Below are 288,358 nucleotides of genomic sequence, written 5' to 3'. Positions count from 1 at the left end.
CTCACTTCCTCCTGAGGCATTCAGTTGAAATCATCTGTGGCACATCACCTGATTTCAACTCAGCTACAGAATGGGAGTACCTGTCAGGAACATATTTACTTTGAATATTACACAATTTGAAACTACGAGAAAAATGAAATTTTAGCAGTCTCTTTTTGGAATAGAATGACTGAACGTGTCTGAAGACAGGCTAGAAAAGGGATGTCATTAAGTTGTTGCCTAAGATACAAGGAATGATGACTGAGCACCACAGGAATTTTCTTCCAGTTTTCAATTTCAAAGCCAACCAACTAAAATCCCCATCACCTGCTGATTATCCAAAGTCCCCAAAACATAATTTTTCTTCTGTCCTGACTCTAAAAATACCCTAGGCTCCAAAAATACTCTTGTTTTTCTGCTTTATCCTGACAAAGAGCCTCTGTCATCCCACTTTCATCACAATTTTCTGTGCATCTCCTGTTTCTGTTCTATTTTTTTACTGTAAGTTCAATTGTAAAGCATTCATTCTCTATTTAATCCTTTATTACTCCTCACATCCTAGTTCGCTTTCATTGCTTTTTAGACTTCAAATCAATTTTCAATTGCCCTCTTTGCTGGACCACATCCTTAGTAGGCTCCCAGTGTCAACAGACTCTCTAAAGCTTCTCTTCACACGGCGTAGCTGTAGTGACCTTGATGCAAAGACAATCTTTATGACTCCATGGTTCTTCTTTAAGAACTGCACTGAGAGTGCTTCAAAAATAATGATACTTCTGTGTTTTGCATTTCACAGAAAATATTTCCCACCACAGCAAACGCTGTGGATGACAAATGCATTTCAACCACTGGCTCACAAAACTAAAAGGCAAGAAAAGAAAGTTATTTTTTTCTCATTTTCATATTTTTTAAGGTTGGCTTCTATTTAAAAAAAAAAAAAAAAAAAGCTTATTCAAACCACACCTAAAAACAAAATATAAAAGCGGATTATGTATAACCTTCCTGAGCTTTATGCTGTCAGAGATAAAAGTTTTCAAGATACAACATTATCTCACATTTCCTCTAAATTTATATGAAGGAGGAGGTACAACTGACACCAAAGAAGGCTTCAAACATCAGCACCTTGTTATCTAGAAGTCTCTCATACCTTTTCTATGTAGCCTCCCATGGGCAGCTCTGGCTCTTTCTCTCCTTCTTCTCTCTTCCTTCTGCAGTTCCAGCTCGCTCCTTCCTGTCCCCACCACGGCCACCTAACCCTGTCTGTGCCTTGTACAACATCTGACCCTTTCTGTCCCCTGTACAACCTCCCATCCCTTCCTCCTCACAGCTCAGCCAACAGACTCCAACCAACCCCCTACCACCTAACTCAGACTTTTATCACACCCATGGCTGTGAGGGCAAGGCTGTTCCCACTCTTTGGTAATAAATACAGCTGCAATATATCAGGGGCAGGATTGCCTTCAGCACTGTCTCTGACTTCCCACATCTATATATTTGTTTTCATAGCAAAATATCATCAATACATCAAAACTACTTTTGAAGTCAATATTAATACTAATTTTGAAAAACATCCAAACACAAAGTAGCCCATTCCCTTTGGAAGACATCCTCCTCAGGCTGCTGCAAGTACATCTTCAGAAATTACATTAACTGTTATCAAATCAGTATATTTCATTTCAAAGGTATGTTTATTTCCCTTCTGCTTTTTTTTTCATTTAGATCTCATTGTATTTGAGCTCTATTCAGGGAACATGGGTCACGGAGAAAACTTGTCTAAATTTACTCCTGCAAGGTGTGAACAATTAACAAGTTTTGGGCCTTGGAATCACAGTTCACCTTTTGAAGTAAATTAATTATTTATAAGACCAAAAGATACAACCCCTAAGCTGAGCAGTAGAAGCAGCAACAGGAAGTCGATCTAATTAGCCACAAACAACAGGCAGGATTGGGAAAGATAGGGTGAACTAGTGCTGGTTGTATGCAAATTGATCTGAGGCACACTAATTTGAACAAACAATGTGTTGGAAGCCCTTTTTTGCCAATGACCACAAAAAGTTCCATCTAAGCCAGCACTTCAGTTAAGAGAGATAGGGTATTATGGTCTGTGCAGCATTAAGGATTTTTCTTACAGGAACAAGGATTTCTTGGTTAAAAGGAGGATTTTTTCCTCATTACTTCAATAATCCCCAGTATTTTCCAATACTAATAGGTCTTGCTTTCCCTTGCAAAAGAGAAATTAATTTTCTTTGGTGAATAAAAAATGAATTATCAATCTAATGGTTCTGATCATATTCTGGAGTCTTACCTTTACATGTTTCCCCACACCCTGATGTTAAAGGCAGGAATTTTTTTCAGTGACTTTAATGACATTTCTGACACCCTTGCCCTTACTCTAGAAATACTGCTAAACACTTTTGTCCCTCAATCTTTATCAGTTGATTCCCCTCACTTACATTTCTTTCACCATTTTAAAACACTAATCAGTGTAAACTAGAGAAAAATGCATCTTTACCTTGATTTCTATATTGTTTTCGTGCACCTCACTAAGTCATAATGAAAAACACACTGGGTACTGCAAGTAGGAAAGAGAACGCTCCTGTTTATTTATTGTTACATTTCCTTGCCTAGATGACACCTAAGTGGACCAACTCTCTTCAAAGGATCTTTCTCACAAGGCAGAAAACCCTCAGGACTCCTCGATGCAGGGCAGCAGCCACGTTCCCCCAAGGGATCAGTCAGAGAGAGCATCCCCTGCCTGCCAACGCTGCCTCCCCGTGCTGAGGCTGATCTGGTATCTCTGCCATGGATTCATCCCTCGATTACACACCATCTCAACAGCTCCTCCCACCTGTGAACCACAGCTAGCTGCCTGTTCAAGGCCCAAAGCAAGAGATTCCTGGGATCTGTTCATTTTTAACCTGTGTGTTCACAGAGGTGTGTTCGGCTTCCCTTGTGTTTTCACAATGTGCCGATTCTCGGAGCTGGCTGCTGTTGGTTTTCCCAGGCACAGGGGAAGCTGCTAGCAGCTTCTCACTTCTGTGGCTGGCTCCTTCCCTCCTCACCAAAAATCAATGAATGCAAAACCAGCACAAACAGCTATCCCCTCATTAATCTTTTGTTTAATTAGGCTGGAAACTGCTATAGCAGAAGAAGGAAGTGAGCAGGCCAATGTATTTGGTGATCTAAATGAATTGTCCCAGAGTGGTAAAGCCCAAATGAAAGTTGAGACACTAAGAACATTAGGAGCAGCCAACTTCAAGGTGGCAGTACAACCTTATATTATTTTGTCATTTTTTGTGGAGAGATATTAAGAAAATTGAGGTTGAGCATTTCAGCAGAAGTTAAAAGAGTGAAAATTGCCCTTTTGGTTGCAACCATATTTTTCATTACCAGGAAAACACGTCCTAACCTTGACAAAAGCTATAATGAGAAAGCTATTTTCTAACCATTAAATTATTTATATTCTCAGATTTACCCCAATGTTCACAATATTCCATCTCCCCCACTAATTCCAGAGCTTCAGGGGGCTTATTTCCCCAAACCAAACCGGTTCATCCGCCTCCCTATTTTGCTGAGTCTTCTTGGGCACACCCAAAATTCTTAACAGGAACATCTTTCATAACACCCTATGAAGCTAGTTCTGAGTTATGATTAAAACTGAAAGAAACAGCCGATCTCATTTGTTTAGTGCTCCTATTTCTCTTTATAGTTCTGCCTTTTTCAGAGTCCTACTTCCCAGTAGCTATTGTCAATACCTGTCCTTCTTGTTACTTCAATCTGAAGAAAACACCAATTTGATCAGAATTAAAAAAACCAGAGACCATCAGTTACTGTGAAAACATTTTTCCCCCCTCCTGGGCACAATCAAAGAAAATCCATACACTGAATATAGGTAAATATTAAATGAAAAAGCCTCAACAGTATGGGAAAATGTATGTCATAATTCTCACTTGTTAAAATGGATGCTTGCAGTGCATCATCAGTTCAACAGAAAATGTTGAGATGACTTTGTTACACAGGAGCTCTGAGGGGTGAATATATTTCATAACATTCTAAACACAAGAACAGCAATATTGTACTGAATTTTTACTTGACACGGCGCTTAGATGAATTTGCCTGAGGCAACAAGTAAATGATGTTTTATCTCCTCTCAATGTCAAGTGCACAGCAGTGCAGGGAATGAAACTACCATACAATTTGACAAAATTGGTGCTCTGTTATGGGCATACCTAACCATTGAATATCTGCTTATATTTTCTTCCTCCTTCAGGGTTCATTACGTGTGTATTTGAGGAAGGCACATGTTCTATCAGGCTGCTTTCTCTCTGAACTCTGGGAAAGGGAGGACTCTGCTCAGCACAGCCGTCACTCCTTAAGAATCCCAACTGGGCTTGTGCATGGTTTATTTTATGAAATAACCGCACCCAGAACGTTCTCTATATTGTTTCAGAGTGAAAAGGAAGAACTTGAAGGCCCACAAGAAAAGCTCCTTTCATTTCCCCAGGTTTTGTTCCAAGTTTTATATGCAGGGGACATTGGCGTTTTCTGTACCATATTCAGTCATTCAATAATAGAGGAAATTATTATTTACCAATCTTGAAGAAATATTTTTTCTAAAATATCTCCGTTAGCTCTGATACAGCCTATCATATAAATCTGCAACTCTATTTAGGCATTCAGCAAATCACATCTGCATCAGATCTAAGGAGTATTCAGGGGTTTTAGGATCTTATTGGAACAATTCAGAGTAACAGACAAGGTTATTACAGTCTGTTTGGTCAGTTGGGTTGTAATGTGTGAGAATCTGGTGCTCAACTCAAGGAATCTCCATGAGATTTTAACTACTTGAAAAATTTTATTGTCATTGTGTCATTCATTAACTTATGTGTCTTGATACAGTCACACATGAGAGAGGAAAACACTGCTTTCTTTCTGATTACATCAGGGGACAGAAGAGAAGCCACTGTTCTCTCCCCTCACTGTATCCTAATTCTTAGCTGGGAAATTAAGAATTGCTTTCCTAGAACCTGTATCTAGGACAGAGAAGGGGAATGTAATATAGAGGGTTATTGGTACCTGGGCTTTATATTATTTATGGAATAGGCAAAAAAGTTACTTCACTACTCATTATACAATCGTGGTACAGGACGTTTCTCCTAAAAACTGCATATCTTGATGAGCACTTTCTGTCTGATCATCTTCAATAAATCTTTTACAAGTAAATACGATGATTGACTTAAAATCATATTTCATTTTACTTTCCATTGAGCTAAAGAAACCTTGCAAATGTAAAACAATTCCAAGACTGTCACCTTCTCCCTTATCCACAAAAATACGTGCATAAATAATTATTCATTATCGTTGTCTTTTGTTTCATATGTTACTGGCATTCAAGGAGCCAAGTGTAATTTGGTTTCATCTGAAGATGCATTTCCTGACCAAGTGAGCCTCCTTTCTCCCTAGATACTAATCCAGATATAAAAATACCATGATGTTCCACCCTCAGGCAATTTAAAAGACCAGGACCACCTGTTAAATATTACTTGCAAATTATGCACTGGCATCTTTACCTGTTGACACTAAAAAAACCCGAAAACAAAACCAACAAAAAAACCAACCCAAAAAACCCCAACCCAACAGAAAACCAAAACACCCCAAACCAAAAGAACCCAGCTCCAAACATTCACATATTGTCATATTTAGGATTGAGAACAACTCAGATTAGTCTTCACTGTTCTCCTTCCCTTTCGTACTCAAGGAGTCCAGAAGCACATCCCATAGGCTTTACATAGATACCTGGAGATGCTTCCAAACTTTAGAAAACCTGCATTGTTTTTTGTTGGAAGTAGTGCATAGTATCTTGTATTACTGAACAAGACTGCTTTAGTACAGTCAAATGTAAACCACCACATGAATTTACTTAAAATATGGTTTTCCAGTAGAAACTGTTAAAACCTTTCACCAGTAAGTGCTAGTCAGGATATTTCCCCCAGCCAAGTCACAAAATAATTTTTAAATCAGTAGGAAAAAAATAGATGCTGCAGGAAATGTAGATTGTTTTGTTGACTAAGATGACCATTTGTAGTGCAGAAGTCATGTTTCAGATGAAAGGCACTTTCAGTTGCTGCCAGGGGAAAAGAACATGGAGAGCTACATGATGATGTGGTGCTCTAAGATGACAAGGTGACACACAAGGGAACCAAGGTGGCCCAGCAAGACTTCCTGCCAAGTGAAGCGTTACAGATGAAATTGTCACAAGTGCACAAATGTCTCCTGAGCAGACGCCGAATGACAGAGCAGTGAACTGCCAGGAGAGTAAATGCTGGGATTTCTTGGAGCATTCTGTGAACACAGGCAGCCTGCATGCACTGCACACAACATACAGGAAGCCTTTTATAAATCAGATGGCAAAAAACCCCACCCATTGCATTATTGCAAAAACTGCTGTGCATTTCAGAACATACCAAATGGCTTCTCCAGCAGTGCCCAAACCCATGGTCATGTCAAAACCAGCAAACAAAAAGGAAGTTTTATACCTACAAATACAACAACTGAAAAATAGCAGGTTTCTCTGATACAGGGCTTTTCTTATGTCTCAGAGGCTGACATGCTTTGTATTTCTTGAACCATTAAACAAGATGATCATTGACTCCTTTTGTCCTGTGAGAAATCAAATGCATGGATGATTCTTAGAGAATAACTGCCTCTCAGATGGAAGGCAGGAATGCAGGACTGCAAGAAATGCCTTTGATGGTTTTAGCTTTTAAAACAACAGGAAGAAATGTTAGAACAAATGGCCTAATAAGGACAGAAAAATAATACTCAAAGAAAATTTGGGGCGTCACTGTTAGTCATGAGAGCGGTGGTGGGATAAGGACAGACTTGCGCTTGGCTCAGGGCCACACTGTCATACAGAGCGGGTCACTGTGGCTAGAGCAAGACCTGGCAAAGGGCTGAGACAGAAGCCAGGAGCAAAGGCATTGACCAATGTTTAGTGAGAACATTCAAGAAAAAGCTCTACATCTAAAAGAAAAAGTGTTTGCAGGAATACAAAGTCAACGGCTTGGACTGAAAGACCCAGCTACAGAGAATGTTCAAAGAGACAGGACAGAGCCTGGGCTGAAAACCTCTATTCGAAAGAGATACTAATCGCATAGCACAGGCTGGGAGATAAGCAAAAAATAAATAAATATGTAAATAAACTGGAATAAAGGAGCCAATGAAAAAGCCATGAGCATTAGGTCTGCTTAATGGCCTTAATAGCAGGGGTGTATTTATCTGTTTCCTTCTTTTCTTTCTCCTACTTACCAAACTCATCCACACCATATTTCTGGACTCCATTAGTCCTTATAATTCGTCAGGTTCCCTGATATTGACTTTAACGTATCAATAAAGCGCACACCAAAATCAATTTCTCCAGTACGATTTCTTTGTTGTTAAATTAACTTCTGCTTTTTCAAGACCCATAATATTTATGGGTTTCTGACCCAACTTTAAACCCTACACCACACCAATTAATCCCAATTGCATACTTTAAACAACTATTCATTGCCACTGAAGTCTAAAAATGTACTTACACAGTTAAAATTAAGTGCATGACTCTACTTTTGGACTGAGGTCGCAGTTTAACACCCTAAGATTGAGTCTGTAAATCTACACATCGAAAACAGTACCAAATAAAGCCTTTCTTCAAGGGAAGGCAGGAAACAACCACTACTCTGGGTAACTTTGCAAGAAGATTAATCCAGTTATAAAATAATAATTAACTATATGAGCAAGCTGATCATTAATTAGGGGGATGCCTAATCACCTGAAAACATTCTTTGAACATAATGGTAGAGCAACTGGCAAGTGACAAGGACTGTTCTGGAATCTATAATAAAGGCTATTGAGACTACATCAAAGGAAACCTAATTAATTTAGTATAGCAGCTGGTAAGAACTTTCATATGCACTAAACAACTGAAATTCTTATTTATTACATAATCAAAAAACATGTGTTCCTCCTCTGTGCTGCTACTCACCCTAATACAATACAAGTCTTATGAGTACTCCAGGAAGATAGTTCTGGTGGAAGGAGGGGTAAAAATGGTGGTTTACAAATGGCCCTTGTTTCCAGTTAAAACTGAACAGTGTATTCTCCATCTTTTCTGACACCGTGAAAGTGTCACTCTAGACGAACTAGAGATTTTTCCATTAAATTACAGAAGTTGCAAAGTAGAATTAAGGACACTCTTCTTCTCCAAGTACAGCTTTTCTCCACAGACTGTCTCAGCATGCTGTAACACAGCACCTGCCTGGTGACAGAAGAGGAGTTGCTGACAACACTGTTAAGATCCCTGAAAGGTGATTCATTTTGGAGTAGGCAGGAACAACTGATGGTATAATAGTTGATTTTACAAGGTGATCTAACTTAAACAGTTTGACAAGATAAAACAGTTAGTGTGGCAATACCTAGTAACTTTGCTTCTTTGGCATTAACATGAGAATAATGTAGCAGGAAACTGAGCAACTTGCTTTTGAAAAGCAATTCTTGCTTTTTTATTGTCTTCCAAACAGCTTATTCTGAATCAGTCATACCGACATTTATTTCCTCATCAGTTATCACCAGAATGTTTGACATCAAAAGTACATTTTAATCTGTTGTGAAAATGCTTAGAATTCATTTATATCCTAAAACTAATTTAGTCAATTAACCTTAGTACTCACACAAACTTTAAAAATAGCGGTAGACCTATAACAGATTTCCTCCTAACAGATTTCCTTCTTACAGATGGAAAAAAGTTTTTTTGCAGCTCATTTAATTTGTCACAGATACTGAAAAGAACGGCAGAAGTCATTTACTTGTCTGTCAGATGGACAAAAATTTGACTACAGCTCAGTTCCTGTTCAGGACTCCAGATTATTTTCTCCAGTTATAACTCTATAAAGAATTAGAATCTGGGCTTAATACTAACCAAATATTCCAGAAAGACTAAACCTCAGTTACTGAGTAAAGCTACTGGAAATTTTAAGTGAATTAAAATATTTTCCATGTGGACACAATCAATTTTCAAACGTTTCAGTTTGCTGATATGCAGAGCTATGCAAAGAAAGAGAGCTTCCAGTCCTCCCTAACTGCCACATTGTCACACAGACGACTTCAAATATGGGAGAAAGTCTCTCTGATGCAACACTCAGCAATTCCCAGCTTTGATATATCTGTGCCTTTCCTTTTTTCCTTACCGACATCAGACCCACAAAAGCTGAAAATCTAAAGCTTAAGTTTCATCATGACAGACTAGAGGCATGAACCATGAACTAGAGAAAATAACTTGAAACAAAAGTGGGAAGGGGGAGACTTCTCCTCAACATGTAGCAACCACAGAACAAGACCTTCCCTTCAGATTTCCTCCTTTGACACTGGAACTGCAGAACAGTGTCCAGGAACTGGGACACTCCTTGTTTAGCCACATCTGGGGTGTGTCAGGGTTTCTCTGCTCTTTTGACAGATGCTGCCCCTCACACTGAGAGCTCCCTGCTCCTCTGCCTTCACTCACCCATCCCACTGAGCCTTCCAGCAGCTCTGCGGTGATCCAAGGGTCACCCAGAGAGCACAACCCTGAGGCACCTCCTGCCTGCAGCCCAGGCAGCCACAGTCTGAGAGCACAGCAGAAAAACCCCTGGAAACAAATAAAACCAAGAATTCTCTGTTACAATTGACATAAAACTTACTAAGTTAGAGCTGTTTTAGGAAGGTGGTGATGACAAGTGCAGAGCACACTGTACACACTTCCATTTTACTGCTCCCTTCAGCTTCTCCCATTTATTTCAAGAGTTCCTGTGTCAGCGTCAACAACTGCTGCCATCACCAATCCTGCACAACCTGCCTTAGCCAAAAGTTTTCTTGGAGGCTGTAAAATACCTGAGTTTAACTTGTTCACAGATCTCTTCAAACTTAGAGTGCACACTGGGGATTACTTGATACCTTTATGGGCAACAGCAGAAAAATAGGTTTGAGACTGGGGACAGGTAAGGACCATCAGGGAAAACCAGACCAACATCGAAAGTTTAGAAAAAAACCCAAGCCCCAAAATACTCATTTTTACTCTGGGTGTATATTCAGCACCAAGTTTTCAAAGGAGCCTTAAAACATTATGAGTTTTGCTCCTTATTTCTGAAGGTCTTCAAAATTCTAATCTTACCTAGTGGAAAGAAAGCCACTGAGTTTTGCAGAAACTTTGTCTAGAGATGGTTTTAAGATGATAACACGTCAAGCATTTGTCATAATGTCAAACAAAATGAACTTACAAAACTAAGATTTAAAAACTGTTCCCTCCTTTAAGATCAAAAAAATTGGCTATTTCCTACAGATAAAGTATATCTTTTTTTGTTCTTTCTTCTGCATTGGTTTAAATATAGATAGAGAAATTTAAATTTCGATACTCTGCTGCTCAGTCATTACAAATCTAATTAATAGATGTTTATCTAATCTCCAAATCCAAAGACACACAACTAAAACAAACAAACAAAAAATCCCAACAAAAGTCAAAACCCCACTAAAAAACCCAAACCTACAAAAACAATCTCATAAAATGTTGTAGAATTTTGACAAAATCTAAATTAAAAAACACTTTAAAAATCAATAAAAGCCACTTAATGACAGCAGTTTTAGACAACACAATTAACAGAACATATATGCTTAAAAGCAAGGAGATGAGAAGTTACTGACATCTCAGCTCCTTCACCGTGCACATGAAAAAACAAACCTTTAAATGCATAATTCTTACAGTACCAATGCAATTTAGCCATACAATAAAGTATTGTTCTTTCATTACTCATCACAGGCTATACTGACAGCACCAAAATCATCCAAAAAATATTCTAAAAAATTACTTAAGCGCACAGTGACATTGTGCTAAGCATTAAATGCAATTTCAAGCATATTATTTCTCCTGTACTTAAAGTTAGACACACTGATTACTGCATATTTAATTTCTTGAAAAAAGTTATAAACTCATTTTTCCCCACAAAACCCCACGTGAATGGAATTTTTGACTTTTCCTAACCAGTACATTTACAAAAAACCCCCACAAATACCATGTACTTGTATTAAAATGATATAAACAACTATGGCAAAATGGAACCTGAAGCTGAGATTACAGTGGTTTGTTAAAGTATTCACCCAGACACCTGATAAGAAAAATGTCTCATGTGGGAGATTATCTTGCTTTTAAGTGCTTATGTGATGCATAAGTGTTACTGTTCTCACTTAGCAACTTTTAACTGTCTTGCAGCTTTATTTTTATCAATAATAGGTTCTTTATAAAGGAAACAGAAGAGATATAACAGTTTGAATTCTGCAGGAGCACTTTCAAAGTTTAATTTCAAGAATGTGATCAGTTATAGAAATGAATCCAAAGCAAAGTTCCTTATCATATATATCTTAAATGCTCAAAAACATTTTTACTGGAACCAGGACAGGAGGAACTTCAGGTGACTTAATGCTAATTCCCCCCTAACAATGGATATAATTTCACTATAAAACTTAACATTTGGTGATTTTAACAGTAAAATATATCCTTCTCCAGTACAGCACAAATGCCTACAGCAAAATGTGCGTGAACAAATGGAAATTGTCAGTTTTGCTGAGAAAGCAAAAAGAAAAAGTGAAACAAATGAAATGAAGGAAGTAATTCGAAGCCCTGTGAATAGACTGGCATAACATTACCATGTAGATATTTTTCCAATTAATTTTTAGGATTTCTATATGAGGAAGACTTTTGTAAAGTCCTAATTAGCTGATCCAATGTCCTTTGGATCTCATAACAATGGTAATTCATGAGAGTTACTACACACAAATTAAATCTCTCAGGAGAAATGACTCGCAGAACTCTTTTGCTTTCCTATATTAAAAAGACAGGCATGACTTTGTCCTTCACTATTCCCTTGGCCATAAAAAATGGATCTCCTTGGATTTTAATGAGGTTAAAAGAGGTACAAATTATAACAAGACATATAAAATATTGTTTCTGAAAAAAAAATTATTTGATAGATCATTTATAGATCATAATTTACAGAGATGTAAAGAATGTTAATATGAAATGTTCTAAGTCATAAAGAAGTTAACCTCCTGCCTTTCTAGCTTTTCTGGCTTGCTCCTATGAGCTGAACTTAGAGAAAATTTCCTCTTTTTAACCTTTTTTCCCTCCTCTCCCTGGGAAAATAAAACTTACATGTTTAGACATAGAAGATCATGTATAACCTTCTCTATCCAATTGTACTGGGAAGAACCTCACACCGTTCTTGAATCTTCAACCATAAATGTCATATTCATGCAGATTGCAAGCCCAGTGCAGGATATTCTCCAGAAGAGACAAATTACAACAAGTAACACAAATCCTGTGCTGGCTCAATGACTGTGACCCTGCAGAAGGGAATCACTGAATTATTTGCCTTCTAAAACCTCTCAAGATCATTGAGCTCAACCTCCAACTGCTAAGCCAGCACAGTGTGGCAGGACACCTACCCCAACCCTAGAGTTGGTGCATAAGGAGAGAACCCAGGGGCTGAAAGGCCCGGCAAGGGGGCATCTCTGGTGCCAAAAGGGCGCAGGCCTCAGCTAAGAATCAACATCTCAGTCTGCAGAGCAGATATGGCAACAGATAAAAAATATTCTTGACTGAGAGACACTGCAAACTATAAAAGACACATGAGTTATCACAGAGGCAAAAGCCCCTTACACCCTAACAAGCATTTGAGTTTGGACACAGACTTCATAGTTACTTCCCTGGGCATTGAGGGAAAGGGTCTCTATGTGTGCCCCACCAACAGGGGATGGTAAGATACACAGAATCCTAAGTTCTATTATTTCTTCCCCAGCTGTAATAGGTGCCTTTAACCCCACACTGTATTTGTTTAGTAGTATTTTCTTTTTGTCCTTATTCCTGTGTAGCATTAGTTTGTTTTAGGTCTCATGTCTGTTAGTTTTGTGTCTATTAAATAAATAATTCATTCTATAATAGAACAAATCAGCCATTATGAAAGGACTTGTGAACAAGAGTGGGTTTTGGGGTGCTGGCTACCTCAACAAAGCTCCTGCCTGCTGCCAGGGGACTGGGCAAAAAGCAAGGGCTTATCTAAACCCCACATCCATTTGGAACACAGAGCCAACCCACCACTGAACCTTGTCCCTGAGTGCCACACCTGAACCTCTCAGAAAATCTTCTAGGAGTGGTGACTAAATGTCTTCCTGGGAAAACCTGTTCCAGTGCTACATCACCCCCTAGGTGAAGATATTTCTCCTAATAACCAACCTAAAACTCACAAGTAAAACCAGAATACTTCTATGCCCAGGCACTTCATGACACTACTTCCCAAAATCATCTTTAACCTTCACACCCACTTTCCCCCCATAAGATTTCCAAGATTGGCTTTAGACTGCCCAAGTTTTCTTTAACCCCATTCCTTTGGTGACATTTTCTAGAGAAACAGATGCATAACTATAGCAAACACTGTACAATCATCTTAATCTCTCACAAATTTACCATATGCTAGCCAAGAGTAGCTAGAGTCCTTTGTTATAAAACTGGGGGAAAGAATTATAAAATAAAAATATTTCAAATGAAATTCATTTTTTGTTCTTGTCATAATTCAGAAATTTCCCAGAGCAATTATCAGCCACAATACTTCAGGGAAGAAATTAAGAGTGTTGCCTCTTGAGGGGGTCCACTTCTGTTCCTTTTCCTGAGGTTTTCCTGCTGTATTTCAATGCACCAAAGATCCTTTAAGGATCTCTTAATTTCTTTATTAATTAAATGTCCTGTAATATTTGGTATAGTCTTTATTGATCCCCTTTGTCTATTTAAGAATGCTAATCAAGGACCCTTTAGTTTAAAAATTGCTTCACTGGTAAACCCCGTGGAGTTGATTCTTGCACTTCCGTGTGCCTTTATGCCAGAACTGCAATTATTTAACCGTGAAATTTAATAAATCTCCCATTATCAAGATATTTTCATTGAGAAACCCAACTTTTTTTTTTCTGATTTTTTTTTTTTTCAAAGAGAAAGTACACCTGATGGAACGTTGCTCAAGCAGATGCAGGTTACTGAGCAAGTTTTAGCATATGTGCAGTTGATCGTTATTGTAATTGTTCACACAGAAAGAGAAATGGATTAATTCCACTTTTCAGATCTGGAGATCACTAGGAAAATAAAGTTCTCCTTATATAGTAACCACACCCATCAGTAACAAAGCATTAAAGCTGAGGATCACAGTTGCTCTTCCTAGAATAAAGATCTGCATTACCTCCCACAGCTGCACAACCCCAACAGAGACATTTTTTATGGGTTAAATTTCTTTCTTTCTTTCGTATGGGTTAAAGTTGGGTCTTTATTCACTTTTCCTGGTTTAATATTGCCAAAAAGCATGAGTGAAAAGTGGGGAGCTGCAAACAGTACTGGCACAGGAGTACAACAGAAACACAACAACTTGCACAACAAGAAATCCTTATTGGCTCAGTGACCAGTTTTACCAAGAGATAAAGATTTTTAGACTGCAAAGAACAGTTCATGAGGTACCTCAAATGCTTTGCCCTTGATCATATTCAAATCAGGGGAGGCAGGCAGCAACGAGTGCGTAAGCCGAACGTTAGTTCAGGGCTCTGATTTCTTGATCTGTTGTGCTCTGAAGCTGCTTTCCTGAACATATGGCTTACCTAATTGAGGGTTTGGACAAGAACCAAAATCACAAACTGCGTATGCAGGCTGAAAATACAACGATATATGCATTACAGGAAACCAAAAATAGAGGATGAGACTGAGAGATCATTAAAGCAAAAGAAAGAATTAATTACGAGGAAAAGAGAAGCAATTAATTAAAATCATGAGCTTACAATCAGAGCTGGAAAAATTAAAACTCAAATCCCAGCAACTCAGTATGCTCTGATTCACATCCAAACAACTCCAAACACAGCTGTGTGAAGTAAATGGGTTCCATTTGCCTGCTCTTGCGGGCACCCTCCCCATGCAGAGAGAAAGCACAACCAAGCACTTCCCAAAGTGACTTTCCAGCACTCTGCGAGGGATGGAGCACCCAGTGAAGCCCTCATTGGCCTGATGGCTGGGAGCTGTGCTGGAAGGGCTGCATTGCAGAGCTCACGTGCTTGGAGCAGCCTGCTGAATATCTACTAAAGAAATTCATTTAACCAGAAACACTGACTGGAAACAGTTTAGAATCAACCATTACGTCATGTTTCCTTACAGATATTGATCGTAAACATGAGAGTTGTTTACCTAAACAGCCTGTTCTGAAACATCTCCAGTGCTGATAAGAGTCCTGAATTGATGTGATTTTTTTTGTTTTGACAACAGGGAAATTTTCATTTTCTCTTCAGATTATTCAGCTCATTTTTTAAAGCATTAAACCTTAAGTCAATTGCAAATAAAACATATTTTCAGAACTCTAAGTCTCAATAGTTTGGGTTTGTTTTCCATCTTCTTATTAGGTTTGCTTTGAAGGATTTATCTGCTAGTGCAATTTCTTCCAGCTCACTTCTGTTTGATTTTTCTGAAACTTTCAATGCATTATAAAAACAATTTTTACCTGGAATACATAATTACATGGGGTTTTCTTAGTCATATTAGATGAAAACCTCAGATTATGGAGTATAAAATGTCAGTTTTCACATTAAGCAAATCCAAATCCTATAGGCACGCAAACCTATGAAATTGTATTCTACACCATTTTTTTCTCATTTAGAACAGCTATGCATAAATGAATACAGCAGCATGTTATTAAATATTACTACCTTTTCCTGCATTTTCGTGGGCTGAGGAATGTAAAGCTGTTTCAATTAGAGAAGAACATTAATCACCCCTTAAAATACAGTGACAGATGGCAATATTGCATATACGTATGAGAAGAATCATATCCAAGCACAGAGAAACACGGTATCCCAATGCAGTAAACAATTATTCTTTGTGCTTTTTTGTGTTTGTTTTTGAAAGCTCCATAATGTACTAGCTAATACTAGAGCTAGCATGAGAAAATGCTGTCAGCAAACACATGGGAATTACGGATATTACCTAGGATATTTAGCAGCCCGCCTCCATGGGAAGAAATGGAGCAGCTTGAGAGGAGGTGATTAACTAAAACCCTAATTGACTTCCCAGAACAGCAGGATTGTTACAGGAATTCTCCAGGTGAGATCTTCAGTCCCAGAGATTCTCTCAGGCAGCCCACGCTTTTACATGTTACATTCAGCATTTACCACCTGACAGGCACTCCTGAATCCTTCAATACTTTGATAACATTGGGACAGGGATATCTTAGCAGCTTCCCCAGGCAGCTCCTGGTTTAGAAGGAAATTCTACCCTTTTCAGTAGAGAAGACACTTTGTCAGAAGAGACCGCCTGCAGATGAAAGAATTGTCCCATATGGCTCTCTCCGGGTGTGATGTTTTGCACAGAACTTAAAATAATTGAAGGAAACATCACACATAAATTGGAGTCATCAGGCAGATCCACAGGCCAGCTGGATAAAAGAATTCAGCAGAACAAATTGTCCAGGGAGTCTTTTCTCAATCCATCTGAAATCACCATACAAGGATCATAGGAGTATCTAAATAAGATTCTTATTTTAACAAGTTCCCTCTCTGTGAGTTCAATAAAATCAGCCCTTGACAAGTTTTGGATTCTCCTGAGAATCTTCAAACTCTTTTCTATCGTTTTGGCCAAAGGTAGTTGTAAACATCACGTGACTTATTCCTTACTGAATGATTCCATTTGTTGGTGGAGAATTGGATAGCAGCAAATACACAATTTTTTATTATGTACAAAAATCTAGGTATGACAATGTATATGGGAATCTGAGAAGTAATTATTCACAGTGGAACAAAATGAGTTGAGAGAACTTACTGAGCAACTACAGAATACAGTTTTTATAGGTTTTACAAAAAGATAGAGTTTTTTAAAGCTGATGCTATATAAACCTGGAGGATGGCAGCCTGAGGCTGAGAAAAACATAGTGCACAAGAGCAGTACACCATGTCATGGATACAAACACTTGAGAAGGAGAAAATGTTGATTTCTAGCCCAAAGTCAATGCCAGCCTCGCTAATCAAACTAAGAACCCTTAAAGAGTAAGTTAAATTGTGACACTGTGTTATGGACATGAGTTTACAAAATCTGGTGACAGGTCTAGAAAAAGGAAATTAAACAAAGGAAAAAGACATTTATTTCAAGGTGAATTGCAAAAGCAGAAACTGTTATAGACTAAGGTGAGAGGAAGATTCTCTTTCAGGGTAATATCCTCTGTGATGCTTGAAAAGTGCCTGGAAGAATTTTACACTGCATAAGTTTCGAGATATGGTGGTTTGGAGAAGAGAGGGAAGATAAGTGGAAGACAGGGTCCATCTCATTTTTCATTTCACAAGTGTTTAGACTTCAAAGATATGTTATAATAGTGCCTGTTTATTGGGCGGGGAGGGTGTGTTATTTAATTGAAGTCATGTAAGCACCAAATACTTAAGGGTGGGGTCCTTTATAAACATTCATCGAGTTCAATTAGTAAAATAAAGGCAACAGGAAAAAAAAGTGTAAAACCTGACTGCCAAAAATATGACAAACTAGAAAAATTATATCTTTCACTGTTCAAAATTCACTATCTTCTGTTTTTCACTAGTGCATCAGTCCAACTTCAAAGACCAGAATTTTAAATGGTGATTATCAGTGTTTTTGAGAGCACTCCCTTAATGACACCAATTAAAATCATTGGGTACAATTAGGGGGAGACTTAGAGAGTTCTATAGTTTTTAGACTACCTTAAAAATCTCAATTGTCTAATTAACCTCATACTAAAAAAAAACCCAAAAGCATATACCTACTTGAAAAACCCAAACACATTTATATTTCAAATTGCTTGCTTGAAGCTTCCCAGGCTTCAGAGCTCTCTGCTCCTTTTCCACTGCTTACAGTTATTTAGTGAGCAAGCTGTGCACAGCACTTGGTCAGCTGAGGGTTTCATCTGCCACTTCTAAAATGCACACGGCCTAACTGTCAATTCAGGTATTCCACTTTGGAGACAGTAAAAACTGTGACATCTAATTTCTCTAAAGAAAATACTTCACAGTCTCTCAAAAGTCAAAACACAGAGATGGAAAAGAGTAATTCTCCATGTTTTCTTTGGTGTTGAGCTTCCTCCATACAAACAAGACTCATGATCTAACTTCATTCGCAACCAGCTCAACTCTTTGTAGTACCAATCCAATCTTTGTACTCCAGGCATGAAAAGCTAAGAATACTATTAATAAATACTGTTTAACTCACATTATTATAAGAATCGAAGGATCAAAGAAATGCATTTTAATGTATTGCATTTTTACTGTTCCAAACTTGAAGTTTGAAGTCAGATGAATCTTTTTAAATATTCAAATTTAATTTTCTTCAATTCAAATGAAATTTCTCCCTCACTGCAGAAGCATGTCAGGGAAAAAAAAAAAGTAACTGTTGTAAAGTGAATCAGAATCTAAGCACACTTATTGAATGAGAGACTTCGTTATTCCATTGTCTAAGGAAGAAAAGCAGCTCATCTGAGCCTCCTACTAAGATGTAAACAGGGAGGGTTAGTAAGACATGAGCAGTTTGAATAGTAGAATGGAGAAGAATGTAACTCCCTTTACTGTGATGGAGGGTTAACCAAGCAAATCCAGGATTTTTCCTGAGAGAGCTAAACAAAAATGTTAAACAACTTGCACTGCATAATTTCAGTGTTTCACAAGACACAATCCAAAAGCAAAAAAAAGGTATTTGGTGAGACCATTATGAGTTGGTCATCAGGAAAAGAACCTCTGTCTGCCCTGCAGCATTCTAAAAACACTGATTGTGGTTTTGAAAAGTCCCATTATTGCAGTCGACAAACAAGCCTTTCATAAATTTATGCACTAGATAAGCATCACTTATCTATATTTTTGATCTTTTGCTATTTTAAATCTGTTATTTGATATCTGGTAATTTGCTTTGTGACTTTATCAATGAAAGCCCTAGTTTATAAATGACACATAGAGGAAAAAAAATCCTTTTAATGGAACACAGCTAAGCTTTTTATCTTCTATTTTCCTGAAGACATATTGACAAAAGACAAGTGAAGCACAGTCAGCTGACAATGATGCAAGAAGTATAGGAAACAGACTATGAAACAGGTATTTAACTACTTCTCTTCTTGTACAACAAGGATCATCATTAAACAGAAAAATAGTAAACCATTGCTAAGAAGGCATGTGCTGTAAATCTTCACCTCCTATCCTATGATTTAGAAAAGGAGATGTAGGAAAGTAGATTTAAAAATGAGCGGAAGTCAACAATCTGTATCAAATGGCTTGGAAAGAACTGGCTATCCTTTAGGGAGGGATAATTAACTCTGGCTATATCCATAGTGTCTTCTGCTGGCACCAATGTGTTCCACAGTGTGAAACAGATGGTGCAGACTCTCCAAGCTTCATGGTCTTATTGGGATAAACAAAGCAATGAAACACAAGAAGAGATTGTGGGGACAGAGAATTTTGTATCCTGAGAAGCAGGTCTAAAGAAAGCTCTCGTTAGAATCCATGTGCAAGTCCCATTACTAGAAGAACAAAATCTTTCCCCATAACTAAAAAAGCAGGTTCAAGAAGAGAAGACTATTTTAGGTAAAAAAAGGAAAAAAATGTAACATAGATAATTGGTTATTCTTGTTCCAGGTAATACCCTCAGAGTTTTATTTCTCTGTGGTTTGCATTAACATTAATTTAAGAATGTTTTCCTGGAGATTAAACTTCAACTCAGCTACATTCTCTCTTCTATCATTTTCCTGCTATCAGAAGACAGTCATTTTGATAACACTGAGTGGGGAAGAAGGAACAGAAAACCAAAATGTTCAAGGTTCCCTTGCCTGCTCTGCTGCCTTTGAGAAGCCGAGGTGGCTGCTGAGCACAGCGGTGAGGGAAGGACTCCGGCCGTGAGCAGCTGTCTGCCGTGCAATAACATGTGTTTAAAAATACTTCCTTACAGGTAATTCTGTCTTTGCAGTGCAAAAACCCTCAGCTGCTCTCAAGGACAAAGCTCACAGTACCAAGCTGTCTAAAAGGTGATTTCCTGTAGGTAGAGGCTTTCCCCCTGCTTTAAGAGCCTTAAGATAATAAAAAAGACATATGTGGATTAGGGAATACAAAGCAAGCATGAAAGTCAGCAAAAAGCTGAGTTAACATTCAATCCTTTCTCAAGGGATTCAAACCTAGAGTGTTTCACAGTGTAGGCAGGTGCTTAAGAACTCATACACCTAAAACTGACATAATGGAGACAACTTTTAGTGCTGTGGAAGGTTGGACCTGCTGACACATTCAGTCTCCTTTGCAGAGTTGCTACAACATAAGCAGCAGGTCAGGTCATTGCCAGGTGCTGGTGATGTTCCTGGCACAGAGAAATGCCCAGTTTGCAGAGGAACAGCAAATGGCTCCAGCCCCAACTTCAGCCCAAAGGCACTGCTGTGCCATAAACACCTCCAGCTGTCTGCTGGGGGCTGTCACAGGCAGGTTCAGATCAGAGGAACTGCAAAACCTGCAGGATATCTCATTTGTCTGAAACCAAACCTGTGGACACGAGGAAATGGGATATAATGCTCAACATTCCTGATCTCAACATTGGGATGTACTCACTTAATACAGGATTGGTATTAAATGGTATTGCTCATGTTTCCAGACCAAAAAGTTCATCTTGTGAAAGGTGTTTTCCCTTTAAACTTTAGAAATTACTTTACATCTTGGCAGTTTAAACACCACCTCACCTCTCATCTCTCTTTCCATGTAAAATGATCCTAGTCTTTCCTTACCCTTCACTTTAATTATTTGAGAAATCAACACCTTAATTGCATTAACAAAAAGTAGCTGATTTACACTGGATTTTCCATCTACAAAACTAAGGATGAAAACATGAGATGTACTTGATAAACTTTAGGAATAGAGGTTTCTCCATTTCCAGTTTTCCTGTGTATGAATACAGATAAATAATATCTAGTGCATTTTGACCCATAAAAACCCAAAAGAGCTCTGTGCAGAGAAGCCTTCATATATTATACAGTTGTAATTTTTGCCAAATATGTTTGTTTTCCAGCATCTCTCTGTTCCTGCTCACTCCTCCTGCTTCCTTAGGTAAGTTGTTCTGGGGGACTTATTCCTCTAGGCTTAGGTAACCATATTTGCATTGACTGCTAAATTTCCATCGCTGATGTGATGTCAGCTGAACCCATTAACTGAAATGCTGATTTGAAACCCAAACTATCAATGGAAAAAACAGATTAAAGCCATTTTTGAGAGGACTGAATCACATAAAATGATAACATATCACTCAAGTAGTAATTAAAAAGAACAGAAATTAATTCATGCTTTGAGTTTAATGGAACATGGTTCCACTACATCAGGATTAACAATTACCTTTTTTTCACATAAATAATAGTAACACAGTCAAACAAACCAATCCCATAAAGAGGTACACATATGTTTAAAATTCTGCCAGAAGGCCAAATTTTTTTGATGACATCTGTGTTTCCAGGGCCCTTAAAGAGTTTTGGCTGTAGGATAACCAATAGATTTTAGCTCTCCTGAAATGAAAGTATTAAGAGCAGGCTAAAGGATAGGCTGCAGTTTCTGAAGAACATCATGCAATGAACTTATTCCTGGGCTTAATGAAATGCTAAACCAACATGAAACCTGGAGTCTTTAATAATTTCTGTTAGAACTAATCAGGAAAGAGTAAATTTAAACTACGGTTTTCTATTTACTTGTGCTCATAGAAATTAGAGGCCTTGGGGCATTTTCACGGATGAATTCAGAATATTGTTTTACTGTTGCTGAAAAGCTCCTTTTAAAATGGTATTTCAATATAGAAATTACATTTTCAGACGTCAAAATAACATCAAAATCACTTTTTTAAAATTTTTTAGAACTAAAGCCCTTCCTGCTTAAGCTGTAAATGAAACCATACCTCAAGATCTTGATATAGCAGCACAATATTCAAGTCAAATGTAATTGCTATAGATTTACTATGTAACTTTGACAGTTCCATCATCCACTTGTCCCAGGTGTCACCTCGTGTATGCATGTGGCGTTCCAGAACACAGTCATGCAAAGGGCAGTGTGGATTCCTTACAAACACTGAGGATCTTTTTATTATCTTAAAGGCAATAAAATATAAATATACAGCCTTATTGGTTGTGGGGTGTTTTCTTTTGGGGTTTTTTTGGGGGGGGTTGTTTTGTTGTTTTTTTTGTTTGTTAGTTTGTTTTTGGGGGGGGGTCTGGAAGAGAACTATAGTGCAAAACATTATGATACTCTTTGCATTAATGTAATGAATTGAAACCTTTTGCAGAACAGCACATTTTTGTTGATTGAAAATCCCTGGAGCAGTAGCACATTTTCATGGGTTTCAATTTAGGAACTTGCTCAAAGTCATAGCTTTATAAAATATATATGTATCTTCTATGAAGGCAGGGTTGCAGGCTTTGGCATCCATGTCTCTCTTTATCATTACCTATATTATAAGTAAAAAAAAATCATATTCTTGTTTCAAAGTGCAGAAAAAGGTTCTGCCCTGGGTGACCCAACCCTCATGAATCTCACAAGGAGAAAAGTAAAATGGAAAATTTCTTCCAGTCAGATAACAAAAGAGAATATTAAAGGCTTGACAATAGATGATAAAATGTTTTAGCTAAATCTTCCCTATTTAAAGATAGGTTTTTTTATGGATTTTTAAAATAAAAACTGTAAAAGTGCATTTCATCAGATTTTCATAATAAATCTCTCTCATGGTAAGGTGCCCAATCATACATTAGAGGATCTTTCTACAATGTGAAGAAAATTATCCTGCAGGCTCTTTGAGTGGAGTTTTTTGAGTCACAAATAGAGAATGTAAATGACATGCCTTGATAATTAAGAAACCTAGACTCAGATTTCTAATATCATTATTATAATTCAAAATTGGAGAAGGATATTCAATATCTTACACCTCAATGAAGAATGACAAAGGATCAGCCATTAAGCAGACAAATAAACTGACAAGAGCTTTAAAATCTAGGCCCCATTAAAAATGCTACCTGACAAATTCATCATTAAGAATGCTAAAAATTAACATTGTTTTAAAAAATAAATATAATTCCAACTTAAGCAAAAAAGTAAACAATAGGCAACTAACTTAGGCAAATGAGCAACACCAGTGTACAAGATACTTTCCACCCAGAAAAATTACAAGTTTTAAACTATAGACAATAACCTGTATATATTTCAAGTATAAACTATAATGTGTATTGTTTAAATATAAGTTTAAATATATTACATTAGATAGCAACCTCTCTTTAATCAAAATAAGCCTTCATTGGGAGTGTTCAGATATTGCACAAAGTACTGCTGAAGGAATCTGTGCTTAACCGAGTGCTGTGGGCACACTCTGGACACCCCCTGAGTGTGGATCAAGGAGAACAAAAGCTGCTGATTCACCGGGGCATTGCTCTCTTGTTTTTCTGACACTGCTTAAAGCAATATCATCCCTGCCTTTCCTCTATTGCATGCAGCATTTGAAACCACTCAGCGACTTCCCCAAGAAATCCTAGTGCTGATGCTGCTGTTGTGAGTTCTAGCACAAAGCACAGAAACACCTGTTGTATCAGAGCCTCCACTATTCAAAACCTCTTTTATTCAGCTCTATCCAACATTTCCATAGGGGGCAAACTTGATGCCTATTCAGGCATGCATGCTCACAAATTTCTTCTCTTTACTGTCTTCAATTTTGATTTTCTTTTTTTTTTTTTCCCTAAATATCACCAAGTATGTACATACAAATAGAAACCATTCCCATACAATCAAATTATCTACAGCCTTTATAGGAAATACCATTTCAAGCATTAACCAACAGAATTTTTATTAAGGAGATTTAGTCCTTCCTCTGGCTGTAGAACTGTACTGATAAGCCAGAATTTTCTTTTTTTTTTTTTTTTCTTTTCTTTTTTTTTTTTGTATTCTAAGTGAAATAGATTAAGCTCTGAGCAGATAATGGCTTATACAGAAAACACTGAACTGTTGAAAAAAGTATTATATAAAAAATATTAGACAATATTGCCCTACAAAAAGAGACCATCAATAAAAAGTAATATCCAGAATGATGTAAAGGGTCAGACTTGGAGATAATTTCTAAAATTAAGACCTATTGCATTCAAAGCTGTATTATTATGGAGCTAATCACATCTGTACTGGAGGCTGATGGAAAGGAAATGTACTGCATAATGATTTTTCCCCCCCACAAAAGCCTTGTTTGGATGTTGTTGTATAATACATTGGAATAAAACTTACTTTACTTTTCTGTTCACATTAGCTGGGTGGGCTTTTGGCAAGGGCACTCCTCTCAGGCAAGAGGAAAAAAAACCTCTTTTGATGACATTTCCAGTGTCTCCATGCTATCACAATTCCAGCAGGGATTGTGCTCCAATGGTACTCTCTGTCTTTCCACAAGAGGAGAGTTTAGCTGACTGCCTTGGACTTCAATCCAACCACTCTGAATGCCAATGACTTCATTTGTCTGTGTTTAGTGGTGTTACACCCAGGAACAGCAAAAGCTGCAGTGCATAAACTGTTCTTGCTCAGGCTGACAGATCTGTCAGGATCTTTCCAGACACATGCTGGTCTTCACCTTCTTGTCTGGAGAATGCCAGCTGTGACAAAGTATGCAAATTCAATTTAATGCTTTAATGGTTTGTGTCATATTCATTAGGGAGCATGCTTTTTTTTAATTAACTTTGCAAAAGATGACTTCTGACCACTTTGAAGTTGAACACGTGTTTGCAATTCATAAACATGCCAAACCGAATACCCTGCTCTTTCTGCTGACAGTTTCTAGACATTACTGTCCTACAGCAGATGGCTGAAGAACCTAATAAAGAGATGTTGTACAGAGCAACAACAAAAATAAGTTTGGATCTGCAGTTATCACAAAAAACCAACCAAAGAAAAAAAATCCACAAAGCAAAACAAATTAAAAAACTCCAAAGACCAAAAAAAACCCCAAAAAAACCCACCACCACCAAACAACAAACCAACCCCTACAGAACCCCCTATCCAAGACACTGATATAATTCCTGTAAAGAATTTAATGGGCTTGTAACATACTGAAAATAACATCAAGAAAACCCTTCACTGGATCAACAACCTCTCTGGCCAAGAAAAGCTGCAACAACACAGAACTCCGATGGCTTTTATTGAGCCTTGCCCCTCTGTGACCTGGGCGCTGATAAAATATTCCATCTCTTCTTGTTCTCAACCATTTCCTTTCAGGCTCCTCCTATTGAACACTTTCTCCACGTCCTCAAGCCAGACCATGTGCCTGCATTCTGACTGCTTTCTTCACACTTCTCTACACTTAAGCTAGGGACAAAAGACAAGCCTGGGAAGAGAGTTTACTTGAAAACATTGTAGAGTTCTCCTTAAAAAAGGTTAAAGATGAACTTACGGCTTCAAAGAAATCTAAAGGAAACTCCAACTGAATCAGTTTCCTCAAATTTGGGTTTACTAAAAGCCTGTGGTTTTTCGGGGTTTTTTTGTTGTTGTTGTTTTGGTGGGTTTGGATTTATTTTTAATCTGTTATTTGTCTTTTAATTACTTCAAAATCAGAATCCTAATTCTAACTTAAAACACCACTAAAAATGCACAGACAGTATGGTCAGTTTTCCTTTTGTTTTACACCAGAAAACTACACATCCATGCCTTGGCAATAGGATTTTTGGGTGTTATTTTTCAGTTTTACTTAATCCCACAGTGTAATCACCATGGCAAATTGCTGCCTTCATATGTTAAGTCAGACCAAATAGTCGTCCTCTTTCCCGAAATTCTTAATTACAACGTAGACAGAAATCCTAAATTGGATTATGATTTAATTGTTGAGATGTTTGGTTTGTTGGTTTTGTTTTTCAATTAGTATTATTCTAAACTTCAGATCTGAGTAAATACATCAGTACTGTATGTCAGTTGAGCCTGCAATAGGGCTGGATTCTACAAAAAGCACAGCTAAGAAAGACAAGAAGATGGAAAATTTAGGATGGGACAGGATGCCAGGGTGACACCACTACACCTTGAATGCAGAACTCACTGAGGACAATATTTACGCCTGGACAAACCACACTTGACACACAGAATGACATTAGGCTTACAATAAATATTCACAGATTATTTCTGTGTGCTCTGTGTGTGCATAATGAAAACTCCTAATCTCTGAGAAGGAGGATTATTAAAATCACTTCTGCATGAATAACATTTATTTAAAAACCCGACCAAATTTTTACATCTTCCTTGTGTGTGGGATTTGAGTTGGCTCTGCTGTGAGCCAATCAAATTTCAGATTTTAGCTTACACTAAAATCTAATCAAGTCATAGCTGACTTTTTTCTTCTTGCTGCAGTTAGCCTGAGTGCATGTTTGTTTCTTGGAATTGATAGTGTTTAACTCATGTGTCAAATACAGAAATTTACAGAAATATACCACAATACAGCAACAAAACTCACAGTCTGCTGTGAAACAATTTATACAGATTAACTAAGGAAATTTGGGGATACATTACCTAAGACAAATGAGCAGTTACTTCATTTTTTTAATGTTCCCATTGGTATCTGGGGTCCCAGAGAAGCCCGAATCTTGCCTGTGTGCCCAAACTGTATGAAATGAAATCGTACACGTATATACAGTGAAGTAAGACAGCGCCTAAATATTAAAGATCAGGTCAAAAAAAAGCATTTCATAGCCCTTATTCTCACAAAATGGTAAGTTTTAGTCAGGAGTTTGTCTCCTACTTTTAAATCAGTGCATTTATCTTTAAGAAAAAAACACAAGCTCATTCCATTGCCCTTCTCAAACACTTTTTCCTGAGGAAACACTCTCTATCCCTATTTGCTGGCGTACTTGCACAAGTACATAAATATAAATATTAACTGAAGAAGGGAGATAATAGAAAAATACAGATTTTTCTACTTAGTTTTTATTTTGTATGGGATAACACCATCTTATGAATTTTCAGTTTAGGCTGGTGCAAGCAACAGCTCAGTGTTCTGCATCGTTTTGTAAACACAAAGCATCACAGTGGAGGACTTGGCTCCAAGACATCAGACAGAGAGAAATCCTAGAATTTAGTCTTAATTAACTTCATACCCTTACAGAGGTAAAGGCAATGGCTACAGGAAGGAGGAAATGGATACAGGCTGGGCTTAAACAAGAGCCTAAATGACCTCCCTGAGATATCCTCCAGCCTCAGCAAAAGAAAACATCATGGCAAGGTTTCTCCTAACACGGCAGATAGTTCTGATAGTTCTAAGAGTGATAAATGAAGACAGCTGTCAGTTTGTGAATTCACTGAGTAGACTGAGCCTTGAATTTGCCTGTGCAAAATCGCTTCTTTAATCTTAGATTAATGAGTAACTAAGATGAAGTCAAGGCTTCTAATCAATTACAGCAGCTTCCTTACAGTTACAAACAGATTAGGCTTAATGGCCTTATTTCTGCTGTCAGACATTCAACTTCTTTAAGAGAGACGATATTGTTAGATTTGAAAGAACAAAGGAAAAGGAAAAAAATAGTAGGGGAACCACTCAGTTCTAAAAATGCCAAGTGTTTCATGCTAAATATCAAAAAGACAATGTGAATATAACATAAAACAGGAGTCACCACAACTGAAACCAAAAATGCTTCAAAAAGACTGAAGTAGAAGTAATGGTGAAATAAAACACAGTGATATGATTAACAGAAACACCCCAAAGGACCAAAAATAATATTAATGTTCTCTTATATTTGTTTAGGTTTTGTCTTGAGAGCAAATGAAAAAATTGGACAATATTTTGCACGTAAATAAACTAAGAGGATTTAACACACTCTAGTGCTCTACAGAAACTGGTACAATTATTTCCATTTTTAAAACTTAATTCTCAATGCTTAATGAATATAGGCATCACAATATTTTTTCTCCATTTCTTAAAGAATTCTTTAGTACTTGAGTCTTCAAATTGCAGCAATAAAATGAATAAACACTTCAATTACTTTTACTTCTCTTTTTTCAGCTTTAAAATACTATCTCAGCTGTACCACTGCCAAGAAATACAAGCCATCTTCCCTTTCTTCTTCTTTCAGGAGAAGAAACAGGTAACTCACTCCTCACTGTTTTTTCTTATTTCTTGTTTCCATAACATCCCTTCAGCAGAAGTAGTTATACAGGAACAAGCTTGTTCCTAACCAGGATCAAACATAACTAAACCTTTTCACATGTCAGACAAATCACTTTTACTATTGCAGCAATATTCCTATTAATCACTCTGAAAGAGCATAGTAATAAACTTTGAGGAATGGAGGCCCTCTCAGGGTAGCTTGTATGAGAAATAATTTAATTTTGTCTCTGAAAGACATATTAATTACAGTTTAAAAAAATAAGCTTTGTCTAGACCTCTGCCTGGCCATTCCTTCCTGCTCTCAGAGCTCAAGGGCCAAAAAAAAAAAAAAAAAAAAGAAAAAAGAAAAAAAAAGATACACAAAGAGAATATTTTGCATAATCTGTGCCACTTCTTTCACCCAAAACACCCACTGTGGGTTTTGTGTCTCTCACAAGGCTCTTAGGAAGCTGTTGAGTACAGTTATTAGAATAGATACCTCAATTTATCTACAACCCAGGAATCTACAAATTCTTGGGCCTAAGAGCCCGCTCCCTGTTCTGAAAACCCAGCATCCTTAACACAGCACCAAACTTGCACACAAACGAGCTGCCTCTGCTCTTACAGGAAATATTTGCTGCAAGCATGCACGCATCAAAATGGCATTAAAATTCAGTAGAAGTTAGATGACTAATTCCTATCAGAACTCTGGAAAATTCCAATTAATGAGCTTGGGAACACTGAGGCTAATAAGTGAAAATGCAGTTATTTTTAATTAAAAGGCACATTGCTAATAAGGACCATGAGCATGACAAGGTGCATGCAAAGCAGACATCAACGAGGCAGAACTAGCCCACATAACTCACAGTGGCCATTTCCATGAATCCTTTTCATCAGCACTTGACTGCTTGTTTGTTCCAGCAAATTACATTTTGTTAGAAAATATCAGTTTCACTCGGTGGGAATGACAAAAGATCAATAAAGTCACAAACACGGAGAATGTATAAGCAGCTCCATCAGAGCTGGGAATATGGACAGTGTGTATGACAGATTGTTTCAGTGCTGCTGGAGAATACTGTGATGTGCTAAACTGTGCAGCTTGTTTTAAAGGAGGAAATTTAGACCACTTCTGAAAAAGGTCTGTAAAAATGTCCATATTGAAGTTTGCAGATTAAATAGATGGGGAAAATTCACAAAATTCTCTGCTATTTCTCTCCTTGTTCTGTAATGCCCGATGTGAAAACAGACCAGTTGAAATGTGTCCAACAAACTGAAAGCAAAATCAGACTGAGAGGAACAAATGAAAGAACCCTACTTGAACTGCAGGAAGTGTATTTTTGAAAACATCAAAAGTCATGCCTGTATGTCTTAAAGTGAAGTATTGTGACAATGTCCTGCAATGATTTTGGCAAGTAAAGCAGAAGACTATATATTTAATATATAGCATAAAGGCACACTATTCAAGACACCTAATCTATAAATCTTTGCCCTCTCTTGGATTAGTCTCTTTAGTACACTGTGTATTTACATGCCTCTGAGTTGTTTTATCTAAACACAATCTCATTTAAGAAAAAAATATCCAAATTAGAGCTTGCATTGTATTTATCTCTAATATTCATCCTTGCAGTTCCAGCCATTTCCCACACAAAAATTCTCAGATGCTTTTGCACTTTCCGAGCTTTGAACTACATCCACCTTTAGTTAGTAGAACAAAGAACAGAACTTTATTTTTCTAGACCATGAAAAATCTATTAAAATAATATATCAAATGAGTCTGCCCGTGGTTTGAGGAAAAAAAAATGTGAGACTGTAAATAAACTTTAATTGTATTAAAGAGATATATTTTAATACTCAGAGGCATTTTCAACCTCTCTAATTGGCCCAGCCTCGGCCAGCAGCATGTCCAGCTTCAGAGCCATCAGACTGGCTCTGCTGGACATGGGGGAACCTTCCAGCAGCTTCTCAGGGGCCCACAGAGGAGGTCCCCCTGCCACCAAAAACCAGGCTGTGCAAAAACAGTACTGTAGTTTATTGGAAAATGGAGTTTCATTAAGAAATTTGCCCTAACAAACACTGGATTTAACCCTAAATCAGTGAGGTCAGTAGTGAAGGAGGAGGTTTATGGTGCTGGATCTCATTTGTTACAGTCAAACTAACCTCTAGCAATAAGAATTGTACTGTTATAAAACTAATGGAACTGATTAAAAACAGAATTGTATGAATTAGATATGTAAATACATGCAATAATATGTATTTGTAAATGATGTGTAAAGATGTAAATGAACATGTAATACAAGACAGAATTTGCTCTTTGTTATCAATAATTATGCTTTTAGCATCTCAGTTAAAATTTATTACTAATAATTCCCATATCCATTTAGACGTTACAATACATGGTGAAAAATTAGTTGCTGTAAAATATTTTCTGTGGCACCTGCTACACTGTAGCTTTTCTTTTCAATGCTCAGATGCAATTAACACTAAAGAAAGCATGAAGCATCTAGGGAAATTTGTTTTTCAATGGATTAATTGCGGTGACATAATTAGCATTATTTAAAATAAAGTATTAGCACGACTCCTAAGACATAGTCAAAGCAACAAGGATTTTTAAGGGCTATTTATATAGCACTTTCCCTCTATGGAAAGTAAATAAATCCAGTTTGTTTGCAATAGACGAGTTCAGAAGCACTCAGGTTACATTTATAATATTTCCTACAATTACCTGAACAAACAGACATTTCCTTTTATTGATAACTTCTTGTACTCAACTTCAAAATACAATTGTTCTCACTACAACTTGGTATTATTAAATCAATCACTGCACAGAGCCAGAAGACTATAACCCTATTTTAATGGAAAACTACCTTTCATACCACCTTTGTAAAATATAGAAGGGCATCAGTGGACTTTTTTCCTGAGCTTTTTCTTTCTAAAAAGTCAATGACATTTATCTTTCTCCAGAGATGTCTTACCCAAAAAGACCTGAACAAATCACTTAACGTGAGCAAGTCTAGAAAGATTACATATAGTAATGTTTCATTAATAAGACTGTTTAAGTAATTACAATAAAGACACAATCTATTTTGTAACATTACATGGGATGATTATTAAAAAATACTTTGGTGTTAAGAATAAACTAGATTATTTTGTCAGGGGCTTTTTAAAGTGTATAATACTCCATGGGCAGTTGATAATAGCAGATACTCCTGGATAGTGCAGTTATGTGACTTTCACGTGCAGAATGCTTTACAATCATCCTATAACACCCTAAGTGGAAAGGATTTCTCAACACGAACTGCAGGGAGGGTCACACTACCTGTGTAGGAACATACAGGGGAAAAAATAACCTATTTACTGTGCTTGGTGGCAAAACTTCAATTCAGATGAGCAATCATTCCTCAGAGAATTTAAAGAATCACTGTGGATGAAGTTTTTATATAGATTAGGTTAAAGGGAAAGTAGTCAGCATTTTTCACCAATGGGTACAACATGAAATAATCTTCAGCAGCTACCCTGGATGCTAAAGGTGCTCAGGGTGTACCAGCTGAGTTTGTAGTATTCTGTGGCATTTTCTGTGTCCAGCAGCTTTCCCAGGAAAATAATTTTGTTAAAGAATAAGTAATTATGCAAAGATAATCAGACAACAGTAAAGGGAATATCACCACTTTCATTGGCTCATAACTATACTATACACTCTCCCATGATTTATATATGTTAGAGATTTTTGCTCCCTTTTTGACTTTTTCACAAAAAATTGGAACAAAGTACACTAAAGCCCTGGGAGTCAAACAGAAGCCAGAGGTTACACATAAGGTAAAGAAAAATCATAAGTATTTCTAAAATGTTTTCTGAGTCTTCTATGATGTTTCTGCATACACAAAGAACTTGGCAATGTCTTTTCTAGAGGACAGTCTCACCCCTTCAGAACAGAGTCAGCACAGTGACGGAACACTATAATTAAAGGGATTACTACTATTATTATTGTTATTATTACCTTCTTCTCATCACTATAAAACATCCTGGTATTCTCTGATTAGTACACAAGCAAAATAATGGAGTCTTTGTGCAGGGATCAAAGCATATATGTAATAATGAGTTGCATTACCGAGTGACTTCACCACAATTACACTGCAAATCAGCCCTGAGCCTCTCAAAGACAGAGCACACAGACTCCATGGGTGGCTGGATCACTCACAGGTGTCTCCTGGAAACTGTGCTACAAGTGGCAATTTCTTGGTCCAGGGAGAGAGATAAGTACCATAACCTTGCAGCTATGCATGGGGCAACTATAACAACTGTAGAAAAGGCTATTTTAACGAAAATATAGGAAAAATACATGGCAATAACTAGAGCCGATGATCACTTTGGGAGACTTGCATGTCCAGGAAGAACAATTTGCTAAATTAAGTCCTGAGCACCTTGTAAAAGAGGAGGAAAATTGAGGGGTTTATACTTTTTTTCTTTCTTTAAGCCATAGGAATTCATATGCTGGTTATTGCTCCTAAAGGGATCAGAGCGTGCTATAGAATAGGAATTATCAAATTATAGATTTCAACTTTCCAGATGCAGAGTCAATCTCTAAGGTGTCAACATACTTTACAACCTGCTGGGGTCTTTAGATGGCTGCACAGCATATTAACAATCTGCTTTTCTGTTTTCCTCGTAGGCAACAAATCTGCTTTCACTTTCCTGAAACACGGTCAAGACTAAAGCAATTACAAGAGCTGCATCACTTAATTTTGATGAGCTCTTCCATCAGGCTGCACAGGCCTTCATGTGCTAGGGAGATGTGATCCCTGAAGGTACAGGGCAGGAGGTTTGCTAACAAAATAACAGCTGCCTCTCACTCCTTAGGTTAAACACCTGAGCACCACAGATGCTGAAGATGATTTGGGGCAAGCCAGTGATTCTGGGGGCTCTGTAGGATTTTTGCTGAAGCAAATATACTGAAAAGGAATACACTGTGGCTGTCCTGGATTGTTTTGAAATTCACAACACAAAGTTCTGAATAGAAAAAAAATATTTGTAGCATTTTGAAACCCAAATGCTTATAGTCAGTCTACATAACCAGCAACTGCCTTTCGAAACAACATTTGCGTAAACTTGCAACTGTGAATGGAAAAGTACAACTGACACACGGTGTCATGCTGCTGCCTTTGTTTCTTTTCTGTCTCATTTTTCCACAGGTGGATGCTGATGGAGAGGAGGAAGAATAAACTGTTGGTTTTACAGCTTCTTGCAGTGAAGTTCAATCAGAAATAAGAGTCTGCACTGGAAGTAGAACAGGTAGAAATCCTACTGCCACCTTCCCAAAGAACCCAACCATTTCCAGCCACTGGGGGAAATGGCAGGGGAAATGGGGGGCAAAGGGCATGGCATGCTCAGTTCTTGTTTGGGAACTGCCAAGTTGCTCCAAACACAGCTTTTGAAAACTAATCTGGAATGAATTTTCCTGCAATAGCAACTCATGTTTTTATGAAATTGTTTTGACAATTCTCATTTCTCAGATGATCTCCAAAGTAACTATAGTCTGTGCCATTTGGAGCTGCAGGAACAAACATAGAAGATACCATGAAAAAAAAATTAAATGGAAGATGGCAAAAACAATTCTCAAGATGCAATGAAGACACCCTTCCTTCTCCCACTAGCACTGCTGCGCATAAGCAGGTAGGTGAGTATTTCATGTGCTGAAGCTCTGGAGACTAAAAGTGCTAACTTTGCACTGCTTTATTTCCTGATTGACTTTTACCTTCTGAAATAGAGCCAGACTTTTTTATTGCCTTCATTTCCAAAGGAAATTTCAGATGTGTTATTTCTGGGTCTAGTGACTCAGTCCTATCCAAGTCACATCCCTGTCACTGCTGATGCAGCTCATACACAGCACTCCATGCCTCTCTTCACTGCTATTCCTGAGGTACTTCCCATGCATGGGGATAGAGAGGACATCTAACAGTAAGAACGTCACAAGGTGAGCATATAGATCTGTTCTTGCTCTTATACTCACACCAGAACAGGACTTCTTCCAGTGCACTTCAGTCACTGTGTGGAATCTAACAACTCACTGAACAACAATTAGTTAAGAAAGAAGAGAAGCATTTTTGGCTGGAAAAGACTTATAAGATTACCAATATATGTAATAATGAGGTGTATTAGAGAGTGACTTCACTACAGTTACACAGCAAATCAGCCCTGAGCCTTCTAAAGACAAAGGACACAGACTACTGTATTCAGTTTTTGCTCACCTTCCAGAAATTTAACTGTATACAGTTCTAGGTATGTAAAATGGCTGAGAGAAAGCATTTTTGCCCTCTCAAATGAGCAGGAAAAACATGACCATAATTAACCAGTTTCTCCAGGCAATCATGGGTAACATCATCTTCCATGTGCTAATGATGGCAGCCTTTACATCACAGTTCTTTTCCTACAGAAAGATTGAGATATTCCTTATTCTTCTGTAGGACTCCTGAGACAGAAGCAAAAAAAAATAAAAAAAGGGGGGAAAAAAAAGAGAAATGTGCCTTCCTTACACCCTCTTTGTTTTTCATTGCCTATAAACAAGTCCCTCCCTCTCACAGCAGAGCAGTTCAGCTGTGCTACTCCATTCCTTCTCAGCTTCCTTCTCCTTTACACAGGAATTTATAAGCTACTGCTCTATCCCCCCAGTCTGATTTACTTATTCCAGCTAGGAAAAGCAGACAAAATCTAAGCTCTATTCCTTCTGAATCACTCCACACGTGCTGAGTTTGGGGAGGAAGATGATGTGTGGGCAACAACTATCCTCGACCAACACCTATTTCTACACCTAAATTTTTATCTAGCAAGAGAAATTAATTTTTACTCCTTTCTCATTTCTTGCCTGGACCCAAGATCCAGTGCCTTTCATGTCACAGATAGATGGGAACATTGAATAAACAAAGTTCAAGCCTGTGAAAATCAGACAAAGCATGGCAAAACAAATAAATGTGCCATAGATTTAGCCTCTTATCTCTTAATTTTCTGCATTACCTCTTGTACCTTTATCCTGAAGACCAGTTTTGTTTTCAATTTCTAAGTCTCTCCAAACTTGTTTGCTACCAAAATATGATGCACAAAGAGCTCCTTGCTGCTGATACCATGTCTGTGCTCATTCCTCCACTACAAGCTGCCTGTTTTACCAATCTCCCTGTTTGTCCTCTCTCCAGTATAAAAATAAAACCAAGGTGGGTCAGAAAAACCCATTCCATAACCCCTTGCTAGAATGCAACCTCATGTCCAAATCTCATCCGCATGCTCTCCAATTTTGGCATCTTTAAATTTCTTTCAGTTGCCTTTTTTCTGGCTTCTGGTTTTTTAATGAAAAATTCAATGAAACTAAAAGGCAATTTCATGAAAGTGTCATAGGATAACAGAATAAATTCTGCCCTATTTTAATTAGAATGTGAATCCTACTGAGTTTAATTATCCTGTCTTATTATAAATTTGACAATAAGGACAACCTGCCAAAAAATACACTTTTTTTGTTTGTTTTCCACGAAAAGCTGTCACGGTCCATTTGCATCTCAGATTCACATGACAATGTACTCTCTGATTTAAACTGTGTTTCAGGAACTCATTAAGAAATTCAGCAAACAAACCTGACAAACTGAGGCTCAACCCCTTTGATCCAGACAGGTCTATCACATGAATTCCCTTTTTCGCCATTCCAGTGGTGAGGTCAGCCACATCCTGGGCAGGGGTGGGGCAAGAGTTACAGCAGCTCAGGGTTTTTTGTGGCTACAACATTCACTAGAATAGGATAACATTTACTGGAATAGAATATTCACATTTACTAGAATGCATTTATGTCATTAGAGTGAGCAAAAATTATTTTCTCATATTTAAATACCACTACTTAGTAATTTCCATGTTAAAATGTAGGATTTTAGGGTTTAATTTTTTTGCTCACAGCACTCTATTGATATAATTCTCCTGTTTCTAAACATAATTAAATGTCATAGATGTAGCCAATTTAGAAATAGTCTAAATGTAAGAACTTTTATAATACATTATATTATATATCCTTATTGAAATTTCATTATTCATAGCAGTAATAATTTATTTACCTGCTTTTTTCAATATGTTGATTAACAGAGAGCTGAATTTGTACCTTCATAAACAGCAGTGCAGTAATGTGTATACTAGACGTGAAAAATAATTGTTATATTAATCTTTTTACCTTACAAATATGGCAAAACATGAGAAGTTATATTTATGCCTTCCCAATCCAACTATTAAATAAAAAAGATTGCTTTAATTTGAACTGCATTTAAAAAAAAAATCCTGCCATTCCTCCTGCAATTCCTCTCAATTAGCACCCTCACTAATGGATTCAGCAGTCCCTTAAAAGCAATTAAATGGGGAAGTGTTACAGAAACAACTGTTTTCATTTGGAAAGCATCAGAATGGATCTGAAATTTTTCTATAAAGAATATTTGGCAAAAAGAATACTCAAGTATAACAGAACCTGAACAAACAATGTGTGTAATAACACAGAACTAACCACATTACTGTCTCAAATAGGAAGAAATATTAAGGGAAAATAGAGATGGAAAGCAATAAGAACTTCTTTGGGAAAGAAGATTCTAATAAGAAACTGAGTGTTCTAATTCAACTTCTATGAGTATTTAAGTCACTTAATAATGTGCTTCCTATTCTTGTTTAGTTGATCTAGAGAAAAATTATAGAAAATATTTAATATTTGGGGAAGGGGTCAGACTACTCATCTGATTTATACAACATATCAATATAAATTAAACCAGTAAACCTCTCGACAGATTTAGATGCGAATTTAATGAATCATAACTAAATATTTGCTTTTCTTTTACGTGTTTTATGTACATTGCACATGATTTTCCTCCACCTTTTTCCTCTGTTGATAAGCTTCTTATATGGCAGATCATGAAAAGTAGATATAGAGAAAATTAGGGAAAGAAAGCGTCACAAGTTACTGCTGGTTTTTTTTTTTTTTTTCCTTTTAACAATGAAGATTAATGCAAACTAACAAATACAATTTAAAAACCCAAAACAAATAAACCATGAAACAAAGCAAAAATGGATGTTTTCATTTCAGTAGAGGCAGGAATACCAAACCAATCCTCAGCTGAATCAGACTTAGGGGCCGCTTTGATTGAGAGCACTGATCCATTGCAGGGTTTTAGCCTAGGTCAACAAAACCTCCCCGTGGCTCAGGGTGTCAATAGCACAGAGACCTACTGAGTACCACAGACCAGTCCAGGGTAAATTCTGATCCTCTGTGTGCTGCTCCAGTCAACTCGCTTATAAATCCTCATGTTGCACATATCCTGCACAACCATTTCCTTGGTGTCACTCAGATGTTTATACAGCCTCACGTCTTCATGTATCCAAGCACCCAAGCCATCCCGATTTCTGCCAGGCAGCATGCGCTGCCAGGGCAGCAGCACAGCCATTTCTCAGCTGTACTGCAGCAGCACAAGTCCAGCCCAAGCCCTGATTCTGTCTCCCCAACTAAGTCACTGTAGGACCAACCCTGCTGCTCTCTGTTTTCTGTGCAGTGACTCAGACTCACTTCATCCCTGAGGAAATGCCTGGATCCACTGCTACATGCTCCTAATTCGCCCCTATGCCAAAGTGAAATGAAGATATTATGGAAGGCCTCCTGAGATGCTCTGTATTATAGATAAAAATATATATATATTTTATATATATATATATATAAACATATATATATATGTATAAATATAAATAAAAATTATTTATCTATATATATATATTAAAATGTGATTTCTTGTTAATGTAGGGAGTCTGAAGACCAGAGCACATCTTCCACCTTCAGATAAAGCTGTGCTGCCCAACCACAGAGCATTTTCTAATTCACTGTGCACTTAGGTCTTGTTTATACACACAGTGTGTTTAATAAACACCATGAGACATCATAATGACCAGAATTAAGGCAATAGCTATTCCAAATAACTGTGATTTTAAAAGGAGAAAATTATGAGGGTGCTTTAGGAAATTGGACACTACATTTCAAATATAACATATGGACTTGGTGTTTAAATCCCCTAATGAGCTTCTAGCAGTGTTCAGATGCAGAAGACCTTGCTAATCCCATTTTCTGGCTCTAAGAACCACAGATGACAGAGACCACTTGGAGCGAGTTCCAAGAAAAAAAATATTTTCTCTAGCCCATAATAACATTTATATTTTTTGGTAGCAAAAATTCCTCTTGCAAATGCATTTTTTCATAATCCTAATTAAAAAAAAAAATTAGGACATTTACAAGTATTTCAGCAACATGAACTGTGAATTCCTCTCCAAAAACTAATAAAGACAGATGAGCTTCTGAGGAAAACAAAGGTAAAGCTCATTACTCTCAGTTCTATTAAGTGAAAAGGGAAGTAAATATGACAGTGTTGAAATACAGGGAACAAAATCTGTGGAACATAGGGGGGACTATATTAGAAAGTGCATAAATCAAGATCAGAGCACGTAAATCAGGTAGGAGTAAATAAGGTGGAAACCAGGAAAAATATTCTAACAACAATAAAAAATACATTTTGAAATACATGACAGCTAGTAGGAAAAAAGCCATTTAGCTATTTCAGTTTGTGAAAAGGACTATATGATGCGAAGTTTGCTGATGAATGGACAAAACCCACAAAAGAACTGTGCCAGCTGTCATTGCCTGACTGCTCTTTAGCTGTGCTTCCCAACAGGGAGAGCACTGCCCTCCGCAAAGATCCCCAAATATTGATTTCGGAGAGAAATGAAAGGCATTTTCTCAGGTAAGCACCTCATAATTCAGCATAAAACAGAAAACTGCACTCTGAAAATGGCTCCACTGTTTACTCAGAACTATGAATCCTGTGCTGGTTTAAAGCGATTTGGATTTCAGCAAACGTGTAAGACAAGGAAGGAAATAAGGAAACAGACCCTGTGAGAGCAAGAAATTATCCAGATAGATCAATTCACTTATGCTGCCTCAGTTTTGGGGTTTATTGGTTGGTTTGAGGGTGTTTTGTCTAGCAGAGATGTGTCACCTAACCAATCACCACTATCTCCATCTCCATCTCCATCAGTGAGGTCTCCGGTCTCCAAGGCAAAAGTTTTGAGTCAGATTTGGGGAGTTTCAGAATGAATAAATCAGTGTTCAGTATCTTCTACCTAATCCTATAACAAGTGTGGTCAGGAGTAGCTTTGGGAGGGACCCATAAGAGACCCTGAGTAGAACCAGAATGAACCCCAGAGCCCTGGAGCATCTGTCTTTGTGCAGCACAGCTGGAACCACGGTACCTACCACTGACCTGATAAAATCTTGCTTGTGGCCAGAATGGAATAAGCTGTGCAAAGATTTATCAAGTCTGAGGGTTGGCCTGCAACTTCCCAGAATGGTTTAAAATAATTAGTTATTTTTTTAAAAAAAAACAATGGCTCGTTGGGTGTGTTTTGTAAAGCAAAGGGTTTAATAAAGACAAAATAACAAACAATACAAAAACAAACGAAAAAACTGAGCACAGGAAGTCCCTGACACCTTGCTAAAACACCCAAAAAAGCCCAGAGGACCTCTGTGCTTGTCCTTAAGTACTAGATGATCTAGGAGGGTTTTGAGCAGCTACAAGTTTTGGAAACATTTCTGAAACTCAACCAGTGCCCTTGTGCTGGCACTGGGCCAACAACAGTGAGAGTATCACAGAAGACTCTAGTCCATTTTCCTTCTAAGTTCAAAGGTAAATTGAAACTTTTTTCCTTTTACAGGAACACCTGCTCAGGTGTGGGAGTACATTCCCACACTGACCCACTGGACCTTCCCCCCTAAAGCACAGCTCCTCCCTTGCAGAGCAGGGCAGTTATTTCATTTGTTGTGCCTGACATTAAAATGTTCTCACATCAGCTCCATTTTGTCTCCATGCTGACAACTTGGTCTCAAGACAAGCACATCTTAAAAGTACACCTCTATTAGAAGACACCAAGGTTTTTTGGACACTACAGCGCTTGTTATGATTTAGGACACATGGAATCCTTCTTCCTCCATAAATTTTTTTCACTTTTACAACTGGTCTCCTGGGTAATTTGAAGGAAACAACTGGACAGTTTCCAGAATTGCGTTTCCACTCCAGGGTTTTGAACAGATACAATAAATTAGTTATAGAGAGACCTAAGAATTATTAAAACATAATAACTACTTCATTAATCCTTGGGAAAAAAAAAATCCCTCGATGCTAGTTATCCTATCATTCACCTACAAAAATCTCCTCAACAAACAAAACCAAGCTGAGATTCTGGCCTGAGGAGCAACACAGTCCTCATTTAAGAAATCATTACTTTTAATTTTGAAAAGCCTGAAGGCTATTAGGAAATATCAGCACATATGAATTACAATATCATAAATTTCTGTGATATAGATGCTATGGTATATAAAACACTGAAAAATTTCAGAGCAGCTCTTTATACAATATATGGTCTGCACTCATCCGTATTCAGCTTCTGTGCTAGTTGACTTGGATTTCAGCTCAGTCCCAACATAAACCTGATGGAATGTAATTACAACTCAGATTATATCTGGCAAATATAATTTGTATTCAAATCAGAAAAATGTATTCATTCTAATTTAGGAATCTGCCAACATAAGGACAGTAGCATTTGCAGTACTGTCAGTTTTTGGGAGACTTTCTGACTGCATTTATTTGTCACATAAGTAGAATAGGATTCTGTATTCTATGAAATTATGAACTAAATTACACTTTGTTTGCTTGTTGATAGGTTGGTTGAATTCACCTTTCCCTCCACCATATTCTTCATCTATAAGCTAACAAGTATTTATGATTTATAATAGAACTATTAGCAATGGAGCAAAGTATTTTCATGCATATAACATCCAGCTGATAAACAAATGGTGTTTTTTTTCTCCAGCAGTTTTCAAAATAACATTTACCTTTAAAAAGGACACCCCACAAAGCAGGCCAAGTAATGGTTTTCCTACTCAGTTTTTAATCCAGAGCGATTCTAACACACTCACTGCAATTTTTGTGAGTTCACATCACAGTAATTGAAATCAGAATCTGGATCAGTTTTTCAAATACAACAGTTGTTTGTTCAGCTGGTCACTCATTTGGAAGCAATTTCTAGTGCTTTAAAATCATGTCAAATGGATCCATCTCCCTCTCCTGCCTCTCACAGAATGAAATTAAATTTTCTGCAGCTCAGAAAGCGTCCAATCCTGCAACCACCTGTGCCTTTTCAGAGAAGTTACCCATGCCAATCTTGCAACAGTTGAAAAGATTTTTTTTTCCCACACTCACATTAACTAACTGATTATACTTGTAGCAGTTACCCTGCTTTGAAATTAGAACAGGACAAGAGCCATAATCTTATTTAGTTTACTCATTACAAGATTAGTTTCTGGCATTACCCCCCAGAGTATAACACGACTGAAGAAAGCAGTCAAGGAACTCCCGTGCATCTATTTAACATACTTGTAAAAAATTTTCATACAGATTTTACAATTAGCCTGAAAGTATGGTGATGAAACACCCTGTGTGACTTCTGTTGCTGAAAGTGCACAAGGAAGGCACCAGTGGAAACCAAGATTTGAAAGAAAACACTTGCCCAGGAGGAAGTTGAACCAGAATGTGTGGCATCCACCAGCAAAGGCTCACAGCCCCCTGACCACTGCCCTCCCAACTCCTTCCATAAGGGATTTTCTCCCAGAAGTGGGATTAGCAGCTCATTTGCACTATTCTGCTGTTAAGTCAGCCCCCAGAGGAGCTCAGCATCAGAGAGGGCAGCACGGCTTTTTTCTCCGAAAGGTGCTTGGCAGTAGTCTCAGAACTACCTAAGATAAATGTCTGTATGCAACTGTGGGGCCAGCATGCTGCTTCAAGACCTGTCATGGCTTCACTGCAAGTCTCCTGGAAACAGCAGGAGATTCTACAGCTGCCTTGAAGGTTTACATGAACATGAATTAAATGAAATACAATCCAGTAGCCAAAAATCAAATCTATAAAGTATGCAAAGGTAAACTGAGGAACTATGAAACTGAAATGCTAAGTTATGATGAGGAACTTACGCAGAGTTTGTACAACTGCACGTACCCAGAACCTCTCCCCAACACATACAAACTCAGCCCTGCCCCAGGCACCTCAAGAGCCCCAGTTTAAACAGGAGCCTGCAGCTGCCATCACACCACTGCTAGCACCCATCACCAGCCAGACCTGCTCCTCAGGGTTGAGTGATGATGGATTTTGTGTCCACTGGAGGCCCCTGAGGCTGACCTCCCTCCAGAAATATCAAGGCAGATTTGTTTAGCTGGATTTGATGGTCTCTCAGGAATGCTGGAATCACTGCTCGTGAGCCAACCTCCTTGCAAACCCCTCAGCCAGCAGTTCACACAGCTGGTTACATCTGCCCATCCCAGCATCTGAACCCCAGGGCAATATCCAGTGCCTGCCATTCCAGGAGGATACAGCAAGGTGCAGCAGGTGTTTTACATTTTTACATTGATTCATGCAGGTAAAGCTTAACAAATTCACTATTATTTGTTCAACACTCCCATGCTGCTCACAAGATATTTAGAGCCTGTGTCTTCTCACAGCTGCATAATTCTCAAATATTTCTTTTCTTGCCTTTTTCACCCAGTCGTACAGCATAACCAACACTTACACCTGAGGAAACAATGCTACATCATGTTTTTTTCATTCCAGGCTGTTTTCAACCACTCCTTTCACTGCTTTCATGGGATCACTGCAATGGTGCAATGGCACGAAAAGTTAACTTTTTGTTCCATCTCTTGTAAGAGCCAGAAAATTCCTTATTTCCTACTCTGTGCATTTGATGTAACAGCCATAAAATAAAAACATTAAATGATAATGAAGTAACATTACAGACAGTATGTCACACATAAGAGAAGACAAAACCAAAAGCCTATTGTTATCCACAGTTGGTGGTCCGTTTAAAAAAAAAAAAAAAAAAAAGAGTATGACAGCTCCAGCTGAAAACAGCCCAAAAGCTGAAAAAACTCAGTGATTCAAAAGAAATGCTTTGAAGTCAGTTAACTGCAGAGTCAGGATCTTATTCAGCAAGATGCAGGAACACATGCCTAACTTCAAACATCTAAGTAGGCCAACTCAATTTATTTGCATTATGGCACCTTTACATAAAAATGCAAATGAGAATCAGATACATCTACTTCAAAGAGTATCTCTTGGAAGTGTAGTCTGAAACCAGCTGGGTTCAGAACTGAATTACACACACTTCATGGCCCTGTGAAATCCTAGGAAGGTACTGCCTCACACTTCAGTTCCAGGCAAGGTTATTTAGTGTTATTCCTTACAAGCACTTCATTTGCACATTTCTGGACCTCTCAGATGATCATAGGCTTCCACCTGAGTAACGACTCAGCCTGAGTTCGAGGTGGTGTAATATGACATTATATTTCTACAAAGCACTTGGAGTGGGAAAAAATCCCCCAACTAGTTAAATGAAAAAATGAAATATGAATTATCAGACGCTTCTGGTCTGGCAGGATCTTATTTTAACAAAGCAGAATCTTTGCATTGTTCAGAAGATTAGAAAACAATAGCAACAGGTACAATATTATGAAGTAGAGCTCCAACTGGCAAAACCTCAATTTGTGGATCTGTGCAAGTACTATCAGCTACAAACATGTGTCTGTGTCAAACTGCAATGAATAGGAAGATGTGATTTCATTTTACTAGAGGTTATGAATATTTGATAGAGACTGCTCTACTACCTTAATGAAATCCTTCAGGGACATAAAAATACAAAGTTAGCTCAGGGTGGTATCTCAGCAACACAGTCAACTTCAACCCAAGGTGGTATCTGTTCCTCAGTGCAGAACATAAAATGAATTGCTCAGTACAAATAGTTTTATAAGTCAACGAAATTAGCTTGTAGACTGTTTTAAAAGGCTTTGGCAGTAGAGATGAGTTTACTAATGCCAGTAACTTTGGGAGAGTGCAGCACTCTAAGGGTGCTGATGGCATTATATTTCCCTCCTTTGCCACTGGTGAGGTTCTAATGGGATTGTCTAATAAAGACATAAAATAACCTGATCTAGGAGTCTTGTCTGTGCTTCACAGGGTTTAGTAATTTCTCAAAAGTGTTGCAAGGACAGGCTAGATAATGGGAAAGTTAGAATAAATTAGAAGACAAAAATAAGTTTGTGCAACATGCAGACTGTGCATAAAAGGCAGACAAGTTTGAGGGGAAGTCTCAAACTGGAAAACTGCAAATGCCTGCATGAATTCTCGTACTCTGCATCCTGTTTTGCTATTTTTATAATGTTTTTTACAACTTTTATAATTAAAAAAATAGTTCAGATTATAGAGTTTTATACTTGTGTTTGAAACAAATTATTTAAAATTACAGCTGCCTTTTTCTACCATTTCTATGCATTTTCAATACATGAATGAACAGATGTTACAATTTCTTTGCCGTATCTCTGTTTCCTATATGTATCCGTAAAAGACACACTAAACAGCACAGACTTTTTAAACTATCTTTTTCAACTGATCATTTCTTATACTGTACAGAAGGTTTTCCTCTTAGTCCTCTACTCAACTACTTTCTTCTTCAGTCACAGTTTCACTTATGTACCTCACTGGCACAATGCAAGGATGGGCCTCAGTCCTACAGACACTGACATTATACCTTTCAAAAGACAAGTGCTATTATTTATATTACTTTTGGGGGGGGGGTTGAAACATCGTTCAAGCTAACATATATTCTCACTGAATGAATATATTTAGAAGGTAAAAAGAGAATCATGTTTTTATTACCCTCTCCACCCAGAGCGGAGAACACGAAAATATATGCAAGCCCAAAGAAATTTTCCCAGAAGCTTCTGGGGAATTGGAATTTCAAATAAATTTATGGCATCTACCAAAGAAAATTCTGCATTTAGCACACTACTGGCTCAAAAAATACTTCAAGGCATTTTACTTCCTTCAGGTGTTCACAACTTCAGTGGTTTCATCACCTTAGAAGCCCTCCCAAAAATGGTATTGCCTCCCAGCCTTCAGATATTTTGGATTGCATTCTGGAAGAGACAAGAACTTGAGATTTTAAGGAAAACAGGCAAAAAACTGGTTTGCTAATTAAGAGGCTGGATTTCTCATGTGCATTTATGAAATATTATAAAATGTTCAGGAATTTGTTTTGATGCTTAACATGAAAGTTAAAGTCATTATAATTGTCACTACTTGTCTGCTGTGTACTGAAAAATTATAACTATCAGGCTCAGCAGTATCTGCATGTAAGGATTTACCAATCTCTACCTCTAATTTGAACTATTTTCTTTATTCAGCTAGTGCACCTTCCTTGTCCCCAAATCTCAATCTTTTTCATACCTGTACTGTTCTCCAGTATTCATCTTTCGGTTTTTTGCGGTCATATTTAGACATCTATCAAATTCCAGGGTTTTTTGCAACTTTGCTTTGTATAGCAAAAAAACTTGTGCAGCCTACCCTGCATTCACAGACCTAAAAATACTGTGTAAGGTATTCTGGATCCCTCTTTATTGTATTACCCAATCTGCACATTAGGACTTGGTTTTTTTCTCATTCTACAGCTGTAGATGACTTTATATTTCCCTATATGTGCTTTCAATGACAGTGGGTTCAGATGCTAAATGGACTCAGAGAAGCTCAGATGCAGACATTACACTTGGCTCTGTTGTCACAGCAATAACCCTAAGGCCTCTGAATTATCCCATTTTTAATGTTCACTGCAACCCAGTGTCTCTATCTCAGCACCATATTCTCCAGTGGCAAGCAGACAGTCAGCAATAAAGCTATTCTAAGCTATAGACCTGTCATTTTATGTCATTTATTCACCTGATTAAAGGTTGCTTTTAAATACCCCATGGACTGTACAAAACAGCCACAGAGCATGACTGAAAACTGAATTTCCTCCATCATCAGCAAGAAGGCCCTACTGCAGTGCAGTCCCCTTGCAACAAAAGGGCTGGCAATGGACTGAAGCAAAATCTTCCTCTTAAACAATCTGTACTGCCTAAGTATTGTAAAGGCAGCCTTGGGACTTCCAGTGGTGCTGCTGTGAACACGTCTCAGGTTCATTAAGGCTGGCCAAGAGCTGCTGCAGAGCTGTATTGCTATTTCAGGGCTGGCAAGGGTACTTCTGCCACATACTTAATGGAAAGCTGCAGAGAAAAGGGGCCATTCAGACTTGTGATGGAATGAAATGGCCCTATTCAGTGATTTCACTTGCCATTAGCTGAGGAGATGCTTCTCTCAGATTAGAGATTAGTTAACAGAATGTTTGTTCTGCGGGCATTTATGACCTCAGCTACCTCTACACCTAAGGGTTTGACCGAAACTTTGAGCACTACTAAAATACCAGTCCAAAGACTGTAACAATCAAAATGAACAACAACGAGAGACAAGAGACCTCGGAATAATGCATAAGGTGATTCTGGAAGGATTGCATTGCAGCAGCATAAAATCAATTCAAGTCATTCAAGTCTAAAGGTTATTCTCAGGATCACTTACTGACTGTTTGTCAAAACATTTGTTGGCACATCAGAATGGAACTGTTTATCAAATATTGATAACCTGTATCAACATCATTCACTTATATTCAAAACAGAACTATACTAGGGGACAACTGATCTCACTCACATCAGATTTTTATTTCAAAAATCTGAACCTTAACAGAGAAGAAAAGGATAAGGAATACACTGGCACAGAGAAACAGAATATGGAAGGTCTTTGAAAACTAGAGGTGAGCCACAGATTTCACAGGCTATGACTAAAATGTTCTTTTTGGCACCAAATAAACAGAAGTCAGTGGCTCTAATGTAGAATGTATTTGTTGACTGTGCAACTGACAACTTTTTCTCTGCACATTTGATTTCAACAAGTAAACTAAAGGTAAATCTCGCAGGGTTAACTGTGGCAATTGCCACATCCTAAATCTTCTCTCCAAGGCATGAACTAACATTGTAGCTACCTACATTGTAAAGAAATATTGGTGCTATTACATATGATTTATTGCTGATTCTATTTGCAAGTATATTTTGAAAAAAAAGGTTCAGCAGTGTCATGAGGACTGTTTACTAAAGAAGCTTGAAAGTTCTAGTGATGCTCTGAACAGTCCATGTCCACCCAAATAATTTGATAATATCACCGAAATAACACAAGACAAACACAAACATTGCCAAGAGCTGGCTGAGACCCTCTTTGATCCCTTTGGGAATTACCTCTACAACAAAACAAGATTTTGATTCCACCCCCTAACTTCATTCTTGCTTTTCCTGGAAGGCACTGCCACACTCTGGCTCAGCAATAAGCTGAGTTGGTCTGTTGAGATCAGAAGAGAGATTCTTTCAATACTTGGTAAGACCAGTCAAGGTACAAAAGCAAAGTACATTACTGTAACTCATAATAGTTTATTTCATATGCAACTCTCCTACACAAACTCCATCACACTTGCACTAAATTACTGTTTGAAGAGTTTCAATTGCTAAAAGATCAAGTCATTGGACATATCAGTCCTTCATAAACAACAAAAATAGAATCCCAGCAAAGTTTTGATTGAGTTCAGAAGCCTAAGTTTACCTCCTAAACCTTATTTAATAAATGGTGTTTGAATACAATCAGTCACACTCCTTGCCTCAGTCATTATCAGTAGTATTACTGATATTACTAATGATTTATTCTGCAAAGTTTACTGAGCTGTTTGGTAAATAACCTACCCACAATGGTAAACAGATTTGCTCTGTTTAAAGACATCTGGCCTGAGTGTGCTATAAATACACACACATAAACTTTCAAGTCTTAAGGCATTTCCCTTGGTTCCATTTCAAATTATTATTGTTTCAGAAAAAAGTTCTGTTAAAAAAAATTTCAAAGAAATCTCAGCCTGATCTGTTTCCGGAATTCTAATCTGTGATGCAGATAGGAATGGGCAGGATCTTTAAAACCCAATTCTCTTATATGATGAAACACCTTTGCTTATCCCTTGCTAAAATATTTCAATGCAATTTATTCTATACAATAACAGCACACACCAACAAATAAAATACCCTTGACTCTCTTGTGTCAGAGTGCACCAAGCATCCACAAATGCAGATCGTCCATTTTCATCTGATGTTTTCCTCCTTTTAAGCATTCGTAATTAAAGCTTGGTAAGAGAACCATTTTTGCCCAAGCAACAGGACAATAAAAGACAACAAAAATATGTAAACCATAATAGCACTTGATCTACTGCTGGATTTTTGCAGCACCAACCTAGGAAGGCAAGGCAAAAGCACTGGCAAGAGTCCAGAAGGTTTCAGTGAACCTTAACAAGAATGGCAGTGACTGACATCAGCTGAGCATTTATTTCACTCTTCAAGAAGAGATTAGCCAGGGCAAGAGCAAACAAATCTGCCCATTTTCGATTGATTCAGCTTTAATTAAGAAGAATGAGATAAAGACAAGTGCATCTGATAGCACCCTGCATGATCCTTTCATATGAATTTTGGTCTTAATTCAGTTTTGAATGCTGTAATAACCTATCAGATCCCCATGAGGACTCCTCTTGTCATTTGTCAAGTTCAGTGCTTGTCTGACAAAACCCTGCAGAATATATTGAATAAACAATCATGAAAACGAGCAAAGAGATAGAGATTTATGAACATAATCTGCAGAAGAGATCTTCCAGATATATCATTCGTTAGAGCTCTGCATATAAATTCCACTGAACTTCAAGGAACAATTCTGATAACTTTAAACTGCAAGGAAGCAAGGGGCTTCACTCCTTGTGGTGCATTACTGGAACAAAAAAGCTCCTTACACAGTCACTATACACTGAATGATAGCTTGACCCAGCTATAAAGAAACCTCCCTTTGATCATTCACTGATAACAAAAAAAGCCATGATGTGATTGAAAGGAAAATTCAGTACAGTTACATTTATGACTATGTGCATGGACACATTTTTGTAAAACACTACACTACTGACAGAATCAGTTTCAGATTAAGGTAACAAATGATACAATAGGAATAAATTGACATAACACTTATAATATATATGTAAACAAGTAAACATTTAGAAAGGAGAAATAGAAAAGAACAGTAGATGTGAGTTACTCATACTTGAATTTAAGGTATCACAAGCAGCTCCCGTGTAGTTTGTTTCATTAGAGAATAAGAATCATCCCAACTCTGTATTGTTGGATTCCTTAAGCCCAGTTGCTCAACTCAGTTTCAAGGAAGATGATACACCCATAGAGTTATTTAACCCCCAGAATTTAATACAAAATAGTAACTTTTTATTTTCTAGCACATCAGTGAGCTTTATGAATTTAAACAAGGATTAGAACTTGAGCTGGGATCCAAATTTGCAACTTTACACAGACTTAACTCTTGTTTTGTTCTTTAATTCCTAATTCTTGTTTTCCACACTGCAGGCATTTGTGTAACAACAGGCAAGAGCCATGCCAGCTGCACTGTTCACTCAGAAGGCAGAGAAGGAGCTTCTTCCACCACTTGGCCTCACAACCTCGCCTTCATTTCTCTTCCCAGAAATAGCATCATGTCTTTCAAAACTGAGGGCCAGTGCTGTGGTGGGGAAGCAGGGGTTGAAGAATAGAGAGGTTCCCAAAATTTACTGTACATCATCAAATAAACAGTGCCATGTTTTCAATTCATTAGAATATTTGTTATACTTCATTAAAGCTCTCAGATTTACAGGATAAGACTGCACATACATCTATATTGCACTGAGCAAATCATTCCGAGAGAGGGACACAAGAGACAGTTCCTTGCATAAAGCCCCTGAGAGCCAAACATTTAACAGAAGGATAGCTAAGATAAAGCCTCACTGGAATATCCTTCACCCCACACAGAGGAACTTCCAGATTATGAAGCATTCTTTAATGATCTTTGGGAGGAAATTAGGTAATATTGTGCCCTGCTACTGCCACATTGCAAGGGTCTGTAGCACCTATAAAATTGGGTTGTACCTAAATGGAAATCGTTTATTATCTAGCAAGTAGGTAGTCAACAAATTTCAGCATCTGGTAGCCTGACAGCACTTGGATACAACGTAATTTGAGCAAGAATGTAGTAGAGCTTTTCCTCATTTTGGCTATTAGGGTTTTTTGTGTGTTTGGGTGAGAGAGATCTTCCTCATACTATCTTTCCTTCTTCCCTGCTGAGGAGGTGAATCTCATCTCCCTCTATACAGCACAAAGACATTTATTCTTCAGATAGTGCTTGTGGATTTGTTTCAGAAAACTTGCACACTTAGGGACTAGACATTTGTAAACAGAGTAGTTATATTTAGGAAACAGGACTCAGTTCAGAAAGCAAAACCTCTAACATGCATAAATGCTCAGACTATTTTCACACAGCTATAATTTGGCAGCTCATCCCTCAGCAAACACTTGGAGTAAGCAGCCTCAATCTTCCAGCAAAACATCTCATTGTCACTCACTGATTTGACCATCACTTGAAGGTGTACACCTATGTCCAGCTTCTGCAATTTGTTTGCAGCTTCACAGGGCAGAAAAGGGTTGTAAACTTGCTCGGACTCACATCTTTTTCCCTACTTTCAATCCAGGTTAAATTGCAGCTGGCATTTGTAGGCAATGCTTTTCCAACACTTCCTCCCCTAAGCTGCATCTACCAAAGATAGATTGCACTGACTGCTTTATTGCCCACTCCTGTGGAAAACCTTGCCATGCCAACAAAACACTACCAACTGAATGGATATTGTTCTCAGGTGTAGAAGTCATTATTCCAAGGGGAAAATAAAAATGCCAATCAAAGGGAAAAAAACCCCACAGAAACCTAAGTGTCAAAACCAAAGACAGGATGAAGCTATTTTATCCCAGTGCCTCTTTCTCCACAGCAAGAAGACACAGCACAAAAAAAAAGTTCAGGAAGAAAAAACTTGTTGGCAATAGAAACTGCTCAAGATTGAAACTGAAGAATAGCTTCAAGATGAAAAGCCAGCACCTCAGAACAGCTACATCAGTTTGTGTAAAGGAAGAAATTAATTAAAAGTAACTTTTCAGTTTTTCCACAGTTTTTAAAATTGTAAGAAATAATGCCCTACACAACTACTTGGAAGCCTTGGTATAATATTCACTTCATTAAGAGTCATCTAACAAACCGCATTTACCTAAAAATTTTTATGAAAAATCATAGACAAAAGCAGCAGAAGTTCTACATAATTAAACAGAGATAGGACTGCCTTTTATTTCCTAATAAAGGTGACCCTTGAAACTTGATTTAGTTTTTTAATTGATTTGCTTATTTGCTTCAAGACTGTTAATTTAGAGGTTTGTTCAAAACAGAATGGATTTGCTGCTCAGAGAGGAGAACTGGTTTGGACAAGACTAACTACCAACCTAGAAGTAGATGAAAAATACAATGTAGACCACAAACAGAAGTCTCCAGAACTCTATCCCTGTTTCCACAGTTCAAAATTGCTCAATATTTTCCCTGCGAAGAGACGTAATATCTCTTTACAGAGAAGCCATAGTGAAGGTCTCTTGACATTACTATGATGAGTACTCTAGAAAAAGCTGGATTTTATCCCTCTATGTACTGCCCAGACCTTTGGTCTACAGAACAAACAAGGACAATTCAATGCCTGAGCTGGCTAAATGCCTAAACATTCCTGAAGCTTTGGCTCTCTCCTTACCTCTACATGACCTACAGAGGTCACTTGAATTATTCCACAGACTCCATATGAGCCACGTCAGCTTTACATCAGTCTGCTTCATGGCTGAAATCAGGGACTTCTTTCCCACAGCGATAGGTGGGACTCTACAGGGCTTTGCCTGAAGTTCCCGTATTGTTCCCTGTTAGTATGCAGGAAAAGATGCAGGCCTGCCAAGGGTATTTAATGAAGTCTCCATACTGGAATAAATCCGTAAAAGAGCCTCCAGCGCGCAATGCCCTGATGGTTTGCATTACCACATAACATGGTGGTGTTATGCCCTGCTTGTGTCTCAGTAAAATGGGTATACAGAGATTTTTTTTATAACACAATACGGCTAAAATGAGTTTGTAACTGGGCATGGCTATACATTAAAGCCATATTAAATCCTATTCCTGAGAGAAAGCTGGAAGTCCTGTTTCTGCCAGCTTCTTGTCTTCTGTCATTTCTGATTACTGATGCAATATGTGTCAATGTTCAATAATGACTGCTGAAGTCTTCATGCTTGATGGCTTAGGATGTCATAATGAAAGTACAAGCTTTATTAATCCTCTCATCAATAGAAGCCACAGGGTGTCTGTCACATTTCATTTGTATGTGCCAAGAGTAAATAAACTGGAGCCAATGAAAAGTGTGCTTATAAATATGGACAGATGTCAAGTGGTTTACACAGTTACCCATGCTGGCGTTTCCTATTATAAATTTCCAGGCTTTATAAAAAGCTGATAGAGGCATACTTGAAGATCTCTGTTTACATGGGTATTTTTACACCAATTCTGTATAAAACCAAAAGAAGGACTATTAAATAATGGCTAAGTGGGAAGAATTTCATATCTCAGACTGTCTCACAGCTTTTATTCAGCCAGCAACTGGCTATTAGGGCAAACTACAACATTTGAGAATCTGATTTGCAATGACAGGACAATTTACATTGTATTAAATATTGTAATTTCTGGATTTTAGGCATTCAGGTGAGAGATCTCTTCGGGTGAAGACACTCTGCTCAGAAATGCACCGTGCAAGCTCATACAAGGATTTTACTTGGCAAGTTATAGTTGCCACTGCTTTAATAGGACTGAGGAAAGTTCATTGAGACACAGAGCAGATTATACTGAAAGACAAATTATGACTTCAAAGCTCACCTTACACATGGAAAGTTCAAGGCAAGAGGAGATAATTTTATTTTCTCATATCCCTCTGTTTTTGATTTGGTACATAATGAATTTGCAAAAGTTTTTAGAAATCACCAGGGGTCTTCAAAAAATAACAAATGATTTGGTGATAAAAACAGAACTCAAAATTGACTGTAATTGAATATTTTAGGGTGATGCATGCAGGAAAAAGATAGCTGCAAGTTATGCCTGAACACGATGCCTGAACATTAACATTCAAAAATGAGACTGGGGAGTTGAAATACATAGTTCTACTGGGGGAAAATGAGTGATCCCAGTTATGTTCAGAAAGCAAACCAAACACGACTCACTGACACCGCTTGCAGAGCCATAGAGCCAGGAGATGAGAAGCAATAATGTCATCGTGAACTCATGGAACACTTGAATCCTGCCTGCTGTGGCAGCTCTGAGTCTCACACGGAAAACAGTGAGAATGAAGCTCTAAAGAGCAAAGGCATGGATGATTTGTGGCAGGAAATCAGTGCCATACACAAGGAAAAATGAAATAAATTAGGACATTTCAGCTTGAGAAAAAAAATGACTGGCAGAATAGCATAATACAGCTTAAAGAAATAAAAATCACAAACAGCTCTGAAAAGGGTTGTAAAGATTATTTGGTCCCCCCCACTCAGGTGAAAGAACAAAACCAGAGGGTTGTGAATGCTGAAACTCAGATGGCTTCAAAGAGTTTTCCAAACAAATATTGAAGCATAACCCATCCCGACCTAACATGAAAATAGAAAAAGTCATCTATTTACTGCCTCTAGAAAGCAAGAACATAGTTGAAAAGAAAGAATGTATGTATCCATAGCCTTAGGTCTTTCACTGGGAAATCATTGGCGGTACTTGCCTGAGAAAGATCACTGGGCTAGGGGATGCTTAGGTTGAGAAACTATGATAAATCTTTTATTTTTACATGCATTAAAATTACTTCTTGTGGGTTTTTTTTTTAGTATTAAGAAAAAAGACAAAGTGCTATCACCCTATCCAGACAAATATTCCCAAACACTTAGGTTCTAAAATATCCGACCAAAAACCTGGTATTTTGGTGCTCAAAAACAAAACAGCGAGCTTTAATGCACATTAGGGATCTCTCCCCATTACTGATTTATTTTTGCTGGTTCAGCTTGAAAAAGGGGCAGAGAAGGCTGCCAAAGGAAAGGGCAACAGGGAAAAACAGGAGGAGCAGAAGTGGAATTACAAAGAAAAGAAGCAAAATATGGAAGATGGAAAGCAGCTTTGCAGAATGGATCAGTGTGCCCCCAAGGCTACATCAAAGTCCGGGTGCTCTGTCTAGAGTTTAGTAAAGGAACCAGGACAGAGTGCAAAGGCACCTTCCAGCCCAAGGAGGGAGGCCATTCTGTTTCTGACAGAAACTCTCGCACCTGTGACAGGGCATGAACCACATGCTCACAAGGCACTACAACATTGTTTTGTTGATCTGATCCACTTAGCCCTCCTGCTCAGTATCTCCAGTGAAGGTGTTGCCAGGTGCAAGCCCTGGAACTTTGTCAGCTCAGTATGGAGACTTGCGAGGCCTCCTAACAGATGCCTCTCAGGTGTGCCTTGTCTGAGCTTGATTTGGTGCAGCTGTAACCAGTTTTTTCTAATTGAGCATTTACCACCAATTTTGCTCACACCTACGTTTTTATATATAATATATCATATATAATGCATGACTCCCTTTGCCTCTAAAGAGATTCTGAGTGTAACATCTGACATGCAGTCAATAGTTTAGGGAATCATAAACAAATGGAAGGAAAGACATGCTCTGTTCACAATTTTGATTATCTGCTCAGAGCAACAGTTGTAAACACCCCTCATGGTATCTCATATTTCAGAACCATTTATGTCCCAATTATCCTCAGCAGCACCTAATTAACGCCTGCTGTTCTCCACTAGAAGTCAACAGTTATTTCTAAATTTATATCCCTTTTATATCCTGACACCTGAAAGTTATGAAAATAAAAACACATTTTTACTGGAATGAACTCCAAATTACCAGTCAATTCAGGAAATTTCACGCAATAAACGAACTTCTTGCATCGTCATTCAGATAAATTAGACTTTGATAATATACTAGGTGATAGCTCCTTCTATAAACATACTGAAGTAAAGCTTTCAAAGTATGGCATGAAGTTTTGTTTACCAAAAGGCATTCTGTGGCCATAAATAATTAAGTCAAATACAAAGACAGGAACTTGTTTAGAATAGAGAAAGCCACAATTAACATACTTTTAACCATATAGTACTGTAGAAAAAATATATAAAATTAGGGAAAACCAATAATAACACATGCGATCAAGCTTTCATTTTAACAGTTTCACTAGCACTCCTTTCCTGCAGTCACACACATTCTGTGCATGTGAGAGACTATAACCTGTATTTCTTTTGTTTTTAGGGGAAATGGGAAGAAACTCAGCAAAACAGCAACCAAACCAAAACACTAAAACCCACTAAAGATTGCTTTCTTTTTGAGAATTAAAACAAAAAAGTTGGTTTGTGATGAAGTCAGCTTTCCATTGACCCCAATTTAATTGAAGGAGCTGATGTTGTGCAAGTCAGAAAATCAGTTCTTCTGTAGATCTTTGTAGCAAATTTAAATTTGAAGGCTCTTTGGTATCCTGTTTATCCAGCACATTACACAGCAGATTTGTGTTTCCCTGCCTTCCAGCCATCCTGTTGTAGTTAATAAAAGTTCAAATTAGACATGACTGTAATTTCAAAGACAAGCCACATTTCAGAGCACAGTCTTTTTTGGATTAACTGATACAATGACAATATTTTTTTACTAATAGATTTGAAACCCATTTTCAATTTTCTGGCCTGTACCTGATCAGTTACATGACCCCATAAAAATATTATTTTTTTATATCTTACTTAAGCATATGTCTGCAAGGGAAATGATATGTTCTTATCTCTTAGGATAAAGGGTTAGTAGATAATTAGCAGTCATAAAGCTTTCAAATGCCTTATCTAGGATGCAAGATCAGTGGAGATTTCCTGCTTTCAGTGAGAAGCTAGCAGGCCTGTCCATACAATTCCACTGAACCTGAGGCAAACTAGTCATAGAAATTAATTACTACAGTATTAATTAGCTAAGATATCTCACTAGGTCAATTCAACTACACTTGCACAAACATTCTCATTTGTGATACAGACATTTCTGACTTTTGTGTTTATATACGTGGAAAGTGCTAGGACTGATGAAAGTATATACAAAATGCACAGTTCCCATACTATTATATTTATTTACGTATCATTTCAGTCTAAATTGATTTGTATATGATACCAGCATTAAGAGGAAGGTCGCTTCTCTACATCATATCCTACTGGAGAATGCAGTTTGCTCTATAAAACTAGCACGTGTGGATCAGAAATGTCCATTTGCAGACCAAATAGAGGATATGGAGGCTGATCTAAATTTTTATTCCTATACAAACAGGCAAGAATGAGTCATGTTTTCCACCAGTTAACAGCCAGCAGATTGGAGCCAACACATTCTGTCAGGAAAATCCAGTGTTAGATCCAGATCACTGCATTTTCCATCCCTGTCTAATAACAGTGGAACAATGGCAGTGCAGGCCCATGTCCTAGTGCATCCATAAAACAAGGATTTAACTCCTCAGAGAGGAGGTAAAACTCCAAAAAGTAATTGTGTCAGCGGCACACAAGCACCAAAACAACATCTGCAATCCCACTGCACTTTGCCCAAGCTGCTTGTGGAATTTTGTGAAATGGACATACTTGTATAAGATCTGTAATTTTATCTTTTTTTTTTTCCTCAGAAGTAAAACAAGGGAATTCTACAGAGCTGCCCACATCAATAATCCCATGGCATTTCACATGTGTGCATTTCAAAGAAGTGACTCCTCTGTAATAAAGACCTAAATGAGTAAATGCTTCATTTGGTTTAGGGGATTCTGAAACAGTAATATTTAATTTAGTCCAATGGGAATATTTTCAAAAACTTCAAAGGAAGCAGAAAAGGAGTTCCAAAGCAGATAGGGGAAAGGGAGGTCACAAAATAAATAGAGCTGTTGTTCAGAAATAGAGAAGGACAAGTATATTATTCTACTTTTATATTTACTATTTTTAGTTTATTTCCACTTACAAATCAGGTTATGCTGTAATTCTATCTTTAGATTAATCAATATTTACTAAAATAAATCTGCACATATTCTTCTACTACCCCCATCACTTTTCCCTATAAACTGTATCTTTATGAATTATAGAAAGCAAGCTACTGAATTACTGTTTCTTGGCAAGCACTACAAAAATTACACACATATACTGGGGGGAGGTTCCTCTTACTTTTGTGTCTTCTGCATTTACCCAGCTCAAAGCTAATCATTCTGATCTAAAAAATGAACTCTTGAAAAACAAGGCAGTAATTTTAAATTGCTGTATTAATTTGTCATTAATTGTATTTAATATGTATTAAATTTAATTTGTATTTAATATGGTGAAAAATCTGTAAATCCCACTTTCAAGGACCTGAATACGCAGCTGGAGACAATGGCCTTTCCAAACATGACAGCAGGAAGGTTCTGCCCAGAAACGGTGTTCTGTGAGATGGAACTGGTGCATCTAAAGACAGGCAGAAACAGACTCGAGCGTCTTTCTGCTGCAAGACAAAACTGTGTGCCCCACAGCCCTGGAATTAGCCACTGGCTGCCAGGAATCTGCTTGGGGTTTGGAAAGATAAGTAGAACAGATACTTGACTAATCACTGCAATTAACCCAGTCATCTCTTCCCAGAATAATGCAGTTCTGGACCTTTATTCACTGCAGCAAACAGAGGCAGCCCCACCAGCCATTCCTCACACGTAGAGTGATGGAATATAAATGGAATAGGGGATTTGAGGAAAGCTGGGTCCCAGCTGGGGCCAACAGCAGGCCAGGAATGCACAGCCAGAAATTCAGAGCTGGGAAAAGGTGGGGCTGATATCTCACTTGGCTGCCCACTGGTAATTCCCCCTTGGTAAATTATTCAGACATTCGTTTACAGAGCATGATTCCCTTGGCATTGCTCAAGGAGTGCAGCCATTTCTCCCAGCAGGAGCATTTGAACCAAAAGCAGGCAGCACCCAGATCAGTGCTGTTCTAGTGATCTCTGTTATCACACCTACATCCCCGGAGGCAAATATGTTTATTTCTGCAGCCTAAATAAACTTTGAAAAGAAACTTGTGAAAGAATTTATTTTCAAGCAAGAATTTTGAGCAAAGAATTAACTTCCTAAGAGCAGCTACATTTACCATTTTACTTTCTTTTAATTAATTATTTTAATATGTTCTATTGGTGTTGTGTTTCTGTCTTGGCCACCTGATACAGCTGCCAAAATCAGATGGTTAATATTTGACAGCATCTAGTAATATCTGCAATATTATGTATTGTTTCAAGTGTGGTAGATATTAAGAGCTCTAGCTCTTAAATTCATAAACATGTTTTCTCACAACTTTCAGTGTTCATAAAAAAACCCAAAACACAACAAACAGGATACTTGAGTTATTAAAAAAAAAAAAGCTTAACTTTATGCACTTGAATATATATCAATATAATATAATGAACTGAATAATTGAATATGGACATATTTCATTCTGGATTTGACTAAATTAGCAAACTGCCATTTCAAATTTGTTTCCTAGCCAGGTTTTGCAACATAAAAATCTTGTGGGGTTTATTCCATTCTTTAAGGAGAGCTTAAGTCAGGAAATATTCTACATCCATGTTCCTAACAGACCTCCTGGGAGTTCCTTTCTAAATTCAGCCTAACTGGTTGCCAGCAAATGCCATTCAAAGATCAAAGAGAGACACACTGAGCCAGCACGACATCAAACAGGTATTTACTCCTGGCACCATTTGCAGCACTGAAACGTGGCACACATCAAACATATCAGTGCTCTTACATGATGATGCTAATTTTTTTTTCTTCCATCTTGAATGTAAACTGCACAAGAGAACAGTATCTAAATGCACTTTAGAATTTTTACACGGTTGATGAAACACTCTGCTTTTACTGGGGACCAAGTTAACGTGGAACAACAAAAATCACTATTTTTTACCAGTAACTAACATATAAATATATATGAGACATGACTTTTTTTAACAGTTAAGAACATCAGTTGAATAAAGCAAGGCAGAATGACATTTAAGAATTCATCTTTGAAGCATGCATCGTTGGAACATAGATTTCTATCAGATGGGCCTGCATTCATCAATGCTTTCCCTAAGGTTTCTAAAACTCTCCTTTCTGACACAGAATTATATTTATCAGAATTTTCCCAGCAAATATTCTTCTAGTCATAAACCAAAACACATTTCTAAAACTCTGCAACCATTTTGTCTCATTGAAAGAAAGTGCTAAAGAGTTACATATGTTAAAATGAGAATAAATATTTACATAACAATTGGTTTTAGACTTAATTTTAATATACTGACGCTATCCTGGTTTTTCATGGCTCTGAACCTTAGGCAGCATTAATACCAGTGGCAGAGAACCAAAGCATTTCACCTAAAAATAATTTATTCTAAAAATGTACATTGTTTTGCCAAATTCCTTGTTCAGATGTGGTAGTAAATGATTTTTATTAAACAACACTGGACGTTAAAGGTAACACCAAAACCTCCCTAAAACATTCATTTGTTAATGGCAAGTCATGGTTCTGGTCAATGCACCAATGTTCCTGTGAGTTAGAGGAGGACAGTCAACCCCTCTTGAAGAATGTCAGTGGTTTCGTTTTGCTGTTTTTCTTCTTTAAATCTGTAAATATGGTAACTTACTTATCAGTGTAACTATTTTAAAGATAAAAAGAATATTTTAAAACCCCACTTCTCTTTTCAGCAGTGAGTGACAGTTAACCAAGCAGAGAAGTCAAAAGGAAATCGATTAAGACAACATAAGATCAGCAGTGAAAAACCAATGCCTGTACACAGTCAGAACAACCCATCAGCATAGATTAAGGATACACATTGTGAGCAAGCACTGGATTTTGCTGGTGTGTTTTCTTGCAATAATTCATACCTGCAACCCACCTAATTGACTCAGAAACATCTGACCTTCACTGAGTCACATATGACTCTAAATCAAAGTATTATGGAAATACTTTTATTTTTTTCCTGACAGAGTTCTTATTAAAGTTACTGTAAAACAGAGATAAATCCAGTCATATGCAAAGAAAAATTAAATTTTGATAATGCCATTCGTCTACAGCTCATTTTATATCATGAATGTCAAGGATGTAAACTGATACTGTTATTAAAAATGCAGTTAAAATAGAAAATATATTTATCAACAATAACCTGCATAGCAAAGTTTAGCAAATTCTACCTTCTCTGTGAGAAGAAGGAAGGAAAAACTGTTGGAGGTAGAGCTGTTAAGGGGAATTTTGTCATACCCTGTACTATACTACAGCCTTGGATATGCTCAGTTTGTCTAAAATCCAAGAATATCAGGGACTAAGAATGCACGCACAGAACAGCACCAGTTCCCTGTTAAGTTATGCCAGAATGAGATAGAATGCACGGGATTTACATCTGAAGTCGAGAGACACAGCCTTCCTCCTACTTCAGAAGGGGCAGAACAAGTATCTGCCTAGAAAAAGACATTATATGACAGCAATATGTATCTATATAGTCATAGTTACCAACCTCACAGCAGTGATCCTCTCTCCTCAGGATCCTTCATGATCCTCTGGTTCCCTCTTCCTCAAGGTTCCTCTGCCCTCATGATCCCCCTCACCAGCCAACCCACTCCCTTTTATCACACTTGTCTTTATTGGATACAGCTGTGACTCCTCGGCGAGGCTGCGTTGGGTAATTAACACAGCTGTTAATTATCAGGGGAGAGGTCACCTGGATTCCCTTCTCCCACATCTATAAACTGACAAAAGGTTACAACCGTGAAGTCACCAGAGATTAACCTGTCCCTCAGAGGCATGAGTCTACTATACATGTTAAAAATTCCAAAGCAAGCTGAGTTCAAGAGTATTACACAAACTTTGCGTTAAATACACCTTATCCTTTGATTCTGATCATTGTATAAGCTGTCATTCCCTTGGAGAGTTATTCTTGTGAGCAAACTTCAGAGTATATTTTATTGAAAAGTGTTTGGCAAAAACATTTTTTCTAGAAAGAAAGGGTACCATTTTCAGTGATAGTTGGACCAATAGCAGAGAGGTCAGCTGGATGCACACTTCTGCTCAGAAGGGCTCATTTGCTTAAACCAACCCAAGTGTCTTTAACCAATCCAGGAAAACTATCTCTAGGTCAGACTACGTGGATGTGAACAAACAGAACCATAAGCACCTTGTAAAATATTTGAACAGATGAAACACCTTGAACTAAGCAAACAACTATGTCTGGTTTGCTCTCAAATTCAAGTTAAATTTTCTGTACTAGACAATCAGAAATTGTATAATCTAGCAGCCACTTTATCATTTGGGAATTTCAGTTCACTAACAACTAAAAAGATTCAAAAATAATTTATCTGTTTCTATTACTTGTTGCTCAATTTCAGTCCTGTTTTGGTCTTTACTCATTCATAGAATATTTCCTAGACTATCCTGAAACCCATCTTCTAATATGTAAACTTTTAATATTTTAATACAGTCATCCAAATTCTGAAAATCTTAATCTGTTATTATTCTGCTTTGTTTTGAAGTTAAAGAACTCAATAGTATTTATTACAGCTGATTTTGGTAAAATATTTATTTTTTTTAATATTTTATATTCTTCTACATAGTAAAGGTATCTCAAACATCTTATATGGTGATACATCTGCCATAGCATCCTAAGAGCAGCTCCAGAAACAAAACTGTCAGACATTTCCCAGCATTGGCCAGTGATGTTTAATGTATTCCAGGCTGGCAGTCTGGTTTATAGTATGATTTTATGCTGATTATAATTGCTCTGCAATATTTGTTCAGCTTTGCTTGGGTAAAGGACAAGTCTGGTCCGAGCAAATTTAGAGCAGGTCAGGAGGAAGATGCTTTTTGGTACTTAAAGCATCAACATTTCTAAAATTACCAAAATGGCAAAGATTGAGAAGCATGGCATTACTACATGCCGTACCTCTCACCCTTCACAACAGCAGTTAGTGCTTCACAGCACTACTGAAATTAAAAATGGTCAGTCTCATTCATTTTGAGGTCAGTAGGACTTCAGTTATTCATTATTATCCTTCATTAAGATCTAAACTTTATTCTACCTTGCAGACAGGAAAAGTTTGTTCGTGTTTGTCAAGAAAAGGCAATACTGTGAGAGAGCAACTGTGGAAATGACTGAAAAGGTTATTCCTAACAAAAGCTCATCTAAAAATCAAATAGTGAATCCTATTTTTATCTCTGCCATGGTTAATAATTTCTTCTAGGATATGAACTGACCTTGGAATACTGAGGCTGCTGACATGGACACTCCCTGAAAAATAAAACAGCATTTAGAAGTGTTAGTAGTTATATCAAAATCGATCTATATATTGCAAACCAAGAATAACTAAGCTATTATGTAGACAAAGCATTTGAATAACAGCTTCAGTACATTCAAGAATTACATCTGACTTTAAAGCACTTGCTTTTCTTAAAATTATTCCCTGTTCGATCAAGGAGGAACTTAAATACACTCCTAGAGAAAATTGAAACACTTTTACCACATATTTGTACTTTCTCTTGTACTTTCATTTTATATTCAATAAATTCGGCCTTTTTCTTTGACAGTAAAGTATGATTAATTTGCAATAGTTTTCTTATTCAACCTGATGAAGTGTAAAGCTGTGAAAAACAAATCCAGAGGAACATATTTTAAACCCATGGCAGAGGTGTAACATAAAAATTCTCTGCATTTTGAGATATCTATAATACAATCCCCACTTGTGCTCAGCTGTTTTGTTAAATGGGCACAAACTCTATGGAAACTTTCTTTACTGAAATATATTATTTTCATTGAAAAGTATGACCATTTGGAGGAAGTCATAAGTTCTGTCTTTAATTTTAGTTCTGCACGTTAATCATGTATCTGCCAAGTTTCCCTGAAACTTTCAGCTATGCAAGATTTGCTTTATCTCTTATCCTAAATTAAGAAATTAATTAATTGCATACTTGTACTACTTAAACAAACCTGCATCATAAGCAAGATATTCCTGTACCTAGACTTGTTGCAGATAAAAATGAGAATAAAATATGAATTAATAATGGGTTTCTGAGCAGCAAACATCTGATGCCATTTCTTTTTTAACAAATTTATTACCTTCTATGCCAGGAAATCCAAGCAGTGACCAAAATTATACTGGAAAAATGTTATTTTTAAAACTCTGCTGAGTTGTGTTATCAAAAGCAGCTTTGTCTTGGCCAAATGTCACAAAACGACACTTGACCCAATGAGACAGTGAAGGTCCATAAAAGAATCCTGCACTCTGATGCAGTGCTGGTGTTAAAAAACGTATCTGATTTAAAAGCACTGAAATTAAGGCACCTGTAGTGGAAATTAATTTAGATCAATACATAAATAAAAATTTGATTTGACTCCACACAATTTCTAATGAGGTTTAGCATTAACAGATGTGAAACTGAGTTACTTATGCAGTGGCTTGAATATGAGTTTTAAGGATAAGAGAGGTCTGCCCTCTCTTACTGCACAGCACTGCAGGAGCACAAACACAGGTCGTTTGTCCACAGGCACAGTGAAAATATCAACAGATTCCTAATTTCCTTTTTCCAATGTCTGACATGTTCAAACTTTCAAAACAAATGGATAATCAGTGAAATTGTATTAAATGATACCAACGCAAATAAAGTTGGCACTGTAAAGTTAATTTATTTCAGATGTGGGCAATATTTGTATTATCTCCGTTGCTTTCTGGATAATTTTCCTTCACTAACATTGCTTTTGGAGGGTGTGTAGATAACATGCTTCTTGTTCTAAAATCATGCAACTTTATGAATACTGCCAAATATTTTAGCAGCTTTAATCTTACAACTTCCAACCAGTAGCAGCCGGTTAGAGACTTAATTTTCATACTGTTGTATTTGGCATTGTTTTAACAGAAAGCTCTTTGTTCTAATGCAAGCAGATGTTTTCTGTATATTTTCATTATGATTTATTTTACTCTTCTTCAGGCATCTGTGAAAGATACATGTCTCAGGATCAAAAACTACCTTTTGTAAAACTAAGAACTGCTATCTCCTCTTTTCCCTAATCTGATCTCGAGAAGGAAAATCTTTGTAAATTCTACTCTTTGCTGCTTCAGTAAAAGAGTTTGCTGTTTCTGGGATACAAATACTGTGCTCATCTTTAAGGGCAAGAAAGCTAGATAGAAAACTACCCAATCTTCATCAGTGTGAGAATGTGACAACTCATCCAGCTGAGGATCAGCTCCTTAGAGAAGAATTTGAAGTTTATTAAACTTAATTAGAAAGTGGGAGACATGTTGGTTAAGAGAAGATTGTAGAGACATGTAAACAGGAAAGGGTTTTTGACAGTGGAGTCTGACGTCTGAGAAACTTGTGAAATGAATTAAATATTATTAACATTTGGATAACAGGGCTTTTAATGTCATGGGGGTGGCAATGGGGAACCAATGTCTGAAAGCTGAAAAGGAAGCTGTTGTCAGACAACTCCATCATACTGCCCAAAGTTAAAACATTAACAATTCAGTGGGCATTTCTGTTATGTCACAAATGACGTGAACAAAAGGTGGCCGAAGCCAAAGCACAGGGAAGTTTTGCAGTGAAATGGGAAGGGCAACAAACAGCAGCCAGCACATGGTTTGCCTGCTAGAGAAGCCTGTGTGTAAATCAGGGTGACTGCAGTGATTTCCGGGGAGCTGTGCCCAGCCCCAGCTGCTGTGACCTCAGCACTGATCCCGCCCTGAGCAGGATGCTGGACAAGGCTCCTCAGGGACACAGGGATTCTGTGGCTAGCACTGCACCATCCTTTAGCTGCTGACAGGGAAGAACACAAACAGCTTTGTTCACAGAATTTAAACTCCTACTGGATTCTACTCCTATCTAAGACTTATGACTGTCAAAGGAGGACAGAAAAGAGAGAGAAGAGGGATTTTGTGTTTTGTCCTCCTTCCCACTGGGGAACAGCAATAAAACAGCAGAAGCATTGACTGCAGTGCCGAACCATCTCTGTATCACAGCTGTAAAAAGACAGTGGGACAAAAAATTTGCTGAGTCCAGCTCAGCAAGCATTTAAAATTCCTCTCCATATTCATGAATTTTATACATATTAGGTGTGATCAAAGAGTATTTTGCTATGTTTGTTTAATAAGGGATAGGGAGTTTCCTAGGGAAGGAGGGAAGCATGTTGGTGCCATCCTAACTTAGTAGTCCAATTTGCACATTAACAGCAATATTCACAGGACACTTGAGAATTTTTTAAGCAATTGATACTGGAAACATTCTTTCCTCCTCTACTCTTAGGATTTCTTCATAAGTGGCAGAAGGTAATGTGGTAGGCATAACATGCTTTCAATGACCAATTGCAATTTATTCAGTATTTATATCATTTAAAAGTATTTTTCTTCACCTATACCAGTTTAAAGGTGATTCAAAACTATCAAACTGTCCATCAATATCAAAAAACAAGTAATTAGATGTAGGCTAATTTGATCAGCTTTTGCTTTATTCTTGGCTTCTAATTACTATTACATCAATGTGTATAAAGGTGGAAATTAAAAAATAAACAATAAATGCGTATTATTCCAGTTCTTGCCTAAAACCCAACTGCAGCTAAGGGTATTCAATGGTTTATATTAAGTCAAAGCATGTAATAAAGTCTGTTCTCATTGAATCCCATGTATTGCACAGTCTATGAAACGTCAAGCATTGAAGATCACTGTATTGGTATTTCTGATGCAAACCCTCCCACCACCCCACACTTCTCAAGATAAATATCCATTTACATCTGGGCATAATTTCTGGACAAAAAATAATTACAATACATAAAGGAGAGAGTTATTTTTCTTTTAAAAGTTTTTTTTTTTTGAGGGGGGAGATGGAGGGAGAAGTTGTTGCTTGCAAAATAACCTTGAAAATGTAGAAATTGTAAATGACTGTAGGAGCACTTCATCCTGTTCATCCTCTATGTCGTTGCTACTTGGCCACTGGTAGAAATGCCTGTTATTTGTTTCATTTCTATAATCACAAAGACTCAAAATTCAGTTCTCCAATACAGGTTTGCTAATAAAATAAAAAATTATCATCATGAACCCTTAGTTTTGGGACAATATCACAGGTCAGGTTCAGGTTACATCTTCACCAGATGCACATTTATTACCTCATTGTTGCAGCACCTCTAATAAAGTTTAGGGGAAAAGAAGAATATTTTTGCCCAGTCACATAAATTAGTTAAGATCTTTAAGTATTTTTCAAGTATGAAGAGATCGATTTAAAAAGCACAGACTGATATCAGATATCATATCTCTGAAATCAGTTCTTAAGAAATACTAGTAAATCTTAAAAGTCAGTGGCCAGTGCAATAATGCATTAATGCATTAAGAATTAAGTATTTAGAAGTTTTAAGTACTTTACACATTATTGTCTACGAATAAACATATAGGCCTGGAAACTTTTCTTATGCTAAATTTAGAGTGCTGTGGTATCATTGATTTCTGAGACAGTCCTGATTCACAAGCATGCAGGTGAGAGAAGAGGCAAGTCCAGAAAAACAGATTAGGAAAAATAGCCAAAAGGCAGATTTTCTTTCTTTTCAGTGTCAGGGGACATAATTTAGATATACTGCCTTTTATGTTGTTTGGTTTTTTTTTTTTTTTTTTTTTTAAAAGAATAATTATTCCAATCGGACTTGTTGAGGAAAAAATGTCATTTCAAAGTAGTAAACATCAGTGTCTCAGTGTAACAAGGAATGTCTGTAGCTGTCATATGCAATAGAAAAGGTTGGCCTTTCAGCACACTTTGCATTCCTGGCATGCAGATACACATTAATGTACCAGCTCAGTGCTCTAGTAAAAATATCTTTTCCAATTCCTAATCCAGTGTCCCAGAAATGAGTGTCTGCCACTAAACCCCTTTAAACAGTTTAGGCTCTCAAGTGGGATTTGTGTTTTATAGGTACTTGTCATTGTAATGGGAAACACATTGTCCTAATGCCAGGTTCTTAAAGCAAGGAGGGTCCTTTACAACAAACAGTAATTCCAGGATTTGCAAAGCAAAGGCAGAGAGGTTTCTCTAAAGGATGGATTTTAGCTAATCATGTAAAAGCGTTCCATGTGTCCTTTTTTAATGCAAAATAAGGATGAGATTAAGGGTGCCTTGGCTGGGGCTCTGAGTAACCTGGTCTAGTGGAAGCTGTCCCTGCCCATGAAGGGAGGTTGGAATGAAATGATCTTTAAGGTCCCGTCCAACTGAAACCATTCTATGAAATTTCTCTGAAACGCAATGTATTTATAAAAGCTTTGGTTGATTATGGACATCGGCATAATTATGCCATAGAGCTGTGAGGTTACCTGTGGAATTACAGTCACAAACCATTCAGATTCATGAACTCTGTGTATGTATACAAAGCTGAAAACATCGGTGTGACTTCAGCAGAAAGCTGGTCATTGCATCCTTTATTTTGTCTTGAACCTTAGCTCCTAAGGGTTTTGGTCACAAGGCTGATAAGCCCTGGTCACTGACTCGAAGCAGTTTCACTGGATGTGTAATTGTTCTAAAATGTAAGAATAGATTGAGGACCCATTGTCTGGTCACTCTGGCCATAAAGTCACCTGTAAAATGTATGTGATAGTTGAGGGAGGCTCTTCAGGGGGGAAACCCTTTCCAGCCTTCTTCAACATGTTGAACAAATGGGGATCTCCAGAAACTTAAGGGGAAAACCCTGTCTCCATGAACCCCAGGAAACTACCATATGATCTGATAAAGGGGGAAAGAGCACTGTGGGAGGTAAGGAAGTCTCTATTCAGAATGTTCATTGAGATGTAACTTCTTATATTCTAATCCTTAAAATCAATAGCAAAGTTTCAGCCTGTTTGCATACTGGAACTTAAGTCTTAAACATTAATAAGGATTAAATAGTTAAACTGATGTAATAATCCCTGCCCTTTAAAAGAAGCAATCCTTTTGTCTCATATGCCCTCTCTTTCTCTCTCCCTCTCTTAGCACCTTTATTTTATTCTTGGAATTTGCTTTCTGCCATTCAAATGCTCTCGTTTGGCTCACCAAGGAGAGGACCAGACAAAGGGAGGGAAGCGGAAGGAAGGAGTATATGGTCAAGAGTGAAAAAAGACTTTCAGGGAGCTGGAACTTTCCTCAGGGACTATCTAACCTTAACCTGTTATAAACAGCTGTACCTCGACAACAGAGGGATTCCTCTGAGCTGACAAACCTTATTTAGAGGTACCTGAGGTGTGTTGAATGGGATGGGATTGTTAGACAGCTCTTGCTCTGTGTGTTTGCTCATTCTGCTGCAGGCACATAGTGCAGAAGGATTCTCAGCTTCAGCAAGACTCTGTGAGAGGTTTCAGTACACATTTATCTGACAGTAGAAGTCTGACAGAGCACAGAACAAGCAATTGGACTAAAATACAACTCTCAGAACAGGTTGCTCTACAGACGAGCTTGTCTTTGAAACAAACCTAGATGTTTCCCTGTCACCGGTAGGGACATGAAAGAACCACACTCAGCTTCAGAGGTGAGCAGAGAAAGAGAAGAAGTTTATTACGATGTGGGGTTTAAATAGAATTTGGAGTTTGATCAAGGATTGGTAGATGAGAGGAACACCTTTCTGACCCCAGGGGTCAGTTCACCAGTCCATCACAGACTGGTATGAAAACAATCTACTTGTTTATGTCACATTAGTGAGAGACTCCACTAGAACTATGTAAATACCATCAGAAGGCTAAAGAGTCAGGACGACGTTTTCCCTGTGTGTAATCGCAGTGTACTCAGTATAAAAGTATAAAATATTTGCCAAACATAAAAGATATTTGGAGATGTGTCAGGCAGGCTGGTTGGCCAGATCCAATCAGAAACCAAGAGAAGACCACAAGGATCTATCCATCAGAACTTACACAGACTTCTTTGGTTTTAAAATACATAATAAAAAGCCTTTAGCAGTTTCATTGGACCGAGACTAGCAGCCATAAGTTATTGTTTCATGTAAGATTAAATGGCATCTTTCTATTAAAAAGGAACCTCAGTCTGTTTTATTGCAGTCACTGTAAAGGACACAGTCCACTAACAGCAGAGAATTCTTCACTGATCAGTGCAAATCCAAGATTTCCTGTCCTCTCTGTAGATGTATAAAAGGGGGAAAGACACCACTTAGCTGTCCTAACTTCATAGCCACAACCACTGGCAGCAGGGCTTTGATAATAGCATGGGTGCACTGGGGCCATCACTGATGTGCACTGGAATATGCTGGAAAAAGGATGAGACCACAGGGGTTAAAGCTGAGTGTGAAACAGGGGAGAGGAAGAGCCACTGGTGTCTGTTAACGCAGTGTACCACAGATCAAAATATCCCATTTCTGTGGTGTCTGTTAACACAATGTTCCACAAATCCAAATATCCCAGATTTCTGGTGCCTGTTAATGCAATGTTCCATAGATCCAAATATCCCACTTCTGTGGTGTCTGTTAACACAATGTTCCATAGATCCATCTCTCTAATGCATTGGCTGCTTTTACGTCTCAGCCTGAAGCCAAATCAATCCCAACAGTTTGTGCTGGACAGAGACCAATCACTAATCTTCTTTCTCCTCTTTCCTGCTGCTTAACAGGGCTACAAATAACGGTTTAAAATTACTCTCTGAGACCTACCCACATGACTTTCAGAGCAGAAACCAAAGAAACTTAAATGATCAAAAATAGTTTATATTTCAAGGTGAAATGTTTTTGAAAGTCACAGAAAAGAAAAATCCTGGCAAAAATTAATCCAGAAATACCAATGTTTTGTGGCCACTGCAAGGATCCTGTCTGGATTTGCAATTATGTAAAAGAATCAATTAGAAGCCAAATTTAAAATAAATTCTAAAACAGGAAAAGGAACTTCTCAGTATGTATTCAGGTGCTGCAGAACAATTACCATCATTCTGGCACTGCCAAACAAACAACTATAAATCTATTTAACTAACCAACTAAATGGATTTTGTATCTGCTCTGTGCTGCTAGAGAATCAAAACAGCTGGAGCACAATGACAATTCTGCTTGTGTGAGGACTGGGGCTGATTAGGTCTTTAACAGGCAGCTCTTCCTGATACTGTTATGTGAAAAACAGCCCCCAAAACCCAGAAATCTACATAAAACTAATAGCGCAGACCTAATAAATGTATTATAGGAGAAGCATGAGGTTTGCTCTTAAGGTCTATTTCTCACTCCGAAGTGCATTTGAATGCTGGTCCTGTCATAGATCTGCTCAGCACTCATGGCATACAGCACTTGGTAATGCAACAAAGGTTAGTAAAATATTTAAATATTTTCTCAACTTCAGGAGAAGGGGTCACTCATAAACCTTATGTACCCTGTTGAAGTGAAATTTAAGCCTAGATATACACAACACTTATAAACCTTCCAGCCTTGTCCAGTATCAGATTGAAAGGAAGGGAAATTTCCTCTGGTTAAATCAAATACATAATAAAAAAAAAAAAAAAAAAAAAAAAAAAGAGTCAATTTTTTTTTTCAGTTTTTGATTAACTTTAGGAATACAAGATACTGTTGAGTTCTCAAAATTATCTTTCTATGCACTCCTGTTGTACATCACTATTTTAACCTCACTCACACAAAAACCGCCTTTACCACTACCTGCTGGTCAGAATCTGTGACACAAAAAGTTGTGCTAAAAGAGAGTTTTTGCTTTGATAATACATATAGTTAAAAAAAATTCTCAAATATTTTGTGTGCATCTAATCTCTTTGAAAAACAGTGATTTTTTTTTTTTTTCCTTCTTAACATAGGTTTTCATTACTTGCTGAGTGCTTTTGGTCAGCTGCTTACTGAAATCCATCTCTAATACAACTTTAAGTATTGTGAAACAGGGACAATATTTTTTCATCTCTGCTGTTTCATTAGACTGGGAAAAAGAATCAATAGTGCCTCGTTATATGAAGACATAATGCCTTGGATTGAAACCGTGGCAGGGGTTAATGAATATGAAACAAGTTCACCCGAGGATACCTAAGAACAGGGAAGAATGTGAAACACCAACAAGTGGCACAGCTTTCTACTATAGCTCTGCAGAAGCTTTATGGTTGCTGTTTCATCTAGAGAAGAACAAGAGTTATGAATCTGGATTGTTACTAAATGCAGGTAACCGAGCCAAGTTCCTTAGATGGAAGAAACCCAGGGAGTCTCTAATACAGAGCAGCTTCGGACTCACTGATTACTCATTATCATATCATCACGTATATAGTTACACTTAATTTATTCCAGTATGCATAGTTACATGTGCATGCAAGCTCTTAAACAATTTTCTGTTAACACATAGAAATGTGTGGGAAAAAAAAGCACAAAATACTTCAAGTAATACCTTTCACCTCAAGCTTTAAATTGAAGCTACATCACTAAATTTCTGTCAGGAAACACAGACTGCATCTGGTACATCAAAGGCTCCAGAAGCCCCTTTAGCTTATGGAACTATGATGGATTCAATTCCAAATGTGAAACTTGCAGAGGTTATGAAGAGCCATTTGTCAGAGAGAATTAAGCACATTACATTTTGCAACGTTCCAGAATTTGATGAGAAACTCTAGTTCATACACGTGCTGCAAACCAAATACAAACGTACTCAGACCCACGTCATCTTGCCAGCTCTGACAATGAAACTGCAGCACTGTGGGCTGCAAGGTTGCACTGCCAGCACTGTCTTATCTTTGTGTTTCAGCTCAAGAGTCTAAGAATTCACACAGTTTCATACTGTAAACTCTGTACAGGCTTATGTAAAAATAGATCAGTATTGGTTCACTTCTGCAGTACAGCCACTGCATGGCTACAGCTCAATGAAATCAACAGCATTTACAATAAAAGCAGGGTTTAAAAGAGATTTCTAGAATGCGTACTGTCATTTCTTCCCTGCAACATTTTAGTATCATGCTGAGTAACAACCAGTTGGAATTTATGCCCTTGTCTTACTTGCAAATGCGGAATAGTCAGGCTTGATCACAAGTTCTCAAGAAAAACTGCAGAGCAAAATGCAAAGAGCGATACAGCAAATTAAACATTTGAGAGAAGTAGGACTCATAGAAGCAAACCCCTTCGTTTGAGAACTTGGAAACATTACAGCATAATAGGGAAAGCACAAAAACATTTCAGAAATTAATTCCTCCTTTATTTCCACTACAAACTACAGACAGATTGAAAACTAGTAATAAATGTAAAGTGGTGAAGACATGAAGATGTGTGAACGTGGTTATTTGGAAAGTGAATCAGAGATTCAATACAGCTGTTTTAGACTAAGAAATACAGTATTTGATTGTAGTAAGAAATTTGGAAGCACAAGGTGAGGACAAATGTCTTTGGCAGGCTTTTATTAAGCACTAGCAGGTCATGTGGTAATTAGTTTTTAATAAAGGTATTTAATTTGTGTTTTAAAGTCCAACCAGAACTTAAAAAAATACATTTTATATAAGACAAATCTTTTTTGTAAGATGTAGGAGAGAAATCATAAGTATGAAAGGTGTCTAAAGAGGAGGAAGAAAAGAAGCCCCAAAATCTACATGATCAAATGACAAGTGAGGTTCAAATTAGACAACATCAGGTCTGAAAGATACAAAAATCATGAAAATTAATGACTCATTACATGAACAATAATACAGGGAAAATGAGTTCATAGGAGAACAGAATGTAGGGGATATGACACCACAAGGAAATAATCTTCTGCCAGAGAACATATAGAAATCCATGAGTGACGTATTAACGAATTTTTGACCTGTTCAGAGATCAGGCTTTTGAAATTTCCCATTTTAGAACAACAGCTGTTTTGATAGTCAGTCAAATAATCCAATTTATCCACCAACTTCACTGAAATTAAAGACTTTACTAAACCATTACCCTGAACAGCAAAACTAAAGGGAGAACAGCCCAGACTCTGTTACTGGTGCTGTAATATTGGAACTACAACCAAGCATTTTCCTAATAGTGAGGACTCCTTACTCACTAATTTCCTGTCATGTGCTGCAAGCATTGCAGCTGAAATGTCACATTATCTGGTTCCTCCTGCCTCCCTGTTCTAAAAAAGTAGAGCCCCAACAATTTCACTGCAATCAGACTTTGCTACTCATACGTGCTTTACATTAAATTACTAGAAAAAAATAAAAATAAAAACAAAGCTGGCATGAAATTAGGTTACACAGTATGAAATTATTTACAGCAACCCTCCATGTCCTACATCAGGGGAAGTCACAGTGCCTGGGACTGCAAAATTTACACAGCCTGACTGTACTGCATCTGGAGGTCGACAGCTGGTTATTATGTACACCTAATTTATCCAAGCTGTAAATACCACAAGTAGGGAAATCTATTCACCTAAGGCTTATGGTTCAGTTGGTTTAGTATTTTATGTTTAAAACAAAATGTAGAATAAATTATGAGCAACTCTTTCCCACACTTCCTCAGCAGTGCATGATGCCCCATAGTTTAAATACACTAAATGGAGCATCTTTGATCTAATTACAAATCTGGCAAAGAACCTGACACCCAACTGTTTTTGAAAACAATTGCAATAAAAATTTTAAATTCCAGCAGCTCTTAGGAAAATGACAAAAGGTATTGGAACAATTAGACTACAACTGACAGCAAGGAACTACTTACAGCCTACAACAAGTAGGAAAAGAATCCCAGCAGACTGATTTTTTTTCAAGGGATACTGAAATCAATTGAATATATGCTAACTCAAACTCTAAGAAGAATACTAGAAAGTATAATAATAGTATTTTGCACACCCATGCTAATTCCCTTTCAGGTATCACTCAGCATATGGCAAACAGTGACTTAAACACTACAATGGCCTTATGAGAATGTGTCTAGGCATAATTAAATAAAAGCATTAATAATTATTATTATAATTAATTACAAGAAAATCATCAAATATATAAAAATTGACTACAGAGAAAAGCATTTGAGGAGAGAGATTTTCTAGACAATAGTGCTCAATCTCACCGAAAAATGGAAGGAAAACATTCCAAAGAAACGTTTTTGTTCCATTTTGATTTTAACCACAAAACCCCATGCATATACAGAAGTGCATATACAGAAATGCACATGCAGAAACGCTGAGCACGTTTCTTTTCATGTTACTTCTGGGATTAAAAGTCAATTTTTCCCTTTCTCACAATTCTCAGTGCACAAATCTTAGAAAGGCCTGTGTTGGAAGGGACCTTAAGGATCATCTCATTCCAGACCCTTCCTCCATGGGCAGGGACACCTTCCACCAGAGCCCCATCCAACCCGGCCTTGGACACTTCCAGAGGAGAGTTATCCACAGCTGCTCTGGGCAACCATACTCTTGAGTTAAGAGCTTCTTCCCAACACCTAATTTAAATTTCTCAGCTTTTAGTTTGAAACCATTCCGCCTTGTCCTGTCACTGCCTGCCCACACCAAAAGTCACTTTCCCCTTTAAGTACTGGAAGAAATGGAGTAATTGAGGTCTGCCCAGAGCCCTCTCGTTCTCAGGCTGAACAACCCCAGCCTGCCTCTGTAGGAGAGGAGCTCCACCTTCTGAGCATCTTTGTGGCCTCCTCTGGACCTGCTCTAACAGATTCAGTTTTGTTTTGTTTTAAATCAAATGGTTTAGTATTTTTTGGGATTATCAGGCTTGTGCAAGAAAGAGGGTATAAAAATCTACAGGTATTGTGCTTTCTGCAAAAGCCAAGTTGAGCTGTTATCACTGTCTCTCCTGTGGCCATCCATCTTCACTCTAAAAGAATATGAATCAGAAATTTTACAGATCATTCTAAAAATTTAAACTGACATCTTAAAATGAAATACTAATATTTTCAAATTCTTCAAACTTATTTTTAGTGAGCCAATTATTTTGAAAACTACTTTCTTCATAGGGAAGAATATATAACAGGTGGGGAGTTTTTAACATCTGGGAAGAAATATAGCAGTAAAAATTGGAGAAACCACAAGGTTCTGGAACTACTTAGAGAACTCATTCTAAATTCAGCCTCCAAAAAAAGCAGGTCATTACTTTGCCAACTCAAACTCCCTGAGATTGCTAAATCGAGCCATCATTTTTTATTCTATAAAAGAGGTGTGCAAAGAAATACAATAAGAGCCACACTAAAATTCCACTACCTGACATCACTCTATTATGCCATTCCATTTCTTGTGAATATATTTCATCTTATCCAAGTGTTCACCCTTGCTCTCAACCTGCTGCTCTTTCTCAGGCATCACTTATTCAGACTGCATGTATTTATCTTCTTAATGTTACCTCACAAATCATTCTCTGAGATAAAAATTCTTGTTTTTCTTCATTCTCATTCTCTCTTCATTCTCCTTCCTTTGGCTCATCTCTTTTCAAATAGTTTTAGTGGTTGTCATTGAATGTAAAATGTTAATAATACATTAAAAAAGCTGATTTTGGTGGGGTTGAAGAGGAAAAAAACTATTCAACAACAGTTGGCGCTTTTTTTTTTTTTTAAATAATGAATGGAGACTGTAGCAGTTTCTGGAGAAGTTCCAAGCAATCCCTCCCATGACTGTAAATATTATCTCCCCATTATTGTACATATCTGGTCCTCTGAGTTTTATTTGCACCCCATGACATTATGTCTATACAGCACACAGAGAATGGAGAGATGCCTATAAAACAAATATGGGGTGATAAACTGGCATTGAATAGGATCTTCTTAAGCTTAAGGTATAAAATTCTATGACAAAGAACTTAAAAAATCCAGGTTACCCTCTAGAAATGGAATATCTCAATTTCCTTATAAAGAATCTGATTCCCTACTCACATAAGTAAAAAGTTATTAATATAAAAAAGGTATAGATGAGATTTGAGGCTGAAAAGCTTTTGGTGGGTCAGAACAGTTCAATCAAGACTAAGCACAGGCACTGTGTGCACTTGCCATATATCTCTCACGTTAGCATGGTTAGAGATAATTTAGAATGCATAATCTAGAACTATATGCATGGATCTGTTAGATTTATTACATATATGCTTCATGTAGCTGTAACATACTATATATAGTTATATACAGCATATTTATAACACAATTGCAATATATTATGTATCTAACATATAACACATAATATATATCAAATTATATCTCTCATAACATTTAACATCGGTTACTGCACTACGTATCTTACACATTTAATTTGTGAGTGTGGGTTTGTTTGTGTTCACCCCAAATCTCAAGCAGAGCTCACGCTGTCTAGAGCACTTGCTGTTATAAAATGTTGTGACTTTAACATCTTCAACCTCAAAACTAGTGTTCAATTAATCTGTTGGGACTGTTTTGAACCTGCTGGGCTTGTTCTTATTTTCCACAAATGATTTCCCTTCTCTTAGCTTGGCCTTAAAATTCTCCTTAAGCCGCTGGATGAATTTTGCTGGCCTGTCACCCCTCGAGCATCTTTTGCTAAATTGTGGTACACATTAACTCCAATATAATGTCAAATACATTACTTTAAAGCAGCTCTTTGACATATAGAATCATCAACCCGGTTAACCAGGTTAACCTTTTATCTCCTTCTTCACATTTTCCTTTAAGCAGTTTCTTGTCTTAAAAATGCTTTAGGAATGAAATTTCCTGGCATTCTTACATAGTGAAGTTAAAATGTAGGTCCCTTATGATCTCTAGTACATCTTGAATCAGATCTAAATAATTGAGTGCTACATCTACTTTTGAAGATTTCCTGACTGATTTCTCCAAAAAGGACTGACTCAAATTCTAGATATGTCAGAAGCAAGCATTCTGTCCTGATAAGACATTTATTCAAGATTTATGAAGTTAGTTGAAGCTTCCCATTATTACTGTACTTTGCAGTCTTCTTAATCTTTCGTGTTTCATGTTCTTTCTCCCTGTAGAGGAGAGTACAGGGAGATGTACAGACCTGATGTGATTCTCTCTGGAATTGGATATTACTTTTAAATCCAGAGACTTTGTGCTACTGCTGAAAGAGTCACCTTAACTCTCTGATCTGACTCTGTTTTGATATATCATGCCCACCATGAACTGTAAAATCCACCATAAAGGTACAACAAAACATCTGTTTTGGAGCTATTTGATCGAGCATTCCTCGATACCAAGATGATGATTTTTATCACTGTGCTTGTTTCAATGCACAGTTAAATCCAGTCATTCAAGAACAGCCTGTAGCAATGGAACATTTATGCAGAAGTGCACGTGATGAAGTCTGTTCACATGTACCTTTCACAACTGAAATTTTGTAAAAATGTTCTATTTTCTACTCCCTTGTTTGCTTAGTTAGCATCTGTGTGCTCTACCTTTTTCTTGGAATAGATAGGATTTAGAACTTAATTCTGAAATTAAAGACCCTCCTGTACCATGTGCTATTTGTATCAAGTGCCTGCATCCAGAAAATGCTTAAAAAATAATACAATGTGGCATATATTATTTTAGAGACACTTATTTAAGAGAAGAAATAAACCTGTTCTGGTCCCTAATTTATCTTTCCTCTTCCTCCCATTGGTTATGCAGGTTTTGCCTCTTCTCACCATGCAGTAGCTAATACAGCCAGCTACTGAAATACAATCATTTATTTCTCCTTGAAAAGAGAACTTACAACCTACAGATACGTATTTCCCATTTAAATTTTATAACAATAAAAACTTTTCTTGAAAATGTGAATTCGGGAGATGAAATAAGGTCTAATAATAATAAGTGTTTGTACATAGTTCTCTTTCACATGACATGAATGAGGAGCAGTAATACCAAACATCTGAGTATTGTAAATTCTGAAGGAAATTCAGTTGGGTCACAAATTGCAGACTGATGGTAAACCTCGGAAGTAAAAGGCACAGAATCTGCCACAGTGTAAAGCCAGAATTAGGGCATATCATTAGTTTTTCCAATTCACTGATATTAATGACATTAGGATCAGAAAACTAATGGCCATACTGATTGATTAGTTTTGTTAGAGTGCCCTCAAACACTAAGAACAATCTATTTTTTTACTTATTTCTACTAATCACAAACACTTGAGATGGTTATTTAAACACCTTTATGACTGCCCTGCAGGCCCTCGGTGTTGTTTTCTTGACATAATGTGTTTTTCTGAGTTTCCCATTATGTTTGTAAAGACAGCAACAAAAAGAACAAAAAGACATAAATTCCAAATAGCAGCTGCCTGTAGTTTGTTTTCCATTACCCAAATTGATTTATAATGCCTGTAAGATGCATTTCACTGTGGAACTCTACACTGTATGAGCACTCAGCAGGCTCATTCCATACTGCTGCTCCATTCTGGTTGTAAAAGCTGGAGCTTCATCTCAGGAGCTTTGTATCCTCCAGCAGCAGAGAGTTCACAATTCCAACTCTCATAGTATTGATCAAAGTCATGAAAGACTTGAAGTATTGAGATGAGTGGTGGTTTGCACCTCAGAGAACAGAGTGATTCACCCCCACTCAGGTCTGAAAGCTCAGAGCAGAATGGCACAGAGCTCTCAGCACATGTGCCATCAGCAGGGTTTGTACTGGAACCTGCAAATAACCCTGACCCAAGGAAAACCACTCCGGTGTGCCAGGAGCAAATCCAAGTGGCTCCTGAGCACCAAATACTGAGCCCTGGATGCTCAGCATCTTCATGGAATGCTACTCAAGTAATCTAATTCTGCCCCTAAGGCGTGTAACTTTATTCAAAGTTTTTGCTACAGAAGTTAATCTTCATATTACAACTGGGAAAAAATGGCAAATGTCCCCAGTTCTAAAAGTGTATGTCATTGCCAAAGCTTTTCTGAACACAACTTGCATAAATCCCCTAAGTGTAGAGCATGGCAATTTGAATATATCTTATAAAAAGTATATTACCTCCGCCATTTGGTTATACAATTGTATCTCTGTTGGCACTCAGTTTTCCTGTGAAATCCATTCAAATGCACATTGTTACCTAAGAGGATTAACTTTTTTCTTGCTCTAGCAGCACTTTCAGGAAGAAACAAGTTTTATACAAACACTTCTATAACAGATTAATAAATTTTAGGGTTTCTCTAAGCATGTACATTGGGACAATGCTTCAATCATTGTATGAAATTCATCCAACTTGCTCTAATCCTTTACAGAAAAAAAAGAGTCAAAATATATATTCAGAAGAAATCACATACATTTCAGAAATTTAGCAAATCTCTGGATGATTCTGTAGAACTATGTTCTACTTTCTCAATAGACAGAGATAAAGTAAAAATCTGTTTGCATTTAGCACAGTGAAATGGAGTGCTTTTCTTCTCTCAGTATTATTCTGGATGGAATGGCAAGGAAATAAAAAAAGGGCAGCAATGCCATGTCAGACTGAGTGATGAGCCCAGGATCCAGCGTTGTTTCATAATTCAGGCTTGAGGATGATTTGTACATCAAGCCAGAGTTTGCTCATAGTTCCTGCAGACCCATATATCATACAAATCAATTTACCAAACTGAATCCATGGCAATTTAAAGGGAGAAAAAAAAAAAAAAGAGCAAAATAAAATAAAATGAAATGAAATAACCAAAATACTATCTTGAAGTGTTTCAGGAATTTGATGAGGCTTTGATTGTCATATGGACAACATCATTATACACTTTTGGGTCTTTTAGTTCATTCTTTTAACCCTAAATTTGTTTGGAATGACAAGTTACACATATCAGCTTTTTAACACATCCATTTAATGAGTACAACGTTTACCATGTACCTTTTTTCAGTGCTATTCCATGATAAGATTTGGCAGGAATAGATAAAAACCTTAAATTAGTGAGACTGCAGGCACCACAGCTTTTTCAGATACAGAGAGAGAATGAAATGAGCAGAGTCAGATAAAACCATCCATTATTCTTTTTTTACTACAACAGACTCTTTGGAGAAAATACTTTTTTCTTTGCCCAAGGCTATATCCAGCCCTGCCTAAGGCAGTTTCTATACTATTGATAACTATTTTTTAGTCCTAACATTCAGGAATTCATAGCATTCCTAACTTAACACTAGAAATGAAACTGCATCCCCAGTTTTCAAACATTTATTAATTACACTTAGAATCATTAAGCAACTCAACTAAAATATTGTTGATATTCCACACTGTGATCTCAATTCTGACTGATAATTTGCTCATTCTCTGGAACTGAGAGTGAAAGACCCCAGATTATCCAGTTTGTGGGTCAGATAGACAAATCTACATGCAAGAGAGAAAGAGAGAGAGAGAGAGAATTATAATCTTTTCTCCGGAAAGAAAAAATGGAAAAAGAAAATTTCACTGCTTAAGGATGGAAATTGCCCTTAACTGAGTTAACAAAAATAATATCCCCTGATCTTAATAGTAAAAATTCTAGCTGTGGTTGAACTGCTGGTCAAAAACAGTGAAAAAAAATTATTGAAAATTCCAAGGCATAAAACTATGCTGATGGGGAAGAACTAGTAATCATAAAGAGTCAGGAGTCACAAAGTTATGAAGTCACCCATTTGATGTAGTTAAATCAAGACAACGAAAAATTGCTGTCATTTGTCTCAAATCACAGTAACTCCAAACCTCTGGAAATAAAGACTGGATGCATTATTGTACAACTACTCTCCTTCTGGAATAGTAAATCCTAAAAGTCAGGACTACTTCCAGAACTGGAGACTTGAAGTAGAGCTTAACACTTCTTTTTGGCATCTGTATGGTGTTTTAATAGTTGTCATCTCCATTATTTTTGGCTTCAGGGATTTTTTTGATTAGGCTCATTAGTAAATAAGGCAAACAGTCCATGAACTCCAGAATCACAAAGTGTTTATAATTGGATTACATAACTTTTATGATTGGATCTTCCCTTTTTAATGCAAATTTCTTTTCCATTTGGGAACTCTCTGGAGCAGCTAATGATTAGCTCTCTGAGCAGCTCAAACTTACTTATTCTTTGATATTATCCACTAAATGCTTTTGGAAAATACTTACTGAGATGGAACAAAATACTGCATTTCAGACTCCGTGCAGTAAAGATGAGGAAAAAAGTAACTAAGTAACCAGCCAAGAAACACCCAAAGTAGTACAGTAAGTTCAGTAATAAGCTGATTCTGAATAACCCACACATAGGAAACTGGTAACCCTGGGGAACATCTCTGGCTCACAGTGGTCATGAACTTTCTGAGAGCAAGAGTGTTTGTTCAGGAGTTAGGACAACTAATTCCCTTACATAATCTTCATTTTCTTCACCAGTTCTTTCTCTCACCTCCCATGACAAAACTTTCTTATGATGGCTGACACAAAAATGTCAAAGATTTTAGTCCCAGTTTCTCATTGATTGTTGATATTCTGGTGTGTCTTGTTTATGTTAAAGAAAAGCAAAGCAGATTGATATTACTCTCCTGGAGCCGGTTTGTTTGTGAAAGGCTGAAGTATTATCAGCTATGCCAGATTCCATGGCCAGGAATACATTCCTGAGAGGCGCAATTTCCACTGGGATTAACCACACAGATTTGGCAGACATTCCCAACCAACGTCCCAAAAAGGTTACTTGCACTTCCTTGATGCCACTTTGCAGAACAAGCTCTAAGAAAAGCAGCAGATAACTTAGTATCTAATTTAAGAAATAAATAGAACCCAAAAGCACTTTCTAAGTCAAGTTTTGCTCCACACTTGCCATTACAGCACAAGACTGGAGTCACATTTCCAGGTTTCACTTGTAGGGGATTACTTTTAAAGGGTACTTAGAGAAAATATTGCAGAATCACAGAATGGTGAAGGTAAGAACAAACAGCAATGCCTTATTCAAACACAAAAATAAGTCTACTAATATCTGAAAAAAGTGTATTTTTTGTCTAAAGAATTGATTAAAAAAATTCCAAGCACAATTTTTCTTTTTTTAAATCTGCATTTTTTTCTACACAGCATCCTGAAAACTGAGACAGCTGAACGTGCATCTACTAAGAACAGTCAAAAAAGTATTATTCATGAGAGTCTCAATGCCTCCCATTCTCATCCCACCAAGTTTCCTTCACATTTTTTCCCCAATACCAATTTGAGAGTAGAAAGGAACTTGCTGTATAAAAATGCTTTGGCATTTAGATGGATATCTGCATAAAAATTAATATGTTAATTACACTCATGAGCTGCATATAATAAGATTGGCAGAGAACACTTAATGCTACCCTTGAGTAGTGGATGGATCCAAACACATCAATCTCTTTTTAAAATTTGTCATTTATATAAACTTCCAAATCACTAAAAACTTGAATTTATTTTTACGCTTTTTTTTTAAGAGTTTCTTGGAAATATTACAACCTAAGCAGTAGGAATTGACAGGTCTGATAAAAGAGATTTAGAGCAAAACCAGACAAGAGGAGAATCATCAATGTATCTTCATTAAGAGCATTCCTATTTTATCTGATGTTCTAGGTTGCTGCTAATTTGTTACGGTCAGGTATACAATAGTAGAGGTACAAAACACCTCCATACATTTGGGTCAAGATTTTCAAAAAGTTAAACAAAAGTTCCTGAATTTTCAGAGGATAAATCTTCTACCTTCTGAAAAGTTTTGTCCTTTTAAAATCATGGAGAAAAACCCCACAAAACTCTGGAAAATCCTATTTATATACACCATATATGCTCTACAGTTACACCCCTTCCACCAGTAAATAGGCTATCAATGTAAAACAATCTATAAATTTAAATGCCGATGAAGCTATAACAATTCTGAGTCTCTGTGGGTATTTTTAAACTGTATTATGTTTAACTGAAAATCCCAAAACACAGCACCATGTTACACATTTTTATTTATACAGTAGATGAATGTGTATAACACCTGCTCCTGTTAACAGTGCAAATTTATCCTGATAAATCCAGTACTGAAGTTATTTTAATATTGAGCAGTTAAGTCCTCTACGAGAATCATTAACTGTCTTTTCACAGCAATAAGGGAAGCTGAACTTCTGACATTTGGGGAGAGGTGGGAAGTGTTCTTTTACTGGGTGATTCAAAGATTTCAGATATATGTTTGAGTTGGTGGTATTTCAAACACAGCTTTGAACCAGATCTAAGGCAAGCATTAAAAAGAAACTTTTCTTCAAAAAGAATTTTAAGAAAAAATGAAATAGAGATTAGTGCTTGCTTGGACATTAAGTTTCTTTGTTGCCTGTAGCAAGAACGTTAAGAGAATTTATCGATTAGGGAGAAAATATACTAACAACAAGATAATACTTTTACAGTTCCACTGAGATTTTTTCACTGAAAATGCTTTTACTGGTTTTTTTTGGTCACACTGGCTTGGAGAAGGACAAGGTGTCAGGAGAGTGGGGATTCAGCCACTGCCCTGCAGTAGAAGGCCTCTCAGTTACACCAGGGAGCTTTGGTTTATGAAACAAACACCAAGAATAAAAGAAATTAATAGGAAGTCTCCAAGCTTTTCAGCACAGCCAAAATTCCACCCACTCAGTACCACATAATGATAACTAAAACTGATTATATTTCCTTTGCCCTGACTCACTCACCAAGAAGCTCCCGTTCTTTTCCCCCCACAAATGTCCTAAAAAAAAATAATTCCTAGCAGCATAATTCAAAAACCAGGAAAGACTAATTGTTCTTTTTCTCATTTTATTCTATGTACCCTGCAGTAATAGTGTACTTGCAATGTTCAAATAAATTGACAAGCTCTCTGGTCTTGAAAATTTTTTAGGGATGGCATTTTTACATTTTAGCATGATATTCCATAATTCACTCCATTACCTACAGACACACACAATACACCAGTGACATGCCTGCATTTTTTCATTTCCTCCCCACTTGCTTAGTGGATCTGTCTCCTTCTTCCTCACAGGTGCTGCTTTGTGATTTTACAAGTTCTCCTACTGTTTCTGTCAAGGACACGCTTACTTTTATACTCACACAGATGCCCTGATCACAAAGATGGAATATAGTTATATTTGTCTTAATAATTAAATCAGTATTCATTATAACCTGCAGACTATTAAGAATTCCTGTGGTGTTCATGTGAATGTCACAGGTACTTCCACAGGAGTTCCAGTGTAATCCAGCACGTTTAAAATCCAATAGGCATCGTGGCCTGATATACCTGAGAACATCTGAGAAAGCAAAGAGCTCTTTTTGCTAAATGTCTGTTTTGAGAAAATGCCATAAATTTTCATATGACATGAAAAAAGGGAAACCTACAACTCAGCACTGCACATAAATATTCTGGTCAGGGAGCATTAGAATGAGACAAGGGTACTCTGCATTTTTCATCCATCTCTGTACCCAGAATCCATTCACATGATGAAGGAGAGGAGGAAAGACCCCTTTGAAATTTTTGATCACTTATGATACCTGAACAGGAAGACTGATCAGTACTCCTCCTTCCATATATTAATGGATGAAAAGGTTCTAACCATACAACAGTCAATGTGAGTTTCATTCAAATAGATTAGATTAGTAATAACGAGCCTTAACACTTTCCAGACTTCATCACTAACGCTTTTCTGCTGTCAGTAGAGCTGTGTTTAAATCACTGCAAAAGATCCAAGATGTTCAATCCCCACACATACCCACAGTAATGGAATGGAACTGCTGCATGCATTACTGTAAATGTAGTGTAAACTCTCGCAGATATTCCCCTTAATGAGAGGCTGCTCTGTTTGGAGACACCACTCACAGTGACAGCTCCAGTATGAACAATTTATTGCTCTTTGGTTTTGAAACTGAAGCTGTTGCTGTGTTCAGTGATTATTAACACAAGCTTGACAGCGGGGCCGAGCTCTAACTCCGATTCCTTCTGGCTGTGGGAACAACCACATTTCATAAATTTCATAATCTGTGCAAATGCCCCCAAAGAGTTCCCTTTTCTCTGATGAAGTGCTTGAACTGTTGCCATAGAATATTGTTCTAGATTGTATAACACTAAGTAATAAATTTATTCTACACAATTTTTTCTCATTGGGCAAAAGAAACAAATATCACCTTGCTAATTTGGGGGCTCTTTCTTGTACAGTCATCACAGGTGCTTTCAGTTTTAATCATCCACTTTGAAAAATATGAACAATAAACAAGACGTTAAAGTATCATTTAAAAAAAACCGTACCTGTCCAGACTAAGTTCTTATATAGTGAATTCTTCCTTAGAAGTTTATTTCTGCTAAAATAATATTTATATTAGTCATGCCACTGATATGCATTAGTAGGATACCCAAATCATAATATAACAAAGGGATTATTTAGTTCAATCATGGGATTTATGTTCATTGCAGCTGAAGAAATATGCACAATCCAAGGATAAGTTAAATATATTAGGATATTTGGTGATAAGTTTAGATAGCTTTAACATACTTGTTTGCTCTAAAATTCTATTAACAGTAAAGTAAGACCACATTAGTCTTGAGAAAAATGCCAAGCCAGTAGCTGTCCTTTAGCAGTGAAAAGCAGTTTTTTCTTGTATTTTAAAACTGTAGAGGATGAATTGATTGGAGCATGGAAATACAGAGAATGCACTCACTTTTGAAATGCATTATATAACTAAATGAAATGGCATTATGTAACAAAAGGGAAAATGGTTAATGAACCCTCTGTCAAATTACGTGTCATGAGAACGCCACTTCAGAAATGTCCTTTCTATGACCTGCTGTCATGGAGTAACACCACGACAGTATCCTGACAATCAGTGTCTGTAGGATATGCTGAAGTACCTGATGTAAATTCCATGCGCTCCCAACACGAAATTCACTGAGAAAAAAAACCCAAAAACTCCTAGCGCCTTTATCATGAACCTATCAAGCTGATTTGATAACATTAAGGCACAATTCCAGTATATTTCCTTATATTTTTCCCTGACTTAGTGGATGCCTAATCTTTCTAAGGATTCAGAAAACCACTTGAATTACCCCTTTATACTTTTGGTGATAATCTCTAATGCTCATGCCTAAAAACAAATCAAGGTAAAGGGTGCTCCAGCAGCTGGCAGCGAGCTCAGGTGATGACATTTGGGTCAGATTTATTGGGTTTTTGACCAGAGAGGAACTTGTAAAATACTCCCTGGCAGTGTCTGGGCCAGGACACATTGCACCTCACACTTCTGGAGACCCCAAGTTTACAGAAGCCCCTCATCTTATACTGGGGTGCTCTGGTCCAGCACAAACCCAGGGGATCACTGCTTCTATTGCCTATGCCACACCCAGAGAGAGAGAGAAATCATTTGTGCTCTGTACAGAGTTTCACTTTTGTTGTTCTAAAAAGGAAAAACTGACAGCACCCAGACAGCTCCATTCAAGTTCTCAAAGAAAATTTTAAGTGCCCAGTACCTGCAGTTGTATCTCTCTGTTAGTGTCCACCAGGAACATCCAAACATGGGGTTGTCTAAGGTCACTGATCCCTAATTCACAGGACAGCATAAAACACAAAAAGCCCCGACCAAACAAACAAAATTGCATGACAGAAAAAAACAGGAGTGTTGATAGTAGAGAGGCTTACAGTAAAATTTCAATAGAGTTTCTGTCTCTTCAGACTCATTTTTAAAGTGCTTGAAAAGATTATCCTTGCTCTAGGAACAGGCTGATAACTGAAGGACATGTAAAGGTCACACTGATTCTGAAAACTCAGCCTTTGAGCCAAACTATTTTATATCAGTGAACACTTACACCTCATATATTCTGAGCAGTCTGCATTGACAGCAAATTGTGTTTTATTTTGAATAATTACTCGTTCTTGGCTAAGATAATTGTGGTTCAACACTAGCAGCACATAAAATCCTAATCCTTTATCACCTTGGTGCCATGATTTGCTTTTGTAATTCATCTTGATGTGTAATAGGCTCCATACCATTACATGATTTGTTTCTTCAATTGTTTATAACTCAGTAGAGCACAGCACCTGTAATTTGAGAACTGGAAGAATTTCAAGAGCTTGTCTCAGAACAGCACTGAGGTAGATGAGGCTGCACCCTCAACTGTACATTAAACAATTCTTTAAACAATTTCTTTACTAAGAATCTAGTCCCTAGTTTGCTATGTCAGAGAAAAAAAAATTAAATACAATTATTCATACTTCACCTATTACTTATAATTTCTGTCTTAAGTCATTATTATAATATCTATTCTATCTTCAGTCATTTTTATAACTCTCATACTTTTTCCTCTAGGATTATACTATGTAAAAATTACAATGGTGAAAATGATGACTTTTCAGAAAAGGCAAGTCAAGAAGAAAGTGATGTCTGAGGGGAAAGAATTTCTTTAGAATTACTATTTTTCCCTCTCCCACAAGGTGGGTAGACCACAACATCTTTGGTATTTCTTTTCAAGGTACTTCTACGTGGTTTCAAAAGTCTTTTTGTAATTCCCTGGCTGCTCTTCTGTCTGATGAAGGTCATCATCGTCATCATCATCTCCAGCAGCACTGCAGTTTCTGCAGATGCTCTCAGAGAGCTTTGCCTGTTCCAGTCACACAGAGTCACTGTCACATCATTTCTGGTCAGCTCTTGCTCTCCAGATCAGCCCTTCTCCCCTGCCCCCAACAGGACACCTCAGTGTTTAGCTCAAAGGTGGAACCAGAGTTTGAGGAAAAACTTTGGGAAATAAAGTCAAAGGAGTAGATCAAATCCACAAAAACAGATGTGAACATAAGCTTCGTCTGCATTGAAAAATTCAGTCCTAAAATCCGTAACATCTTCTCAGAATAAAATAAAACAAATATAAATTATTTATAATTTAATCCTGGGTTTCAGATTATAAGAACATAACAATAAATGCACTTTGTAAATAAACCAAATATGCTTTCTATCAAGAATAATAAGAGTGATTAGGAGACTATCAAAGCTGCATTCATTTAACTTTTTTCTTTTCACCAGCTCTGGTTTCAGTTATTACACTCCCTCATGCTTCTTAATGAAAACAAAATTCATCAGACCTGATGCTGTGTCATCTCCAGTGTTGGAAGAAAGCTATTTCAATAACAAAAATATTCTCACAGATTATAAGTGGGTCATGGTTATGTGTATATTATATCAAGTGTAGAACATATATGAATATGAAAGTAATTTTCATGAGGGACATTGACAGAGTTGGTCTGAAAGGCCTTTCTGTTCCTTCAGTCTGTGTGTTTGACTGGATTTTGGGAAAAAAGGTAACTGAGCACAGGAAGAACTTTGGTCATCGACCTGAGTATGTCACACATTAATCACCAGATTAGAAAAAGCAGAGGGAAAGAAAAATGTAAGCAATTACCATTACTAAACAATTATCTAATTACAAAAAATATATTTTGGAGCCAGTATTTACATTTGTGTAATTAGAACACTCTATTCTGACTCTCCTCCACTTGTTACACAAAGCAGAAGGAAAAAAAGATTTATCGTGAGTAGGTTCTCCCCAAATGTACTAATCATAATCTGTGTTTCCCATTTAGAAGAAAATGGGATGGGAACAATCTTAGTGACTTGGAACTCCTGCTTGATTTTGGACCACATTTTCTAAGCATTTTAAAATATGGAGCAAGCTGGAATGTAACAAAGTTTTCTGTTGCTATTGGTTATGCAGAAAAGGTCTGACATAAAGGAAAATAAATAAGGCTTTTTTAAGCAGCACAATAACTGCACAATTAAGCACCTTATTTTACTGGTGACAGAATGATGACACTGTTGCCACTATAATTAACAGCCTGTGGGTCTAGCAAAACTAATTAAGTCAGCTGAAAGACTTCTGTAGCCTTTCCAAATAGTCTGCTCCAAACTTAACCAAATTACCTTTCTATACTGACACAGCATACTTTCTTCATCATCATCAATCGGTTTTACTTTGTTTTCTAAAATCAGATTATGATAAAAGAAACAAACAAAAAAAAGTGTATTTGCTCAAGCATGCAGTACTTTTAGAATTAACCTTTAATTATTTATGACTTATCAAGGGAAAATAATATAATTGATAAGCAAGTATTTTCATAATTGTCGCTGAATTTTGGGCACTTCTTATTTCACATGCTGACAATGCTGTCAGGGAAGAGTTGCTCAGAATGTCTATGATGTGCTTTTGTTTCAGTATTCAATCACAATCAACAATTCCTGAAGTAGTAATAGTTCAAAATGGCCCCAAGGCCCCATAAAACAAGAACTGCTGGGTTTGTGACCTTGATCTTTAGAAAAGGTAAAACGTTTTAAGACTGGATCTGAATAAGAATGTTGTCAAGATGCTATTTAAGAGTTTAAGGATTTTCAAATACAACACTGCAATAACTTTGCTAAAAGACACTTTACTGCAGAACTTAGTCTCTCTAATTAGGTGTAATTTGATCTAGTTTTCAGCACACAGCCACTAAAAAAACAAGATAAATGCTGCAGGAAATGTGGTATGACCTTTTCATTATTGCTTTGTCAGGACATCTGTCAAGGGACTTTTGCTCCATTCCAAAGCAGACACTGCAATGAACTGGAGTAGGGAATAGCTTGTACTTGGTAGGGTGCCAGACTATCCTACCAAGTAAGATTCATAATGTACTGCAGTCAAGAAGATATCAAGGTACAAGGTACAGAATAGCCCCAAATTTATCTTTTGAAGTAGGAAATATCAACAATTCATTGTGTATTAAAAAGGAAGATACGAGAAGACAAAGAAAGATTGCATTTCCACAACCCTGCTAATATTATCTTTGATTATACTCTACAATTTTTATTATGCAAATTCATTTGTGAAATGTTTGTAATAAGAATTTTTATAGCATCAACAATGTGAAATGCTGGCTCAAGATATGCAGAAGAAAGAATGCACATGACACAGTTTTCTCCCAAAAGGAAAAAAAATTAGGTTGGATTTATTGAATTCTGTCAAGTGTAATGGTTATTGAAAGCTTTTAGGAAGCTGCTCAAACCAGGCTGTGCTCTCAGGTTAAAATGAATTGTATCAGTGACAAAAGAACTGTGCCAACCCTGCAAAAATTAATAAACTTTTCCTAATGCCTGTTCTGTAGTAAAGAACAAAGTGACAAGCAGAGCCTGTTTCAGTGTGTTTACGTTTTCTGGCCTCTTCATCTAACCCCTAAAAGAATTGCAGAGTCATAAAAGTGCAAGACACACGTCAGTGGTATTGACAGCTCTCTACTGGGAATGTTGTAGAAGCTTGCTAATCAAACCCATCATAAGTATAGAACAAGCTGAAACTTTACAGCAACTATCTGCTGCAACAATACACTTGGAGACGAATATTTGCCACTCATGAGTAATCATGTCTTTACTCAAGGAAACATACATTTGAAATATCTAGAATGTTCTTAAACTTTTTACTGGTAATTAAATGCATTTCCATTATAGCTGTCTTTCTCTTTCCTCCTGGTGTTTCACTTAACCTGTTACATCTCTTGTTTAATTAAGCTACTTTCTTAGGAAATGAAATGATCTCATGCAAGTTTATGGATTTCTTTTTCCAAAAACACTTATTTTATAACTTCCTACTGTAGTTAATACCTTCAATTTCCAGAGCGCACAGGAGTCAGGACATTTATAGCAGAAGGCAGCCAGTTATTGAAACACTGTGAGTTCAGTCTCATGTTATTAATACAATTTTAACCCTATTTTCGACTGCAGAGCCCCAAAAGATATATAAATAAGTATTAATCAATATTACAAAGAACAATTCCAGAAATTTTCTCTTGTTTCTTAGTACAGTGGGAAAGAATGCAGGAAGACTGCTTCCCAGAGTGATATTCATTGCCATTGAGGAATGATGCTATGATTTAGCAAATAATTCCATTCTTATTTAATTCCTGGCAATGTTTCTAATGCTTTCTGACTCCCCAGTCAGCCCACCCCCATCCTCCTCTGCCCTGTCACAAAGAAACTCCCAGGCAGTCAGGCTCAGTTCCAGCTCAGCAGCCTGGTTTATTGTCACTTTCTGGGACTGAATCATGCTTTGACATGTCCAGTTCCTGTTATTGCCCTAAACTTCTCCCACAGTGAATAAAGCTAAACCTGACTTGAGCAGAAAAGCAGAGCTGAAATCATGAAAATTTGAAGAACCATGGGGGATATTAGAGTGAGAAGAGGAGAACAGAGCAGAAGGTTGCACTGACAGAAGGCACCTCCCCAGCACTGTCAGCAGAGGCGCAGCCCTGGGGACCAGCCCTGGGGGTGTGTGGGTGGCTGTGCTGTCTCTGTCCCCAGCAGGTTTAGTGGATTGACAGGTTTTAGGCGGGGACAAGGATGCACAAAGCTGGGACCCCACAAGTTCTGACAGGAGCTGTGTGAGAAGAGCAGAAGCTGTTTCCCCATGAGCTGAGGGGCTGCCTGCAGCTGCCATGGCCCGCAGGAGAGACAGCGTGCATGTGGTGCATGTCTAGACCATTTGGGGAGTGGTTATAAGGCATTTAGGGAATTGTAGGGCTTGGTTAACATTTTGTGTAGGCTGGGGTAGCAATCAGGAGTGACTGGCTTGCCGACAGCTAATAACATACAATTAATAAATCATGAAGCTGCTCCAAACCTTACTTCTTCCAGGCCACGCGTTAAGCATTTTTGTCCTGTGACAGCCTAGCTCTGACTTTCATTTTATACAAAACTTTGCTCTGTGGGCATGCCCAGAAAAGCTAGAAAACACAGCAGAGTGTAAATGAGAGATACCTATACTGCGTCTCAATACTACAGGTATTGATCCTGGCTTGAAAAGTGCAGGTGGAGCTCGGTTCCCGTCCCTAAAAAAATGAGCACACTCCAGCTGTGTGCTGCTGAAATTGTGTCAGCCAAGCAATGAGCACAGAGAGGAGCGGTTCAAGGGGCCACTGTCTTCTACCAGGGCCCTGCCAGTTTTTCAAGTGCTCCTTAAAGCTCTTAGGCTCTAAGCAAAGCAGCTTGTGACAGGATTTAAAGTAATGGTAAATACATTACTAACATCAGAGGAGAAACAGACAAAATAGAGAACAAAATAGAGATGTGACTTCACCTACAGTGAGGAAGTAAGAGAGATTTATTTCTGTAAAACTTATTTAGTCTACCAAAAAAGACCTTTACACTGATATAAACTGAGTGTGAAGTGATGCAGATTAATAAAAGGTGACACTTGGAATATCCTGACAAAATCAGGTGCAATAAGTGCTGGCACCACAGATGTGGTCTATTGTTCAACCCTGGTGCTCTTCCAGGGAAGACTTTACAGTTAACTGGCAGGAATCCTCAAATCTAATAAAAAAGTAACAGAGTTGAGGTGAAATCTTCCTGATGTAAAAAATACAGGTCTGTCATAATCATCCTTTAGATCTTGGAATACACCCACCTGCCCAATAATTTCCATTCCTCCTACCACTGTTAATGACCCTCTTTCTACTAGGCAGAAGTAGTTTTTTTACTTCAAACTTAATCATATTTTAAATAAAAAACTATAAACATGCATTGTTTATAGTCGCACTTTCACAAAACTTTGGAAATAGGATAGGTTCAAGAGGAATTAAATGATAAGTAAATTCAATTTCAATAAATAAATTATATCCAATATTTTTGTAACTTAATGTTAGAGTCACTAAATTTGAATTTGCAAAATGTTTTATAGCAAGTGGTTTATCAGTTCATGTGTAGTAAATTGCATGTGATTTCTTTTTATAATCTATTTCCCTAAAGTTATTAAAGTGTTCCATTAAGTCTGGACAGCTTTTGATTATTTTCTGGAGAGGAATAAGTAACTTACAGCAGCCAGTGGCTACAAATCTCATCTGAAAGAGCCATGTAAAGATAAAACCTCACACAAGATATAAAGGTTTAAATTTAATGGAGACTCAGTCATGAAATGAACTTGGAATAGAGACCAGATGCACAGTCTTTGGTAGTTGTCTTTTACATTATACCACAAGAACTTTCTCAATGACACCCCTATCACCAACATCACCCCCTGCAAACACAAGTCCCTTGGCATGGAATCTGAATATACAACAAGCCAATGGAGACAAAACGCATCTCAAACTAAACATTTGCTTTAGGATATCACAAATCCCTCCAGAACCCTATAGACTGATATTACTTTTAATTAGGTGTCACTTAAGAAGTTCCTCCAAGTTTGGATGTTATAACCAGACTAATACTCTGATGAGTGACTTTCTCACTAGAAAGAAATTAAATTATTGTCATATTGAAGATACATAAAGATTGAGACTAAGGTTAACGCAGTGGAATAATCATGACAAAAAACCATCTCTACTAGATGGTAAACCAGGCACAAGTAGAAAACATTAATCTTTGTTTTTTGGTTAAATATAGAGTTATACAGAATAAAAGAAACAGTTCATATTGTTTAGGGACAGGAAAGGTACTGGAAGAAGTAATTCCAAAGAGAGCCCAAGCTGACCATGACAGTGCAGTAGAAGGTGTTAAGTAGAAGTTCTGCTGCACACTGAAGAGATAGAACGTCTACTTCATGTCCTTATTTGCCCATGATAAATAAAATTGCTATTGGAATAGTGGCCAAGGTCTGCAGTGAAAAAAGTCAGAAATTTTGCAGAAACTGGAAGGGTTCTACTGCAAATGTCACTGAAGGTTTGGAAAACCTGCAAGACTGAAGCATTTGGGTCTATTTATTTTACTTGAAAAAGACAAAAGCTAACCTAATAGCAACAGTAATAATGTATAAATAACAACATGGAAAATAAAAGGGTGAAGAAGTTCAACTTCCAGACATTTTTAATTTGTGCTCTTTAAACTCACCATAAAACATTTTGGTTTTCTCTTTTTTTATAGGACAGTTGGGAGAGATTGATTAACACTGACATTGCAGTTCATCCCTTGACCCTTTGCCATAATTTCTCTGGTCCTGTCAGTAATCATACACATATTAATGCAGTTTGTCTTTATCATGGGGGTTTCAATTGCTCTCCCACAGCAAGTGCAAGCAAAACAGTGTATTTTGTAATAATGTGCTTATTTCTGTAAGCCAAATTGAACTTAATCGTATTCAGCACAACACTCATTGCATACAGATGAGTTCTTCATTTATATATTTATGTATAACTACTTATATTACATATTGCTGTCTGATTTTGAGGATGAAGAGGTTTTATTTAGATTTAGGGAAATTGTGACTCTGCTGCACACAAGGAAATACAGCCAGCATAGAAGCATGGTCTAAGATGACTTGGAATAGTGAAAACATGTCACAAGTTATTAACCAGTTTGAGCCCGTCCTAATTTTCATGAGCAAAACTGGTGTGAACAAAGTGGTCTCAGCAGTAAGCAGACTCATTAAAAAGTATCAGTACCAGTAATCTACTGGAGTTTCAAACACCTGGTGTGTTATTTAGGAAAGCTTTTTGGTCAAACAATGAAGAAACAAAATTAAATCCCTTTTGCCTCCCCCAAAAAATCCCAACAAAGAGATCCACCTATACCAAAATGCTGATTACATAATAATTTTATCATAAATATCATTGAACAGCTTAAACTGCGTTTTTAAAGCTGATAAACAGCTCTGAGAGTTTTTGATACTCTTTTTTGGATATATTTTCTAAAATTGAGATGTACACCAACAGATAAAACAAAGAAAATGCCTTATAATTAGTTTTAACAGGAATTTATAAGAATATGTAAGAAGGACACATCATAAAAATAATATCACTCCAACTTACCTGAGAACTAAGTATTACAGCACTTGCTTCTGCCAAACTGGGTCGACTTGGCCAGATTCCCTTTTTACAAAGTGTCAAAGCAGAGCTGTTGGGAAAAAGGTTCAGTTCAGCACGACTTCAAAATAATTGCTTAATACTCAGATAACGATTATTAAATATGTTTAACTATCCTGAAAACAAGAAGCAATCAAAAACAAGGAGGAAAACATATTGAACCAATATTTCACCTGCAGTTAATTGAAATCTTATCTTTTCTCTACACTGACTAACACTTCTAGAGATAAGAGCTGATATTTTTAAATGCTTTTGTTAAATTAACACAACCCAAACCTCTGCCTACTTTCAGTTCTCAGCCTGAGGGTGCAGGTACCAGGAAATGTCTCAGAGCACTGTGAAACCTCTTATTATTGATGGTTGTATAATTTTTTGACCATGATAGCACCTTGACTCCTTTCCCTTTTTGTTGTGACAGATAAGCCTAAAATATTTCTGAGTTTGAAATGGAAGATAAGCAGTAAGCAGCAAAATGTTTGATGAGTATTCAAAGCTTATCTGAATTGCCCATACTTCCTGAGACCAGTGTGTGTCATAAGATCTACAGTCCTTCCAAATTCCAGACAGTTCAGAAGTACCTGGAAAATTGTTTTTTATCTCTGTATGTTGGCACTTTTATCTTTGCAGACTTTAGGTAAGACCTGCAAATGCAAAGCTCTGCACAAGTTTAAAAAAAAAAAAAAAACAAAAAAACCCAAAAAACAACACCCAAAACAAAACAAAAAATAAAAAAAAAAAAAGCCCACCAAAAAACCCCCAAACCAAACCAAACCAAACACCCCTAATATAACTCTGTACCTTAAACAGTTTGATTTTCGAGGACTATTATCATTTTTATTTGGGACCCCTCAACTGCCATGTTATCCTCAATCACAAGTCTGCCGTATGACTGGCCAGATGATAAATGCTGTTGGTCACATCACATGCTTTTGCACTTTCTCAGCTTATTTTTCTATATTTTAAATTATTTCTTTACTGTAGCAGCAAATTATATAATCCAAAAGAAAAATCAATCTCTGGGGGAAAATGCACACAATAAAAGAAGTTACTCTCTTCAGGAAGTAAAAAATCTCAAACCATTATGGGTTTCTTCAGAATAATTAATTCTAGTTTTATCCTTTGTGCTACAGAAAGACTGGAAAGCATTTTCAAGGTAGGAGAGTTAAACACTCCAAGCTACTCTGCATTTTCAGCTGTGCTCCTGACAGAATGAAATTCTTAATTTATAATTTCAACCACTGCAGGCACCTACCCTCACCCCAGCCTCCCAGCTCCTGGAGAAAATGACTGTTCTATAACAAAATCAGAGGAATCCATGCTTGCCAACCTGCACAAGGCATCTTGAAATCTGAATTGAGAAAAAAAGGAAATGGCTTTGCCCACAGCATTTGTGTTGCACTTGCAACACTTGTCAGCATTTAGTGCACGGGCTGAATGTGCAGGAGCCATGTTTAGAGGTTTTTCAAGGTACATGATTATTTCTTTCTTTTTACTCTCTCATTTGCACACAGTCCAGCACACCCTGTTAATGTGCATTTCTCAGGGATTTAAATGTATTCTAAGGTAGAGACTGTATTGCCTCCTTTGAAAAGTCAAGCACTTTATCTTCTAGTCACAGAGTAAAATGTTTTTAATTTGGGAAAATGTTCAAGGCACATTCAGTCCTCAACTGTACAAACACCATTTTGACTTTAATCACTGCACTAGGATCTAAGAATGTCCTGGAATTCAGAAGGACAGAAGCCAGTGCATAGAACTTTCTCACAATGGTCTGTTCTCAAAGGACATATTTTCCCTTTATTTTTCCACCCTTAATTTTCCCAAGATCAAGAAATTATATTGAAAATTTTTGTACTGTATGCTTCCATAATTTATTTGTCAACGTGGTTAGGAGAAATCAACTGTCCTTCCACTTGCACATTTATTTTAATATTTGAAGTACTTTGCAATTAATGAGGACTGGATTACCCAATGAATTAAAACAAAGTATATCCATATGACAATATCCATATTCTTTGAAGACCTCAGCAATTTTTCCTTCTAGACCAATGGACTCACAGTGCTGAAGCTTCAAGCTTCTCCCATGCCTGACTATTCCAGTTCCTGCCAAACAAATGGCACATCTTTCTTTCAGTGTTAATGATTTTCATATTCAGTGTGAACTCTTTGAAGTAATGCTGAATTCATCTTTCATATAAAGTAGGCTGATGTAAAATAGCTTAATTAAAATAGTTTTGATATGAAATAGCTTAATTAAAAGTTAATTCAGTAAGTTTTAATTCTTCAGCACCAAACTTTCCAATCAGGACATATTTTTAATTGATAGAAGTGTTACAGTGGTTTTAGGAAATCTTTTTCAATTAATTTGGAAGCGTTGTTCCAGTTAATAGAATCAATGCCTCTTGCTATTTTTCTTCAGGGGAATGTTTTGTTTCTAAGCAAATTAAATCCCAAAGGACAGAAAGTTGTATTTTAGCAGGCTCTCAATATGTTTTCTCTTTGAAATAATTGCAAATGTGCTGGTTGCTTTTAAAGCATATAATATCACTTCAACTTCTGTGCAAAAGGCTGTGAAAGACATTTTGGATATACCATTTCCCGGGGGAAGAAAAATTCATTGGACTAGAAATCACATCAAGATTTCCATGCAAAAGCTAATATTCACTGCAGTGCTAACATTAGTCTGACAGTGCCTTTCCACTCCTGTCACAGATTTTGTTTATCCTCATCAAAGCTGGACCTGTCTGAGTAGGTGACAGTGTTCTGAACAGGCTGCCAGCACGTGGGCACGTCAGGAAGAGTTTTAACAAACCTCCCCTGGCACAAGGAACAGCAGTCAGCTCTGCATCCCAGGAAAGATCACACACTTGGAGTGAATCAGCACTTCTGGCAGGGCAGCACGGGGCTTGGGGCTCCTGGCAGCAGGAACATGCAATCCTCCTGGGAACTGAGCCTAGAGCACGCCCTTAACCAGGGACCTGAAGGCAGGACTTTTCCAAGGGACTGCTTGGTTTTCGTCAAGATGTGCACCTGTCCTGCAAACCAACAAACAAATCTGAAATCTCATCCCACTGGATCCAAAGCTCATTTGGTTTCCTGACCTACAAGAAAATGCTGTGCATCTTTCTGCAAAGTGTTTATGAATTGACTTTCCACTGAAGAGTATTTACCCTGTCCAGACAGAGCGATGTGTGTTTTGTGCAGTGTCATCTAACAGCTTGCTTATCCCCGGTCAAAAAATATTTTATTAATAACAAAAGAACCCATGCCCGCACCTCCCACATACCCTGAGGCCATTTCTTCTCTATAGCACAGCTCCCTTTTCCTTTGGGAGTCAAACCATATCTTCAACTACCCCAAACTACATTGCATTCCTGTTGGTGTAAGGAAGTTAGCTAAGCCTTTTTAACTCCCAACTTGAAAAATCAAGATAAAAGCAGGTTCACACACAAAAAGGGCACAGCTTTCCAAGTTTGTGACACCCAGCAACAGAAATTCACCACTCACCTGTCAAACGCTTTTTCAAACATTACCTATCTGGTTTCTCCTCCCCAGCCTTTTCCTAATGGCACAAGTTTCCTTCTCATATTCTGCTAGGCCTTCACTTATCTAACAGATCCTGATGCTCTGATCATTCATTGCAAACCACAAAACACCCCCTAAGTCTCTCCTCCCTGCAGGCTGAACTTTTAGTCTCTGCATGAAGTATGTAAGTATGTGTGGCACTGTGATGGTTTTTCAACACATCTTTATATTTAAGCAGATTTTGAACCTTACAAATGTGAAGACTGCATTAAAACTAGAAAAGATTCATGCTTCACTTTCCCTAATTAAATTTAAAGTGATAGCATGAGCTAACACTCATCTACTCACAGTAGAAACAAAAGAAAATCTATCACTTAAAGAATGCTTATTAAGAAAATTATCTCCTTTCTCTCAAATGTCATGGTGAGATGGCACAGGTCCTGTAAGGTGCTTAATCTAACGCTGTCAAGTGTAAAGGATTTACTGTGCAGTGATTATTTACAATGATATGTCAGCATCTCCTTCAAGTAAAGGTGAAATGAGATGGTGGAATACCAAACACTACTCAATGATTAATGAAAAAAAGTCAAAAGATTGGTCACTTATCAGGTAATATAAATTCCTTAAGGCCAAAGAAAGGATGACCATAATAATTCATGAATAATTTATCTAAAGAAAAACCATTTGAAACAATAATCAACCAGAGATGAGTAGCTATTCTGAGCTAATTAATGTCCCCATTAAAGCACTGATTGACAGCCTTGCACTACTAGGCATTTTGTAAGAGATAATCCACAGTGGGCAGTTAAGAAGAGTTATGGTGCCTCCCATCTGAAAGCTGTGTGGCTTTTCTCATTTGGAGATTTTGATATTCCTGTAGCAGATGGGTTGTCTGAGAACAGCTAATGGACAGCTGTAGTGTTTCTACTCACATAAGGTTACTGTAAATGCTTTTTCAGGAGAAGTTTGCTACAGGGTCAAGGTTTGTAATGCAGTGCACACAGTTATCATCATATTTGTCTTTCAAGGAAGAAGTGGCATTTTTCCCCTCTAGCTTTTGAAGCTTGACAAATTTCAGTAAAGACTATATCCTCTTAATGTTTCTTCCCCATAACAATTAAGCTATTTGGAAAAAAATATTATCTATACTTAAATCACTACCCAGCAAACCAGAAAACAACACCCTGAATTCAAATATACCTAAGGTGAAATCTATGTCAGTTACTCTTGTGGTGGATTTCATTATTCAGAACATACTGGATTAGAATATAATGAGCTATAAAATAAAATACAAGAACTGTATTTTGTTTCTAGCATGTTAGCAATAATTACTAAATGTCATTACTACTTCTGTTATTGTTTTACTGGGAAATCATTGCATTATTCATGTTTATCACTCAGTTATCTGCTTTTCCGTACTCTGTTTTTCTTCCTCTTTCTCACATCAGAGAAGATTCAGTGCAGCAGCATAGAGACACAGCAAGTTGGTAACGTGCTACTCATTGCAAATTACAACTCACATTTCACTGCTTTGCTAAATGCAAGTAGCAAGGACTTGAGGAAATCATTAACAAGATCTTATTCTGAATTTTGGATGGCAATTGAGCATACACTAAGTCATTACTCATTTTTCTAGGAATTAAATAATTCACCATTTGAAAGAAGCCATTTGAAATCACTTCACTAGTTAGTTCATGGAATGCTGTGTTTAATCACTATGCATTCAGATAGGATATCCAGCTTTCATTAGAAAAGAAAGGAACTCATCCTACCTCAGATCATACAACAAGACTCAGTTCCTACATCAGGCTTTAGGACTGAAGCTAAATTTGGGGCTGCTGTGTCAGGGCAGGTGACAAATCCCTGCCTCCATACATAGAACATGAGAAACATGCAACATGAGAAATGAACCAGAGAGTTCCTCTAATTAAAGTCAGTGTGGGAGGTACAGAGACACCAGCAATTCCTGTCCAATGCTGAGCTCACAAGGGTTTACAGAAGACATTTTGTTTAAATACCAGGAGAGCAGTGTGTGCGCTGTGAATGTTGCACGTCACACACAAATGGCTTTGGATTTTGGCCCCAGTGTGACCAGTATGGAGGTCCCAGCTCTGACTGGATGGAAAACCATGGCCCCAGTGTGTCTCTGGAGTTGGTTTTGCTGTGTGTACTCCCTGAACAGGGAAGGGTTGTGCAGTGTGAGAGGCCACAGTATTTCTCAGAATGTGATCACTAAAGTTCTGAAATAATGTCTGCGTAGTTAGAACCCTAAGGTCTTTCCCATGAATAAAGGTTTTAGAACCATGAGCTAATAGCAGTTAGAGACAGAAAAGGCTTGGATAATCACCTTTATATACAGAGATAAGGAAATAAAATCTTACAAAGTTCACACTCTGAATTATATGTTGCATTCACAATTAGTAGGAGTAGTAGTTCCTCCTAGGAAGATGGCAGACAAACATCATGCAACACAAAATTGTAGTTGTTTCATGGTAAGAATGCCAAAAATGAAGTTTCAGTCAGTAGTATGCAAAAACAGCTTCCTGGGTGGTAGTGTGGTGCATAATGAGTGTCACCTCCCACAGAGTTAACCATTTCCTGTTTGCAATCTCTGCTTACTATAAATGTGAAGAGATGGGAAGCCAATGGATCTTAATGGGTGTGTTGACTTATTTATGGCCGGGTTAGGTTTACAAACTGTCTGTGGTTTTTATTTGCTTCTGTTTATAGTTGGAAGGCCAACTCAATCATCAAAGTGAGAAAAGTACAGATCACTTCAGGAGATTACTTTCCAGTGGGATGGATAACTTCAGAAGAAAAACACTCTAACACCAAGTCGTAGTGGTTTCTTTAGAGTCTCCCAAACCCAGTAATTTTGCAAATGCGGGGATGCTTCTATCTACACTGCAATACTAGGTGCTATTTAATGATTGTTTTTAAATTCCAATGTACCGATTTGAGTGCAGTACTGTTTGTTTTGTGTGTTTGGTTTTTTTCCTAAATCTACCAAGTGTCTTCCCAGGCTGAAGATATTTGTCAGTCATTACAAGAACGAGGGCTTGGGGAACACCAGATACTGTTGGTAACTCTCTATTTTGTAATTTTTATTCTGAGTAGACCTATGGTTTAGAGAAATGTGGAAACAGTTGATCATTAAAGATTTATACTGTGGGAGATTACACTATCAAATAGATCTGCATTATTTATAGAAAAATACATTAATTTCCAAACCTTTTTCTGACAACTACTCTACCTATGGATTTGAAAATGAAATTGCACTTGAATTAAGGAATTGGCTCCTACCCTGTTATTCACTGTCAAAGCTACAATCCAGAGGATTTATAGCAACATAAAGAATTAGATGAGTTCAAAATTGAAACATTCAGCAGTGAAAGATATCAATTAAAAAAGGATAAAAAACCCGCCACCTGTGATGTTTTTTTCAGTTGCACAGTGGCTCTGTCTGTGGAAAATGCTGCTTAATAGAGATGAGAGCAATAAGAAAGCAAACCAACTGTATTTCACGTGTCTAATCTAGTTTGGGTTTTTTTCGGTTGTTTTGTTTGTTTGTTTGTTTGTTTTTATTCCCAAAAAGGCCCATTTTGCACAATCTCAGAATTTTTTGTCACGCAGCGATCTCACAGATACCATTTAAAAAAAAAAAAGAAACTAAAAATATATGTGGTAATTTCTGGCAGTAGACACAAAATTTGACTTTTCAAAGACAAAACATTATAGATTTCCAGCATCCCATTACTCAGAAGCTTAGATCTCAGGCTGATGTCAACATGGCCTTTTATAAATTATGATTCTTCCTTATATTCTTATAATTTAATGGTATAGAACACGTTCTGGCAAACTACAGGGTGGCAGCCAATGTTCTTCTCTTCTCTGACTCTAAGGAGTCATTCAGCTTAACAGAAAAATCCCTCAACTCCACATTAGGATCCTACAGAGATTTTGGTAATAGGCTGTCAACATTTTCAGTTTCAGCAATTACCCAAGAGATGAATTCCTAATGAAATAAGCAGGCTGCTAATTTACTGGAATTGTCCATATGTTTAGTACTTTCTGTAAATGCAGAAATCTTTCTTGTTCTTTTTTCCCTTTCCCTGAAAACTGTTAATCAATTTGCATTCAGATCTCACAGCTATTTGTGCTCGTGGAGATTTGTTTTACTGAAATAATTTTTCAATATGAAATTAACATTTTTGGAACGTCTTTTGTTATTTTTTTTGTGAAAACGCCAAGACATATTCCACACATACACACACACAAAAAAAAAAAAAAAAAAAAAAAAAAAAAAAAAAAAAAAAAAGACAATGCAACCCCCTTGTTTCCATTTATAATAGAGCAAAATGAAGTCTCCCACTCAGTTATGTTTGCATAAATATGTAATCACAATATAAGGCAGAATCATTATACAGAAGCTCTAACTGATCTTTAAACAGACTCTGTTGGCTGCAATCTCATCTCCAGAGCAGCAGGTTCCTGCAGGAGGAGATCAGTTCTGACCCTTTGAGACAGTTCCTGTTTCAGGAGAGCAAAGCTGCTCCTTCTGCCAACCCCTGAAACCTCAGGCTGGCATCACCTGAGTGACCAAGGTATTCAGATCGGAGTGGAAAGGAGGAGCCCATTCTGACTGAAGTTTTTATTGGGAAGCACTCTCCCTGAATACTTTAAAGCAGATTCCTAAAACTTACTAAATAAGTATTGAAAAATCTGTGCCCAGATATTCAAGAATATTTGAGAAATGTTTTCTTTTGTCTTGTCTCACACAATTGCACGGCAATTGAGCAATGTAATGGCAAACTATAAGTGTCAATGTTCTTAAAATTAATATAAAGACTGATTTCTGCATAGCCCAACTACAAACGTAAAACAGGTGCCAAGGCAGTGAGACATATATCTTTCTTGTTGCTTTTCTTTTGTTTGGGGTTTTTTTTAAAATAATGTAATCATTTGGAGATATATTTGTAAGTAATATTCCTTCTGTGTACTGCCAGAGTTCCCAAAATTCTCCATGGATTTCAGAAGCATCAGCTCTGCTCACTTTCACTTCTAGGGTATGTACAGAGCTCCCAGCTTTACAACAGATTTGAAACTCTGAACGGTATTGTCATGGAGAAGCAAAAAGGAACAAAGATGCATGTCTTGAACAGCATTTTTTTTGTGCTTTCCAAAAGTCAACTGTAGAAGTGAAACATACTAGAGTGTACTAATTATCCATATCTAGCAAATGTTATAAAACACCCAAATGCCCAAGGATCAATGTCTAAGGAAGAAATTATAGCAGTTTTTTCCTCTAACTCTAGATGGAGTAGGACCAAAATTAAACATTTTTCTACTGCTGGGATGAAAAGGGCAACCCTTTGACCTCTATAATATCTGCAATTATGAAGCCATTAAGGGTGCCCAAGAAATCAAGGAACTAAGTATATTGATAAATTTGCTGAAGTGTTTTATGAAGGAAATACCTACTGCTGTCCACCTGTCACAAGAAATTCTTAAGAACACAATATAAAAATGATTCAGTACAGCTCTGTCAGTGACTTTACAGACGTGTCATGCTACAACAGAGTCAGTCCAGGCAATGTCTTACCATTTCTAGAATATTTGAAAGAAACTTTTCCTTACTCATTTCTAAAGTTAAAAGTTGAAGAAAGGATCTTTAATTTTTTATTAGAGTATAACAGCCAACACTGGGCCGCTCTGCAGCTCGACTGCACAAAGACAAGCTCTGTCCAAAGCAGTTCACAACAAACAAACAAACCCCAAAACAAAACGAAACAAAAAATCGAAATAAATCAAAAAATCACAGACAACACATTATACTGTTTGTACAGATGAGGGCCTGGGGCTCAAACACAGAAAGACCCTTAGAAACAGAACTTTCATCAAAGACTTCAACTGAATACAAACCCTCTTTAGGTCATTAACCATATTGCCACTGCTCAGTTTCACTTTTACAGCCAGCTGTGGGGCTTTTATTTGTTTATTTACTTTTAAAGCAAAACAAACAAACAAAAAGGCTATAAAACCCATTTCTACTCTATGAAAAAAAAATCAAACTCAATTTTGTTAATAATATTGACTTAGGAAGAAACTGTTCAGTACACAACACCTTGTTGCAATTCATAATTGCCAGTACAAATCTGGTTTCTATATCTTCACTGCAATAAAACATTCACTGCCATTAAGAACATAATTTTCATATTAGATACAAAATCATCAGTTCTAATAATTTTCTAGCTGCCTGGGAAATAGAGGCTGTTAATATTCATATTGAATTATAAGCTTTTCATATAGCCTAAACAATTATTGTAATGAATGTTTCAATAGGTGTGTGATATTGGTTTTCAGCGGTATTAAATTATTCAAATTGATTGTAGCCAATATGACCTTAATTTATTATATTGCATTACTACAATATAATTGCTTTCCCCAGTTTTGGGATACACCTTGATTGCTGATTAAGTCCTGTGAGTTCCCCACAGCAAATGCAGGTGTTACTGCAGCGTTCCAGAAGTGCAGATGTCTGGGATGAAGTGGGGGATGAAGGGTAAAGACCAAATGACATCTTATTTCTTAGGGCTTAGGACAGCACGGAGGTGTTTCCCTCCCACCCACCTTGTTCCTTTTCCACTGCGGAACCTGACTTTAGGCCCAGGTACAACTTTTCTTCACTTGGGATTATGGCAACATCCTGGACAATATTTCACAGGTCTGTAAACCAGGACCACAGCTGACCTTCAGGTGTCAGGTGCTTGGTAAAAATCTCCCATCCTGTCATTTATTAGAAATCTGATAACATGACTTACTCTGAACTGAATCTAAATGAAATCATTTAGGGCTTGGATAATCAGACTCATCCCCAGTGGTGTGTTTGAACTTTATCTTATAGCAGTGTCCTGTCACATAATTATGACAAAATGCTCCTCTGTCCAGTGCTGGCTCCTCTGCTGGTGGAAAAGCAGAATTGGACAGACTTGTACCAGCTTGCACCAGGTCATTTATTAGACCAGATATCATATTTTTCTGCAAACAAATGCTATTCTGATCCTCCTAAGTTTAGAATCACTGATTCTAAATGTAAACAAAATATAAGCTTTTTGCTACATTACACACATTCTGAAATGTCCCTAAAAATCAAACTTACCCCCTTGTGGTCATACTTGGGAGCTACAAAAACCAAGTCAGACAGTAAACTCTCATTTTTCATTGAAGCAACAGAGCTGTTCTGTTTCATTTTCCCCAAGAATTGATCATTGTCTTGTCATGGTCATATAAATGCCTTTTCCTACATCCTTTGTCTTCTGTCAGTTTACTTGTATTTAACAAGTTTTCTACCAGCTTGCAATGTAAACCCTAGTAATCACAAAAACAGGGAATATATTCTGAAAAATAAACCAATGAACCTCATCACTCTCCCCCACCAAAAAACCCAAAAACCCCCAAAAACTCAAAAAACCACATACCCAGAAACCACCCAGGTGGTAAATATATTGGAATTTTACCATCATTTATCCCTTGCCACCTTGTGTAACTTCAAGCTGAGGCCATTCCTTCCTAGGACCCCACAATGTGCTTATCTCTGCTTACCCCATGTAGGGATATTATCCCATGCATACAGCCTGTAGCTGCACATCCCAGACCTCAATAATATCCACCTTGATTCCATGGAGGACAACATTAATTGTTATTTCTTACAAAAATACTCCTTTCTTAACCTTTAATTGTGATTTTACCATCTAAAGTTTAAAACCATGTGTGGAAACCAGAAGTTGGAAGAAATGGGACTGTTTCAGACTTTGTTTCCCTGAAGATGGGCTTGCTTTGTCATTTATGAGTTCTAATGGTGTCAGCCCCTTTAACTGAAAGGCTGCTGGGTTTTGCAAAGCACCTCCAGTTCCTGGGCATAATTTTATAAATGTCCTTTATTAGTTCCTAAATTCCCTTTCCACTGTGGGTCTGCTTTAGGGACTTGGTTAATTATCTAATTTACCTCAAATTCTGACCCCTGGGTTACCAGCAGGAAACCGATTGCCCTTTCCCTCTTTTTTCTATTAACTGCATACTTAGAACTGAAGGAACAAAAAGTCATCATGAAAAGAAATTACACGAAGGTCAGCTGTGGGGGTGGCTTTTTTCTTCCCAAGGTGTTTGTTCCATGTTAGCTTTGATTGAACCAGAAGTTGAATCTGAGGGCACTGCTGGGCTCTGCCAGTGTTTGCAGGCCCTGAGGATTCCATATTGTTCATATTCTTGATACCATGGACTTCAGCAATGCTGAAAGCAACAACAGGTATCCGAATCACCATGGGGGTTTTTTGTGTTGTTTTGAATTATTTATTTTGGGAAACAATTTTATGATAATTTATCAGAGATGAACCATTTTTTTAGTATTGGAAAAAAACCTGAACAAACCACTCCTAAATCAAAATCAATATCCCATGGTCCCAGCTATGAACATGACTAGTTATTTGTTAAAGCAAACAGTTTACAAATGAGGAAGAAAATATATTTGTAAAACTTAGTCTTCAGGGGGAGATGAGTACTTCTGAGCAAATGGAGGAGGCTCACATACCAGATTTACAAATAGAAAATGCTACAAAGCATCTGACAAGCTCTAAATTAACAGCATTTACAGTCTCAGTGAATGCAGATTATTTAGTGTTAGCCTGCTGGAAAAAAAAGGAAAAGATCCTGATGTTTACTTGCTTTTCACATGGAAAGCAGAGCTTGAAAGCTCATTAAAAGCCTTTACAATACACTGAAACTGTTCCCCCTGAGTTCAGTGAACCTCAGATGAGCCCTCGGGGGAAGACATGGAGGGTAGATGAGGTTTACAAGGGATAGTTTTGAATAAAAACGAATCTTCAAGAGGAAATAAAACAAAAAGAATTGAGTGCATTTACATCTATTTTGGCTCAGATTCATCTAAAATGCTGTAAACTGCATTGCCAGAAATTAAATGAATAATGGTAAGAGATTTCAAAATAACATACTTTAAATAATCTGGTTAAGAAATATCGAGGCCCCTCCTGTGATGAACACCTGCCAGAGACTCTGACAGGGCACTTCTAAACACTTGAGTTTGGAAACATTGCCTTTGTGCTGATTAACAAACTCTGGTCTGCGGGAGCAGGTGTGAAATTGTTACCATTTGAGATTTCCGGCTGCGTTTTGTTGAACAAATAACAAAAAACTTTCAGAGAATTCGAGTGAATTCAGTTTCCAAAGCTCCAATCTTCCCAGTGATGATGTAAGGAGGGATAGAGGATGGTCACATAAACATGGAGCAGAGTTTTATTTTGCCATTTTCCTTTTGTTTCACACCAAAAGTGACGCTCACAGGACACACACAGCTCTGCCAAAACGATTGGGCTGGGAGTGTTGCCCTTTGATCCACCTCCTGAGCACACAGAACTCTTTAGGACTGAGCGAAACCTGCATATTTACATTTCAAGGCTTCTAATGTCTTGAGGGTGTAATTAATGGCCAGGCACAAAATGCACCGAGTTTAAAGGAAGCAGGCTGCAGGAAGGCAGGATTGCTGGGAAAAGAGGAGACTTGAGTACAAATGGACACCAGCAGAAGCAGTGTCCTTTTGCAGCCAGAAGACAAACGCAAGCTTATCTCAGTGGCAGGTACTTCAGACAGTTTTCTTCTAACAGTGGCTTTTCTCTTTTTAGAATTCCTCCAAGGGTTGGAGGAGAAAAGACTGGGTGCATTTATTTTATATGAAAGGCACTGAAACACATGGCCCGGTAGGATATAAACGTTATACATCCCTTCCCACATTACAATGCCTGTTTTCTGAGCAGATGTGAATACAGAGAAGTTGAACTAGACAGATATTGCTTGAGTTCTCAGCAACATCCATAAAATCAACACTAACAGCTTTTAATTGCCTCTTCTCTCATGTGAAGCCACTTCACAAATTAAGCAGATGTGGAACGAGGGGATTAAGGTTTCAATTTCTGCCTTGAGCCCTGTGACTCTCTCACGATCCTGAGCTGGTCACTTAAACTTCTGTATTCAAAATTACCTAAGGGATTGCAAAGGAAATAAACTTTCTGTAAAGAACCGCAAAATGTTGGATTCCCTGTAAAGACACCTCTCAAGGAACATCAGAAGCAGTTCCATGCAGGAGGATGAGCAGGAGCCAGAGGTGAGCCCAGCACAGGCTGTGCCCTCACCAGCAGCAGCACCCCACAGAGCCTGAGCAGGGAGAACAGGCTGTGTGATGGATACCAGAGACAGCCTGGCACGCCTGGGGCACAGACCAGGGAGGCAGGGCATGCTGCTCTGGACACTGAAAGTCCATAGCTGCCCTTGGGGCCATGACAACACCCAGGTGCGTGAGTTTCAGAAGTGAGATGAATTAAATAGTGGCAATCTAGTCCAATTTGCTCTTTATCAAGACAAAAGAAAGCTGGCCTAGTTGCCAGGCTGTCCAGGAGACAGCCAGAAATGAGCTGACAAGGGCTTGGCTGGAGTGGAGGGAGCTCTGCTGGCAGAGCTGTGGGGAAAAGCTTGCGGAGCACCTGCTCCCAGCATGGCTGGCTCCAGCTGCCACGGACAGACTCACAGCATTTTTATACGCAGCATTTTTCCTCCTGAAAGGAATGAAACAATCACATACAATATTGCCAAGGCATGATGTTTCTTTTAAATATTTAAAAGCAGCAGAAAGGACCCTCTGGAAAATCAAGAAAATGAAACATAGCTACCAAGATACAACTATGACTTTATACCCCGAAGAGGCAAATTTGCTGTGTGGATATGATCAAACAGTTTGCTGGGTTTCAAGAAATAACTCCATTCTGACTGCATACGAGAACATTTTGATAAGACTGTGCTGTCAGGGAAATTATTACTTCAAAAATATTCAGGTATGGTAGGTGTAGTGCATGTAAATAAGGATAAAGACATGTCAATGCATACATATAACCTTTATTGCTACATGCTAATCCAACAAGATGTTGGGTAAATCATGCTTTTACCCGCATTACCAATTACTTTCTGTGAACACACCACTGAGAAAAAAATATATGGAAAACAATTCATGTCTCTCCAATTCTATCTCTGTCTACTACAGATCTTGTGCAGCTAAAGTATTATGTTTTATGGAAAAGTTAAATTACTTTTTAGTGTTAAAGGCAGCAGAAAATGAAATTTTAAAGCCATTTTTGATGCAATAATAGCTCTAATTATTTGTCCCCATTAAAATTTATCACTGACAAACTTAAGACCAGTTTTTATAAGCTATTCCTATTATATTATCTGTCCTTTCCAATACTCACAAAGAATTGTCTCAAGCTCAACTTTTGGGTACATGACAGAGGCAGAGTAATATTACCATTAATTACTGTAATTAATGCAAATTATGCAAAACCAATAAAACTCAATTACCAAAGAAATAATAACCTTTAAACTGAAACTACAACAGCAAATGCAGAAGTTCAGCTCATAATGGCTTAATTGTGACAGAAAGAATGCTGAGCAGTGTTTAGATTTTGGTTGTACATGCTAAAGCAGCTAATAATAAGCAGCATAGATTTATAGATTCCTAATATATGAACATAATACAGGAAGTTGTATTTGATGAAGCTTCTTATAGACCATTTGTTTTATAGGATTTGATATTATTATTTAAACCAGCTATTTTAAAAAGCAGTGCACAGTGTATTTCTCACAGAGGAAAATACACTGGCTTAATCCCAGTTTGAATGGAAAAAGTCCATTCTCCTGTTTTACATCAATAGAGTAGGCTACTCTTACAAAATTACTAGAGTTATATAAAGCTTTAACTTCACACACAACATGCCCAACATGCCAGTAGTTTTAATGGGTTTTGGTGGGGAAACTTGCTTACAATTCTAATCTAGATTCATTACAACTTCTGGTCTGAGTTAAAGGGTCAGTAGTTTGGGCTTTTTAGGCCTTTGGGACTTTCAGGATTTTATTTGTTATACAAACACTATGATAAAGATATAAGAATTGAAATGGTCTGCAAAATTATGAACCAAATCACAGAGTTCATGAAAATCACCTGATCCTACTGAAGTAAAAGAATTCAGGACTTTGTGCCAGAGAATCAGAATTTCACCAGCTGTTGTATTCAGATCCAAGATGAGGATTCCTAGCTTCACAGCTTTCAGTTTCAAGGCCACCCCTCCACCTCAGTCCATATTCATTTGAACTTATTATTGGGGTGAATAATAGGTACTATTGTACTAGGTTATATCATTTAACCAATTACTTTAGGACATTTGAAAAGTCAGCTCTTGAAGACAAACTTTATTTTACTTCTGAACTATCAGCTGTGAAATAAAAGCTTAGCAGAAAGATATTCTGAATTTCAAGCAGTTCATGGTCTTGAGCATGCAGGTTTATGCAAATGTTATATATCTAATGGAACTGTGGAGGTTCTCATGCATTTCTTTTATAAATCCTCCAGAGCTCTTCAATTCAGTTCTTGTTCAGCAATCTGTCTCAAATATGAATTATGTGTGCGATTAAATAGGGAAGCAATTCCTGTGTTTTGCTTTACTTTGCCAAGACACCTTTCTTTGGAATAAATAGCAGGAATGCTTCACACTGAACTTTGTACATTTACATTTTGAAATTAGGACTTGCCCTGGTGTAAGAAATCTTAGATGATTATATTGTGTGTCATGTGTGAGGTAAAAGGCATTTCTTTGGAGAGGGCACCGTTTCAACTCCCTTTGCAATTTATTTTCCCATGTAATGTGCCATGAGCCACATGGTCCAGTGGAAGGTGTCCCTGTCCATGGCAGTGGGGCTGGTATCAGATGATCTTTGAGATTCCTTCCAAACCAAACCATTCTATGATCCTTTAACAATACAGGTGCTTTTCCCTGCAATTCAGCAGATAATGGCTTATATCAGTTAAAAATACTATTTTCTGTTTAACTGAGAGCAAACACAGTTGTCTTCAAGGATGTGTTAAATGGTGATCACATACTGTAAAATACCAGATAGCCCGAAAACCTGACAGCTGTGAATATTACAAAAGTCTGTAGAGAATCAGCGGAGGCCAGGTAGGAGAATGCTGCTGGTAAAATGCAGCTACTCTCTAATGAGTATAAATATTTAGGTAATGTATATTTTAAAGTAAAATACGGTACATGTAGTTATATACATAAATAGGAATTACAGGTGAAAAAATAATCCCTATTAGATATGTGCCTACTGAGGATCGAGTTCCCTACCAGATCAAAGTAATATAGAGGTAATACTGACTGTAGACCGAATTTGGACATGTGGTTTGTCAGTTGCTGCCTGGAAGAAAAATCCATCTTAACAAAATATCTTAACAAAAGACATGGGAAAAATTAAAGGCTTGATTCTGAGCCTTCTCTGAAGGTTGGATTGCCCCTTCTTGGCCATTTTTCCCTTGTTTTGAGTTCAAAACACCTTATATCAAGCTCTGTAGTTACAGTTTTATGACACTTGAAAATCAGGTGGATCATTCATTTTCCTGAATCCAAGAATGCCCATAAAGTGTTCACAAGATCATTGCCCAAGCCTTTTATTAAATATTTCGTGCAATATCATTTTATTCTAGCTGACTCCAAGTGTGATCACAATGCTGAATTTCTTTTGTTGAACAGGAGCTCAGGAATGTTCACTTTACAGTATGAACATTTTTTTTAAACATCCTGTTCAAAAGATTTTTTAAGACTATTTCTTGGTTATTTTATATTTGGTTGGTTGGGATTGTTTTCCCCCTGATAAGAGAAGTTATAAGGCATGAGAAGAAAACTTACAATTGGCTCATTTGAGAAAATGAAGCAAAAAGACACCCTTGGCACACTGGGCCCAGATATTGCCAGTGTAGTAAGCAAACGTGAAACCAGAGTAAATGCCAAATGAACGGGTGGAATAAAGCTAAAATAAAATGTTTGTTACTCTGTAATGACAGGTATTACTCCTTGCACTTCACCTGCAAAATTGCTTCCATTTATCCTTACTCTTTGCAAGATTCAATTTCCTTTTTTTATGTTACTGCACGTTTGAGTTTTGCCTTTCTAGAAACGTAAACAAGTTTCTGTAACTTGAGCTGTAACCACAGAAGAAAAATGGGGCGAACAGTCACCCTCATGCCAACATTCCTTTAGCCAGCAGGAAAGGCAACTTCCCACACCCTATACAGCCTATTGGCAAAACCCAGCACCCCGAGCCACCAGCCTGAAGCTGTAAAACCTTTTCTACTGCTTTTCACCAAGCTGCCTGCCTGCACTTGAATATACTCCTGCCAATGACACTGCACTCCCGCCCCTTAACAGTGGAAACACCCAGAACCCGGCTCACCCACCCTTGTGTGCTCCCACGTGACAATAATAATGACTTAAACTCCCAAAATCATGAGGCTGTCATAGAAATCACCCATACATGCATACTTTCTGAAAGGATAGAGCATAGAATGTTATAGGACGGCTGTAAAAATGCATTGTGTAAGAGTAGTTGTATATAATATTATTCCTCTTTATTTCCTTTATGCCAACACACACTGTTAGTAGTTCTTGGACACTGTGTGACTGTTATGGCAGGAAATTGCTTTTGGAATAGAAAAGTCAGGCAGGAAAACTCTCTCCATAAAAAGAGCTGTGGCCCTGTGCCACCGTGGTTCTGTCCCCTGGCAGGGGCAGCGCCCACCTGCAGATGCTCTGCTTTGCACAGCTGGCCCTGGAGCTGCCACCCAGGGTGTCAGGGGGATGACAGCCAACTTACAACCCTTACAGCATAACCCCCTTGTAATATCTGTTGGTATAATTCCTATTACAGCTTTTCTTACCCTGCTGAGAGCTCTAAAACTCCACTTGGTAATATTTTTAGGGCCCTGTTACAAATCCAGACCAAGTAAATAAGAAATAAATAACTGAAAGTAAAGGCCACCCAACAGCAGTTTCCTCCTGATGAAGAGTTCCACTCCTGGGATGATGTTCATATCACACAAAAACATGGCTCTCCTTGAAAAAATGGCAATTTTAGCAGCAGTAACATGACTGCATAAGCTCAAAGACTGCACTGCCTCCCACTCAAAGATGGTACTCACATGCTCAGAGCCACCACCCAGCAAAAAATTATTCAGATGGTTTGGATGAACAAGCTCTTCAGTGTTTTTAAAATGACTGAGATATTCTGCAGTAAAGATTGATCATAAAACAAGTGGTTCATATCTGGAGGAAACTATGTATTGTATTTTCAGTTTCAGCAAGCCCTATTTCATTACTTCAGACAAATAAAGTCATTTTCATCATAACCATAGAATTTCAGTCTCATCTGTTCTATGCTTTAAATGACAATATAAAGCTCAATTTTTGCACCTGTTTTTATCTGTTAATAAAGTTCTATCTTGTTTTTCTTCTCTGATTCTGATAAAAATATGATCTTAACAAAAATTCAAATTGAAGAAAAAAACAAACAAAAAACCCCACAAACCGTCCCCCCTTTGCTCCCCCCCCAACACTCAAATCCACAAACAAAACAAAATTTTCCCCCAGTTTTATTCAGCATTTTGAGATGTGATAATCCATTACTCCTCACTGCTTTTGGAAAACTATTTATCCCTTCTTCTTCCCTGGGAAAAAAAGAAAAACTTTTCAAGTACAACTAACTTTTCCATTCTACCTCTTGAGAAAACACAGGAAGGAAAGTAATATTCCTGCTGGCTCTTTTAGGAGACAAAAAAAATTATAACGGACCTTTTTTTTTTTTTTTAACTGCAGGAAAGTCAAAGGTGAAATTGTACTTTAGCTGAAAGAACTGGAAACTCTGCCATTCACTTCCAAAGCCAAGATTCACCTAAAATATTTCCAAAACTCACTTTTTCCTACCATCCTGATATGATGGATAGTTTACAAATTACTTTCCCTGTGCACTGTTCATGAAATTTAAACATTTGGCCTTATCTTTGATGTCAGGAGAGCCAGACAACAAAGTCCTCAGAGACCTTATTGCAGAGTGACCTGGTTATTGAGTCATAGACTCAATAACATAACATAAAACATAGTAATAACATAAAATTGTTACTTTCCAGAAGAGTTACAATCTCCCAAAGATGTATTCCCAGTTCTGTAAATCCAAGTTGATCCCTGAACAATTTGATGCATGCCCATTTTTGTTACTAGTTCCTACACTGTTTCTAGTATTTCTTCTTTCCTTATCTACTCTTTTCCCCAGTTTTATCATTGTTTCTTTAGGCTGTGGGAAACTTTACTGTGCTAGTTACTTAGGATGCTAGAAATCACAGAAAAAGTTCTTTTTATATGTCTAAACTTGTTTAGAAGATTCAGTTTGGCAAAAGTTATTTGCCTTGTTCATGATAAGACTATTTGAATTGATCTGAACTCTTTGGAACACGAGAAATATCAGAGGAATTGTATCCTTTGGGAGTTTTTCCCCCTTCCAATTTTGACTTTATCCAACTGTATAATAAAATGCAGCAACATGCTGGTTATATTTTGAAAGTCCTATAGAAAATATTGTATTAGTATTATTTTTGCCAACCAAACTTATTTCCCAAGTAATGAAGGTGTGTTTTACCCTGTCACCTCTGTGGTTCACCATCTGGTGAATTATACCTCTAATCTGAAAATACTCAACTGCTTTGATTCACCGTGGGCAGGTCCCAAGGCTGAAGATGTTCATGTCTACAGAGCTCCATGTACAGATTTTGCAGAATAGAGAGCTGAGAGACTGAGTTTATAATAATTTGGTGTGAGTACAGAATGGTCAAGCTAATCTAGCAAAAACATGGCTCAGTTTGGAGAGGCAGGCAAAACAAAAAGCTAAATAACAATACTCTTCTGTTCCTGGGAAAGGAGCTTGGCTTTAGGGTTAGCACAATTAGGAAAAAAATTGCTACTTTGCAGGTTTTATATCCTGGGAACACTCAGCTGCAAATGCAATAAGTTTTTCTCATTTTTCACCCACTGTGGATCCGCTTCTCTCTCTGCACATGTCATTTAAGAGGATAACCTTAGTATTAATTACAACTAGGCCCCAAAAATGCACCAATAAATGGAGATGTACCTTTTAGACAAATATGTGCTAGTGGGAAGAAGTACATAACTATTAATATGGGGAGCTATTGATCTCCTGTTAGCTAAAACCAGTAGCAGTTCTCCTATGCATAAAGGAGCTGAGCTGAGCCTCATCAATCTTGTATCTTCCTTGCTGTTGATACAGAAATAGGCAAGAAACTACAAAGCAGCATATTCAAAACCAAAGACTACAACAATGGTCTGAGAGCCCACCTGGCAGAAATTGCTGACATCCTCCCTTCTTAAAACAAAAGTGTTTAATAAAGTCACTATCGGCTTCGCAGAATCCCCCGCCTAGGACAACACCACACTCAGGTTGTCATAGAAACGAGAAGAGGTTCAGGATCATTTGACATTTTATGAAGACAATTCAAAGCTGTTTTATACAGAGAAAAGATGCAAACTCCAAGCTACTTTTCCAATTTTCCAATTAAAGGAGTCAATACCAGAAACTCAAGGAGCTCTTGCTCCTGTCTCTGAGAGCACAGTGATAACCAAAGGATCATTAGCACGTGATGACTCTAATTTAAATTCACTTGTATAACATACAGAACACAATAAAAAGAATGCCTGGTTATACACAAAACTGATTAGAGGTGTTCTCTTGATCTGCAATAAAATTCAGCATTCAGAAATATGAAAAGAACCAAAACTGCTGGTAGAGGGCACATAAAATATTTTTAGGTGTAAGAATAAAACACCGTACACACATGTATTTATACATTTATACATTTCCTTGATTTTAACATGAAAGGCTTGGTAAACTGTTAAAAGATATATCTATTAAATTATTCTATAAGTAGATGACTTTGTTAAATTGGAAGACTGAATGCAAAGTATTTCATTAACTGGGGAAAAAATCAGAAATTAAAATGAAAAATATTCAAGTGTACTCAAGTGTCAGCTGTTAAGAATAGAGCAATTGTTGATGTAATGATATAACATTAATGATTTAACACAGAGTAGTAGACTAATATTTCATGGATGATTCCAAATCACAACTTCAAAACAACAATATTTTATCTAATTGCTTGAGAGAAAATAAAAGATGCACACAACATTCAGGTGTCTGTGTGGTAAAGAACAGAAACAAAATGAAATAAGAAATGTTTACATCACCTTGTCTTTCTAAGTGCACCTCAGCAAAGAGTTACAAAAGACACTTTATTGTAAAGGAGCCCACGCCTATGCGTGTAAGGGTCTGCAGAAATGTGAGACACAAAAGGAAGCAGGAGCCACTCCCTGAGCACTTCATTCTTAATAAGGAAGCAATATTTATATTTTTATAAATATTTATAAACTGACATTAGAATAACACTGTTGATTTTTTTTGGCACAAATAAATAGAAAAATTATTCATGAAGATAAAAAGACTGATAGAGATTTCTAACCTCAGAGAGAGGTTGAACCCTACAGATATTTTAAATCTGATCTTTGAACAAAAAAGTTTAGTCATATTAAAGAGAATCTTTCTCATCTTGTTATGAATAAAACTACCTACATTATGAAAAGTCTTAATACTGTACAAGGCGTCTTTCATAATCCATCTGAATGGATGCTCATCAAAGCAGAAGAAATGAAATACCACAGAAAGAGGCAATCTCAGACCCAAATGAAGGATTTTATTTTTTCTGGTTAGAAGAAAAGCTCTTTTCTATTACTGCATAAGTAGCTGCAGCATCAATGACAACCTAAAATAATAGTAAATAAATAGCAGAAGTGTAAATCTGGAAAAAACCCAAGAGATATTCAAGCTAGAAAGTTGATTAAAGGATGAAAAAGTGGCTCTATGTTGCTTTAAATATTGAAAATTTCAAAAGGAGGCAGATTAATAGTGCTTAAAAAGGCATTCTTTCTTGTTCCTTTTCATAGCACCTACACAGTCACAGTGGATCAGAATAATGCCATGCAATATTTACAGCATTACTTTACAATGTACTTTTTCCGAAATGGCACACTATCTACCCTGTTGTTTACAAAATGAAAAATGCCTCTATTACATTCTGCCAACTATTCTTTGTGTGTGTAGTATAAAGGACAGAAATTGTCCCCAGAGCAGTTTCAGATTCTCAGCAAATCATTTAAACTCTTTATATTGTGTTAAGGGCTATATCTGCAACATCATCTCTTATTAATTTTAAAATTAACTTGTTTAGTAAATTCATATTTACTGCAGGAAAATCATGTCATCTGTGGGGAAGAAAGAGCTTATTCTCAAATCCTCTTCCAGTTGCTCTCTCTGCTGGAATTTGAAAAGGCAAGATAATTTCAGGACTGAGACTGGAATGTATCAATTTTTCTACTGCTTTGTCCTTTGACAGCTCTCTCTTCGCTGCTGTAAATACACAGTTACATCCTGGTAATTTTTGAGGTAGAATTGCACCATGTAATTTATTTTATTGAATAAACCAAATCTCTAAAAGCCCCGGGATGCAAGGAGCTCAAACAGGAGCTATAGTGGTGGAGGAGTTCAACCTCAGGAACTCTGTTAGCTCTGCACATTTGGGTATCCAAACGAGGCCTTTCTATCAACCTTTTCTGCAGGTTTTCATACATCTGACTACAAAAAATTCCCTTGAGTTTTCTCCTTTTCCTTATTTTTTTGCATTCACATTTGTCAGATGTAAAGCTTTACTGGAGCTTTCCAATCACTTCTAATTACACTGGTCCTACTTGCCCTGTTCTGCTCTGGAGGATGGAATCTGCATGGGATCTCTCTTTGTGTCTCTAATGTGATCTCATTCACTAATGTATTGCAGTGTAATTATCACCCCACTCTGCAGATGCAAAATGAAATCCGATGAAATTGAAAGGTTGGATTCCTCTTTGCTTCACATATTTTTTATAAGGTTTCTTTTCCACTGTAAAATTTGCTTCAACATTCCAAGGACTCACTAGTGCACTCTGAATTCCCTGCTTGTGTTCTTGACATCAAAACCAGAAGGAATCCTTAAGATTTATGGAACGGGTTTACAGTGGATGTTGAAAATTACAACAATTGGACCTTCCTGTAACTCTGTGCTCCGGGAGCTTTGTTGAACTCAGGTGGAAACTGTCGAGTTTGGTTGTTGGGGGCTGTGCTCCCAAATGATGTGTCCAGGTCAATCTTACCTGGTAAGAGCAGGTAAGAAATTTCAGGAGATTTTTTCTCATTTAACTTTTTACTTATTCTCATTTAACTTTTTACTTTCTTTCTTTCTTTTCTCACACATGGCTTTCTGTGGCACTGTCCCTTGCAGCTGTGTGCACTGAGAAGCTTTTCAGAAGCAAACTGGCTGCCATAAGCAAGACTGGTGTTATCAAGTGAGGCATTTCTTTATACAAACAATAAAAGATTACCCTAAAGATTGTACTGGGGAACAAAGCTTGTGATTTTGTTCCAATTTCCTTTTCCAATCTTTATTTCAAAGGTCAACTCCAAATAACCTCTTTGTAATGATTCCTATGATTTTTTTTTCCCCTTAGACTGATTTTACTTAGAGAAATACAAGAATAAGGAATTGTTTCACTGTCCTGAGTTCACATGTCAAATGACATTCTTATCACAGTCACAGAGAAATCGTGGGTTGCACCCAGGGCCATTTCTGTTGATATTAATTTGATCACAAATTAAAGGTCTCGAAGAGCATCAAAGGAACACCAGTAGAGTTAAACAAGTCCTTTCTATTACAGTTTTTATTTCTTGGTTTTGACATCCCTGCAGCAACAGCTTGTCAGGTAGTTTGTGGAGATATTTATTTCACAAGTATAAATGATAATAAATGCTGAGATGGGAGTGGAAAATTGCTGCTTTTACCTTTAGTATTCAGAATATGTGAAGCATTTCCACATCTAAGAGAACTTCAAAAGCTACACAAACCTCTGTAGATGACAATCTAAGCAAAGGACAGCATATTATATTGTATAATATTCCATTTAAAAGAGAGAGGATCATTTTCAATCTTTCAAGTGCCTGGTAGGAAAGCTATAGAAAAGAATACAAGGTGTGGGGGAAAAACAAAAGAAACAGCAATAAAAAAATACGGCAAAAAGACAGATTCTTCATAAACTTCACACTTTGCATAACACACAGACCTAAACCTCTGAAATTCCAGCTGTCCTACAGCACAGGTTATTAAAGTATCAGCAGTTGTTTTCCTTTTCACTGTACCTCATTATATCTCACCAAAGAGTCATAGCTGCGAACAAGCATTGAGAAAAATCTTTGTACTCCCTGTTACCATATTGCTTGCCACTCTTCAAAGCACCTGAGGAAACCAGGAGTTCCATTTTTACCCTGATAAATAGGCTCACCTTCCTCTAGTTTCACGGTACTCATTGAAATGAATCACGCACCTACAAGAATACTTTTTCTTTCAAGAACAGTTGAGGATCCCAAGATGTTTTTCCCCCAAATGACCCTTGTGTTATTCATAAAAAAAACTTTAATATCTCAAGGTGCACAAATATAAACAAAGCTCTTTTTTTTTTCCTGTTTTTTGTTTGTCTTATATACTTCAATTAAATGTTTTATTATACCTCTTTTATGCTTGAAGATCTTTTGTTATAAATGGCATGCAGTGAAAATTGTGGGGGTGTATACGAGAGGAATAAAACATCTTAGGAGGGCATGGGAGAGTGGAAGAGAAGTCTTTAGGGTGTCATTCTGATTTCAGCCTTTTACAGATAGCTGGACTTAAAAGCTGAGAATAGACTCAGTGAAGAACAGAATGCTGCTTGGTGCTTATGTCATTGTTCTGTCACAATGAGGCCACTTATGCAGTTATGAGTGTAACTGTGTAAAGTTTAAGAGAAACCGGTAAAGTGCCACTGTACTACCCATATTATGGACCAGTAGTTCATACTGCATTAAGTAAAAGCTGAAGAACTCAGAAAGAAATGTTTCCAGATCAGGCCAGAAACTAATTTAAAATCACATCACTCTCAAAGATGCAACCCAGGAAAAACAAAACAGGAAAGTGACATCCTGGAAAAAATGAGGAAGCACAAAACTCCATAAATACCCAAATTAATTCTCCCGGGAATAAATCAAAGTTCAAGATCAGTACCTGCAGAAGCACTTGGATAGATGGACTAAAGAGCTGGCTGGAAAGACTAAGAAATTCTTGCCAACATCAGAAAAATTAAAAAAAATCTTCAAACTCCTCTTGGATCAGATTGTATACATGGAAGTCATACCTTTCAAAGTGGCCATGACATCATAGACTGGCATCAAACAACCAAACACTGGAAATTTAATACATATTTAACTCAAGGAGGAGTAGAGTACTCCAGAAAAATCCTACAAGATATTGACAATAAAACATGCTATAACAGAAAGAGACTTTTAAGACCATTAAGAACACTGAAAATTTTAAAAATGTGCTGTAAATAGTTTTCCTTCCCTAAAGGGTTCTTCACTCCTGCTTCTAACATCTGATTACCTTTGGAATGACCCCATGGCTTGCTCCATGTCCCAGGTGCACAGGACAATTTCTTAGCTCACATTTTACAATCAGGAGCCATGCTCATCCTGACAATTTGTCGGTGTCTGTTCTCTACAAAGTGGCTCTTAATCTACTTACACCCCTTTTCTCAGCCTTCTCCTTTCCTTTCTTCCAGTCTCTGGGCTCTTCTGAAGAGTCTGAGAAGTGATGGAAGTCCTGCAACATCTAAACTGCCCCATTCCTTCTTGTGAACTCCCTCACAGATTTTCTGCCTCCAGAGGAGCTCACGAAGTCTCGGTCATTGCTTTGCAAATAAAGCTTTTTTTCCTGTGACAGATTTCTCAAGGGGCTCAGACTACCTGCTTGCCAAGTGAACAGGATCTGATCTGGATCTTGGCCCTTAAACTGTTTGATTTTTTTCAGACCTATGATGCAAAGCCATTCATTCAGAGAGGAACAGAGAAGGAAAGTATTCCATCTGAGAGTCTGGAAAGGAGAGATGATTATGTTAATGTACATACTGAAGCAGAAATGCAGAACTGGTAACACTCAAATCTCAGAACTGGAGCTGCTAATTCACCTTTCAACCTGGCTGAGGTATTGCTTTCAGCTGCTTTTCCACCTTTACAGTCAGAACCGCAATGGATCTTTGCTGCTCTGCTGAGAGTGACATTTGTCATTAACTGCTGTATCCCACACGAAGCAGTTTGTAGGGACAAACAGCCCCTGATGAGTTTTCTTTGCACCTACTGCAGATTGAGGTGATAAAGGGGTTCTTTGTCTGCAGCAATTTCTAATATGCATGCAATGCCTTAATCCTAATTATTAACTATGATCTTCCATGAGAGAATAGAGACTCCATCTTCCATCAATATGTCTAGACATGAAGATATTTGGATGTCTGATTCTAATTGTGATGGATAAGAGGGCTAAGTAACTTAATGAGTTTGAAATCTCAGTCTAGGCGTATCCCAAATCAGTCTGCAGTGAGCTTCAACTTAGGTTTTGCAACACCTTTTGGAAGAGAAAAAGAAAAACTATGCTCGAAATAAGGTTTGATTTCTTAGTGTTCTGAATGTTTTCATTTTCATGAGGTTTAAGAGGAAAACAGCACAGGAGGCAGTGAAGAATGTTACATGCAACACTGGAATACAGAGGAATTTGGCTTGACAGACTGTTATTAGAACTGGTGTCCGGGCAGCATATTGGGGTTAGTGATCCTATTTACAAAAGGTACCGTGGGATCACAGCTGATGCAGACCTCTGGAATTGATATAGACTAGCTGATCCAAAAGGCAGCATAAACAGAGGCTCAGAGCTCCCTGAAGTCATGCTGAGATAGTAGATGAATACCTCAGGGGGCAATCATTTGCAATTTCTACAACATTTGTCATCCAAATATTGATGCATCCTAACCACGGTTATTCTGGGTGCATTTCCTCTCCCCATGGAACGATGGAGCTCTGCTCAGGATGCTCTGGGCGGTTCAGCACTATCAAAGCTGCGCAAGTGCAGGGAGATGGATACAGATATCCATGTCAGAGATGGCAGCTGCGGTAGACACAAGTGTTCTGCTCTGCCAAGGAGCTCTTCTAAAAAGCGAAATATATTTTGTTAGCTGTGACTTGCTGCCCCACAAGGATAAAGCAATAGGAATGCAGTCCCTTGGTTTTTCTTGATCTGTCTTATGCCTTTGACTTCCAACAATGATAACATCCTTCTTGCACACACATACAGTGACTAGAACATCATTTTCATTTTGCTATGCTGTTCATCATGTAATGAAAAAATCATTATTGGGACAGTCGGCCAACTCTCTAAGTCAGCCAGTTTCCACAGATAATGCTCACCATTGTGCTCAACCCCTCTTAAGCCTCCTGCCTGGATAATCAGGTGCCAATTGTGTTGTCCAGGCTTAACACACAGCTAATGCATCCTGGTTAAAGTGTCAGACCTGGCACCTGAAGTTCTAGGGAAAAGAGTCTGCCTGATCAGATAGGGCAAATCATATTCTCCACTGAAAACACTTCATTGTGCCTAATCTACCTTACATGTGCAGGATCAAAACTCAGGCATGTAAATGCCAATCCCATGCCCCACACTGAATAAACTATATACAAGACATATAAATAAAAGTTGTGCCTCCACATCAATCATGAATGAGGTTTTCTAACATAAAATAGGCAGCTTTTAAATTTTGAGAGTAGTATTCTGTGTTGGATTCCTACAAAATGATTCATTCCCAAATAGCAACTTGCTGATCCATAAGAATAAGAGGGATGAGGTTATCTCCCTTTCATTATTTTCTTCATTTCAGAACAAATGACAAATTCTATAAGGAATAATGTGTCAATACAGATTAGTGTAGGCTTAGGATTCATTTTAAAAGTGCCACAGCTAATTGGACTTCTTAAGAAGTAATTTTCAGTCAATTCAATCTTTCACAAAATTCTAAGGATATTGTTGTATATGAATAACAAACCTGAGTATTTGTTCCCCAACTTGTTGCCGGTATCGATTAATTTTCACTTCATAACATAACTTGCTATTCTTTTCTCTTCCTCTCTTTTTGAGAACTGTACATGTTTTCTGATATTAGTTATAAATTGAAGAAACAATAAATTCCATGTCCCATCATGTATTTAAAATATATATAGGTATAGATAAGAAAAATCACTGACTTATAAACAGTGAAACACACATCAAAGAACAAATGTATTGGAACAAAAAGGAGGAAAAAAAGTAAAAACAAAAGGAAATTTTTAATGTCTAGTGACAGGGAAAGAAAAATTTAAGTCATCTTAAAGTGACATGGTTAGTCCTTTCTATTCTACTAAACTCCTCCAGATTTTAGCACGCTCTACAGAGTCAAAAACTACTGTATGAGCCTTTTAGGGGAAACTTTTACCTCTGCATTCAGTGATGGAAATATTTATCAGATTTCCCTTTCAGTATGCCCTTTAATTTTTTTCTTATATAAAGCCCACAACACTTTTGATTTAAAATAAGCCTAGGGGAGGGATTTTTTTGTTTTAAAAAGTATTTATTTCCCATTATAATAGAAACAATAAGGAATAATTTTTCATGTAACGTCATTGATGTCTCCAGAATTCAGTCAGAATGCTGCCATATGAATTTCCATACCAACAGCTGTATTGATTCCCTACTTGGCCAGCACTTGCTGATTAACAACTCTTTATGTTGCCACACCTCCAGCTGTGCTTGTGACTCTGCCACAAATTAAATGAAAACTCCTAAAAATTTCATTCTGCTGCCTTTTCATCATGTTTCTCTGTTTTAAATAGATGAAAGAACAACCCCCTTTCCTTTATAGAGGAAATAATGCTTTTTTCCCCAAAAGATATGGAATGTATTCCCCCTTGCCCTTAGGGAAAGACAAAAAAGGAAATGCTTTCCACAAATTAATATATAAACAATAAGCAAACTTTCTCCTTTTCTTTAATTGTTTATTTTATTTTTTTCTCATATATTTTACCTTTATGAATTATGCAAGGGGTTTTTCCCCTTTTACAACTGTTAAAGAGCCTTTCCAGTTAATGATGAATAGTTTATTTATTCTTTTGTCATCTTTTCATTAAATAGAAGCCTGTCTGCTAAATTCTAAGTGATGAGAAAAATGTTTCCAGCTATGCATCTTTTGTGGTTTGCAGAAAAAATGGCAAACTCCTCTTTTCCCAGAGAGCTTAGATGGCCTTTTGAAATATTGATTCTGTATATAATAATATATGACTACATTTCACATTTTGCCATTCTCAGCCCCAGGTATTTGATAGCTGGTTTTAAGGGGAGGAAAACCTGTTTCAAATTCCCAAGCCACAGAGCAGCTGTTAGAAAATTATTTTTTCCCAGCTACACCTACACTGAAGTAGAAATAATTCCATCCAAATCCTGTGCACTGCATAACACATTTGCACATTTAATTTGTAAGGAAGGTTAATTACATTGCTCTGCTGGCACCACCCGCTTCCATGCTGCAGCCAGAAAGCATTAATGATTTTAAAGAATTCATCAAGGGAGAGGATTTTTTCCTCTAGGGTTGCTTCTGAGTCTTCTGTGCTCAGCCAAGCAATAAGAGATGCACATGTATCTGCTGTGATTATATCCAGAATCCCAAGAAGTTTGAACCTCAAGGAATGTCAAACAAAGCTCAATAATAAATGAATTTTTGACTCCAGAATCAAAACAACACGGGCAACATAATTTCTCTTTAAGCTTTAAGTTATACATATTTCAGGAATATGTAACTATGAATGCTGTATCTTTGACCATTTATAGACAATAAGTTCAAGCATTATCCAGGTTGATATTATTTCCTAACGATTCCAGCTTCAAAGGGTAGGATAGATAACTTTTAGCACGTAATGTTGATGGAGAAAAAGTGACACAGGGAGATTCACTGTGGGTAAAACACAGCACACCCATAAAGCATGTCTGGCTTAACTGGATTGTTACTGCCTGCACATTCTGATCATTGCTATGTTCTGTGACTGTGATATTTATGAATAGATTATGAATAGATTATTATGAATGGAATTATTATAAAGAATAATAATTCCAGCTGGCATTAGCGGCACTGCTGAGCCATCAGGCAATGATTGGCTCAGATCTCTTAAACAGAGGGCAAGAAGCAACCAGTAGGTTTTGTCCTTCCTTTAATATGAAGAATATAAGAATGTAAGAATATAAGAATATGAATACTGTCCCCAACACCCACATCAGCTTCCTGCAGGGATTGCAGATATTACATGGGCCTGTCACACACAGCAGGGTGGCACCACTGTGGGGTGAGCAGTGCAGAGAGAACCTTCTGCTCTAAAGACTTCTCCTGAATAGCATGGTTGACTACAAAAGAGCAATTTTAATACACAAGACCTTCAACAGTGATTGTCTACTAAATTACTGTGAGAAGGAAAAGATTCACTCTGTTCCAAAGCATTTTTATCTGCAGTTACACAGAAAGTGGATCCAAACCCCCTGATTTCTTTCATGCCCTGAGCATAAGAGCAGTGAGCATCAGGAGGAGTTTAGACACTTTCAACAAAGGCCTCCAATCTGCCAAATAACCCACATTTCATGGGAAAACCTGTTAAACATCTTGCTCAGATTTGAGAGACACAAGCAGCCTGTCTGACTGGGGTCTTTTCAAGACCCAGACTTTAATGACATTCCAGAATTATGAAGACTAACTCCAAATATTATGGATAATACAATTGTCATTTACAGTGCTTTTGCTATTGCTACCTAAACACCTACCTACTGTAATTAAGCAAACTTGCTCAAGAATGTTTCCACTTTTGAAACACTCAATAAGCTGGATTTTTAAAATAATTGCATGGAAAAACCTTCATTGATTCAGCTCTTTCCAACTGAAGCCCTTATTTACTGAGATGGAGCTATTTATTAATGAGTAATCAACTGTATGGCTGATTAATGCCAATAGCACACTGTGCTTTAGATATGGGGCAGCAGAGGAGAGGAGAAAACTCCAGTGCCTGATCAAATTGGATGAGCTTTACACTGCATTCTGTCATGCAATTATTTATTTGAAATTGAAAAATGGTATATGATAGAGAAAAAAAGAATCGGTGCAAATAAATGTTTTAAACAGCCTCCAACAACATAAACCAGACCAGAAAAGTTCTGCTGTTATCATGCTTTTCATCCATGCATATGAATAAATTTATTCAAAATAATGGTAAATGAACCCATAGGAATATATGAGCTGATCTTTGAAAAAGGTACTGGCCAAAAAAAAAAAAAAAAAAAAAAAAAAAGAAAAAAAAAAAAAAGGACGATTTTTTTTCTATATACAATGTGTTGATTGGTTGACTATGATTTTTCTTTTAATGCTTTTGTTTCCACTAGGAGGCACATACTACTCACTGAAAAAAAAATTAAAAATTGTGTTGTATGTTCAAAATCACTTTCATTAAGGAAAAATGCCTGGTGACTCAAGGTAGAATGTAACACTTTAAAGAGAAATGTCATTATGTGAAACATCCCCTTCCTGTCATGTCACATCCCCTCTCTTAAATCCAGACCCCTCAAAGCCCAGCAAAATGTCCTACAGGTATTAGAAACAGGTTTTCGAATACCCCTTGAGAAAATACTCCTAGCACGCTTTGCTAGCTTCCTCCTGAAACATACATGGACAAGCATAAGCAGCAGAAAAGCAGAGGCAAACATTTAACACACTTCTCATCATGACAGAAAATAGGTATTTTTCTCGAAGATTTTCCTGGCACTGACACCTAACCAGTTATTGCAAGGTTATTTCTAATGCACAAGATACCCAATGGCCAAAATGCTGATATTACTTTTTGCTCCACAGGCCTTCCTTGCACTATCACCAGGACTATAATGAAGGCTAACAACAATAATAGTAATTCCTTTAACTATGGGCTACTATACAAATTAAAGTGCTCCCTAATTTGGATTTTCAGATTCAAGTCAAAACAGCAAAGAAATCATAATGCCAATGCTAAGCCCTAGTTTACCGCAGATTTATTTGTCAAAAACCCCCAAACCTAATAAAAATCTATTAATTAATATTTTCTTATACCTTATTCTCCTTCAGTATTAGTTTACTATGGCCGTCATTATAATTTAGAAGAAAAAAATAACCAATTACGTAGAGGAGGATTGTCAAGTATGTGAACAAGAAAATTTGTCTTGGTCAGCACTGGGGAGTGTGAATAGATGATGTATATTTCTAATCTTAAAATCTACTAACCATAACTACTCCCGTAAGGTAGACTTGTAACTTCTTTTTAAAAAAAGCCAAGTATTCACTCTTATGGCCCTGTGTTGACATATTTCATCAAAAGTTATTTGCACTGTACACAGTAAGATTTCTTCATTTTATACTTATATGGCCTATCTTCATTACCTCTAAAAACACAGCATTTTTTAGAAACATAAATAATTCTACAGGGTGCTTGTAAATTAAAGTTTCAATCAAAACAATATTGGTTTGAATTCAAGTAGGATTCTAAGGTAATTCTCAAAATTGATTTTTACTGTAGGCTCTAAATTATTTTAAATCCTGATGTCTGGGGAAATTAAGATTACCTTGACACATAGATTTCTGTGCCACCAGAAGTTTGAATATTTATACCGCTATTAGTTTGGAAATACACTGGGTCCCCTTCCTAATTAAATGGTCATTCTGACCATTTCACAGTTATTCTGAGAGGGTTCACAGCACCTCTAAACAGTTTTGTTAGCAGAAGCAGCCTCTTACACTGTTAGAGGTTTGACTCTGAAAGATGATTTGAAAAAAATAAATAAATGAAATAAATGAATCAATTTTGATATCTCAACCTGCAGAAACTTTTGATGTAAATATAAGTAGATCCCTTTTGGAATAAAAATGAATTGTACTGGAATGTGTGAAAAGACTGTCTGAAAATGACATTGGCAATGAGCTCTTACTAAAATACACTGAATCACCTAATGAATAGAATTTTCCCTGCCACTACTCTTCCACGCTTTTAACACCTAAAATATAAAGATATGTTTTAGAGTAAAAACATATATCCAGTTCTCTGGACAGGCATCAAATAGTCAAATGAAAAAGATGTGAAAGATTCTAGAAGTGCTATTGTAATTATTCTTTCCTTAGGAAGAGTTCAGAATTTCTTAATTTGCAGTCTGTGTTTTACCGGTTACGTTAATGTCTCGTTGGTGTTAAACAAATGTAGAGTGAGTGCTATTTACAAGAAGTTGCTCCACAGCTTTTGATTTAAGGTGCAGGACAGAGGTGAATCGGGACAAAGGAATGCCACTGGATACAGCGAGGGGGTATCAACACCCCATGCCTGGTTTTTCCAGCTAACAAAATACCCCACAGTGAAGCATGTGCTGTGTTCTCAGCTCTTTCCCTACATTTACATGGGTTTTGAAGAGACTTTGCTATTGAAGGCATGCAAAAATTTAAAAATGCTCTTTGAGCAGACAGTTTTACCATTTCTATTCACGGAAACCAGATAACATCCAGAAAATCCAACTAATGCTATACTTTTCTACCTAATTTAATTTCTCTAATTGCATTGCAAAGTTTGAACTATGTGCTTCTGGAGATGTAAGTACCAGGAAATGTTGGACTTCTCATTAATCTAAACATACATGAGTGATTATGAATCAGAATTCCCTCATTAATTTCAGCAGAAACTCATATTTACTCTCTGGCAAATACCTTACATGTTAAAAAGTATAAATAACTTCCCTTATCTTGGTAAGCATAAGTGGAGCTGCAGATGAGGGCATTTGCAGCACTCTTAGTTACATCTTTGGAGTGCCATGCACGGCTTGTTTGGTTAATTGATTTTATGCATTCTTACAGATTTATGTTTATTTATCAAATTCACAGAATGCAAATGCTGACCAGCACTTCAACACACGGTGTTTGGGCTTTGCACAGGCTTTCTGATTTCAAGACAAAGTTGAGGATTGTTCATTACACTTCAGAGAAGGAAAATTCATTTCCAGTCACACATGCTAATCCTTGACCATGCAATGTTCAAAAAGCCAACTCAAATCACCTGTCAGTGACCTGGAAATTCATCATTTGCTTGCTCAACATAGTTATTCATTCAAAACCTCTGAAATATTACCACTTAAAACTGGGCAAAAAGTAACAAAACAAACTCTCAAAACAGAACACCTGCTTTTATTTTAGTCCTCTTTTATTCTCCTGTTAGAAGAGCAAAAAGTGACCATAAGTGGCCTTTATGTGCTAGAGATGTTCTAGATCCAGCAGGGAAAAAATTAAATTAAAAAAAATTAATTCCACCCTATACAACCATACACCTCCTGATAAGGATGTAGGATGAATAGAAATTTAATTTATTTCTGAAGGAAGAGGAATAACGAGTATACAGTAACAAACATCCTGCAGGTAGAAAACACACCAGTAACTCTCTGCCACAGAATACACACAGATTCAACTAGAAATATTTCTGCAAATGTTGTTGTTGTTTTTTTTTTTTTAAATTACAATCCTCTTTCATCATTAAACAGGAAGGGGGTTTTTTTCTCTCTTTCTATTATGCTAAATCTTGTATTTATTAAGAAATGCCTTATTTCTCCTGTGAGGCTAAACAAAGTATATTCACTAGGAAAAGTATCTTCACCATCTGTTAAGGGGAAAATCCATGACACTGACTGCATATCAGGTATCTGATTTTAATTACATTTCTAGATGAGAGATGCTCTTCTCAGATCACTTTTTTTCCCCTATTTTATTTTCTGTGTTATTTCCAAAAGGCTCCTAGAAAAAAGTGCTTTGCTTGAGCTTCAGATCTGTGTGGCACAAGACAGCAATTAAGGTTTGCCAAGAGGGATTTCTGCACACACCCTGCAGAAAGTGGAACAATTAAAGGAAGGTGATAGTTTATTAATTGTAAGAACAATCTTCAAAAACTTTTCTGGTCTTAAACAGAATTTCTGTTCCCACTTCCCAGTTTATAAGTCCTCAGGTTGGAGCTGTAAAAAACCAATCATTACTGCCCAGGTAAAAAATATTTCAGCACGGGTTATATTTTTTTTTTCACCTGCAGCTGCAGGGTTGTGATCTATAAGCCAACCTCAGGAGAAAGTCAGGCAAAATCCCCTTATATCCATGAAGGCTGCTGTTCTAATATGAATGGCCCATTCATAAATTTTCAGGTGAATTCCTGATGGCCATTTTAAATACACCAGGGATTAAGTAAAAGAGATCTATTTTCCTTTTGTTGTGGAAGCAAGAATAAAAGGCTTTGGGGATTTAAGAGGAAGGAAGATGAGGAAACCAAGAATCACATGCATTTGGCCTCTGTAATTTCGCTTCTTGAAGTGGAATACTGAAAAATAAAAGGATATTTATCTATGGCTAAACTCACAAAAGCCAAATTGCATGTGATTTGTACAGTGGAAATCCATTCAGAGTGAGATCTCCCTGCATGTTCCCACGTTGTCAGGATTTCCCCGTTCCTGGGAGCAGCACAGGGGCAGCAGATAAGAGCCTGTGGCTCTTTAGTGCAGAGAGGTCCTTGTTCTTCCCTATCAAAATGCAGCAGAATTATTACACGGTCTGATTTATGTTGTGCAAGGCAATGGCATTAAGCATTTCCCACAAAATACCATAGACGTAATATTCCTCAGATTTTAATGTGGGAAATGGGACAGTACAGAGTGACAAAAAAAAGCAATCCTGATGGCAGTCTGGCTTCAAATGCTGATGAGAGCAGGGCATATTCCTCTGGGGTTTTTTGTCACTTTGAGCTGGCACTGTCACAGGAGCCAAGCAGGAAAAATTTTAATTTGTGCATTTTGGCAGTGCTGATGGATGGAATAGTATCATTAGGCTTCTGTTTTGTAGGAATGTAAGAAACCCAAGGTCCTTCTAAGGTCTGTAAGAATAAAATATTCCTGTAGTAAAAGTTTGAAATTTAATATCGACATAAATAACAAGCATCTTATTAATTGAAATTCCTGGGTAAATATTACCCATCAACCTGACAAATTCTTATCTCTCTGTTTTATTAACCTGTTTAATGATGAGAAGTTACTCTACATAAAACAAGAAAAATGGGGGGAAAAAGAAAACAACAACAACAACAAAAATAAAAAACCTTTGGATTTCACAAACTGGGTGTGAAAAAGTCCTTTTTAGCATTTAGCATTTTTTGAGGCTAGGAAAATGACATGCCCTCCTGAGAAAGTCCTGCTCTGGGCAGAGCTCTTTTCCAGAAAGGGCTTTGAATTTGGTCTGCTTTCCTAGCAGACACGCCTGAGATCTTTTCAAATGCTTCTTGGTGGAAAGATGAGCTACTCTGGAAGTAGAGGGTACCTACACCCACAAGCACACCTCTAAATAAAAGAACGCCACTATACATATTATACACATTAAATGTGTATGAGGTTTGGAGAGCCTTAATGCAACTTGTTGCAGGAGAAAAACTGCTTGTTTTGATGGAGAGCTGCCAAAAGTTAGCGCCTGTTTTTCAGAGCATCAGCACCAAGTGCCATCAAGCCTGCAGAAATACAGTGCACGTGTCCTAAGGATGCTCCCCAGTGAGACACTACCACAAAATGGCTTATAATTATATTTATTCTTTATGTTGCATAATTACCTAGCAGAAAGTAAAGCCTGGAGACCTCTCAGAGTAAAACTGCTGCTCTTATCATGCCTTGACAGATATAAATTGCTCTGCACTTTGACTTTTGGCTTTATCTTGCCATCTGATTTTAGTGGGGATCTCCCTGTGATGTAAGTGGGGCTGCGCAGAGGAGCTCCTGCTGTGCCAGCTGGGAAGGGAAAGCCTCCCACAGGATGAGGGATGGCATTAATGCCATATAATCGCAAAAATAATAGTAATAATAATAGTAATGCCTTCCTGCTGGCATTGCTGCTTCCCTCTGCACCCCTCCCAGGGCTGCTCCAGGCACAGGCTGATCCTAACCAAGCATTTCTATTCTTGGATCCCTGCTTTCCAATGTCATCACTGAGATGGGATTTTCAGAAGAGCCATCTTCCTGTGCTCATATCAGACATATTATTCACTTACAAGATATTGGTGCCACTATGACAACAATCACTTTCTATTATGAATTACTAATATTTATCTGCACCCTGACACATTTCTAATTTCAAGAGAGTACTCAGAGTGACAAACTAATGAGAACTGTCACAGGTCACTGTAATTAGAAACATTTTTCAAAATGCTGTGTAAGGCAACAGCAGCTGTAATATTATCCATAATTCATTAAAACTTAAAACATTCAATTGAATACAAAACTGCTACATGTGCAATTTTGCCTGAAAGGCTGCATGCAAGAAGAGATAGGAATGTGTTCTAGTTGTATGATAATTTCACTTTTATTCAAATGACCTAAATTTTTGTCTTTCTTATGATGTGATTCCTTTCATAGCAACAGTTTCAAAGCTGTGATCAATTTGAATAAAAAGTGATTATGACTGGATGTTTCAACTCAATGTTTCTACAAGATAATAAAATAAAGGTAAAAGGGGTTTAACACATCCTATCAGCAGTAGGATTGTGAATAGCTGAAAATATGTGAGTTTTGAGAAAAAAATATGCCCCATTTCCATGCCTGCACGGCAGTTAATGAAATAGCCTTGTTAATTTAAAATAATTTCATTTCTAAAAGCTCCAAGTGCATGCTTAAAGACAGCTGATCAAGTACTATTTTAAATAACAGCATGTTACATCAAAACAGCTTTCTGATTACCTGGTATCAGTAATTTTTCTCATTTGTTTTGCTTAATTTGCCAAGTGTTTTGTGTTCTTTCTTCAATTTAAATCATTCATTTGAAAACTTGGTGAAAGGAAGGAAAATATGCAATCCAAGAACTAAGCTGTACCTGCTAATGCAGCATGAACTGCAGTATTGTTTTGATTACCAGTGAATGGATACATCAGCAAACAGAAAAGGAAATAAAGATGCAGGCTTTTGCTATGATCTTACAAACACAATGCAATTGGAAATTTCTTTACCTGTAACTGTTTGCACTTAATTCTGCTACTGTTTTGCACTTAATCACAGATTTTATCTATTGGACATTCTAAGAACACAATAAAAATTATGCTGGAATTTATCATTAGGATTTTTTTTAATTAACCTTATAATCTCCTTCTTTAAAACAGGCAAATTTGAGGTCACACTATCATACCAATGTAGTAACTGGATAGTGGGATACCTAAGGCTCCCCAGATAAATAGATGAGTATTTTCATTCAGGTTTAATATAATGGCCAGCATGTACTATGTAGTTTTGTAACAGTTCATTCTGAAAACCATCATTACCGGCCAGTTCAAGCTGCAAGCGACATTTCACTGAGTAAAGCTTGGTGTCTGTTACAAACACTGTTTACAGGAAAACAGCCACAAGTAAAGGACCTCATTGACCTTACATTTAGGACAAGTCTAGGATGCTTGGCTGCTTAGTTAACATCTCAATTAGACTTAAGCACAAGTGACCAGGCAGCTGGACCTTTTAGTGAAAAGCTTAGTTCCTTGTAAAAACCTCTTGAATCTTGAATAAACTCCTGTGCTATTAATGAGGTTTTGTTTTTGTTTTTTTTTTTCTTTTTTTTATTAGACCTGTTGCACTGAGCTGTAAATCAGTTTCATTTTATATTGGTGAGCTGTGCCAAGCATTCACAGCAAGGAAAGTCCCAGGGTGGACTCTGAGGTTTGTGAGATGGGAGAGTCAAAGGTGACAGTCAGTTTCCCTCAAGCATTCCAAAACTGCAAATACATTTATCATGAGATTGGTTTTTAAAATAACAGTGGTAAGATTTCTTTGTCATTCCTCTTCAGGCCTAAGATTATATTACCAAGCATGAAAAGTTCAACTATACACTTAAGTGTTTCTTAACACATTATGCTGAAATGGGTTTTTGTGACTGAAGATTTTGCAGGCATTAAGGAGATCTGTGGTGATTTCGATGGTGAGCAGAATAGAAAGGGTTACATGGAATAATACCCCAAAGAAAATCTCTAAACACAGTGAAAATAGTCCTGTCCTGCATGCTCTGCATTGTCTTCTGCTGTGAGAGGCTGTCCTGACAAACCTTGTTTACCCAGGCTGGCATCCTGGGCACCAAAGCTGAAATCCTGGAACACAAGAGCACTACATGACAAGAGAAGGTTTCTTAATTTGGAAGGTGAATTATATTTTCACTGTTTCTGTTCCTGAGTTACAAAGAGACAATAAAGAGGGTGTTTGAGCTTGAAAAAGCAATCTGTTCCCTGTGCAGGATGACAGAAATGAATATCTTCACAAATAAAAAAATTTAAGGGCTCATCACACTTTGTTTTTCTCTTGAGTATTTTTGAAGTGGAGCAATATTTCCTCTTTGATTTACCTAATCTCACTAAAGCCAAGAGCAGTTACTTTTGGAGAGAGATGTTTCTCTTGAACACGAGATTACCTCTTATTTTGTCAAAGAGCCAGTGGGCTATATAAATCATAGCTGCCCTGCAGACATTTACCCGATAAGGCTCCTAGGGCAGTGCCAGATTTTCTGCTTTGATAAGCCACTGCCCCTCAGGCAGAAAGCAGGAATGATCCTGTGCTTTTTCCCTGCTGCACTGAAATTCCACAAAGTTTCCATGTGCCTTATTGCAACTTCTATATTGGATTATTTTATCGCATTGAACGACTCCCAGGTGAAGCGAGGAATTCATCTGGGTGAAGTGAGGAATTCATCAGATAAAAGTGAAGATAGATAAATGAATGGGCTTTTAATAATTTTTGTCCAGATTTTTAAGCTGCTGTTTTTCATGCTGTGTAATTGCTGTGTTTATCATTACAGATAGGCTTTGGTGCTGATTTGTAAGAGACATCCATTCATTTATGGAATTTACACAAGTTTTAGAAAAGCCAAGCCCCAGTTTCTTCCATCATCTCATACTACGTCCTTTCAAGGTACCTTTCTTACCAGGAAAAGTCTAGTAGACATAAAAGTTTTGGGTTTCACTTCAGCATAGCACTATGCTTTAGTGTGTCATTAAATGCAGAAATGCTTCAAGGCATTTTCTGGAATTAGACTTTACAGCTATTGGCACCATGTATCAATTTCATAGCAAAGCAAGGCATAAAGTACAGAAATCAGAACTTTCAGGCTTCACAATTAAGTTTTCAGAGCATGTAGGAATTAATAGTTCTACTTCATATTTTATTATTCTCTTTTGTCTAAAGTATCTTATAATTCTTGTTTAATATACAGGAAATTTAATAAATTCCCACAGTTCCAAAGTGCCGACAATAATGTGGAGATACCAAATCTTTGGTAATAAATATTATCACAAAAATAATTGTAATTCACATTCACATATATAAGTGATTCCTGGAATTATTAAAGTAGTGATAGAGGAACTTGTTACATGTAAGCTGTGAAACACTCTGCAGAGACTTTTCCACCTCAAGGCCTCAATTTGCCATTGAGCAAAATAAAGTGGGTGAATCTAAAACAATTCTAGTTCTCTCCTGTGGACGTGCATTATTTTCTGCAGGTAAAAGTCCATCCCCCAGGTTCAGAACCAACTCAAGATGTTGAGAGTTACCTTTTAGTTGCCCATTACAACTTCTGTTCCCAAGCCAGAAATAAGAATTATTAAAAATATTGCAAAATTATTTTTTAAAAGTCTGACTTCTCACTGTGCATGTATCAGGATTCACTATTTTACAGAAGTGCTTGTTTCAGGAATTCCCTGGTACTTGATACTGCAGTAAGCTTCAAATTTTCTTTCATCTGTTTGCATGTTTATCAATTTTTTTTTCTGCTCTAAGAATTTTATAGACCAACATTTTGTAATTTAGTACTTTGAAATCTATAGAAATTATTGCTTCACTTCTACTGCTGTATTTCATTAGCTTAAGAGTGGAGTAACTGTGTATTTGTGCTAATGAATACAACTAAATTCATCACTAGTTACTGTCACTAAGACATTTGAAAGAGAGGGCATGCTTTTGAAAAACTTGAACAAAACAGGATCATGCATATTCTTAAGGACAGAAAATATATCACATTGGTTTGACTGAATTTAGCTCAGTGATCAAACATCATTCAGTGAAACTTGATGGCTTTAACTGTCTGCATCTCTTTAGCAGGATGCTGATAAACACGTGGTGTTGGTATAATGATTATGGGTTGTTTTTCCATGTTTTACTGTAATTCTTAATTGCTTCCCTGTGACTAACTAGGACAAATTCCCAGAAGTTACTTTTTTTAAGGAGAATTTAACAAGGGAAGTCAGAAATGAGAGCCAGTAGTAGTCAGCAACTTTGGGGACTTTGTAAGATTTCTTGAACACTGTTTGAAACCAGAAGGGCACTATCAAACTTTAGTCTCATTGGGGTGAAACTCAGGACTGCAGCTCCATCTGTGCATTCCTCCTTTCAGACTGCACAGCCCTGACAGAGCAGCTGAATTACTGCAGTAAAAATCAGCATAAAAAGCATTTTATGGAAGAGAATTCTTGTTTAATCAGAAGCCATCTACTTCAGTTTCCATAAATCTTAATGACCATACATTAGCACATAATGCCTTTAAACACTATTTTCTATTATATTAAATTTGCAGTAAGTAAATGCATTTGGGTTCTTCTGAATTGGAGAAGAGACATTCTGTAATGTAAATGAAATTGCTTAATAGCTGTCTTCAAACCATACATTCCAGATTATTTTTTCCACCAAAAAAAAAAAAAAAAGAAAAAGGCAAACCAAATTACTTCATTTAATATCAGTTCTTACTCTGATAAAAATTTTTCAATTTGCAGTGTGACACTTTCTCCTCCAGAATTTTCATCTCGAACAAATGAAGCTATAAAACACTTGGTTTCCCCCCTTAGGAATGTCATTGTTCATATCATTTGTTACTCCCATTGACAGCAAAGTTTTTCCAAACAGGCTGGAAGCAGCAGTGAAGGTTTTTGTTCTAGCAGAGCTTTCCTATTTGGTTTATGCTGTGTGAGGACTCCAAACCCCTGCCCTCCCTTCTCACTGATTCTCACGATAGGCACCTGCACACACCACTTGGGGATAAACACCACAAATCCTCTGTTTTGCCTTACAATGCAGAAAAGCCCCATATTTTGACTAAGCAGTTGTATTCTGGAACAAAAGTTTTTGTTTGTGCACTGTAGGTTATGAAACAAGGAGCAGTTACATTTTCACTCCTCTACTGCTCACAGACATTATTCACGCACATTTTATTGACTTGCAGGAACAGACACGGGTATTTGCAACTTTTGGGGATAATTATTCAAGACTACAACTAGATACTGCCACAAAATATGGGGCTACAGCTTTTCTCACATCCTTCAAAAGCCACACAATGTTGCTTTTTAACTAACTGACACTGCTGCAACTGAGTGAGCAAGCCTATTGTATCCACTGGATAAAACATAACCACTATTAACCAAAAGTGAGCCCTAAACCACACTGCTCCACAGTAAAGATTTGAACTGTCTGTGCAAAAACAGTGCTATTGATCTTCCCAGGGTGATTTGAACTTACAGAAGTTCATAGAAGAACATAAAGGGGTTTTTTTAAGACTCCCAGACCACAAATTTTGCCCATGATGCAATTATGACCAGAGCAGTGTTCTGGTGGTTGCTGCTGTATCCTTGGAGACTCTGGGAAGCAGCTCAGAGGGCCCAGTGTGTGCTGAATGGATGGATGGATAGATGGATGGATGGATGAATGGATTGATGGATAGGTGGATAGATGGATGGTTAACCCCAGCCTGGGTGTCCTCTCAGCGACAGCACTGAACAGGAACTTGTTCCACTTCAGCTTCCAGACAAATAGACATCAATTTCAATCACCTTCTGACTTTTCTTGTTTCTCATGAATCATCCACTTAGAGGGAGGGTGGGGGGTTCTTTCTATCTAGGGGTGTTTATAGCAGTCTATATATAGCCACACTTGAAGAAAATTAGATTTTACAGCTAAAGAGACCTATTACATAATAAATCATATAATAACAGGCATTAATAACTGATATGATGATGATGATGATGATGAATGCTAACAAAACTCATCAGTAATAGGGGACCGAGTTACTGCAACACAGTTATCTTATGTAGGGTAGTCACATTTACACATGGAAAAAAATTCCTCTGCATACACAGACAAATCTTCATTGTACAGGGGCCCATGAGCAGCCACCTCTTTTGCTGTACAATTGTAAGAAGTTTACTGAACATTTTCTTCCAAGAGAGTGATAAAATTGGATGCTCTTTCTATTATAAAATCATAAATTCTATATGTCAGGAAAACTAAAACATGTCGATTCATTTAAGGCTGGAAATATAGAGTAAATACAATTTAAACTGCAAAAATACCAGAAAACTATTGTCAGAGTAATTTCCTTTTCAAAATTAACATGACAATACACACCGCCCTACAAAATTCCTTTTGAATGATCTGGTTTTCTCAAGTTAGCTTAAGCTTTATATTAAATTTGAGTATAATGCACTAAAAGAAAGTTAACTTTTGATTTTTTTTAGACATTAAAAAATCAAAATTTATGAAAAGTCTTAGCCACTTATTACTTAATTTTAATTTGTAGAAATACACCAAATACACAATCTACTAAATGAATTACTACAACAGATTGTTAATTTCCTTGAAATTCAATTACAAAACCTGATTTCAGCAATTTAATATTTGACAAGCTACAAATAATTTCAGTTAACGAGGCAGTTTTACAAATTAGCCCCATGCCATATTCTGCTTTTGTGAGATGACATTCACTCAAAGCATTTTTATTAAGCTGATTATTACTGTGGTATCCAGCCTCTTTTAGACAGCTTTTCTTACAGGCAATGTAATTTTACTCAATTGCTCAGAACGATAAGAATATGGACTTTTAAAATAGGAGAGATTATGATTTGCTTCCAAACCAGCAGAGCACAGCAGCTCAGGAACTAATCTAAACCCATATTCTCCTCATTCACTTCAGGGAACTCCATGTTTGCACCAATTCCAAAGCTGGGGATTGCCAAACTTTAACCAGAGCTGGCTGGATCTAGCCTCAGGAATCACTGCATTTGGTACAATTGCAGATGCATTTTGTTTTTAGTTTGGAAGATACAAAGGGGCATTACAGAGGCTGGGCACTTAAGATTCTTAGAATTTCAAAACTGACCTAATTATTCCCATTAAAGTCAGTACAAAATTTACTATTGACTTACATGAATATACAGCTAAACTAGTGGCAACTAATTTGCCTTTTCAGGAGAACTATGAATTTATTTTTGACTCCCTCAAGAGATGGGCAAAGAGCATTTGGCTAAATTTTAACATCCCTGCTAAACTTAGTTTTTAATGCATTTAAGTGGAAAATGTACCTGAATATAATAAATGAATTGATTAATTTGATTCATTGATTCATTGATTCATGATTGAAATGAAGGATCTGGGAATTTGACCTCCTGACTGAAGAAAAAAGAAAAGGAATTGATTTGCTGTTTAGAAGCCTGCAGTTTCAGGAATATAATTTCCAGTATGCTTAGGACTAGGGAAATCTTAGCTTGTTTCACTAAGGGTCCAAAGAAATGCCAGATAATTTAAAAAATACTCATATTTGCATTTAAGACTTTAACATAATAAGGTCTAAGATATCCTGTCTGTTAGGCACAGCCTCCCTCCTCAAGGATAAAATACCCTATGGAAAGCAGAATTATTTTAACTGAAAAATAATTAATGAAACATATAGACGGGAATTCCTCAGGACAGAGAGAGCATTTCACAGGTCCACAGATGTTGGAATCTCCAAAATTAGGTGTAAAAACAGATGCCCTTTTGGTGCTATTACTAGATGAATTCTTTTTCCTTTGAACTGCCAGCTATGCATATGGAAGAGTGTAAATGTCTAGGAAACTGCAATTAAACAGGACATTTAAAGTCAAAACCATTAGGCCCTGGCAACATTTTCTTCTTCCTTGACAGAAATTCCTGGGCACAGAGTCTGAACAAGGCAACAGCGAGGGTAAAATGTGGATGGAGAGAACAGAATGAAATACAGTGAATACCACAAGTCAAGCACATTGTAGCTATTAAGGCCCTTATCTAGGTTAAAAGAAAATATACCCTAGATTATAATTAGCCAGTTTTCTATTTAATGTATTTATAGTTTCAGCTGGTTGGGGATGAAACATAGCATAAGCTCTTCTGCACATGGAAGGGAGTGAACACACTGATTTCAATAGCTGAGCTATTACACATCATTTCATGATTTTACTGACTTGCCGATTCTAATTTTATGGCTGTGAAACACTTGAAGTGTTGCATTTCTGCACTGGGATGTTTTGTAGTTGGGGTTCTTTTGGGTTGTGTGCTTGGGGGTTTGTGTGAAAAAGCTGCTATATGTGAAGGTACCATCAATGAGCACTAAGAAAAACATTAAATTGCACACATCTTGAATATAAAAGGCAGCTGAGTGCCCTCTTTGTTCTCCCAGGCAGTATAAAGCTCTAGAGAGTGATGACAAGAGTGAAACAAAAATAGTTCTCAACATTTGGATGAGCTACCTGGCACAAAATGTTTTCCTATTTTGTTTTGGGGGCTGGGGGAAGATGTTTGTTCATTTTGGTTTTGGGATTTTTTTCATCACCTAAATTATTCAGACAGACTGATGCTGTTTTGATTAGAATTCATTTTCCAGAACTGCAGACAAATATGCACTAAAGTCTACGTCTCTTATCAGCAGTGGTTTCAGGGACTGCCTATTGATTTCATAGCTGTACGTATGGATCACAACCTTCTATTTAAATCTAAAGTTTTCTTATTAGAAGCTGCTCAGATATTTTGGGTTCTTTTAGGGACAGTAATGCACGCATGATACCTGCAGACAGGTGCTCTTCAGAAATTTCTCTGCTCATTTATCATCTCGTGACTTTTTTTGGATCAATGGCAAAATGTAAAGAACTATCAAATATAAAATGACTGATGGTACAGTTCACAGCAGAAAAGGACCCCAAAGGGTCTCCTGCCACCTCTGTGGAGGTCTGAACCCCATTGCAGGCCATATTCTGCTATTTTTTATTCCTGCTTAGGAGAGGAAGAGTAGCAATACCTGCCCTGCAATGAAGGAACGATACAAAGCTGCCTTTCAGCAGATCTGAAAGGTCAGCACTAACTGGGAAAATGGTTGGTTTCAGCTGCTGAAAGCACACACATCCTGCCTGCCAAGGGTGCTGATTTGGCTTCTTCTGTAACAAATTAATCTTGCTAAGCAGGGAAGTGGGCTAGCAGCCGTCAGCCAGTGACCCAAGACATTTCTGTACCCTGCGTGGGAAATAACTCACTCAACAAGAGCCTGTGCAGCACAATGTGGAACAGTCACAGCCTGCACTGAGCAGAATACCAAGGTTTCCACCTGCCACACATTTAAGGGCACATGATTCCCTGAAGTAACCTGAGGGAAAGCAACACACGGTCCCAAGATGCTTAATCTTGTGAGAATATAGCCACAACGTGCTGCCTTAGCTGATAACCTCAAGAGATCACTGTTTGTTTAAGACTTGTACTAGGCAGATAGGTGATGTTAAGGATCCCAATTCACCCTGGAATTTATACACTGAGGCAGTCTCTAACCACCCTGCCTTATTAAGCCTCAGACCATGAAGGGACCCAATCATATCTTTATTTGGGTGAGACTGACCTACAGCTGAGAACTTGCTGTATTTGCACTCATCAGTAGATCGCTATTTCATCAGTTAAGCACCACTCTACTGTAAGCAACTTTCAGTTGTATGGCATGGCAGCTACAACATTTAACTGTATAAGAACCTTTTTGTTGACTTAACTTAAATGGGAAAAAAGGAAAGAGATCATCCACTCAATAGGCTCAAAGTGCAGAGGGGGTAATACCAGAGGGTGGAAAAGGTGATCAGGGAAAATTACACAAAATCTTTAATTTTAGAATGTTTTAAGTTATGGGAGCCTCATCTGTAACATAATATTTTATGTGAAGCACTACATAATATGCGATTTTAATATTAGAAGTACCATGTAATTCAGAAGAATATTAATAAAATAAAATGCACACAACTTGTGTGTGTGTGTCCCTGAACCAGTTGTGTTTGACAGCACAAGATCTAAGTCTTGGCTGTCCATGGAGCATTCTAAGCAGAAAGCAGGAAAAATGTAAATGAGATAATTAGTCTGGAGATGAGACAATTGGTGCAGACGTACATCTATGCATGAAGATTCCGGGGATAAGGAAAAGGCCAAGTACTTTTCCTTAAGCCTCTGAGAGCTGTGCTACAGATTTACTAAGAAGAAAGATTTCAAAACAACTGCTTCATCACAAGCCAATTAAAATTTGAATTATACTGTCTTAAGGTTTGAAAAGCTGTCAAATCCACAGATAATTCCTTAGACCTTAATGCTGCAATGCATGCCCAGTCTATTTTTATGTATGCCTGCATGAAATAACACCCACCACAATGTGCTGTGGGATAAAAACACAGCACGGGCATATTGAAATATATTTAACACAGCCAAATTTTATCTTTAAAATCTAGTTGTATGTCATGTGCATAGACACAGTCTATTCTTCATGTGGGCTTATATGTGGACTGTTAAGTGGATTGATTTCTCCTGTAAAAGTAATAATTGAAAGTACAACAACAATGAGATATTAGGAGTTCCTTGTGGCAGAACAGGATTATTATTAATATAAACATGGGGTTTGGATTTCTCTTAAGTGCTTCAAATCAACTTAATGATGTTTCCACTGATTTTGGGTAGGCTGCAGTCTTTCACAGCCAACTATGTGGCAGATACAGCTGAACTACAGCTACACAGATGATTTGTCTTAACAGACACCAGCTCCACCAGCCCAGCTCGAAGCAAACAAGGCCCCAGACACAATGACAGGTGGGATTCAATCCCAGACAGAGAACCTCAGCCGACCCCTCTGAAGCACAGAGACCCCGTATCAGTGCCCAGTGAGCTGGGCAGAGCTCAGACCCTTACCCAATCGTGTCTGTAAGCACGGGAAATGCGAAAGCCCTGTAAAAGGAGCTGCTGCACAATAAACGTGAGTACAAACTCAATGTGTTAATGTCACATCCCTGTCGCACACCCCACAGTGACAACCCCCGGCTTGTGCCAGAGATCGTGTAGGGCACATACATCCCTAGGTTTGCAGAGATAGCACAAATGATTTGGATTCTACAAAATTAAAAATTAGTTTTGCTCCAAAAACTATTCTTTGCCTCAAACCCACGTCAGGGCAGTGTTTGCCACAAAATTAAAGAAGCTTTCCTTTTCCCAACTCTTTTACCAGCATCCAGAACACTCGGCAAAAGCCTGTGTCCCACTGTGTCTCGAGATCAGTGAGAGATTAGCGCTTTTTGAATTTAAGGGCTTTTGGTTTTCACTGTTGTTGGTCCTCAGCAAGAGAGATTTAAGAGTTTCTTTGAGTGATATTCACTGCAATATTTACACATCTTCAGAGGCCAGTCACAATCTGCTCCCTTACCTTGATACACCTAATTTGTACATTTTATATCTTAGCCCAAAATTTCAGCTGGCATCAACAAATACAAAACACACAATAATTGACAGAGGGAGCTATGTGCTTGTGCAACTATTAGTCCAATAGTTTTGTTGGACTATTGTAAATACAGGGATTACAGAGTAGAGTACAGGAGAAAAGTATGAAGAGTATAAATGGTGCCACTGATCTTTCAAAGAGTAAAAAAGATAAGATTGTGAGGCCAGAGCTTGGCCACTCCAAGTGTTAGAGAGGCCACTATAAACTCACACAATGCCCCACAGCAAATGCTGCAGGGCTCCAGGTAAGAGAGGGGTACAGGAGTAAAGCCAGGAAGGAGCAGGTCAGCCTTTCATTGGGACTGCCCCTGTTACCCAGGGCTGCTTTGTTTTCTACACTAGTCTGGTGTAATCTCAGGAATGCATCATTGCCTTCTGCAGGTGCCTCTGGAAAAGCACGGCAGAATTGCTTTGCAAGGAATACAGGCAATTAATTTCAATTATTTTAGACCACATGGTGTCAGTTCATGTTCCTCTAGAAAACATAGATATAAAATATTATAATTTAAAACTACTGCACTTGTAGGCTTATCATTACAGGTACATCACCTTTTTGTCATAATTTGGACATTTGAAATACAGTTACAAAAGAAGAATAAGAGCTAAGAAAAAATATAAACCAGAAAAATTAGAAATACTGAGTTAGAAACTTCCAGAGTTTTCAGAATTGCCTGATCACAGCAAGATGAAGATTGTGTGGGTCAGCACTGCTACCAGTTGTGAAAAATGACAGGGATTTGAACAGTCAGTTCTGCTGCAGCAAAGCTCAGCTCAAACAAGGAAACTTCACGGAGGAACTTGACCCATTTAATTAAACAAAAGGTTGTTTTTCAGGTTCTTGAAAACCATCAGTGCTCACTGTTCTTATTCTTGGGAGAAAAGATTGAGTCAGCAAATTCAGCAGCACCAGCTATGGCCCCAAATGCCCCCTATCTTACTTCATTCATTCTAATCACAGATATATTTCTGCAATATCCTTTGGTTCAGAAAGCATCACAAAGCCAAGATTCGGGGAATCATTTCTTCTCATTTTCCTCTTATTTTTCCCTAGAACTCATCAAGCGCTTCTCCCCATCGCTGGCAATTTTCATTTGCTTATATTTTCCCATTCCCTTTCTCTTCTTTTTTTCTCAAGGGATACTGGTCCTTCTATTCAACTGGAGACTGCTCACTCTAAAAGTGAAATCTGAGATGGAGGAAGAATACAAACCAGAATGGTTCTTGTGAATTTTGGATTTCCTCAAAATAAATATGCATGGAAAACACTGACAGTTGGTAAAGTTGCAGAAATTTAGTACTAGAGCTCAAACCTATTTTCTTACTTTCATAGGTACTGCATGCTTGTATTTAAGGCACTGGTAAAATTGCATGTAGTTACCAGCAACTAAATACCTGGCTAGGCATAACCTCTGTGTTCCTCATAATTAATAGAAATGGATAAGGAATATAAACGGTTGGGTGTCTGCGATTTTAAGCTATTTTAACCTGGCACAGAAATCTGAGGGCTGATAAAACCTCCTTGCTTCCTCCAGGCCCAGATTTCATCATGATACATGTATTTTTCCTGAGTGGAAAACAGATAGCTGCACAGTGATTAGTTGCACATTCTTTCTGGTGCCTGCTTTGTACATGGCTCATATTCCCTTTGTACAGAGGTTAACAATTATGCAGAATAAAATGGGGCACATAATGAGGAATTTCCCCGATTTGAATTTACGTTACAGTGCAACTCTGTGTTCCAAAGCCTGCCTTCAGCTGCAGTTCCCGTGCTCTGAGGACGTGGTTTTGATTTAGATTGTTGTCAGACAACAAGGAATTGATAACTTTAACATTCCTACTAGAGTAACACAACAATTACTAACAAATCTTCATCTGATTTTCAAAAAATATATTCTGCACATGCAGCAGTGGAGAGTGCTGAGAGACAACCGTAACCAGTGCTCAAACAAGAAGATGACAAATATTCTCTTGACTATTAGCCAGCTATCCTTCCTCAAAATTCATCTCATTCCCACTCCTAACACTCCTCACACTTCCACAGAGCATGTTACAGGAGATTTTTTGCCTGACAAATCTTAGTGACTTGACCCCTTCGTTACCCAAACTTCTCAATGACTGGAACTTTAATTTCAGAGGCCTAAACCACGTATTTTATCCCACACATTTAGGAGACAGTCACCTTAAATGGTGTGTAATGTATATGTAACCAAATCAAAGACTTATTTTCAGGACTTGTAAGAACCACAGTAATATTCCTATTCCAATTTCCGAGTTTGAGTTTCTGAATTCTGCAGATATGGATCAAACCTCTCCACTCCGCACTCATCTAAACACTGAGCTGTAACTGTTCAGCCTGGAACGTCTTCCACTTATATTGCAAGTATTCTGCAGGCCTTTTTCCACTGCAGATCTACAATTACAATGAGGTCTCATGTCTGATTAAGGAGTGCATTTCACTCAATACTAAGAGCCTGGGGGTAAACAGCATAGAAAATCTATTGTGAATGCAAATAAATGACCATATTACTCTTTCATCTAGCTACAGGCATGAGTTCCTTCAATGCTGCTGAAAAGTTTTAATGACACTACAATGTATGTCAGAGAATTTTGAAAAATGTAATGATATATATGGTAAGAACCTAGCACTTGCCTGGTAAAATAACAGACAAACATGTTTAAATAATTTATGAGACTGAATATACAGACTGTCTGAAAGCCCTTTTATCATTTCCCACTGCCAAAAAAGGAACGCTACTTTACACAGTGCAGAGAAAATATTAATGTTGTTAACTCCTTGTGGGAGATAGAGAGGATTCTGGAAATCCTAATGACAATGAAACCCTACAAAATCATCAGGGATATGAAAATGCACAGAGACTTCCCAGTGTGATGGTCACTGAATGGACTTCACATTCTTTGAGTCAAGCATGGTTAAAACATGTATAAAAGTTATATTCCAGATAACAACAATAATGAAATTGCTGCGCAACCACAGTTTGGGCCAGGCTCTCGTAAATGTTTTCAGAAATAAAATAAAAAACTAATTAAATGTAAAATATCACTTAGCATTGAAAAGCATGGACTGAACAGGCAAGTATAATTCCAGTCTTGAAGAGTTACCAATCACATGAATGATGCTGAAACTTATGTTTGCTCCTTTTTAATTCTGCTTAATCATAGCAAACACTTAACAATTAGTGAACTGGTTAAAATGCTTTATAATTAATATGTCACTGTATGCATAGACAAACTCAAAACAGGCAATTTTAAGACCAATTACTGTACCCTGTCAGATAGTCAATGATAACAATTTTGCACTAATTTTTTAAATACAAAAAGATATTAAATACCTTCTACAGTAGGTCTTGGTACTTCAGGCACTCATAACATACATACAGTACCTCCTAATTCCTCACTTAAGATCGAACAAACAAAAATATCTGTACCACATAATCCTGGGGGTAGATGGCTCCCACAGGCTCAAGGAAATAAATCCAAAAATAAGCATTTTTAAACAATTTTTAAAATACTTCTGAGAGAAACAGTAACCAAATGGATGGGAACAAAACCACAGGATTTTATTTCTTCTTTATGGATCAAGACCCACATGACCCGAGTTGTGTTGAATAACATAAATATCTATATAAATATATGTGCATGCTAAGTGCATTCATATCAATTAGAGCAATCAGCAAAGACACTGTTCTTCCTCCTGTGGCTCTGCTATCCTGAAGAGACACAGCTGCACGGCATCCCAGCAGCAGGAAGGAAGCTCAGAGCCCCTTTCAATGCTGTTTAATTCCTGTTTCCTCAGTTTAGATGCAAAAGCTCCCATCCCATCCCGTCCCACCTCATTGTGAAAATGCATCTCTCGAGCGCATGCACTGAGTGTTTCTGCTCAGCAGCAAGGAAAGAGATGAGACAGCACAGGCTGAGAGAGGCAAAGGCTGTCAGAGTTTCTTAAAGGACACAGAACCTTCCAACATCGCCTAACCTCCACTGCACTTCATGTTAGGTGTAGCTTAACTTTAGGAATGACTGTGAATTGCTTTTGCACAGATGTGGAAGATAGAAAAAGTCAACACAAAATCTCTGGCACATGCAGGACTCACCTTGTCTTTTGCTCTTCCTCCTATTTAGAAACATTATTTTCATTCATGGAGTTGAGCATAGTTCGAATTACACAATCAGACTTTCTGCAAACTAAGTCATTCCAGCTATTTTTTTTTCTAAACAGTTTTTTTTACAGTTTTCTCTTTAATCACAACAAGCATACTGTATCGTTGGGTTTGTTTTTTTTTTTTTTAAATGGTATTAACCTCTATATTTTTTTAATTTAAAAAGCTTTCCCTGTCTTTTGTCTCACTGCTTCTTTCCCTGCCTCCTTTTTAACCATACAGTGGAAGAACTGCTGCCTGTTACCGGAGGTGAGTTTCTTTCCATGCCTGTTTGTTCAGTGGCCAACCCCCTGCACTGGGCAGCTTTCCAGCTGGAGAATCTGGACTTCAGAGCCTGACCTTTAAGTATTCTGCAGTCAGTGTGAAAGTTTCCATTGATTTCAATGGCATTTGCAGCAGGGCCTTGGCCCTTAGTGTGACCTTATTTTCTGCCTAAGACGTAAATTGTTGACAACATTGGCAAAGGTAATCAATTCTATTCCAGCTGTAAATTTTCTTTTATTGGCTAGTGTAGCCCTACAGATCTGTATGAAGAACATCATAAGTCCTACAGTATTATAAACCTGGCCTTACAAACTGAAAACTGAAGCAGTAAGATCATCAAAATCACACCCACCCACAATATTCCCATCAATATTTAAGGTAGTTTATAGGACTATGTATGGCTACAGATTTGAAGATCAGTAGGCTCCTCCAAACAATGCTGTCCAGTAAGTCAAGGGGTTTCTTCCATGAAAATGAGTTCTCATTAGGTGAGGTCCTAGCCATTCCATTGGTTATGGTGCAAAAAGAGGTTTCTTGGTATGCAGTTACAGAAATGGATGTAATGGATGATAATGCCAAGAAACTATTTTCTTAGCTGATTGACATTAATTCCTCCCTGAGAAATCCTGAAATGATCTGCTAACACCCCATGAAATCAGGGAGCAAGGTCCAGCAGCAGTTCCACCACCATGGGTCTCGTTCAAGTAGCTCAGGCTCAGGAGCTGCATTGCTATTCAGTGTGAAAGCTTTCACCCTGTGATGTGAAAGGCTGACCCCTCGGTGCCCTGTACAGCTGGTGGTTCAGAGCCAGAGATAGCATTTATTCAACTTGAGCTGTCAGATAGAAAGGGCAAATCTACCGGCAGGTAAGTGAATTAAGCACTGTTCAGTAGTTAATAATATCTAATTATTCATGACACATCTGTCATATGCTGTTAAGAGGACATTAAAAATGCTAATGCCTGGGCATTCTATTCAGTAACACATCTGCTGAGAAACACTGTGTGTGTGTGTGTTTCAGGTACTGCCGATTGCAGTCTGGCTTTCTTCTCCTCACAGAAAAGGTATTTCATAATTTTATTTACTTTCAAGTAGGCTGCAGCTTCTGTACAATAAAAGCAAAATAAACAGAGCTTGAAAAATCCCTGGTTGCTGCAAAGGGCAGCGTAACAATGTGCTGTAATGCCTGCTGTTCATAATCCAGTCAGAACTCTACAGCACTGCTCTGTATCTTTGCAGTGCAGCACTGAGCAGGTACTTTCCTTTGGTGTCATTTCTGCCTATTTCAATTGCGTTTTGGATGCCATACCAGGCGTTGCTGGTTTCTTATAAAGCAAACAGTCGTGAACTCTATTACCCTAAATGAGACAAACGTTTGACCGAGCTCTCTATCAAGTTAAGCAGTAAAAGAATGATGATATACGAAGATTTGCAGAACTCAGTACTGGAATGTCTAGCTCGGAATTTACCATAAAAAGAGCTTAAAATATCTGCCATATAATCTGGTATTTAATTTCTAGAAATGAACGAGTTTAAATAACTACTGCTGATCCTCACGCTTCAGTGGGAACAAAAGCATCTTCAAAGTGAGGCTATCTTGCTCTGAAATAAAAATGTAAATATTTCTATTGAGTCTGCTTCTGGCATCCTTAATGAAAGGACTAAAATTTCTGAAGATAGCTGAACTAGTGCCAGTCTATATAGCTACTGTTTCACAGCTACAGATGGAGTTTGTGTTCATCACTCTCCTCATTTTTACTGTTATTGGCACTAATGTAAATATATTTTATAAACATCTTCTGTATAAGGGTTGTTTTGGTAGTTCTAATAGTATTGATATTTGCTTGTCAAGTATAATATGCCCTCATCAGGCACAGAAGAAAATCATCCCTTCCTCCCGGCAGCTTAAGTGCCAAACCAAATCAATTTAACCACTTGACGCTTTGCTAAATGGCACATAGTTCGTGACTGAAAAGCCCATGCACACACTAATTGACCTGAACTTCAGGGGCAAGAGAGAGGTCTAATTGCTCTCATCTCAGCACAGCCACATCCCTGGTCTCAGCTGAGAGGACCCAGCTAAGTGGCCAGTGATTCACACTGCCCACATCACTTGTAGCACCCTGGGAGACAAGGACTGATCATCCACTCTCCAACAGATCCTCCCCAAGAGCCTTCCAGGGCGGGCTCCAAGGGCGCAGCTCATCTGAGGAGTCTGGAGCATCTGTTTATCAAACTGAATTCCTGGCATGGGGACAGTTCTGTGTACACTGTCACAGCGCCCATCCTTGGAAATGTTCTAAATGTGTCTGGAAAACATCTGAGGAATACGAGTCTGAGGCCAAAGCTGACCCTGCTTCAAGCAAGGGCTTGGACGCGACACCTCTAAATGTCCCTTCTGACCTGAATTATCTGCTGACTTTTCAGTATTGGAAAGTAATAAGAAAACATTAAAAATCTAATTCCTGAAAAAACAGAAAACTGATTCTGCCATTTAATGTAAGTTTAGAGAACATCTCAAGGAAGGAACCTAACAGGGATCCTACAAAAATGACTGTCTTTTGTTTATTCAACCACTTCTTGTAACTTTGGTTTTCTAGGTAATCCCCAGTTGATATCCAATATTATTTGCTGAAGTCAAGCTATGTATAATTCTGAACCATCCTAATATTAAATCCTTTGCAAGAAGAATGATTCTGAATACAGCAATTATGCACTATGGGATACAGGAGTCCTCATGCACACATGATTTAATATTAATAAAAATTACATGCCTATATTAAGAGATAGATAGCTTTAATCTCAGCATTTTATTAACTTATTTTCTCTAAAAAGAAATCTCTGGAGTAGGTGTGTCCAGAATTTTCCCAATGAATTTTTTCATTAGAGGAAATGAGTTCAAGGAGTTTAAAATGCACCATAAAGTTATCACTCTACAAGTTCTGAAATGTTATTCTGTAGCTGGCCTGTATTCATCTGAGTTTATTTACATGGACTACAAAAATGGAGAACAAGATTTCCTTTAAAATGTTGTGATTCAATTTTAGAACTCTTTGGCCTGAGTAAGTGTATCATGAAATGGTCTGTTTAAACTTGATGTTTTCTATATGCAAAATACAGAGAGAAAAAATGTATGAAAAATCTTGTACTGTGAAAACAGAAAATCCCATACAACTGAAGTTGCCTCAAAGAATGAGGTAATGAGTATAAAAAAACCCCCCAACAACTACAATCCAAATCAAAGCAAACATAGAATCTCCCTATTTAGCGAGTAGGAGGCAGTGGGGAAAAAAACCCAAACCAACCAATCATTGATGTTGTTCGTGTTATTTAAAGGAAAGTCATTCATGCCCACAAGTCATTTTGAGACAGCTCAGCTGTGTTTATAACATCTAATGTACTCCACTGCATTGGGGGTTATTTCTATTCGTCCTCAGCCATTCTTTAGCTGCCACAGGGCAAAGGCTTCCTGTGTCCTTGTGCTGTCCATCACAGTGAGGGCTTTGGCCAGACCCCAGCGAGCTGGCAAGGATCACTTGGCAAGTTCATGACACTGTCATTTCACACCCTCTCCTTGTGCCCTGACCAGCAGCACTGAGCTGACAGGGAGAGTTCTCTCTGATGAGCTCAGACTGTTCTTTGAGTTGTCTGTTGTCAAAATACAGATATAGACCAAGATGATTTTCAAAACCATCGCTTGGTAAAAAACTATAAAAAATGCTCTGAGCTTTTCAGTTATTTCCATACGTGCACAGGTGCAGCCACAGTGCGAATAACAGAAGTGGAGGCAGAGGAGAAGGAGTTTGTGCAGAGCTGTGCAGTTACACTGTGTGATGGGGAACAGACGTAACCACCCGGGAGAAAGGGAGAGGAGGTTAGCCTTGGCCTCTGTGAAACCCTCCCTGAGCAGATCTACACCTTAATGCACAGGAAAACATAACTTTTACCGTGACCTAACCTCTGTGTTTCAAAGGTAATTTCAGATAAGTTCACTTCAGTGTGGTAATGATAAACTAAACCAGATGAGTCTCCCCCCTGCAATGTTCTAAAATTGATTACCAGCTTTTTCTTTTCACTGTTGTTGTGCAAATCATAAGCAATTCCAAAATACAAGAAGAATAATCACAAGTAAAATCCAAAAGAATAAGATTAAAAAACAATGAAAATGCTCTCTGAAATAAAATAAACCCTCACAATTAAAATTGCACCTCTGAAATATTCATACATCATTGATTATCATTGTGAGGCCTACTTTCTCTTTTTTCAGAAGTCTAAGTTTCTCAGCTCTACTAATTCACTCAAGACTTTTTCCCAAGCAAATTTACAATTTACAAAGCCTGAAGTGGGTTGATTAAAATTTCTTTGCTACGTGAGGTCCTTGGCCGGAGACAGCAAACAACATGAACTCCCTGATAATCATAAGACAAACAGCCTGTTTTATTGTTTGGAACTTCCTTTTATAGGGGGTTTGAATTTCCTGGGTTTAGACAGGCAATTGATCTGGGTCTTAACACTGCCCAGCTCCCTGACCAGTGATGTGTCTGCACTCTGGAATGAACATGACTGGGTAAGGGAGGTCCCTGTTTGAGTTCAAATCAATCCTATCATTGCCCACCCAGGGACTTGTCCTACTTCTTTTCTAGAATGAACCAGGCTAGCTGGACTGGGTTTATGTTATGGCCAGATTTACGTTGTCCAGCTCCAGATCCGCTGTGTTATGACATTTCCTCACACTTTGCATGCATGCACGGACAGAGCATTCATTTCTCTTATATGCTCTATTAATAGGATCTTTTTGTAAGGCCACAGTACTGGACACCGCACGGGCAAAGAGTAAGAACCAATCTTTGCTGCTCTTCTATTTAATTAAATAGTACCAATTATAAGGCACATCAAAATACTTGCTGTATGTCTAATAGAAATGGGCCCATAATAAATCAGTGGTAGAGAAGCCAGTCGAGTATTGATAACTTGATTGTCAGCTGAGGAATTCATTCCTAGAGGACACCAAAACCCCACTACTCTCAATATGAATCATTATTCCTCATTTATTTTAGTCTCTGTGATAACTCTAAATAGCAATGCCACGAACTTCCCCAGCTCAGAGTAAAAAACAGGAAAACAAACTCTTCAGAGCCTTGTAAGAAATAACTTGTCTGACACACTTGCTCATTACATTTGTTGTTCTCACCTCAGCTTCGTCTTTACTTTCCTCAGAATTTCAAATTCTTGAGAATTTTCTGATCTGGCTGAGAGGACAAAGGGAAGAAAACCATCCCTTCTCCAGGCAAAGGGCTGAGCTTTAAGGAGAAGGGCAGCTTTTGTGGCTCCAGCACCTGGGTACAAGCAGTGTTCACACAGCTGCAATAGCCCCCAGCAGTGTGTTAAGAGAACAGCACAAGCCTTAGGACTTCTCATCAGTATATTTCAAAACTAAAAACTAAATGCTTCTTTTGTTGCTACATACAAAGGATTGGTTTTGTACCAAAAAAAAAAAGAAAAAAAAAAAGGCAAAAATACCGCCAAATGAAAACAAACAAACAAACAGAACAAAACTGACTGCAGTTTTCTGATAATGTATTGTTAGTGAGATTGGCTGGTTAATGGTTTGGAAAAAGGAATTCCAGTGCTCCATTTGATGCTTCATGAAATGAAGCAACTTTGTCATACTTCACTGCATTTAGACCTAACATGTCAAATTTTTCTGAAATAAACTGTGGGTCATTGACTGAGAAAATTTCCTCTGGCAAACCATATGCAGTGAAAAATTCCATTATGATTCAATTTCTTTATTTCATAGTAGTGTAGTCTATTGTGCCACTACTCCAGATGCTGTGAAGCTGCTGATCTTTGAAAGGGAAAAGCAAGGTACAAATAGTGTCCTAAACACCCCTGAGAATAACTTTTAACCTTTTGCTTTATCATCTGGAGTGCCCGCTGAACCCTGATCACCCACATCCCACTCGGTGGCTGAACTTCTGAACTGCTAAATCAGTGTACATCCTTCACTGGAAGTAGTGATAATATTTCACAGGAAATCACATTTCACTTTCTCCTCCTTTACAGCCAATACCATTGCCTGTTGAACCCCTAGGTGTGTGCGTCTGACTTCTATTTCATTCCATATAGCCTTTCTTAGCATGACATCAAGAAAAATGTTTCTAAATAAGTACCTAGGCACTCACAATTTATTGTATGTTTTATGGGATTTAGTACTGATAGAAGAGATTCAATGTCCTCCAGCAGTGATTTGTAATTATGAATAAATTTTGAGGAAATCAAAGTTCAGGACATAGATAGTTTAGTTTAGAATGGTTTAAATGTATGTCAGTTCTCATGACTTCTAAGTTACCATCTTTGAATCTTTTCTAATCTCATGCTTAGACAATAAATTTACTTTAAGGTAAATTACCATGAGGCAAAGTACTTTGCAAATATATGGTAACTTATACATACAAGTACTATTTTTGGGACACTTCATCACCTGAGATCCTAACTTTCTTTTCAGGTAAGCAGGATTTGTGCACTTAAGTTGTCAGACTAGAAACCTGCGACATCAATTTCTAAATCCTTGATTTGATATTCACTAAGACAGACGTGTGCTTGTCACTTGGTGTGCGAGTCAAAGCTCAGATCCTCTGCAGCCCTTCACTTTTCATAATCCCCCTTTGGATGTTATAGAAACATACTTGTCTAAAAACACACACACACAAATATCCCAAAATTAAAGGTATTAAATTTACTCCTGGAGATTCTGTTCTGCTTTGGATAAATATTCACTGGCAAAAGAATGAAAATCCAGTTTCCCCTTGCTCAGGGAAGCAATTTAACCATTTTAGTTGGAAGTCACCTTGGGTTTTACCTTGGCAAAAAGATTTCTCCCAACCCATAGAATTTCCTGTAGCTCAACAATTGAAGCAGTTTAACTACATACAGCTCAGCCAGATCAGCCCCAATCACCCTAAAGCAGAGAACTGACATGTTTAGTAAAACAAGTTTTACTTCGTGTTCCAGTTGTAATCCCTATAAGATCCTATTATAATTATTCATGTGTCTAAGTCTCTCTGAATTTCATTGAAGTCATCTGAAAAGCATTTTGGAGGAAATGTGGATGTATAAATTAACTTTTCTAATGGCAGATGTTTAAAAGCGGTTATATTTTCCCACTATTAGGCTGCAAGACCTACAGGACTTAGAAGAATGAAGAGAAGAAATGTTTTAAGCAGGTTGGGTTTTTTACATAAAAAGTATTCTGTGATAAATGAAGAAATGGTATTTCAAAGGAATAAACTACAGATTTGAAACTTGTCTGTCTCTAGTCTTTCTGAAGGCTTTCTTTGTTTTGTGTCCTTTCTGTGAAGCTTTTGGTGTTTGCTCTTTGTGTGGATACCAAAAAGCAAATATCAAACACTTCCCATTATTTAAGAATGTCATTAAGGAACATGGAGCTTCTCAGAACTCCCACCAATAAGATTAGTAGAAAACTGGGATCTAAGAAGCTGCCACATCCATTCTTGCAAATGACTTTTCCTTCTACTGGGAAGTATTTGGTGATATTTCACTGATAATTCAAGAAAAAACTGGCTGATTCAAATGCAAAGGTTTTGCATTTGGAACATCAGTGATTAGAAGATCCAAAGGGACCAGAATTAAATACTTGCTCAGCAATGTCCATCAGGAGATGCTGAATGTGTTGCTGCTTATCAATGCATCAAATACACAATCAAAGCTTCAGCTTTACTGATCACTTTGTTCTATTCATTGTATCTTCAAGTCAAGACTGCAGTGAACTTGGCTCCCTCAGGAACAAATAAAACAAATTGTGTTTTAGGTATAAGAACATTTAATTTCTCTGTTTTTAACATGGATAACTTCTCCCTTCCTTTATATGTCTTAGCAGAACCAGCTGGGAAGGTGGTCTCAATAGATACAGCTATACTTGCTTTTGCTCTACTTTACAAATTCATGGTTTCATGAATAAAAAGGAGGTCTTTAACACACACTTAGCAGGTTGCAAATGCTGAAGCATCTGCGTGCACCTTGTCTTTCAGATGTCACTGGTAGAATCCTTCCTGCTGTACAGTAACCAAGAACAGAATTGCCTTCAGCAGTTCCAAAATATAATTCCTTTCCACAGTTAAGCAGTTTAGTTGGATGTAACAGAACCAAATCCTGAACTGAACAAAGTGCACAGTCACAGGTTCCCATTTTCTCCACATGCCATGGGAGCTTTGCCTGGTTGATTACTATTGTTAGCTTTTCAGAAAAATGTAGCCCTATTTCCAGTACAGTCTGGCTCTCCTCTGTGTGAACTACAGCTTTCCCATTGAAGTTAGCACAAATTCAAGACAAAGAGGCCTCTAGCACTGCTTGCAGCATTGAGCTCTGTACACGGACTTGGCTTTTCAAAACCTCATATTATGTTTCATCATAAACAGTCAGTATTGTCATGTTGACATACTGCTGTCTTCTTGGGTATATAAAGGGACCTTAACTATTTCTAGATTCTATGAATTATTTTTAAAAGAACAAAATTTGCATTGACAGTCTACCAAAAGCTGCTTGCTGAATTTTTGTAAGGTGCACTGACACCTTTCTGAAGCAGTGAGGCTGCTGTTTCAGCACCTTGTTATCAGGATTGTTTGTCCGTTGAATAATTATTTAGCTGCAGTCCAACATCTCACCAAGTTTGCACCAACAAGTGTACTGGGCACTGACCAAACTCAATTCAATCTCTCCATTATGTACACCGTATTTCCCAAAGTAAAATTTCATTCCTTTAGGAGAACATAAACGTTTTGCTGTTTCTAAATCAAAAGTTCTATCTGCTAAATTAGATTAAATGAAGCAGATTCCAAAAGCTGTTCCCTGGAAATGCTGCATTAGCTGCCAGCATATCTGCCCAAAATATTTTATACAGGTAGTTGAAAGACTCAGTTTAACTGTTCAGACCTACCCTGTTAAACTGCACTTTCAGACTGTTCTCTCAGGGCACTTTCACTCATTTTTTAATTAAAATCTCCACTATATGATTATAGGTTTTGGTGTAACTATTTCTTAAAATGTTCAGCCTCATTGTGTATTACCTATGATGAAGTTATTGTTACTACAAAGAACTATGTTTATTCTTAATTTGGCAGCAGTTTATAAGTCTGAGGAGACTCTTGCTTATCTCAGTCAAACCACGACTGGATGGGGCAGGTTAGAACACCTGTACTACAAAAGAGTAATTCATCTCATAATCTTTTGAGAGATTTGGGATTAATTAAAGTTCATTAGAAACCTGCTTGCAAACCTCAGAGTGGATGTGTATACTATCAGTTCTACCCTGCTGTGGTGTCCTCTGACGGTCTCCAGGCTCCACCATGCTGCTGAGGAATGTGGCTCCTGCTGCACTGCCTTCTCTGCCACCCCAGCTTCCCACCCAGCTCCATTCCCCAGCAGCCTCTTCCGCAGCACAACTTAGGGCAGTCCCTCACTTTTCCAAAACTGGTCCTCATCTACACAAATGATTTCCAGGTGAAAGGAAACCTTTATGGGAGAACAACAGTAATTATTATAAATTATTGTTTTCATTCAGTGTGAGAATGCTAATGAAGCTCAGTTAAAAAAAAAAAAGAACATAAGAAATATTGTCTGTGGTTGAAAACACTGACATTTTCTGAAGCTGCTGTTTCAACTGTTTGTAACCGTGCAAAATGTGAAGTCCAAGTCTGCATATTTCAATTCTGCCTCTGAAATCAGCAGGTAAGGAAATAGCTGAAAATTACCAGAATGAAGATATTTAGAATGCTTTTTTCAACATTAAAGCTGCTCTGGTACCAACACAGTGTAAGCAAACCCATGTAATGAGACATTTGTTACTTCCCTGAGCACAGGGCCCGACAGGGAGTAGTTCCAGGGAAGTCAATGGAATTGCCCAAGGCATAAACTTAGCACTGTTCAGATGACCGCAAATGATCAAATTACTGCACTTCATGATATTATGGTCTCACCAGAGATGTTTTAACAGATTGTCTGTGTTTCTAACTCAATTGAAACAAACCAGCTCACTTAATTGAAAGGTACAAGTTTAAATTTCCAGCCTGCACCCACACTGCCATTTCTCCTACCAGCAGGCACGCTTACCGACTCCCCCCTCTCCCATTCCCTTTCCCTCTCCATTCCCCAGCCAATGGCCCCAGTGACAGCTCGTGTCTCTTAGGCAGCGGTGTCCCTCAGGAGTTGACATTTCAGGCACTGACCTTTTTAACCAGCCAGCTTGTGCACTTACAGCTGTGTGGATACACATCAGGCAGAATAATTGCTTTATACTTCACCACCTGGCACAATTCCACTTAGGAGAATAATCCCACCAAATATTTTTAGCTTTTTTTTCTTGTGTGTCTTGTTTTATATTCCAATAACATAGTTCTGCAGTTAAGAACATTTCACATTTTCTCGTTCAATTGTTCATTATAGATTGAGTTGGGGGGGTGGTTTCTCATACACATGCTGAAACAAATGCCAGTTTTCTGCCTTTATGTTGCTTTACTGTTGGGTTTAGAAAGTATTTCACAGGAGGATATTAGGAAGATGAAACCCAAGTTACCTTCATTGCAATGTCCATTTTTTTTTTTGCAGTGGAATGACTGAACAGAGCAATCCAACTGATGGTTTGTACATGTAGTTGAAATTTTAGAATATTAACTACAGCCACACACCTCTTCCATATAGTTTCCTTTAGGAGCTGAGGATGTATTTTAGGTGTCTTAAAAAGACACAAGGAAACTTGCGAAGTTTTCTATTTTAATTCTCATTCTGGGATCAGAGATTTCTGACAGTGAATTTTCCGAGATTTTGTGCTCTTTTTTATAAAATATTCTGTATTTATGTGGAATAGCATTTTAAGTAGGAGCACAGAGTCAGGCGAAGAATGTAAATCTACCTTTTTATGCAATGCAACGGAACAACTAATGGCATAAAACCAGTTTGTGTATTTGGGAATGTGATCAGATTGATTGCTGGGGGGGGACAACCTGAGTCACTTTACAAAATTATGTAGAATAAATAATATAATTTATGATACAGGAAATTATAATTTGAAAGAGTTATTTCCTTAGCTTCCACATGCAAAACTTCTGGGGTTTTTTACTGTTGAGATTTACCCAGTGCTCTGCAGACAGCTATGTCTATTAAAGACCATTCAGCTAATTTATTGTTCTTTCAATACACTCCTCTCTAATGTATTTTCTCCTGTGGATTAATAAAATAAGGGTCAGGCTTCAGAGAGTGACAAAGCATGAGTCAGTGAGGATGATTTATAGTTCAGCTGAGAGTGCCAACAACACCTTTTGATAAACACTCCAATCAGTTTAAAGTTGTCTCCTAACAATGACAGAGAACGTTAGTGATAACTTCTCAAGCAAGAGCTGCCAGGATGCAGGAGTCAGTAATGGCAGGAAAACAGGTAAAGGCCTAACTCCTGAGGAGCCCCAGGAGATTTTTTTAAAATTGCATCTGAAAGAACACAGCTAGAAAACAGAAAGAAAAAATGTAAAATCTTGTATCAACTGGTTTTTCCATTCAGAAAAGCATTCATCAAATAACTTTCTAATATTCTTGGTTGTTCTGTATTTTAGCACAGAACCCTTTTCAAACAGAAATACAAAGAGAAATGGATTTCTTTAAAATGTATGAATGGTGCTTGAATGAAAAAGGTCTGCAGAAACCTTGAGGGAATTCAGCTATAAACAGAAAACTACAGCAAGATCTAGAACACTGAGCAAAGTGACTCATAACAGATTACAGCAGTATTAACAAACACTGTCTCAGGAGCCACACTAAGCAGAAAATGGTATTGTCTTCTGGGTGCTGCAGGCTCTGGGCAGCAAAGGTTTCTCTGCAGAGAAGGTGTGAGGCTCCAGGAGGAAGTCATGGACGACGAGGAATGGTGGAATTCTGCTGAGAAGAGCACTGTGGCTGCCCTGGGTGGAAAGCTGTCCTTGCTGGTGCTCCCAGCCCCTTTTAGGGCTGCCACCTCCAGGGGCTGCAGGGGGAAAGGGCTGCTCCAGAATAAGGCCATTTACAATACTACATTGCACTGTTTGGGATAATTACTAAGAAGATTAGAACATTTTTATATTGACCTTATGACTGTGTTTCACACCCCTGAAGTAATTACAAGTCCAGGGAGTGCCTCTAGCGCTCTCTATGGTGGGGATTCAGTGGATAATGTGGACACAACTACTTTTAAATTTTCAAACTCGGAGAAAGTTTTATCACAAAGTCTGTTTGGAGTTCTAAAATCAGCTCCCACATTACTTTAAGAATATGGATTTATATGCAAATCCCATCAGCTTCAAAGATATTCAAATGAGACCTGTAAGAGTTATTGTAACACTATTGATTTTACAAATAATACTAACTTCTAAGAACTTCAGTTTCAGTTCATCTAGCCTTGAAGCTCATCTTATTGCCCAATTAAAAACCAGCACTGCATCATGGATTTCAGAGCCTAGACAGTTTCTCTAGCCAGGGAAAAAAAAGGAAAACTACAAGACAAAATGTCTCAATCTTGGAAAGATTTTGTTTAATTATTCAGAGACCATGCCTTGTGTTTGGAGAATATATTGATGCCTTAAGTTTTAGCTTTCATATTTTCCAGATTCTGTACTGCATTGGTATATAACTCTGAACTTCATATAAAGTGTCAGCAAGTTCTCTTCACAGTTCAGTTTATGAAGCTTGGCATTTAAACTTCTAAGAAAAAATTAAACCAAGTTTTATATATTTTCTCTGATGGGATGTCTCTAATCTGTTAGCCCTGGAAGCATGATGGTACCATTTGAAATTTCTGTGTCAAAATACGCCCTTTTTAAAACTGATAAATAAAATCAAACAAGTGGAAGTACATCAAAGAACTGATACGGTAATGATGCCTTGTTGGGAGTACCTAAAAACAGAGGGCAGACAAAATTTAGGGAATAAAAAGCAGTTCTATTTACTGGAGGGCCTTCAGGTACATTTCAGGCAGATGAAATCACCCAGGGGCTACACCCCAAAAATGGATGATGGCTCACGGGTTTTCACACTTTTATAAGTTTATTCCATTCGCATATTGTGGGTCAATCTTCCAATTACAGCTTCATTTACCCCCAGTTTACTCCCCCCAACTCAATTTTGTTTACATTTCTCAGGGCCTGAGGCAGTGAGGTGCCCTTGATTCCCAGGCCTGGAGAGGAATTGTTGTGCCCGACTGAAATGAGAGAACAGCAGCTAACACTGTATATGGAGTTTAGACTTATACACTAAAGAATTGCAGGATTACAAATATAGGAAAAATATAAAAGCTAAAATCTTTAGACATCAGTAAAGAAAGCGTGACCGTAACAGGCGGCAGCATTTGAACAGCTACACCGTTGAATCACAGCCACACCACTGAGGGACCAACCACTTTGATCCCTCATGTTCCTACAGAGACAGGAAAGAGCTCCTGTGGTCCTGACAAAAAAATATACAGAATTGGAGTTGGAGACAGCATTCCTCCAGAGATCCATGGCACAAAATATCTCCCTTTCTGTCCCAACCTTTAGCTGATGGACCTTCAAATTTTTCATGCTGCCTGGAAGCCCTGGAAACCTTACTTAAGGATTTAGAGATGAAAAGCATGGAGGGAGTTCCTACCACTCAGAAGCCCTGCTGTGCAGGTGTGAACTCATTAGCTCCCACGGTCTCATCTGTTCCAAGGATTCACAGGATTTGTTCTTGGCTTTACAGATTGCATCTGAGAATCTTCCCAAGTTATTAATCTTTCTGTCCAGCCGTCACTAAAAAATCTTGCTGGCTTTACCAGACTGCAAGATCTGAGAGCTGGTCTTTATGGCTGAGCCAGGAACCTTACAATTTGGACTCCTAAATTCAGTTACTTTTCAGAATTTCAAAACCCTTAAAATTTATTTCCTTCAAAAGTGAAATTTTGGAGCAAAGAGAATTGGTTGTTCTGGAAAGAAAACACTTCAAAATGTCAGCTTTTCAGAGAACAGACATAGCAACCAATTTTTTGTCTTAAGGCTGCAGAAAGCCTAAAATTAGGTACTGAATGTATTTTTTATTCTAGTGACCATTCACTACTGCATTCTGGCAGGCTTATCAGAGATCCTTAAGGCCTAACTTTTTTTTTTTAGATACTTTACTAATGGCAGAGGAGAAAAATATTTAGCAAGCTGAGATTTGCCCACAACAAAGAGGAAGTGAAGGCAGAGTAAGGAATCTCGAGTTATTGGCTCCCAGGCACTGGGGAGAGCAGAGTGTGTTCCCCAGGCATGGGTTCCTTCTTGGGCATATCCTGAATATTTGCAGTACCTGGTACCTCCGGAACATACTCAGAGTTTTGGCTCGGAAGCAGAAAAGGGCTCTTGTCTTGCTTCACTTATCCCCAGCTATAGAATACAACATTCCAATGTCTAATGTAAATTCTGATTATACTTTTGAACTAAACATGTGGCATGATTATATAAAACATCTTCTCAATCTGGCTTTATCGAGTTCCTTAATGTTTTCCTGCCAACACATGGAATTACAGCAACTAGCAATAATGTCAGCTTTAATTAAATTTCATCTTGTGACTACATCCACTTATTTTAACACAGAGTCATTTAAATTCTTACTAATATGCCTTCTTTTGTTAAACCAGATTGCTCTTATTCACACAAAGGTCCGCATTTAAATATATAAGGAGCAAACACTGTAGTTGAGATTTCAGAACTATTTTTCTCTTTCCTCAGCTTTTGAATAAAAGAAATGATATTTTCTGTGATCAGAATGGCCTGAAAGTGAATACTTTATTGGTTCAACCAAAAATAAACATGCCTTAGAGCTGGGAAAAATGTACGTCTTTATAATAACATTCTACTGCCGGGGTTTTTTGTGGGTTGGGTTTTCAGGACTGCAACTGAAACAGCTGAAAGTTTAAAGATGAAGTTTACCATTGCAGTAGTTGTCACTTTGAAATGAGGTTTTCTTTCTGATGGATATTGCTCTCAAACAGACTGTGTTACAGATATAAGTCTTTGCCCCTCAGATGCTACCTCCGAAACTCCTACAATGTGCAGTTCCTCCTTCAGCTGACCTCCCAGTAACATCTGCAGTGATTTATTGTGCATGTGCTTGGGTCTGAGGTGCATAGCAATTAGCAAGAAAAGACAAAAATTGCTCAGGCTGCCTGGATCATAAGAACTTGAACAAGAGAAAATTTTAAGATGACAAGGGTTTGCAATATGACCCTTGTAACTTTGTTCTCATGTGCTAACTGACCAAGCTGCACACCACAGAGAAATTATTCCTTGGCAGGGATATCACAGGCATATCTCTGGAACACAAAAATTATTTTCCCAGAACAAACAACGTGCTGTGATTTTGCCTCCAATGGTAACACTTCAGTGGAAAAAAAAACCTGTGCCAACAAATGGTTTTTATCTAAAAATCCAAGAGTGAATATCCCAGTTTAAACCACACAAAAAACCAAATCCATCTGTGAATGACTTCAGCCTTGCAGACTTTTTGACAAGTCAAAGAAGTCAAGAGCACAGTAAGTGTATGACAATCCCAAAATCAACTATTCTTGGACCTTTTTTAAAAAAAGAAGAAGGATTTGCATTTATCATTTTAAGCATGTCCCTTTCTAAAGTTCATTAAATCCTTCTTCTAGTCTGGCAATACAGATCACTGCTACATAACAAAAGTAATTACTTCCTCTGCAGCATTACTTTTTATTTATATGTATTTTTTTATCCTCTGCATTTTTTCTCCAAGTAAGCACTTTCAATCTTTTAAATCCCCCTCCTATGGAACACTTTCCTCATCTCGAATCATTTAATCATCTGAATATGAATCTCCCCTATTCATGTTTAGGAAGGGTATTACTGTGAATCCTTGGACTTTGTGATGCTGTAAGCTATGCTGGATTCCTCTTCTTAAGGAGGCTGCAAGCCTGAATTTTCTAACATTTCATATTTTAGTATTTTATGATGGAAGGGAAATGTTCAGGGCCCTATAATTTCTAGCAGACATGTTCCAGAGGCAAAGAAGTCAAAGAGAAGAAGAAAGGAGCTAGGTAGTGTTCTCTTTTAAAAACAGGATGTTCAGAGATTTTAAAGCCTTAGTGCATGGATTAGCAAGAAATTATGTCAGGGTATACACAAATTAAACAGGGACGGTTATAAAAACTGTTCCTGGAGATCAGCCTGAGCTGGCTATTAGAGATCACTCCTAGCAGCATTTGTCCAGGTTAAGACCAAGCTGTGTTTGTTGCACTAAAGAGGGTACACACAATGCCTGTATATTTCATTATGACCATCAGGTCAGGTTAAAGGCCAGCACTAACAGTTTTATTGCAGATGCTATTACAGCAGCTTGCAAAAATGAATTTTATTGCAAATACTCTGACCTGATTTTAACAAAAAAACCTCCTTCTAAAAACAGTAAAATAAATTAGCACAACAATCTTGTTACACAGGATTAAATTCCATTTCCATTGTAACTAACAGGTTAATGAAAGAATTACTCGTGCATCTTCTGAAATGTTTCCATTTAATATTTATAATTTTACATTAAAGATTTAGTTTATCATCTTTTCATTCTGGGGCATAGTCAGTGCTCAGTCAATTCCAACCTACTAAATTTGACTGTACCAGAATTCCCCAAAGATATCTCAATATAAAAGAGGAAGAATAGACTTTCTGAAATCAACTCATTGATGATACATGTGGTTTTTTAGCCAATTTAGTGTTATATGATCCTGGAAAATTGCTTTTACTTCTTTGCCCTTGCAGCATCTGTTTTTGTGGATTTGAACCCCAGCTGCCGGTTCAAGTTGAAAATGAATTTCACACCTTTGAATTGGAACATGAATTACAGTCATGGCTGGTGGCATCAGGATGCTCTTGGAACCAAGGCTCAGAAGCAGGGAAGGTCACTTTCTACAACTAGATTGTTAATGACAAGGATGAATAATTGGAACTTGATGAGCACTGAAGAACCTCTTGTAAGTACTTTACTAATCTTCCAAACTGCTTCACAAAATAGCAAGTTGCATCAATTTTGTAAAACAGCTGAATCAAAACAATGACATTTTTCAAACCTAGCTAAAACAAACTGAGGAGGGACTAAGCTTTCAACAAGATATGTACTCCCTATAGTGCCTAAATATAGATAAATCTAAAGGTTTGGCTCAGAAGATCTGACTTTAGGGTTGTGCTTAAGCAGAGGACAGAACAAGATGTTTTACCACTGTGGCCTTGCCCCAAGCTCAGATGCAGCATCCTGCCCCTTTGCACAGTGCAAATAATCAGTGGTTGGGTTTGGGAGTAAAAACCTACTTTTAAGAGCCCAGCTCTGAGTGAGGATGATTTACCATCCTGCCACAGCTGGACTATTTCTCATTAGAAAGTCATTTAACACTAGCTTAGTTTTTCCTCCGGTACATTACAGTGCAAACACTCTCAGATGTTTTATCAGAGAGCTTCATTTTGGGAGATGATCTGCCCTGGCACATTCTTGTATCTACACAGTTTAGATGACAAAATCAGGACTTACTCTTGTGTCTTTGCAAGCTCCATTTCTGCCCATTATGTTCAAATAAACAGCAGGAATGAGAAGGGGACTTAACAAGGTCACTGTATCTTATCCTGCAGTGTAACAAAAACATCCCTGATAGAAAGTTAGTGCAAACCCTTGGAGTGATTTTCTGCTGCTGCTTTTTACACCATCCTCTTGCTATCAGAGCAAGAGAGAGCCTCCTGTTGTGATTTTATCTTTACTTTTCTTTACTCTAAAATCTGTTAGATCCTTTGCTCAGTATATTCCTCAATGCTGAAAAACAATACAAAACGTGCATTTATTCAAAATAATGCCTTAATATTCTACCCTTTTACAAAATCAGGCTGAGAATAAGAAGCAGAAATTGTTCTGGCTTTTCTGCGGCACACAGGATTCATGCCACTGCAGAGTCTGGATCTTTATTTTCCAGAAGAATTCTGCCCTGTCTCAATAGCTTAATCAACACAAAATGCCACATTGTTGGTTTTACAGCAAAGCTGAAGTTTGCTGTTTGCAAATACATAGTTTTCAAAACTCCTGACTCCTCCAATCATTGCAGTCAGTCTTTTAAATAACACTTTGCATTACTATACTTGCATATTTTGACTGGGGCATCAGCAACACAGAAGCGAGTTTTCTTAAAAGCCATCTAAAATGGCAAGAAATATTTTTTCTCCACTGTTTACCACATTTCTTAGTAAAACTTTCAAAACAGATCAGACAAGCTGCACAATACACAGTTGCCGACATGAACAGTCATATACTCCTGAATATTGAAAGGTGTAGCCACAAGTATTTGTTTACGCAAAGTTGGCCCTACAAGTTCAAAAACATTTAATATCCTTTCACAAAGTAATGTACAAATTACAAATTGGAAGCTAAGATTTTTAAAAAGGGGGAAAAAAGGAAAACTACAAGACAAAATTACTCAATCCTGGAAAGATTTTGTTTAATTATTCAGAGACCATGCCTTGTGTTTGGAGAATATATTGATGCCTTAAGTTTTAACTTCCATATTTTCCAGATTCTATACTACATTGGTATATAACTCTGAACTTCACATAAAGTGTTAGCAAGTTCTCCTCACAGTTTAGTTAGACAAAACAATCCTTTTCCAGCCCCAGAACCGAGGGCACCATTGCAGCTTCTGGCTCAGAAAGTGCAAACAACAGCAAATTGAGGCGAGCAAACTGGGAGGATGGGACTTCATAACCTGAAGCTGTAATTGGACAGTTAACCCCAATATGGAACTGGACCAAAACTTTTAAAACTGTGAAAACTCAAGACCCATTGTCCATCTTGGGTGTAGCCCTGGCCAGGCTCTTGTACTGTCCAAGGTGTATCCTTTGAAGGCCTTTGAATAAATACCTACTTTATTCCTTTAACTCTGTCTAGCTTCTTTTCCAGGTAGCCTCGCAAGGCATCAACATCACAAGTTCTTTTCTAAGTGGAACAGAGACTGTTGAACAAAGTGTCTCTTAAATAACGCTTATGCAACCACTAGTATGTAGTTGCTGCTGCTGCTGTTTGACCAATTATTTTTCATAAATCTAAAAGTTTGGCTTGCTTTAATCTTAAAGATAAAATAAACATCAAACCTTAGGTTGATGCTAATACTTGGACCCTTCAGCAGTAATTTGTTGGATATCTGTGCATCTTTGCAACAAATGTTTGTTGCAGGGCTTAGTTTACATTCCTGATGTCAAATTTTGTTCCATTCCTAATAAATTATAGATTATAGTTGTAGCAATACTGTTATTGAAGTAGAGAGTGTTTGATTCAATACATTAAAATCCAATTATATTCCTACATCATAAGTGGATAATAATTGCTTTATTATTAAAACATGGCTTTCATTCTGACAGTGTTTAATGCCTTTTCTGAAACCAGTGCAGTACAATAATATTGGCAGAAAAGCTAAAGGTTATATGGACAGCAAAATGTCATGTGTTATCATTATACAACACAGAAAAGGTTTCCATTTATAGATTTCAATACCAACTGCATTTTTTGTTCAAAATATTTAGTCTGTCTTTTTTATCTCAGAATCCTGCACTGAACTTCATCTTGAGGAGGATTTAAACTGTGTACAATGTTGCTGTTCAGTCATCTCTATTTTAGTTTTCCTGAAAATAGTCTATTAAAAAAAATCCAAATGTCACATTTATTATTCTTTTTTTTTCCTTCCTCTCACAGTGCCTATTCAAAAAAAAAAAAAAAAAAAAAAAAAAAAAAAAAAAGATTGTGAGCCCTGGCTGGTTGAGATGCCCAGTACTTACCCTGGCTTTGCACACAGACTGAGCTGTATGCCTCTAATCATCTACAAAGTGGGGACTTCTGTCTTTCTATGTGTTCCACACATAATCATGATAAACAGCATAAACTTTCCCTGTACATTCCATGTGTGCAAGGTGGTATATTCTCCTACCAATTTGGACTTTATGTGGAAAAGCATTTTCCAGATCACTTTCACAGTGAAACCACAGTTCATTATTATACCTGTGGTGATGTTCTAAATAAAGCTTTTATCCCACTTGGTGACTGCTGTCTTTCTTCGGTTCCCTTCTTAGCTGATGAGTAGTAAAATGTAAAAGAGCTTGCAAGGTTTGCATGGTTATGCTTCCATTAACTCATGTCTCCAGAAGGCAGTTCTTTGGAGATTAAATTGGGATTTTGTTGGAAACAATGATGAGAAGAGTAGCTAGATTACTTCTAGTGGATTTTTTGAGAAATGCTATTATATAAGCATAGAAAATATAAATGCCTTCAGCCAAAACACTCCAACAACAAAGCAAATGGAAAGATAAGAGGATTAAGGGGACAATCAACAGGAAGAGTTCACTAACCCTGCCTTGCCCTGCTATTCCCCCATGGAAGCTGGCAAAGAGCCACTGACTCTCATGGAGGTGTGTCAATCAGACAGGTAAGGACTTGATCTATCATTTGTACATTTTATCTTAGTTTATATCGACCCTATGATATACACAAAGTAAAACTTAGAAAAAAATAAAAATCACTTGTATGGTATTAGAAGGTTCTAATGATACACACACACACAGACTACAACACATCTTAGGGATACCAAGGCAAGCTATTTTCAAAATAGTGTGTAGAAAACGGGTTAACGAATAACACTACCAAGTGTTTGTGCAAATCACAACACTAAAACCACTTTAAAAACGGCTTGTGTGGTTAACCTTAATTCCACTGACTGCCAGAGTGCCAAAGGCCCTTCATTACCAAAAGGGTTGCAGTACTTAAGAGCTCTATACAAAACAGAGGAAAGTTTGTGGGATGCTGACTTCTGAACGTCTCTCACTACATCCCTACACTCAGGACAATGGAGAGGAAATCAGATCCCTGATTGATCCCTGATGCTAAAAAGTACTGTGCACAGAGCATAGAGTCCAGCCATGAGGATGTGCTGGAACGCCTTATGGCACAGTTCTTGTTATTCTCTCCACCAGCAGGTCATAGCCCGCTCTGAAATCATGGAAACATTCATATGAGATTGTATCATACTGGAATAGACCATGCCTCAATGCCTGTGACTGCAACACTCTCCTGTTTGTGTTTTTCAAAAGTTTCAGGACATATGATATCTGGAGAGCCAGTAAATAAAGCACATTTCAGTGGAAGACCTGAAAGGCCTGGTGAATCTGGAATAAACAGGATCCTAAACCTTGGGCCACCAGGCTGCCTTTCATCATGCTCTCTATGAACAGGCTCAGCCAGAGCCCAACTCTGGAGAGCACAGGGAGGTTTGAATGCCGATTGCTGCAGGTGCAGCATGGAGCTCATTCCCAAAGGTGCTCTTTCTCACAGTTAGGTCCAGACACAAAATGCATTGAAGGCTGAATTACTTGTCTTAGAAGCTATAAAAAGGTCTTACAGCTATGATATTTCCTGTAGACATCTTTCCCCATCCCATTCGTGACCAACACATATCTATGATTTGACAGGGAAGGCACTCATGAAAAATGACTGTAGGTCAGGTGAATCCAGACTAAACCTGGATTATGGGTGAAAGAGATTAAGTTCAGTGTAGGGTCTGAAGGTATTTGCTCCTTCAGTTCAAGACCTCAAATTCCTATTAATGTTCTGGACACGTGTTATTTACAGACACTACGGTGGTCAGATCAGTCCATTGGTGTGATTTAAACCCACCAGCAGTAATGTTCTGCTCTGAATTCAGCATTAAGCAGAACAGGACAAGTATTTCAATTTTGTTTTGATGGGTTTGATACTGTCAGTTCTAGGACCTTTTGTCTTCCTTTTCTGCTGTCCTAAATAGTCTGTTTAGAAATACAGTGACCAGCTGGCATGAATGTTATAAGAGGAAAAATAAATTCATTTACTGTAAGTGTTTGTTATTAGTTTGGCTTTTCTCCAAAAAGGTCAGAAAACTAGAATACATATTCAAAGCCACAGGTAAGACAACATAAAAGACTTTCTAAACAAAGCTGATCAATCAATATATTTTCCAATAATCAGAAGGAAACTGTATCACGCTACAGTATAATGGTGGAAACCACATTACAACAAAGCCCTCTCAGAAGTGCTCTTGATACCTTTTCAAACTTTTCTTTGATAAGAAAATTAATAAACAACTTCTGATGCATAGTGGGCATCTCTGTTTTGCTCTTCTTGGTGCATGATCTAGAGCAAGTCAGAAATTCAGAACAGAGACCTCACAATGAGGGATTCATCTTCTGAAGCAAACACATCCTGTGCACACTTTCTCTACAAGAATTTCTTCATACTTTACTATATAGACAGAATAAAACAAAGTGCTGCAATTTTAATAAGTGCATTGTTGCTAGGTCGATTCCTGGTGAAAAGGCAATCTGGAGCTATTACAAAGGTCCTGCAGTATTGCTTTGATATTAACATGAATTTTGGGCCTTATTGAACACATCTGTCCTCCTGGTAAGACCTAAAACTTGAAGTAAGTAATTAAAATTAATCTTAGGATTAGTATTCGATGTTAATTACGATTTATTAATATTATTAAGAATACTCATCAATTTACATGAAATTGATTTCAAGATGAACATGGCCCCTTGGACAGAAGTCTGCACAATTTCAATGGCCCAGACATCGCTGTTTTCAGACACGAACAAGAACAGGTCGGCTTTGAGGACAGGCGTGAGAACAGTGGGATTTTGGCTTTAACGTGACGGTGAACAACGCCTTGAACACCGCTCCAGCCATCTGCTGTCCGCAGAATTCCAAAGCCAGCCGGGGAAAGGATGCTCGCACCCACCCCCGCAGCGGCGCGGGCTGTGACCGTCAGAGGGCGGGGAAGGCTCGGGAAACACGGCGGCTTCCAGGGACCGCAGGGAGCCCGGAGCCGACGGCAAAGGACGGCGCAGGGGCAGGGGCAGGGCACGGCGGGCTCGGGAGCAGCAGGAGGAGGCGCTGGGAGGGAGCGTGCCGGGGATGCCGGGGGGGTCGCTCAGGGAGCTTTGCCATTCCCAGAGCAGCGGGAGGAGCTGCCCGTGCTTTAGAGGCACTCCGAGAGTCTGAGGCCAGGTCTGGTCGCAGCTTGTCCTGCATTGCCTTTTCATGATGCTCTGCGTGTTATTTGTCCTTGTAATCAGCATGAGGTTGTGATTTCTATTTAGGAAAGTTGCTCTAAGCCTGTCCAGCTGCTGAGTTTGCAGTCTCTGAATTCTTGCACTAACAGATAGGGCTCTAAAATCCTTACTGTGCATTTCTCAGAGATAGATTACCTTAGCTGATCACTTAGAAAGCAGAGACCTTTTTATAGTCTTTCTTACCAATAATTAAATCACTTGAGGAGCATCTTACCTCCCCAAAATTGCCAATGTCAGGATAACTAGTTAAAAGTACACTAAGCCTGAATATTTATGGTAAACTCCCTGAAAAGTCCATGAAAATACTGTCTGTGTTCTCGGTGTAAGTTGCAAATATCCTAGAGCCCCCACTTCAACTCAATGGAATACAGAGCATAAGATACATCAATACTTAATGTACGAATATAAATGTAATTCCATAGATTTGTTTGTCACACACTACGAAAACATTAAAGGGCCGGCACAGATTTCCCAAGATATCTGAAATAAAATATTCAAACTGTTTTCATTGTTGGATATTAGCCAAAATGTTGAAGATTTCTGAGGAAAAATATTTTCTTCCTTTTCCTGGTCACTGAAGATAAATGCTTTTCAAGCTTTAATTATGGCCTGATTTTTTACTGTAGATGCAAAGTTATAAATTTGGACAAAATTAACTGTTGTTCAGATGTCTTTTGCCCTTTGTTAAAATGCAAGTTGGTACAACTTAATAGATAATTTACAATATTTAGCCCAGCTGTACACTGATATATGGATTTCTTGATCTTGCATTATTGATGAATGTGATTCTCTTGAAAAGATACAAAAAATGCCTAGAGATAGACAGGCCTTGCAAAGAAAAGAAAGGAGACTGAAAAAATGTCTTTTCTGGAGTAGATCAAAGCAGCCCACTGGAGTGAATTGTACACAGTGGTATTTAATTGATCTTGCTGCACCTGAAGAGAACAGGGCTCACAGGACCTCACCATTTAAGAACTCTTATTAAACCCACATGAATTGTGCTTCAGTTTTATCCAGGATTCCGTGGCTGCTGCACTGACAAGCTGATTAGAAGCCCCTGAGGGGAAGAAGTAAAATGAATAAATATTCTGCAAGTGTCAGGCACCACAGAACCGTTCTGTTAGCTGGTGATTGGAAACAATATCTACTACACCACATCTCAAAATTGAAAGTCCGATAGTTCCCCCGTTTACTTCTTCGGTTTCTTTAAAAGTTCTTATTTACAGTAGATTTTTCACATGCAGTAGCTGCATTAGATCGAAAAGGCCATGGCAGTGGAAGCCCTTTGTCTTGAAAAGGTGTTTTAACAACCCAGAATATTTCACTGGATTCTAGACAGCAAAGTGTGGACTAGAGCGAAGGAATCTTTGAAGGATGTAACTAGATACATTTTTTGAGAAAAGCCAGCAAATACAGGAAAGCACATTTTCAGAATATTTGAAGCAAGACAACTGAAGAACAGACAATTACTCAATCACCTTCTAACAGCCAGCTTTGGGGTTTTTTCCACATAATTCCAACATTTTTCCATCCGTTCCTTTTCTCACCTCTTTTCTGGGTTTGCAAATTGCATGCAAACACCTGTAAAGTTGCACAGATCAACTGGAGCTCAAAGGAGAAGAGTCCATTCATTACAGGACAGTGACAAGACTGTGGAAAAGGAACTGGGCTGACTCTGAGAATTATCATCAAAACTCCTCTATACCAAATTCAGCATCAATGCACAAGGAGGCTTCAAGAAACTAGCAGGTAATTAATTTATTAATACACTGTCTTGAATCTAGGTTCACTTCTAAATTGTGCCATTAACTTCCTTGTTTTCCTGAACATGTGTATCAAATCACTTGTTCTAGACAGAAATACACATGGATGAATTTCTACTATCAGTCCATTTAAAAGTGCCATATTAAATCAGTGTGCAGAAAACTATGAATTTGTTACATCTCTGATTAGCAAAGTCGTGTTTCATACCTTTAGTTATTAAGAAAGGTTATATTCACCAGAGAGACTGGTTTGGTTCTTCTTTTTAGTCTACAACCCACAAACTTTAGTGACTGGCAAAGAAAACATTTTGACTATTTTGCTCAATTCAAGACCAACTTTAGTTGAGCCAAATTCTCCTTCCACTATTCAAAACAAAAAAAAGGATAACTCAGAAGAACTGATAAGGCCCAATAGAGAACGTCCTTGAGAGAAGTCAGATGATGATTTTAAAGAGCCAATATCATTGTGTGGTAGTTATTTGACACCTTGCCATTGATCCAGAAGTGTAGGTTCATCCACAGAATCATAAAGGTTGGAAAAGACCTTCAGGATCAAGTTCAACTTTCAGCTGAACACCTACTTGTCCCCTAAAGCAGGGCACTGAGTGCGCCTCCAGCCATTACCTGAGCACCTCCAGGGACAGTGGCTCCAACACCTCCCTGGGCAGCCTGTTCCAGTGTCTAACTGCTCCATCTCCCTGTTTCACCTAATGCCAGCGGGCATCTAGGGCTGACTCCAAAACACTCCTGGCATCAGTTATCTCTCTGACAACATGTGTTTTCCTAACAATTAATGCAGGAAAATAATTGTCTGCCATGTCAAATCTCATCTTTCAAAATTGACAGCTCTATTCTGTTGGTCCCCTTATAGGAAAAAAAAACCAAAAAAACACCAACCAAACAACCAAGAACCTCATATGACACCAACAACGAGAAAACCAAACACAACTTAGAAATCACCCAAACACCTGCCAAAAACGTTTCTGGGAAGAAATTGTGTCCTCACCCAATCTCATTGAGTTTTGTCATTAATGCACACATACCCACTTCACGCTCCAAAAGAAAACAGTGTTTTCCTTGTCACAAGAAAATAGAAAACAGCCACATCCAGTGCCTTAGACTGCATGGCTATTTGTGTACTTAAGGCAATTGTTAGCAAACAATTTGGATTTTAAGTAGTACCTGTGCAGGTTATATTCTTGGCTCCCACTGGAAAGAGTAATGAGTTATGCAATAAAAATACACTTTGGCATAAATTACACCAGTCTGGCTCATGCTGCTTTCAAATTATAGCTGTAAAATGCATTATATTTGTCCAACAGTTATTGCCTTGAATTGCTGCAAATCTCCCTGATTTGGGGCCAGAAGCCTAAGTCTTACCATGGTCTGTGCTTAACATTTCATAATTCTTTAATCAATTTTCTCTTTCTACAGAGAGCCCACCATTGCTATTGTCATATGATTTTTACTGAAAATTCTTATGAACCAGTAGCATTATTTCCAGAGCTGATAGGTCATGAAACCCCTGAAATTCTCATTAAAATTCAAAAACATTCTCTCATGAACTATTTCACTCTATATATACATTGCTGCAGGGTGGCTCAAAATATGACAGGTGCAACCCAAAACTACACCTGACCTGCATTTTAATTTTGTCTTTCTCATAATCATATTTCAAAGGAGTCTCATTTCTACAAAGTCATTTCTAAGAACAACATTACAAACACATTCAGGTCCATAAATAATTGCTACTCCTTTTCCAGCTCATAATGGACTTATTTTCTTTTAAAGATACCTGTCTGTAAAGGGCTTTTTCCATTTTAAAATTGCACTTTCTTCTTAATACCTTGTACTTAATGCTTTTTGGAGAAAGGGGGCTTATGATTTTATTCAAAGCATATTCCTGAAATCCTCGTCTACACATAATGTGCACTCTTTAAATTGGAAAGGAGGCTGGCTCTAATGCTCACTGGAGATGGAAAGAACCTGCCTTTGATTATTATGGTCCTTGCTTCTCAGTAAGTATCTCCCTGCGTTTTAATACTAACAAAGTCCTACCTTTGATTATCCTTGACTTTGTTTTTTACCTTTTCTTTACCCCAAAGGTAAACGCCTAGAGACTGGATTTTATGGCTCAGTATTACAGATAAAATCCCAGAAAACACTAGAAGCATGTTAATAGAGAATTCCAACTTATTTTAATGATGCCAAAACCTCATCCTAAACATTTTTGTTTTTCTCGCCATTTAAAGCACTGAGACCTTTCAATTAAGCAATTACATAAACAGGCATAAGCTTCTCAATTTAAATACTATCCAGCCAAAAATCTGCTCTTGCAGCCTTGAGCTCCCTGGCACAGGTTTGAATTCTTGGTAAAGAAAATACCAGCTGGGAAAATCAGCAGTTAGTAGCAGCTCTTTAGAACTATGGAGTTATCCTGGTACACATCCATCCAGCCATCCCAGTGAGAAGAGTCAGGAATGAAACATCCACGTGCGACCTGGTTCAAAATGTCCCTCTCACATACACAAGGTGTTACAGGTCATGCTGTCTCTAACAGTGTTCTGCAGGCAGTTTGTAGGATCAGGTAGGGTGGGCAAATCTATGTAAAACTAGGGAGTCATGCTCACACTGATCTCACTCAATTCCCATAAATATCTGCCCAGAGACAAGTGGCCTTGGAGATACTCGGAACACGGAAAAGAGCCCTGCTAACCTGATCCAGTTTTGAAGTTTGACAAGATGAATGTCACAGAGAATTTCCTACCTTAATTACTCCCTGGGGAAGACCTCCATAAAGTGTCAATCCATAACTCCATTCAGCAAAATTCAATTTACCTGTTTTGTTTAGAATTCTAATTTTAGGGATCCTAATTTTAAAATAATCATGGGCATTTTATAATTGAGAGGGAAAATTAAACTCTGAACCTATCAGTTCCTTCTGGAAAATCAGAAACAATAATTAGCTATGCTGTAATTTCATCACCAGACGTATAATTTTCCAGACATAAGAGAGTCTTATTAAACAGTTCGGTCAGGGTTGTTAGGTTTTGCAATTTTAGTGCCATTCTGGTAATATGTAAAGTTTGATTTGATACTCTCAGATACAGCTCCCAATATTTCCCTTTCAATAGAAAGAATATCTCATTTGTGCAATATGTTATGCGTGGGTTAGCAGCAGAAAAAGAAAGACTCTTTCAAAACCACTATGCTTGATAATGAGAATTTATTCATATATGTTCATATGATTTGAAATGGGCTGTTAGTGCCATAGCACAGTAAATCCACATGGCCATTGGTCACTTAATGTTTTCCATTAAGAGACGCCAGTTATTAAACTACCATACATTTTTCTTTCAGAGACCATGTCTTCACCAAGCTTTATGACCTGCATAATATTTGAAGTGTGTAACCTGGCTGAAGACAGAATCACTTATTTTCCTGTTTTAAATCCATTTCCAAATAAAGAACTGGTACTTTAAACTATTATTTTGCAAATTCTTACAAGGAAATATGATAGAGATCAATTGGTCCAGAAATAATATATCTAAAGAAGAATTGCTTTCAAGCTATCTGCTGTAGCCAGCACCATACAAACCTATTATGAATTTCAATATGAAATGCAGATTAATGCTGTCAAAAACTGGTAAAAGACTGTCATGCCACAAAACACAAGACAGTACAATGTCTATTTGAGAAAAATCTGGTTTCTTGAACCTTGATTTGGAAAACTGGGTTATTGCTGAAGAAGTTATTTCAAGTAGCTATAAATTAGAGGTGAAATAAAAATTAATTTCTTATTGCTATGTAGTGCCATGGAAACCTGTATGAACTTAGAGCTAAGTACATATTTCATATTTTCCCTGGAAACCTATCTGTATTTGGAAAAAATTATAAAGAAAGTAGCAGAAATGCAGACTCACAGGAAACACAGAAGGGTCTCATTTTAAATCATAGCTACCAGCAACCCTGCCCAGGCAGAGGAGAAGCAGAATGAACTCTGAAATGCTGAACCCCAGACTGGTGCTCTGGCAGCTTTCTCTGACTGATCAGCTTTGTGGCCAATCCTGCTTTTATTACCTACTTTGCAGTGAGGAATTATGCTTAGTTATGATTATGGTTGCCCAATTGTCTTAGGTTGCAATGTAAGATGTAACCAAAAGTATGTATTCTATTACCATCTGTTAAAAGCAGGTGGGGCAGTGTTCCTTGTGTCTTCCAGGACCCATCCTCCCTCCAGGGCATATCTGCTGATAATGGGCCATCAAGGCTCACGGCATGTCTGATAAAATTACATCATCCCATTGGGAGATGCTCCACCCAAGGGGAGGATCCAAGCATTCCTACCTGAGTAAAAATCTGAGACTTGGAACACCAGACCAGCCTTTTTCCACTGGATTCCCAGAGGAAGACCCGACCCTTCTACACCACCACTGGACCTTCAGACTACACCCATCTACAGGATCATCTCTGCTCCACCAGAACCACATCTGTCACTCCAGGAAGACTGCAGCCACCATTTAATTTGACTTCTACCAACACCCTAACCAACAGGGTGTCAGGTTGTATTCTGACTCTATCAGTGTTTTTGTACTACTTCATTTTATTTTAATTTTCCCATTAAATTGTAGTTCTGACTTGGGATTTCCCACTGGTTTGCTTTCACACCAGCACACCAATAGTAAATACAGCAGATCAAGCAATATGCAATAATCAAGCAGTACAAGGACTGGATAACTTAGAGACGTTTTGAATCTCAAAATTATTGAAAATTACTCATGAAGAAAGAAAATGCTTTGCCATTCAGAAGTGTCTGTGATTACAGGCATTTAAATTATTTAAGTGACTTTCAGATTTGCCAGCATAAGTTGAATGCCCAGATTTGGGGAATCTTAATGAGATTTCCTTGTCTAGATAACTGCCTAAAAAGAATAGAGACTCTAAATGCTTATAACAAGAAAAGCAAAATGAAGAATTACTCACCACTGCAATTAGCCATGATCTTCCTCCTAGCCCGTTTGCAAGCTGCAGTTCATGACATGTTTACTACTAAAATAAGGTTAAATTTTTCATAGCACCTAGGACAAGGAAAAACTGCTAGATGCTGAAGAGATGAAGGAAATTGGTGATCCTTGATCAGATGTTTTGAGCACTTCTTACACTTTCCATGTTTAACACCAGCTGCAGATTGCTGTGAAATCTCCTGACTTTTCCCCATCTTGAAACTTCAGTTCAGCTAAACTACACTGAAAGTGAGAGCTCGTTCTGTCACAGCACTGCATCAGAATGGTCAAATATCCAAAACACAGTTTTTGCCTTTGCCGAACATCTTGCTGTAAACAGCTCCTTGTACATGTAAAAGGAAATTACATGTCAGAATTTTTATTATTTTTCAAATGCTCATACAATAAACTGATTGGAAAGAAGTAAAACTATGTATACAACTGGGAACAGAAGAAACTGCAGTGCAGAAAAAGTTTCACCCAGTGGCAGCTTGCCACTGAAATGATGGTAGACAACTATACAAAATGGACACTCCACATCAAAGTTCCTTGCCGGTTTGCCAGCTCCAAAGGGTTGGCAATTAGCTTTGGCAACATTTACAGATACATGCTCCAGCCTGTATAAAGTTCCTGGATTGGGAAATAAACATGGAGGAAAGATGGCTGCATGCTGCAGTTTGAAATCATCCATATTCATTTTGCTTTGCCTCCATGCAGACATAGGATGCTTCAGACACACATGCTGGCAAGACTGAGAGGTTTTAAAAAGCTTTAAAGAGAAATGGCATATTCAAGCAGTGGAAAATATTCCAGAGTTTGCTAGGTACCCGACTCCTAAATAACAGGGAAAAATACCTGAAACCAGAACCATATTCTCCTGCTGTCCAATGTGTTTCCCAGCAGGCTGGACATGAGGAAATAGGCTTCAAACTCTGCTTCTGGTTTCAACTATGAGCAGGTGATGAAACAGATCCACTCAATGGCAAAATACTTCAGGATGAAATCTGAAGAGAAGCCAGCCTCACTCTAAAATTACACTTTAACAGTGAAACACAGGAGAGTTTTACCCATGAAATTTCACATCACTTTAAGACCAGTCCATCCTCAGATGAAGAACACAGGCTTCTAAACAACCGAATGGGAGAATTAAGTATCAAACCCTGCACTAGTACTGATAATTTCCCTATCTTTTATTTCATTACTTACATGTTGATAGAACTGAAATCAATGTTTCCAGGATGTTTATGGGAAATACTAATAAAAATTACTTCATTAAGCATCTTTAATACCCCCAGTAAGGCAACAGATACTAGACAATTCAGGTAAAACTGTAAGCCAATGACTTAAGGAAAAAGCAACATGGATGAGTAGTGTACATGGAATAAAATATCAAACAGCCTTTTACCTTTAGCCTTGAGAAACGTTGCTGAATTTTTGTTTGAGGTTTTTTTTCTGTAATATTTTGTGTGATATGATTGCTGAGATCTCTTTGAAATGCCAGTCTATTTAGGATAGGGAAGACAAAAAGGGCCACGGTGAAAGAGTTTTCATTTACTAATTTCTACAGGGATTAACAGAATCAGCAGTTTAACTGTTTGATTTGTCCTTAGGGCTTAGAGCAAAACTATTTTAATATTTCACTTCTCAAAAGTCAGCTGTCAGTATCATAATGATTACATGAAGTCACAATTGAACAATATGAACAATATTTCAAGGACTTGCAATTGGTATGCAAAACTCCATTATGTTACTGACAGTAAGTGATAGCTCTCTGATAGTAAACAGTTTTCAAGAGACACCCCTAAATTTCTAGCAATACCTCCTTCATTTTCATGTCAATTTGATGGATCTTTGTGCACAAAATAAGAAACATATTCAAATACAATTTTAAAAGACATTTAAAAGATAAGGAGCCTCAACAGCATAATGGAGGAGTAAATATAGATCAAGCTAGCAACAGTGACTACGATATCTGACATATAACTGTCCTCGTTATCAGCAGCATCAAACCCAGTATTTGTATCAGACACAGGTGAGTGCTTTCCTCAAATGAATTTACTAAAGCAGAAGCAAACAGGAGGATTTGCTAACAGCTCAAGCCAAACCAAGAATATCTCCTTGGTCCTTGTGAGTCCTGCTCCTGTTTCCTCAGCTGTGCTTCTTCTCATAGATGAGTTTGTTTATAGCATTAAACAAACCTGAGATACAGCCACCATAAAACACACCATGCTGTTTTTAGGTGGACTCTGGAGGTGGTTTTGGCTAAGGTAGAATTAATATTTTTCATTGTGGTATGGTGCTGTGTTTTGGATAATTTGGGGGTATTTTAGTTATTGCCGAGCAACACTTACAGAGTCTAGGCATTTTCTGCTTCTCACAATAACAATGAGAAGCTGGTGTTACACAGCAAATTGGGAGGGGACACAGCAGACACAACTGATCCAAGGGATATTCCACAACACATGGAATTACATCATACATCATCTTGTTCACTGCAAAGAGCTGGAGGAAGGAGGAAGAACACTCAGAGCAATGGCACTGATCTTCCCAAGTCTCCATTATGTATGATGGAGCCCTGCTTCCCTCGCGATGGTGGAACACTTGCCTGCCCATGGCAAATGGTGAATGGATTTTTGCTTCATTTCTGGGTGCAGGTTTGCTTTACTTACTAAGCTGTCTTTACCTCAACCCACAAGTTCTCCCTTTTGCTCCCCTGACCCTCTCCACCACCCCACCAGAAAGGAGCGAGGGAGAGAGTCTGTGGGGCTGAGTTTCCTGCTGGGGTTAAAGCAAGACAGTTCCAAGACTGGGCAGTGCCTGAACCTTGTGCTGAGTTTGAATGCATGTCAGAAATAGCTTGTAATACACAGATAATCCAGGCAGTTCACTGGAACATGTCCCCTTTCATTCCACCAATTCCATTCCATCACACAGTTCTCCAGGGTCCCTTGGTGCTGAAGCACCTCCTGTCTTCAAAAGATCTTCTCCATGAAACTAAGCTCTGGTTTACGGTAACCATGGCAAGGATTGAATTTGTCAGAGAAAACTGCCACTCCCTTCTTATCATTGAGAGAGAAATATCTATTGGCTCCAAGTAATCCCATGATCAATATATAATATTTCAAGTACACGAGATAGATGGTGCTCTGGAAACTGAGCCAGCAATGCACACTACCATGGACACCTCCATGCAGATAAATTCTGATCGTTCATTGCCAAACCTTGTTCAAAGACATGGTTCTCGTTTACAGCTCTACACCTTAGAGCTTGACGGCAAAGCCACCCCCACAGATTAATATTACAGATCCTAGCAAAGTAAACTTCTGTGGAAACCCTAGCATTTAAATGACATTTTCCAAAGACCTCCTTCTTACATAAGGTAAGAAAGAAGTATGCAACAAGAGAAATTAAAAGAATGTTTTAAAGTAATTTGTGCTGCCAAAAAAGCAACATTAACCTGAATACTGTATAGGCTATAAAACTATTTTATAAGTACTAACAGAAATCCCATATTGTCTATTAAAAATTTATCACCAGCCCTAAAATTTTATTTCTTCTAGAGCATAAAGCATAATTGAAAGGAATAAACAAAGAAAAGTTAGGTTAATAGTGCACAGCAACAGAACAAAGTTGAACTGTGAAAAGCAAGATAATGAACACATTTTAAATCATGCTGCAAAATAGGAATTTACTCAAAAGTGATATTGAAGAAGTAATGCAAGGTTATTTTTCCAGGTGTTTTTACAGATAACTCTGCTTTTAACTGCATGTGCTGTATATTTTCTGGATTGAGTTTGACTCACTTCACTTTTTCTTGCTTAGAAAATGGTTGGGGGGGGGGGGGGAATAGATTCTACTGAATTATTTATTATTTTAAACACAAAAAGGAACTTGCCTCCTAAGCTTAAGGACTGTGTGAAGGTGTTGAACAAGAATGATAAAAGGGTACACAGGTAATTTTGTTTCAAAGACTGAATGAATTTGAAGCAGAGTTTGAGGGCAGAAACTGCCTTGAAATCCACATACCAGTTATCTACTAGGCCAGTGTATATAGTGATGAAAATACGAGGAAGGACAACTGATATTTGCAGATACAATGTCATCTGGGAAATAAATTGTTTGGTTGTTTAAGATGGTAGTTGTGCAAGATATTTCACAAAATATACTATGTGGATTAACAGAACATCCTGTTGCAGTGGGCAGAACAAAAGATTTACAGAACCTTTTTTAGGATAATTAACATACCATTCAAATTCATAAAATTCATACTTTTTGTGCCACATCTCAGTGCCTCATATTAATATACAACACCCTGTATAAGTCACACCCTTTGACTTTATTCAAATTAAGTATTCAAGGACAGAGACCAGACTTGCTCCTCAAGACACCAAGTGTTTTCTGGTTAAACTGAGCGCACTGAAATCTAAAGACTCTTCCGAAAACTAGCTGTGGCAAATATGAGATTGTTCCCATTGACTTCAAAGCACTTTGAACCAAGCCCAGAGGAAGACAGGAAAGCCTCAAGGATGACAGCAGACTTGAATGAAAAAAAATTTACCAGCCTGGTATTTTTAAGGGGAGATAAGAACAAGAGAAATTGGAAAACCAACACAAGAACAGCACAACAGCTGAGCAGCACAAGGGAGGTTTTAGCAGTTTAAAAAATGTCCTTGTGGAAAGACAGTTACAGATAAAGGATAAGGTACAGAGAAACACAAAACTATTTCTAGTAAGAGGGAACTGAATTCAGTAATTCATAGTACTCCTGATTAGAATTTTAGCATGACTTTTATCCTGAACTAGAGAGAAAAGGAATGTGAAGTATGAATTATCCACGTGATCTGAATCAATTTTTCATGTTGAATTCCCTAGCATGGGCTGGCTTGTCCTACTTATTTCAGTCATTTAAATGTGTTCCACTAAATTAATTTTATTTAAAATAATTCAAGTTTTGTATTTTGTATTTGCAATATCACACAAACCAGGTCTCACTGTCGCATCTCTCATGGTACAATGCAACTCTTTTTGTACAAAAAGACCAGACCAAAGCATACAGAGGGCTAAATGCCTATTACCTGAAACAGCCTGTGTTTCCAACAGATCCTATTTCAAGGTAAATAAAGGCCCATTTAGCAGGACTGGCTTTTAGTTAGCTATACAATTTACCTTGCTGCAGGTCAAAGCGTTCAAGTTGTCACAGGATGATAGCTTGCATGGGCTGTTTACTTCTTAATACAAGATATTACACTGAACAAAGATACTTCTTCCTCAAGGTGTCTAGCAACTCTAAAAATACTGTTCACACACGATACAATATGGCTTTCAAGGCAGGACAGTCCCGTAGGTGCGTCCCAGAGCTCTGCTGCCACACAGGCTGACAAAAGGTCTGGCTACCAAAAAATCTTTATGTAACAGCTTTATAACAGAAGATACATAGCACTGCAGGGAAAGTCTGGAGGGAATAGCTGTTGATTGAGGCTACAATCAAAAATGGAAGAATTTTGAATTTATTTCTTCCTTTTGCTACTGGTTGGTTTTGAAATGTCATGGAAATCCCTTTTGCATTGCCCTGGCTGGGAGGAGACACTCCAGTGCTTGTGCAGCACCTGACAGGAGGGCTGAGAACAATGAGTAATTTACTCCTTGAGTAGCAGCAGTTATATCCCAGTGGAGCAAACTCATGGGATGCAGGTAGCCGCAAAGAGCTGGATTCCTTCCTCAGCCAGCACTGTATGCCAGTACTCACAATTCTGTAATAAATTTTTGGCATTCAGCAGTTCAGCCATCAAGTCTGTCACCAGCATCACCTGAAGGGGTGCAGCCACCTCTACTGAACATCACCAAGAGAAAAATGTGAGCTCTTGGTAGGAGAGCACAGCACAAGGGGCTGCTCACCAACTCCTCAACTGATCACAGTGAAAATGCCAGCACAGAGCTGGGCTAACAGCACAACATCACCACCAGAAGGAATGTGCAGCTTGTGCCAGTCTTAGGGAGTTGGGAAAGCACTGCAGCTCTCAAAGTCTCCTACACACAGGAGATAAAAGGTTCCCTGAATGTCTCCACATGATGCGTTCAGCTTTCATGGCTCTCTGGGTGCATGCACTTGGATTCCTTCTGAGGGGGACTAAACCAGCTTTCCTTTAAAGCACCCCAGAATATGGCTGACCAGCATTAAGCCAGCCACTGTGTACCTGATGCCTTTTCCCTCCAGAAATCGTCAAGCCATATGTTCATGTGGTGACAGTGGGACAGGGGAGACAGCGATCAGAATAAACACCTGTATCACAAATAAAAAAGATATGCACAGTCCCAGCAAGAACTGCCTCAATGTACTCACTGCTGTGAAATGCCTAATTTAAACAAAGCCACAATTTCACTAACTTCAAACTGTGCTACGTGGCAAATTCTGAGTCGCTGTGGCCATTTCAAAATTTGCCATCATTGGAGTAATAACAAAAGATGTAAAAGTAATTAATAAGAGCACTTGTTTTCTAAATTGCTCTGATTATTTTGAAGGAGTACTAGGTAACAAATGCAAAAAAAGTATTATTCAGAGATGAGTGGAAAATGCCCATTTGAGGCAAGTACTGGGATCCTGCTTAGGTGGAACACATTTTATTTAAGATAGAGACATTTTCTGCTCAAGAGAACCAAACTCAAGTCTTACCACTAACTTCTGGATTTGAATCAAGTTATGAGTGACAGCCATCTCTTATGTGCCTTTCTCTTCTGAATACTTTTTCAATGGCTAATCTTTATAGATTTCACAAAGACTGTTTTCTTCTTTTTTATATATACATATATATTTTTTTTCTCTTCACCGTTCTTTGTAAAACTTCTTTTTGCCCAGAGACATTGTTTGGTCTGTAAGTTCCAGACTGCTGTAATTTGCCTTGCTGGGACATTCTAATTTTCTACTCCTTCCCAAGACCTCCAGGGTCTTACTCTCATTTAATTCCCACCAAGTGATACTGTGGTTAACCAGTTCTAAAGAACTCTGTCATAGTTTAGAGAGTGGAATTCTGCACCACTGCATCCATGAACTCAACGTAATTGCTCCCAAGCTGTTGGCTGGATTTTTGGGACTGCAGTTAGAGGAGTGTCCTTCTAAGGACAGCAGGGAGAGACACTGCCCAGGACATGCTGAATCACTGCTCACTCAATGCACGACTACCACTGACAAAAACAAAAGCTTCAGTTTGAAAGGCTAGGAAAAATTAGACAACAATAGGGACCTGGAGATGGAGATCAGAGAAGGATTCCTATGAGTCAGTTTTGTGAAAGATGTCAGAGATTCCTAAATTGAACACTTGAAACTAACAGGAAATTTTTACTCCTTTGCCATGAGTTCCTTTGCCATCACCCCCCCCCTTTTTGACAATTTAGCCTTACATTTCCTGTTATGTCAGGCAGCCATCAATGTAAAAATGGAAAGCAATTTTTACTTCATAAATTAGGACCTTACCTATGGTTCTGTATTATAAATAAGGAATATGTGAGCTTGCATATTGCTTTCTTCATCCCTATCCTTTGAATCACTGAGTAGTAGACTTCCAGGGGAATTTATCTATGCCCTAAGTCATCCCTTGGACAAGCAGTGAACAGTCCAAAGGTAAAAAAAAAACCTGACTGCATAAAAAATTAACTGAATAGTAAACACAGCCTCCAAAGCAGCAGTATGTTCACAGGCTATTCTTAGTCAAGACAAAGGGTAGGTTCACAGCTAGGACAAAGACAACTGGGCACCACAGTTTGTTCAAGCAGCTGTGCAACAAGGGGTATGTGTGAAGACTGTTTTCATTATTTCACCAGTAAATAAAATATTTCCTGTACCGACACAAGAACCGAGGGTCAAAGTCTCAGGTCCTTTTGCAGTGGCCTGTACTTGCTTTATCATGAAACAAAATGCAAATTGAAAATAATATGCCCAGAACTGGCATAATGTATGAAACTGAGAATTATGTTCTCTGCAGTTAAAAACACGTCAGTATTATGGCCAGCTTGGTTTTGCAAAGTCATTGCTAATTCCATTGCTTGAAGATGCACAATCAGGGTACACTTCTAATAAAATGTTCCTGAATTAAGTTAATATGTATTTTATACATTTTAAATATCTTAGTCCATAACACAAAAGAAGTTAAATGGTGAAAGTGCTTGAGGTTGATAGAATACATCATTTCCCCTATCACTTTCCTATTATCTACATTAATATAAGTCCCCAGATGGCTACTTTTAAATTGAGCAAGACTACAGAAACATTCCCTTCAAGAATAATAATCTTGACATAAAATCACTAAGTTTAGTCGCAATGACAAGGCAGAATGACTGGCTGTGTACTTGCACTTATGTGTTCAGTGAACACTGAATTTTTGAAGGGTCTTAGCAAAGTATCACGTATTTGTGTTCATTCAAGTTTAATTCAAGGAAGAGGAGAAGACACTCCCACCTGCTTTCCAGCACACCAATGGACCATGGAGGAACCCATTCATTTGTCATTCAGAACTGAGTAGGACAGAGGAACTTCCATCAGCTTTCCAAAAAGAAATAGAGTGTTCCCCAAGTCCCAGCTAAATATGCCAAAATTCTGTGAAAGAAAAATCCTAGCAATTCCCAATGTTGATGCAGTAGCACTGAAATGCTAATCTGGGCATTAATTAATACTAAATGAGTTACAGTGGAATGAAATTACATCAACATGAAAATCAAAGGAACTAAGCATAATTTGCCACATAAGATAAATATTGCTCCTATACATGGGAATTGTAACAAATTATTTTTATGTCAAATTAATTGATGTCAAGTAACAGTGAAATTCCATTGGAAGTGAATATTACATTCACATTATTTTCAATAAAAACCCTAATTGCATTGTATGCTGTTAAGATAAGAATAAGATTCCCACAGCCTGTATGTAGAAACTCAAACTATCGCATCATACATTCAGAGTAAAGTCATATACCACCACTGTCCAGAAAAGGGGTGAAATAGGAATTTTAAAAGCTCTGCCTATGTTTTATTTTATTTGTGAAAGTATTTATCACCCAAAGTGGAGGCTTTAATATTGGTGAACAATTTATATTAGCTTAAAGCACCTAGAAAACTTCTTGGCAGTTCATCCTTGCTTAGATTTAAAGAATCTGCTCAAATGGGTATTGGAGGTAAAACAATCTCTCACTGCTACAATATTGTGACTTCAAGTGATGATTACTAAAAAATATATTCTTGTGAATATCATAATGAATAACTGTAATCAAGGGAGAAAAGCATTTTTAAATAGTCTATATCCTCAACAGCATATATACAACCCGTCTTACAGGCAATATGTAGATTTTATACACTGTTTACTGCTATTATATAAAGAATCCACAACGAGAAATTCTGCAATTATGCACATCCCTACCAGACTACAAGCTGCATGCCTCCTAAAGATCTTGCCTCGTTAGTATTTGTGGAGCAATTATTCGTGAAATTCATTAATGGATTTGATGCAGCTCTAGGCTAGAATAGGTATCCAAGATACATGGGATGAATCCTCACTTTCGGTTTTCAATTGGCTGTAATGGGAGCCTAGTCAGAATTCAAAGAGTCAGATTCCACTTTCACTTTGGATTTTCCCAGTAATAGTGAGATGTCCAAGACTATCCCAAGCCCACTCTTATTAGAGTATATTATTCCTCACTCCTCTTTCAAAAATCTGACTTACATTTCCATTGACTTCAGTGAGCATGAGTGATTAATGAGCCTTAAGGTTCAGGTGGAACAACAGAATTACCTGGCAGTGGGCCACTCCATCCATCATCACCGTGGATTTCAACTGCATCAAAGAGTTTCAGGTTTGTTGAGAGGAGCTGCACACACTTGAGAACAGAACACACTGCCTGCAAAAACATCCTTATCCACTTCCAGTTCAAGAGGTCTCATTTATTTTGCCATTCTACCTTCAAGATGAAGAACTGATCTCCCCAAGACCCTCAAAAATAATTTAATGATAAAGGTTTCTGCTATTTTAATGGAAATAAGAATTACTGAATTCATGATTGAAAAAGCATCCCAATATTCCTCATACTGTATTCTGAATAAGACAGTGACCTATAATTATAACTTGGTTTTTCCCCTCAGTAAATGACTCCTTTCTAGAATCTCCTCTTACCTAGAAATACGAAAATAAGATCTTAAAAACAGATGTGTTTAGAGCATTCTGTTGAAAATTCTATCCTAATGAACTGAAAAAGCATTCTTGAGGGAGATAAAGTTTTTTATCAACCTAGCATATAACTAAAATACATTGGAATGGTACCAGTTTTGAGAATAAACCTCACTATGGGATGTTTTAAAGTCAGTACAGACACCTCTCCTAATTCCCATTCTTATAAATTAAATATGCTTTTGAAAAGCGAAACAAATATTTTAGACCTGCAAATATATACTTCTCTTTAATCAACAGGCCTCCTTTACTCAAACATTTAGACTGGAAAGTATAACAGGTAGTACACAGCAGGTACAGTTTTTAACAGTTTATGGCACCAAAATGGACCTCTGCATCTGAGAGGAGAGTGGATTTGGCACCTGCAGAATATTTTCAAAGGAATGTGCAAGCAGGGTTTGCTGTATAATTTTACTATGCAAGCATGAAGATTGCCACATAGATCACTTTCAATCTCTACATAATTGTGCTTTGAAAACCTACAAACTTCCTTTTACAAACAAAACCGAGGGCCAGATTTTTTTTTTTTTCATTTATTCCCACAACTTCACGTCATTCTAGACCTGCAGAAGAGCTATAAATTGGGATTAACAGGTTGGTTGGACAGGTTTATAGCTGCTTTATATCCTTGCAATAGTACATATCAAGCAAAACATAGTCAAATTTGAGCCTGAGGCTCTAAACATTATTCCAGATACAGAGCTAACCTTTTAAATGTGGCACGTATACCATGTCTGCTTAAGGCTGCAGACAGCTTGAAACAGCCATGTGGCAAGATATATATTATTTCTTTCATATCAATGCAGTATTAATTCATAAAATTCATCTGGCTGGATGTTAGCCCAGTTAACTGCTTAAGTGCTGATGGTTTCCTTTTCTAGCTCATTTAACTACAAAAAATATAAAAGTAATGAGGAAAACCTTTGTAGTTTCTAAGCAATTTGAACAGTTAAATATACGAGTAGGTGCATAAAGTCATACAATTCAAGCTAAAGTGACAATAAAACAAGACTCTCCGACAGAAATTTCCAAGTCAGAATAATTTGTTAAACTCCAATTGCAAGAGTCTTTAGAACAGCGGAAATGCCACACAAGAACAACACCCTCCACACCCACAGCAACGTGTGCTCTAGTATCCACTTGACGTAGACAACACAAAACCCCTGAAACTTAAATAAATTCAGTTTGAGTTAATCCCTGAGTTTATATAAATTCAGTTTGAGTTAATTCCTTTCTGGTGAGGCTGAGTTCAGGAGTATTTGGTGAACCAGGCTCTAACAGAGTAACAGCTCTACACATGCAGCATTTCCAGTTAACCAGTTGAATACAACAGGAAGTGTCTGATTTGTATCAATATATTTGCTCTAAGAAACCACAGTCCAGTGGGAAATACTGTGAGAAAAATCAGCAAAGGTGTATATGCTCTGGTTTACAATTCCTAGATGAGTAAATCACCTATGCCTTCACACCCTGTAGTTATTTAACAAACATGAGTGGAGAGCTAATGGATAGAGAGATGGAAACCGCCATCCTTGGCTGGTCTGTTTGCTATCCAACAAAAGCTGGCATATTAAAAAGACTGAGAACTAGAAGTGGAAAGGACTAGAAGAATATTCTCTCTCTTCACCTACCCAAACAACATTCACCAATGTCTCTTTGAGCTCCATTCCTAACCCGAAGTAAAACTGAATTAAAAATACTACTATTAATGTTTTCAATAAATATGCATTTTCAGTAAATTTCTTGTAGATTGCTCACTTAGTATTCTCTGGGACCAAGCTAAAAGAAGCCAGTGACAATAGATTAAAAAATATTGTTGACCATTTAGAATGTTTGATATTTCCATAAAATTCTTGCTTCAAACATTGAGATATTTACTCTGATTTAAAGTAACTGGATGCAATGGGAGAGTTGACAAATATCTCCATGTGGTTTTGCTTAGGTCCTAAATACATAAAATCAAACAAAGCCCCAGGTAGCACAATTAAAACATAAACAAGTTTAACCTAATACATACATCCGGCACACAACCCCTGAAAGCGTTAAGCAGTTTATTGTTTCAGTAATGTTTATTTCAGTAATAAGCAAGAAATGAACTGCTATTGGCCTGTCATGATAATTTATAAAAGCTCAAGATGTGTAAACAAGTCTAGTAACATCTTTTTTTTTGCTGCTTATATGTATTTTAGACACAGAGTAGGTATTCATTAAATTTAGTAACAGAAGGTAAAGCCAACCACCATTCCTCCTATTAACGTTCATGTTTTCTGAATAAAAGGTACTTTCAGTTATTTCATGAGAAATAGAGATAGAAATTTATTACTATGAGAGCACACAAAAATGTAAAGACAAATTTTATCTGCTATTAATGTTCTTCCAAGACAGACAATTAATTACTGCCCTTGAATATGTTATGCAGGTTACTTTCTATGCAGAAGAACTTTTTGAAAATACATATCTTCAAGCAAAACACCTTAGGAGGATGTATCAGATGTGTCTCAACATTTTCATCTTTTATAAATGAAATCTTTAATTTTTTCATCTTCTATTTCTTTGCTATTGCTCAAGCTAGAAAGTCATGAAACACTTCAGACAGTGCATCCTGGCAAATTAGCAAACACAGTGTTCTCTGCTTGAAAGCACTCCTGGCTGCTCTGTATTCACGGCATGATGTTCCAATTCCAAACCCTTAGTTCTCTCAGGTGGCTTAAATATGTGGATGACATAAATTGTTCCTACTGTCAAGTCAAAACCTGTAATCTGAAAAAATACATGCCTGAATTCTTGTTAGTGCCATTCAAATCTCTTGCTTTCCTTCTGCACAGAAAAGCACATGGGAGGATCTTTTCTGCCACCACAGTTGACCTAATAACTACAATATTCACTGTATTACCTTTTTTTTATCTGCTTTGTTCAAAAGCAAAATAAATATTTTATGATAACTGATCCTACAAATAAGACTGTTTAGTACAGATGGATTATTTAAACCTACCTTATTTTAGGACCATCTTTCTCAGTTCTTTACACGTCAAAGCTGAAGTCCTTGAAAATGGGTTTGGAAAACCTGTGGACTACCCCACATGATTTAAAAATCCCATTCAACATAAGGCTGAGACAGTATTGGTTTGAAACCCAGATTTGTTTGAAATCTTTTATGACTCCATTCTTATAGCTTTTTTTCCAATTCAAAGATTTTTCAAACAAAACATCTCAAATTTTAAGCTGCTTTTTCATTCATCAAATACAACAGAAGTGTAACCAAGTAAATAAAATTAATCAAGTGTTAAGAGAAGATCTTAGAAACTTGACCTTAAACTGTGCTAAACTGATGTCTGTACACTTACCATAATGCACTGGGAGACCTTAAAAGGTGCAGGAGAGAGAAAGTTACAGAACAGGTGAATATGAACGTTGTGTTTCTCTAAAACCAAACACAACTCACCTGTGAAGGAATCTGGGTCTGCTGTTTTCAGAGTGTGCCAAACCAATCCCGTTAAAAGCCCCATGCTTGCAGTGCCTTTGTCAGATTAAATGAGAAGATTCTCACACCATTCTGAGACTCGTGTGTACTTTGCAGAAAAGGTCTCTAAATGGTATCTGATTCAGCACTCATCCCCACTGAGCAAGGGATTTGGGCACTGCAGAAAGCCAGCCGTGATTAAATCTAGGTTTTGCACCACTGATCGCATTTAAACAAGGCTTTTACGCACATTTACACAATGCAAAGCTTTTGATATCTCTCCAAAATAAAAATGGCTAAAACTTTGCAGCTGTAGAATTCACTTAATAAACTACAGCTCCAAGAATGGTTGCCAAATTTCCAGCTAGATTTTCAGGGCAGAACTTGATTGGGTGTTGAAAGAATAAAAATGGTCATGCGGCATCTGCGAGAAAGCATCAGTGCCTCTCAAAATAATTCTGCTTGTGCTTTAGCAAAGTACTGAGGATGGGACCCAAAACTTGGATCTTTAGATAGCCTAACATATGTTTAAGATTTTAGATGTCCCAAATCTAAAAGTTAATCACAACACCCAAGGACTAACTTCTGTACACACCTAAATTTTGGCAGAAATCCAACTCGTGGATCCAAATTCCTGTTCTTCCTTACACAAAATTTTCTTTGGTGATTTAAAACAAGCTTCTAGGCACACCTTGAAAATAGAGAAAGTGAACCCCTGCCATTTTGTCCCCACTAAAATGTTGTCTACCCTAGTCATACCTAAAACATATGCATGCTGATTTTTTTACAATCTTTAAACTTTTAATATCCCTCCAGATCTGAAAATTTAATTTTGGAAATGCATAGAGAAACTCATTTCTGGCTAGTTGGCAGGATTTCAGTGCCCAGGTTCTGCCTTAAGCTGATTAGCATTTACCTACTACTCCGGTTCAGAGTGTAAGTAAATCACACCTACACAATCAGACAAATGCAACCTTCCTTAAAACGTATAAAAAACCCCAAAGAACCAAAAAACCAAAGTTCTTGTGTAACAGTCTGGGTTTTGCAGTAAACTTATGAAAGAGTCAAAGCGCCTACCTACATTTTGCCCAAGGGTGCTCAGGTTCCTGTCGCTCTGCTGAGGACTTTGACCAAATATCTTGGGGCAAATTTAACATGGGAGGCAAAGAAAGGCTTTTTTTTGGCTCTCATGCTCAAACTCTGCTAGAAACGGTACTACAGCAGGTACAGAAATATGTAAAAATTAAGAACAAGAGTGAAAAAGAAGGCATGAAAGCACTGGGGCAACATTTCTGTCAATTTATCCAGCTGTAGCCTAGCTAAATTTTAAAAATGACCTTTCTTTAAATTCTCTGACTGAATGGCACCAGAAGGATTGCCAAGCAGTGCAACAGGCTGCCAGTGGAAGGGGTTGAGCCATTGTCCCTGGGGGTATTTAAAAGTAGGTGTGGTACTCAGCAGCATGGTTTAGGGGCAGACTTGGCAGTGGCAGGGTAACAGTTGGACTGTCTAAAAGGTCTTTTCTAATATAAACAATTCTGGCAGATCCTGGCAGGAAGGGTAATTCAAGCTTTACAGAATTTCTATTTTTAGGTCTGTGTCACATTCAGACATGATCATACCAGCTCTTTAAGGCCAGACCAACAAGGGCTCAGCATTAGACTGATGAGGTGATTTTTAAATTCAGGGCATAAAACATGTCACAATAAATACTTTGGGAGGCTGCTGGAACTCACTGCAAATACCAAGTCATGTGTCATGGCGTGCCCTGTATTTAATGCATGGTAGAAAAATGCTGAACACCCAGACAGTGCTCTGAAGTAGTTCATATTTAACAGGAAAACAAAAACCTACCACAAAAAAAACAATACTACTCACAGCGATAAATAATGTGAAAATCTCAGCAGCACTAATATCACTTACATGAAATGATTCCCAACTACAGTTCCCAAGGCAATTACCTCCCAGGGCCATAATTAGGTGTGCTATGAGCACAGCCTGCTTCTCTCTCTGGAGTGCCCAGTATTGCCAGAGAGAGGATGCCAGTTGTGACTATCTCTTATTCTGCACCATAATTCTTAGGAAACGGATATGGACTCTTCCAGACGTGGTGGGGGAGGTACCCAGAAATATATAGGCATGAAATTATCCATAATACCATTTAGTAAATTTTTGTGCAATACATTTTACATGATGTAAACAAAACTAAACTAAAAAACAATATAACAAGCAGAAAAAACTCATTTGGTAAACAAGATCCTTCAAAAGGCAGCATTTGCTGTCCTCAGAAAGAGCACACCAATTTGGAGCAGATAAGTAAAGACCATTATCAAACGGATAATAACCATCTCATATTTATGCATGCAGCATAATGAACAGAAAAGCACAATAATGCAGATACGTTAGATTAGCATAATTTTATTCCACTATTCAAATGCCTAAGTTGAAAATGGGTTTTGTTTCAATTACTGCTTTCCTCCACGGGTTTTAAACATTTTATTCAAAGCCCAGACTGTTTTATTTTGGTTTTAGCCCATGATCTGCTATTACCATCTACCTTGCCTCTCTTTTACCAATGAATACAGCTTTTCAACTATCCTAAAAGTCTTAGGAATGTAATAGACCATTAGTTACATTGTCTAGCAATATCTTCATGACATTTCAGATAGATTTGGCAAAATGTTTCTCCCACTTCTTTATTTGGTTATATATTTAGCTTCTTCCTTTAACTAAACATTCCCTCTTGTTAGAAACAGTATTTAGAACCTTGATTTTTTTTTTCCAGAGTATTTTACTCCTGTTAGACCTGAGTTCTTTAACAATTTACATCCATTGAATTAGGCAATTGCACCTAACTTAAAAGTAGGAATCAATAAGTAATTACTGCACATGAAAGTCTAACCTACTGTACATTAAAAACTACCTTACTTAATTCATTTACTTGTATTCAGATTATCAAATTGTTCCTAAATGAAAGCAATCATCCAAAGATGAGCACTTTAAATTTTAAAAGAGAAGATAATAATGCCCTTAGGGAATTTTTCCAAAGGCTAGTCACCAACTCCTTTACAGAAAACAATAACACAGAAACCGTGTATGGCTTTTTGTTTCACTTCAAGTACTGACAATTGTGACATTTTGTTTCAGACAGAGTTACGGGGTATTTTTCTTCCTCTTACTCTGCTGCTGCAAGAAAGGAAAAGATAGTGTCTGAAAGGCAGGTCTCACATGAGGCACTCTATCTAGAAATAATTCCAGAAACAGCTTTTTTTGGACTGTTCAACTTTTTCTGTACCTTTTCTCAAGCACACCAGAACTACACACACGACTTAGTTAAAAGGCTAACTGCTGTCATCTAGAGAAATAAAATGACCTCTGCTGACTCTCACAACTCATCTGCTTTCACAGTTAAGGCTGACAGGATCCACTTTGGCCATGGTACAGCTCTGAGAATGTACTGGTTTAGAGCATCAGTGTTCAATTCTGCTAGATCTTCTTGCACCCCAACATTAGCACACAGAGCAGATTTTGATTTTTAGCTTGCTCTGACCCCAAACATTAGCACAATCTTCGCAGCTTTTCTAGTCAGTGGTGTTGGGCTCCAAGAAAAACACTGAGGCACTGGAATGAGTTGAGAGAAGGGCAAAGGAGCTGGGGAACAATTTGGAGCATGAGTCTGATGAGGAGCAGATGAGGGGCTGGGGGTGTTTGGCCTGCAGAAAAGGAGACTCAGGGGAGACCTCACAGATCTCTACAGCTCCCTGAAAGCATCTTGTGGAAAGAGGGGGGGGGGGTGTCAGTCTCTTCTCCCAAGTAACGACAGCAAATGCCCTCAGCTTGCAGCAGAGGTGGTTTAGGCGGGATATGAGGGGTAACTTCTTCCCTGAAAGGGCTGTTGAGTACTGGAACGGGTTGTCCAAGGAAGTGGTTGAGTCACTATCCCTGGAGGTGTTTAAAAGACCTGTAAATGTGGGTGGGTACATGATTTTGACTTAGTGGTGGAGTTGGCAGAGCTGGGTTATGAGCTGGACTCATTGGTCTTGGAGGTCTTGTCCAACCTAAACGATTCTGTGATTCTCTTTATTGATCATTCAAGCAATTACAAAACCCTGAAAAAACCTACTGCTTTTGCTTTAAAGAAAAAAATGGAAGAGCAGCTATCTAGAAGCAATTTGATGATTAAACATCTTCTATATCAGAACAACAAAATTGTACTGACTGTATTTAACAGAGAGGTGATACCCTGTGACAGATACTTTATTAGAGCCCAAACAAAACCTGTTTATTGCAGAGCTGCAATTAGGACGCCAGGGAAACAGGAGTGCAGGATTACTGCAAACGTGTGTCTGATAAGATAGGGTGCTCAAAACTAACAGGACGTAAGAAGAGACAAGAGCCCTTACTGTATCCTTGGGATAGGAATTGGCGCAACAGCTGTGTGTGTATCTCTCCAGAACAGACTGAAAACTACCACAGTATATGGAGAATATGGATAACAGAGGGGGGAAAAAAGGAAAAAGTTCTTGAAATATATTAAATAGCCTGTTTCCTTTCAACTGAAAGGCTATCTGAATATGTTCAAAGCTGTTAATATAATACCTTATTAAAATCAGTTCCAGTAACACAAAATAGCTTGTCAGCCAAGGAGTAATGAAACAAACTTATAAACTGAAAAGAAAATAAAACTACAATTATTCTGATCATACTCCCCCATATTTCCTCATTTAACTATCTTGACTTGCTTCTCTAGTAATGCACTCAAAACAGTTTCCTCATAGACAGCAAGAGACAACCATGTCTGCACTAGTTCTCAAGGCAGTTGAGAAAGTAATGCTAATAAGAACAGAAATAGTGATTTAATTACCATGCTAAACAACATTTTCTGAGCTTCAGTTTTTGGTTTCACAACATGCAGGCACATGGTTTTGTATCAGGTGACTCTTAGTGACTGGGGATGTTTGGTTTGGCATAGCTTGCAGTTGTTGAGATTTCTATGAAAACAAAGTCCTTCCCCATAGTCTATATCTACTTTTGCTGTTAGATGGCAATTTCTGCCAAGAATAAATTAATTTATTTCCTTTAGCACAAAACCAATCCTTCTCTAGAAGGTCTGATGCAGTAACATAAGAACTTTGAAATACAGAAAGGATACACCAGTTCTCAGTGTGGTATTGACCTGTTAAATACATTGACTTGTTTAATGAAGCTTTTATTTTATTAAACCAAGGGAATAGGATTGCTCATGACTAATCATTTGAAACTCAAAATGTCACACAGGCTCCTGTCTACTTGTATGTTTATATGTATATAAAGTTACCAGTTCAATACTCTGATTTCTAGGAATCACATGCAATTAAATAATGCACAACAATAAAGAATACAGTCTAGTGCTACTTAATCAAAATACTTAAGGATCTTGTCAAGGTTAAACAAATCCAAGGAATTGACTGTCTTTTTACTTGTCATTATGTTATGGATTTCCTTCTATTTGAAGATGGTTTGCAAAGCAGCTCTGCAGTGAAAAGCTAAAGCCACAAGGGAACACCTTATTTCTCCACCACTTTTAATCAGTGCCTCTTTATATACAATGAATTCCTGGACTCTGTCATAACCATTAGTAATTCTGCAATTAATTTAACAGCATAGAACTTCATTAATTGTGCACACTCCTCCCAAGTACCAATACTTTTACTTACTTGGTAAACCTCAAAGTCAGAGGAATCAAGAAATTAAACCAATCACCTCCTTCTAACAATAAGAACTACTAATATTAATACTCACACTGAAGTCAGTTGAATTCAAAAACATTGGCTTTCATGTGAAAAAGATGTTGATAAAAATCTGTCTTGGATAAACAAAATAAAAGTCTAAATCAATAGTATTTTTTCCCAGGAGTATTTGCTTCCGTTGGTTAGAGTTGGGCTCAATAATTCACCCATCTAAAACTGAATGTTGAAAACCTTTTGCTACTCTGACAAGTCATCCTATGGAAATGCATGGCCCTACTTTGTCTCAGCAAGTAAGAAAACTTCCAAGTCTGGACCTAAGGCCTGATATTACTGAGGACTTTGGAAAAAACCTCTGGCCTGTCTTTCCACTCTGAAGCAATTCCTGTCAGCACCTCAACAGTGTCATAATCATTTAGCAAAAATATGCCAGTGCTAGAAGTCAGAATCGAACCAGATATGTGATGGCTACAGGTGTTAGAATAGAGTGCAAGAGAGAAAGAATCCTCTGTCTAATGCCATGTATTGATTCTGTTATCAGGCACTCAGACTTGTGAAAGCCCTTCTAAATTACCTTTGACAGAAAATATATTCTTCCAAAGCTGTGATTACTCATGTGGCTCTATATTAATAATCAGAAAGGAAAACAAGAGCATGAGATTAAAATGCTTTTGAAATTATTAAATATACACCACCATACTGGATACTGGTGTTCAGGAAGATGAGAAAAGTGTGCACCTTTTACACAATGTGTGAAAATAGATCACTCACAGCATGCATTAAAAAATACTTGTCATTTGGCATAGCATGGATATCTAGCTGTTCAACTGGAATGGAATCCCAGAAATAGTTGTTATAAGTATTACCATAGCTCCGTTAAGCTCAGAGGCTCAAAATAATTGCGTTGGACTGAGATTATAACACAGGGTATTTTATTATATTTATGATGTTCAGAGAAGTAAAATAGAAGCCCAAAAACCTAGCTTGAAAAGCAAGAAAAGGCATTATTTTAGTTCTTTGAAAAATAATTTGCCCGATCTCTCTAATCTCAGTCATATGGTCCTGTGACGTGAAATCCAGTGATACATCTCATACCCTAAACTCCCCCTCTCAGAAAGGTACAAGAGATACGTGGTGTACTTGGTTGTCACTTGTCTGCTTCACATGATCTTTGGATGGCCATGGCACACCTGGCTTAATTATCATCACCATCTCATAGCAGAAGGTTAATTCACAGTCTCTTGCAAATATAATATTCACTTCCTCTTGGAAATCTAAAATAAGTTTATAAAATGTTTATAAATGTCTCTGCTTCTACTGCTTTAATGATATAAATTTACATATTCATATGAAAGTATTCATTTCATATTGAAACGATGACATTTTTGTTGACCAGATCATGCTGAAACTAACAGAGACCATCTAACTTAACAATTTAACACAATGATCCCAGTAAGATATTCCCAACAACAGTTTTTTAGTATCTAAATTAATTTACTTTATTCTTATGCTTCCACGAATATCTAAGTTTGCAGTCATCTAAACTTTCTTGAAAGTTTTTTGTTGGTTTATTTTCCCTCTGCAACTATTTAACCACTTCTTTGCAAAGCTGGACAATTCTTTGTCTTTAGATTAGCTGACAGATTAGTTGCCACATAGAAGACTCACGTGCAAGTCCACTGATAAATTGCTGAGATTCAGGGTGCTTCTATTCTAGTCTCCAATATATTTTTATTTTAAACTAGGAGTATTCATCCTTGTTTCAGCAGATCCTGGGGCAGTTTGTACAAGGCCATGTTTAATTATGCATGACCTCCTTGATTTTAAAGTCTTGATATGAAAAATCGTTTGTGTTGATGTGATGTACCCACAAGTTAAGAATGAGAACACCTTAGCAGTGGTTTCTTAACAATTAGGAAGTTTGTTATTGCTCCTCCTGAGAAGTGAAACAAAAATCCTTCCCCTAAATCCATCGAATGAATGAAGGCATAAAAGCATGAGACATGAAAAATAACCTTATGCAAACCCCACACGAGGAAGGTATATAATTCACTCAAATTAAAAAAAAAAAAAATAAAGCTTTGGTTTAGGAGCATAGCAATGAATTCTGTTTATTCACCAAATTAAAAAACAAAATAATAAACAAAACTCCAACAAAAAACCCGAGTAATTTTTTTGTTTCAAATCCAGATAACTCATAGATAGATTAGTTCTATTTCAGGTGAAAATCAAGTCCTGAAAAATATGTATCATAATAACAACAGATTCAAGAAACACTATGTAGACAGCTCTTGAAACAGTGTTAAGTGACCTGGATCACTAACTAGAAGTAACTTTTTCCTTTGAACAGAAAATTTCTTTAGGCACTATGGTCCTAATTTAGTACTACCACTTTAGGGGGGGAAAAAAAAAAAAAAGGAAAAAAAAAAGGCATAATAATGTACTGACATACATTCATTTTCACAGTACTATCTTCTTCTTCTCCTGTGCTTTTTCTGGTACCACCATGAAAGTACCAAATCACTACCAGAGGGAGTTCCAGAGAAGTAAAAAAGGGATCTTGCTACAGAAATAATAATTAAAGATTTTAAGGAGCTGGAGGAAATATAAATGCCTGCACAAAGTCAGTGAAAGGTCAATATTTCTTTCTGTAATACAGAGATATTACAAATGCTTGCTAAAGAAGAAATATCCCATTTTGGTAGAATGGCGCTTCCCTTCTGAGACAGAAATTCTTTCAGTATTAAAATGTTCTTTTCCTTATCTACTTCTGACTAATTAACATTGAGAGCTTTGGCTTTGTGGTGTATTTGCCTTGCATGCTTTTAAATTGGTCAAGTAATAAGATATGACAATGCAAGTCAGGTAGTTATGAGAGAATCATTTTGCCTCTCCCAGAAAATGGATGAGAAGGAGATAAAGCCAAGCCCTTCATGCTAATGGGTGTAATTACTTGCTAGTACCTATCCCTGTGGAATTTCACATTCTTTTAACAAAGCCTGTGTTGCAGAGACCCACTGACCTGCACAGACACTGCCAAGGTGCAAATGCACATTGTCTCCGTGTGTGCCCTACACCAACACACATTTTTCACTGCCCGTACTTTCGCACCTGATCACGTTACTGATCCTTACAAGTTACCTGACTACTGAGCAGCCTTGGTGGTGTTGGGTAAAGCACAGAAACGAAAGCCTTTATCTAATGGTAACATTCTAAAAAACTGAACATCTCAAAAAATTGTTGAGCAGAATCAATCAAAAATCCTCAAACTTGTTTTCCTCATTTTCTAGTTCATGTTGAAAGAGCAAACTGATATACAGACCTCCAGAACATGGGCAAACTGCTGATTTCTCCTGCAAGTGACTAAATGCAAAGGGAAAAAACTGTGAAAACATCATGAAATTAAAGTGTCCTCAACTCCTGGACCCAATTATTGAAGTATTACAGTTTCAGATTTAAATGAGAAAATTCTCATTCGTGAAAAAACCAAACATTGTTAATGATTTGTTTACAGATGATCTCAGAAACCACAGGGTTTAAAAATAAATTTTAGAAGTATTTTTTGCAGGTTTTGTTCAGAGTATGCCCTGAAGCCTTCTGAGTAGCCCTTTGAAAAAGTTTTTTCACAAAATTGGTAGAGAGATCAAGCTATAAAAAAAAAAGAATTTAGGGCTAGGTACTAAAATAATCTCAGCAAACAGTCAAGAGCTCTATGACACCACCTACAGAATTCTTTACTCTAGAACAAAAAACACCTCTAAGTTTCACCCAAGGAGTTGTCCTAATAGCTCAAGTTTCCTAGTTTGACATGATCAGGCTGACTGACTTTTTGGACATCAGTAGTTTGACCAAAAATATGTTCTCAGATTATATTGTGATTTACTTGCTCCTGGGATTAAATGACTTGTCCTTCTATCCTTCTACTGAAATTTCCTTCTCTTTAAGATTCAATTCAGCCATTCTCATTGATAGTTATTATGGAATAATATCTTTATTTTCAGAAATTAACATCAATGTACTTCTGATTTTCTGGGCAATGACCTCTCCTTGAATCATCACTTTCAAAACTGAACCCAAATTCTGCTCAGGTTTTAGGTAGGGATTAGAAGAAGGAATTTATGATCAAATACTTATCAGAAATACCATACTCAACACTTGAATTGAAGTTACAAAGCGTAAACAATCCCCTGCTTCATATTCAGCATAAGAATCTATTTCTTTCATCTTTTTTTAGTTCTGCTTAAAATTAATCATCCATTAGGAACATGTACTCCTTCATGGACTATACCCATTTTTTGTGACTTGAGAGGAAGAACTTTCCAAAGCAATGAGCAGCTGCAGCTCAAAAACTTTACTTGCTTTGAATTTGCAGAAAAGAATAGTGGCTCATGCTGAACTTTTATTCTAAATTACAGTTCTGTGGGTCTCTAAAAGCCTTCAAGAGCTCTTTGCTCTCTCTTGGTCCACGTGTCTAAAATAAAACAGCATAAACAGAATGCAGCTATGATTTCAATGTTTCCATTTTCTCCAGACTTAAAACACTTTGTTTTGCAGTTGTTTGCTTTTTTCTGTCAACTAGTTTGCATCCAGAGAAAGATAAATACTGAGAGCAAGATAAATGAGGAAGACAATGCAAGTGTACAAAATGGGTTGTTTTAAAACAATGTAGAGTGAGATTTGATTATAAAGCATGCATATAAATTTTCATATCTATTCCTAATTTTTTTAGGATTCGGTTTATTTTTTATATTAAAAACATTTAGTTTACTAATAGCTGAGTGGTTGTTTTAATTAATGTAGGTTTTTAGGCACATGGATCACCAGTATGTTTAAACATTAATCTGCAACAGATTAATCTGTTTATAATCCTTAGTTATAATACCATGCTAAAATAATGTATGCAACGTGACTGATGAAAATGACGTAACTTTGCAGAATATATTCATTTTAGTGGCATAAAACATTTCTTAGCACTTATCTACATTTATTCACTGCAGCTTTCTTTTAAAAACATAATTCAATGTAACTGACAGAGCAGTGATCATATCATAGAAGACTTCATATCAAACAGACTTCCAACACCAGCAAGTTCCAAACTTTATCTCCCCAATTTCTTTCCCTAAATATATTTTATTTTGTAACCACACAATTGTCTTGGGCAGTTGAGTAAAGAAATGCAGCATATTTACTACTGGCTCTGCACTCAAACATTTCAACCCCATGCATTTTACCCTAAGGTGAGTAACTACCATGTATAATCCTAAAGTAATAATTCCTCTACTGCTCTATTCTAGGAACCCTATCTTTATAAATGGCACCTCTACTGCAGATATGTAAAGCACCCCACTCTGACTCACATATTCAGTCTTCAGAATGTTAACCCATTTATTCCTTTAATTTAACTGAACTTGTAAAAAGATTTTTGTATTTAGATTTTTTTCAGGAGTAAGGGGTTTTGTGTTATTGTTTTGTTAGTCTTTTAATACATTAAAGGTTTCTACATTGTGAACTTTACCACCACTTGTATTTAAAACTCTCTTTAATTATTAAACTTTGAATATACAATGCACTGTTAGATACATGTGTCTATGAACACATGTCTATTGTGCCAAATAAGCCTACATCAGTGATTTACATTAAACCAGTGTTTACATTCTGGAACTGGGGACCACAGGCCTATTTTCCTTGTACCACATCGACTGTCAGGAGAAAAGCTGTACAGTTGCTCCTGCATAGTTTCAAGAATTTTCACTGCAGAACAGTTCCCTGAATTTGGGCATACGTTTAGTGTCTCACAGACATAATCACTAAGTAGCAATAGATTGAGAAAACAGCCTACATGTTCCTTATCAGCTACAGTTTTACCTAATCAAATATTCAGGGAAAAAATAGCAGGAATAGAACTGCAGCAGGACGGAGAGAGTTTAGCACTAAGCTGCAAGCCAACATATGACTGGACTTACACAAAAAATGCAGCTGTGTAGGACAGAGGACAAGTGAAAGCAGGAAAGGATTTATCCCTACTACTTTTCATAGCCCACTCAGGATGCACTGTGCCATCACATTCATTTTTTTCCCCTCTCAGTCCAGGTATCTGAACCATCTCTGCTTTCCTTGCCTTTAGATTATGTACAACCCATTAGAATAAGCCAAGTCTCACTGTACCACCCAGCACGAGTCCTCCACATACTGTGTCTCCCCACTCTGGGGCTCATAGGAGCTTAAATTCTTTCAGTGGCATACAATTAACTGCAAATGACTGAGTCTCTTTGCCTTGCATAAGAAGAGTTCTATGGAAAAAGCACAAGTTCAATAAGTTAGCAGGAGCCTCAATTTACTTTTGATTTATTTTCAGTGTTGACGCTGTCCTTAATAGATCGTTGTTGGGGAGAGAGACAGTAAAAATTCCTTCTGGTAAACAATTTAGTTTAAGAATTAAAATTAGAGATAAATAATGATCCAATTTTGAGATGGAATGCAACTGAGAAGAATGCAAATTGAAGCATCTTGATGGCAAATTAAGTTGTTTCATTATCTTTCATAAATTGCTTTGGGAGGATTCACTCTTGGCTAATGAGTATAAAACTGAAGACCAAATTACTTTTTTTTCTTCCCTGGGAGTTTCTGTCTTTGAGGTCAAAGGGAGTGTCTCAAAGTAACTCTAACAGAGCCTGGGCCCTTGATAGTTACAAGAGGCAACCATCGTTCTGATGCTAGCGGCACTAAAAAGTATGTCAAAAGCCAGCAAAAATCGATCCACTTCTAATCCATTTCATGGTCATTTCAATTATGTCCTTTCTCTCTGAGGTCTTCACAAAGCATGAGGTCTATTGCTTGCAAAACAATATACGCTCACCATACTACTGAAAGTTCAAATGAACATATACACAAAGAAAAACCGCACCAAAAAAAAAAAATCAGAATCAGTCAGGTTGAAAGACTTTTGAAGGTCATCTGGCCCATTATCCTGCTCTTCTCATCACTTTTCACAGGAAAAATGAAAACAGCATATATTTTATTGAAAATGTATCTTAAGAAATATATAAAACAAGCAACTCCAGAGTCAAATCAAGTATTTGAATAATAAGTGCTGTTTGATGCCATTATTGTGTTATTATTGTCATTATTAACCATGAAAATGTGGCAGCAGCCAGTGATTTCCATCAAAAACACACTAACTATATTAATACCAATGACGGCTCCTGCCCTCCAGCCCAGTTTGAACCAGTATACACAGTATGGTGTATTCCACAGCAATGGGAGTCAGCCACTCCTGACCCAGCCCAAATACCTGAGTCTTGGCTGGTGGCCCAGGGCTGCCCATGGCATTTCTATTACTGCCTCAGAAGTGTCAGGAGTGTGGGTTTGGATGGTGTGGCTTAGGTGGGAGGCCTATGGCCTTGTCAGTCACATCAGCTCCCAGATAGTTTCATATTTTATGCCCTTTGACACCATCAGCAGCCTGACAACCAGTGCATTCTCAGTTCCTGCCCCAGGTGTGTCACAAAGGATGTGAAGTTTTTCCAAGTACCTGTGCTTTTTTGCCTCAATAAATAAAATTTCACCTAAGCCACAGCTTTCACATAAGCCTCCACTGTAACAATGACCTGTGCTCTGCTTGTTTTCCCAGCTGAGCGAAGAGTTGGAGAGGTGAAGACCTTCCTTGCTCAGAGCAGGGCAGGCAACATGCCATGACTGCACTCCAAAAGATGCTCTCCTCTTCCCCTGCCTTTGGAAATATGGTTTTGTCAAATGAAGGTCTGCCTGTGAGTTTGTTCTGATTGTTACAGATCCGAAGATCCCCTCTGGCATATGGATTTGGGGGAAGCATAGCAGAGAGTTTTCTGAGTGCCTGCCATAGCTGTACACAACTATGTAGCCAATGAAGGTAACAGCAGCTGCAGCTGTTGGGAAGAATAAGGCTACCTTCAGGCAGTCTGTAAGCAGCACTCATCCGAACAAGGCAGGAGGGACTGGCAGCCACCACAAAAGGTCCAGCTGTAAGAGCCAAAACTGGTTCTTCAAGCACTTCAGACAAAACTGGCTTTGGCCCACAAAAAAGCCTACATGAACTCCAGAATGCACCACGGAGATGAGATGCCCATTTCACTGCTTGCTTCCCTTGTCATGAAGGTCTCAGCCCCTCTCTCCCTCAGATATTAAGCACTGTCAAGACTGATTTCGCCAGAGTCACAATGCAGCATCAGAGTCCAGACACCTTATTTCTTTGGGACTGCTCAGAAGCTCAATAGAACTTTCCAACTTCATGTGAAGTAACAGAAAAAAAACCTCAGGTGTGTCATCTCCACATGCTTTGTGCTTCCATATGTAAAATAAATTTTTCAGATTCAAAGAGGCTGTTTTTAAATAAGACACAAAATATGGAAGTATTTCCAAAGTATGTTTTTCTAAACCATTCCATGGATACTGGAGAGTCACAGTAGCTTATTTCTGATCTCACAGTTTTCCAATTTCCATAATTACAATCTCACAGGCTTTGGTTTTCATCTTAGCAGTTCCACTCAAGCAGCCCTCATTACAGTTTGTATCCTACCCCCAGGATGCTGCCAAGATTTTGTGTGTTTGGAACAGTGACATAACCTGTTCTGGAATCCACACTGCTTTCTTTTCACCGTGCTGAGTCCCATACTGGATACCATTTTGTAGCTTTCTGTAGAGGTATACTTTGGAAAGAGTGCAGCACTGGGCTTACAAGGCTGTGTAAAATAACATTTGAACAACTAATCTCAGAGCCCCATATCTCTCTCAGACTTTCTATTTTTCTACTTTGGGTAAAGAAGCAGAAATTCCTAAGAGTTAACAAGCTGATACACTTTGAACAGCCACCAGTAACAACCTGACTCACAATGTATAAATTTGATGTGGAAAACAGAATTTGAGCTACTATTCTGTTTGCTTTGAAACACATTTGTTTATTAGATTCAGTCCTCAAAAAAAAATCACACAGAAGTTGCTTCAGGAAGCTGTGTTATGCAAAGAAAACAAAACAAGACAACTGTCTATGTTGCTTATAAGAAGTTCTAATAACAGAAGATTTCTCATTCTTGAAATCTCCACATGGCAGAAAAGATAAATGGAACCTGCCACAGCCTTAACAACAGAAGAGTTAAAAAAAAAATCCATACAAAAAACACCCTTAACACTTCTGATATATTCAGTGGTCTATCAAAACCTGGTACACATGATCTTCAAAGTGTACTTGGCCACCACAGTCCCTCCAGAAGCCTGGCTAAATAGACTAGTTTGCACAGTGAGGAAAACAGATTAAGAAAGTAAAACACCATTTTATAAGCACATATATGGGGGCCACTAAGTTTTATGCCTTGTCTTCAAGTGCAGCCAGCACTGCCTTAAATCTCACGATGATAAATGAGTGGCTTACATGACTGACCAGCGCAATCCTCTCTGTGAGTACCAGGAACAGCTCCTCGTGCAATTCATGCAGTGCCCGCTGTGAAAGTCACAGCTTTGAGGAGGCTTCCATAGCCACCACCTCAGCCTGGGCTGGGTTAGGAGCAGCCTGGATTTGAGCACCTCCACACTCACCTGCTGCAGCAGCACATCCTTCCAGCCCACCCCACACTGTGCAAGGTACAGGCTCTGTTCCTTAATTGTACTAAGGAGATTAAATTACAAAAAAAAAACCCCAAAAAACCACACTAGCCCAATACTGAGCACTTTCCTTGACAAGTCTGCCTTTCAGTGACTTTATTAGCTCAATAAGTAGATTTGCACCCAAATGATATCATAGTGCTCAAGCTCATATGTGTTTAAATCTTTAGAAAGAGTAGGAAATTCACTATCATTAGAGCCAAGTGGAATTGCTACACCTTAAACTAATTTTTGGATTCAAATCAAGCCTTACAAAATAATATGTTCCTATAATTTCTGACTCCTGAATCCTCACTGTAGACTGCTTTAAAATAATCATAGTCATGTGAGTTACAACCAAATAATTTATCTACCACAGATCAATCATTCTGAATGGATTTTTGATGATTATATTATTTAGTAATTAAATATAATTCAACACTATTTGACTGGCATTTTTCAAATCTGAAGAGCTCAAGGAGCAAGACAGTCTATTTATACAAAGTACATAGCACAACTGTACAGCAATTAATCAAAAGCTCTTTCAAATTATTTTCACTCATCCTTCACATCCAGAATAGAAATCAACAACAGGAAATACTTACATTAAAGTAGCTTTGAAATCAAGAAATTACAAAAATTTCTGACATGTTCAGAAAATAAGCAAGAGCAGAGTTTGCCAAATTAAATCTCTGTAATGTGAGGTTTATTTATCAATAAGCTGAACAGCTTTGACCCCCCAAACATCCAACAAAAATCCTTCTAAATAATAATTGAGACTTAAAGTTAATGGGTGTCATAGGGCTTTATAAAATATGCGTGGTTTTTTACACTATGCTGCATATATAAACATCTTCCTTATTTTTTTCCCCACATTCTTCATTTGTGACTTTTAGTGGAATGGAACATCAGAAGTTTAAAATTGCTCCACTATAACATCAAAGAGGATGTAGTTCTCCTCAGTTAAGATTTTTCCCAAAATACTGCCTCTGCAAATGCCAGAGGAAGATAATCAATCATTAATACAGAAAGATACAAACTTTCTATTGATCTGTTGAAGTCTAATCTGATATCTAAATGTAAATTATTCACTTCAGTAGCTTTGTTTTTAAGCCATTAATTAAAAGTGTGACATATAATAAGCTATTAGTTTTGTTTCTTACTGTTTTCCAGCGTACCTATATCTGATGTGCTATAAAGAGCTACTCAAACCCTATAGTTTTAGGAGGCCATAGTTGCTAATTTTCTGCATCGATTTAAAAAAACACCTAAAACTTCTAACAGATGATAAAAAGATAAGGATATGGTTCTAAAAAGTAATGAACAAGACCCCACGTTAACAAGATTTTACCATCAAGTAGTTGTGGAGGAGGGAGGTGAAATGAATGGGACTTTCAGTGGGAGGAAGTTCAGCGAAAGGAAAACCAGCCAAGTATCTGCTGAGGGGGTGTGTGCTTCATCCTCCAGGATCAAAACTGCCTGCTTGTGCTACTGGGCCCAAAGGGACTCAGGGAACTGGGCAGCACTGACAGCAACCCTTAACAGTGTGCAGGGGAGGATGTGATACAAAGAAAAGCTCTTCTTCCCAAGTCATTTATTCAGGCTAAGATCACCAATATTTGCAGCTACCTAAAAGTCAGCTCCAGCCAGAAATCTGTGCAGAGAACACAGGTGATACAGCATTGGTCCTGACAAGCAGCTTCTGTGAATTTTGCATGTGATTGCTTCTTCTTGCACAAATGGTGAAATGCTGGTAGAGCACTAAAACACCCTTTTATTAAGGCTTGTGTGTAAGCTGCTTTTCTGATACAGTGACAGACTGAGTGTGTCCAGCTAGGGACACATCCTGCACTGAACCTGAGCACTTCACTGAAGGAACACCCTCACAGGCTTGGTTAGAACCATGCCATGGATCCCATTGGTGCTGTCTCTAACACAGAACCCAGCAATTCTCCAAGAGCAGAAGTGGGACTTAAAGTTCTGGGAACCAAGACTGCAAACTCTGTCACACCCCAGGGTGTGGAGGAAAATTTCAAAGGTACTGGTCTAGGCAGACGACTTACAGCAAGAACCCCTCATCTACAGCCAAGCAGTAAATCCAGTTAAATACTTTGGTAGTCTAAGCAGAAAAAAAAACCCACAGAAAGCTTCCATCATAAATGTGGGAGTAAAAATCAATTCAGTGAATTCTCATTCAGTCATCTGGTGAACAATACCCAAATTCAAAAAAATCACAAAGCTTGTTAAGTGGTACATTTTGTTATTTACCTAGAGCTTACTCAGGTTAGCAAGGATGAGATGAGATGACTTATGTTTTGGGAAGTCCAAGATTCATATCAGCATCCCTAATAATAATTTCTCTTTCAAATAATGTCCTACAGCAAACATTTTGAAAATAAAGCTCTAGAAATTATCTCGATTTTCTTAGAGAATCAGAGCAGTCAGGAAGGCCAAACTGATGGTTCAAATTCAGTACTGAAGAACTTCTACTGACTTTTTTGGAAGGCATGAACAAATACACAGGGAAAATAGAGCCATATTAGGGTCATTCTTGAATATGCCAGTTATTTTATAAAGATATATGAACATCTTATAACTCGAGCTTCTTACTCAGTAGCCCAAGCCCAGATTTTTATTTTAAGATAAATACTATCCATAGGAACACTGTTTAAAAACCTCATTTATGTTAAATAGCTTAATAATTGTGGTTGTTACATGCACCCATCACACTTCCAAAGAACACCTAAAGATGATTTTTGTTAATACCTGTCCACAAAGCAGATGAAAATGAAAATCTTCAATGTTGTTCATGGCACCATTTGGACTCATTTAGGGTCAATGGCAAACCACCCCCCCCCCCAAAGTTCAATATAAAGTTTATTTCTCTAAATCCTATCTGAAAAATTCAACCTTTAGCTTAAACAAAAACAAACAAACAAAAAAAAACAACCACAAAAAAAAAAAAAGAGGAAGAAAATTCTTTAAGTACAAACTACATTAAAGTAAGTTTAAAGTTCAGCTAAAAGAAAATAGGGCATATACCAACACCACCACTACAAACACAGCGTCAGGTCTCTTGCAGGAAGCATCTTAGCTATACATCTTTATAAATACATTTATAAAACATTAAATCAGAATTCTTGTTAAAAACCCCATTTATTGCAATTTATATGTACATAATTTTGTAATCCCCTCCTCTCCTATGGCATTTTCATACATTAAAAAAATAATTAAAATAATCCTTTAATAATAGCTTTCTACTGCGTTTCAGTTGCAGCTGCTGGGAATCACTGCATGGTAGGATCCATATCAGTTTATTATTCCATCCTCTGGGAGAAAATTTAGCTTTCTGCAGAGAAGCTGCACAAGGTTGGGGTGTGATTTCCATTTGTCCAAATGTTTTGGTTGAACTGTAACTCTGCAAGCATGACATTTACTCTGCCAATGGTGTGAGACTGACAGTTTTAAAGACCGCACAGAAAATTTGCATGCAAGAACAAAGGCAAGCCAGAAAAATGTCAAAGGATGTGAAAAGGAACAAGTTGGGCAGCTTGGAAAGCTCTCATTATGAATTTGAGCTGTGCTTGGCTCAAACATGTTTGGCACCAGCATCAGCACTGTGTTAGTCTTTATGCTTCTGAAATATTCACAAGTGCAACAAGGACCAAAGTAGTTTATTTTCAATTTGCCAGTTTTCCTAAGCTAATTAAATATCTATGAAAGCAAGTTGTGCTTACTGGAACTCAGCTTTTCATTTTCATAAGGATAAAATGATGAGGATTCAAATGATAATTCATATTGCTTTGTTCGTCTCTATATATCAAATAAACACCTTTTTTTTCTCCATCCAAATAATCTCTGAAAACAAACAATTCAATTAACTTGGTTACGAAGCATGTGCAGTGACATCGCAAGAGCTGAAATGCAAGGTCACTGATACACGGTAGTCTCATGACAACTTTTCACAAAAGATAAATATTTACATCTGTAGCGGCTCACCACAGGATAAGATGCAACCCAGTCATCGTGTACTACATAGGAGTAGAGATACAAACCAGAGGATTGCTCCCAAGTTTGGTCTAAGCAGAGCACACTAACTGTTTTAAACAGCAGCTGGCTTTCAGTTTGCTGCTCAAGGACTAGACTCATGCTGAGTGTTAGTGAACCCAGGACTCAGGCTGATCTTCACATTTTCATTGTTTACCTGGAGTGTTCAAGTTTCACCTTTATTACAGTGGGCAATATCTTACTTCCACTGAACTGGGAGCCAAGCTTTTGGAGCAAAGAAAGTATTCAAGTGCTGGTGAGGTGACAAATATGTGATTTCAGAGCACAGCTGCACACAGCATCAGCTATCTCCTTGTTTAGCACTGATGACATTATGGGGAGGTACAAACCTTAGTCTCATGAATATGCAAAAAAAGGCAGGTGCAGCACTCAGATCAGCTGCTAGGTGAAAAAACAGTTTCAGCCTTTTTTCCACCTAAAAAGCCACTGAAAACAATAGTTTTCATCATATTCTTTTTTTTTTTCCTCCAAACACAGCCATGGGACTTCAAGAAAAACCAAAACAAACAAACACCAAAAAGAAAACCAAACCATGCAAATCAACCTGTGCTGCAGTTCAGAAGGTATAGTTTCAATGGTTAATGCAAAAGCCTTAAACTCTTTTAAACTCCCTAAACCTAGTCCTTCTCAGTAGAATCTTCTAACTTGTAGCCTCTTCATTTGTTATTAAATAGAATCCAGGGTGGGAGATCTTAAGACTTTGGAAGAAAAGTCCTCTCAATTAAATGAGAATGGAGTCTAAATGATGAATATATAAAAGTTTTGACTAGTTCTTCATATTTGCCACAGCCACCTCTGATTCCCTGAACAGCCACATTCACCACTTTTCTCAAGTTTCTACAAAAAATTACAGCTCTCCACAAATACTAAGCAAGGAAACTAACTGCCAAAGAAGCTGATCAGAGCCAGGAATTTAGTAGTCCAGAGAGTCACAGATGAGATCGCTTTCAACTTGCTAATGGAGCCTTACTCCAGCTGACACCAAAAAGGTGTGACATGGGCTTGCTAGAAAAACAGAAGAGATCTAAGCGGAAGATAAAGTCCCAGAGAAGCAGGATCCTGAGTGAGATGGATTTTGACACGAGTCAATTTGCAGTTCAATATTCCAATGATACAAGGGACAGAAAGAATTATACAGAACCTTTGCCAAGGCATGGGAGCTGGTAAGCTGAGCAAAGCTCATCATAATGGTCTACTAGAAGTCCAATAAAATTATTTATTACTAGGACTTATGAACTCAAAAGTTTTTTATAGGAGTGTTCTTTTGCCCTCCACAGACACTGAAGAAACTGAAGTCAAATGTGCCACATGTATAAACTAATAGCTGACAAACTGATTTTCAGGTAGGGCGTTTTCCAGCTTTTTACTTTGTCCATGTCATTGGCATTTTAAATGGGCTTTTTCTGTAGGAATGCTGGAAAGTTAAAGCCAAGGCACCACTGCTTCCTTAGGTGATGCCACTGAAGAGCATGCACTGAAGAGGAGTTTCCCTGGTCCCTCATGCTTCTCCTTGAAACCCTTGTTAAGGGTTTTCTAGCTTGTCCCTCCATTCCAGTCTAAACAAAAAGTATCATTAATTTGGGTATTGAGAGCATCTCAGCAGCCTCTGAGCTCAGAAAAGCTTTCAGAACACAGGGCTGCCTGTGGGACACAAAGCTCCTTTCGTATTGTCAAAGTAAAAGGTTATCTGCAACGAGCCAGAGATAACTCCTTGGAAAATAATGTTTTCCTTCCAATAACCCCTCCCCATGAGAGCTATTTCTCTTCATTCCCTTTAACATTTTGCACAGTTTGATCTATTTGTTTTCCCTTATTACACTATTACAGTCATTTCTGAAACTGTGCTGGCCCCATATTGCAGCAGTGATGCAAAAGAGAATTTTCAGTAGAGCTTTTGAAAATTAAAAAACAAAATTACATTTTATCTGGAACAAAAATTATATTATAAATAAAGAAAAGAATAATCCATGGTAAAGGTCTCAACTCAAATAAACCTTTACTGAGGCTGGGCATCATGAAAGCTTGGATTTCACCACTATGGGACTTCCAGAAAATCTGACTCAATTCTGTCATTTCCACGCCAGTCCACATCCTAACTGCCAAGCTTTTGCAATAAATATGTGACCCTAGAGAAACCTCGCTTTTCTCTCTGCATTCCTTATCACGTGTAGGTCACAACCAATGCACTTGAGGCTTTGAAAAATACTAAACATGACTCACATTTAGTAGACTTCAGTCTTGGGCTACTCTGGGAGGCTCCTGTTCTGCTGTTTGTGTCCAGTTTCTTCATGAAATCTCCGCTGCTTAAATCTGTGCTCAGCACACACCTGGAGTGAGTTGCTGTTTCCTGGAGAGAGCATCCCCCCGAGTTGTACTTATCCAGACCTGTTAACAGAAATGACACCCCTATAAAAGGGGAAACCGAGCAAACAGAAACACCACACCACAAAAAATCCACATACACAACAAAACAACTGTTAATTTCGTTCCCAAAAACCCCGAACCAATAAAAGTGTTTGGTTTTGGGTTTTTTGTTATTCAAGGAGAAATCTGCATGTACAGTCTGTATCCTTTAAGCTGGGTAAATGGATATTGCCTAAATGGGTGGCTTGATTGGATAAAAATTTGACCGTTAACTGATGCACACTGTAGTTTTTCCCAGGTTATAGTTAAAATGTATAAGCAACATCACAAAATACAAGAGCATTATAGTTTAGTCCCCCAATTCTCAAAATACTTTGGTCCTTCAATGTCCTCAACCTCCTTTTCTTTTGCTTCAGTTTCTTGTTACAAGCAACAAGACCAGTATTAAATAATAAATTGGCATATTTTAACAACTGGGTTCAAGTATTTCTCTAGCCAGCCTGCAGATTTGCAATCAGATATTTGAGGAAGATTTTACAGCACGTGGCACATCAAAATTATTAAGAATATTCCCAGTATAACTAGACCAGAAATCTATCTCCTGTAGGATTGCTAATAAAATCTCTGAATGTCCTGAATTTTACAATAAAAAGTCACAAATATCTACACACTCAGTTTTTACCACCAAGAAAGCAGGATCATCATTGAAGCAGTCAAAGAGAAAAATGTGAAGAAAAAGCTTTGCAGAGTTTCTGCTACAAGTGTAATTATTTTGCATACAACACCTAAGCACAGATGTGGCAGCAAAATGAAATTTGAATCCTGCCTGACTTCAATGTGTTCATTACTCAGAACTTATTGCCTGCGAACAAAGATGTCTTTATATCAGATCATAAATTACAGGGCTTTTTAAGTCTCTAAATACCTTGAACTGGACATTTTTAAAAATGATGAGGTTAGAAGGACCAAAAATATATCTGGAGATTTTTCTTTTTTATTACAGAAATAAGAATTTTCAATGTCAACACTAATATTCCACAATATTGATGATTAACGAATATTAGGATTAAAGATACTTATTGCTTTGCATTCTTATAATTGAATGCCACATTCTAATGGTTTTGGAGGACAGAGGTGTTTGGTTTAGGTGAGGGTGGTCTACTATAAAGGAATGAATTTTCTCCCAAGTCATTTAATTCTCCTCTGGAGAGCTCTTCCCTCCCTAGCAACTGCTGAGATTTCCATTTATTTAATGTTTACTCTATGCTCCAGAAAATTGCCAAGCCACCTCTGAGCCATCCCATTACAACCTTGGGCTTTTCACCTCATGCCCTTACCTTTTCCTTCAGTAATTCTGGCTTGAGAATAAATGTGGAGCACAGAAGAGAAATAAAAACTGCTTTTAGCTCTTCATGCTATTAACTAGATATAGGGAAGTATGCAAGACCCTAAACATAAGATTTTAGTAGAAGGACAAAACCCTCAAAACAGGCCTGCTCTTCCACCCCTTTTTTTAAATTAATCCACCAATAACATAAACCCCTACATATAGTAAAGAAAAAACTCTTAGAATACCCCCTGCATTCACATTAAAACCATTGGGTTAAAATTCATAATACTTCATGAATACAGTACAAACATATATAATCGTTTCAAAATATCCTGTATTAGAAATCTACGAAAATATCAAATCTATACCTTGAATTTTAAGCTTTCCTAAAAGGCTTGAATCTCCCCTTGAAAATGCTTTCTATCTCAAATCAAAAACTGGGCATTTAAAAGACACATGTAAGGAAATTGCACTGTACTAAAAACACATAAATACTCTTTTCTAATCAGCCAGAAATCACACGGAGCACAGCAAAGACTACGATACATGAATATACTAATAACTGAAAAAAACAGAGCATGGGCAGAACTCCTTAGTGAGTGGATAAAACCACCAATACTTGAAAACAAAGCAATGAAGTTGTTTTCTTTTAAACCAGAGATGCATGTGAATATTTACTTTCATAAGATTAAACTATCAGTTAATGGCAAATGTTCCCTGTTCTAACCAATAAAAATTACCCAAGTTTCTCTGAATTGCTGAAAAAATATTTTGCAAGTTATTTTCCAGTCAAATATACACATAGTTCCTCATTACATATTTTATTTTGAAATTGATGGATTTAGTATAACTTGGGTAAAATTCACCCACCACTTAAGACTTATTTTAATTTATTGGGTTTTTTAATTGCCAAGCCTCAAAACTTCTCAAAAACGCAGCACATCTCAATGCAGGAAAGCTGAGTTTATTCCCTCTCCCTTTCTCAGCAGTTTCTCCCTGGATATTTACAAATGCGTATTAAAACACTCTGCGCTTATATCACAGAAAATATCAAATTCAAGCAGTTGTGGATTTTGTGGGTGACAAAAAAATCTGCTTAGCTCAAGAAGGCATTTATGTTGCTCAGTTCTTTTCTCAGCTGGTGGAAAAGAGGCATAAGAGGAAATAGGAGATGGAAAGATGGATAAAGCAGAGATAAGGCGTGTGGCTGCGGAGCTGCAGTTGCGCTCTGATCGCTTGTGCAGAGTTTGGGAAGTTTTCCACATTAGCTAAACTGTAGCAATACATAGTTTCAGTGCATCCAGCTTCATTAGAAAGTCAAATAAGAAAGGATGAATGTCAGGAGATGAAAGACCAAGTTTAATTCAGAACACTTCTTTCCTCATTCTGAAGTATTTGTGTATGTTTAATACATGGGTTATAGAATCCAACAAACACTGACAATCAGCATAAGAAGTAGATGATTAATGGCTTAAATGCAGGGAAATGTCGTTTTCAATGGCACAAACATGCTCACCGCTCAGTGAGTAACAGCAATGACTCCCAGTCCACTATCATCTACCTCTGTAGCAGACATCCACCCCAAAATCTTTCCCAGAAATTCATGCATTTTGAAAGGTTTAACAAATTCCTTGGAGCTACAAAGGTAGCTTTTATAACAGCAAGCTACACCTAATTAGGAAAGAGGATTATATTCACAGCAGACCAAGAAAATTATTCTATTTTTCCTGTATCTTTGCTGGGGAAGCTCCAGCTAGTTTGATGTCAGTGTTCTCAAGCCTTTTCTTCCTGGAAGAAAACAGGCCAGCACTGGGGACAAGCAAGTCCAGCCTTCAACAGGCTCTTCCTGCAGACACTGCTCCTGATAATGGGGCTGCTTCTGTGCCAACATCTGGAATGACAACACCACAATTCAGGTGTACACAGGCAACAGGTATTTTCTTAGGTGTATAGTAACTCAGGCACAGAAGTACCCAATTTTCTTTTGGATCTGATTGTATTGAAAGGATTTATCAGCTTCCGGACATCTGCTGAGCAGTTTTCTCCTAATGTTTATTTTTCTGATTCATATACAAACCAAGCCATGTTTGTTGCTAACCATCCTGCAGCAAACAGGCACCTTGGATCTATTCTAAATGAGGTGATTTGTTTCACAATCACTGGGCACATTTCCTTCTTTCATGTACTTCAAATAAGAACAAAACAAATATTAGATTTTATTGGTTGCATTTGAACTCCCTATCTAAAAAGGCATGCAGATGAGTGATGGGCTGCTGAGAATGATGATAACCAAATGAGTCCTTATTTTGACAAATCACGTTCATTCTCTCCACTGTAAAACCAGGTTCCCCCACAAATAAATGCACCAAAGAAGCAGGCTGAGAGAAGCCCAAGCAAGAGTCGAAGTACTTCCTAGAAATCTAGCATAACACACAAGCACCTCTTGGAGTTTTCTGGCCCAGGAACAAACGTTTGCTTTGCTGTTAATTCCCATGAACAACAGTAGATCATAACCCGTCAATGATACCCTCATGCATGTCTGCATCTGGAACAGGGTTCTTGAACACCAACTTCACTTCAGAGCACTGAGACTTTACACAACAGTCATTTAAAATACAATATTTATTGCCTAGGGATTAAAACTTAAAGTACATTGACCCTGGCTTACTCAGCAAATTTGTATTCTTGCTTAGTTCCCTAAGAATATTCACAGGATTATTTGATAATAAACTGCACACAAAAGGGGACCAAAATCAGAGCTGTGCTCTGATGTGCTACAACACTTTATTTCTCATGTGAAACAACTCTGAAGAGACTGAGTTGACAGCACTGACCACAACACCACATGGAATCATAGGATCAGCCCGCGAAATTGTGCTGAATTTTTAGCTAGTAATCCCTCAGTACCAAAACAAGAGGTGATTCTATTCCTCTAAAATACAGAGAAATACGTTCACTTCTGGCTTCTCTTGCTCTCCAGCTCCTGCCTCACTTGCAACTTACTTTCAGTACCATGGGTGCAGAGAAATTGCGACTTGCACAGTAACTACTTTTCCACAGCAGGAATTCTGTTACAGTTTTCATTTTGCACAGTGGAGAATACACATGCCAAGTCTGACACTCACTCTTAGGTTAATTTGGAAGAATTCCTGAAGTGAATTCCCTTGATCCAGTGTGCAGCTGAGAACCCAAGCCTGTTTTCTGATTGCTGTCAAAGCGCTGAGGCTCCTGAATTCATTAACTTTAGTAGGCGTGTCGAGAAGACGCCACTAAACAGTTCCCTGTCAGAAAAAGCTGAGATCAATATCTTTGATACAAATCAACTTTTCTTGTATGTAGCAACCCCTCCACTTGAGTTTGGTGTCAGCTTGACAAGGAAGCAGAGTGGAGCAGCCAGACCAGTGCTGGTAAGAGATGCCTCCACTGGCACAGTCTGTGTGCCTCAGTGACCAGCTGCTGCTTTCACTGGCAACGAAACCTCTGCTCCTCTCAAAAGGGGAAAGTGCTTGAACTGATGGATTCTTTTCCTGCCTTCAGCACAACTGTCACAGACATGCTGTAATTCTACTATTGTCTGTTTACATGCAGCTGAAAATCTGCCCCACACTTAGGGGGCTTATTTTGCTGTCTCATAATTCATAACGGGATCCACTGCGGATTTTCATTCCATGAATATAGGGAGGAAGCCACCCCACCCTTTCTTTCTGTTAACTATATTGATGAATAACTATATATTATTTCACACCCTTTTACAGCATCTTCTGATGGGTAGATATTGAATCATGATGGTTTTTACACAAACTAACAGCTAGTGCAGCACAGGCCTCAACACGTTAGACCAGCCTAACATGCTCTCTGAAAAAAAGCCACTGCCATATTTCATTGTCAGGAAACAGCAAAGAGTTTAAGAAGAAATAAACTCAGCAAAATGTTCTTAACAAAACTGATCTGGACTGCACGTACAGTCACACTAGCACAAGAGTTTTAGCTCATTCCTCTGTCAACTAGATAAGTAATTCACAGATGTAATTACAGTTAAAATACATGGAATTTAGAATTTTTTTTTCTCCTTTATCAAAAACTCCCATCTTCTTTGGAACTGTTTGCTAATAAGCCCATGAAGAGACTGTGGTTAGCTGTAAACAAATTTAAATTTATTTAGTGGGAAAAAAACCCATAAGATGAATCCTTTAAGATCATTTAAAAATGATATAATTTTTAGATATCACTACCTTCCAGAGGACATAATGTTCAGATATTTTTAATACAGCTCTGTGCAGAAGATACAGATATCTGAATATTAGTCTCAATATTTGCTTCAGAGGTACTTACTTTATTGTTTCTACTTCTTCTGGCCTATACATCTTTACACAATGCCTCCTAGAGACAATAGGCATTATTTCAAAATTCAATGTGTCATAGGTGAAAGCCATCAGAAAACACTCCACCCACGCAAACTATTACTGCCCTTCCCAAATTCCTCCAAACCAGAAAACACCTCGTCTCACAAACTATTCTTGTCCTTCCCAGACTGCCCTGGTAGCACAGCTCTGCTCAGTTTAGCAGAGGCATCTCTCGGGTGGGTATCACTGAGTCTGACAGCTAACCCACCACTGAACCACGTCCCTGAGTGCCACATCTACACATATCTTAAAAACCTCCAGGGACGGTGACTCAAACACTGCCAGGGACAGCCTGTTCCAATGCTTGACAACCCACTCAGAGGAAAAGTTTTCCCTTAAATCCAGTCTAAACCTCCCCCGTAGCAACTTAAGACCATTTCCTCCCAGCCAGTCACTTGTTCCCTGGGAGAAGAGACCGACCCCCACCTGGCTACACCGTCCTTTCAGGTGGCTGTAGAGAGTGCTGGTCTCCCCTGAGTCTCCTTTTCTCCAGGCTGATCCCCCTAGCTCCCTCAGCCACTCCTCACAGGACTTGTGCTCCAGACCCTTCCCCAGCTCTGTTGCCCTTGTCTGGACAGCACCTTGGTGTCCTCCTTGCAAGTGGTGAGTGTGGAGCAATCCTTCATTGCAGGCACATTTAGCATCCTCTGATTCTTAACTTCCTGTTAAGAAGCACAGCTCAGGTTCATCCCATTCTATTCTTGAGAGAAATAATTTCCTTGAAATATTAAGTATGGGAGAGCAGCAAAATTTGTCTCTTTCCTCTGGGAATTCTCAGTTTTGTAGCCTGACCTTGTTTACAATTCGACTCTGTTCACATCGATTCATGCTCTGCATTTAAATCTCTTACTGCAATAGCTGTAACTCACATTGTCTATCTGTATGTTGTGTTTCTATTCTCACATTAGAAATATATTTGGACAGGGATTAAATCCTCAGGATGTGTTTTTTATGCTATCTGGTACACAGGAGTTTCAATATCATACCTCAGCAGAACAAATGAACACCTCCCTCAGTGAAAATGCATTTCCTAACCTTTCCCAGCTATTTATAGCTGACCTCCTGCACTGTGCTGCCTCCGCTCATAATAGCTCTCTTCTCTCGTTCTATCCAAAATTTCCTGCTCATCCCAAAGGCCTCATGGATCCAGGCTGCTGAGAGCTGTACATCCCCGCAGGAATCTTTAGGAGAAGGAGCTGGAGCTGCTGTGCCACACAACACCCAACGTCCTCACTTGCAGACTGCAGGTCCCTTAGAGCTCCTCCAGCTCTATTTAGCTATGGAATCCTTCCACTTCCAGGCTACTCATTTTCACAACATTTATAGGAACTGAGCTCTTTAGACCTTGAGGGCTCTGAAATTAATCAAACCTTGTTTTTTTTGTTTTGACCAATACAGATGGATAGAATTTATGTATTAAAAAAAGCTCAAGGGATTATCCTCTACTTGTACTAATGATGAGAAGAAAGTAACACCTTATGCAAAACACATGAATATTGTCCAAAACACAGCTGCAGATACTGGTTATTGGCTATACTGAAATAATCAGTGAATATATATATATTTTCATTTTTGTCTATGCTCAATGCTATTTAAAAAAAGTATCTCCAAGCTTTCAATTTAGTGAAAGTACTGAAGTAACCAATTACATACTGCAAAATAATTAATAACATGTGAGAAAATCAAAGAGTTCATGATCAAATTAATAGATTAAAGACTATTTATTCAAAACATTACCAAATGTATAACAGTAAAAAAATATTCTCAAAAGATGAAGTCACTTCACAGGTCCATGAGCAGAAAATTTCATGTGAATAATAATAACGACTTCTGGCTCAAGTTTTTAAATCTAGGAAATTCATTTCCATAGTCATAATATTCCAATCACAACATACTGTGTGGGTATCGTGTAACAGTATTGTTTTTTTTCTTTTAGAAAAGACTCCCACTTTTAATTTTCAGTGAGAGGCACAACACAATTTACACTTCAGCGATGTTTCAAAACCCTAAGCTGCCCTCCCTGTGACATTTCCTATTCCCCCATCCTCCCTGTGGTCTATTCCCTCTTAACCTCAAAGGAACAGTACTTTACACTCCATCTTTTTGAATTCACTTTGCTTGATCTTGAGCAACCAGAGACAGGCACAGTATCCCAAGACAAATTCTCACCAACTCTTTGTGCAACTGTGCTCCTTTCCCAGTGAAATCCCCTGCTGAATGGATAATAAATTTGTCTCTCTCAGTCACCCCATGATCCACTAATACACTTTCTTGTTCCTCTCTCATTTTCTATGAAAACATTGCCACCACCGGTAGGAAACTTGTTGTTAATTTCAAGAACACGAGCTTTTATCTGGAGATGAAATGTAACAATATTTAGACTGTGATACAGCTGAAGGACATCCAATTTAAAGCAAGCAAACAGAACACTGAGCCTCCTTCTCTCTGACAGTGCCACTCAATTCACAGTAATGAAGAGAAAAGGCACTAAGGACCCAGTGCATCAGACTGTTTTCTTATTATTCCAGCTTAAGTGTAATATGGAATGGGAAAACAAAGCAAAAGGAAGAGTTGAAGCCCACTTAAAACAGGGAAAGGTCATGCTGTGTGTCCCAGTATCAACACCAATTACAAGAAACGGTATCACTTGAGAAATAGAAATGCTTCTAATACAATTACTAGCAATCCAAATTCCATACACCATCATAAATAATGTTTCCCAGCAGCTTCCTATATCTATTTCTGGTGAAGTCATTATTGCAGCATTGCTCTGCCAGAGCTGTTCGAGGCAATGTGGGCTGACATATCTGTGACAAGAGGCTGCAGCACCCAGGATGTGAGTGACAACGTACAGACTCACCAGGACTGAAATAGAACAGTGCTTGGCATAAATTGCTTCAGATCATACCCCTTGTCTCCCTCCAAGAGTGTGTAGCTCTTCCCAGGGCACCTAAAACACTTTCGTATTCATTTTCCTACCAAAATTATTCAGACACAACTGTACTCTCCCAGTAAAGGTCACATATTTAAAGAAGTTAAAAACTTAGACCATTTTTTTGTATATTTTGAACCATCTTTCAGAAAACCTTGAACCAAAAAGGCACAATACATATACCACCATGAACGTGGAACAGCAAAGACAAAATTAAGGAGCAATTTGAATAAACGAAGACATTGTGGCAGATAAAAGCAAGCCCCAGCTTTTCATCTCTCAGCAGAAAATCTGGATTTTGGTTCTGTGGCCAAATTTAAAATTCAGAATATACAAATTTGAATTGAAATAGCAAGATCTTTTTCTTGTCCAAGTAACTGATGTGGTCCCTCCCTCAATTCTAAATAGTTACTCTTTTAGAAAGTTTTTTGTGCCTCTCATTCACTTGGATTAGACTTTTCCTATTTATTCAATAATAAATTATTCAGGCATTAAACCATCTTGCTGTTTTTTCATGGCAGTTGTTGGGTTGCATTTAACTTTACTTCACTTGTCCTAAAGTCAGTATGACACCAAATTCACCGTTTTTAAAAATAACTGTCACTGCAATGAGTTAAATAAGGAGACATTGACGAGACACATCCTTTACATTACTAAAACCAGTCATGCTTTCATTCCTTCTAGTTTATATTACACTACAGGGGATGAACTCAATGCAAGACAAGAACATGCTAAAGTTTTGTGACTGTTTTTTGACTTTCCCTTGAGATAATGTTCTGTGGAAGGAATTGTGTATTCCTTCTTTACTTTCAGATCAGATGCACCAAGAATAAACTTATGAATTCTAAATATTAGTCATTAAATATTAACATTAGGCAATAAAATCCTGTGCCATTATAGCAGACTATAGAAAATGTTGGTATTCAGGTTACAGATAAGTATACTCCTTTTACAAACTCCAGAACACTAGAAATGAAGAAGAAGCCATCTTTCATAACAGAATATTGCAGCCCCAAATTATTTACTTGAAAGTGAATACAGTTAGAAGTTCCAGCTCAGGAATTCCTCTGCCTTTTATGTGACAACAGCTCATTTCAGCTGAGATGTACTTATTAATTTTTTGGTCTCAAATATATCTTTATTAATAAATATCCATACAGACTTTCTCCCTCAAACTGTTCTTCTGGAAGGACAGAGGAAAAATGTCCACATAAACATTGTTTATATAACATGATATCATTGGACATAAGTGTTCTTAGCTGGATCTGCACTCCATCAGTATGATTTCAAAGAACCTTTCAAGTACAGCCCTGGTATCTGCATTTTTGGCAAAAAAAATGAGTGCATTCTATCCATTCAGAAAACACACCAAAGAATTCTACCAATCCACTATGATTCTGTTTCCATATATACATTCTTTCCCTTGGACTGGCTTTTTCCCAGGCCCATTTCATGAAACAATTTGAAGTATTATTCATACTGGTCAAAAGAAATCAGACTCCTTTTTTTTTGTTTTTTTGGGTGGAATGCCCATGCATTATGAAGAAATATTTTTAAAAAGCCACTGGGGGACGGCTTGTCCTTGGATACAATGTGTAGAGTGTGCAGCTGCAGAGCAAGAAAAAGAGAAAACAATCAATGCTAGCTGCTACCAGTAGAAATCGCCATTAATAGCAGTTTCCTGGCAAGATGTTTGTGACATGGTCACCATCACTTCCTTGGAGAACAGACTTCAGGATGATGAAGCTCGATAGGAATCCATCTGTCAGGGGGTCAGGAACCAAAGAGAACCACAACAACTCCACACAAATTTCCTTCCCCGCACAAGCATTTATAATGCAATCTGGTGAGGCAGAACCCTGGCTGGAGTGTGGCAGCTGAATCCAGATAAAAACACCTTGCTGTCTATAAAAGACGTGTAAGGCCCTTGTTTTAACATATTCGCCTTGAACTGTTTATATTTAAGAGGTTGTTTCACATCTCCACAATTCTCAGATGACATTTCCTATTGATTGCAAGCCTGTTCATATTTCTGGACCCACAATGTCCAGCTCCGCTCCTAAATAATTTTTCACATACCCCATTAAAATCAGCGATTTTAAAATGACCTTTTCTACAACAATATTCCCATAGAATTCTGAAAGCCAAATGTTAACTCCCCCACAAGATTTTAAATTTTTGTCTTTGGTTAGTTGCGATTTCCTTTGATCCCTGCTTTTTTTCCTAGGAGCACATGAGATATTTCGCCATTGCAGAGCAGGCCAGTGCTGCTGCACCAGCATAATGAGTGCTGTGCCAGGGCACCTCTGGGGAAAGGGTTTGTAATTAACTGCAATGCCACTGCTGAGAGGGCACAAAGAAAGCTTTTGTGGGGATTTCAGCAATTTTCCAGCTATCTCATAGTCAAAACCCACTTTTGCTTTCATTTTATGATAAGTATGTACATTCAAAAAAACATCCCACTCCATTTTCTCCACTAGAAAATTGTATTAGTGCAAATAATGGGACAGAATATGAACTCAGGAGGCCACCACAGCTTCCACTGTGGTTACAAAACAGTGTTAAGGTGGCTGTTATTGCTGAGATATCCAGGCTTGTACTGAACTTTCTAACACTCGGTGTCTATTCAAAAAACAACACGAGTCTGTCTGTAAGCATGTCTGTGGAAGACATTGTCTCTTTGTGGCCAAACTGTTCATTTGATACTGAATTCTAGTGCATCCACAGTAGGTAGCAGAATTTATTCTCATCCTCTGCTGAGGATTTTTTTTCCAATATACATGATTACATTTTTTTTCACTAAAGGGAGGACAGTGAGTAAACAGAACTGAAAGAAGGAATCCAAATCTTTGTCCCTGCAGTGTGTTCCTACAAGTTTTACACATGTACATACCAATGCACACATTATGTATATTTTCTACTGATTAGTCAAGTAACCCAGCAAAGAAACATAGTATGACCTTCGCAAAAAAAATCTTCAGGGTTTTTGCTGTTACCTTATGTCAATCCTGTATTAGCAAGTTACACCAATTTGAGTTGTGACCAGGTTTCTAAAAGTTAAGTAAAGCCAAGGAGGGAAATTGCATTGAAATGTTTAGGATTAGTCCCATCATTAACTTAACCCAAACATTCTATAAACCAAACATCTGCCTGCATCGTTCATTCTGCTTGCTGGAAGGAGGTTCCAGGTCACTCAGGTATGTTTGCAAACGTAAATGGGCCCAATTCTAAAGGTTTGTCAAGGTTGGTTCACAGAAGCTGAGGTTTCCCTGCACCTCAGAGAACTACTGAAGCATAAATATTCATGCTTCTCATTATATTTTTAAGTGCAGAAGTTTACATTCAAATTTCCTATATAGAACGCCAGAACCAAAGAGCTTTTTATTGCCTGTAAAATTAATGAGAGGCAAACTGAAGCACAGATCAAATGAATACTCATCTTTATGAGCAAAGGACAGCAGTGAATTTTGAAAAATATAATTTTAAAGACAGAATTTAGTGATGTACTCTTTTTATGAAAGGTGAACTGACACAGGAAAAAAACCCAAAATCCAGGTGTTAGAAGACTTTCATAATTTTTAAGTCCACTATTAAACTTGAGAAAACGTAAGAAATTATTTTCCCTGCAGATAATATTTTAAAGTATTAGAGGATTTTGTAATGTTTGCCCAAATCATTTGGTAGTGTTCTTTTCAGTACCTGTAGGTACCCACATAAATCCTATGTACCCATGTTCTCTATTTGAATCCCTGTACTCAAGTTAAATGTCAAGATTAGAGGCAGATCTTAAGCACACAAGTAATCTCCTTTACAATGTGGGTATGGAGCCACTGATCTCAAATTTGTAATCAGACATATTCCTAAATCTTCTTAGAAATCAGGTTTAAATATCCCAACTCAAATCTTGAGCAAAGGCTGAAAACCAGAGTAGAGGCTCATAACTGTTCATAGGCTCCAAGTTAACCAGAACCTATGTGACCATATGAGCCCAGCATTAAATTTGAACTAAAATCACTGCTTTATTCTGTGCTCGACTCCTATTATTCAGGTTCTCACATGAAATTTAAAATAACAAAGGCTTCTGCAGCTTTTGCTGTATCCACAGTACTCAGAAACACATTCTGAAAAGGCCTGGGTGTTACTTTGGTCATTGTAAGCCCCTGGAGTTCCTGTTAGGCTTCCTGACTTCTCTGTCTAGTCCAGATATCTCTAGAAATTTCCCTGACAGACAGAATTTATCTCCTTGTCATTTTACATGGAAAAAACTACAAACTTGCTATTAGATCCATGGCTACTGACTACATCACTGCAAGCTGCAAAACAGCTTCACAAAGAGGAGTCTCTAAGGTTACAGCCAAGGTTAGAGTGAAATCAATTCCAAGTAATATGAAAAGGTGCTCTGATTCCTATGAAACATTAAAACTGGAGCAACACTCAAATATAAAATATTCAAAATAAATATAAAATAAAGACAGAGAAATTTTTAAGTGTTTAAACAGGTACATTTCTTCAAAGGTAAAAGCACTTTTGTTTATTTTCATAAAACCATAGAAAGAGGTCATTGAAAAAATTATAAATAAAATATAGCCACAGAAGTCAAAGTCCTTGGTCATGTTTAGTAGGGAAACATGCTGAATGCAATTCAAACTGAAAACATAACTTCCCAAAAATAGTTTTAGAATAGATCTGGAAAGATCCTCCTTATAGTATCAAATAAATCACAAGGGTTTTCATAGCTAACAAAAACCATATCAAGATTTATTGCTCTATATTGGAAACCAGAAGTAAAGACCTAAATTAAACCCTTTTGCCATTTACTGACAATTTTCAGTCTGAGGGTAAGTAAGCCCTGAATTCTGGAATAAACAAGAGCCATGTCCCCAGGCCAAGGCAAGCCCCCTGAGCAGGTTTTCAACCAGAAGCATTTCAGTCTCACATGAAAGCACTGCTCTGCAACAGAACTGCAGTTAATGCAATTAACTTCTCGTGTCACAGGCCCTGTTCTTCACATCTTTTTCCACAGACAAGTTCCTCTCTTGATGTGTGTCCAAAGACCTGCCACCCTTCAGATCTCTGAACAGACAACATTGTTCTTTAGCAGGCTACAAGTTGATCTACAGAGGGGCTTTGTAGGCTTTTTTCCCAAGTCCGTACATAAGTAACTTATACATCCTACACTCCAATTATCAAAGCAGTGTACAACCCTGACAGCTCCCCATAAACAACTCTAATTGCAAGTAGAGCCCCTGCATTTACAACCAAATCTTTACATGGGAAGTCCTATCCATCCTTCATCAGCAAGACTTTCACTCTCCTTCCTGCCTGAAGCTTCTGTTTCAGCTCCCCTTGATGAAACCTTTCTTGTCCAGTCTCCCCTCCGAGCTCCACCTCTCTTGGCCAAGGTTGCTGCTGTGCTATTTCCTCCAGACTGGTCTCTGTAAACCCCTCGTCTCTCCCCTCCAGTTCTTACCAAAAATTAGTTCCCCAAGCATACCACAATACATTTGTGCTATCACACTTTTTGCAAAAGATTGAATTTCTTGTAGTTGCACAACAAACTCAAATTCTAACAGCAAATAATGTCATTGGACATAAAATTCTGGAAAGTTTATTTACTTTCTGCAGTGCAAATAGGCATGACAAGCTCCTTGACTTACACTGGAGTAAGAGCACACACATGACAGCAAGTGAACACAGTTGCTCTTCTTGACCTTCAATTCCAATAATAGTTCCTAACACAAAGGACTTCCTGAGAACAGCTGTTGTTCTGCTGTTTTACCTCTTCAGGTTTAATGGGTTTTTCATAGAATCCTTGGAAGAAAGGCTTTACTCAAAAAAAAAAAAAAAAAAAAAAAAACAAACAAAAAAAAAATCACAACCAAAAACAAACCCACAGCTTCTCTCATTTAACAAGGGAACCTCCCATCAAAGTCATAGCCTATGTTTATGGCAACATTTCGGTACCAGGACTTCCTCCCACATGTAAATAAAGGCATTACGACTAAAGCCCCCTGCCTGTTTTGTAGATGAATTCCAACAAAACCAGGAGCGGTTAAAATAGAAAACCTTGTAGTAAGCAGCAGTATTTCACATACCTTTGATAAGCAAATGTCTCGACTACAGACAGTAAACAAAGTTTTCCTGCATGACTTATTTCTTTAAACAAAAGGAAAATGTGACCCAAATGAATTCCAAACCACCAGGAGTCCAAAACATCTTAAACTGGGAACAAACGCCTGGAAGTCTGTTTCTCTAGTAAGCACTCTTTTTTGGGGTTTGGAGGCTGGCAGTATTTTCTGTGCTCTTGAAAGCTTTTATTTTAAGCGGTGAGGAAAACTTTTCCTGTTTGCTTCACCAACTGCAGCTCAGGTGGCTATATTATCAACGTATTTTCCTTTCTTGCTTTTAAGCTTTTAATAAGAAGTATCTGTTGAGCTGAGTGAAAATACTGTTTTATAAGCATACATAATAATGTGTGATAAAAATTTAAACAGAAGATATGGTAGACTGAATCATGCATGAAGTATGGAATGTAAGATAAAAGCATATTCCTGATTAGCACAAGTATTTCTTGCTTTTGGTCAAGTCTAAAAATTCCAATTATATTCAAATGCTTTGAGTTACACCAAAAACTTTCAAGAAACTACTTTCTATATAGTTCAAATTAAAATGGTTTCAGATTTCTGGTCTAAAGCATCTGAGAATGGCTAAAACAAAATACAGAAGTCCTACAATGATTTGTATCCAAGGTGAAAAGTTAAATCTAAAACAGTTGATTTCCCAACTTTGTTCAGTACCTGGATTGCATTAACATCCTTCCAGGAAATGCACAATAAAGTCCTGCAGTTCTCTACTCACAAATTTAGTTCCAACTACGTTCTGAAGGTGTCCATTTTCAGGTAGATTATGCATATGAAAGTGTTACTTAGATTTCTATTATCTACCACAGCTAAACCAAAGCTGGAACAAAATTTATAAGCACTATCCTTTAAAATCCCCCATAGTTCTCCTATTCATGTATATCACTGCTCAAGCCTCACAGGATATTTTCTCTAGTTCTTGCAAGTTAATATTGCACATGAATGTGTCTCAGTAATTTCTACGAAATTGAACTGGAATTTAGCAAATTTCTTTTTTTGTTTCACAAAGGCAGACAGCATTCCCCCAACCCTCAGCATCTCATAATCAAGCAGAGAGCTATTCAAGCTTGTCTCTTCACGCCTTTGTCTTTAGTGCTGTCTTCACATTTAAATTTAAATTTTGTGCAAAACAAGCATTGCATTTGCTTTGGTAATGAAGTTAAGAGAGCATCCTCTATCAAAAGCTCTGAGTAGATCCAGGAACCACCACTGAACAGTCAAGAGCAGCACTGTGAGATGTACTTACCCATGATATGAAATAAAATTTGTAACTCATTAACAGAAATTATTAAGATTAATGTGCATATTTTGGCACATAATTTTTGCACATATATTTGTGAATATAATTACAGAAAGAAGCTATAAAAATCAAGCTAGAAATTGGAATGGATCACTGAACTAAAATGCAGGGTTTTAACAAGTTGCCTGAAATTAGGATTTTGTTAGAATGAACGCATACATAGTAAAAACTAATCTATGATTAACATAGAGCTTCCATGGTTACAATACCACCCAACAGTACTCACAGCATAAGGAATACCTTTACATCACTCCAAGTTTTTGAGCCACAAAAAACATCAGGAATAGTTCATAAGGCTTTCCTGATTTTTAGTCTGGAACTCTTGAGGGTTTACAAAAATGAAACATAATGAAACAAAGCTAGAAAGTGATTGTAGCTTGCAAAGCATCGGTTGCAGTGGGATTTATAATTTCTGGGAGAGGTTTTTCATGGTAGGTTAGAGAAAGAGTGAAATGGTTTCTAATTGTTATTCTTTCTTGCTTACATGCTAAGGGAAACATAATATGCATAAGGGCAGAGTGTTGTGAATAAACAGGTTTGGTAACAGGACTGCAAAATAAAGGCCTGAGGGATTATAAGTTTCTGTTGTTGCTAGAGGAATAGTATATAAAGAAAAGAGCACGACTGTCATACTCAAATCTAAGATGAATCTTACATCGCTGGAGCATTAAAAAAATAGTTGCACTAAATACTTGCAATAATTGATACTAGAATGACAGGACACAGCTCCAGAGCCATCTCCTTTTTAGAAAACAGGCTTCCCTGCCAGCACAGTCCTTTACAGAAACAGCCTCCTTCTGCAGATGGGTGCTTTGTCTACAACAACCACCTTCCAGATGCACCCGGTTCCCGTTTGCACAGCCTCAGAAGGTGCAACTCATTTATCGCTTACAGGCATGAAAAGTTGCTCAGATTTTCTTCTGAAAGAGATAGGATGAGAATAAAGAGAAGCAGCTGGCTTCAATGCTGGGTAAGCGCCAGCCAACACTTTATGAAAAGAAGAACATGGCTATTGTGTGATGTGAAAGGAAATTACCCCGGGTCAGGGCTGCTCCCCCTCCTGGCACATTCAAAGGTGGATGAAGAGAATCAAATCAGTGCATCTGGATACGGATAGGACAGAACAAGAAATGCCGGAGGGACGGATCCAGAACAGTTAGGCGCTGTCTGCCAAAAATAGCTATTGCAAAGGGAGGAGTGTAATTAGGGACAACCATAACCATCCCTTCTACCTAGAGAAGCCAGCGGGCACCCTGGTTACAGCGTAGGTACTAATTACAGCGCCGAGGCTGCAGCAGGGCTGCAGCACATCCCCATCACCACTCAGCGGCAGGATGTGTCTGCTTTGCTGGCCCTCATCCCCCCGGGCCGGCTCTATCCTCCTCTCAGCCCTGCCCTCAGCCCCCGGGCCGGCTCTGCCCCGCTCTCAGCGCCGCTGTGCTGAGCCAGTACTGCCTGAGCCGGTGCCAGGCAAGGCACAACCTGAGACTGCAGCGCCAGAGGCTTTTAGAGAAACTCGGCTCATGGCACTGCTGTGACAGAATGTACAACTGTTGCACTCCCTTCGCTGCTGGGGCAACCTAATGTAAAAATTGTACTGATCAGACCCGTCAGATATTCAAGCTGATCCACCCAGCTTACAATGACTAGCAAGTTCGGCTCATTCATTTTGTGAGTCGAGATGGAAGCCTAAGTGTCAAACGGATGCTTTGGTACATTAGAATAGGGGAATGACAGAATCTACTCTTAATCAGTGAACCTTGCTGCTTTCCCTGAAGCAGAATCCCCTTGTAAGAAACTGATAGCTGGTTCAGCCCTCAACAACTACGATGCCACTCATCTGCAAACATCCTTCATCTTCAAGAGTGGACAGCTTAATTGGACTGCTGTTCTAGCAGAACAGATGCTGCTCATTAACTTTACCCAACTATTAGTCACATAGCACTAGAATGCTTTTCAGATACTCATATATCCCTCCTCAAAAAACCAAGTGAAGACAGCTTTATTATTGACCAGCACAAGAGTCAAAATCTTTTCTCCAAAATTTTCAAGAAAAAACAAATTGTTTTCTTATGAGCTAAAGATCATTATACACATCACCACCTGATATTTTAGGGACTGTTTGTCACTTCAGAAGCTGCAGTGTAAACCTCCATTTCTTTCAGAACATGCTGGGGAAACTCCAGCTGATACAGAATGCCTGCAGCAAAATTAATCACCAACAGAGAAAAGCTGCTGCCCCTTCTTTAGGCTCCATACTGACTTCTCAAAGTTTCATTTAAATTAAAGTTTCATAAATATGTTTATTCTTGTACAGAATATTCTCCAGGGCTATGACTTTATTTATCTGAGGAAGCATAGGTCCCTTATACTCTCCAATCATATGTTCTCAATAGTTTAGTCTATTAATTAAGCAAAACAGAAATAGAAGTCAGCAGATATCACAATCTTGGTAAATTCTACCTTATGGGGACTGCCAGGTTAGACATCCAGCACCCTGTTCACTAACAAAGAGAAAATAAAATGGCTTGGGGGATTTTCTTCAAGATTTCAAGTGCACACAAAAACATTCTTCTGCGCCGTATCTGTTGCTCTCCTTGCACTGAACTTGTTACACATCATTATGTAGAAGAGAAACTGAAGAATATTGTACTTTGATATAGAGAAAAGACTGAAGAATATTTTTAAGTAGACAGTATCAATCCTCTTTACACTTTGAGTGACAGGACTCAAAAAGAAGGTCACCATCAAAAGGAAGAAAGGTAAGAACAAATGCTCACAAGCTCATTGTAACAATGACAGGGTATAGAACAACAAACTATTAGCAACTATGGTTGTATTTGAAAGTTGTAGACTTCCTGACTTGACACTGCAGACACTCCAACACAAAGACTCTGACTTCAGAAGGCTGAAAAGGTGAGTCCTTTATTTTCAGGAAGTGTCTCCTCTTTTATACTATTCTACACAGATCAATTTGATTGGTGACAAGAAGGCAAACTTCTTCAAACACATTGGTCAGACCAGAGGGACATCAAGGAGGAGCCCCTCCTAGGGAACATACGTAAACCATTTTACTGTTACGACAACATGTTTCTTGTTTAGAGAAAATTCCCTGGGAAAGGAATTTCAGAAAACCAAACATCTCAGGCACAAACCGAGGCTGCATCGAGTCAACACTGGATCTTTGGACCTTAACACCATAATCTTGAAATCAAACCAAGAAGGGAAACCTCCATTAGTTGCACCTTCTCAACTGAAAATTTTAGAGGTAACATAACACACACACCAGCACGTCTAGTTGCACTTTAATACTGACCAATTTCCCATTCAATACTTTAAAAAAAAAAAATTCTCTGTTACTTTCCCTCTTGTTCTTTGTTCTACGGTACTCCCCTGCTTTAATTGCTCCTACCCTGTTTCCTCTTTTTTCCCTATCTGTTTTGCTTCAGTCTCCTCTTTTCCAAGACCCAGCAATGACATCTCCAGGAAATACTCTCTTCAAACATGCTGAAGTGAATCAACATACAGCAGTATCGTTGTTTTTTCTTCCATTGGCTAATTGAACTGTTTTCTAAATACAAGGCTTTTATAGCTAAAATGACTAAAAAGTACTGACCAAATCCAAGTTACCTCAAAGGAACAGCTTTACTAAGTTACCTCAGAACAGCCAGCACTAATCTCCCAGAAATTCACATTACAGCTCCCACGACATATGCAGTTATAAGTAGGTAGTGCTGCAAATATTTGGAACAACTACTATTTAATCAACGTGGGAAATTTGGGATTTAGAAGAGCTCTATGAAATTTATAATATGCATATAAAAGAAGCGCATAACTTTAACGTATAAAATTAGAGAGGTGTTACAAAGATTTTAAAGCTTGTGGAATGTAACAAAGACCAAATGTCAGGTGCAGCACAAGAAAAAAAGGCTAAACTGCACTAGCTAAAAGCCAGAGTCACCCAACCAGACTGAAAATATGGATCCTGGGCAACACTGAGGTCTCAGTAACTTTTCTTTCAAGTCTGAAACAGGTAAAACTCTACACCATCCTCAAACCTGGGGCTGGCTACTCTGATCAGATATTCATGGAATTTTCTGGCCTAAACACCTTTACTGAATCAAGTTGATCTGAAGGCGTAACCCAGGCAGTTCTGAATCATTAATTTTAAACCACACAATACCAGAATGACTTTTTTTACTAGAACTAATCAGCAAGCATCTGTAATAGAATATCATACATTTGATGCCCAATTACATGCCAATTATGGGTTTTAAGATCTCTGACTTAGTTAGAGCTCTCCTAAACTTTTAAGACATAGGCAATAATTAACATCAGTCCAAGAATCTCTTCAATTTGAATAACACCTTTAAGGAGTTACAGAATTTTATCCAAATAGAAAGGAAAATAAACTGTCTTAAAAGCCAAGGCTGTTTCCAGAAGGTTCAGTTAAGTTAAGAAAAGTCAGGTAAAACACGTGAAGCATCCCACAAGGATGCCAGCTTTTCTGCAGTTTCTGAATCAAGTATTGCACACGATCATATCTGTGAAAGTGAAAAGAAGAACAGTTTCCTATCTATTTCCATACCCTTAATCTCATTTCTAAACAATCTCTCTGAGAAAACTGAAAACTTGCAGGTTTTCCAACACTTCGATTTAGCGCACTTCAGATAAGAGATCTGACTTCTGATAGGCAAGAAGCTCCACATGCTCCAGTACTGTCCCTCTGATCCAAACCCCCAGTCTGATATTTTCTCGGAGGCATCTACAGGAACCCTTGTGCTGTCAAGTAAACTGTGGAGGAGCCTGAGGGGCAGAGCCACACACAAAAAAAGGTGAAAACCACTTTCACAGGCAGAGCTGTTGGAATGGACATTGGTACCTGCTCTGGGGTTCAACAGGGAAAAAAAACCGCACCAACATGGGTGAAGTATTAAACCATGATGAATGAAGGGATGTGGGTAGAATGTGGCAAGTCAACAACATCACAAATATATTTCAGAAAGCAGGAGAGACAACTCTTCTTCTCCTGAGTGATGCCTGCCAGCAAAGCCTCTTCGGGCATCTTATCCACAGCAGGGAGCATACTAATGTTCAGCTTAGGAGATCATTAAATCCCAGCTATTTATTGGCTAGCCCATCGAAAAGGCAAGTGTTTGATATCCAAACTGTGCATTTCCTGCTCACAGATTCTCTTTTTTCAGATGCATTCAGCCCTGCCAAAAATTACCCAAAAAAAGGGAGGGTAACAAGACCAAATTTCCTAAAGAATTAAGGAGATTAAAGCATGCAATTTTTTTAATAGATTTAAATCCTCATTGAACTAGGGACTATTAGAAAATTACTTTTTTAGTATCCACGAGGTCCCTAGTATAATTCTTACATATCTAACATAGAAAATTTATCCATAACGCCACTGTTTTTCAGAAACCAACAATAAGGCCACCACAGGATTATAAAAGAAATACATGACCAGCTCTAGCCATGAATAAGATCACAATATTGCTGAATCCCACAGATACTGAGAATTTGCCTTTTATCCCTGGTTTCAGAGGGAGTAAAAGAAACACACAAATTAAATACAGGGACATTAAGAGTTACAGGGTCTAAAATCACTATGAATTTGTATTACAGCATTGCTTTGATAACTAAAGAGTACAGTACAGTAGAGGAAGAAATTTCTTGCTTTTCTTTCTCCTTTCTGAGGGAAGGAAAATGATTTTGTGAGAGCCGAGTTTGAGGGATCTGACCCTACCTGGACAAGAACAATAGCACAAGAAGTAGAAAATTTCCTAAAAAGTTTTCAAATTTCACAATTAAATTACAACCAACTGTTGCCATCTGGTAAACTACACACAGTGCTTATCCAAAAGTTTTAGATGAGGGCTGAGAATAAGTTTGGAAAACATGAAGTGATTTTTTTTTCCTTCTTTAGTCTAAAATATTCATCATGCACTCATTTAGGAATGGACATTTATCCATTTGTTAAGGGTTTTCAGTTGTTTTTCTGAAAGCTTTTTATTCTTTAGGTCTGCAAGAAGTTGTAGATAGAATTGTCTGTAATGGCCTAACATTTACAAAAGACCCTGCCTTGAAGCAAAAATGGATTAAACAGAATGGAACTTTTGCAGAAATTCCAACCCTTAAGTTCTCCTAAGGGCCTCACTTATATTCACATTTATATTCACTGGGAGACCCAACGTTTTATCAAGTCATAAATATACAGGGCCAGTTTTCCCCAGGTTCTTATACACCTAACCAGTTCACTACCTGTGTTACCATACTTTTGCAAAGAGTTTGCTCTGCACCTTTTTTTTACCCTGCACAATTATTTCTTCTTCATGCTTTTATTATCCCCAGTCAGTGATGTATAGGATTTCCTCACTGATAAGCTGAAACAAATCAACTGCTGTAATACTGCTGTCATACAGCAAATCAACGTGCAGCAAGGCTTTCTGTGCATTATCTACTTTGTGGCTTACACAAGTGTGCAAGTGGTCATGAAGTGGTCTGAGGACTAGAATGGGGTCAGGAGAGATATATGAGGCAGGTTATTTCCACACTAGAAGCAAGAACCCTGTAAATAAAGATACAGAAATATAACTGAAGTACCTTGCAGCGACATTACAATAAGAACTGTGACTATGACTAAAAACCAAATCTCACAGATGCATCAACTTTTATGATACACAGAATTACTGATCCTACTACACTGAGTACCAATTATCCAATACCGCCAGCCCCATTTCTTTCATTTGGCCAAAAGAAAGCAGCCCATTACCAGGCATGGCAGAGACAGCAGGGCCCTGAAGGTGAGTTCGGCACTGTAGGATGTACATGGAGAAATGAGACAAGGTTCCCTGCTTCACCTGCACTATATACCTCATTTTGCTCTTCTGTTCAGGCTGGATATCTTCAGGCTTTTACTGAGACAAGGTTTAACATACTGTCATTAGTCTGGAGCTCTTCTTGAGGATCTTGAAGCACCAGTGTGAGTTTGCTGCAAAAGGTTCAGAAGTACAGGCATTATTTAGTTCAGTTCCTTAATATATTTAAAAGCACACTATTGGAACAGCTGAATAGCAGAGACCCTGCTTTTAAGAAAAAAATGTTCCTGCTTTTTGGAAGTTATTTGCACATTAAACTCCTTTAGCACATTTTAATTTTAGTTTAGTTTAGTTTAAGCTTTCATTATATATTTTCATTTCTTAAGAACACTTAATTATACTCTCAGACATTTTATAAACCTGATCTTGATTAACACTAAACGAGTGAAATACTGTGTAGCACCCTTGGCAGGGAGGAAGAGGGAAGGTTTAACTTCAGAGAGTTCCATTCCTTATATATGAAGCATCCAGTCCTGCTGAATGTGTCAAGTCTGAAGTCTGAGATATACGCATCCTTTTGCATTTTAAGATGTATTTTCTCATTTACGTTTAAAAATATGAGAAGGCAAAACCATTGTAATGGCAAAGGAAGAGAAGTTAGGAGCCATTTCACTGCCAAGCAAGCAGCAACAACCATTGATGCACAAAGAAGTAACACAGGATATCATGTGAAGGACAGAAATCTCTTCCAGAATCCTAAAACAATACATTCTTTTCCATTTAAAAAGAAAACACACTTGAGTGCAAATCCAAACACCTTTTCTTTCCTTGCAGCAGCAACCCAGTTACAGTAGTACCTTTTATGTGCCAACTACAGATATTTTACTTCATTTTTTCAGTTTAGAAAAATTACTCTTAACAGAAAAGATGGTTACCCAGCTTTGGGCCGTGATACGTGTTTGAGTAATGTTTCTTCTGATATTTTCACAGCCGAGAGTGAAGAATGTGAGCTTAGCCAATAGATAATTAGTGAAATACCTTCTACATTTGTGTCAGTAGAAAAACACTGACAAGAGTTTCCATGGGTATATGGTCCTTCCTGAGCAATTTATCAAGAAAAACGGGACTTCAAAAGGCAGTCTTGTCATATTTGGGCAAACTTCCTTAAATACAGTGTGTGGTTTCCATTAGCATCTAGCACTGTTCCTAGTCAAGCGTTTCCCCAATATTTCCCTGTCTGTTTTATTGCTGCTAAATGAGCTAACATTCTCAAAATTATTTCCTCAGTTTAGCATCTAAATTAGAGCCTGTTGTTGCAGGCTTACTGTGACATGAATTTCAAATTTAATGTTTCATATTATCTCACACTGTTAAAAAGTATCACGCAGCTGTAGACAGCATCAGTTTTGACTAACCAGGAAGGGAGGCAGCAAACTGGATTATCAATATATTCATTCTTTCCTGCTCCACTGTGCACTAACAGTAAAAGCACATGGCCCTGAAGAGCCTGCAGGTACCTCAGCTTCCAAGCAAAAGCTGCTTAGTACTTTATTTCCTCAATCTACTATTACCTCATTTTCAGAAATCTTTCCTCCTGTCAAAAACTGCAGAGCAGACACATTTTAACTCTGGAAAACGCTGATTTTTCTTTGTAGATCCCCCCCGTGAAACAGAAATGGCTGCACCACAAAGGCACCTAGAGAACACCGGCACACGTGTGCTTGGTGTTTACACTTGGCCAGTTGTCACCTGTTTCAAATAATATACTGCACATCTAGTAAGGGTTAAATATTATCATTAGTATCTTAGTCATTGACTGGATAAATCTGTTTCAGTCAGAGGAAAGTTCAAGTGCATCAGAGTCAGAGCACAAATTCCTGCAGTCAAGCACTTTAGTGTTTTTGAAGTACCTCTGCATGTACCCAGGTGTGTCTTCCCCAAAAGTTTCACGCATAACTTCATTTGCTTGAGTTTTAACACAAAATCCATAAATCATTTACATGCTGTTGAAATTTAGCAGTAGTATAAATTTGAAAATGAAGTTTGTCTGGTTTATACTGCTCTCTGCTCTTTTATTGTCTCTATCTGACTGAATAAGCATTCATAGCACTCTTCAAATTATACCCTATGCATGAAGCAGTTCTATCAAAAATAAACATTGTTAAACAAACAGCAAGCTAAGGTATATATCATCTTGGACATCATTCAGCTGATAAAAAAGGGGAAGGTACAGCAGGGCTTGGCCCCTAAATCTGAATGTTATAAATTCTAGTCCCTCTGATTTCAGTAACATTGGACAAGAAATTTAAACAAAAGCTTTTCTAATTGCTCCACAGTAGATTGAGCCTTCTGTTTAGCACTGAACTCTGGTAAGACTTCCTGTGGAATTCTAAGCTTTTCACTTAAAAATTTGAGAATTTTGACTGAGCATAAATACCAGAAATTCCTGAGTAGGTTATCTAAAATGCTATGTATGTCCTTCACTCAGTATTATCTCATTTAACACAAAAGGTCTATTTAAAATCTTGTGGATAGTATAGCACCTTATGAGATCCCAAGAAGATATGGAGGAAAAGTCTAAATGTATGTTTAAGATATTTACAGATTAATACTTGTTCGACTTATACTACTCCTATTATACATACACTAGTTCTCATTTTTGATCTGTGAAGAAGGAAACAAACCAGTGAAAAATTAATTATTTGTTTTAAATATTGGCTGTAGAGCAACATTAAACTTTCTTAAATTTACTTTCCCTCTTCAACATCTAAAATACTGCCTGGAATAAAGCTTGCAGGTCTTTTGGTTCATGAGTTAAATAAACTGTGACCCTAAAGACCATGAGCATTAAGGTGGTAACAAAAGTTACGCACTGGCTGGGAAGTAGGAACAAGATGGTATTTAAAGGTTTTTTCCCTACCAAACTGTTTTGTGATTCCGTGAAACTGATTGGAAAATGAAAAGACCATCAAACCATGAGAGTTTTGCTTGCAGTAATCAGAAATATGCAGAAATTGACTGGCAGCATAGAAGTCCATCAAAAGGACACCATAAATGATGACAAACACGGTTTCCCTGATCTCTAACTAAGCATAACACTGATGGCAAAAGATGATGTAAGCAAAATAACACCTTAAATAATTTCCATTTCAGAAAGCTGCTGACAGGGCAAAAGAAGTGTGTCTATGAACTCAAGTAATTAAGAATACAGGAACTGATTTCACAGAAATGAAAATACGACACTGACTTAGTCCACAAGAGGCTGTGGCATACCACATCTGGTATTTGCCTAATACAAATAGAGACTAAGCAAGACAGCTGCATAAAACTTCAGCGATCCCATTAAGAATCAAAATTTACACAGGTGCTTTTTAGTCAGAAAGAATGGAAGAAAGCACTGTAATATTGGTGTGGAATTTCTCCAGCTGTTTCTTTAATATATAGATTTGACAAGTTAGTAGAACAGAGTAATCTATGATGCAAGATTACTGTGTTACTGGAAGCTACACAAAAACTCAAAGTAATTTCTTGTCCTTCTCCTCTCAAAGAAATATTTTGCATCCTGTATGCATTATTTAGTCTCTTAAGCCTTCAAGCCACTGCTCAGTGAAGCAAGCTCATAAATCATCTCTTCCATATCACCCAGCTACCCTTAGAAAAGCATTTTTAAAAGCCCTTTTTATACAATATCTCTATGCGACCATAATTATTTTACCATATAAATATATTTCATCTGCAGACTAATATGAGTTGAATTTTATATAGTAGTAGACTAGATCACCAGCAAATAAATGTTTGTGTCTGAACCTGACAGAACTATTTCATGATGGAAATTTATTCATGAGACAAGGCAAACAAAACCAGACTGTCCCAAAGCACATGGTAGCACTTTGGGAAAGGCATGGCTTTTATTTTCTAGTCTCCTAAGATTAAAAAAGGGTCAGGACCAGCCTCGGGTTCATCCTGTCACAGACAATTACCACACACTCTGCATAATCTCAAGAAAATTATTCCTATCTCTCTTTATTTCACCTGTTGTTATCATTGATAAAAGATGACATTTGTTATGGTTAGCTTTCCAGTCTGAAACAATTACATTATCTTTTGTCTGCAATGTATTCTAGGAAAGAGTAATCACTTTCATTCACATCAGACTTTCTGGAGGAGGGCCGATCCTTCTGATGACAGAGCACCACAAAACATAGCAGTTTGTGACTGAAAGTACCAATAGAAAAATAATTACACAGTGCAGAGGAGAAAACATTCAGTAAACAATCTACCTCCCAATAGCCCTCAGCTCTATGTTTAAAAAAGGCACTGAAGATTACACAGCTAATCGCACTTCATCACAGAAAACAGAATGGTTTGGGCTGATGAGCATCATCTAAACATTATTATTTACAGAGGTGTCCAAATCCTGCTATCAGAAGGAGTGGCGCAAGAAACATTGAAAAAAATGGCTTTGTTCACCTCTAAAGCAACACAGGCTTTACTCACACTCAACTGTTCTTCAAAGAATATAAGAACTGTTCCTATGCATGTCATTAAATATCATGTATCGGGCATGTTTCATTTAAAACTGCTTGCAGGTGGACATATGGTATAAAATCTATATAAGCACCAGCAAGTGGTAGTACTTAATCATTAACTGATCCCTGTGACACCTAAATGCACAAAAGAAATGCGCGAGGAAAACCAGACATGGGGACAGAGACCTAAGAACAGCCTGACTACAGTTGGTGCCACTAATGTTGGAGAGAAGAAGCAACTGGTGCAATAAAAAGCTCTGCTCACAGAAATGTCAGACATCAGAATGCACCTGCTGAGCTCCAATTCATAGTGAAAAAGAACCTTGGGAAAGCCAAAAGCTTGCTAAAGGAATGCAGAAATCAGCGTACATTGATCTAAGGCAGGGCACAAGTGTTAAGAAATAGGTTATTAAATCTACAGGATTCCTAAAGAAAGGTATTTGCCATTAGAAAAAGGAAATAAGACCCTATCATTGAAAACTCTTACTTGACTCCTAAGCTCCTAAACATTGTTGATACAAATGTAAAATGAGAAGGGGAAAGTAGTAGCACACAAGGCTCACTTCTGCTTCTCAATAAACAGGGAATTATCATCAACTATTTAGAGACTATCGCAGAACCAGGGCAGTGCTGCAATACTAAAGACTACAGAAAAATAATCTTACTGCCTTTACCACTGCACTTATATTCATAATATTTTCTTTAGAAAATTCAAAATAAGGGTTTTGACATGGATATCAAATATTGTCATCCTCTGTGGCACATGACAGAGCTTTTCATTTAGGCTGAGTTTGAGTTTGGTGTATTTTTTTATAACTTTCCTTGTCTAATTTTATCTGAGTCAAATAAATATAGATGAACTTTAATACGAAGGCAAAGGACACATCTTATCTGGTGTGACAAGCTGAACCACCTCCAGGGTGTCCATCCACTGAGCAAGTCATATTCTATCTTTTCCAATCCAATTCTGAGAAGTGACAATACTCCCCAGAAGATATTCACGCACTTGAGCAGACTGTTGGTCTTGCCATGGCAAAACCTGGTCAAATGATTTTTTCTCCTGGCTTACACGAGCCAGGACAATGTAAGCGGGTCCTGAAGCTCCACTTCCACAGGGTGAGAGCCTGCCTGCTGTGCTAAGAGATCACTTGAACATTTACTATCTTAATATCTCCAAATTGAAGAAAGCATGCTCATGTAAGAGCACGATCACCCAACACAGCGAGCCCAGCTACTACAGTTTTACAATGAATATTTCTATGATTTCTCTCATCCTTCAAGATCAGTCATCAGAGGTTCATGTCGGATTTCTTTTTTTTTGAGTAGCAGCAGCTTGCAAAAAAATCCAAGTTTCCTGTCTTCATGACTTCCAAAAAAAGAGATACTGAAATCAGGGCCATTGTGAAGCCTTTTTAGCTCTACATAGATGTAATAAACCCAACAAATAAAACACAAACAAACAAAGAACTAGAAATAAAACCAACAATGAAAAAACCCAGCCAACAAATTATTTATACACTCTATAGTCTTTTCTAATCTTCTTCCCCTATTAAATATTGTTTTATCTAGGCTTTAACTTTTGGAAACAAAGGCAACATCTCCTTTGCTAGACTGGAGACTGCCTTGTTAAACAGCCTAACTGTATTACCAGAATGCCTGCTGATACATGATTCAGACCATACATTTCAAAATCACCAGCCTTGCTTTTATTTACTATCCCGACAGCTTTGCTGCTAAGAAAATATGAGTATGCAAGCTTAAAACCAGACTGCTCCCCTGCACTAACACGGCCAAGTAACAGCTCTTACTGGTAGACTGCCTATGCAAGCAATCCCTGCAGTGTCACACAGCACATAGAGTAATTAAAGCAGTGAGTTTCTCCCTTTTTGCAAAGGTAGGTGGGACAACGAGGCAAGTAAAATGAGCTTTATTCTAAAAAATGGCCTCACAGCGGTATTTCTCCTAACGGACCACTATTGGCATTATTCATTTTTCCAAAAGTTACCAGCTGGTGGTCACCTTGACTAAATGTCAGACTCTTTAAAATGTCATTTACAAAGGGGCCTGGCTTGCAATTAGGTGGGCAGATGAACAAAGGGTTCATGGAATCATCTGAAGTAAATCATGACCCTAACCTGCCTCTGACAGGTGTGACTGTATCAATTCAGTGGATTTTAGTATCAGGACAAAACATGGGAGCCCATATTTGCCTTACATATCTAATGTAAAAATTCCTCATGAGTGAAGCAAAGAACTAGAGCTTAGAAATAACTGGAACTCAGCAGAGGAGCAGCAAGGCTCAGGTTTCTGTCCCAGTTCCAGCACAAGCCACCACCAAGCCATCCCTCAGTATCCAGGAGGAGTCAGTCCCTGTCCTTCCCATCTGACCCCGCTGGACTCTCATCATCCCTCCAGCCAAATAATTTCTTTTTTTTTCCCCACTGTTCCCTGAGACTTGTGCTCGAGAGCCTTTTTGCTATTTGGAACTGCACAACACTGTGGGAGGATGGTCAAATTGGCATTTCTGCAATGTCTCTAAAACCTGAGAAACCCTAAAAAATAGTATTTGTCTTGTTTCATTACTTGATTAGCATTAGTAAGGCAAATCTCTCTCACAAGTTTGCATAACTGCTTATAAAATTCAGCTGTCTGCAACCCAATTTTCTGGGAGAGTGAAAATGCTATAGATACCTACTCTATTCAATAAAACAAAGAACAAATCATTATTTATCCTAAAGCACTGAACTCTGACAATTTTCTCAGCTACTTGTGGCTTAGCATATCACAAACAACTTGCAAGACTCGAGTTAGAAAGATCTGGGGCCAGAGTATGATCATTTCAGAGGTGTAAAGGGGTCTGAAATCCTCCTGCAAGACACGTGGGAGTCCTCCAGTCAGACACTGTGGGAGCAGACAGCATCCAATGCAGGGGTGACTCACCAGAATGCCAGCTCAGAGAAAGCCATGAGCTGAGGAGAGCACAGCCACCTCCACCCTGCACACCTTGGCATAGTCCTAGGACTGCTCAAAATAATGACACAACACCAATATTTTGGGTGAAAGAACTTAGAGCTTACAGTCTAAAATATTCACTTTCACTGCACTTTTTGGCAACTGGACTATTAGCAGATCACTGCTATCAGACACATTTTAATTCCTTTACGTTGTGTCCAAATATTTGACTCTTATGAGATCTTTCCAAAGCTAGCAATTTACAAAAATTAGTCCAAAACAAAAAATTCACATGCTATGCTTTTGCTACACAGTCACTTGCTGCTGCACAATCACCTTCTGATCTAAGTCCTTGCTGGCTACCCTTCCTGGTGCAGGAAGAAATGTATCCCATGCTGATTTACCCTTGCAAGGTCAACCTTGGTCTCTTCTGGAATTTCCAGTGTTATATTAAAAACAGCTTGGCTAATACTCTATCTGGTCCTCATTAAGATTCTGAAGTATTTTTAGTTACCATGGAGCCTACTGTTCACATATATCTTGTCTACTATCTAATTTACTACCATTTAAATTTAAAACAGTTCAATGCCCAAAAACTGAAGTTTCCAGAATTTGGGACTTGGCTTCAGGATTTTGACTCATACTCACTATTAGTGAACAATAATGTCTCCCTGTAAATAAAAAGTTTGCTGCCGTTTTTGATGTAAGCACTAAGTTTATGAGTAAGACAAAACACTGCAACACAAATGTGTAAAGCAAGCTTCTGCCACAGTAATAGTACATTTTTATGGCATTTCTGCATTTTTTAAAATTTTCATAAAAATGCAAAACCATACATTCAGAGTAGATTTCTTTGCATTGCTTTACATCTATTCCAGCATCCAGAGTCTGATACAGTAAAAACCTGAGATTTCATGTCACTTAATCACGGTTTCCTTAGTGATAAAAATAAAACTCTGTGCATAAAGATTGGTGCTAATTTGCAGTTTTGACCCTTGAATGTCAAAAAGCTTTGCCCCTTCAAACAGTCTGTCCCAGGAGGAGGAGGAGAATCACGAGGAGCACTTATGGCCTATAAATGGCACCCAGTATAAATGAAATAGGGAAGGTACTTTTGTAACACACCAGCAAAAATTGCTGCCAGCCCAACAGGTTTCCTCATCTTTCTCTGAGAAACTCTCTCTAAATGATAAGTCACTAAAGATGAGCATTCTGATACATCCTGATCCTAATTTGTTGTCAGGGCACCTACTTTTACTAAGTGACACTCGCAGTGAACACCTCTCTCCAGCGTCTGCTCACCTACCCTACTCTAACATTGCAGACTATTCACAGTTTCAAATTCCAAACATAATTAAATTAATGCTTAGGATCACTTTAAAGTATAATGAGTGTCGTGGCACCCAGGACAACAATCACAAGACACAACGAACAGAAAACCCTTACTTTTTCTCACCTCAAGCCCTTCTCTTCCCCAGGCCATTTGCAAGGGGAACAGCCCATTTCAAAAATACATTTCCTCCAGAATTCCATATGTATCCAAGTGTTTGTACAAACATTGCTGCTTGTTAGATTCCAATAAAATTGTCTACTGCTGAAAACAGCTGAGCAGAGGTCAACTGCAGAAGGTCTGATCTTGCATTTCTTCCCCCAGAATCTACTGCTAAACTAATTTCTCCCCCTAAGAGTGCAAGACAGACTGCAAAATTAAACTTCACAGTTGCCTCAAATTAACTTTTTGACTGAAATCTCCAACACCTCTTAGGACATGGATCACAAGGCTCAGCTCTCATTCTTAAACCACTTTGCTTTCTCATCTTTCCCAGTGCATTAGGGCAGGAAAAGGAGCTATTTAAGCCAGATTTCCCTATTCCTTACAACTGGTGAAACAGGTCAGTGAAAGTCCAAACTGTTCCTTTTCTCTCTGTGTTATCAGGGCTGATACGGTGCTGGCGCATGGCTTCATCATGCTCAGGGGACAGCAGCACCCTGCCAAGGGCCACCCACACTCCTCTGCCATTGCAGGATTTTGGCCACCCAGCATTAAGAGTTTATTCAAGGTGCATTACAGACACCTAAAACTTTTTTAAAGCCTCACTTTCTCCAAGCAAAATTCAACCTCCCAAGAAGGATAAATTTATCAGATATCTTCCAGAAGCCATAATTAAGTCAGTCATTCAAACTACGATGAAAAGTACATCTCCTAAACACTAATTATTCCGTTTAATGGCAACGTGTCTATTAGCTCCTAGTACCATAAGGCCTGATCACAAATACATCCTATTGCACATGTTACTTTTTTAATGGAAAAGATTCTAAAAAAATATTAGCATCAGAAATTTAAGGAATTTAAATTTAAAAGAACACAGGTCCCCCATCACTTTATCCATGTTTCGAAGCTGAGAGCAGTAAAACTAGGCTCTAAAGAACTCAGTTATTACTATCGCACTAGTTTTTCAAGATTTACAAGTTTCAATTCATATATTCCACTATAGCGTACAGGCACATGTGCAGTTTTTAAAGGTCCCTTTCACCTCCTAAAGCTGCAAGAAAGAAGAGCAAAGGATGTTTTCTTGCTATATAGTTTTAGACTTTACCTCCAATCATCTAGGAAGATCCCAGTGAAAATAGAGTGAAAGCATAGGCAGTGCTTTGTACTGGAACTTTTTTCATCCACTGGCCTATTATTACTGTATTTCAACTATAATTTATCAATTGACTGGAGGCAAAAAGCCTGCTACACACTTCTCTTTGTCCAAATAAATACACTCTGAAGGCCACAGAACACAGAAAAGAGTGTTCGGCATAGAAAACCACAGAATCAAAGGAACTACCAGCAGAAGATGAGAAACCATGGACTTTATGGCAGCTATGGATACCAAGAACAGCAAACACAGAAAACCTAAAAAGCAGGGACAACACAGAGGAGCAAGTAGGAAAATGAATAGGCTTGAATAGAGGAGGTAATACACCAGGGGAAAAAAAATTCCTGAAGGGATATTGAAAAACCAAACAAAACAATGGAGGAGGAAACCTAGCATGAATGAGGCAACAGAAAGAAAAGCAGGAGGACAAGCTTTTATAGAGTATTCCTGGATAAATCTCTTTAATGTAAGGTTTTTAAAGAGAAAAAAAAAAAGAAATCGCTTGCTTGAAGCACACACATCACCACTGCTCTGCCTGGAACTTTCACTGAAGCCTGCAACACTACCCAACGTAAAGAGCAAACAACTAAACCATTGCAAAGCCCCTGTTCCAAAACAGGGGAAAAAAAGCCGTGAAGTCTCACCACAGAACTTGGAAGAAACACCTTGTTCTCAGATGATTAATCCCATGTACTTTTTCTTCCATCTACCTGAACACAGCATTCCATTAATTACAGTGTACCTGTGGCAGCACAAGAGATCTTTCTGTCCATTCCCAGAAAAATTTTAGCTAATGTGCAGTACTAACAAAAAGTCAGATATTCCTGTGTCTTCCAGCAGCTGTTAAAGCTATAATTTAAGGACTGGAACTCAGCAGAGCAGCACATCCTTGAGTATTTCTCTTCAGCAAATACACCCCTGCTCAAATACTCTCTAGTATTCTCTCTGCCATGAGTGAGAGAAAGCACAAACTCATTCCATGTCAGAAGGAATCCAAATTTCTCAGCTTTCTTCAGTTGACACAGATTTCTAATAAAGGTGGTGTCCATTCAGCTCCTGCCTTGCCCCTTAAGGAGGCACTTCCCTATTTGCATTTTTTTAAAATTCTTTGTTTTATGTAAATAAAACCTTATTTCCTTTTATTTGAGGGTGGTTCACGTAACTGTCCAAAGTTACAAATGTACCATTACAGGGCTTTTTGTCTGGGGCTTTTTTTGTGGTTTGAGAGTTTCTGCAGCTGTGTCACATTCAAAACTCAGTTATGTGTTCTGCCCCAATGAAAGACAATTTAAAATAGATGACTCTCAAATTTAGATTAATTTAAATTCTATACAGAATTTAGTTTGACAAGATTGCAGTTCTTTTTTGGCACACTTTTCAAAGCTATTCTAGAAACAGAGTTTACTCAATAAGAAGAAATAACTTTATGCAATTATTGGGGAAAACAAATATCAGATAAAACTTGCTTTTGAAAATTGTCTCAATATAATCAGGAAATAATTTTCAAATTTTCTCAATGTATACAAATAATTATGAATTGTGACATCATGTAGTTAGAAGAACCACTGTCAAACAGGAAAAAACACCCTAATAGGAGACATTCCTGAAAGAAAAAAATATTTTTTAGCTCTTAAAAGTTTAAAATAATATATATTTCAGAAAAACTGATGCAAAGATCCAAGTAAAGACTCAGAGTACAACTCTGAATGAGTACATTATTGTACCAGTTCTGAAGCTTTGTTAGTCCAACACAATCCCAAGAATAAAGTTTATTAGTTGATTACAGACACTCTCAAAGTAGCTCAGGTCCAAACAGCTTTTATCCACCATCTAAACCAATACTAAACCTAATTTAAGTAACCTCAAGGCAAGAGTTTCTTACTTAATTTGTGCAGATATATTGGAAATTATTAGAAACTACAGCTTCTAATATTTGGAGATACGACTGAAACAGTTCACTTTACTCAGGCCCTTGCCCTTAAAGCACTCCTCTTACCAAAAAAAAAAATCCCCAAACCAAAATCCAAACAACATTATAATCTGAAAACAACCCTCACACTTTTTGTTTTTATTAGACAGGAACCATTTTTCAGCTTGTTCTTGCTACAGGGCTCTTTGATGAAGACCTTCTGACAAGGTATCAGAATTCAAGACCTATGGTGCCACTCACTGGAGGGCCTGTGTTTAACATCACACCCATCACGGCTATGAGGATATCATTTTCCATGCCATTGTGTTGCCATAATGTTATTGGGATTTGTGTTCTAGAACGGATTTTGGTCTTCTAAGAGAACACAGAGTGGACAACAATTGACCTGCTTGCAATCTGGAGACTGTCAAGGGGTTAGGAAGCCCTGGTGAGAAACATTTCTAGGAAGCTGACCTGCTCTGTCTTACCAGTTTGAGGCTTATACTGGAGAGAACCATTATAAAGCTTCTTTTCTTCCCTAGTTCCTCACAAACACTTTTATGTTCAATTACAGGCTCAGGATTGCACAATTCATGTTTCAGCACCAGTCCGTCAACTGGAAAATAACCACAAGCTACAGGGTGTTACAGTAAGGCTGAAAAAGTCAGAGAAAACTGATTGCAAATGAGTTCATGAGCTGTAAACCTCCCAGGGGCTCCAAGACACCCTGAACCAGAAACATTCTAAACAGATAAAAACCTTAAAAACATCTGCTCTCTTTTCCCCATGCACCACCCTTCACACAGACTTGAAAACGAAATCATGTACTTGCCATTAGTGATAAAAAAAATACCACAGAATATTTGATCAGATCCCAACTCAAAACTCATTGCAGCCACTGGAAATTTTCCTGCTGCCTTCTGTAGGTACCAAATTAAGAGACAATGTCAAATGCAAAGTTTCAGCATGACAGGAACTTCCAGCCAGCAATACATACAGAAAAACCACACTCAGAAAGGCTAAACCCATCCAGGAAATTACTCCTTGGGTAATTATCTTTACTTTTATGCAGAAGGAGCCTGTCAGCATCTGATCACTGTAGTCAGTTCAAGCTCATTTACAGGTGCTAATCAGAGCAGATTCAATCTCACCTTTTATAGCTTATTACATCTTTGAAGGCTTCTTTATAAAAAGTGCTTCCTTGCAAAGAACTCAGTACATTTAATTCCAGTTCATTCAGTAGAAACTGAATGGGTTTAGCAACCTTGAGGAGTCAGTAATTTCTTAGAGTTTAAAGCCAGAATAGACCCTTGTGACCACTTAGGCCTTCTGCATGCAATTTCACTGCAGTCCTGAGAGAAGCACCTAGAATGCAGGCAATTACTGACAGAATGAGAAGCAGCTGCCCAAGGCAAGCAGGTGGGTGGGGTTTTGGTTATTTTTTTTTTCCCAAAGTTTGCTACCTAGAAAATATTTTCAGTAAGGCTGAAGGGGAGGAGGGTGTGTGTGTGCACGTGTGTGAGGTTTTTTGGGGGTTTTTTAACACTAATTGCTCATGACAGAAGTACAAATAAAATGCAATAACACTTAGCTGATTTATGGACAACAACTACTTAAGTGAATGCTTATGATAAAGATCTGAAATTCACCTTGCAATCCACGAGGGTCACTAATGAAGTTGGGGTTAGGGGGATTTTTAGCTATGATGTAAAACCAATTAAGATCAGCCACACGGAATAATGGTAGAGAAGGATCGGCAAACTGGTTTAACTGCATTTAAACTGCTGCTGGATAACTCCTAAAATTTTTGAATGTGTTAATCAATATTAAGTACCTTGTCTGGAGGAAAGCTACTCAATTCTAAACCTACCAATCAATTCACTATCAAAGCAGGTTGATTTATTAGCAACACAATCAGCAGCACAGGCAGGAAATGTCCAGAATCAATATCAGCAACAACGCACATAAACCTCAGCTTTACAAGGTATTAAAACACACCTACTAATTTTCTAAGCACCCTTCAAGAACTAATCCCCAAAAGCTGCAATTCCCTCAAGTTATAAGTTGTTCTGGGGCATTCCTCCACTCTGGCAGAGGTGGAGGTTTCCTATTCCCACACACCCCTTGGAGCTGTGGTTGCTGCAGTTTTCCTGCAGCTGCTCCTTACAACCCCGAACCCACAGAGTGGTAAAGGAAGCCAAAAAAGCAAAGATTAAATCTCTTAGAAAGTCTTTACACACATCAAGGACAGCAATCTCCCACTGATTTTGCATTCCAGCACATACACCAAGGTAAGAAAGCCATAGGAATAGTTTGAGATTATTATTATTGGAACATCACTATATCTATAAAGCATTCAGATAATATAATAAGACAATATTTCATTCACCAGTGGCATTTTCAAATTAAAATGGGGATTTCTGAAAATAGAAGAATTGCTGTAAGGTGTCAGGCTAAGTTAGATTCTGTCAATGTAGAGAGAGCACTGAAGAAAAAGAAACTAAATAATAAATAGTATAATAACATGAGCTCTGCATTTGTTGAAATGGCAATGAATCAAACTAATCAGATTTCTCCAACGACCTTTCCAAATAGATGTGTAAAAATTCTGAGACACAAAAATTGGTATTGTACATCATACCATCTTACAATATTATATATGGCAGTACCATAAGCTGGCAAGCACTAATAATAGTAACAAATGTTTTGGATCTTTTATCCTGTTTATATTCTCAATGGACCAAGCACCTGTTATCTGATATAAACACACTCTCTTCAGTACCAGTACAAACAGGAAAATTTTTCTCAACATCAACAAATTTGGCAGAATTCCTTCACCATCATCTTCCTAAACTACTGAAACTGTCTTTGTGACTGTGAGATAAAGTGAAAACTATTGTCGCTTTTAGGTATCAGAGCATAGTTTTAATATTTAAACTTTAAAAAGCTGCATAATTACCAATGCCAGTGAGTCATGATCTTTTATAGCAAGACATTTTCATTCTTTTTTATAGAAGAAAATTTGCAGAGGCACTACAACTGAATTTTATGCAATCTCTGACAATAAAACGTTTGGGTTATTGCTGTATGAATAAACCATTTCCCAGAGAAAGCAATATAGTTTCTAAAACATATTGCACAAACTCACCAGCAAACACCCCAGAGGAAAACCATCATTAAAAAAGCAATTTGATAAGTCTGATTCCAAGAATTCTACCAGAAGTGCATCATCTAAACAGAATTACTGAAGTCAGTTCTATGATGCAAAGATTGAAATAAAAGCAAAAATCAATACCAAAATAAACACAGGAAAAAAGAAGAGAGGTGCTGAAGAAATAAATCTGATAACACCAATACTTCGTAGAGAGCACACCGTATTTCTGTGTACATGCATTTTACATTGCATACATTGAAACATAGATGTTTTTATTAGAGTGAAAGAGCAGCTGAGTGCTTCATTGCCACCACTGCTTTGGGATCAGTGCGCACAAGTAGAGAGAACAGCTCTGGGTATGGCAGAACCCTTTGGTGGCCAACAGTCCCAGGGAGCACTGACAGCCCAACCATTTCTGAAACAGGGAGTCTGTGCTTCTTTTCATATAGGGACAGCCACCCCCAAAGCTTCACTGCTGTTTCACATGATGGGGAGCCTCCTCTTCGCAAAATAGTCAAGTGACTGGGAGAATTTTTCTTTGTGGTGATAAATTTTATACCTTAACAGTAAACCACAACCGTTTCATTCCACGATTCACAGAATTTTCTGGATATTCTATAGAGGTCTGGCTCCCATTCAGATGAGATAGGATTTAAAATCTGACTTTTTAGGTTTCTACCTTTTAACCTTGTGTGCATATAATGTTATTAATGTAATTCAAAAGACTGACTTTGGGAGTGATAGCAAACTCATGATTAAGGTCACAATTAGAGATTAGCATATCCAATAATTAACTTTTTATTAAGTACATAATAAATACAGTCTTCTAAGGCTTCACAGGAGAAGCTCTGGTTTAGGCAACATTTTTGGTTCCAGAATTTAATTAAAGATTTTAAACTAACTCTGTTTTGTAAGAAAGACTGATGTGCACTGTAGAAATACATCTGGAGGTGTTCTGAGTGACTTTAAGGAGTTTTATGCTCAAGAGTCCAAATGAAAATAGACCACAGGTTTAAAAAATTCCTTTCAGATTCTTATGGCTCCACAAAAGAAATTTGAGTCAACCTAAATATCCAGACAAGTCCCATAGTGACTGAAAGAACAGTAAGCAATTCCTGCACTCTTCTATACTCAGATTTTCCGAAAACACATGATGCTTGAAATTCACATTTTCAAACTAACTTTTCTACTGCTGCAAGGTTAAAAACATTTCTAAAGTTACTGCTACCGTTTGTATTCTTCCTTGGTAGGCAACCCCCTGGCTCTGGAGGGCGAAGGCATGAGCATCTTTTCATATTCCTCATCTTCAAAGCTGCGCAACCAGACACCTGAGCACCACGTCTGAAACCTTATGTGCTAATAATACTTGAAAGGAGAATTTCTGATTAATTCTGTAAGTATCATTCTTTCACTTCCTTGATATAATCACTTACAAATTAATTCTAGGAATAGAACTGATTTAGAAATTAAACCTAGATTGGCTATTATTTCTCTTGACTGGCTCAATTACATCTTATTTTATTCCTGAACAGCCAATGTTGTCTCTAAGACACCCACATTCTTCCTCTACCCTTCATTTTCCAGAAAAGCAATTCAGGTATCAAGGCACAAACCAAACATGTAACACACATGGATAACTTTTGAAGATTAAAAGTCTACAGATTCCACAGGAATTTCAATTTATTACAGATTTTCATGCAGAAAAAGAAGAATTAGCCATCTGAGAGCTGGAGATGCTTTTGATCATTTTATTTCTGCTCAACATGCCTGTGCTCAAGAGGCATTTTGTACTCATTTTTACAGGAAATGAAAGGAACTTCAAAGGCACAGATACAATCCCCTTCAGTTGAAAATATTTTACCTGCATTTTGTTTGAAAGTCCAAAAAATATCAATAGCTTTATCTGTACAGACTACCAAGTTCAGGTTTCAGGGGCGCCTTATTCCTTTAGAATTACTCAAAGCCTCAATTTCTCATAAAACAGTGTTTAAAACAGACTGGAAAACCATAACGTGCCTTCCAGGTCTTTTTGCCACAAAAAAGAATCAACTCAGAAGTCCAAATCCCTAACAAGAATTCAGAAAAAAACAGTTTCAAAGAGAATTCTACACTAAAATTTGAAATCTACTTCCAACAGCAATGGTAGAAGGGAGGACAGGGGAAAAAAAGAAGAATTGCTAAGATTCTTCCCTGACACAGGAGTTATTGCTAAGCAGTGGGATACTCAAAGTTCCTCCTCAAGGTTTCCTATGCTGGTCTGCCTTTAAAAGAACAAAATACTTCACGCAAATCAAGACTGATTAGTCCTTAGATAAGATCTTAAACATGGGTCAAGTCTGTGCGTGACATCTTTTTCCATCCCCTCATTTATGAGGTTTGAACTCTGAGGTGCAATTAGCTTCAATCATTAATTCCAGAGTTCGGATAAATCACAAATGAGAAGCGGTGAAATTAGGATTTTCAGAGAACTGGTAACGGAACCATGGGCATCACACCATAGGAATCTCACAGACAATATATCGTGTAAGTATGAGAGCTCAGCAGGGATGTTAAACTGCTATTCCCTCCCTTCAGAAATAATAAATACATTTCACCTTCTGTATTAGTTAACATATGTATGACTGAACAGGCATAATTATTTTTCTAACAAAAAAGCTCATTACTGGTTATGAAACTTGTCTACTGAAGAAAAATACAGGGGGGAGGGAGAATATTTACGCACCAGATACCTCCCAAAACACAGAAGAACAAAAAACAAATATCAATGCGATCATGTGGATTTTCTGTACCTTCCCCCCCCCCCCCCCCCAAAAGAACATCATATCAACACTCAACTTGGCCATCTCCTGTTATTTTCTGTATCAGGCTGTTTCCAGATAACATGTATCAAATCAGCCTCTCGGAAGTTGTTGGTCCAAGTTGCAGGTTATTCATTAAACAGAGGGTACACCAGCACCAACATATCTACTTTGACAGGCTTACACACTAGATTTAAATAAAAGCACATTACAGTTAGAAGATAACTTAGAATCTAGTGGCACTTCTGGCAGGTTTTTTAACTTTTCCTTGAAATTACAGGGATACAACAAAGGCAAGCCTTTAGAAGAAGCAAGGTCACCATTTTATCTCACAGAATGTTGATGGGATCACTGCTTTTATCAGTCTAAAAGTAGTACTGAAGATTAGAAATTTTGCTGGCACCTTAAAAGCTGAAAATATAACATCTGAAGCATTTAACTCCCTGGTTTCAGGTTCTGCCCAGCTTTCAATCTATCTCTATTCTATTTCTTTAAACAGAAATTATGCCTTAGAAATAGTTTAATGGCTCTATTCTCTCAAGTAAGATCTAATAATAGTGAAGAGAAAAGATGAGGCAATTTACACTCCATTTACAGACTCTAAATGAGTGTGCTTGCTAAAGCAAATACAAGAGGATGTAAAACCACCAAATCACATAAGAATAGAAGCAGCAGTCAGTGGAAAATGACTTGGAAAACTGAAGTTCATGGAACAAGTCAAAACCACATAAAACCTATAACCCTTTGAATAAAGTTGGGTAATGAGTGCTTAATTACTTTTGTAGTTAACTAAAGTTTCTTAACAGCATTATCAACTTTCAGACCAGGTGTGGCTGAAATCTTGGCACTGTTGTTATGCTGCTTGAATTAAACAAAGTTCAGAATTAATTAATTTAGCTGGTTTTACTTAAGCAAGCTTTTCTTGTGTGCAGTAATGGCATCCAGCTTCTCTATTAATCATACTCTCTTCTCTCGTTGGATGTTTTTTAAGCAGATTTTGGGAATCTTGCATCAATAGCAGTTTGTTTCTATTGTAATAATGAAAATTATGCATGTACACATATGCCAAAAATCACTGCTATTACAGAGCTATAACAAGATCTAACAAACACTGAATCTCAGAAAAAAATCCATTTTCTTCCTGAAAAGTTATCAAAATTGCCTACATTTCTGTTAGCAGTTGCAAACCTCACCAAATTAGAGTTATCTTGTCAAAAAAAAAAAAAAAAAAAAAAAGGTAATTTCTGTTCTGATTATTGTGCTCTGATTGCTGGGGATGTGCTACCTACAGGCTACTTTCAAATTGGTATTGGGCTTTTCTGCTGGGAAGATTTTTCACCAAATACTGAAAGAAATACTTTTAAAAAATCAAGTAAGCTTAAATTAGGTCAGCAAGTTCACTTACAGTAGAAGCAAAGAAAACTCAGCCTCTGAAGTTCCAGATAACAGGAATCTTGCAAGGAATATTTCTGAATGTCTATGCAGATGAGCATTCTCAAGGAGATGGGCAAGTCCCATATTAGGGCACATACTTCCAAACCTGAATTTAGGAAACCTCTTCCTTGGAAGAAGGTTTTTGCTTGTGTGGCAAGCAAATACACACAGGAAGAGGAGAATACTATCCCTTGGATATCCCTTGGAATGTAAAGATGTTTATACTGGACCTTCTCTGAGCCAAAGATGGTTTTGGCAATAAGATTTGAACAAAGAAAATATTAAATATACTAATCAGCCCTAAATTATTAAAATCTGCCAATTAGAAGTATAATGAATATGAAATCAACATAAAAGGCATTTCTTGGAATTTTATCTGAAGGACTTATCAAGGTTAGTGGTGACAGTATGGAATTGCTCATTACCTTTTACTCTCCTGCAAAAGATAATAATTAGTGCTTCCCAAAGAGCTCTAATTGGAACAGTGAAGCTTTTTTCTTTTCTTTGAAAAACGGATTCTGAAATTGTCCATGTTTCACCACAAGCAAGCAATCAGAATAAAGACAATTTTCATTTACTTGACAAATTAGGTTTTTAACGCAACTCCTTCCTTTTTCACAATAATTAATGACTTTCCTGCTCAGTTCATCTGGAATACATCACATTAGGATAGACAGATTACAGTGAAACACAGTGAAAAGGAAGTGAACTGGGAAATTCATACCAGTATCGCCTTCCTGTGTGTGCTGCCATGAGCAGTAGTAGCCAGACAATAGCCACGAGTTACTGTCCCTATAAATCCGAAGGTTGAAGACCAGTCAGGGCTTTTTTTCCCATTTCTGTTCCATTGTGGGGTATTTTTCTTGCTGCTTGCATAACGTTTACCATATGAAAGCACGTCCATCCCAGTTTACACTGATAGTGTTCACACTGAAGCTGGGTGGTTGTGACCAGGGACTGCACATCTGCAGCCTCCCCAGCTTGTGGAAAAGGCAGGATTCCCTCTGAGCTCCAAAGGCACAAGAAAATGTTAGTGACAACATCTATATGAATGCCAAGTTCAATCAGTTGTGCATCCTCCTCGCCTCAGTGCCTGGAGGAAGCAGGCAAGATGAGTTCATGCCCTACCTTTTTCCTCATCACAAGGAATTTATCCATCTCTTAGTCCTGATAGCTTCTTGCCAAGTAGCCTCACTTCCAGACAGCTTCAGGAGAGGTTTAAAGGAGATTTTTAACTTCCTTGCTGTAGATTACTTCCAGTTTAGCTTTACTGAACACTGAGTACCTCCCAGTCACTACATGGTGCAAATGTTAGATTCTTTCAAGAAAATGAGATATTTTTTCTCTCATGTTTCATTTCCCGAAATATACAATTTTCTTTTTTTTCTTTCCCAAAAGGGATGAATAAAACATCAGCTTCATCTCAAACAGTTATTCACTTCTGGGTAACTGAAGACCACATCAGTGTTACATATCATTATGTATACCATATGGCTCTCCTACAGAAATGAGCTTTAGGAGCGTAATTATCAACAATGCTTAGTGGCAATGTGTTCCACATAGTTAACAACAGAATATGATCAGTGATGTGAGAGAAGGATTAAGACTATTTTAGAATATTATTCAGTATAAGCAAGACCAGAAAAATCATATATATATATACATATATATATATATATATATACATATATATATATATATATACATACATATATATACACATATATATATACATATATATATATATGTATACACATACACACACAAACACATTTGGGTGAAGCACTGAAGGCACTTCAAGCACAGCATTTTCCTGCTAAATAAAACATAACTTCCAGTCCAGGGTATTAGCTGGAAGCTAGGAAGATACTATAGAAGCTGAAGAAACCAAGGAACTGATAAATGAGTAACTCATACACCCCAGGCGGACACTTGGTAAAATCAGCCTCCCTCCTATCCCAAGACAAACATGTAAGAGCATCTAGGGGGCACTGTTAAATGATTTTTTAGCAGAAAATGTGAAGATGTGGCAAATTAATTAAAGCCACTTCATCCAGTATGTTCTGTTCATGGGCCTGCAGACCACACATCCAGGACCATGTGTGCACAGCCAGCTGCATCCCAGCATCCTGTCCCATGCTGCAATACATGGAAGACAGAGTTCAGACACAGGAAATAAAAAACTTTCAGAGCTCTGGGATGAAGAACAGTAAACTGTATTAATAAATACACACACACAGAAGTAATGAAATGCTACACAGTAGAATTCCTCCAAAAAAGAGCCCTCAGAGGAAAGCAGGCCACACATAGATGTCACAAGGGAGTTCATATGTTGCCTTTACCTCAAGGTACCTGCATTCTCAGTCTCCCAGACCATCTCCTAAAAACTTGCTTTGGATTCAGGTATTGAAGCTTACTTACAAAAAAGGCTTTCCAATGAAGTAACTGAGCAAAATACCATGCTTATCCTAACCTTCTTATAAACGAAGAATTACAGATTTAAATAAAGCACCCTTAATACAAAACAAAAGTTAAGTGAGTTTTGTTTCACCCTCTAATTCAGAACAGTAGCAGGGCAACTATCACAAAGCACAAATTCAACCCTCTCACTAACTGAATGAAAACATTCACATCCATTATCAAATTACTTTGTACAAAAAAATACCAGCTAAAAAATTCACAGCATATATAGACATTAAATGTTTCGAGATACTGTTCTCTAATTTCACTTGCCAGATTGCAACATAAAATACTCAGCTACTAAAAAAGGACAGCAAAGCTTTTGGCTTATTATTAATAGTAAACAGCAAGCAGCATTTTGCATAATAGAGCTTGAATTGCCCAGAACTGCTCTTCTGCATAAAAAAATAATGCAGTCACTGAAAATGCAAAAGGTTCCACCAATCAAATAGCAAATGAAAAAATTAAATAGAGGGGCAAACTTTTAAAAGCTGTGTTTTAAACAAAGCTTGTTCTGTCATTTAAAAACTTTGAATGCAGTCCAAAGAGCTACATCAAAAGCAGCTTCACAGCAATTTCATTCAAGTTTCCACAAATGCCCATGTTGTGCTTCCCTCACCCTCTATCACCCCACTAAAAGGCAGAGTACAAAGAAGTATTTCAGGAAGCTGGAAATTGCAGTGTGACAAGGATCCCTTATCACAGCTCAGCCCGTGGTACAGTGTGTTAAAGTGATGGATGAGAATTCACTCTCTGCATTTCCTCCACTGGCATTCACAACATTTCCTATCAGAGCAGAAACAGGCACAGCTGTGCTCACTTTGATTGGAACAGGACTGCACTGAAGACAATCCCATGGTAATGGCACACTTTGCTTAAAATACATACATATGCATTATTACACTCACTCCTTCAGCTTCTTCAGAGTATTTAAGATAGTAGATGAGTTAACTATGCAATACTCTGACATTTTTCCCCTACGGCATCTACTTTTCCTCTCTTTTTTAAATGCAATCTAGTTTCCCTTGCTCAAACCTGAGGACACAGTAAACTACCACAGTGACCAGGTTTCCTCCTCCCTCCTCAGAGCAGTAGCCAGATACTTGAAAACTGTTAAGTTAGGTGATTTTACATTTACTCTAAGACAACTTACGGATCTAGTTCAGAGGTCTTATCACAGATGACTTAACTATTTGCAAAATCAACTTTTTTTTGCAAAACAAGTACACAGTCAGCTGTTCCTTCTCGTGCATAAGCACTTCTTTTGAATGAACAGTTCCCAGACTCGCTTCTTTCCCCACTGATATTCACCATCCAACAAGGTATTTGTTTTGAGTTTTGAATTCTCAGTATATCCCCCAGTATTTTCTGCTCTGAAGGTTTCCTTCAACTTGGCTTTGACTGAAGAGTACTTATATCATCACCGATGAAAAAGAACAATATGGACTGAAACACGAGGGCATCTCCATGCACTTTCCATTAAAATATTAAAAACTGCTCCTTGCAGTTTTCTGACCAGTTCTGTACCATTTCATATTACTTACTTTAGTTGATTTTTTTCTAACACATATTAAGGCCAGGGTTCTCCGCCATTTTTTAGCAAGATGACCTTGTGTGTGCACCTCAGTAAAATTTGACAGCCACAAGCCGTGCCTGGTATCCACACATTTGTCATGACAGAATTGCACATAATTTCTGAATTAACAGTGAGCTGCTGTAAAAAAGTCCACAAAAACCCCAGGAACCAAGTTCAGTTCTCCAAGTCTGCTCACTGATTGCAGGAGAGCACCAGAAGCAGTTCAGGTCAAGGAGACCGGTGTGGCAACAAGACCCACCCCCTCTTTGTCTGCAGGTTGCTTTTCAACCACTCAACACAAACCTTCAGCTTTACCAACTGACTTCACATGGCTCCCACTTTTCCCTCCATAACGGGAAACGCATTTTTACGTCTAATAGAATTAATTGGAGAGACTTAAATTTTCTTTAGTGCCTCTGAGAAGCCTCTCTGAGGATTTTACTGACCAATTATAGGAGTTTAAGAGAGTCTGTCATACTGAAATGTATTGTTTTTATTTTGCTATTTTTCCTTCCTCCTATCTCAGAGATCACCACTTGCAATGCTGACAGCTGTTCTCAGTATTCCTTCACTTGGACATTTTTAACACTTTTTTTTCCTTGCCAGTCACAATTAAATCTTCAAAAGTTTATGCCTGAAACGCTTTCTTCTTTGTAGGAAATATCCTCTGAACACATTTAAGGAATTGTGTTCTGTTTCACCTCCTCATCAACAAATTTCTGGGCAGTTAAAAATATCTTACAGCCATCAAGTCCAGCAAATTAAATGGTGGCTCATAAAAGAAAAATTTAAAAAAAAAAAAAATCAGTCTCTTACAAAGAGAAGTGTTACTTAACAATTGCTAAGCTTACTTTGAATTGACGGTGCTTTCCTGTGCATAACAAAATTTATAAATACAAAAAAATTCTTGCCACTCTATTGTCATTCCACAAACCCAAAATATATAGCTTTATTCACTTTGAATCTGACTTTTGGTGGACTTGCTGGCCTCTAAACCTATTGCAGTTTCATAGATTGTGCCAATTACTACAGAAAACTTGAAAGAAGACAGCAAAGCAAATTACATGAATGAAAGTCTCCAAAGGAAATATCAGGAAAATGAAGTAGGCAATTGCTTTAACACTGGAAACAAATTGGGTTTGTGTGCCTTGGAATTAGTGAAACCACGGATATCTACTAATTCTGTCCTTACTTGGAGATTTGTAGGATACAACTCCTAAAACATAGCCTCCCCCACCCAAAAAAAACAAACAAACAAACAAACACAAACAAACAAAAACCAAAACCGAACCAACTTCTTAGGTTATTATTTCATACTTTGTTACCTTCCTTTTATATGAAGAAAACCACGTAATAGCATCACTTCTGATGGAACTCCAGAAAAATTTAGGCATTAAAGAGTTGAATATTTCATTAGACTTCATTAGAGAAGGGCAGAAATCAGACCATTATCCTAATGTCCATTTACGCAGGGCTGAATTAACTCTCACACAAATTTAAATGCATGTATTCACTTAATCCAAATTGGTTGGACAAACACATTCTCTTATGCAAGGTTTTGCCTCATACAGTGCCAAAGACCTATGGGCAAACTTGTAAAAGGACTAAACTAGAACTGCATAAAAATAAACTAGCAGTATTCCTTAATTTTCGAAGTGCTTAATGGCACAAGATTACCCATTTCCTTGCAGAGACAGTATGTTGAGCAGAACAGTTGTCCCATTGAGGCCCAGCTTGGGTTGTGTTCCAGTTTTCCCGGCTGGTTTATCAGAACACTGAGGTCTAGTCACAGTTCCAGCAAGTTACTTATTTATGAATATTCTCACAAGATGGTGAGGCTCTTCAGGAAGAAACTGCATCTGCTCCGAGGATCTTTTTATAGAGGAGTAAAGAGCCACAGAAATACAATCCAGGAATGGTAATGACAAACGGGGCTGGGTGTTTTCCCTGCTGAATTTCCTTGCATGCTTTACCAATAAGCAAAAGGATAGAGGACAACAGAGTCACATCTTTCCTCTTGAATAGTACAAAGAAGCAGGAAAAACAATTCACTAGCAGTTGGATGCAATAAAGAACAACTTTGAAAATGCAACTCATGCCTCAAGAAATGGGGTAGGACTCTGCTCATATAAAAATATAGGATACAGCCCTCCATGCAGTAAATACACAGGAGATTCCAATTTTTAACTCATTTACACTTGCAAAACTAATTTTACATTCCAATACTTAATTTTTTTAAAGACACCACACATCATGACTTTAAAAAGTTAAATACTTGTGGCAGAAATTCTAGGTACCCAGGATTTTACTCAAGAAAATTTTCCTTCTTATCCTTTTTTGGATTTTTTCATACCACTACATAGTAACGTTCAGTGTAAATTTGTATTTAAGTTGTATAAACTGTATTTTAAGATGCTGGGCTTCCACAATAATCATAGCCCTTTATGGTTCTTAAGTTGTAGCATCACTGCAGCATCTTAAGTTTTATTAGTATGACAGAAAATATTATTGTCTGGTGCAAGAACGTGTTAGGAGTAATATGAGTATGCGTCTTATGTGAATAAGTGCACAGACAAATGTACCCAAGGCCTAACAAGAAAACTAGAAATACAGCTGATTTTCTTGCAGCAGAAGACTTAACTTTAGGAGCAGAAAGTACAAAGGAAAAGCTGAGGGAGTAACTGCAAATAATGATCTATTCAGGTTTACAGGTGTCAGCACAGTTTTCAAATAGTTCCATAATGGGACTTTCCAGTTTGAGAAGTATAATCTGTCTGACTTGAAAGTGTGGCACCAAATGAAAATTTGTTATTGCCAGGAGGGAAAGTGTGGGAATTGAAAGTCATTCATCATTGTAGCATTTCACCACAAACTAAACACAGATAAAAGGTTCTGTATAGGCCACAGTTTCCAGTACACCAGCCTTTTTGTTAACTTGTCATACTGGAACCTACGAGGTGCTTACACAGAAATGACAACTTCCAGGAAATAATCTACAACTTTTCCCAAGATATTTTTACTGTTAAGGTACTCTCTACTTATGTGCCCAAGAATGTCAGTACCTACAATTCTTCACTGGGCATAAAATGCTTTTAACACATAACTTGGTGGTTTCTTAAGAGGCTTTAGCACACTCCCTGAAAAAATGTTATTGAATTTGTTTGCACAGAGAAAAAACTTCTTAACCAAAAGAATATGTCAAAAGGCCTGAATTTTCCGACCACTGTAACCAAAGTGCCCATCTTTTCATCAGTTTTGCACTCCAGATATTTTGCTTTGAAAGGAAGTAGAATTTGAAGGGAAAGAACTTGAGAAAGAGCTAATTCTGTGGTAAGTGTCACTTCAGACAGTCATGGTACCTTTTTACTGCTAAAAGTGGAAATATTTGTCACTGCTGGATAAGCATCAGGAATGGAGAATGGAACAGCATCAACCACGTACATTTCTCAGTACTGGTATGAATACGTAACATGCCATGCAGAGAAATCTCCTGGGAGGTCCAGCGTTACACTACATGAATTAACATCCACTTACTGATTAGGCTTTATATTAGCTAATAACAGAGATGAATTTAAGACACAGGAATTATTTAATCACCCTCATCAAAATATATTTCAAAAATTCAACAAGTATTACTCCTAAGATTTCTTACAAAAAGTTCTTATTCAAATTTTTGGTTCAAGAAAATGGCTATACTTTTTTTAGGTTATAACATTATGAATTTAATACAGAAGTTTTCTGAATTTCATCACATTGAAGACAGAGCATTTAAGAAAAAGCTTTTCTGGAAAAATCAAGATATGACTGCTCATTCATTCTAGGCTAAGTCAGAAAATAGAATTAAATTATAAAGAAATATATTTAGAATGAGTATCACGTAAGTAGCCTGTTTATGTTCTTATACAGTTACAGGTATTTCATACAGCTCATATAGATGAGACAACTTGATGACACTCTGTAACAGTCCTCCTTTTAGAAATTTATCATATAATGATCTTCTGTAATATTAACAGCTTCCTTATTATCCAGATTTGACCCCGTGTCAGGCTAGGGGTAAAGATCAGTGATTAATCTTAATACTTTAAAAACAGACACTCCATACCTTAAAATGTCTACCTGCAAGCCTTATTTTGCACACTAGCATGTTAGAAGCTTTAAGGATTTTGTTTCACCACATAACGAGAAACGTTGACGCTTATTTGTCTGTTCAGGTTTAATGTTGTGTATAACCATCTATAGAAAAACAGTTTTGCAGTGAAGACTCAGGTGACTCAACCCTTTCCATAGAATGAGGCATTCTTTGAACCAAAAAAAGCATAAATCCATCTTTTCACTTCTCTGAAGTATTTCAGAATATAAGTCAGCCTGATTTTTGTACTGCCATTCACTAAGTTCTCGTGTAGATTATAACGTCAGCAGGAGCAAATTCAATGTTCAAATCCATTGAAGACTTTTATTTTTTGACATTTCATATCAACAATTCAAATATTCCCATTCAACACATAGCATAATAATTACAGCCCTTTAAGGAAATTTAGGAATTTTCAACTTGCTCTACTTGAAGCAAAGGTCATCATGTGGAGGACAAGAGGTAATTTAAAAGTCTCAGTAATAAAAAAAAAAAAAAGGAAGGGAGTTTCCTGTATTTATCCAAGTTTTACGTGGGAAAAAGTCAATGTTTCAAAGATAAGGTATGATATATTTCATTCTCTTATTTATTGTTATGAAAATTACAGATGCCTCAGGAGCACTAAGTTTTGTCAGACCTGCTTATATTTCATTTGAAAACAGGATTTAAGGTCCTAATTCACCTAAAAAATTCATTTGTTAACTGCCATGACTCAAGTTTGGCTGCCATCAAATGACAGCAGAAGCTGCATCATCTCAATTGTATTGATTTTCCCCCAAACAAATGGCCATAAACTTCAGGCTCTGATTCACCAAAGTCTGCATTTAGCAGACACTTAAAACCTGCAACTCAATGGAAACTCAGCAAGAATTCTGCTGCAGCTCCTCTCTTCCTCTGTAACTTTTCACCACCTTCCTTACGCACATTTTGTTCCCAAAAACGGTGCCACTCACAGGTTGCAACACTGATTCATCATACCTGGAGTAACTAAACCATCTTAGGACCTTAGCCTTTCTTTGCCTGTTTCCAGTGCTTGCAAATCATCGTGTAGCAAAATCTAATTTAAAAATTACTTTTCTATTTAGCAAGTATTTAGAAAGAACTGTGTGCTAGGTAATATTATTTATATAAAATAAAAATGCTCATCTATTACACAATTAGAAATGTGTTTCCTGCCAAACACATCTCAGCTACTCAATTTAGAATAATGTTGACTGTATAAAGATTATTTTTAGCACTCCTACTAAAATATTAAGTTCAATTCCTTTACAACTACTAGCTGTACTATACCTTTGGCTGCACACAAAATCATACCGCTCTAAAATCTCAGGATCTGGCTTTTGTTCCAGTCAACTTCTAAGGCAGAAATGGATAACTCATCAGTGAATTTCTCAACTTGCACTGACAGATAAAGAATGACTGAAATAAAGAACAGCATCTTGGTCCTACCAAGTTCAATGTGTTAATGGACTCAGCTGGTGTGAGGATAACTTGAGTTTTGAATGTATTCTGAAGTATTCAGATTGTGTTTTACACTCTACCAACTTAGGAGACCTTCTGTTACAGAGAGAAAAGAGCCAATATTTTGGTCTAGAAATAAAATAAAACAAACAAACAACCTGCTACATCTAGTAATATAGCAATAAACATATATATTAGAAAATAACAGTTGCACATAAGAGCTACTAAAATGGCATAGGTTTGATGTCTGATATCTACCTAGCACCTTTCATTCCAGAGAATTGTACTGGCTTTATGAGCTGTACACAGGGGTCAACTTATCCTCCACTGAATGAAAATACTCCTGCTAACAACATATGGTGTCAAACTTCAGTATCACCAGGAAAAGGGCAACACAGTCTTACCCAGACTGACACGAGGCAAGCATGGATACCATAAACCAGACCATTGTACCATGGAGTAGAAATGTCATTCAAGGAGAAATGACAGTAATTATGTTGCGATGCATTTTACAGAGTTCTGAAAGAAGGTCTGAATTTCCAAAGCCACTCAAAGCTCATCATTGCAGAGCAGTGATCACACCATTTCTGCAATATACGCAACTGAATTGCCCTCATCAGGTTCCTTTTGCACCTGGTCATTTCCTGGAGATCCTTCACCAGTCAACAAGAAATCCCAGCCTTGGTGAGCAGATGAAAATTCTGCTGCTTCTCAATCTCTTTCCCCCTCCTCCCCATACCAACCCAAAACTCCTCACAAATACGGAATTTCTATCCCAGAATTAGCAGTATTTTAAAACCTCACTGACAAGTAGATCAAAGAGATAGACAATATGTGTGAATAGGTACAAAAGGGAAAGCAACTACATCTTTCATGGCTTTTCCTGAAACCCAGGAAAAACTCTCTCCCAGGAATGCTGTTTCCATAAAACAGGCACAACTTTTGTTCTAATCAAAGTGGAAGTGTTTTATCTAGGGATGGATACTAAACTGAATAGCTGGTTTCTAAGATAAAAAACTTTATCCACATCCAAAAGCAAAGTGCAGTATTTGGGTTCATTACAAATGCCAATATGCTATGATGACAAGGCTCCTGTTTGATTTTTCTTCTTGCTAGCTGTTCTCCAGTTTTAGTTTCCCCTTCAGTTCTCCCAGCATTTACATCACAGTTTGGAACACGCAAGCAGCAAGGCTCAGCCTGGAGCACTTAGACCCTACTACTGCCTTTATGGAGGAAAAGCACACACAGTGGCTTACAAATGCAAAGTACATTATTTTACATCTCCTTGCAGCAAAAAGACAGAAAATAGTGCACTAGGGAGCATCATGAGAATGTTTTCCTTGGTCACAGTCTACACATAAGCTTTGGGAATTAGTCTGACACCAACACCTCTCGTCTTAATACACTGGATAAAGGAGAAATGTCCCATAGCCCAATAAGAAAACGAAATAGATATTGCTACTTAAAAATCATTCAGCAGTTATGGTCACTGGTATTGTGTACACTAAGTACAGCTAGATTACTCAATAGCTTCAAAGATGCTTTTGTCATGACATTGTTTTGAAATAAGCAAAACCTAAAATTTTGTTATCCATAACTACACATCCTTTAATCAGAGGAGCTCCCTTCCCTTTCTGCAGAGGTACATCAAACACTAGAAAAAAGGAAACTAAGAATCATCTGTATCACCTCCTCATATTTGTACTACTAATTAACGACTTTTTTTTTCCTTTTTTCTTTTTTTTTTTTTAATTTTAAATAAGGACCTCAGGGAGTAAAATAAAATGGTACACTGTACTGGTTGGTTTTGCACAAAAGAGCAGCCTGAAAGTTGATGGCAATAGAATGCGTAGAGTTACAAACAGTTGGAAGATGAGCAATGCTTGCAGAACTAGAAACAAAGCAGAGCACAGATAACAGCTAGTCAAAGCCCTCCCCTACCCTAAGAACAAACGGGTTCAACATATCATTTACGAGGAGGAGTCATGAGGGATGCTGAGGTCTGAAGGTGCACAGTGGGCCAGCCAAGATCTAAGGCACATCACGCAGCACTGCACCTGCCAGTTCAGGTCGCTCTGCTGCTGTACCTTGAACACAGCATTTTTAGAAGAGACTAAAACACGCACTTTCAATTCCCCAATAGTCTTTGGAACACGTAACTGCTCCAAGACTGGAGAGCAAATTTCACTTAGCAATGTTCACACAGCACAGGAATTGAAGGAGTGGGGGAGAACTACTGCCACCTTTAGCTCCTCTCAGGTCTATTGAACTCTCTTTAGTGGGTGAAGCTCTCAGGCAGAATTTCACAACAAACCAAAAAATTCAGTTGAAGATAACAGAGCTGTTCGAGGGAAATCTAAAAATCATCCAGCTTTGTCAGAGAAAACAAAGACATTGAATCATCAGGCTGCTAATAACTGAAATGATAGCCCCAGTTTTGAATAATTCATTATCTTTCCTTCTGACATTCCAATATGGTTGATTTCCTGGCTATCTACCTGGATCTACTCCCTGAAGCAGCAGCAATCGGTACCACTTATAAACACAAACACATAACCATGTCTATTTTAACTTCCTCTGAAGTAATTTTTCATTGTAACTAGCTTTACAACAGCAACTCAATTTGTTTAATAGTGCCTTTGAGTTAATCAAAAGCTCTTAAAAGTTCATTGATTACATGATTAGTAATTAAAACCACCCTGGAATAATCACGTTTAAAATACATCTATGACAATAAGAAGTTAGAACAGTTCTGTGAATTTACACTTTGGCTGTAAAATACAGAAAATAATCACATCATGTTGGTTGGGTTTTTTTTGTTTGGTTGGTTTGGGTTTGGTTTTTTTTTTTGCTACAGTAGGCTGCATCCATGTTGAAAAGTTGATCAGTTTTGGTACGTGGTAATACTACACATTCTGTGCCATGGCTCATATAAGCACTTCTTATTTCATCTGCCCACCATTGTCCCAGCAGTTAAACCAGCAGATTTCAGATAGTTTTAAATGCCTTTAAAGGTAACACAGCATGACTAAGACAATTTGAGACATTAACAACCACGTGCAAGAACAAGTGCCTCCACTGACTGGAGAGCTGTGTCTACAACCTCACCTTTATGCTTCTTTCCTCAACACTTGGGCAGAGACATAGGCCACAGAAATAAGAAAAGCTGCTTCTTTCATGCTTTTATAAAAGATTATTGGTCGGAGATTTCCTGTATGCTTTAAGGAATTAAATACATTCTGTCCCAGCAAATGTAATGTTACTGGAACACCTTCAAAGTAGTTGTTAGGTATCTTGCTCAAAATTTAAAATTCTGCATATAACTAAAGAAATTACACAGAGATTAAGTGACCTGACATTTCTTCAATACAAAAAAATGATCAATACCATTTAGAAATTTTTAAACCAAGAGGAGATTCTCACTAACATCACTATATTTTTTCCTCAACTACCATCAAGAATTACATTAAAAGGAAAAATCATCTCAACAAATAAACCACTCTAACTGCAAACAAAGTTTTTCCTTAGTATTGCCTTTTATTCAAACTATTACAACTCCAGAATGAGAATGTCTTGATAAAAAGTTTCAGCTGGACAGTACATTTTTTCAAGAGCAACTAATTCATTGTCCAGGTAATGTGATTAATATTTAAACCTATGTTAGGCATTTTTACAGGAGTCCTCAGTGCTGTTCTAGTCTCTTGTACTCTAGATGGTTGTGTTGCAGCTAATAAATACCAACAGCTGGCAACAGTATCAATGGCAGTGATTAACTCAGGTCAGGAGGACAGTATTTAGTTTCTATAACCCAGGAATTAGTGAAGCCAAAGAAAGTTTGGAAATTGCTGAGGTTTTCTAACCCTAGACTTTGGTTTTTTAACTCTATACTGCTTTCCAGATATATTAAAAAATAAACACACACATATTTCTAAAAACCCTCCAAGGCAAGAATCAGCAGCAATCTAGACTTGCGCTCTGAAGTGCACAGTATTTTGCTTTGTGAAAGGATGAAAACTCTGACAGACTCACTTCTTTATCATTAGAGATTATGAACTTCCAAAAATTAGCAGCCTATCAGCCAAATAAAGCTGGCTCTGAAAGTTCATTGATTTCGATGGGGTGGTCTGGACTTAATCAGACTACACACGATACCTACACAAAGTTGTAGCGTTTGATGTTTGATTGGTTTTTGTCTTTAAGGCCTACAATCCAATTTCCTCAGTTGCCTGATGAAAAGATAACTAGAGGGAAAAGTTTCACAAAACAAGGGTTTTGGCAGCTTTGCCAGTGTAAGAAATTGTCTTTTCTTATCTGCAGTTACAGACTCTGCAGCACTCTGCCACCTCATCTTGTGCCAATAAAATTGTTTGTAAGGCTGAATGGAGAAACACATCAGGGTCTGGGCAAAATAAAAAGAAAAGCACCTATTCTTTATCCATATAGGCACCCTGATTCAGTCCCTGCCAGATCTGCACAAAACACTTGTTTCAGTACACCTGTAAAACATTGCACAGCATAGGCAGCAACAAACAGGCAAGAACAGGAACTCTGTGAGCCAGAACAGCTCCATGACAAAACAGCTTCCCTTGCCAGGGCTAACCAGTGAGGAGCTGTTCAAACAATGAAAAGGGGTTTTGCCAAATTTTTCTTCTTTAATTAGAATAGAATGAAAGGAAACAAATGGTCAGCGTTTGGAGGCTTCACAAGTCTGCAAAGAAATCCTGTTAATAGTTGGTCCCTACCAGAATTAAAATTCAGCTTTAAAGCATAATACTTTCATGATCAGTTCTCACAGAACTGTTTCCTTACCCAACAGAAAACCATAAACTTCACTTCCTAAACAGGGACACACATTAAGCACAGACAGACAGCAATTACTGTACCACAGCAAAGGTTTTGGGCTGACAAATGCATTATCAATGAAAGTATAATCAAAGGACATCCAACTGCTAATTTCAAGCTGCTGGACAGCCAGGGACAGAATGACATTTTTTCTGTTACCTGTGGAAAAGAAAAAATAATTTGTTATGGCCAAAAATATATGTCCAGATTTTTCCCTAACGTCTTCACAAGTCCCTGCCATCAGTGATCAGACTTTAAAGTATGTCAGAAGACAATGGCAGAAGCAGCGGGGCAAGAGAATGCACAGGAAGAGACAGTGGCTGATCCAGCCAAGAAAGCAAGCTGCATTTTTAAAGAGAGCTTTCTGCTGCCAATTCTTCTCTTCTGCATCAAAACATATTTCTGAGAGAACTTAAAAGTTTTTTCAGCCAGAGCACGTTTTTATTCAAAAGCAGAATTTTTTATTTTTTACAAGTGGAGGGGGTTGAACACGTATAATGAACCTACTGTATTGAAGAACTCTGAGGAAGTCCAATGCCTCTCAGCAAGTGCCTGCCTCTGACTTAATACATGCAAAGCTGAGGGCAACAGAGCTGCATTAACCGTGGTGTGTGAAGGGATATTTCAGTCCAAAGCAAATCACTGCTATGCTGGGCTGGTTTTTGGTTGTGCACAACAAGAGAAGTGGTAATAGCCACCATCTGCTCACGCCAAGCATGAAGGCAGATAAACCAAGTGAGCAGCACTGGGGACTTGCTGAACAGCCTGAGGAGGAGAGTCAGGGGAGGTGAACTGGGCTGGGGAGGAATGGGAGTGTTCAACCACAGTGGAGGAAAGGCGGAACATCAACTCACAGGACACAGCAAAACCAGGGAGAACACAAGATCATTCACCTTGCTTTCTTACTGAGGTGGGCATGTCAACAGGGGGGAATGGAGGAGGGTGTGCTCATCTCCTCAGAATCATCTCAGACAAAGAAACACAATCAGCTACCTCCAAAACCAGACAGGCAGATTAAGGGCGAAACGGGAAAGACCACAGAATCAGCCAAGAACTATCCCAAGACATGCTACATGGAAAGGGGTCTAACTTCTCTCGTCTCTTGCTTTGGCTCCCAGACTTGCAAAATTCAGCAACTTTAATATCTTCTTCTGGGGGATAAAAAGCTGCAGACCTAGTTAAATATGAATTCACGTTTTCTCGCTTCCTTTTTTTCATAGGTCTCCACATATCCCCTTGATAGCAGCCCACGGCAGCTATTCCATGACACTGAAATTATATCCATATTGGCAGAACGAATAAAGGTGGAGGGAAATTCACAGAAGCAGATTGGAGATAGAGCCTTCAAGCACAAGCTGCTACTAAAAAAAAAAAAAAAAAAGTTATACTAATGGCTGCACAGAGCATTTTCTGCAATGGAACTGCACACTGGAAGCAATCATACAAAGCTCAGCTAGTAGGAGAAAATGAAATGCTGCTCCCTCATGCATTGATTATAGCATTCATATCTGCAGAGACAAAAATCTGACATGAAAGAGAATCCCCAGCTGTAGCGTGGCTCCACAGATAGAATAACAACAGCCTTTCAGAGGGCTCAGTTTTCTTTGCAGATTTTGAAATAAACTCCCTCTGCCTTGGAACAAGCCTCCGTTGAATACATGTTCCGAGTCTGTAGTTTACTGTCAGAGTTTTTAGGCCTCCTGTAAGACAATACTGAATCTCACAGCTATAGGACCACTCCTGGCATTAACAACACATTCAATAAAAAAACCAGAAAAACCCACCCAAACGAACAAAACAAAACAATACAAACTTTTTCTGGAATTTGAAAATATTTAGCAGGGAAAATAACCCTGAGGTTGGCATAAATGCATTACTCACACTGAAAAACAAACTATAATGCCATTTAGGTGCCTATTCCTAATGTATACGTCTATTTATTCCTTATGTATACATCTATTTTTCTACACTTTTTGCTGGATAATATTGCTGCACATACTAATCATCATGAAATTAGAATATCCTCCATAAGAACACCACAAACATGCTAGCGCAGCTCACAAATCAACCAGGAAAGAAGCCGTGAAACCTCCTAAAATCTTGGAAGTCAAACCATCAATATTTTCCCTTTGAGTAGCAAGTCTTAATTCTACCTGAAACTAGGAGGTGAAGATTAGAGCCCCAAGAACTGTTCCAGAATTTACTTCAGTATTTTCCCTCCTCTCTTTCTTAAAACCAAAAATAGGTCTCGTTACACCTCAGTCACCAGACATGGGCAGTGCCCTCCTACAGGAAGAGCTTTTAGTACTACATAAACTGGAAGATTGCTGGGAAGGAAAGGAGATGCCAGCATCTGGACAATCAGCCTGGAATCTCAAAATTATTTCAAATACTCTCAAATTATATTTGCCTGACTCCTAATAATTTTTGTTCTGGGCCATAGCCCAGACCCAATTTTTCTGACAGGAAAAAATTCGTTGCTATATAGGACTCAAACTAGATGATCTAATGATGACATCTGGCCTTAAAAAGCAAGTCTCTGAAAGATATCTGACTATTTTTATTGGTATAGTGTTGAAACAGGAAGCTTCAACTTAAAAATTAATTTTCCAGTTGTAAGACTGGTAAAGAAAGGATTATCTTCATTTTTTCAGTCCCTGAATTTATGCACAGGCAGAATATTAAAAGGGAAACTTTTAATAGAAAAAGAAAAAAGCAGCTGAAGATTTTATGGAAAAGCAGCTTTTTCATGTAATATCTTGGACAAATGCAAATATTTTTTTCTTCATAATTAAAGACACACAAAAGTACAAATGCAGGAGTGTAGAGGACAGATTTAAACCACTAGCAGTCAAATACCTAGTTACAACTGCCCAAATAATTCCTCAAGGAGGTGATAAAAGAAGCTTTTTAATTAAAATTAAACAGACAGAATATAGCTGCAAATATTCACAGAGTTTATTTTATTACTTAGGTTAAGGCCTATTAACTGTTGAGAAAACATATTTTGGTTTTAATTGCCAGAAGAGGATGTGTGTTGTTATTACACAATGCAAAGAGCACTAAACTCAAGATATGTCAACTTTGGCTGAATTTTTGTACTGTTCCCCTCTTCCAGAATTCAATTTATCAAGCATCTAGCAATTAAAGGCCAGGATCTTGTAGATTTTAGCTAAAGGTCATATAAAAGTGGGCTTTTTTCCTCTGGACACTAGCTAGAAAGTGATTCCTCAAAATAGCTTTGCAATTTTTCTTTCAAAATTTACAAACATTAGCATTTTTGGGAATGCATTCTGTTACCTAGAGCAGCATAAATTTACACAGTTCTACTCACATGCTGTGCTATTTGCTAAAATTTATATTAGATCTAAAAATTAAATTATCTGTGCATTCATTCCTGTGCATTCACAAAATACCCAAACAGCACTTAGCAGCTTGGCCATGGCAGTGATTAAACACCAGAGATGGCACTGGGTCTATAAATAGACAACTGTGCTTGTTGTGGAATTGGCCTCCTCCATCACCTTGGTTAATTACAGTTAATTACAGTTGGGGGCACAGTCCTGGGTACCTTGGCAGCACCGATCTCATACCCGAGCATGGACATCAGGAATAGTTATTAACTACAGCACTACATTAATCCTTTTTGATTCATAAGCACTGTGTGTTCCCTCACAGATTCACATTAAAAAGAATAAGCAACTAAAAAACTAACTAGTCAAGTAATGAATCTCACCACGGATGCTGCAAATTGGGTGACCACGAATGAAAGAATATTTGCTTCAACAAACGATTAAAAATCAGATGGAATTCAGCATGGTTAAGGGGGGCTTTCCTGGGATTTGGTGCTAAACTGAACTTTGTGTGTTTGCACAGAGCAGGCTGCCTGCATTGGACAGCAGGCAGACACTGGCAGGAACAGTGCAGTGACACCAGTGGGGCTGGTAGCAGAGGTGTCCACATTCCCTCATGCAAAACACAGGAATGAGGGTGCTGAAGGGAAAGGGCAACTCCTCAACAGAGCCTGAGGATCTTCATAACCTTGGGGAGTGTGGGCAGGGAACCAACGAGACCAAAACATGCATTCTCCAGAACCTACGTTTGAATAATTCTTGGTTTGGCACAGCATAAGGCACTGCTCCAAAAACACACAGATACTGCTCGGGCAAACCTAAGTCCTTTACAATTTGGTTGATCGAAGTCCAAATCAGAAAAATTAAGTGCACTTCCTTATAAAAATTTCTTTTATGAGAGTTTTGCAAGAGGGCTGTTAGTTTGTTAAACATAGACGGGCAGCTCACCAACATCAAAATATTTCTGCCATAGTTCCCCAATTCCTTGCTGTCTAAATACAGCGCTCAGAAAACATCAAGTCAGGACAGGGGAAGCTATGGAAATGGTCATTCAGAGACACACACTGGAACAGAAACTGACAATTTCAATTACATAATGGGGGTTTTATCACCTCAAATTCCCATTTGATTCAAGTGATTTGCACCAGCATCTGCCATTACTATTTTGACCAGATTCCATGATTATTTTTGGTTATGAGTGTTTTGTCAAGTTCTTTAAACAATAGGTATTAATCCTGAGGGAGAAGTGTTAACTGAGGTTGCAGAAAGAGAATCAAGTCTAATATATAAACAGTCTAATCATTTTTGTCCATGTACTTTGAAAATTTATCAGATTTTTCAGAGGACCAAGAAACTTCACTTCACTTCTCTAGCACTCCAATGGGCTCTGATGATGACCAAAGCCATTTAAAAATTGTGAGAAGCCCTTCACTGCTTTTCACCCTTGTTGTAAAAGCATTTTCCTTGGTGAAAAGACATCACTTCACCTTTCATGGAAAGTGTATTTTTAGTTATGCCTGTTTGTTTTGTTTGTGTGTTTGTTCATTGTGTTTTGGTTTGATTTTTGAGTTTGGTGTCTGTTTTGGTTTGGGGTTTTTGTTTAATTACACACTACAGGCTTTGATTGCTCTCTAAATACTATCAAGCCATGCTTGTTATCTGTAACAGAAGTTGTTCCTCATTCTCCATAATAAACACAGTCAGGCACTTCAAAAAATGGAAGCAGAAAAACAAGAATAAAATCCAAATAAAATCTTTCATCAAGCATCATTGATCTGTTAGATGGTGTTTGCCTGATACCATCAAACGTTCCCTTGATTTTAACCAAATAAATAAACTGAGGATTTATCGCGAAATCCTTCATTCAGGAAGATAGACTCTAAATTTCAGATCAACATATTTACCCTATATACCCAGCAATTGTGTGTAGCAATCTATTTTTTCTTCTTCTTCTTTTTTTTTCTCAAGTCTGAACAAACATCTCTTTCACTTATAAGAAGGCTCTGGTCAAATAATTTTACAACTAGTACACAATATTCAGAAAGTTACAGGCAACACAGAATCTAATATTACGGACGAGAAGCCCTCTTTCTAGCCCTACTAGATTTTTTTTTTTTTTGCCATTATATGGGTATTGCTTCTTTTTGACAATAATCTTTAGTCTTCCCCCTTTAAAGTACAATTTTACAAAAATAAGCAGAGCAAAACCTGAAATACAAGTAACACAACATAATTCTATATCCCTTATTCCCAAAGGAAGACAATTAAATATCATTCATTGCAACTTAAACAGTCTAAAATTGTAGAGACATTTTTTCTTAAAAGAGAAAATAGACAAGTGCAACATTTTATTCCATAAGATAATTAAACACAGCCTCAAGTGCAACGTAATTTATAGAACAGTTAATGAGCTCAAAGAAAATAAACAGCATAGAGACAAGAAGAAAAACTTTTCCAGCTATGGAGATAAATACGTAAATATTACTGGTTCCTAAAAATTTACTCTGCTGCCCTACCTCATGAAATCTTCTGTTCTGGCTGTGTCAAAGGCTTACAGGAGCCATTTGCTTTGCTCATGTTCACACTAAATGAACACAAACCCTCATCATGACCAGGCTGGACTTGTCCTTTGTAGCTGGATGGGTGAAAGTCAATAGAAACTTAATTTCATGAACTATTGTGGGGAAATCCAACAAGTTCAGGGGATGCCTTCAAAATTGCAGGCGATTTTCCTCCGTGCTATTTTGCATCAACTGGTTTAAATCTTTGGTTTTATTTGGTATTTCTTCTGATAAAACTTTATGGGATAGATTTATTCTTCAACATTGCTACCTTATTTATCTTTAGCTATCTTAAAGAGATCACAACAAATTAAGTCCTACTTGCACTGGATTGAAAAGAAATCCCTTCTTTAGTTACAGAAAGAGAAAGCAATAGAGAAGCTCAGTGAGAACCAGAATGTGTAACAGTTTTGGCAAGAGATTCTCTACTTGCCTTTGTTTTGTCCCAGCTCTTGGACATCAGGAGCTCGATCTTGCAATGGAAATCAACCCTTGCAGCAACTTCACATCTGCTCACAGAGCCCTGAAAGCACTCAACATCATGAATGACTCCATTAAATTAATTAAATCATCAATATGGTTAAATTTAAGTCCATGCTTCAAGGGTGCTGATGAACTAGATCTTAATTCAAAGCAAATGAAATGCAACAAGAGCTTTCAATTTCACTTCAGCAAGTTTGTTCTTCAAAGCGCTTTGGATTTTAAGTGCTCTCATCAACAAATTTTGCATTTTTCCTGACAAAATAGATGTACCTTTTACCTTTTAAATGTATAGCAATTTAGCTTTGGTTTACCAAAATTTTAGGTTGGATGACCACAATCAATATTTACAGCAGGAATTCCCCCTGGAAATGCAAAGTTAAATCCCTGACAGAGTTTTGTTTTCTTCCTATAAAGCAAATCAGCAAAATGAAACAAAACCCTCACTCCCCCTCCATGAGATACACTATGCTTATTATCTGTGAAGTGGCAAACCCTCAAGCTCACTGGTACCCTATTTAATGTTGGGCCTCTTTGTTTATTACAAATCCAAGTCTTTCTACCTCTAACCCATCTCTCATATAATGAAGCAAATTGTTTGTTGACAGTTTAAGGATTATAGTCTGTTACATTACCTATTATTAGTAATATTAACCACTCTCTTTTTCACAGCTCTTCAAGAAGACGAATGAGGCTTCCCTTAAAATAAAATTTGAGATTGCCTTAACATTTCTTCCATTATGTTGTCCTTAAGGCTATGAATTTAGTCCAATAAAGATGAAAAGGAAGAAAAAACTCCATGTTTTCACTTCCCTGCTCTGCTGTGAATAAGGTTCTGAAACACCAGTCCTGAACCAAACCATCTTTGAGATTCATTTTCCCACAATTAAACATCATGTATCTGTGATACTGGCTTGTCTTGCAAATCAAATCTTCCGTAGGTGAAAGCTCTTCACCAGTCCAGGAGTGCCCTTTATAAACCTGATTATCTACTTATTACATTTAAGATGTTGTTATACTTATTACTACAATAAAGTTTTCTGATTATAGTACCCTGTGCTTTTCACCATATCTATATTTTCACATATATTCACAGCCTTCTGATTAGAGATCCACCATGACACTACTTATAATTACTATCAGAAGAACACAGGTTTTATTTTACGTTATTAAAACAAACTCCTGTGCTACTAAACAAATCCGTTTTCTAATCACATCATCTCTAAAGTGTTACCATTTAGGATAGGCATTCTTACCCAAAGGAGACTGACTTTTCAGAGAATGTAGAATTTAATGTTATCCTATTGGAAGATCCCCCATGGGGATGACAGCATCAGATATATTAATGTAAATACCCATTTTTTCTTACAAGTGAAATCCTACAATGACACACCACAGAGAAACAAATATCTGGCCATTTTGCTGTTGAAAGTCAACAAGTCTGAGAGACAGATCTTTTCAAAGGCTCATCTGAGCTCAAACAGTCCCAATCAAGTGCTTTGTATCCATATTAGGTCACTTTTTGTCACACAATGGTGCAGCATTTTTACATGCTAAACAGAGAATCAATTCATTCTCCAGATAGATACGCCATTCAATAAAATCTACTTCTTTAGTGAAACCTGTAAAAAACTGAAAACAAACAAACAAACAAAAAACCCTCCCACAACAAAACAGTTTCTCCATCAAAATGTTGTTTTCCTCAGGAGAAATAGAACTGAATTCCTCCCTGTGTAAATTCCCCACCTCGGTGGAATTTATTCACAAGGTCAAAGACTTCTTTCAAAACTTAGAAAAACCTCCCATGTGTGTTTACAATTTCTTTTTTTACTTACATTTGCTGAATGGAACAAATCTTTTATTATAACCTAAAAATGTCATTTCTAACTATGCTACTATTGTTTCTAGAGTTCAGTTCACCTGATGCCTTTCCTAAAAGGTCTGTTCCTGTTCAAGATAACAGCAAAATCCTACATGACATCACTGGGACAAGGATCAGATTTGAACAGTGGAGGAAAGGATGGATTTAATAAGAATCTGGTTGAAAAAAAAAAAAAAAAAGAAAGGAAAAATCCAGTATGTTCATAATATAAACAATTTTCATATAATAGAAATATCAAGGTTTATTCCTATTTAAATGTTTCGAATTCCTACTATTAAAAAATTATTTCAAAGTGTCAAACACTTCCAAATTCACTGATTGTTTCCAAACCTCAGAGTTTCAGCATACAGGGAGTGTAAAAGTTTTTTGCTAGTATGAAAAAAATTAACAGCATGTGCCCATGCCATTAATATTACAACGACTCCAACTCAGATGTGTGTGAAACATTTCAATTCCAAAACATAAGCAGTCTGTTTTCCACACAATTACACTGCCCAGTGGCTTTCTTAATGAACATCTAATAATTCATAAACTCGGCAAACAGCAGTGATTGGTGTTTTGTTGGGATCTCTGTGGGAGAGTGTTAATTTCTGTCGTCTTTAATAACTCTTCTGTGGTTATACAGAAGCATCCAGAGTGCTCAGGGTACAATATCAAACGTGAAAGAGCTCCCTCTTGTGCTGGTTGCAGTTTTGTTTCCAAGTTTCAGCTGAGGTTTTCCATAGCAGACACAAGCAAAGCACCTTTAGTCTATGTTCTCTTGTTATATTCTTCGGAAAACTACAGGTCAGTGTCTCAGCCATCACTCAACAGCCAACATAAACGGTGTCACTTTTAAACTCCACCTAACACAAGTACTCTTTGTAAGGAAAACCTAATGCGTTTTGCAAGGAATGAAAAATGAAATTTTTGGGAGCTCTACACACACATAGATTTCACTGTAGCATCAGTGCTACATTTATTGAATGACACCTTGATCACTGTCAGTAGGTAACTTCCATGGAGCCACTGATTCAAATCAGTTAGGATTTCACACTTCAACTCTATTTCCTGTATCCCAAGGAGGTGTTGAAATCTCCAGCCATTACACGCACTGAGCAATGAAATCTATACTCTATTTCCCCCAATCAGAAAAGGTGTCAGTTGCCTAGATCAGTAATAAAATTCCCTATGCCTCCAGTTTCCAGATCAGCAATGGGGACCATTCCAGCAACCTGCATCCTCCACACTTAGAGCAATGGTTAAGTTTATGATTGACAGACAGCTGCAGGAAAAGTTATCAGCTCACAACTTCACGCACCACAGAATTCTAACATCTGATTATCAGCCTCCAGGGAGGTTTCTCTCAACATATAGAATTTCCTTTCCTAGGTGAAAAAAACCCCCAAAACACTACAACATACAACAACGGGGTTAAAGACACAAAAGCTCGAAAACATAAAGAAAAAAAAAATTGTAAATAAAAATCAATAGATTGGTAAAAGCTCACCTTGAATTATTGAAATCCACGCTCAAAGGATGTCATAAGCGAATAATTTAATGTAATAATCTATGAACACTTTAAGATATAAATTTGAGTCTTATTTCTATTAGTTTTATTTGAAGTGATAAAAACTAAAGCTGCCCTTCAAAGATGCCCTTACCATCTCTCATTTGCATATTCTGCATTTTTGACAAGAAGTATAAAGGTCACTTTTTTCCTCTCTACTTTGCTCTTGAACAATAATCAATTTTTTCTTTAAAATGCTGATAATTCTTCAGTTGCCACTTCATCTTGACAACATTCTGAAACACAATTGTAGCCACAACTTACCTTAACAGGTTGATAGGTTGTTTTACACTGTTATCACTAATGAATTAAGTTTATTTTCTTGGAAGAGCAATAGTAAGAGAGCAAACACCTTAAATACGCCTTTCTGCTTCACTTGCAATATTATATATGTTTAATAATTCAGTGGGAAACATCCTATTAGTAAAATTGCAAGACACCAACATATAATTTCAGTATCATAACTCCTGTAAGTATTAACATGAATTTAATGTACAATCCTGCCTAACTCCCCCATTCATATGGTCTACAGTTGTCACAGAGCTATGAGAGTAAAAATAACCATGTCCTCATTAGATTTAAATTATCCTGTTTTACTTCTCCCACTAAGAAGCAGCTCCTATTATCAGTCCTTATTCAAAGTCATCAGTCATGCAAAGTTTTGTTTGCTCACAAGAGCAGACTCCTGTGAGCAGAACTCAGGGCTTCTACTCAGTATTAATTCTACCACAGATGATCCAGGACACCAAAATCAGGCAAGAGCTACTCAGTAGAGCTCCTACTTGCACATGCAATAAAATAGTATCTACATGTAGCATTTACTATGGTACAGCAATTCAGAGCTCTCACTAAGTTCATACCTACTAGCTTTACAGATACTGTATGTAACAGATACCATACACACTCAAAAACATCAACCTCAAACAAGAAATACAAATAAAATTATTTTCAATACCAAACACATTTGAAAGGTTGCCTGTATGGAGAGATATACAATATTACCTTCAAAAAAGAGCTATTATTTAATAGCACAACACCACCTTTTTATATTATTTAGCTGAAGTCTGTGGCTAAAACACCCAGGCATCAAATTGTCTGTAAGATCCTAATTGAGTACATACCAAAAAAAAGACCCCTGCTACACGTCAGGTGAGCGAGCAAGTGCTGAACATTTACTGTCATAAGGTTTTGCCTGTATCACTACAAACCTTCATTGTCACAGACTCCCAAAGGTCTTCTCTTTAACAGAGACTAAATCTATCTGGTCCACTCTTTGGAGACTGCTATGAAACAGAGGGAGCAGCTGTCCAAACAGCCCATCCCAGAATCTGAATGTCATGACAGTTCTTGCAGCAAAAATAAGACAGAGAGGCCTGCCCCCCCAGCCTGCACTTGAGAGGAGCTGTTGAGAGGCTTATGCCAGTTTTTATGCCATGATAACAAGCTAAATTTCTAAATCTGACAATTTCTTGATTAAATGTTTGATTGGGAAGAACCCAAACAATGATGTGTGCAGAAAATAATCACTAAGTGACAACCAACACTCCAGGACACTGCCCTGAGTACTCCAGCTGTGACTGTAATCCCACGTAGCTATTCACTCTGGGCTGTAAACTAGGGATAAATACACATTCCATCTTTACAGTCAGCTCTGCACCATGCCTTGGCACCGGCTTTAGTAGAAGCAGATAAAGACTGTCCAGGAGCCTTTTCAAGTTTCTTGGAGATGACATTGCCCTGGAGAGCATCCCTTAACCCTCTCTAACATGAGCCACATCCCAGCTGCATGCACCACCCCAAATCTGAGATTCACTCAGAGCAGCGATTGCTCCTCCAAACCGAGCACACCATACTGCAGGTCTGTAGGCTGCCGCAATTTCTCACCTCCTTAAAAATTTAGATTCTGATTCACTCAAGATGATGGTTATAGGCCTTACCCTAATAATGGCAGAAGTATTAACAATCTGTTTCAAAGAGACAGGTAAGTTTCATTTTATTTCTCAACATTTTGTAGCTAAGATCATGAATTTTCAGCAGTGGGACTACACTGTGTGTTAATTCTTCAACTCCACAGAAGTGACAGCCACCTTTAACTTTTCTAGCATTGATACATACTTTTAAAATTATGTGAAAAAAAGAAGAAAACTACAAAATTACTTTGAAAGATGATAAATTTGAATCATAAGAGAATCAGAATCATTAATAACTCTTAACTAAAACCACAGAAATACAGATAACAGGGATAGAAATACTGTCTTCCTACTCAGCTCATTCCAATCCTGCAGGAAGAATTAATTTTATCTTGTATAAACTAAGATTAACAGCAGTTTTAGATAAGAGCTCACTAGATCTGTTCAGATGTCAGACTGAACTGATAAACCCTCACGGGCAGCATGTGAGCTTTCAGACAAAGCTTTAACTCCTTTACTACAACACTGAAATAAAACTCCTAACATAACTATAAAAATAGGTTTGTTTATTTGTTTTCCTGTGTCAGTATAATGTTGCAGCAGCCTTCTTGTTAGAGGGTAGGAATGAGCTGAGACACAGACTACTTGTTTATCACAGCATGGAAAGGGTCCTGGTTTTTTCCTCCTTACAGCTCAGCCATCCTGACTCCAGCTATTCACTGGCTCTGGCTGCAGCAAGCTCCTGCTGTAGATTTCCCTTCCAGCCTCTGACTGCAGGTATCAGTTTGCAGTCTGTGACTGCAGGTTTTTTACCTGGCTAGACTGTGGCTGCAGGTTCTAGCAACAGGTTTCAACTGCACACCCAGACTGACCTCACAGCAGTGATTCTCTCTCCTCAGCATTCTCCTTCTTCATGATCCTCTGGTTCCCTCTTCCTCAAGGTTCCTCCACCCTCATGATCCCCCTCACCAGCCAACCCACTCCCTTTTATCACACTTGTCTTTATTGGATACAGCTGTGACTCATTGGGGCGAGGCTGCATTGGGTAATTAACACAGCTGTTAATTATCAGGGGAGACTCCAGGTCACCTGGAGTCTCTTCTCCTACAAGTATGACATTAAATTCATGGGACCAATTCTTGTTAACCAAAGGGAGAAGCATGACAGGAAACTATCAGGTGCTAAGATATAACACTAAAGGTTACCACAGGAACCTTTAATCTTTTTAAGCCTACTTTGCCTTGATGTTCCAACCCACATGAGCAAGTAGACTCCATTTCATTTTCATGTAACAAAGATACTTTTGACTTCCTAAATTCTACCAAAATACCTCCATTCTGAAAAAACCCTGATATTAAAATAGGTTTTCAACATTTATAAGTGCTTCTATAAACTGGTGCATCTTGTTTATTTCTTGGTTTTTTTCTGGATGGTAGAATATAGAAAGGACACTGACATCAGCTGTGTACACCTATGTCCAAATCCAGTTTATGTGCATTTATGAAGTTTAAATCCTGAAACATGAACATCTGAAAGTTCCCTATGAACATACTGATGGCTGCCCAACCACAGTAGTCAGATGAGTGATGAGTGTGGTCATGTCTTTGGGTTTTTTTTTTTTTGGAACAGAATTTTGGTTGGTTGGTTGGTTGGTGTGTTTTCAAGGGGTCGGTTTTGTACCTTCTTCACAATGCACATCTTTCTCCAGACATTTTTTTCCATAAATGCAGAGCAGCCATATTTTTAGTAGCACATAAAGTTATTATTGCTTTATTTCAATTAAAGAGTGCATATGTTTGCTTTGGCAAATTGAAGTTGATAAAAATGCATCCCAGCTTTTGAAATTAAGCAGCAGAACATCAATGAAAAATCCATCAACTTTTAACTAGTAAGCACTTCCAGTTCTGCCAGAAACAGATATTAAGCACAATAAAAGTGCTGCAACTCACCAAATCCATACTACATTTTCTTTATAAACAGTATTTCCAACATGCGGAGCTATGACCCAATTAACTGCACATAATTAAACAGAATCACAAATATGGTGTGTCTGTTGACTACAAATGCTGAGAGCCCTCAGGGGATGAAAAAGTTTTTAAAGGACCTTAATTTGTTCAGACAACACAAGCTTTATGCCAATGAAAATATCATTAGAAGCAGGTGTTCTAATCTATAGGTGATAATGCACACAGAAGTATTTCCTCTAGAACTCCCCGTTTGCGGATGGGATTGCACACAGGGGTGTTTGCATTACCGCAGCACTTACACACAGTCAAGGCCTTTCCTGCTTCTCGCACCACCCCACCAGTGAGGAGCTGGGGGTGCACAGCAAACTGGGACAGGTGACCCAACTGACCCAAGGGATAATCCACAGAGCACAGCATCACACCCAGCATGGAAAGCTGGGGAAGAAGGAGGAGCAGGGATGTTCAGAGTCATGGGTGCTTGTCTTCCCAAGTGCCTGTTGTGAGTGGTGGAGCCCTGCTTCCCGGAGGATGGCTGAACACCCCCCTGCCAGGGGAGGTGGTGAATGGATTTCTGATTTTGCTTTGCTTGTGAGCACAGCAGTTGTTTTACCTACTAAACTGTTTTGATCTACACCCTCAATTTGTCTTGCTTTTCCAATTCTCTCTTTCATCCCACGGGGGTTTAGGGTGGGGTTGGGGGTGGTGCAGTAGTGAGGGGCTGTGTGGGGCTCAGTTGCCAGCTGGGGTGGAACCACAGCAGCCCTTAAACATTTTGCTATAAGCCATCAGTCAGACAGACTGTGACAGGCACAAAGCAGTTTAACTTCTCTCTGGCAGACAGGAGTCTGAATTCCTACAAACTGTTCTTACAAATAGCACTCACAGATGTCTCAGCTGGCAACACAACAGACAAGATACCTTGGAAAGGTTCGCCTACAGAATTATCCTGGAATTTTGACTAGGCCTGCATGCAGAAGCTGGTTTCACAATCAGTTAAATGAACATCAGTGAAAAAACATAAGGCTTTTTAAAAGGCAATAAAGACAAATATCATTTACTGTCTGCCAGTATGAACTCAACACAAATATTAAGACTTCAGCTGAGCTGACTGTAAAAAAATTCTTGTGTATTTAAGAAATTCTAACTCCTGCAGGTCAGGAAAGGAAGCCCACATAGTGTATTTCTCAGTAGTGCACTTGTGCCATGAAAAGGAAATCAGACATGGTAGTAACTTTAATCAGGCATTCAGTTTCCTAAAGTATTCAGAAAATAAACAACCATTTTTGCTTAGAAATTAAGCACTAGAAAATAGAATGAAACCAATGAAAGCCTGACACCACAGTGACCATTTATGCAGACATAAGCAGGAACAGTCTGGATAATGAATACTCTAATATAGATACAGTACCGAAAATCACAATTTATTCTCATCTGCCCAACAGGAAAAAAAAAAAAAGAAAAAGAAAAAGAAAAAAAAAAAAAAAAAAAAAAAAAAAAAAAAAAAAAAAAGTAGTGACAAGCACTGGCAAAGCTAAATTATGATTTAGACTAATGTTGTAGGTAGGCATAAAAGTTAACAGTTTCATTAATATCATTTTGTACACTAATGACTGGAATAAAAGAATAATAATGCAAGTGTGAATAAACCCCGTATTTTTCCTATGACAGGAAAGCAAAATAACTTCTGTCTCTGACTGGTTCTGCATCTCAGAAAAAATATAAATCAGAAGTTTTGTATTTATCAGTGTTATTTGTTATAAGTTAAGAAAGTTTAAGGAACTGGTCAGTGTTCTTTAAGAAAATACTGTACTGCCCCCAAATGAACACACTGGAGCAGATGGACAAAACAATTATACAGAGGGAAAAAAGCAAGCAACAAATAAGGCCTGAAGGAAAATCTGAGGTGAAACAGAGATACATGTAGGCAGTCATCCTATTTCCTCATCTGTCTTGTGAATCTCTGAATGAAATGAGATCAAAAAACCTTTTTGCCTACCAACTCCAACCAAACATTATTCATCATAATTTTTCAGCTACAGAAACACAAAACTTAATAGAAGGTACAGATAGTGAAATCACTACTTTGGTTAAAAAAAATAATCAGTGTAATTGGGCAGAAGGCATTATTAATCTCTCAAATGAGAGTTAATCATTGATATCATTTACAGCTTTGGACAGCATATAGTCCAGGTACAATCAGTCTTAAATGCCTTAATTTCCACACGTGAATGTATCTTTTGTGTACTGGAAAAGCACAGGTAGCTCCTGGTAAATAAGTACAATTCTCAGTCTCATGGTTTAATGTATTTTAAACAATACAAACACCAATTAAAAAAAAAATTTAAGAAAAAGCAGCACAAAATCAACCAAGACATTTACTTTTTGCTTTACTTGCATTAAATGGTAAAGTGGAACCTTCATGGGAGCCAAATTCACAGTATCTATGATTCTTTTGCAGTTGACTCTTCAAAATCATTGTATTTATAAAACAGAAAGTGGAGATCAAACGCTTCTGATCAGAGGTATCCTTTAAGCTTCATTGCAAATCATTAGAAAAATGCTTTCTCATGACCTTGAATTTCCCTACTTCCTTCAAGTTAAAGTAACATTTTAATGAACTAGAAAACACCTTTTCTCCCATCATACTTAAAATTCAGCTACGCTTATATTTTTATATATCAAGATTGCATGTACCTGGGTGGGGCGGAGGATTCCCCCAAAAAGGAAAAGAATGACCTCCAGAAAAACATTGGAGTCATCAGTGTACCAAATATGACACATATCAATGGTGGCAAATGTTAAAGCTCAAAGCCTGGGAGACTCAGCTGAGCTGATGACTCTTCTTCTGTCCCAATATATTTTGCATATAAATGCAAAAAATACATCTGAAAACTCCAGGCGAGTTAAAATTTTAGAAGTTAGCAAGGTGCAGAACACAAAGTAAGCCACATGAACACATCGCTTAAGTCAACAGAAATTTGATACCCACATTTTAAAAGTTATAAATCTGAAATAAAAAGTAGGAAATGATTTTTTTTCTAAAAAGTCCACTCGCAACAGATTGATTTAAACAGCCACACTATTTCTCTCAGCTTAGACAGCATCCAGGTGAAAGCAGTGAAGGCTGTCTAGGAGTCAATGGCTTTACTGCTTTAATTCTGACTGGAAATTCCAGCCCTATGGTCCCAACATCTGCATGAGCCATTTTGAGGGGAGAAAGAAGTGTTTTAGTGATTTACTATTTTAATTTGTGTTTCAAAACAAGTAGCAGCACAAATCCAACTCTCAACGTCAACTGGATAAAGTAAATGTTAAAATAAACCCAAAGAAATAAAAACCCCACAAATTATTTTAAAAGATACTAAGTTGCAAGCAGTCACAGTAAGGAAGTCCACTTTGCAGAACAGAAAGGAACAAACACACTAAAACCCTTGCAATACGAAAGAAACAAGTTTGAAAGGAGTCGCTAGATATAAGAAATAAAATAAGAAAATTCATACAGGAATGTATTGACCAAAAAGGATCTGTTTTTCCAAGAATAAACACAAGCAAATTTCAAGAAGGACGCCCCTTGTCCCCCCACAGGGAGCTCCCACACTCTCAAGGTTTACACGCCGAGGAAATACTTATGAGACACCATCCATTCCCGGATTTCCACTTGCTTATTCTTATTTTGAAAGGGAGAAAACTAAAGTCGCGCTATTTCAACACTATTGCTTACAAAATTTGGGAATTCGGCTCTCTTTCTGTAAGTGCGTCACAGGCGAGGGCAGCGCCGGGCTCCCGGAGCCGTGAGAGCCGCCAGCATCCTCCACCTGCTGCGCGCCCGGGAGAGCTCGAACCCTCCCTGCAGCTGCACCACGCCCCAAAACTTGCAAAACTTAGAAAAATTACAAAATTTACCCCCAAAAAAAGATCTCCGACACACCCAGAAAGAAACACGATGGGAATTTACACCTTACTTACCACCAGGAGCAGCGCCGACGCTGGCGGCCACCTGAGGGAGGCTCCGCGGGGTGTGCAGGTGACCCCGCCCGGGCCGGAGGATGCAGCAGCGGCAGCAGGAGGAGGATGAGCCCGCGGGAGTGCCGGGTCCCGCCGGGGCCGGACACGAGCAGGGCGGCGGCAGAGAGGGAGCAGAGGGCTGGGTGTGAG

General features: G+C 37.7%; 2 long non-coding RNA genes across 3 annotated transcripts; one reads left to right on the top strand and one right to left on the bottom strand.

Moving 5' to 3' along the window:
* Window positions 1–94,672: 94,672 nt before the first annotated feature.
* LOC136294405 (uncharacterized) lies at window positions 94,673–283,194 on the bottom strand. The gene is made up of 3 exons (XR_010722393.1): window positions 283,109–283,194; window positions 213,537–213,701; window positions 94,673–94,757 (listed from the first exon to the last, which is right to left on the bottom strand). It is a non-coding gene; the product is annotated as an uncharacterized lncRNA (long non-coding RNA).
* LOC136294913 (uncharacterized) lies at window positions 149,086–155,569 on the top strand. 2 transcript variants are annotated; one of them, XR_010722520.1, is made up of 4 exons: window positions 149,086–149,166; window positions 149,322–149,364; window positions 152,056–152,273; window positions 155,474–155,569. It is a non-coding gene; the product is annotated as an uncharacterized lncRNA (long non-coding RNA). The 2 variants fall into 2 exon arrangements; XR_010722521.1 differs by having other exon boundaries at window positions 149,094–149,166; window positions 152,056–152,174.
* Window positions 283,195–288,358: the final 5,164 nt, after the last annotated feature.

Source organism: Chamaea fasciata, unplaced genomic scaffold (genome assembly GCF_029207755.1).
Source record: "Chamaea fasciata isolate MVZ Bird 193981 ecotype frontalis unplaced genomic scaffold, bChaFas1.0.hap1 SCAF_10, whole genome shotgun sequence".
NCBI classification, from domain to species: Eukaryota; Metazoa; Chordata; class Aves; order Passeriformes; family Sylviidae; genus Chamaea; species Chamaea fasciata.
Note: the sequence above shows the minus strand (reverse complement) of the source record. Positions and strands in the feature narration are given on the sequence as shown.